Source organism: Polypterus senegalus, chromosome 2, assembly GCF_016835505.1.
Source record: "Polypterus senegalus isolate Bchr_013 chromosome 2, ASM1683550v1, whole genome shotgun sequence".
NCBI lineage: Eukaryota > Metazoa > Chordata > Cladistia > Polypteriformes > Polypteridae > Polypterus > Polypterus senegalus.
Window position 1 is genome coordinate 132,744,739 of NC_053155.1, and position 210,921 is coordinate 132,955,659.

A 210,921-nucleotide genomic window follows, 5' to 3' on the forward strand; every position below is an offset into this window, starting at 1 on the left:
ACCAGTTGTCACAGTGGCAACACTTCCTTTCATGCAGATGGCGCAGTGGCTAAGGTGCCATTTAGCAATGGCGAGGTAACAAGTTTGATTCCTGTGTCGTTCCTGCATTTAGCACTTTTGAGCAGTGAACTGCTGTTATAGTTATTATCACATAGTCTCACAACAAATATATGTTTTTATTAACATCCGGTGTAAATTTATGGTACTTGTAAAAGATGTTACTTTTCCATACATACTGACATTCATATCAATATATCATTTGAATTATTTTTTTTTTTCAGCCTTATTCTTGGATTCTTGAATAAAGCTGAATTTGATTTTTTTTATTCAGTTTTATTCTTTAATAAAACTAAATTTGAATGATTTTTTTATTCAGTTTTTTTTCCTTGGATTCTTGAATTAAAAAAAAATTGTTCAAATGACATGTTGTGAATGTCTATGTGCGAGGAAAAGTAACATCCACTACAGGCACTGCACTCTCTGCTCAACAAGACACCAAGAAAAATGACTGAGCTGCATTTGTGTATCTGCTTTTATCCCTTCAGTGCTAACTTTTACAAGTACAATAAATTAATTTATACCAGTTGTTACAGACTTAAATTAAATGTATGTTTTTATTATATAATAGTAACAATAATAGCAGCTAACCACTCAAAATAAAAAATGGCAGGAGGACCTAGGATCGAACCCGCATCCTCTTGGTTATGAGAAAGCATGCTGCTAGTATGGACATGGTAAATAAGACAAAACATTTGTTCTTCGGTAAGTAGAAAATTTTATACCTGGGAAAATAATGCAACTTCATCTTTCTACACAGATGCAGAAGAATACACAGTAAATTCTTGAGAAAAATAAATAAATGGAGCATACCAAACCAACTAAAGCCACAGTCAAGAGCACCTGAGCATGGATTGCTGTATCTGTTTGATAAAAGGCTATTACATTATCAGACTTTTATCCGTACTCTCCTTGCTGCTAACATTTGATTTAATGAGCATGAGCTTTCATTCAGTTCCAAAAACTTTCTGAAAGAGAGATTCCCATACTGGAAGATATTATCTTAGTTGTCATTGTTGTTGATTTTGTGGTTCTCCTAGTAATAACATACCTGAAACCATTTTCATGGTTTTTAATACTTAAGCCAGAGGGTAAAGTGACTTAGAAACTCTAGTAATGGAGCCCCCATGTATGGACTTGGCCAAGAAAATGTTAGTGTGAAAAACATGACAAATTTAGATCCATAATTGTGACAGAAAGTAATTTGCTCATAAACTATCACATTCTCAACCTTTATCCATCAACATTTTTATCAACCACAGAAACAGAACCAATCATTAAATATGTAATCGGGCCTAGTATACTACAATGTACTATACAAAGTTTTGGGATTGCTGTTCTTTTGAGTCATCACACATTAAAGACATGGAAAATTATATTTACTAAAATGTAATAATGTTTGAGTTTCTTCAAGATTTTTGTTTCTACGTACTTTTCCAATTTTATCTTTTTGGATTGTGAATTGATGACTTTTTGAAAGCTATTTCTCATATTTATAAAACTACAAGTTTGAACAGTTTTTCCTTTTTGTTAAGATCTTTTAAAAGCCATTGCTGGTTCATATTACACCATTGAGACGAGCTTGAGGGGGTTGTTCTGGATTCTGTAAACTCAATAAGCACTGCTGTCTAACATGATCACATATTACCTATAACGTTCTACGTAGGTTGAGTCTATATTATATGGTTCTGAATTTGTTTGAAAACAAAATACGCAGAACAGAAGCAATTGCAAGCTGAAAGAGTAATGAGTAACATTTTTAAGAGGCCATGTGAATAAGAACTATCAATAACATGCCATCTAATAAATCTTAAGAAATGTGAAGAATTCATTGCTTTAGGCATTTTCCTTAGTACACAGTGCATTGGAATAGTATACCATCCCTGGCTGATTTATGCCTTGTTCCCATGGTCTCTCTAGCTTCGTTCATTAAAGTGCTAGAAAAAATGGGTTAAGAACACAGATGGATGAATAAATAAAATTTTAATTCACCTTTTCAATGCACTTTCTCCCTGCACAAATGTGAAAATTAGACTGTTGTGTTCACAGTAATTGCCCATACAAAGATTCATTTCCAAAGATCTGTCTGGTTATCAGGCAATGAACACATGGATGCAATATTGTTTTTTTAATCCTTTATATGAAATAATCTGACTGTGCATTCTCATCAACTACTGAAACACACATATGATAAAGCAAAACTCTCTGTGAAATGCTTATGAAACTGATAAGTTAGTATTTGCAGGGAAAAAGCTTTGCAGCAAATCAAAAAAGAAGGTATGTCTGTAATGGAATTAATCTTTCTGCCGCACATTATAGTACACTTTTTTTATGGCATTTTAGGCTGGACAAAGTAGTGTAAACATGTTAGTACTTTATAGAGGGAATTTGTTTTTGTTTTTTTTATATATAATAATGTTGAAAATAAAAAAATGCTCCTTTGATCATTTGTAGAATAAGTATTTTTGAATTTACTAATTTTTGACCTTAAATATATATTATATGTATTATAATTTTTACACTGACACTTAATAAGTGTAGACTTAACCTCTACAGCAACAACAGTGCTATAATGCATTTCTGTTCTCTGCTGTAGAAGTGTTACACCTCTAGAATCTGCTAAAAAAAAACAAAGAAAGTGATTAAGTACATAGCAATTTAGCTACAGAAAAATGAATGAGTTGACACTAGCTGTTGGAAAGCAATATGAAAATATCATGTCTTCTATAGAGACTGAACATCTAACAAAGCACCCAAGACCAAAAATCAAATGCATCGGCTTCAGTCTATAAACTGTGTGGATTTTTTGTGGTTACAGAAAATATTAGTAGTTTATAAGATTCACAATGTAGTAATGTACATTTTAAAGTTGGCTGCTTTGGACAAATTTCAAAGAAAATTGAAAGAAGTGTGATTTCTTGGAAGATAAGGACATTCCAGCTGCTTAGACTTTGTTGGGTGAAACTCCATAAAAAAAGAACTGGGAAAGAGCTAAATACATGTACAGAAATGTCAACACAGTCAGCCGGATGATGGAAGATGTATTCAGTGCATTCATAGGTGTGATTTCTGCAAGGAAATTGCCCTTTTTTCATATTTTTCTTCCATTGTTAGCATACCCGTCTACCACCCCAGTAATGGGTTTTGTCCTACCCAGTTTTTCATGCAAGTATTGCTGTTCATAAGATTTTATAGTCTATTTTGGTAACAGTTTAAGTTATTTGCTTTCTACATTGATTAACTCCTGTTTGAAATGCATCTTACATCTACAGTAATCCCTCACTATATTGCGCTTCGACTTTCGCGGCTTCACTCTATCGCGGATTTTATAAGTAAGCATATCTAAATATATAACGCAGATTTTTCGCTGTTTCACGTGTTCTGCAGACAATGGGTCTTTTTACTTCCTGTACATGCTTCCTCAGTTGGTTTGCCCAGTTGATTTCATACAAGGGGCGCTATTGGCGGATGGCTGAGAAGCTACCCAATCAGAGCACACAGTTAAGTTCCTGTGTGCTGAATGGCTCAGCGACGGAGCGCTGAATTCGATTCCGCTGCATTAACCAGGAAGTCTCGTCTCGATCATTCAGCATCAGCGTGTTTTGCTGTGTAAAGAGTTAACTTTTGTGTTTATCTTTGTGCATAGTCAAGCCCTTCAGTACGGCTCCAAAACAATCTGCTCCTGCTAGTGCTTCAGGGGCCGTGCCCAAGCGCCAACGGAAGATGTTAACGATTGCCGAAAAGGTAAACGTTTTGGATATGTTGAAGGAAGGGAAAAGCTACACCGCTGTAGGACGCCATTACGGCATCAATGAGGCTACGATTCTTTTTATTTAAAAAGTAGGAAAGGAATATAAGATCTACGGCCGCAGTGTCCTTTTTACCAGGCTGCAAAAGGAGTTGTAAGTGGACGTTATAAGGCGGTAGTCTGGATGGAATCTGCTTTAGGGATTTGGATTGAAGAAGAGCAACGGCGGTGTTACACAGTCGCCTGAAGAGGCTCCTTTAGAAGAGCTGTAACGCTCTCCTTTGTTGTGCAGTAAAACTAAACTCATCGTTATCGGACAAGTTGTCGTGTCATAACGAGTAACCATAATTAATTTTCTACTTGCAGTACTTAGTACATGTACGTACATTTAGTGTCACTGTACACACATTTACTGTATGTTTTTCTTGCATTGTACGTATTCATTGGTGGTGGCCTATCTATCGTAATGGCTCTAACATATATGATATCGGAGATGCTTGATATCGGAGACGCTCGATATCCTTAAAATAATATTTAGGTTTTACTGTATATAAACAGTGTGTTTACATACATAATTTCAATTAATCTTACCTAATATCTAACAGAATACAAAGGGTCTATGCTGTATAACTGTGCGGGGAATATTTATAAACAGTGTGGGAGAGTTTATAAGGGCTTAAATATATAAAAATAACCATACAAACATGGTTTCTACTTCGCGGATTTTCACTTATCGCGGGGGTGTCTAGAACGCAACCCCCGTGATCGAGGAGGGATTACTGTATTCTATGTTTACCAGTAGACGTAGAATATTGGTTTGATTGTGAAATGCATCACTATCTTCTTATGGGCGAGTGTAAAGCATGGGTGTTTTAGGTATATCTTTAAGTAGGCAGGTCTGCACACTTTTTACATTTGTTTATTAGGTTTGAGCAAAGAGATCTCCGAATCAATAGTTTGTATACTTTTAGTAGTAAGAGCCAATTTTTCCCAAAGAATCCAAAACCCTTTTAGGAATTCCACTGTCACTTTTTTCTGTTTTCCTTTTCTCACGTTTGGCTAAAATGTTTTATAAAAATAAATGGTGTTTCCTTTCCTAAGTGCAAATAGTATTTGTAAATTCCACATTAATCAGTATGTTTACATACATGGGGGGAAAAAAACATAGTAGTAGTGTCTTTGTCCTTTTGAGTACCATTATAGCTGTTTACTTTTTAATTTTAGGGGGATGTTGGACTTGCCATGGGTAAACTGTATGGAAATGACTTCAGCCAAACAACTATCTCTCGTTTTGAAGCCTTGAACCTCAGCTTTAAAAATATGTGCAAGCTTAAACCACTGCTGGAAAAGTGGCTAAATGATGCAGGTTTGTATTTCTTTTTATAGCACTTTATAAACAAAGTATAATACATGGTGGTGGCTAATAAGAATTCAATACTAATCTCAGACAATAAGCCACCTCCTATATATCTTAGCAGCTGACAGCACACCCTATGAAAAAATATCAGCCTGAACATCCCTTTTCCCTTGTTGCATGCTGTATGCATTTCTTATACCTTTGCATCATAAATACCTAAACTAAACAGAGACAATTTATTATTTAATTTACCTTTTTACCTTCTGAGGTAGCATTAAATTATTGTCAGACTTCTATTCATTAATGCAACTGGAAATATGTAATTAAGTTATGAATCAATGCATCGTTAGGATGAAGAACATTTAACAATTGGCACTGCTTGTAAAAATAATTAAAAAGCACTCATTTTCTGTTTTAATTAAATATGCCACTTTGATCCCTACTGCCAGATCATGCTAACACAAAGTTGTAATTCTCTATTAATCTATATTTGTATGTGGTATTGTTTGTCTAAACCCCTTCCCCAATTGCATTTTGAATATTGTTACATTTTTTGCCAGTAGTTCCACTGAAGGCAACTTTGTCTTACAGCAGTTAATGCTGAACTCTTTTCCTAAATCGGTTAAGTTTTCATATTCAAGCTACATGCTTGCATGCTTCTTAGAAGTTTAGTGTACTTGTGCTAACAGTGAGGCTCAATGTCAATGAACAGTAGAACATTGCTAGTTAATATTAATTAAAAGTGCTTTATTGGTTTTAAACATTTTTGTTATTTTTTTAAAGTTAGCTATTTGGTATGGAAGTAAAGTCTGATTATTTTTCAAGAGAGAGTTCAGAGAGAACTGCTGAGGCTTTTCTGCCTATTTACTACAGTAGAGCATGTTGTATTTTTTACTGGGAGCAGTCATGAATGGTGTCTGAGAGACATGGCTCTTTATGGGCTGCAACAGGTTTACAAGTTCAGAAATACTGGTAGAATATTGAACGTTACAGTGTGGTGTCATTGTAGCAGCCTTGGACCCCCAGAGTGAATTCAGGAATTTGTCCAGAAACAACCGTGATATAAGTTTTCACAGGTAAGTTGCAGCCATATTTTACTTCCAGGCGAAAGGGAAGTTGGGCTACACACAGAGAGAGAGAGAGGAGTATGTTTGGGTGATGGTTCGTCTTGGCTAAGTAGAGCGCAAACTTATCTGTTTGACAAGGAATGAAGGAGGAGGAAATTTTGAGTGTACAGGACTAATAAGATGAGTTTTTTTTTTTTATTTAAGTAATACTGTTTCACATTCCATGGTAGTTATTGTTGTATCTTCTGAAAAGAAGGGAGATGTGTGTATTAGTCATATTCTGTGCCACCTTCATCACCATTTGTAACATTGAGCTTTGTATGTGTCATACCAGGATATTATACAGCCAGTGAAAAAGGAGTTGCATTGTTCACCTTGAGAAGTATGACACACACATGCTTTCCTTAGACTTTTATGGCAATAAAGGCACTGGAGAGCCACCTTTGACTGTTGTGAACATGGGGTGCCCTTACTTCAGGTCATTGGTGATGGTTGTTCCTAGAAATTTAAAGCTGCTGGCCCTCTGCACAGCATCCCTTCAATAAAAATGAAAGTGTGGTCTGCTTCCTGAATTCTGTAACCAGTTACAGTGATACCTTGAGATATGAGTTTAATTTGTTCCGTGACCGAGCTCGTAAGTCAACATGCTTGTATCTCAAATCAATTTTCCCCATTGAAATTAATTGAAATGAGATTAATTCGTGCCAGGCCCCAAAAAACCACCCCAAGTTTTTGATAAATGTTTTCAGCATAAGAAAAATGCATTTATAATGAACAAATATTGTATACAAACAAAATAAAACCTAATACAGTACTTAAAAGAGAATCTACAGAAATAATTTCTTTCACTTCACTTTTGCTAAATTTAATTTTATTCTTCACTAGTTTTTTTTTTTTTTTTTTTTTATGCCACGCTTTCACTTTCATTCGCAGGGTGTTTCAATAGAAACCTTTCCAAGGAGCTTTGTTTAGTCCTCCCCTTTAGAATGTTTCTGAAATGAGTTAGGCAAGTGTCATTAAATAGCACCACTGCGCGATCAGTTACAACTTTTTCAGGTGTTTCTTTTCAATAAAGTCAAGTATTAGGCAAGTGTCATTAAATAGTGAAGCTACGTGATCAGTTGCAACTTTTTCAGGGTGTTTCTTTTCAATAAAGCCAAGTGTTAGGCAAGTGTCATTAAATAGTGTGGCTGCGTGATCAGTTGCAACTTTTTCAGGGTGTTTCTTTTATTTAAAGTTCAAAACTTTTTCCCACATTGTAAACACTTCCTTTATCTCACTTTAAGAGATAACCTTCTCCGTGATACCGATCTCCTGTAGAACCTCCGTATGTTGCTGCGTCTGTTATTCCGTCAAATCCTCTGTCGTCAGTTCCTCGGAATGTGTGGTGACAAGCTCTTTGATGGCTCGTATTTCGAATTTTGGCTCGTAACTGAAGGCAAAAAATCGACTTAGTGATGGCTCGTATCTCAAAAAACTTGTACGTTGGAGCACTCGTATCTCAAGATACCACTGTACTTTGTTTTTCTGATATAAAGGAGAAGTTTGGTGTTTTTGAAGCCAAATGTATTTCTTTTTATTCATTGTATATATTAATTTGCCAAAATTGTGTTCTAAAGTGAAGCATTTTTTATAGATTAAAATAATACCTAGGCTCTTCTTGTTTTTTAAAACAGATGTGAAGTACATGATAGGGTCTGGGTTTAAGTGTGAAAGCAAAAGCTGTAAAGCACACTGAATTTATCCACTTTTTCAAAAAACAGATCTCTTCTGTAAGAAGAGGTAATGGGGCTAGGGTCCAAATGTGAAAACAAAAGTTTCACTACACCTCACAGAGTGGTCCAGTATAGTACAGGAGCAAATGTTGAGCAAGGTTAGAAATAAGCAACAATTGTTTCTTGATTGAAAATTGAAAGCAAATATTGTTTTTGGGTATGGAGTCTGCACTGTTCTTCGTTTATAAAAGAATATCTTCATTGTGTTTTTAATCGATAAGAGGTTGTCTGTATTGGAAAACCACCTTGACTAATCTGAAGTAAGTTAGGGCTGAATTTTTGATTGAAGCTACCTTTTGCTGGTTCCATACATGGTAAAACTTGTCACCCAAAGAGAGGATCTAGGATGTGACAGGGGGTTAAACCTAGCACAGCGAGGCACCTCTAAGGTGCTGTGTGCTCCATCTACGTAGTGCAGTGTCTGAATGATACATGTCATTGATAATTTAGTCATGCCTAAAATACTGGCATATATTTTGGACAGAGAAAGAACAGATCAGAGGTAATTTAAATAATGCCAAAAAGTAATTTTGTTAATAGGAGCCAAAGTTACTTTTTGAATGTCAGAACATGGGTGATGATGTAGAATAAAATGAAAGAATGTAGCATTTTTCACATTTAGGAAGAATTCCGAAAAACCAATCAAATTGAAGCAGAGGCTTTCTCGAGTCTGTCCATTTCCATTTTCTGTGAATATAAAAGTCACCCAATTATATTACTTTTTCTTAATTGATAGGTTATTTGGATTAAAGCAAAACTTGGCTAAGATTGTGGAATTAGTGTTAAATGTCTATGAATTCAAATAACTATGCCTTTAACATCTAATTTCAAAACTTCAAGAATATAAAACCAAATTTTTTTAATTTTAAAAATTACTTCACGTGAAAACCTATTACTTGGTTTATTGAAATATGTAAAATTATCAGATGAAATTCCATTTCAAACAGTAGTTCTCAACTAAGGGTCCACTGCCCAATAAGGAGCCCCATTAAACTTCTAGCAGGGCTATAAAATATCTTAAAAATAAATTTAATTTAAGAATTTTTGCTCTTACATCAAGGCTGTGAATTATTTTATTTTTTAAATTTTTTTTTTTTATATAATTAAAAAGGACCACTTCATCAGTGTTCAGTTGTTATATACAGCATGCAGTGACTGTCAGTTTTCTGACCTTCTTTAAAGTTTAGAGATTGTATCCATATATAGGGTAGCAGGATAACATTTACATCTGTCAACTTTAAAATAAGTCTCTAGTTTCAGTATCTTGTCTGAATAGTGATTGGATGGGCTCCCCACATGCACACAGCAATGAAGGATTTAGTGGCTGCTTGCGTTTATCTGCACAGCTCTACTCATTCCAGCTACTAAAGTATAGGGTTTATGGGAACAAGTTGCTTATAGTGATCCAACAAGAAAAATGGATAAGAATGTGACATACCGCAATGTCATAAAGACCTCTAGTGTTAGTGTCATGAACTTAAAGAAGATGGTTGGTCAACTTCATACATGCTCCTGCACAACTGTACTCAGTTTGTTAAAAGCTGTGCAGGTCTTAGGGTTGACCACCCTTCTAACAACTGCCACCCCTCTTATAATTCGTTTGTGGTTTCTGCTGACTTGAGTGTTGTATGTGGAAAGAAAACGCAATTGCATTTACACTTGGGTTAAATGTGGCTATCACTAATGGAACCAGTACAGTGCCGAATCCAGAGAATAACCAAGTAGCTTATGTAATTATATTATGAAAAAAGTCTCCCACAACTAGTTCTGCGTTTTAAAAATTACTTTTGATTTTTTATTTTCAGAACAGCATAATCATTTTATGCTTGATTTAAAAAGCAATATGTAAGCCAAGTGAGCAGGGAACAGCTTTTGTTATCAAAATATAGTATCTGCAGTGACAAATTCTGTATTTTGGTTATTACTGGTTATCTTTTATCCCTAGAAATGCCTACTTATTGTTATCATTTAGAAAATCGGACACTGGTAAAAAGGACTTATTTAATAAAATCATACAGGTTGTTTTTCAAATGGCCTGTTAATTTTGTATTAAGCTTTAAATAACACAGGCAATATAACAGCACTATTAGCAAATATGCTTTTCTGAATAAATGTAAACCTTTATCATGATTGCAGCAAAAGTACAAAAAGGTAAATATCTGGCTTGTGGGGGGTTCTGACATATCCTTATGGTAGTTTGTTTGTTCTTTGGCCAAGGGTATATAACATATTATGTAAACACTAATGCAATGGCCTTTTTTTTTTATTAAAGCAGAAATATAGTCTGTATATTTTCTATATTTTTTTATTTGTAATAGATTTTCAAAAATTTAAATTTAGAAATAAACATTGCTCACTGTGTAGGTGCTAATTCAAAACAGAACTGAATATTTGATTATATAGTCTGCTATTTATTATCACTGAACTGGGTACCAGATTGTGTTCTAAACAGTAGTGATGCAAAAATTAATCAGAACAGGTCAGACTCGGACAGTTTTTGCTCAAAATAAAAACTTTCAACTCTGGGGGTTTTCTCAGTAATTATACTGTTCTGCAGTATAAAGTTATTAGTTCGGAGCATTTTATTTTCGGCATCAACAGATGTGCAGCAAAGTGCTAAATTCCTATTTTATTTTTGTACTATTGATTTACTGTATTGACTTTAGGGATAACTTAATGTTTTATGCTTTCATATGAGTGTAGTGCTCTGACTGTGTGGCTGATTTTGACTGCTTATGATCACAGGAATGGATGCAGAATTTCAGTTTGTCATAGACTTGTCAGTCTTAACATGGTTCTTCAATTTGTGCAGTATTTCCACTAACTGTACTAAATGTAGCAGAGGAACCCAACACAGATGAACTCCATGGGAGCATGGTGGAATGCAGACTTAATATTGATAATTTTTTCAGAATCCATCCCACATTTGCACAAGACAATTTAAAGTATTAAAACCGGAAGCCTTTAATAATGTAAATACTGTGTTGTCTCAAAGTAATGGTAGTATTTCTTCAAATTCACGCGAGAAACTGCACAGCTGAGGTGTCAAGCTTTGAAATACTGTTCATTCAGCAGTGAAATATTTGATTTACAAAGTATTTACAGTTTAATTGTAAGGCTTAATATCAAATGTCAGTAAAAGCAAACTTAAGACACTTAAGAGAATCAAGTCTTCTGCTTATCCTGACTGTGCTTCCAGAATACTACAAAACATGGAAGTTGAGTACTGTTTTGGTTATTGCTGCTAAACCTAACTTTATGCTGTGTTTTAGGTTTATGTCTTAATCAAGTTCATGAAAACAAAATTCTGTTTCTATACTGGGCAGACGCATCTCAGTTTAAAACATAATAATCTTCGGTCAATTTCTTTGTTAAACAGATCAGATACTGTATAGTTTTAATTGAATATATTTAAAAGGTTTATAAAAAAAAAAGTCTCCACTTAAAATTTTAAGAGCTGTAGCTAAAGGCAACTGTTAGCCTCAAGCGCATGCTGTAACTCTTGTGTATTATTTTATTAGATAATTAGTTTTAATTAATAAGCTAAGTTCTTATCTGATTACACAGTTATTGGTGTACGTATTGGGCTTAATGTACTGCAGCTGCAAAAGGCTCATTGCCTGGTTTAATATAAAATAATGAAAATATTGTTTATGCTTTTTTAGTCTATTTTTGTTTGAGTGTATTAATGTAAAATGTTTTCTAGTATTATTCCAATATTATTAAACATAAGTTTATACAGTTTATGTTATATTGAAACCTGGTATTTACAAAATAAAGCATCAAACACAGAAAATGAGTTTATTTAATTTCAGTAAGTAATGCGTGTATTCATGCAAGCAAATGTGTCTGGTTTTATCTCAGAGAACCTGACATCTGACCAGACCTTGTCCAGTCCAAGTGCCCTGAACTCCCCTGGTTTGGGAATAGAGGGTCTGAATCGCAGGAGGAAGAAACGCACCAGCATTGAGACCAACATACGAGTGGCCTTAGAAAAGAGTTTTTTGGAGGTCAGTGATATTTCAGATTACATACAAACTAGTGCAAAATTACCTGACAATTTTTTTTTATTGGTTTAATTTGTGCTGCATGTATTTACTGTCTGTCTTCATAGGGCTTTTTTATCTACTCACTTTCAAGAAAAGTTTTTACAAATTGATTAAGTATTTGCAATAATTTAAGCAAAACTAATAATAATTAAAACAAAACGTCACTTTATGACCAGGTTTTTTAAAGTTCATATTTTCTTGGCTTCCTAATCCTAAAAGTCTGTACTATAATTCTGTGGGCTTTCAGAGAAGTAATGCTAAAGGGATTCAAATACAATTAAACTACAGTATAAATTAATACTAGTGTTTTATTATAATAATAAGGTTTATTTATACTGTGTAGCACTTATCAAAAAACAAAATTATGAAGTGCCTGACATAAAGTTACCAATAAAATTACCTAGAAAAAGTTGGTAAAAACATAGTAATAGTTAAAACATTACAAATATGTAGTCTAAAGCGCAGGAAGAAATATAAACACAACACAAGGTAAAATACAAATTAGGTTTTAGGTTAAAAAGAAAAAATAAGCCTTAGGAAACTAACTTTTAAAAGGATTTTAACAAGGATACAGATTCAGCAACCCTGGTTTCCTGTAGCAAGCACTCCAGAGCTGAGGTGCGCTGACCATAAATGCACAGTCCCCTTTAGTCTTCGAACTAGCACTTAGAACAGCAAGGGGACCTCAGGCTACTTACACATATATAAGTAGTACTAGGGTGTTGAACCGTGTTGTACCGTGTTAGGCATTATGAATGTAGTGAAAGTCAAGCAAAATGATACCTTTTATTGGCTAACTAAAAAGATTACAATATGCAAGCTTTCAAAGCAACTCAGGCTCCTTCTTCAGGCAATTACAATGGTATTACATCTTGCCTGAAGAAGGGGGCCTTAGTTGCCTCGAAAGTTTGCATATTGTAATCTTTTTAGTTAGCTAATAAAAGGTGTCATTTTGCTTGACTTTTCACTACGCACATATATAAGAAACTAGTAGTTCACAGGTATGATCTGGACCAGACCAGTTACTTGTTTAAAGTAAGTCAATAAAATATTGAAATCAGTCTTAAAAGAGACTTGCAGTTAGTGAAGGGATGATAAAATAGGAATGATGTGTTTACTGTTGTTGGTTTTAGATAAAATTCTGACAACAGCATTTTGTACCAATTCGAGTCTGTTTAAACCTTTCTGATTAAAGCAAGTTAAGAGATTACATTATTCCAGGAGTTGCACCAAAGCATGCATAATGATTTTTGTATGTATAAAATTTTGATCAATGACATATCTCCAAGATGATGATAAACACGGCTGCAAAAAATTTTTCACATGACTGTCAACATTTAGGCTAGCATCAAAAAAAACTGAGTTTATCACTCGACCAACCCCGACCCATCAAACATAAGATTACATGAAACAGTTTATTTTGTCATACAAATAGTAACTACTGTACTTTAATCTTTCTTGTCTTTTGGATTTGGATAATATAATAATTTTGTGTAATTTCTTTTGCTTTCATTGCATATATATTGTTTCAGATGTCTTCTGTGGTCTACGCATATTTATTTTCTGAAATTATATCATATGTCTCTTGGCCTAATTCTAAGCATGTAGCCATATCCAACTCCACATATACAAGAGTGAAAAGCATAAGTCTACTTTTGTTTTCATTACGGTCAGCGCTGCATATTATTCATTTTATTCTGTCACCTGTTCAGTTGCCATACAGAATAATGGTTTTACATTAGCAAAATAAAAACTTTTGATCATTCTCTTGGAGAACTAGTTGGTATCTTATATACTTGTTAAAGGTGGTAAACATTCTTTAAACCTAGTGTCCAGTATGGTTTTTAAAATAAAATTTTTATAGTGAGCTAAATTAAAGGTGTGAATTTTATATGCTACTATCAGTACAAGGGGAAAAAAGCAACCTTCAACTTAAAATGTTTGTAATAGATATAAATAAACACACTAAACAGAAAGCCATATGATATTTGAGTGCCCAAATCTACCAATTGTCAGTGGTAGACGGTGCAGTTTCATGACCAATGGCCTTTTGTCTGCTATCAGTAAACTCCTAAACGTCTACACCAAAAGAATACATAAAATACTTGGTACTTCCCATGTATTGGAAGGTACCCAATCACCATTTTATCCTCTTACAAATTTTATGGAAGTGACCTTCTTTTGCCTCTGGTTGATAGGCACCACTTTAATTGCAGCAGTAGGAAAAAACTCTGCATGCTTATTTATCCACGTGCAGTTAGCTTACACAGGTACTTGATTGTATAGGCAATTTTTAAATACACTCTGCTTGAACTCCCATCCGGTCATCTTCACAGTCATCCCAAATAACACCATGCTGCAGTCTGCAGAACACAGTGGTTGGATATTTGTGGCTGCACAGGCCAATTCTCAGTCATTGTGACAGCTAATAGCTGTGTTCACAGACTGTTCTTACAGCCTACAATGAGTTAAAACTTTTGTGTTCACATATCTTGTCCCATGTCATCTCTCATTATCCTTAGCATCTTGGATCCAAAAAAAGATTAAAAAAAAAAAAGTTGTCCAAGAAAGATCAAGAGGCCATTCTTTTGAATGTTAAACTTGATGTAATAAACTTAGGCAAAAAGATTTTTAAGAGTATTTAATGAAGGGTATGGTTTGTTTTGAAAAACAGTGCTATTTGTAAACGAATTCTGTCCATTTTCACGTATTCCATTGTTGTATGAATGAAACTGGGTTTTACTTTGGGTTCAAGAAATGCTTAAAAATGTTTAAGTTTAAATTCATGGTAATTAATCTTCGTTATAAAAACTCACCAAAGGGGTGTTATGAAGATATTGGTATTCTTAGAATTTATGGTGCCGTTTTGATTTAGTAGAGGCACATTAAAGCTTGATTGTTTTTCATCTTTTTCTTCTTGGCAACTTATCGCACAGTTTCTCATTCTGACTTCATGCATGCTCTGTTCCATACACCATCATTATCAAGGAATATTTTGTACAAAATTAAATAAATTACAAATAAACATATTGTGAAATATGGGAATAAACAAGTAAAAGCACAATAAAATAGACCATGAATAATTAAATGTTTAATGAAATAACGTTTATTTTTGACCAAGATATCCCTCCATATGACATGTCCATCAGTAAAATGTTAAAAACTATGAAATTTTTAATACAAAGAACAGTATTTTGTTTATTGACAATGACACCCAAGTATTCTGTACATTTAAAAGACAAACCATTAAAAAAATAAATAAATAAAAAATAATGTACTACTTCCCTTTTTGCTCTTAAACATTTACTCTGATAGTTTCCCTGTTCTGTTGGAAAATTTAAATTATTATTTTACATTTATTATTATGTTTTTAACACATCTTTTGTTTACATTGTTTTTGTTCTGGAAAGAAACATTTCCACAAGTTAAAGTTAGGATGTGAAACTTCTCTTCACTTCTCCTACTTGGTATATGAGGAATTAAAACTATGCATGAAAAAATTTTAATTTTTCCTCAAAAAAGTATTTATTTATTTTTTTTACCTGTCATCCCTACTACTGTAAAATGAAAAGTAAGTTCATTTTTACTCAGTAATACTTTCTTGGACTTACAGCACTGTAACTTGTGTGTCGGGTTCAGTAGCAATATTATACTGAAAGTGCATTTTTGGCTTCTTGAAATTTTTAAGCAGAACCAAAAGCCTACCTCTGAAGAGATCACAATGATAGCTGGCCAGCTGAACATGGAAAAAGAAGTTATCCGTGTCTGGTTCTGCAATCGGCGGCAGAAAGAGAAGAGAATAAACCCACCTAGTAGTGGCAGCACAAGCAACACTCCAATCAAAGCAGCGTACCCGAGCCCTACTCCACTGGTAAGGTTCTGTTGAGCTTTACATTTCTAAAATTCACTATTGAATTCATTGTATTTTATTTACAAATAAAATTGAATAGCTTTTTGCTCCTTCTTCTTCCTCCTCCTATGTAATCGGGTTGTATTGAGTTAATTTGTAGTAATCATGTTAATGCTTGAAGCAAATTAAAAGTCATTTAGTCATTGAGTTTTTCACCTAAACATAATTTATATAATTATGTTTTGTTTGTTTTTTTTTAAATAGGCACTTTCAGTAAGTATGATTGTAGTCCCGGTTGGTTGTGTAGCATTATAAGTGTTTATGTTAGATGAATTTTCTCGTATCTCTATTGGTTTCTGGTGATTGTTACTGGTAGACATTGAGAACTTATTTGAGTAACCCAGTCATGAACTGCACATTTGCCATGTCAACCCACAAAAGGGAACTAAATTATTTTTTGTACTTTCAGACCTTTTATATGGAATATATATTGTAGGAATTTATGTAATGTCTTCATTACAATTCCAAATAGATTAGTCATTGAAGACTGTTTAAACAAGGTGGCATAGTTTTTATCTTGACATGTTATATTTATTAGGGCTGCAACTAATGATTATTTTGGTAGTTGACCAATCGTTCAATTTTTTTTTCCCCGATTATTTCATGTCTGACTATTTTGATGCCTGTGACCTGTTGTTGCACATCCTGTTCTGGGCTCCAGTGCATGCCTTACCTCATCTCCTCACGTAATGACACCTGTGAATGTCACCCTGATGTCTCTGCATTACCACGATTAAAAATAAAAAGTAATCAAATTAAAATAACAACCAGTGAAACATGAATTTGAAAATAATCAATGTTTTATATTAGTGTGACCATTACAATAAAGAAATACATTAAAAAATACAAACTAAACTGCAGTCTTTAAACAAAAAAAGTGCATTTAACTTAACCAAAAATGGCCACTGGTGTGTCTTAAAGTTTAAATAAAGCTTCAATACAAATAAAATAAAACAATAATGTACAGTTTATAAAAGATTAGCAAAATGCCCACACTTTGCAGAGGCGAAGTACTGCCTTAAAATTTTTATTAAGAAGAAAAGTAAACCTTTTTAATCTGTGGGAAAATATATATATATATTTATATATATATATATATATTTATATATATATATATATAATTATTTGTTAAGGATCTCTTTGTATACCACGTTGTCAGTTCGGCCCTCTGGCTGTAATATGACCAAGCTGTGCACTGAGCTTACTCTTGCGCATGCAACGTACAGTTGGCCATGTGAAAAGCAATCTTGCCTCAAATCTCACAGCTTGGATTGCTGCTGTCATAATCGGTTTGAGTTTCATGGTTTGTTTCAATTACGACAGTATTTGCAGGACTTGTTGTGTTGAAGTGACATTCGGCATCTGTCAAGCGTTGTAAGCATACAACCGGTTTCATCGATAACTTTGCAACTTTGAGTTGAAACATTCATAAACATCAAAGTGTCCACTATTGAAATCGTTACCTGTGAATCTAAGATGTTTAAGAGGCATTGGCTGTTGTCGAAAGGTGTAAAATATTTGGCCGATTTCGGTACACTTGAAAGCATCAACCGAACAATTCAGCGGCAGCCATCAACTCACATGCAGAACCATAGGTGAAGGGCTTAAGCATTTCACTCTTATAGTGCCCTTGTGTAGTATAATTATCTCCTGTACCGTCATCAGTCCACACCTTGAACCTGTCCCAGTCATTCAATACATAAGACACAGTGTTCCTCCAGATATCAAGAGTGAGCCTGATATGGCTATGCAATATGTAACACAGAGAACTGAAAAGGCCGGTGCCATCTCCGGACATGGAAACCACTCGGTAAGTGACAGTTCTTTGATCGATGGTGATCACCTCAGTAGACATGTTAATGGGGGTACAGCTGGAACGATAAAGGAAATGGGTACCTGAACAATGTAAAGTAAGTCTAAAATACCTACACAATAACTATAATCGTAATAAACGAACAATAAAACAGCGGAGAAACCATGGATTAAATAAAAAGGCTGCAGTTATCAGCAGGGAGACATGAATCCCGTGGCGAAGCAAGGAAGGGAATGAAGAGACCGGAGCGACGGACGGCTTTATATAGGCATGCAGCCAACAACGTGGGAGGCGTTGGGATGGGGGACCCAACGCTGCCTCACACAGCGACCGAGCTGCAGGCTATGGACGTGTATATATATATATATATATATATATATATATATATATATATATATATATATATATATATATATATATATATATATATATATATATATATATATATATATATATACGTAAGTAGGATTCAGTTAGCGTTGGGAACCCGCGTATCAAATTTCTTGAAGATGGGCCCATAAGTAACAAAGACCGTTGGAAAGTGCAATATGGCGGCTGACATTGGCGTCATACCACTGAAATAAGTACGTGCATCGGTTTCGGTTAGCGCAGGGAAGCCGCCTACCAAATTTCGTGAAGAGGAGGCCATAAATAAGAAAGTTCAACATGGCGGACGTTGTTGACCGTTATGACCATTACGTGTAGAATCTCGAAATAAAACCTGTTTAACTTTTGTAAGTAAGCTGTAAGGAATGAGCCTGCCAAATTTCAGCCTTCTACCTACACGGGAATTTGGAGAATTAGTGATGAGTCAGTCAGTCAATGAGGGCTTTGCCTTTTATTAGTATAGATTCAGTTCATATATTCCTGACTAGCAAAATACCCGCGCTTCTCAGCGGAGAAGTAGTGTGTTAAAGAAGCAATGAAAAAGAAAAGGAAACATTTTGAAAATAACGTAACATGATTGTCAATGTAATTGTTTTGTCACTGTTGTGAGTGATGAGTATTGCTGTCACATATATATATACACACACACACATATATACATACATATATATCTACATATATACATATACATACACACATACACACACATATATACACACACAGCTATTTCGTATCAGTGCAATACGCTGCTTGTTAAAACGGATAACTCCCGCTCTTACGTGCAAGTCTGCGTGGAAATTATGAACTATCGTATTTGTTCAATTTGTATTTAAATTTTAAATAGAAGGAATTTTTATTTAGTCGACAGAAATATCTTTGGTAGGAATGGTAAAAACAGACAGGAATATTATTTGTGAATAAATCAACTCAAACCTTAAATAACTTCAAAGAACATACATTCAAATTTCTTTACTCTTATGTAATTTTATATAAAAAATAAACTTAGATTTTAAATATCCCAAAAGATTTTGCTCTCCATAAAAATATATCCTGTCAAAATAATACAAATTCAAATATGAACATGCTGCATAACAAAACCTGGAAATATAAATAAAATGTGTTCCTTTTAGCAATAACAAATCAAATCATTCAGTTGTCTTTGCTCATATGTCATTTTAGAGCTGGACGCCTGGCATCTTTTTTTGGCAACAGGTTCGTTTCTGTTTGGTGTGATGTTCTGTGTTGTGGAGATTCTCAGGATGGATTGCAGGTGCTCATCAGTGAGGCGACTCCTGTGTGCTGTTTTGTTAGTCTTTATCACTGAGAAGAGCTTCTCACACAGATATGTGCTACCAAACATGCACAAGGTTCGAGCCGCATGTAGACGGACTTTTTTTGTTCTTCAAAGTCACCAAAGCGCCGTGCAAAGTCAGTGCGCTCAGTTTATCAGCAAAGTGCGTATTTTGGGAACACCGTAGTGACGACTTGGTTCAACATTACTTGGCAACAGGGAAAGTGGGGCAAGTTGCACTAGTGCATTTGTGTCTCCCATAAAAGCAGCTTTACTTGAAATCACTTTGTGATTGTGCACGGGTAAAAACGTCCGCTGAAGTGTCAGATTCTTATTTAATTCTTCTGCTTTCTGTATCTTCTGCATTGCATTCAGGTCTTTCAGGTTACCCAGATGTTTTGTGTCATAGTGCCGTCTTAGATTAAATTCTGTAATTACAGACACATTAGCTCCACAAATGAGACACACGGGTTCAGTAAACATATACTCAGCCTCCCATCGGTTTTTAAAGGCTCTATTTTCAGAATCAACTTTTCTCTTCAGCATCGTGTGAGCTAGCTTCGCAATAACTTACAGCATCATAAGCTAGACTTGATTAACGCGGTAAGTGTTCGGCAAGGCAGCTGAAGCGCTGCATTATAACGCGGTAAGTGTTCGGCAAGGCAGCTGAAGCGCTGCATTATGGGATCTGTAGTTTATTGTGTTACCAACGCTTCATATACCCGGGCCATTAATAACAATAATACAGTATATAAAATGATCTCGCGGGCGGATATAATTACGCCGGGCGGATGTGGCCCGCGGCCCTTGAGTTTGACACATATGGACTAAATAGAACTTCAAAATATATATTTTTTTAAATGTGATCGCGCAATTCAGATAGAGTTGGCAAGACTACAGCCTGCATGCCTCAATGAGTCATCCTCCCTCGCTCTTACTTTTTACCGTTCATCTAATGAATACACTGAGTATGGCTTTACCAAAACAATCATTGATGGCGAATAAAGTATCCATTATTCGAGTATGTAGATCGGGATATATATATACATATATATATACCCGTGTATCGCAGCGGAGAAGTAGTGTGTTAAAAAGCTAGAAAAAGAAAAGGGAACATTTTAAAAATAACGTAACAGGACTGTCAATATACAGTATTTGTTTTGTGAGTGTTACTGAGTGTTGCTGTCATCAAGGATTTGATTATCATTATTTCTTTCAATCAGGTTCGTATTTGTAGGATGTGTTGTGTTCAAGTTACATTCCGTGTTTGTCAATCGTTGTAAAGATGACAGGTTTCATTCATCGATTCGTTTCTTACTGCATCAATAAACAGCTCGTGTTCTTCTTTATCTGAGCCGTGACACACTGCATGCACGGGTTTTTTTTTTACACTGTCTTCCTTTAGCGGGACATTAACTTTTTTCACCGTGTGCTTTGTTTCCGCAGTAGCTGGATTTATGAATATGCTTGTATGTATAAGACTCTTCATATTTTTTGCTGCCTTTTCAATTGTGTAATTCAGTTTTTGTTCAGCGCTCTTTGGAACTGTTGCTTTTTATCTGTGCACTGCGTCAGTTCCGTGAGCGCTCGGTGTACATGCATCGAAGTTTCCCAGCTGTGCTGGTGCCATCTCGTGCTATGTCCATGGCTGTATTTAATGTTACCTTAGTCCTGGCACTTAAAACTTTCTCGCAGTTTAAGCTGAGTTTGTACCAAACACCACCCTGACCATCTCATCTTCCTCTGCATAAGCACAGTCCTTAACCCGTGAATATTTAGTGGGAGTTTGCTATTGGATTGCCGCTGACGGACGGCCTTATATGGGCAGGCACTAAATTACAACGCCAGCGCAGCCTGTCTATGAACTTAATTTAAAGTGTAGGTTTACATCGTGCTTTGTTTCAGTAGCAGAACTCATAAATATGGTTGTATATGTCACTTTCGCTCGCTTCTTATTGTTTCGCTTCCTTCTAAATTATATAATGCATGTTTTCTTCAGCGCTTTTTGGAGGTCTTCCTGGTTTTCTATGTACTGCGTGATTACGTGAAGGCGTGATGATGTCACACGAAACTCCGCCACCACGGCTTTCAAGCTCATCTCCATTACAGTAAATGGTGAAAAACAGCTTCCAGTTATGACCATTGCGCGTAGAATTTCGATATAAAACCTGCCCAACTTTTGTAAGGAAGCTGTAAGGAATGAACCTGCCAAATTTCAGCCTTCCACCCACACGGGAAGTTGGAGAATTAGTGATGAGTCAGTGAGTGAGTGAGTGAGGGCTTTGCCTTTTATTAGTATAGATTGCAGTGCAGGAACGTGAGCATTTCGACATGCTCTGGTGTGAGGCTCTCTTCTTTAAGACAGTGTTCCCAGCTGCTGAGAAGAGACACTCAGAGGGGAGTACAGGTAGCAGGAATACACAAGAATGATTTTACAGACAAAGATGTTTTAATCATCACACTCTGAAAGAACAGTGCTGTAGTTTATCACATCATGTACTATATTATGCCAAAATAAAAAATAACTGACTAAAATATGTAACAAGCTAATCTATAATAATAAAAGGCAAAGCCCTGACTCACTGACTCATCACTAATTCTCCAACTTCCCATGTAGTTAGAAAGCTGAAATTTGGCAGGCTTATTCCTTACAGCATACTTACAAAAGTTAAGCAGGTTTCATTTCGAAATTCTACACATAACTGTCGACAACGTCCGCCATGTTGAACTTTCTTATTTATGGCCTCATCTTCACGAAATTTGGTAGGCGGCTTCCCTGCGCTAACCAAAACCGATGTACTTACTTATTTCGATGGTATGACGCCACTGTCGGCCGCCATATTGAACTTTCCATCGTCACCAATTCTCCAACTTCCCATGTAGGTAGAAGGCTGAAATTTGGCAGGCCCATTCCTTACAGCTTACTTACAACAATTAAGCAGGTTTCATTTCGAAATTCTACGCGTAACGGTCAACAACGTCCGCCATGTTGAACTTTCTTATTTATGGCCCCATCTTCTCGAAATTTGGTAGGTGGCTTCCCTGCACTAACCGAAACCAATGTACGTACTTATTTCAGTGGTATGGTGCCACTGTCGGCCGCCATATTGAACTTTTCAATAGTCTTTGTTACTTATCTTCAAGAAATTTGGTACACGGGTTCCCAACGTTAACTGAATCCTACTTACGTACATATATATGTCCATAGCCTGCAGCTCGGTCACCGTGTGAGGTGGCGTTGGGTCCCCCAACCCAACGCCTCCCACATTGTTGGCTGCCTGCCTATATAAGGCCGTCCGTCGCTCCAGTCTCTACATTCCCTTCCTTGCTTCGACCACGGGATTCACGTCTCCCTACTGATAACTCCGGCTTTTTTGTTTAATCCACGGCTTCTCCGCTGTTTTATTGTTTGTTTATTACAATTATAGTTATTGTATAGGGATTTTACACTTACTTTACATTGCTCAGGTATCCATTTCCTTTATCATTCCAACCCCCTTACCATGTCTATCGAGATGATCACTATCGATCAAAGAACTATCACTTACCGAGTGGTTTCCATGCCCGGAGATACCACCTACCTTTTCCATTCTCTTTGTCACATATTGCACGGCCATATCAGGTTCACTCTTGATATCCGGAGGAACATTGTGTCTTATGTATTGAATGACTGGGACAGGTTCAAGGTGTGGACTGATGACGGTACAGGAGATAATTATACTACACAAGAGCACTATAAGAGTGAAATGCTTAAGCCCTTCACCTATGGTTCTGCATGTGAGTTGATGGCTGCCACTGAATTGTTCGATTGTAACTTTCAAGTGTACCGAAATGGCCAAGTATTTTACACCTTTCGACAACCGCCAATGCCTCTTAAACATCTTAGATTCACAGGTGACGATTTCAATAGTGGACACTTTGATGTTTATGAATGTTTAAACTCTCAAAAGCTGGATGTGATTTTATCACTGAAACCGGTTGTGTGCTTACAACACTTGACAGATGCCGAATGTCACTTCAATACAACAAATACTGCCATAATTGAAACAAACCATGAAACTCAAACTGATTATGACAGCAGCAATCCAAGTTGAGAGATTTGAGACAAGATTACTCTTCACATGGCCAACTGTAAGTTGCATCCTCAAGAGTAAGCCCAGCGCACAGCTTGGTCATGTTACAACCGGAGGGCCGAACTGACTACATGGTATACAAAGAGATCCTTAACAAATAATTATTGGCATATTTTCCCTCAGTTTAAAAAGGTTACATTTTCTTATTAATAAAAATTTTAATGCAGTACTTCGCCGCTGCGAAGCGCGGGTATTTTGCTAGTACAGTGATCTCTCCTTAATTGCGGGGGTTGCGTTCCAGAACCCCCTGCGATAGATGAAAATCCGCGAAGTAGAAGCCATATGTTTGTATAGTTATTTTTATATATTTTAAGCCCTTATAAACTCTCCCACACTGTTAACATTACTAGAGCCCTCTAGACATGAAATAACACCCTTTAGTCAAAAGTTTAAACTGTGCTCCATGACAAGACAGAGATGACAGTTCTTTCTCACAATTATAAGAATGCAAATAGATCATCTTCTCTTCAGGAGCAGAGAATTTCAGAGAGAGAGAGAGAGCTCGCAAAGAAAAGCAAACAATCAAAAAATCAATACGTGTGCTTTTAAGTTTGCAGCGGCATTTTTTAGAGGAGCGTCAGTATCTTCTAAGCAAACAGCCTCTCTGCTCACATCTCCTCCGTCAGGCGCAGAGAACGTCAGAGAGAGCGAGATTAAAGCAAACCATCAAAAAATCAATGTGTGCTTTTGGAAGCACCACGATAAAGCGGCATTTCTTTGAGGTGCGTCCGTATCCACTAGGCAAACAGCACCTCTGCTCACAGCCTGTCCGTCAGGCGCAGAGAATGTCAGAGAGGGTGAGAGAGAAGCAGAGACAAACAAACAATCGAGCACCGCGCGGGAAGCATATCTTATAGCATTGAGGAGTTTTAGTTAATATGTAATACATGCTCTGATTGGGTAGCTTCTAAGCCATCCGCCAATAGCGTCCCTTGTATGAAATCAACAGGGCAAACAAACTGAGGGAGCATGTACCATAAATTAAAAGACCCATTGTCCGCAGAAATCTGCGAACCAGCGAAAAATCCGTGATATATATTTAGATGTGCTTACATTTAAAATCCGCGATAGAGTGAAGCCGCGAAAGTCGAAGCGAAATATAGCGAGGGATTACTGTAACTGATATACTCCAAAACACAAGTTACCTAATTTTAGGTAGAGATGGTTTACTATTCATATGAACTCGAATATTATACGAAAAAAAAAGAAAAAAAAACTAGGAAGGCTCAGCTACTCCTATTCACTCTTTTACTATAGCTTCAAACACGTTAGTGCATATAACTGAAGTTATATGCACCTAACCCTTAAACTGCTGCAACCAGCTAGAGTTGGTTTCCAGTGCAATTTGGAAGCACGCTGAAGCCAAATATATGCGGCGACATACATTCATTGAACTCCGCAACCGGCTAAAGTTTCTCAGTGCAATTTGGCAGCACACCAGATCTGATCATTCACTGTCGTATATTCGTTGAGCAGCCAGTTAATGAGCACTGCCGGCCCCTGCAGTCTCACTGCCTCTGGGATACAGCCGTTGCACCAGACAAGCCTGCAATCATCAGTGTTTACTTCTGTGTGTTTGCGTGAAACCAGCTCAAGCGCAGTTGGTTTGGTGATTTACCTAATTTCATCAGTGGCTTCAGTGGCACTTTGAGCATATAATAATAGATTGTTGCAGTAGTTTGTTTTTTTTTTATATATAGTTTTTACAGTTCATTTGCAGTGTGCAAAATGATCAGTGTTGCAGTAATTGTGATGCTCTTTGCATGAAAAAAAAATACGTGTTCCGTTAAAATTTCAAATTTTCTTTGTGTATTGTGACATTTACTTAAAAAGCGCAGCTAAAAAGTATTTGGCGTCCAGAGGTGCATAAACCACCAAGTATGTGTCGGTTTATGGGTTAACTATCATTGTCGAAACCTTAATATACACAGAAAAGAAAGCTCCGCTTTGCATAATATGCATTCAACTTTTTTTTTCTTTTTCGGTCAAGTGCTCCCACACTTTAGAAACTTTCTTTCTCAATTTTTTCCCCATCTACTTCCCCCTCCTCTATGCGACTCGCCATTGCAACCACGTTTATTTTTCTCTACATTCTTCTCCTCAGACGTTCTTCTTCGTTGGTAGGACTGTGTGCAGTCTTGACAAACAATAACCAACTATACTGCCCCCCGATGTTCATGTAGTGCATTGCAGTTACAAAAACCAATGTGGTTCTTTGTGACTGGAGCCTCATTTGAAAGTTCTGTTTGACGCGTCGACAATAAAAAATCCTTGTTGCCGATTTTTTGTAGTCGACGTCGTCGATTACGTTGACTAATCGTTGCAGCCCTAATACTTATATATTTATTTATATATTATTGCAAATTATATTTGTGCTGCTGTTGAATGTTGTAGTTATACAGAAGCTTAGAATAACATCTACAGTGCTTAACTATTGTCAGCCATGCTGATTGCTAAACAATTTCAAGCATGTACCGTATTAGTCTGGCTTTGAAGGGTTTGAAACAGCTCTGATTAATGAATATAATGGAAAACATGAATGAAAAGGATAACAAGTACTGAAATGGAAAATATTGCAGAAACAACAATCATCAGTAATAAAGCAATATAACAGAACAAAGGATATTTCTCATTATTGCTTTGAAAGATTAAACTTAAGATTTTAAGTTTTGTTTAAATTATTTACTTTTTGTAAAGTAAAGAAAATGGGAATGTCTACTTTGGTAAAATAATTGTGCTTCGGTAGTTCAGTAAAGAAAGATCAACATTTTAAGACATTAAATTGTGTGTGTCATTTGGAAACATAATTTATTAATTCCTTTGATTCCCCTTTTAGAATTACGCTTAATTGCTTTTCATGTTAAGCCTTTTTTTTTCAACTTTGCCACATGCAGATATTACATAGTAACAATTGTTTTTGTTTTAATACGTTGTATGCCATATCACAATATATAGAAATATTATTCCAATGTAAGGTGTTGTGTTTGTCTGTGTGTGTGTGTGTGTGTGTGTGTGTCTGTGAAATTAACTGAAATGTTAAATATTTCCATTAATTTTTATTTATTAGTAAATTTTTTTATTTGTATTTAAAAATGCTAGGTGCCAACCACTGCTAGCCTTGTGACCAGTAATACGACTACACTGACTGTAAATCCAGTTCTACCTGTAACCAGCACTGCAGTTACAAATCTTGGCTTCACAGGTATGCTACACTATTGCAGTAATATGTAGAATCTTAACAAAAGCTAATAATACACCTTAGTATGCAATGTTGTAAAAGTGTATTTATTACTAAAGTGTATTTGTTGCATCTTGTGTAAAAAGTTGTTTTAAAGAAATGAACAATCAGGGTGTTCCTTAACAAGCACTGATAGTAAAAAAGCACATGGATTCTTTGGAAGAATGAAACCTGTTAGCCTATTCTCTACAGTTGAGGCAACTTAATACAACTTTCTCAAACCTGCTTAATATAATTCTGAGTTATGAGCGACCAGTTTGAGGGGCTAAGAAGGAACCAGCTTTCAACAGAGTGTCAATCAATCATGCGCACACACCCCACAGATTCTTGCTTTTTTGGTTCCAAATGCCCTGTCAGTCTGTCTATAATTAATAAATATATATTAGGTCTGGGCAATTATCATGTTAACAAATTAATTAAAGCTAACAATTATTTTATCATGTGTTAAAGCAGGTTTTGTTATTATTATTTTGAAAGCCTCGGTCTTGCTAGCGATCAATAGAGATCAGTGATCTTCCTGTTACAGCACTTTTCAATACGATTTTGCTAGAAGGAAAGTTAGCTTTTTTGATTTAACCTCAATTCCCTGCACATGCATGAGTAGTGAAGAGCGAACGGCTTCTAAAATGGCATGTCTAGAGATACCAAAGTGAATGCTCAAAGCAAAATAATGCATTGGTGACTTTTTTCGTCTTATCACTGAATCGGACTCTGATTTGTTGGATTCCGATTTTGATGCAAGTGATCTGGAGATGTTGTTTGAAAATGAAAGTGAGGTACCGGCATAAGCTGATCAGTCCCCAGATGATTGTAGTGCTGAACACATTCGTGTAGCTGATGCACCCATGGAAACATTTGCCAGGGACGTCACTTACGATGACAGGAGATACAAACCGTATTGCGTCTCACTGCAGTTGCCACCCCAGCCCACCGTCCATTCCTGCTGGCCATGGAGCCACCGCAATCTGCAAACAGGTGCCGACAGCAGGCACAACAGGCAGCAAAATACTTTTTATGTGTGAAACCGTTGCTTTGTGCGCTTTTCAGAAAAGTGAGTTTTTTGGAAAAAAATTAGCCCTCAAAGAGTTGCTACTGAACATAGACTGTTTATGCTGCTCCCTGATAAAAGAAAATGTTTCTGCTGGTATCTTTTCAGATAAAAAAAGAAAAATTTAGAAATGTAAACTTGCTGTTGCTCGGCAGGTGCCTGTTATAATATTGTGATCTTGGCTTTGGACTCTGAGGGTAACTTGTTTTTATATAACAAACTAGATAAAACATTAATGCCCTGGCAGTGGCAAATAGCTTTGGTTTTACATTTGATCTGATTACATTAATGTTTAAGTTGAGATTTACAAGAAATATTTTAACTGATACTTTGTAAATGGAATACTGCTGATAAACAGCACCTTACTTGTTTAAAGTGTTTGCAAGCCAGTTCATTGCTGAATTTTGCACATAACAATGTGATTGTTGTGACAGTCATGCAATTAGTTGCAATTAAAAATTTTAATCACTGCCCAGCACTAATGTAGATATATATGGGTGTATATTTTTTCTCTCTTTTTCAATAAGATGTTATACTTGTTTTTTTGAAGCCATAATTTTAGCATGGTAAGGTGACACTTTCTTCTTTTACTCTTCCCAAGGTCATGCAAAAAGACAATTTCCCATAAGTGGAATAAAGTGTTTAAAAAAAATCTGAATTTTAAATCATTGTACCTTGTAAAATTTTATATAATACTAGCTGTGTAAGCCTGTTGTGTAAAAAGCCCAGGGTCCTAGAAACTATTGAAATCATTAGGAAAAAAATTGAAATGTAGAGGTGTTGGGTAATTGAACGGAACAACTGTGGGCATCTCTCTCCTAGGAGGATTCGTTTTGCCAACGTGCTTGCATCGCTTGTGCAAAAGTAAAAGGAATACAGTTTTGCCGATGTTAGCTGCTAAGCGAATTTGTCTTCTGAAGTTTCGTTTTGATGACATGCATGCCTTTGCTTGTTATTAGCGGCTAAGCGAGTTTCTGTTTCCTTGGAGGTGGCACCCTTACCCTGACTCCACCTCTCACTTCCAGGCCGGACAGAAACACACACTTCCACACGTGGACGTTTATATATAAGAAGTTTTTTTGTCATTCTTTTATTATTTTAAGTTGATAAATAGTACTTTATTCGTGTTTAAATAATTTGTTACATAAATCCTTCAATAAAAAACTGTCTCCTTCACATCAAAGCATTCTAAAATGTCTGTTAAACATTTGTTCAGTAGTAAATTATCTCCTAATTAATTAAATTGTTTTGAGTCATCTGACTTTTGTTTCCTTACAAAAATTTTGCTTAAACACACTAATACCATTCATTAAATTAAGCATGTCCTCATGGTTTCAGTTTTCTAAAATTTTCATGCATCATAGGCTAAGAAGGATGTACATTGCGTGAATTTTAACGATGTACTTCTATTATCACCAGTAAAGTCTTATAACCATAAGCCTGAGTTTGGAAATTAATGTATACCAACTGTCAAACAACTACTAACATTCTGTAAAACCTACTTTAGATAAAGCAGCTCCTCTAAAATTAAAGTTAAAAGGAATTTACCAAGATTGTTTTAAGCTCCTGTCCACTATACATTACTGGTGAAACGCCTTCCAGTTTTTCTTCAGATTTAATAAGTGGAAAACAAATGAATGAACTAAAATGGTGAAAAGGAAAGCAGTAAACTGCCAGAGTTAAATTTAAAGTTCTGGACAATTGCAGACTGAACAAAGTTTCCTCTTCACAATAGAAACTGAGACTTGGTTTTTTTTTTCAACTCCTGTTAAGCTGCGTTTTAAGCTGCTGTGCTATGAGGTGCCTATCACGCAAGCTGGTCACCCTCAGAAACTTGTCTTCTGACTAGGTTGTGAGTTTGGGTCTGCCAGATCTCTTCTAATCTGAGTTTCTTCCAGTTTCCAATAGCCATTATCACTGGAATATTGTCCAAGTAGTACTTAAGAGTCTAGTAACACAGTCTGTTCCCAACCCCAGGGCCATGATTTCACCTCAGAAAGTAATTACGATTTGCTGTTATTTGTATTATTTAATGTTAATGCCCAGATGGGAATTTGTCTATGTTCTGTAAACAACTAGACAATAATCATTGAAAAAGTCACACTCACAATCACATTTATTCTTTCAGTATACAAAGCTTTTTTATTTGTCACAAGGATTGCAAGTTGTCGCTGAATTGATAACCAAGGTTTTTATAGTTAACGAAAACTAAAATCAAAACTGAAACTATTATTAAAAAAACATTTTTGTAAACTGAAATAAAATAATTTACAAAACTGAAATGAAAAACTAAAAAAAACTAAACTATAAAAGTAGCTGGAAAGTAAACTAACTGAAATAAAATAATATTTTACTAAAAATAATTTTAGTTTTCATTTTTGAATGAATATTCTTGCTGTTAGTTGTTACTGTAACTCTTATAATTTTTAACTCTAAAACTGAAAGTCATCCATCACAAGCCGCCCGCACATATTCATCCAGTAAACGACAGCTGGTGACGGAGGGTGGCTGTTCACACAGCATTCGCAGTGACAGAGTGAGCTGAATACGTGCATAAAGTGGGTGGAATAGAAAGCGATTTACGTGCCGCCTTTCTTTGAAAAATCTTGTAAATCAAGATGTAATTAAAATGCCTGAAATTGGAATATGCTGGTCAACAAAAACTTTACCATATGGACAAAAAAATCATACGTAACGTTTCAGTTTATTTCTCATGTGCCTGCTTTTTGTTGACAGCAATTCACCTGCCACTTCGCACACGAAATTTAGAGAAAGTATGGTAATCATGAAGAAAATTCGATCTCGATATTTTGATGAATCTTGACGTTATAGACTTCCCAGAGTCCGAAAATACCATTTTCTGGAATTATGTATGTGTGTGTGTAAACACGATAACTCAAAAATGCAACTAGATAGATGGACGAAATTTGGCATGTGGCTGTTACAAGTTGTAGATCTGTATTAATTTTTGGGCCAAATCCATCAACCGGAAGTGGTACTTTACCTGAACACATACTCGATTTTTTTTTTTTTTTTTTAATTCATACAGCTGCAGAGTGCGATTTATTCAACTTTACTTTTATAATAATTGTTGAATGTATTATTAATTTGATTTGATTTGTTGTTGATGGTTCTTTAATGTACATAATATAATCATTATCATGGAGTTTAATCCTCAAATATCCATCTCCATTTCCGAGTTCAAGAAAGACCAGGAGATAAAACTCCCTCTTTCTGAAAATAAAACGGCACTGATCGAGAGACTGAGAAGGTCATCATACAAGATCAGCATATTGTTGCTGACCAATCACTTTTGCTTTAAAAATGTCGTTTAACAGCGAAGCAATACAAACCTTGTAAAACTCCTGAGTTGACAATGTCTCTACTGAACTACATGTAGGTAGGCAAAGAGAGTCTGCCAACCCAAGTGATGAAAAGCTAAACATACTAATATGTTTTTGTATTTATGCTGTATTTATTAATTTCTCTTTTTTAGTTAATATTCACAGCTCATGAATACCTGATATTGTGAGATTTATCCAGTAGCAGAATTATGTTTTAAAGTATCTGTCCCCATTTTTTCAATGTTTTTCTCTCTCTATCTCAAAATAGTTAAAATCATCAGATTCTTTTTGTTCTTAACATCAGCCATATCATACATATTGCATACCAGGGATTTTTCCTGCCTTGCATCCAAACCTGCTGGGCAGGCTCCAGGTTTCCTGTGATCTTGCTCTGGATAAACAGGTTTAGAGAATGTACAGTATATATTGTTCTTAATCTCAGATGCTGTCTCCGTTGTTTTGTGCCTGTCCATAGTCTTGCTCTGCTAATTAAGGGTTTACTTTTCTTATGGTGGGCTATTCAAGTCTCATTGCCCCTAACCTTGACAATACATGCTTGTTTTTCTTTGTTTCCCTCAATACAGCTAGGTGGGGGTCTGCACACTGATTCAAGCCTAAGAGCCCTGTTCTTCCTTTGCCCCCGTGATTTTCATGGTCACACCAGTCAGAACATAGTAGATTCTGTTTTCTAATTTTTTTATATCTTTTCAGGCCTGCAGGTGGCAAAATTCTGGCTATAAATTGTTGTGCCTGAGATGGAATCAGAGATCAATATGGCTGGTAGAAAATAAAGCACAATATGGGAGATTTTTGAATGCAATATTGAAAGCATTCATTATAAGCACATTGTTTTGTGCAGGATATGTTGTGTGCTGTAGTCATGTAGAGTAAAAACCCTCACACCTTAAAATTCACCTAAATTTTATTACAAATTGGCCCATTTTGAGCAATAAAAGGAAAAGAAAAAAAGTGCCAACCGTCAGTGCAGATTCTTTCAGCACAAATGACATAGAAAATATTTTAAAAATTATAAAAATGTGTAAAGTTGTTCATATTCAGTACCTGATTTTGATTATGCTTGTATTTTTTCAGACAAAAACAAAACCAAATAGTAAACTGTGTCATGTAGTGTAGTATGCTTCCACCAACATTAAACTCATATTATATCCAAACCCGTTAAGTGTACAGTTCTGTCTCATTGTGACACAAAAACTAAACTCCATAGTAGCTCTTTAACAGTAACATAATTACTAAAACTGAAACTAATATATATATATATATATATATATATATATATGTCTTTGTAAAATAAAAACTAAATTAAAACTAAAATGCATGATGAAGGAAAACTAAAACTAAACTGAATTTCCAAGTAAGGTCAGAAAAAATATAGAAATAAAAACTAATATAAAAAGGCAAAACTTTAATAACCTTGTTGATAACACACACGTGCTTTAGTGAGAGAGGATACTGTGCTTGCTTATAGCATGTAATCAAGTGACAAGAACTGAACACCGGTTATAGGTGCCCATTCATCTATCAATCTGTCTTCCTAACCTGCTTATCTTGGGCAGGGTCATGGGTCAGCTGGAACCTGCCCCAGTATGTATCAGAAGCAAGTCAGTAACAATACCTGAATGGTGCACCAGTCCTTCCCAAAGTGAACACACACAAATAGGCCTCCATAGCAGTGCCAATCTGCCTAAGATGTGTTTGGACTGTGCGAGTAAACCCGAGCATCTTGGGAGAATATACAAACTCCAAACCACACTCTCCTTCAATGTGAGACAGCACTGCTACTATTACACCTCCTTGCTGTTCAATATTATTTGTAGTATTAATGGCTGTCTTCAAGATCTTCCATCCGGTAATCTATTCATTGGTACTGATTAGATACTGAGACGTGCTAACATTATTCTTAAAAACTAAAGAGCGGACACATTTTAAGCACAAGCAACTGTAGGAGTACACAGAACAGTAGTATTAACTAACAGTGGATATTCAGTAAGTGATTGTTTTCTAGATTGAACACTTCTTAGCATTCATTAAAGTAAAGCAATTAAGAGGGTTGACAGCATAAGGGTTTATTAATACAAAGGAAAACAAAAGGTGAGACTGGGGAGATTTTTAGTTAGGAGAGCAGACAACGAAGACCTCCCAGGGAGAATATTGCAGATGCTTCCGGGGACAGAAGGTGTAAAATAACTAGTAGTTGTTTAATTTTTTTGGCTTAATTTTTTTAGCTGTACCGTTAAGTTGAATCATTTAATTTTAATTAAAAGGCCAGTGCAATGCAAGTCCTGTTGGATGTTGGACTTTTTAGAGAATGGCTTGGAGGAGCCAGTCTTCTTTGAGGGCTAGATCTGCAGGAGATGCCAGCTGGCTTGCGTTGTTGTAGAGGATTGACAAACCTGACCCAGGTGTCATTTAGAGGGAAGGTGTGCCTCCATAAAGTGGCATGTGAGGAGATTCCAAACCAGCCAGGTAGAGAGAGGTTGGTCACAGTCACAAGGAGCAAAGTCCAGAGGCATCAACCCCAAAATTGGAAGTGTCAAACCATTTTCAGGTCCCTATGGAGCTAAACAGTGTCTCTGAAGATTCTGAGGTGGTTGGCAGGCATGTGAAGCCCTAACGGGCCATCTCAAAAACAGTTCTCAGAAACAGAGAGGTAGTGATAGTTGGGGTTTCAGTCATTTAGGGCAGTTAAGCACAGGTTTGCTCCAGAGATCAACAGTCTCGCTTAGTGTGTTCCCTTCTGGGTACACAGGTGGGAGACCTCCATGGAATAGTTGGTAGGCTCTTGGCCAGAATGGTGGTGGATCCAGTTATCCTTATTCCTGATGAAACAAATAACATACATAAGGGTAGTCTGTCAGTTCTGAGATCAAAATTTAAACAGGTGCCAGGCTGAGGTGCAGAACTGACAAAGTAATCTTCTCCAAAGTTTTGCCTGTGCCATGCACCGGTCTAGGTAAGACTGAGAAGGCTTAATGCATGGCTCAAATCTTATTGTAGGATAGAATGGTATAGGTTTATGGGGCATTGGGACTCCTTTTGCAACAGATGGGACCTGTTCTGCCACGATGGGTTAAGTCTGAATTGGAGGGGTACTAATGCGTTGGGGAGGCGTATGAGTAGGTCAGTCAAGGATTGTTTAAACTAGGGTATGGAGGAGGGCAGGCAGTTTAGGACAGTCCAGGTTTAGAACTGTTCATGAAGGAATAAACAATAGTGTAAATATTAAAAATGCATAGTAATGTAAATTCTAACCCATTTAAATATGAGAGTTCTTAAGGAGGCTAGTGAAATACATATACAAACCCTTGACATATATTTTTAGGAAGTCACTACACAATGGGAAAATTCCAAGGGACTGGAAAATGTCATATTGTATCTTATTATATGAAAAGGTTGATTGGACAAGAATTATTAAGGATAAGATTGTGCAGCAGATGATAAGAACAGTAGTTTTACTGAACAGTCAGCATGAGTTTAGAAGAGGGAGGTCGAGTTTTACCAACATGCTAGAATTTTATGAGCAAGCACCAAAAGGATAATCAAAGTGGAGTACATATTCTGTATCTTACTTTCAGAGAGCATTTGAGAAGGTGCCACATGAGAGATTGGGCATCAAAGTAACTAGTGGGAGTTCAGGGTGTTTCTAGATGGGTGTAAAATTAGCTCAGACCAAGGAATGAGAGGAAGCAGAAATCAGAACTGGTTAAAGTTAAGAGTGGTGTTCCACAGGGGTCAGTGCTATTTTAATATATATATATATATATATATATATATATATATATATATATATATATATATATATATATATATATATATATATATATATATATATATATATATATATAAATGATTTGCTTAGGAATATAATTAACAAGCTGGTTAAGTTTGCAGATGAGACCAATATATATAGATTGGCAGATAATGTTGAATCATTGCAGAGGGATTTGGACAGCATATAGCGCAATTAGGTAGATTTGTGGCAGATGAAATTTGATATCAGTAAACGTAATGTATTACTTGTAGGAAGTAAAAATGTTAGGTTTGAATACACAATGGGAGGTCTGAAAACTGAAAGTACACCTTATGAGAAGGATTTAGGAATTGTGGTGGACTCCACACCATCAATTTCAAGACAGTGTTCAGAAACCATTAAGAAGGCTGACAATGTTCCGTTATATATCATGATGGGTAGAGCACAAGTCCAAGGAGGTTACCCTCAAGCTTTATAATACACTGTGCTACATACAGTTTTGGTCTTCGGGCTACAAAAAGGACAAAGCAGCGCTAGAAAGTCCACAGAAGAGCAACTCGGGTGATTCCAGGGCTACAGGGAATGAATTATTAGGAAAAATTAAAAGAACTAAGAGGAGACAGGATTGAAGTGTTTAGTAGTGATTGAGACTGTTATTTTAAAATGAGTTCATCAAGAACATAGGGACACTGCTGGAAAGTTAAGGGTAAATTTCACATAAACATTGTGAAGCTTTTCTTTACCATAGACATATGGAATAAGCTACCAACTAGTGTAGTAGACAGTATGACTTTAGGTACTTTTAAAACTAAACTTGATGTTTTTTTAGAACAAATATATGGATAGGACTGGCAATCCTTGTTGGGCTGAATGGCCTGTTCTCCTCTAGACTGTTCTAATAGCGTGACAACCAGTCAGTGCAACGACTATCCCGAGTCTCAGCCCACAGGAAAAATGACCACATGGGCACCCAAAGAAATGCTAGTTTGATCAGTTGAGGAATGAAATGCGCAAAGTCAACACCACTCATAAAAATGTCCTGGATTAGTACAAGTGGAAAGAAACACGCCAAAAAAAATACAAACACTAGAAGTAAGATCAATCTACTCATGTTTTTCTCAGCTTATAAGCACAATATTATAAGCAACAGTGCATTATAATAATGCCAGATTAATGATGATTATCTATCCATCCATTTTCCTAACCTACTTCATCCAGGGCTGGGTTGTGGGACACCTGGACAGGGTGCTAGCCCATTGTAGTAGTGCAAATGCACACACTTTTGAGCCACTTTAGCATCGCCATTTCACTTAACATTAAGCAGGTTTGAAATCAAGTAAACTTAGTGCAGATGTTTTAACATAGGCAGAGTGGTGACATAGAGCTGTCATTACAGCCTTATAGCATCAGGTTCTTCAATATTGTGCTCAGTTCTTTTATTACCATATCCTCTGCAAGAGCATCTCATTGTGCATTAAAAAACATTGAGAATTAGTTTGTGGCATTTCAGTCTTCTCTGCCACTCACTTTGCATTTTTCATTTTTGAAAAGGTTGCTTGGGTCTTTTAATAACGTTTAGCTTTTGTTAAAAATACAGTGCAGTGTATTCTACATAGTTGATATTTATTGTTACATGTACAAAAACAATAACACTCATGTGCTTTCTCCATTACACTCCTACTTGGGGTGAATCTTGCTCTTTTTGCTATGTAAAATAACAAAAAATGTAATGGGTTTGGTGTTGGGTGGTCATAACCTCAATCATGACGGTGGCAGGAAGCAGACAAATTTGTAAGAAAAGAATCCTTGCTTTGAAAAAATATTTTCAAGAATCTATTATGAAATTAATTATTTATAATTTACCTTTCTTAGCAACAGATAAGGCACATTTAATAACTTTATTGAAATCTTGGTGATTTCAAAATAAACGTATTTTGGAGGTTTTACATCTTTTCTTTGTAAAGGAACTTTGGTACACTTCACCTCCCTTTATAAAGGATAAGAGCAGGCTTGTTACATTTTAAATTTATGAAATATACTTCACTTTATAACTCGGTTTCTTATAGCAATCAAATAAATACTATGATTGTGAACAAATACAGTAATTATCACTTGGGGAAAAAAAACATATCCTTTAAGAGTGGTAAATAAATTAAATGTAAATAGAATTAGATGTTTTAGTGAATTGCAATTTTATTGTTGCTATAAACTGATGTTACAATTATGAAATTTTTCATAAATTTTGAAACGGTAAGCTGCTCGAATTGATTTTGTAATGATCCATTTTGCATGTTATAGTCTTGAAAAAAATAAATGAAAACTGTTTACTGAAATAAACTGAAAATTAAAAGGTTGATCTAATAATGAAGTCCCAGCTATCAACAGTCTATGTAAAATACCAAGTTCTGTGGCATCACCTGCAATATTGATAGGTACATTGTTAGAACAAATTATAAACAAATTCCTTTTTTTTTATTATAGTTTTTCAATGCGAGTAATCCTTAAATGTTTTTGTAATTTATTTTACATTTATATTTATTTGCTTAGCAGAAACATTAGTCCACAGCAACTTATCCTTTTGTTATGTATTGCCATCTTTTAGGGACTACAGGAATTGGGTCTATTACTAACAACACAGCATCTGTGATCTCCTCTACACCTGTAACTTCTTCAGCAGTGACGTCTCCATCCCTCAGTCCTTCTCCCACTTCACTACAACCTGTAACAGAATCGCCTAGCACACAGGAAACAAGTACAACAACACAATCATCTGCATCTCTGTGCTCTCCAATTGGTACCAGTCAAGTTATGGTGACAGCATCTGGGTTGTCTGCAGCTTTGCAAGGTGCAGCAACACAGCTGCCTCCTAATGCAGGCCTAGCTGCCATGGCAGCAGCTGCAGGGCTTAATCCTGGTCTGATGGCATCTTCTCAGTTTGCGCCAGGGTAAGTTTACTTGTAATGCAGTTTAGCATTCACACTCCTTATATGTAGATGTTGTTGGTTAATTTGGTTTTCGTCAGGCTAATACTTTCTTTATAGTTAATGCACAGATGTTACCTGGTTAAGTTTTATACATTTTTATTTTAGACAACCTGTTCAATATTTAGAGCATTTGCCTGACATATGTTCATATTGTCACAAGTGTACCATGTTCCAGTAATAAGGGGCACTGAGTTCATCTGTGTTTTAATTTTTTTTTATTAGCCTCATTTTTTTAAGTATTGCTTGACTTCCATTGGTTATGGAGAAGCAGGTCTCCATGTGCTTTGGTCAAACAGGGAATCTCAATGACTTGCCTGGCCCTAATCATCATAGTGAACTTTGAATAGGTCTCAGGAGAAAAGTTCACCACAATATAACATTGGTATTGGTGAAGAAAGTGTGTTTATTGCAATTGTTTTTAGGATTATTGGTAAGATAAGATTTACACTGTCCGTTGTTGTTTTTGCCCATAGAGCAGCTCTAGTTTCATATATTGTAGCAAGTCAGAACTTGCACAGGGACTTCTGCAGCATATTTTTGGCTATACTGTACCTCCTTCGGTGCCCCAGCTATTTTTACTTTTGGTTACTGGTGTAAATACTAGAATATAATTTTTCTCATTTATTAAAAAATGTTTGTTTTGGAATGTCCATCTGGGCCCAAAAAATTTCCTATATATTCTCACAGTGAAATGGAGGGGATGACTTTAAGAAAACTGATGAACCTATGTACTGTGTGCTAATGGATAAAGGGCCAGGAAATCAAAGAAAAAACATGGGTGGAAGTAGTGCTTGCTTAAGATTGTCTGGCCTTTAACCTTAAAGTTCCAGACAGGGATACTTGGGTAATAGCTGTTAAAGTAACAGAGCGAAGCCTACCTTTGATATAATTAACCATTCCATAACACAAAAGAACTATTGTGCTCTATGACAACTAAACTTAACATTGTGTTTTTGTTGACTTTAAAGTGTTATATATACAGTGGTGTGAAAAACTATTTGCCCCCTTCCTGATTTCTTATTCTTTTGCATGTTTGTCACACAAAATGTTTCTGATCATCAAACACATTTAACCATTAGTCAAATATAACACAAGTAAACACAAAATGCAGTTTTTAAATGATGGTTTTTATTATTTAGGGAGAAAAAATCCAAACCTACATGGCCCTGTGTGAAAAAGTAATTGCCCCTTGTTAAAAATAACCTAACTGTGGTGTATCACACCTGAGTTCAATTTCCCGTAGCCACCCCCAGGCCTGATTACTGCCACACCTGTTTCAATCAAGAAATCACTTAAATAGGAGCTGCCTGACACAGAGAAGTAGACCAAAAGCACCTCAAAAGCTAGACATCATGCCAAGATCCAAAGAAATTCAGGAACAAATGAGAACAGAAGTAATTGAGATCTATCAGTCTGGTAAAGGTTATAAAGCCATTTCTAAAGCTTTGGGACTCCAGCGAACCACAGTGAGAGCCATTATCTACAAATGGCAAAAACATGGAACAGTGGTGAACCTTCCCAGGAGTGGCCGGCCGACCAAAATTACCCCAAGAGCTTAGACGACTCATCCGAGAGGTCACAAAGACCCCAGGACAACGTCTAAAGAACTGCAGGCCTCACTTGCCTCAATTAAGGTCAGTGTTCACGACTCCACCATAAGAAAGAGACTGGGCAAAAACAGCCTGCACGGCAGATTTCCAAGACGCAAACCACTGTTAAGCAAAAGAACATTAGGGCTCGTCTCAATTTTGCTAAGAAACATCTCAATGATTGCCAAGACTTTTGGGAAAATACCTTGTGGACTTATGAGACAAAAGTTGAACTTTCTGGAAGGCAAATGTCCCGTTACATCTGGCGTAAAAGGAACACAGCATTTCAGAAAAAGAACATCATACCAACAGTAAAATATGGTGGTAGTAGTGTGATGGTCTGGGGTTGTTTTGCTGCTTTAGGACCTGGAAGGCTTGCTGTGATAGATGGAACCATGAATTCTACTGTCTACCAAAAAATCCTGAAGGAGAATGTCCGGCCATCTGTTCGTCAACTCAAGCTGAAGCGATCTTGGGTGCTGCAACAGGACAATGACCCAAAACACACCAGCAAATCCACCTCTGAATGGCTGAAGAAAAACAAAATGAAGACTTTGGAGTGGCCTAGTCAAAGTCCTGACCTGAATCCAATTGAGATGCTATGGCATGACCTTAAAAAGGCAGTTCATGCTAGAAAACCCTCAAATAAAGCTAAATTACAACAATTCTGCAAAGATGAGTGGGCCAAAATTCCTCCAGAGCTGTAAAGACTCATTGCAAGTTATCATAAGCGCTTGATTGCAGTTATTGCTGCTAAGGGTGGCCCAACCAGTTATTAGGTTCAGGGGGCAATTACTTTTCACAGAGGGCCATGTAGGTTTGGATTTTTTTTTCTCCCTAAATAATAAAAACCATCATTTACAAACTGCATTTTGTGTTTACTTGTGTTATATTTGACTAATGGTTAAATGTGTTTGATGATCAGAAACATTTTGTGTGACAAACATGCAAAAGAATAAGAAATCAGGAAGGGGGCAAATAGTTTTTCACACCACTGTAACTATGTAGATGGGCAATTTTTTTTAGCATGTGTAGGCAGAAATTCTCAGTTATACCTTAGGTTGTACTAATAGAGAATCATATTTTACCTGAGCCTTATAATCTCCTGAGAATTCTGCATTTTGTTCAATTAAATGTCGTTTCTGCATAGTAGCGCTGTAAAATAATTCATTTATTTTGATTTTTAATTTTTCTCTTCTGCTTTCAGTGGTGCCTTACTTAGCCTCAATCCTGGCACACTTGGCAGTGCTCTAAGTCCTGCATTGATGAGTAACAGTACTCTAGCAACTATTCAAGGTTGGTAAATAATTTTCTTAAACTAGCAAGATGATGCATATTTTTTGTCCATAATATTCCTTTTCAGTTAGTTTTGATGTTAATTGTAATTAAATAACTCATAAATTATTCCTGTCAGTTTGTGTGATTTTTATTCAAACTAAGTTAGTGTTTCTATGTAATAAATTTTCCTTTAATCTTTCTTTGCAACCTTACCAGCTTTTTCACAGCAATTCCCTTCTGCCAAAGAGAAAGAGAGACAGAATACTGTAGTTTAATCATTTTCTTTGCTATTTTGTATTTATTTCTTGTATATACTGTATTTATGTATCTGTTTGTCTATTTTTTGTTTAGCTCTTGCATCTGGTGGGACTCTTCCAATAACTTCTCTAGATGCCAATGGAAATTTCTTGTTTGCCAATGCAAATGCAGGTGGTACTCCTAACCTTGTGACTGCTCCATTGTTCCTCAGTCCACAGAACCTTTCTTTGCTCACCAGCAATCCAGTTAGCTTGGTGTCTGCGGCAGCGGCCTCTGCAGGTGTCTCTGCACAGGCATTAAATCTCCAGGTCATGTCGACTGCCACTGAATCAAACCAGAACCCTGTCACTTCAGCAGGAGGATCCAGTGCTGCACCAACCATAACTACAGTATCCAAAACCTAATGATTGTTGTGTAGTAACGGAAGTTGGACTGTGTTTTTTTTTTTTTTGTTTTTTTTCCTTGGAAGATTTTAAAGCTTGCTCCTTTTTTGCTGCCACCAAAAAGAAATGCATTGAAAAGAGGAACTCTTCTTTTATCCAAATGTGCCAGTATCTTTCTCTCATATTCAACATCAGCATATCTCATAAGCTGGCGTAACAAAAGAGCTCTAAGTCTTCATTTGTCAATTTTAATTTTGACAGAATTTTTTTGTTCTCCACGTAATTGGCTGCTTATGGCACAAAAGATGAATAACTTGGACTATTTTCCCTGGACTGTTTTTAATTAATATAGACTATTCTAACCAAAAATAGAGAAACTGTACCTGAGCAGTTATCCTACTGAAATAACTTTCATTAGCATACAACTAAAGGTTTTCATTTATCTGTTCTATTAGGTTATTTGTTTTTAACTGTAATTTCGGTCTGTTATACAGGCCATTGTTTAACTGTGTTAACATCACAGTAAAATAGTACTTGGTTTTCATTTAATTGCTGCAGTTTCAGGCAGATGTATACTTTGTGTGAGTGTGTACGTGTGTGTGTGTGTGAGAGTATGTGTTCAGAAGGTGATCTCTTATTCCTCCAAAGTTGCATGATCCCTTAATGAACTTTGGTGTTTGGAAGAATTTAAACCATATTCTTCCCTGTATTGGAAAATTAGACCCTGCTGACACTTCTGTGGGTGTGTTGATTGTAAGGGAGCGCTTGCAACACACGTAGCTTTGATCATCTCTCTTTTTGTTTTTCCTTTATGCTCCATTTTGGGAACACTGATGATAAAGCAGCATTTTTGTATAAATTGAATATTAGCAGTTACACTGACTAAAGAAAAGTGACTTGCAGGATTTACGTAGAGTGCTGTTCCATATACATGCAATCCTTTGTAAGGATGCAAAGGCAGAAAGTACAGGAGAGATATTGTTTGCCATAGGAGTGGTGGATCCCAAGGTTTTTGTTCTGTCATGTGGCAACTACGTTTAGAATATACTCCTTTTTTTCTTGTGAGCTGCTGGTCTGGAGTCATTTACTTATTTAGCTGCCTATATAGAAGAGAGATTAAATGCACATTTTTTAATAAATTTGAGCTAGGAAAGAAAAACACCAGTTGAAGAGTTATTTGCACACTGTTTAAAATGGTGTTTAGGTATTTCTTCAGAAATTCAGCTATTTACGTAATGCATATCAGTTTTTCTGCCGCGTACTTTTTTTGGTGTTTTGCTCTTATGTTTTAAAGACAAAGGATTGGCAGCTTTAGAAATAATGGCTGATTTGAGGGGAGAGTCTAAAACTGCAAAGTAATCACTGTTAAGATATGTGTGGTTTATTATGTATTTGTATTTTTTTAATAAGATAGCAATATAATTTCATTGCATTTCAGGAGAGGCTGTCTCAGTGTTAAATTATCAGAGTTGTTTCAGTATAATTTTCCTTCTTCATGTGCACAGTACCTGTACCAAAAATAACAAACTGGATAATTGATCTACAGTTCATTTGGGAAAAATAGATTTCTCTCAATTTCTTCCCTGACATATTTTAGTTTCAAATATTTTGGAAGGTAAAAAGAAACTTCAATTTAGTTGAGTGAAACTGTGAGAAATGTTTATAGAAAACAGTCTGGACATTTTAGACCAACAGAGAGAGAGAGAGAGATGCAATATTTTTATATGTAAACTTATAAAAATTGTATCCAAAGAACATTTACAAGTTTAGTCTGTTTTAACTTAATTTAGAAAGCTTTAATTGTCTCCTTTCCCCAGCCTCTTCAAATCTAGGCTGCTTAATAAAAAATAATAGACAGGAGCTGCAGGTTATGTAAGTAAAACAATATTTGCACATCTCTGTTATTAGAAAAATATTGATAAAAACTTGTTTATTTCTATTACAAACCATAAAACAAAAGGTGTAGTGCTTTTTTATTTATTCAGAATTTACCAATCTGTAATTTTTAATATCTAAGATTTATATTAACAACAAAAGCATAATAGATTTTGATTAACTTAATTTGTGCACATGAAAGTCTTAAATGTCACTATTTTCTACCTTACAAAAATGACAGATTACTTTTTTTTTTTTTTTTTACTTTTAAAACTTGCAGCATTGATTGATTGTTTTCATTATTTTGCATTGTTAATGAATGAACTGTAGAGCAGATATTACCATGGCTGCTTTCCTACCTGCAGTCAGCCATCTTGCAAAGCTTGAACCAAAGTCGTTTTCTAGCAAGCTGCTGTACCAATGAGAGAGTTTATATTAAGTGCAGTTCATGTGCATTTAGAATATATTTGCTACTGACCATTCTTTTTTTTTTTTTTTTTTTTTTTGTCCTTCCTTCTAACATTTTTCTATGGGCCTGTCTTTTCTGTTGTCAAAGAATTACCTCATTGGCAAAAGGGTATACAATTGATTATGAAGTGAAAATTTTAGATAATCATTTAAAATTTGAAAATCTTTTACATACAATTAGCATGTGTTGTATATATTTAAAAAAAAAGTATTAGATTCCAAAAGGAGTTATGCATTACATGGGATATTTCATCTGTAATTAAATGTGTGAAAGAACAGTATTTCTGAATGTTAAACAAAATAATACTGTTTTCCTAGATAATTTTGAGTTATTCATTTTATTCTGTTTCTTAGTATTGTGATCCAGTTTTTCTTCACATGTTTGCAATCGTGCCTGGGCATTATTTTGTGAATTATATAATTTTAATTGATTCTGACATGCAGATATCTGCATTTCACTTAATCAGAAATATCAAATATTCTTATTTTGATTAAATAAGGTAGCTGTTTTTAATATTTAAATGCATAACCCAAAGATAAAACGGGACAGCAAGCAGAGGAAATGTATTTGTAAAAAAATTGCTCATGTGGTTTGCTGAAACATTTTAAGAGAAATATTAGTTAAATGATTGAAAATCTGTAATTTGCTAGTACAATTCAGTATCTTTAATTTAGATTATAGCTAACTTAATATTCAACTTTATACACACATGTATATATGGGTTATTAACCCTTTCTACTGCCTTGTTTTCTTTTACAAATGTTATGTTTTGGTATCAAACACAGAAAGAAGTATGTGCATGTTATTTGTTACCCTTACGCTGATGAAAGGCCCACATCTCACCAGTGCATTCCTTGCTTGCATGTTCCTTGCTTTTTTGTTTTTAAGCGTTCCTTTCAAAATAAAATACCTCAGCATAGTTTAGCAATTAAGGCTTACATTAATTAACACACATACTGTGTACCTATATCATTAAGATCATCATCATAGTTTCTAGAATGTAGATGAACTTTTAATTAATTTTGCTGTACATTCTTAACACCTGTTTATAAAATGTTAAATACTACTACATGAGGAGGGGAAGGGGTGAGGGGAAGTCTTGTTTGTTTTTTGCTGTGTTTTGTTGTTTTTTTTTTTTTTGTTTTTTTGTTTTTTTTTTTTTTTTTTTTTGGGTAATCCTACTTGCCAAAGCAAAAAGGCCTTTTTTCTTGAGCTCACTTGGTTTATTCGTGGCCTGATACAGAGCATGCATCACATTGCCATTTACTTTAAAAAAAAAAAAAAAAAAGGAAAAAAATGTATTTGTGAGGTTTTTATGCTTGTTTTTTCTTCTTATCCTGGCTGTTGGTTAATGGTTAGCAAGGGTGAGAAGGGAAATTAATTAAGGAGTGGTCACAAGATGAAGTTACCGAGTGATTTGTTTTGGAGTTTTTATTTTTTTTTATTTTTGCAACATAATTTCAGTTTATGAATTGAATGTAGTGGCTTGTCATGCTTGTAGTAAAAAAACAAATTTTTAAACTTCCTTTAATGATAGCAATGCGAAATAATTCTGTCTAGACCAAAAAAATAAGAACTTGCTCCTTGCACCTGAATGGTGGATCTGAAAATGTATTGCTACTGTATAATGGCTGTTGGTGGTGCTCTTTCCAAGCACCATGTTGGTAGTCCTGAAATAATAGTGTGTGATGGGTGACTATCATAGGTGTTTTTCTCTTAGTTTGCAAAATATGAGGGTTTGTTATCAAGACTTTATAAGCACCTGATCTCAAACTTTAGAACTGTAGTTGTATCTTAGATATTTTTTTTCCCAAAATTGGCAAGGTCACTGGTTTATACAGGCATGATGCACTGAATGTGTCTGTTTGTATATGTTCAGGGCTTTTTTTTATTTAAATTAGTAGCACCATTATTCCCTGAATTAAAATAAATTGATAATTCATTTTACATAGTAGTACAAACCTATTTTACAAATGTATATTTGTCAGTTCTTAATATATTAATAAAAATTAGCTTATCAGTTTTAAACCAGTGAGCTTGTTAATTAAAGTTTATGAATTTTAGTTAGGGGGAGATAAAGAGGGAATGTTCACTGGCTTTTCATTTACATATGGAACGCTTTACTTATAAACTCCAGATGATATGTGAAGGTGGTATTAGTAATTGTGACATGATACTTTTTTTAATATAAGAGCTAGTTTGTCTTGTAGATAAAATAGGAATGATGAGATGACATTAATTATGTAAGAAGAGCACTTGGAACAAAGACTTTAATATGTTCCTATAATAACACAGAGAAAGAAAAAGAAATTGAATCCTATTTTTAAAAGCTAAAGGTGGTATTGATATTTACTTTTTATTAAAAATAAGTATTTGGGACTTGGAACTTTTTTTTTTTCCCTGCATGTTCACCATATTTTTAAATTGCCTTCCTGGAGAGGAAAAGTAAACATTAGCTTTAAAAGTCTGATTATATTTTCTGTCAATTGTGGTTTACGATATCACAAGCCTTTTTGGTGTTTCCTAAATTTATTTAATTTATATCTCCTAAGTATAATAGAAATGTTGAACAATTTCTCTTCTTTCTTTGTGTAAGGATGGGTGCGGTGGGTTTGTGGGTATCCACTGCAGGTACAGGAGCTGTTGTATACCTCATTTCTAACTCGTGACAGAGTAAACTTGCTTTAATCTTCTTAAAACCCCCTCAGAGTGGCTTACTTAAGTCTGATTAGTATATACTTCTAAATCTGGTCTATACCTGTTCCGTATGGCAGTACAGTTCATCAAACATACGAAACACATGAATGTCTTATTTAAAAGGGGAAAATTGCAATTTGAGTTTAATACCTTTTTTTTTTTAATATTTAACCTAGAAGACACCTTATTTATCCCCACATCCAGTATGTTTATGCATGTGTGTATGTTTATCTGTTTATATATATATATATATATATGTATGTATGTATGTATGTATAATGTGTGTGTGTGTGTATGTATATATATATATATATATATGTGTATATATATATATATATATGTATATATGTGTATATATGTGTGTATATATATATGTGTGTGTGTGTATGTATATATATATATATATATATATATATATATATATATATATATATATATATAAATAGTGCGTGTGTCCGTGTATGTATGTATATGTAATTTTTTAACAGAATGAAAGTTGTAATAAGTGACTGTTGTTTGTGTTACAGATTATTCCAAAACTAAAATGCTATACTAATATGTTTTGTATAGCATGACAAGCCTAAATTATATTTATTAAATGTATCTTTGACCAAATGTACACTATTGACACTTTCTATTATGTTACTTTTGCTAATATTTGTATTAATATTATTATTATTATTATTGTTAATTTAGTTTATAGGTCATCTTTATTGCACCTACCAGAAAATAAAAATCCTTAGAATTTTTTACCAAATTTATTCCATTTTTATTTTGACAATCCTTTATATAGCTCCAAATTGATTCTTTGAATGTAGATGTTTGCAAGACTGTACTGCCATGTGGCTTACTAGCAGATATTACCCAGATTTGTACTGCAGTGAAAACCAAAGACTTCTTAATGATTGTATGAACTAAACTGTCTTCAGTCCACTATCAGCCTGTTTGAAAAAGTAAGATTAATTTTGGATTTTTTTTAACTGCAAATAAAGGCACTGCATAAGTGCTGTTCATATCAGCAGACTTGAGATTTTTCCCTCCTCACCTGGCCTTCAGTAACAGGAAGGCTATGCGACTTTTATGGCAGACAGCCTTTTGTTACCTAAATGACTATGTGGATATTTTTACAATTTTTATAACATTTCTTGTCTTTCAGGTTTAGTTTTTCCATTTTTTTTCTTACCTGTGATACCATTTAGACTACTGTAAACTGTGAGACAATTGTGGAAAGTTATTTAATTTCAAAAGATCAAGTAGAGGGCTGTCTGCATAAAAAGTGAACCCTCAGGTGCTTAGTGATTGGTTGATGGGCTGAAGAAGTGTGATTTAATTGGCTACTCTGATGGGTGCTTATATTAACCCTTTTTGGGCTGGGTGATGTGAATTAATACACACTGAGGTGTTCTTCTAAGCGCACTGCAAAAGCTTAGGAGATGCTGTTTTTTAACTGCTAGCTTTTCTGGAGTTTTTCCTTTTTCTTCTACACTGTTCCACTGTGCAACTATGCATTGTAGTCCTCAACCTTGCGCTAGATATCTGTAAACATTCTTGTGCAGAAATGAAGGAGTTTTAACAGATTTTTTTAATGTAGTGGGGGTTGTAGGATCTTACAAGCTCTATCCCAAAGCAAAAATCCAAATATTAAATGTTCGCCTGATGCAGATACCAAAGATTTGTTTCTTCTTGCAAAACCTTAGGCTTGTGTATTAAATGCAGTTACCCAGCACTTGCATTAGTCTAACCTCAGTAATTCCAAAGCTTAGATGTATATTTTGGTATATTTCTGGGATAATTAAAAGGTTTTGTGTCGTTTTAAAATTCTTGTTCGTTTTGATGTATTGCTCTCTTCAGTCATAGCATGGAGAAAAAATACTGAACCGTCTTACTCTTAGTAGTTTAAAAATAATAGTATTTTTGTAATGTTTTGGGTGTGTTTAAATGTATGTGATAACAGTTTTCACTGCCCGGATATTCATAATTAAATAAAGTGTACATATTGATTCAGTTGTAGATTTCACAGGATGTGCATTCTGTATAATTGCATTTTCACTGACAAATACCAGCTAAAGAACTGTATCCCCTTTTGTGTGTTTTTTTTTCTTTTCCCCCCAATTCCATAGCATTTTTGCAAAATACTACTGCTGTTTAAAGACATAATTTAATGGCAAAATATCACACTAAGCAAATATCTGTATATAAAATGACATCTGTGCTTTTTTATATATTTTTAAGAAGCACTTCTTTCAGGACCAGTTAACCAACATTTTAGCATTCCTGTTATGTTTAACTCGTGTACAGAAAAGGGGGATCCATTTCTTTGTGGCTGCCAGTTAATAGCTACCACAGGTAGCTTAGCTCTGAAAGACTGTGTAGAAATTACGTATGTGAATCGGGATAAATGGTAGATTTGTTTAGATGCATTTGTCTGCTGTAATTTTTTTTTTTTTGTTTTTTGTTTTTTTTTTATATATATATATATATAAAGATAATCTTTTACTGTAACTGTACAGTACATTTTTGTTGTAAACATCATTAAACCATTTTCCAAGTGTTTTAACATTGTGCTTCATTCTGTTCTGTTATCTGAACCCTGTCTTTGTGCATTTTGAAGAAAATTAAGGTGTTGGATTATCTTACTGTATTATATAAAAATTTATTATCTGGATATGCTTGCTGAGGTAAGTGGAGAAACAGAATGCAGTTAACTGCTTCCAGGGTTCAGAGAAATAAGAAATGGTTCCACTAAGATGCATTGTGTACTAGTGGCTTTAGTGTTTGAGAAACAAAATGTTTGCCATTTCATGTTCATCTAAATCTTATCAAAGTGCCAGTGAGTGTAGAAATGTGCATGCTGGTTCCCACACACTTGTTAGGTGTGTGTGTGTGTTTTTTTTTTTATTAATGTATTTAATCTTGTTTTTGTTTGGTGCACATTGCCTTTCCAGATTTGTTAAATATAGAGCTGCTATCATTGGTTACCTAAAATCAGCGCGGTTGAACTATGAATAACAATAAATAAAAGCTAGGAGATGAAGCTGAAGCGTGCAGGTGAGGACATGGCAATTTTCCTAGCTTGCATAGTGTTTTATGTTAAGTGATGTGTGGTGCAGTCTGACAAAACAACTCACATGGCCTGAAGTATTTAATAATCAAGTGTGAAGTTGTTTTACCTTTTTTGGATTGCTGGTGCAGGATTCAAATTTTTTACACCATAAGGGAAACCAATGTTTTTCTTTTTTTGGATTATTTTCTTAATCAAAAATTTGTTTACATTCCTTTATAGCTCTAGTAAAACCTCAATTCTTCTTACCCAATCTTTGCTGTTCTTGCAATTTTCATAAAAACAAGGCAGGTTAAACAGTAACACTTTGCATTATGCTAGATAGCAGCAGAGACATTGATTTAAGTGTTTCATTGGCATCTCTAAATAACCGGAGTATGAATGAGCACAAGTATGAGTGTGACCCAGCAGTCTGCCATCCAGAGTTCATTTCTGCCTTGCACTCAGTGCTGTCAAAATAAACTGGACTATTTCAATTCAGCTCTGAACATGTTGTTGATTTGGAGAAAAAGTCGTTCTCGCCTCAATTTTGGATGAGCAATCAGAATAAGATTTTATTGCACTAAGCACAAAGCTGTCTCAGTTCAATGAAGTGAGCCCCTTAGTCTAGGAAAGCCTTGTATTTATTACAATTACTATCACTAAATAACCTTGCTTTGCACATTTTTCATTACTGTAAGACTCCTAAGACAATACTCCCTCATCCTGTTGATTTGCTTTTGCCACCAATATTTTCTTTTGCTCATTTGGCATAATTACTGTCTATCCATCTCTCGCCACTATTATCCTGACTCAAAGGACACACTTGCCACCTGGCCCAGGAAGTGACCATCACCTAATTACCTCTCCATATTCACTTAATTAGTTTTCACATTCCTAGCCTTGGGCTGATAAATATTATTGGTTTTCTGGTTATTTAGAAGAAGCAAGAGTTACATGAACCTTTAATAATTAACTCTTACATGACCTAAAGCTGGCTATTACAACATGTTTTACTTTAAATTGATTGTGATTACAATTTTTGCAGAAATTTAAATTCTCTATAAAGTGTGCTGGAGCCATCTATTAATTGTTATGTGCACACATCCAAGCTCTTAATAGTGTTCCTACTGAAGGTTAAGGTGTCATCATGATCTCTAAAAAAGAGATGGTGAAAATCTCACTCACATATTCAGCTCTTTACCTCAATCAGAAAAATATTTTTTTAAACTTTTCAATTTCCTAGCTTTCGTCAAACATCAGGGGGATAGGTGAATGTCTATGAGTGCTCTCCATAATGTGCACAGTGTAGTAATTTTTATTTAAATATTTCACCACTGTTTATCAGTTTACCACTATGAAATAATTGTTTAGTAGATCTGATAATAGTTTTAAGAATTTATATATGCGACTGCCCAAAGTGTCATGTGAAATCAAAATCTCTGTAGAGTTGACTGTTCAGTAGTAGATGACTTTGTAGCTTTTCATTATCAATGTGTTGAGGAGGCATTGATTGTTTTTGTCAACTTGATATACTTTTTGATAGCTTACCTGTTGTGATGTTTAAAAATTCATTATTTATGTAAGATTTCCTTATTCAGTTTAGTATTATTATTTTTGACCAAATCAAGCTGTTAGAATCACTTCTTTTATTATTTTTTTATTATGGTTCATTTGGGCTCTGCCATTTTGAGGGTCACATTGATGAAGCTGATGTATCAATTCCAGTTTGCTGATCTGAAAGAATACAGCAAAAAATGTGGAGAGACTGATGGCGATGATCAACTGTAAACGGTAACAAACCTCGCCATTAGTGTTTGGTAGAAGGAATGTTAGCTATGTTGTTTTGACCGAGATTCCTTTCGCTTGCGTAAGAAGCGAGGAGCAAACGACTGCAGGTATGGCATCGACATCTGGCAAGAGATTGAAGCGCATGTGTAAAGCTGATTGGTCCCCAGCTGATTGTGGCACTGAACAGGTTTGTGTATACCTATGGCAAAGATCGCCTGGGAGGACCACCACTTACAACGAGGGGTACGAACCAGACTACGATGCACTGCAACTGCCACTGGTGCCCCAGCCCACCCCCCACACCACTTGAAGACAGCCTGGCAGCTAGCCTGCTGCCCATGAGTGACATGAGCCACAAGAGAGAGCGAATTGGTGGCCACCACATGAAGCAACGGATGTTTTATGTTGATGTATGTATAAAACTTTTCAAAAAAACTGCATTGCTTGGAAAATAATATTCACCCCTCAAAGAGTTAAAATAGTTTGGTTTAATCCACAATCTTGGACAATGCGCTAACCTTTGACCTTTATTCAGTTGCTCCTATGGTGTATTCGCATGCAGCTTACTGTATGAGGCCATGTCTCCTACTTCCTAGCAATCATAGTCCAGAATAGCTGCACCACTATACAATAAGCAGGAAGGTCAAAACTAAATGAATACATTTAACAAACATATTAATAAATTATTATTAAATAATCATAATTTATACCCAGACTAATTTTTCAAGCTTCAAAATGGTAGCAAATGTTGGCAATGCCAAGTCATATCAACTGTATGCCAGGCTATGACTACACACCGTTCTTTCTTGTGACCAGTTGTCTTACCATTGCATTGTGCGGTCAATACCAGGTCAGCTTTACACAGGATAAGAAACTCCCCTGACAGGGGGCACAACTGCGACGCGCCGTTATCTCACAAATGCAATATGTCACTGTTTCTTTTCACTTAACAAGCCTGTCTGTGCCCCGATTTGTTCAAAAAGAAACGGGAAGAAAACAAAATGAAAATAAATAGGAAGAGACACTTGGGCAGCATCTCGCCAGAGTTCTTTCAACTTTCCAGTTTTTCGAGTCCACGCCTACAATAGCGAGACTTTCCTTGATGTCACGTTGAAGTTTTTTGTAGTTTTCACATTGTCCACTTTGTTGTCTCCTTGTGATCTCGCTGGTTATTCCTCGTTGCTGTTATCGCCATGTATTTAGGGATGCTTAGACTGTAATGATATTAAATGTGCTTGAAAAAGGCATGGCATCTACAATGTCCGAGACACTGGCTTGTTAAACCACTCATACTCACCAAGCTATAGCAATTGAGCTTAGATCTCGGCCTTTTGTCACCAAACTCAAAAATGTGTCTGCAGCTGGAAAATTGAGGCTGATGTTATGTCTTGTGAGCACAGCATACAGTAAATGTGATATTTATGGTGTTTAACATGCAGTCAAAGATAAGAAACACAGACTGAGGGGCTAAGGAAAATGTGCTTAAAATATATATCCAGTGATAGAAAATGAACAGCTTTTAAGTAAATACATTTTAATCACATTAATGAATGCAAGAACTGCCGTTGTTCTACTTTGTTGTCTCTAGCAGAAATGTGCACTTTAACACTGCAATATGTTTTGAAAGTCTGTTAGCAAAAACCTGTAGTTTTGAATAAACTAGCATCAGATTGTGTGTTCTTTATCAAGATCACACCATTACTCCTACATGTTTAAAAACCTACATAATGAAACATCCAGGGTGAGTGTAAAGGTTCAGGACTCACTATGAATTGTAGCAAGTCAAGAAAGAAAAGGCTTTGCTTTGCAGACATTTCTGCTCAGGTTTTAGCTATAAAAAGTTTATTTTTTTCTTTTCAAACACAGGCCTGTTTAAACATCATTCTGTAGACGATTAGCCATAATGCAAATGTCACGATGTGTGAGAATCAAACACTGGCTTTAATCAAAAGAACGTCATGCCAGCCATCCGTTGCAGCTTGAGACCCTTGATGCCCTGTGTTGCCGCCGCTGCCAAGTATATGAGGACATATACGAATACAGAATACAATATCGAAGTCAATCTATGACAACAAAGCCTTACTACTCTATAAACTTCAGGAAGGTGCCTATTGCTTCACGTTTTACTGCGGAGGAGCAGCCCTGTCTCTACGCTTTTTTTTTTTTTTCTTCTTCTAGCACTTTCTCAATAAACCACAAATCTTAAGCAGAGGAATTGGTTTTCTGTGGCAAGCAGTAACCAATATGAATTTTCAATATTCAAATTTTTGTTTTGAGGACTATTTTAATAAGGCATTATTGTCAAAGGAATTTAAATGAACGGCAGCATTACTAATCTTACAAGCAGGAGAATATAAGAGATGGAGTTGTTCCCACTATGATGGGCAGACATCCTACACTCCCACATACAAATAGATTTCGAGAGACTAGAACTTCTGCTCAGATTCCAAACCAGTGCTAACACAAGAACAACTGTGAACTAAGGCCTCCCCAAAGGCCAAACGTGCAGCCAGCCAAAATCTCATTCATGGCTTTGAACACCAGCTGTACAAGAGGGGCGTTGAATAAATGAGCAAGACATCAAAATACATTTTTTCATGTTTTTATTTCAAATTTAAATTTGCAAGCATATAATCACAACAAATGCATTATAACTAAAATTAAAATAAAACATTTCTAAGGCATAGATCTAATGACTAATATGTGCCTGTTTTAAAGTACACAGCCTGTCCAGGTTTGGTTTGATATTCGAGAGAGACACTCGGAGCTCCTTTTCTATTTGAAGTTTGTTTCTATGACAAGCGGCGCTGCTGCTGCTTTTATAGTCGCGTGTTTTCAATCGAGAAAGTTCGAGGCGTATCGGTATCTGACGCGAACATTCGGGTAACAGAAGATCAGGTGATACTGCGGCGCGACTGCACCACATTGGCAGTGCAGCCAATATTAACAAATTGAGTTTAATAATTTACTGCGTATTGGGTTATTTTCATGATACAACTAACAGCGGGATAATATTTGTCGGACGAAAACACATTCGTCTTGCACAGATTGACTTCATCAGTGTCCTCATTTTACGAGATTTTTAAAAATTAAAACATATTTAATCGTTTCTTTACATAAAAAATAATTAAATAAGAATAAATAATTTATTCTTTGTTTTTGGGATTAGAATTACTACCAAAAACCACACAAGGCATTTTAACAGTTATTAAAGCACTTTAAAAATACATTGCAAAGATTTAATCGAAGTTAGGCGAACACATGCAAATGTTATGAAAGTAAAAATGATAGAATACCGTGACACGGCACGAGTACCATACCTTTGTTAGTTGTATCAGGGTTATTCTCATCTATTTTACATTATGCAGGGGGCGCAGAATTATTCCAGGTAGAAAGGGGGTGAAATACTAAAGTTTGAGAACCGCTGTCTTAAAGGTAACAACCCAGAGACGACCGTTTCATCTCAAGATGGAGGAAAGTCCTAGACAAGTCTCTAAATGGAACAGTTATATGGCTCTGTGAGTCCCAAGGGTTTGTGCTAGCAGGAGAACAGAACGAGGAGCTCCAACTTATGCTGGAAACGATAGTGAAAAGAGCCACTAAGGTGGGCTAGGCTCCATTTTCATATGCAGCATACTTCAAAGGGGCTGAAAATAAACCAATGGCTAATGTAGCACTAGTCAGCAGCATTTGTGCAATTTGGAAACTGCAGTCTTAAGTCTTTATATGTGCCTCCAAGCTGCCCACCTGTACACATGAATCAGTTCTATCTTACGATTATCCTATTTCACTTTTTTGACACTTTATTTAGTGCGATCGAGAGAAATGTTTATTGTAGAATACACTGACAGACAGATCTTTATTTGTCCCCTTTTTACAGAAGGTCTTTAAATAAATAAATACAGAAATAGATGTGTGTGTGTGTAAATATATACCTCGGTTAACGAATGTATCTGAACACGTACAAACTGGGTTACGACCAAAAAGTTTGCCAAACTTTTGCATCTATTTATATATATGTATATGTGTATATGTGTATATACTGCTCAAAAGAATTAAAGGAACACTTTTTAATCAGAGTATAGCATAAAGTCAGTGAAACTTATGGGATATTAATCTGGTCAGTTAAGTAGCAGAGGGGGTTGTTAATCAGTTTCAGCTGCTGTGGTGTTAATGAAATTAACAACAGATGCACTAGAGGGGCAACAATGAGATGACCCCCAAAACAGGAATGGTTTAACAGGTGGAGGCCACTGACATTTTTCCCTCCTCATCTTTTCTGACTGTTTCTTCACTAGTTTTGCATTTGGCTACAGTCAGTGTCACTACTGGTAGCATGAGGTGATACCTGGACCCTACAGGGTAGTCAACTTCTCCAGGATGGCACATCAATACGTGTCATTGCCAGAAGGTTTGCTGTGTCTCCCTGCACAGTCTCAAGGGCATGGAGGAGATTCTAGGAGACAAGCAGTTACTCTAGGAGAGCTGGAGAGGGCCATAGAAGGTCCATAACCCATCAGCAGGATCAGGGCAAGGAGGAACAGGATGAGCACTGCCAGAGCCCTACAAAATGACCTCCAGCAGGCCACTGGTGTGAATGTCTCTGACCAAACAATCAGAAACAGACTTCATGAGGGTTGCCTGAGGGCCCAAATGTCTACTGCGCCTGTGCTCACTGCACAGCACCGGGGAGCTCAATTGGCTTTTGCCATAGAATACTAGAATTGGCAGGTCCACCACTGGCGTCCTGTGCTTTTCACAGATGAGAGCAGGTTCACCCTGAGTATATGTGAAAGACGTGAAAGGGTCAGGAGAAGCCGTGGAGAATATTATGCTGCCTGTAACATCGTTAGCATGACTGGTTTGGTGGTGGGTCAGTGATGATCTTGGAGGCATATCCATGGAGCGACTCACAGACCTCTACAGGGTAGACAACGGCATCTTGACTGCCATTAGGTATCAGGATGAAATCCTTGGACCCATTGTCAGACCTTACGCTGGTGCAGTAGGTCCTGGTTTCCTCCTAATGCACGACAATGCCCGGCCTCATGTGGCAAGAGTATGCAGGCAGTACCTGGAGGATGAAGGAATTGAAAAATTGAATGGCCTTCACGATCCCCTGACTTAAACCCAATAGAACATCTGTGGGACATTATGTTTCGGTCCATTAGGCGCCGCCAGGTTGCTCCTCAGACTGTACAACAGCTCAGGGATGCCCTCATACAGATCTGGGAGGAAATGCCACCAGACACCATCCGTCGTCTCATTAGGAGCATGCCCCGACGTTGTCAAGCAAGCATTCAAGCTCGTGGGGGCCACACAAGATACTGAAAAGCATTTTGAGTAGCAGAAATTAAGTTTTTGAAAAATGGACTAGCCTGCCACATCTTCATTTCACTCTGATTTTAGGGTGTCTACACAATTGAGCCCTCTGTAGGCAGAAAACTTTTATTTCCATTAAAAGACTTGGCATCCTTTTGTTCCTAAGACATTGCCCTGTCGTTATTTGTATAGATATCCAACTTCATATTGAGATCTGATGTATCTAATGTGTTTCTTTAAAGTGTTCCTTTAATTTTTGTGAGCAGTGTGTATGTATATATATATATATATATATATATATATATATATATATGAAATCTGGTCTGTGTCTGGCAAATAATATTGTCCAGAATCCTTCCATGGAGTTGTCCGTAGTGCACGCGACAATCTTTCGCTCGGAGCGTTTATGGTGCGTTCAATGGTGTCGTAGACTTCATATCGGCTTCTATCCAATCAATGGGTCTGAATACAGTGACGTTGCCGTACACCTGCTAAAGGGCCCTACTGACACCAACTCAAAATCTGATTGGTTGAAGTCCGTCCTTTCTCCTTGCTTTGCGGTTCTCTACTGTTTTATTGTTCGTTTATTATGATTGTTATAGTTATTGTGTAGCTATTTTAGACTTAGTTTACTGTTCAGATTTCCATTTCCTTTATTTAATCCGCGGGCTCTCCACTATTTTTTTTGTTCCTTTATTACGATTATAGTTATTTATTGATTCCCTTCTTTGGCTAAATGCCTGCCTATATAAGGCGCTCCCCTGTTTTTTTGTGAGGCAGTCTTTACAAAGCTTCTCCACTGTTTTATAAACAAACGCCATATAAGGCCGTCATTTTTCCTTGCTTTGCCAACTAAGCAGCCGTTTTATTTAATCCACGGGTTCTCTGCTGTTTTATTGTTGGGAGCTCTTCCTTCTTTTCTACGTACTGCGGTCAAAGTCAGTTCACGTGATTACGTGGGAGGCGTGATGATGTCACATGCAGCTCCGCCCCCCACGGCCATTGGGCTAACGTCCATTACAGTATATGGAGAAAAAAAGTTCCAGTTAGGACCATTACACATAGAATTTCGAAATGAAACCTGCCCAACTTTTGTAAGTAAGCTGTAAGGAATAAGCCTGCCAAATTTCAGCCTTCTACTTACACGGGAAGTTGGAGAATTCGTGATGAGTGAGTGAGTCAGTGAGAGCTTTGCCTTTTTATTAGTATAGATTTATTTCCCCACACCAGAATAATTAAAGAGAAAGACGACTTCTGACTTCCCAGTCCCTGTGAGGCTATGCAGACGTGTTGCTGTTGGTATAAAGGAGCCCCAGTAGCGTTTCTTGACACACTTCTCCCAAATAAGTCGTTAGTTAAAAGTCCTCAGTCTTAGTGTGTCAAAGAGAGGATGTGCAGCTTTGTTCATAATGGCACTCAGTTTTGTTTTAACTCTCTCAAACAAACAACACATCTTTATTTTATATTACACGATCCTGTAGCAAACACTATTCCACGTCACTTTGGACGTATACATCTGCTGTGTGAATGCTTTCATGTATTTTTACGGTTGTTGTACTGGCAAACCGGTTGAGATGCCAAAGGTCAGAGGTGAGCACTACTGACGGCCTTCTAGTTTCAAGTCCAGTTTCTTGGCCAGCATTTCTACAAAAAAAGAGACGAGTGCAGGCTAGCTACTGTTGAGGTTGAAGTACCGAGTAAAGAGTGGATCAGACCAGAGAGGGTCAGTTTCGATTACTGTTTTGTATTCCGTAGTTCTCCCTTTGGTTATTGGGCCATTGAATTGCACCATTTTTTCCCTGCTTTAATATATACTGTGCTTCTATTATTATGAACAAGAAATGGCACAATATTGCAAACTAATAATGCAGACGATAGACGCAGATCCAGTGTCCTGGGTTTGAATTGCAATGCCTGCTTGTTGTCTGTGTGGGTCTTGTAAATCGTTGGGTTCACCTCCTGCATCTCCAAAGACGTGCAGACTGGTTAATTTCTGATTCCCAACAAGCTGCACGTGAGTAGACCCTGCAGTAGTCTGGTGCCAGGGCTAATACTCTGCCTAAAAATGCCTTTTTTTCATGTTATTTACCCCATGTATTTTTGTTGTGGTTGCTGAGGAATGAGTTTTTATCTCATGTTTTTATGGAGAGGTTACATATTGAAGATTCAAACTCGGCAGAACCCTGTGGTGACCATTTATGAACAATGGCAAATGATGTTAATAATGAATAAATTCTTGCATGATTTATGTTGCCTAATCTACATGTCCTTTATCCTTTTGCATGGTCAAACTGTGCAACATGTGTGCCTTTTTTGCTAAAACATCATTAACAGTTACTACACAGACTGAAAACAACGGAAGACAGGATTCATGACTGATGAATGAAGAGAAGAGGTGAGTCTTCAATTCAGATACCCAGTATTATGGGAGTTAGAATTTTCCTGTTTAGATAGATACTTTATTAATCCCAAGAGGAAATTCATATAACCCAGCAGCAGTATACTGATAAAAACAATATTAAATTAAAGAGTGATAATAGTGAAGGTATAACAGACAGACAATAACTTTGTAAAATGTTAACGTTTACTCCCCCGGGTGGAACTGAAGAGTCGCATAGTGTGGGGGAGGAACGATCTCCTCAGTCTGTCAGTGGAGCAGGATGGTGACAGCAGTCTGTCGCTGAAGCTGCTCCTCTGTCTGGAGATGATACTGTTCAGTGGATGCAGTGGATTCTCCATGATTGACAGGAGCCTGCTCAGTGCCCGTCACTCTGCCACGGATGTCAAACTGTCCAGCTCCATGCCTACAATAGAGGCTTTACTTTCCATATAAAATGTCAGATTACACTAAAAACGTGTTTTAGGCTGGAGTAACTCAAAACATGAAAAAGATGAATGGTTAAAATGACACCATGGTAACAAAGTGAGGCATAATCCATTTTTTTCAGTAAGAACATAATCATAAAAGTTAAGGAAGCAGCAGACATTTTATTCCACATCTAATAATATTTTATTGCAAATAAAGATGAACACACTGCTGTCATGTAGAGAAGCATTCTTGATAACTTTGTACACACTAATTTATGATTTCTAATATCTCCATGTCTCTTAGAGAGTGTATTCAATCACATTGTTGTTGAAAATAAAGCAAAACCCTTATTTTATACATCTTTTGTTTCAGACTAGGCACCATTTACAGCACAAGAAAAAGCTTCTCAAAGCCTGGAAGTCCAGATAACGCCATTAAAATCAAAAAATCATTAATTACACTTAATTGAAAAGTCTTGCATTGAAATGATCCTAGTTAGACTAAATAAATGAGTTCTTTATACACAAGCACCAAAATTATTGTAACTGTTTCTGCTTGAATATCATCTAATTATGTAATTAAATGTTGCCTTTTTTTATTATTATTTTAATTTCCATTGTTAGACTGTGTAATGATTTACATGTGTAGATGGCTGCTTTTCATGAGCAAAAGTAATGAGTCTGGCGTAAAGAATGAATGAATAAATAAATGAGTGTTAAGAGGAGTTTCTCGGCCATCAAATAGAAACATGTCATGTTCAATACTTAAGGGACAAAAAAACACGTTTAGAATATTTAAGGTGTGCATCGTTTTTCCAATTATTAGGAGTTAACTGCCAACCAGTCTGTTTGCGTAATGCAACCAAGTGTGAAGTGTGCCTGCTCATCTGAGTGCCCCTTAGCTTAGCCGGGCAGGCTGCTGCTTTGTGACTCTGTGGTTCAGAGTGCATGGCGAGCTGCTTCATGTGAAGACGAGAAACGGAGAGGGATGGGGGTCTTCACTCATATAGAAATGTATAAAAAAATAACTGTGTGTATACAGTATAATTGTCAATATTGTACCTCTGTATAGATATCATATGCATGTACTGCACATGCCTATTCATATTCATGTAATATACCATAAATATAAAGCAAGGCTAAGGCCCCATAATGTACATAGCAATACATTTGTGAATATATGTAAAATATGCACACTAATGGATCTATTTATTATACTATGCATATTAAAACCACTTTTTAAAATATATTTTTATTTTCAATTATACAAATCCTAATTTTCTAATCTAGCTGTTTTAAGTTTGTGGTTTAATTAATTTATTCAGGAAAAAAACAAATATTCCAGACTCCCTGACAACATTTTTTTTCATTTTCAGAAGCCGCTATAAAGAAAGGCATGTCTTTTAAAAGACAATCAGAAAAGAAGAAGTTGCAAGAGGGACTGTACCTCTTAAGGTAGAAATAACTGAAAACATTTATTTTAGGTAAAAGTAGACAAATTTTCATTTAACCAATTCTTCTAAGATGTGTGTTAAAGAAACTTTTCTAAGTAACCCCAGAATACCATTCAGCCAAGCATTGTGTTTATCACATCAGCCCTCCATCAGCTGCTGTCCTCGGTGAGCCTCTCTTAGCGTGGTGGCAATGGCTGCATCTGCAAGGCGTCGTATGTATCCTTGGCCTTGGTTGCTGCACTCAGTCCCTGTAGGGAGGTGAAAAAAAAGGATTTACAATACTTTATTTGAATTAGTTCGAATTCGAGTTAGATTCAGTTGCGCCCAAATTCTCCAGAGACATTGTTGCTTTCTCATATATGAAGTATAAGGAAAGTATTGCAATTGTCCAAAGATTCGACGGTGACGGTAACCTGAGTACGCTTTCACTTAAGTCAACCAAATTTTGCCTTCAAGAATTAGGTAATAAATGTAGATTTCTACCAACTTTTGGACTATTTCCGCTATCCAGAAGTGGTACTTTAGCTTTTATTCATGCAGCTGCAGAGTCCAATTTATTCAACTGTACTGTTATAATAATTGTTCAATGTATTATCAATTTGATTTGATTTGTTATTGATTGTTCTTTAATGTACATAATATAAAAATATAATTATAGTTTTGCAGTTTACTCCTTAAATAGCCATCCCCAAATCTGAGTAAATGACAAAGTCTAGGGGAGACGACTTCCAGTTTTAATTTTTTTATTATATATTCAGGTGAATATATAGTAGTGCGTATTAATGGGTGAAGCTTCTGCTCCAGGGTGGTCAGCGCTGGTCCTCGAAGGCCCCCCAATGGTGGCAGATTTTCATTCCAGCACATTCCTAGTTTTTGATTTTATTGATTTTAATAACAAATAACATTCCATACAAATAAGTCAAGTTTTACAAGACTTGGTTCAAAACAAATCAACCCCAGGAGGACCCAGGAAGCAAACCCAGGTCTCCTTACTGTGAGGCAGCAGTGCACCACCGTGCTGCCAGTAAAAATAAGTAAAGAGATAAATTAATAAATGTTTTTAACCAAACCTGATGTTATTTTCCTGTTCACACTTCTGTTTCATCAATCCAACAATTCCTATTAGCATTTATTAAATGTTTTCTTATTTTGCTTATTTAACATTTTACTTTCAGATTTTTGCTGTAATGTGTTAGTTATTTAAATTATTTGCTGCTAATGAATAAAATTGAAATTGTGGTAAGGTAACTTCTACTCTTCCGGTATCATTTGCACCCATGTCTACAAAGGTGTGCTTGTTAGTATTTGAACATAATCAATAATCTCTGCTACAAATGACACTTTTTGATAATGTGGACTTTTTAAGATTGCATTTTATATTCCTAACAACTCTATCATATTAGTTTTTTTTTTTTTTTTACTTATAATATTGATGTACTTTAACACTTTGTATCTTTTCCATTGTTACAACTCAAGTTGTTCTTTTTCTCCATTGTTAGTATTTAAATATTGACCATTACCAATCAGAGCTAGGCTCATTTAACAATGAATGCTACAAATATTACTACTTGTTAAGATTTTTGTTTATTTTAAATTAATTACTTATGTCTTGAAGCTCTTGTTGAGTTCTAAAATCTGAATATTGTGTTTTTTTATGGTCACAAAACTCAATTTTGCCATAAAGTTTTATTAATGGTTTTACAGATTGTGTCATTTTCCAGCACTATCATTTTTTTCTCTGTTGGTGCCATTCTGAGGATTAATTATTCTGACTTTGTAGGTTCGTAGTGTGGTTATCACCATGGTGGGATTAGGACGTTGGGGGCCCTGGGTATAATTAGACTGTGGGGGCCCTAATGCGTGTAGTATTAGCTACAGTTCAGCCAGATTTGACCTGTTTCCACTGGGCACCGCGTGGAGGTATGTAGCTAAGCCCAGTGTGTGCAAAATGTGCAGTGCACTGGTGCATATTTTTTATAAATTTTAGAGCATTTTATTTATTTTTTTGTCACAAAAAGTGTGTTTTTTATACCGTTTTCCATTTTTTTCTACCAAATTAAAACTTGGGCTAATGAACATTCCAGAATAAAGCTCAAAAAATGGAATCAACTTTTCGCACTTTAACACTTGAGAAATCTTTAATTAATGCCGAGTAATCAAGCGATTGGACAACGTTTCGCTCAAAGAACATTAATGCTAAAGCATTCAATCGTTCTTCTAACATGGTTGTCCTGAGGTAATTCTTGATTATCTTTAGCTTAGAAAAGCTGCGTTCCCCAGTAGCGACAGTAACTGGTATGTTGCTCGTTGCTTACTGCTGGTCGGTTTTGAAAAGACTCCGTAGGAGAATGCACCTTTTTGGCCACGACAAATTTCAGCAAAGCTCCTTTTCGTGTCTCAATAAAGGCTACATCGTCTGCCTTTTTCTTTTGTTTAGCAACACCGGATGGATAACTGCGTTTCATATAAATATGGTATGTGCGAAATTGCTAACATGAATAAGACGCAATTACGAGCGGAGTACGATAAGGCCAATGGCAAGGCGAAAAAGGGAAGAAGCGTTATATGCAACAGAAAAACACGAGAAGAAGTGTGCGCCCACGCTTACGATGCAACCGTGGTCTGGAACAGAATGGACTGGTCTCCTCTGACGAGAGAACTCTATTTATTAACTTTTCTGGGGGCGTGTCTTAACAGGGCTCCGCCTGCGCAGGGCAATGGCCATAGCGAATGCCCCAAGCCACAGTTCCCTGTTACAGCGTCCCTGCCCCGGGAAAGGGCAGTAAGCTTAGCATTAAACTTCGTAGTACAGATACGCAGCTTGTGTCGATCTTAAAAAAAAAAAATGATGGGGACCCTTTTGTCTCGGGGCTCCGGGCGACTGCCCTGCTCACCCATGCCTAAGAACGGCCCTGATGGGATAAAAGGTCAGCACTGGGCACTTGCTGGTCAACTGATTTTGCATATGAATCAGATTTCTGTGTGGGTTGTTTTTATTAATTATCAATGGTATTACAGACCCCTTTTCTGGCTTTGACTTTGATTTTTTTTTTTGGTTTAGCGGCTTGGCTTATATAAAACTTAGGCCTGATTCTCATTATTCAGCCTCTTTCTGTCCTTTTGGTGTTTCTTCCCCAGATCATCTCCATTAACACTACTTTGCCCATCTTTCTTTTCACATATGTAACCCTACTTTCCACTTGTTTTTCATTGGATCTATTCATGGACTTATTCTTTTTTCACTGTTCATGTGCCCTTAGGATCCATTTTTAAAAAAACACTATTTCTTTCCAATGCTACACAGATGAAACACAGGTATATATTCCATTGAAACATATCCATACAAATTCTCTTGAATCTTTATTGGAATGTCAGGAAACATAAATGTCATTAAATTTTCTTAGTTTAAATGACAAAAAGCAGATGTGTGTTTTGGACCTTCTGATCTTACTTGTGCTCCTGCAATAAGTCTTGGCCATTTGACAACCTACTGTAAACCCTTCAAAAAAAATCTTGGTGTGATTTTTGATAATGCCCTCAAATCTGAAAAACAAGTTAACTCCATTGTTAAATCCTGTTTCTTTCAGCTCAGGGTATTGGCAGAGGTCAAGCCTTTTCTTTCTGTACATCATCTTGAAACACTAATTCATATGTTTGCATAGCATACATAGCCATAAAGAGACAATGTATATGGCTATATATATGTATATGTATATTTTTGCATACTAGCTGTCCCCCGCGTCTCCGCCCGTGTAGTACTTATACTGGACAAACTTTAAAAATCAATAAACAAGCATACTAAGCTAGCTAAGCGGAGGCAAGGTCCACTCCAAAACGTGGCCATAGGCACAGCGATTTGAATGGAGGTTGGCGTGTGAGTGAGGAGGGCCCTGCCCAGCTCCCCACTCCTGACGTCACGCTTCTCCCTCTCCTCAGCCCACAGCCTCTGTCTTGGATTAATGAAAATAAATCACTCCTGCAAGCAAACTTTGATACTTAACAAGATCAGAGAAGTCGCAAAATCAACCGGAATGGTTAAGCAAATTATAGAAAAAAAAAAACCCAATCTAAATCCGTTAAGTAGTTCTCTCGTGAAAAACAGACAGATGTTAGATTTTATATATAGAGAGATGTATATACAATATGTATATATTTATGGAAGCTGTACAGCACTTTGGTCAAGTGCTGTTGTATTAAATGTGCTCTAAAAATAAAATTGACTTGAATGCTATTTTCCAATTGTTTCATCATTAGGAAGCGACAGTTTAAATAATAAAGGTGTTTCAGAATAAAAGAGCAAAATCAGGGAGTGGTTGCTAGATTTCTCTCTCTTCTGGTTTCACACAAGTAGGCTGGTTGCCCCCTTTAGAGAGGGTATTGCAGCAAAGATTTTTACAGCCAGATGTCATGACCAATTGAATTTGCAGAACATCTCAATAATGACTGATGATAAAAGTAGTAATTCTTCGATATCTCACCTGGTACACTTGATCTGTTCCACCTTTTCCTCTGCGTCTCTGCTAATTAAAAAAGAAAAAACAAGTTCTTAGAATGAATCACTTTAATTTAAAAAAAAAAAAAAAACTACTATGAAAAGAAGCACCACTGTGGGGCTGATGTTTGTTCTGTAGCTGTGTACTTCCAAAGACAGTGGACTTGATCCAGGCCTGGTCTGAATGGAGCTGTGGGGTTTTTTCTCTGTGTACCTCAAGAGTTCCTTCTGCATCTGAAAGTGTTCGTTTATAACTGGTGCCTCTGGATTGGTCTGCTATGAGTGTGTGTGTGTGTGTGTGTGTGTGTGTGTGTGTGTGTGTGTGTGTGTGAGAGAGAGAGAGAGAGAGAGAGAGAATGTAGTTGGGTGGATGCTTAATGAAAGAAAGCGCTGTGAGTAACCTGAAGAATGTAACATCATAAATGACATCCATTCTTGAGTGCCTTTTTAGCATATCTATCTGCTGTTTTTGTAGTTCAAATAATGTCATCACTTGGTCATGCAGTGAATTTCTATGATTATGTGAGGAAAACCTGAAGTTTGTCCTGACAATAGAGGTGCAAAAAATAACATTGGAAAGTGCATCCTTACATACTGGAGAGAGCAAAATAAAATTTTATGGCATTCAAAGATGTTGATAATTATTAAGGTTTAGACCCGAAAAAAAAATAAAATTTAAACCCTCTGAAAAAACTTTATTATACAAAGAATAAGCTAGAACAAACTGGGGGCAGCTTTGCTGTTATATATTCAAAATTTTCATAAGTGTTTATAATTGTACTGTGCATATCAAGATTTTTACTTAAAGACTTTTTTAGCTTTCTAATATCCTAAATGATCATCAGTATTAAATAAGGTTTAAGTTTTGTTTATTATTCATTTTTGTTCATTATACGTAATAGATGTTCATCTGTGTAGGTAAAGAGTTTTATGTGTTTTTATTTCTCAATGTGATTTTTGTTCCTTTCGTTCCTGACATCTACTTCTGGAACTGATTAGACAAAGATAATGGGGAAATGTTGCCCCCTCTTGGCAAAAAAAGGTAAAGATTGCAGCCCTCAGTATCCCCTTGTTTAAATAGGATCATTATAATGATTGTTACGTGCACAGATGATTTTTTTTGCATCCAATAAAAAAAAATAAAACTTATTTTATATTACCTTGCTAAAAGCACTTCACAAATATTCAAAAGGGTACAACAGAAACAGAAGCACAGAAAAAGCTCAATAGACAAATATGTTCTGAGATTTTTCAGGTAATATAGTTATTCTCACTTACTGCAAGTAAGAATGTCCGTGGATTCTGTACATGTGACAGCAATGAGCCTATAAACTATAAATAACACTGAATTGATGCCAGTATCAAAGTATTCAATACCTAATAATATACTGTATATAAACAAATGAAGCAAGAAGTTCTAAGTTATAACAAAAAAAAGAAGAATGTATAAGGTACTGGAAGTAAAAAAAAAAAAAAAACCTAGCATTTGGACATACCAAGTACCATCATAAGCACAAAATGGTGACCTGACTGAAATGGTCAGAATGTCTGAGTAAGTTCCTGAGCAGTGCTGATTTTTAGCTGTCTTTTAAAAGAACTCATGGAGCCAAAGTCCAGGTGCCACAATAGATGGAGGCTCAGTCACCTTCAGAGCACAGGTTCGGTTGAGGCGCTTCAGTATCCGTGGACCACAGTGAGTGAACAGGACTGTAGAGCTGCAGGAAGTAACTGATACAGTCCAGTGCAAGGCCGTTGAAAGCTTTATAGATTAGCAATGGGATTTTTCACATTGAACACAAAGACACAAAGCCACAAACGACAAAGCAGATCAGGCGATATGAGCTCACAGCCGAGGGCCTCAGTGAGGAGTCTTATATCTGAGTTTTGAACCAAATGAATTCGAAGAGAGGTATTTATAGTAAGTCAATGTGGAATATGAGGAAAGCAAAGAGAAGCTTCTCAGTTTCAGAAGAGCAGAGGAATGAGAGTAACACTAGGAAGGTTGTAGAAGCAAGAAACTTTCTTAATGTGATTTATGTAAGTTAGATAAAGGGAGGGATCAGAAATGACAAAAGATTTTTTTTTTGCAGAAGATAAAGGTATGATAGTATCATCATGCAGACAAAGCTGGGCTTTATCTCAGATTAGCAGGATTTTTGTTAAAGTTTCATTTAACCAGTTGCTGTCCAGCCGGTATTTAATTTCTTCAGTAATTTAGACAGTAAAATAATGCAAATTATTACCTCCTGATTTTGTTTCTGTAGTCCAATCTCACTGTAGGCATCAACAGGACGGTCCTTTTTCAACGACTTAAAACAAAAAAGAAAAAGTTACATTTTTTCACATCTAAAGCATTTTAAATGCACTAATTTTCTTTGTAGGACTTTATCCATAACCTGACTGACATAATTCTATCATAATTATATGCCCGTTGATGGTTCATCTCCATGAATGTGAATTTAATCTCCTCCATGAATGGCATTGATAAACCCTGTTCATATCAGCAACTACATGGCACTAGGGCTCAAAGGCAGGTGGGCTTTAGAGCTGCTCCTTTGGACATGGGGAGTCACCCAGTAAAAATATTACACTTGTGCACAACTGGCCTGTAGGTTTGTGAGTTTTAAAGTACCTTGGGGTGGGGATAATCAGGCATGTGGACACCATGATGGGTAACAACCTGGCCATCCTGTGCCTGTCTCTCCATTGTTCTTTTACAACAAGGGTCCTCAATCACAGTCCTGGAGGGCCGCAATGGCTACAGTTTTTTGCTCCAACCCAATTGCTTAATAAGAAGCATTATTGCTCAAGTAACACTTCTGCTTCACTTTAGTAGTCTCACTCGTTAAGATTTTGAACCCTTATTGCTTATTTTAGTCTTAAACAGCTGTATTCTCATTTTTTTAACTGCTCCTAATTAGCAATAACATGAGAGTGACAAAAGAGACCAGCAGTTCTCCATTTACACCCATGTGTATCATCGTGCACTATTTGGTTTAATTAAATACTTGGAAGGAAAGTGAAGAGAGAAAAGTGAAGGACTGAGAACTACTCATCCATTTTAGCCTTCAAATTATTTGGATGATATAATTAGAAAAGGGAAGAAAATCTAGGCTGAGAATTACCTGACATAGCAGAGTTAAAGCACTAACAAGTCATGAAATTAAATTATTGGCAAGAATTGCGTTCTAATTAAGCAACCGGGTTAGAACAAAAACCTGCAGCCACTGCGGCCCTCCAAGACTGTGATTGAGGACCCCCGTTTTACAAAGTCCAAGTTCAGCTAACACGCTCACTTTTTACAGATGACCTTCAGCTTGACAATGCTATTTACCTTTGTGAGCTACATTTTTTTTTCCAGCGTAACACAATAAATGTTGACTGAGGTCCAACACTATGGTTAGCCAAATAACTATAGCTGGGTGGATATGATGTCATCTAAACCCAATGGCAATTTTGTTTTATTATAATTCACTTGTAAGGTTAACAATGTTTTTAAATTAAAAAATCTTTTAATGGACAATTAATTTTTTATACAGTATTACAGTGATTCTCAAACCTCTGTGGTGGGCCACCCTAAGGGGGCGCGAAGTAACAAAAAGGGGGGCATGAAGATGTGAAAAAAAAAAAGAAAACAAGAATCAAAAATATGAAAACGCATCTGTTGAAACCAAAACAAATTAACTTAAACTACATTCTAATACTACAACAATAAATACAGAGTTAGATAAATGTCGATAAAAGTTAAGTAGGTATAATAAAATATGCATTTACATTTCAAAAAAATGTTAGGGGGGGTGCGATTAAAACTGTTATGAAAACTCGGGTCGCAAATACTTAAAGGCTGAGAAACGCTGCAGTATTACTTAAAATAAACAGTAAAAAACAAAACCAACAGAATAGAAGAATGGTTGGCTATCCTGTGTAGACTGCACCATGGAGCCCAAAACAACAGCATTGTGTAAAACGGTGTGCTTACAGCCTCAGATTAGATCAGATTTAGATTGAATTTGTCACATACTGTATACGCACACAACAGTATACGCTTAGCCAGCATCAGTCTTTGGTGAGTGCAAACTCAAGTTTCTGGTCCTCACATCTAAAACTTTAGTGTTTGGTGTACTAATGTCTTCAGTGTAAAAATATTAGTTATTGACTCCAGCTATTTTACATTTGCATCTTTGATTTATTACTTTCTTGGGTTTGCTGTGGTATTGACTGCTGTTCTGTCTGTATAAGAGTACATTTGTTACTTTTTTTTTTTATCTTGCACTTCTCTATCTATGTACAGTATCTACTGAATCTGATTAGCCACATTTTGGACTTCCAAAGCCTACCAATGGCAGCACTGGGTGTAAAGCAGGAGTCAACATCATCTTGAATGGCAGTCCTTCACAGAGTATGATTGCTCCCACCAATTCAATTAAAACACCAATGAACCCGATGTGCACGTTTTTGGAATGTGGGGGAATCCATGTAGATATGGAGAGAAGGTGCACCCTTCATGCAGATGAACCTGGGACTCTGGAGCTTCCAGGCCCCAATACATTCTCCATCGAATTAGTTGAACTTTTATACCACTTTAGCACAGTCAGAAGGTGTTTTTAGATTGAATTTAAGTATATAATTCAAGGTAACTAATTTCTCTTCAATATAAATCACAGTTTGTAAACGTCTACACCTAAATTATTAGAATGGCCTTAACAATAGAGCAAAACTAACAGTTGGCGGATTTAACATCAGTACAGTACATTAAAAAAAAATACTAAAAAGTAAAAATAATAATAATGATTATTGCCCTTCCTTTATACTGCATGCAAAGTTCCATGAAAGGCTCTGCATAAAGAATGTACTCAATGTCGTGTATTTCCATATTGATCCCTGACCCAAAGTGTTCTGCAAGCCCAGTCCCATTGTATAATTGCTTACACGTTATTTTAAATGGCTTCATTACTTGCAACAGATCACTAACACGCAGGAATAGACCTGACAACTCTTAGCTTTATGGCCTCCCTGGATGGAATTAATGTTGATTGATTTCATGGGTAAAACAATAGTCATATTTGAAACTGTTCTAAATAAGGTTGCTTTACTTTGAGATTAAATTAATTAGGGATGCACTTACCGTGTACAGCGTGTCACCACTTTTGCCTCTCTAAAATGAAAAAAAAAAAAACAGAATAAAATTGAATCGGTACACATCTGTGAACAAGGTCATGCCTGCTCAAGACTGTATTTGAGAAAATTAAAATGAATGATTAGCTGAGCCAGACTTTGCAAGTAATGAAGAGGCCAATGTGGCCAAGCTGAAAAAGCTTGAAATGCATGATGAAGGATGATCACCACAGTGCCTTCATATACATGGCAGTCACAGGTTCACAAAAGGCACAGTGTAGTGGGCAGCAGATATAATCAATCATTGGTACATCACTGTGATTTTTATGCTTTGAACATGGGACAGATACTATATACTATATATATACAGTATATATTATAATTATATAAATAAATACAGTGTGTATATGTGTACAGTACATACACAGGTATATAAATTGAGTGCAGTATTGATGTACACAATTTTAGTACATTTCTGCACATTGCACAACACTTGTGTTTCCACACACATGCATATAAAAGTGTTTAGCCATATTTAGAATATGAGATGCTATGTGTACTATAGAACAAAGACTTTTGAAATGTAAACATTGAGTGAGGAACCAGAAAACAAGATTAAGGCTGAAGAAGTCTTTGGACCTTCTTCTTTCAATAAAGCCAGCTGGATAGGTAAAACCTAAGCTTCTGCCAAAAAACTTGCAGATGTTCCTGTTGTACCAGAGACGCCTGCCTGGTGATATTGATGTACTGTGTTCACTTCTATTTGTTTCAAGAAGGTAAATTAGCAATAAAGCTAAGTGCAACTTTTTTTATATATTTTTCGGTGTTATTTTTTTTTTTTTTGTCTGCCACCACCTGTTTTCTGGTAAGTTTGTTTTTTTGAGTTTACCGTTAGCCATTGAAATTACAAAAACTAAAATTTGAGTGTGTTTGCACTTGGCAATATATACACACCTTGTGGATTTTATAGTAATTATTACCAATTTATAATCCTTTACATAACTATACTGTGTATATAATAAGAATATAGATTGTAGCTGCTGGGGTAATCTGAGTCAGAGGGGCAGTACATTTTAATGGTTGTAAAAATAAATAGAAGTAAATCAAACTGCATTAATATACAGTTGATGGTGAAAGGTCTCTCTTTAATTGCTAATACAATCACTGATAAACTCGTAATTGTTGAATTAAATTCTCCCTTAAATAGATCAATTTGAACAGACCACCTCAATAATTTTATTAAGGACTGTAACTTAGGAGAGTTCTTTACCTGAATTTGAAACAATATTCTTTCTTCTGTGCTTCACGCCTACTTTGACTACTTTTTATTAATAACTTGCTTCACTTTAATAATATCTACAATAATGATGTTACTGATATAATGTGAAGAGACTTCTCCTAGAGCTTTACATTTTTAACCCCACTATTCCAATCTGCAACTGCTATTATTAAATTTATATCCACATACATTTGTTAAAACTTCTCGAGAGATTTAACATTTTACCATTTGAGATGCATACTTTAAGGGAAAAAAATATCTCTTATGCTGCACATAAAAACTAATTACAGAACTGAGTAGTGATACCTCAGTAATTTGAATATGCAAAGTTGCCCACTACTAAGCTTTATCTAAAGAGAGACTGGCATTGCAAGCAGAATTCAACTTACTGACCACAGGAGAAAGTAAGCATTCATCCATCCATTATCCAACCTGCTATATCCTAACTACAGGGTCACAGGGGTCTGCTGGAACCAATCCCAACCAACACAGGGTGTAAGGCAGGAAACAAACCCTGGGCAGGTCGCCAGCCCACCGCAGAGAAAGTAAGCAGTTAATATTTAAGTTGTGGCACCCTTCTTATGAGCACAGGAAAAGACATAAGATTGTGGTCAGCAACTATATAGGAAGGAAGTGTGCATTGCAATCACAGAAGCTGACAATATAGAAAGAATTCAAGTCACTGAGCATAAAATACAAAGTAACACAATTAAAGAAACGATGGTATACACCTCTGAATTTAAAGAACCTGAGACCTTTTTGATAAATTTGAAATGTCACAGTTTGATAAACCCTGTAGAAAGGAGCTATAGAAACCAAAGAGGCTCCCTGAGACTCAAAAAGTGTAATGGGGTGTTTGGGATGACAATTCTAATGGGGGACCTAGAAGAAATACTTTATCAAACGAGACAGCCATTCTGAAATGCCTTGCAGATGGTGTGTATTTGTGTGTGTGTGTGTGTGTGTGTGTGTGTATGCGTGCGTGTGCAAGTGACACCGAAAGAGATGGAGAGAGTAGTCAGCAAACAGGGCCGAGCTTATGACATCCGTTCCTCTGCTTGAATCCACTGGCCTGAGTACTTGGATGCTAATAAGTCTTGAGATTCTAAACTTGGGTTGGCTCATGGAGTTTCGGAAAGTGAGTGCAGAATATTTTGAATCTGACTCAAGTGAGCGCTGTGAGGTAGAGTCAGTTGCATGAATGTGTAGGCAAGAAAACTGATTATTGGAGCTTTATGTGCCACACAAGACTGAAATGGCCGCAGCAGAGGGGGCTTTATGTGAGGGGATACCTCTGTGTTTCACAATTTATTAGGCCACCGGTACCAATGATGATCTGAATGTTCGACAAAAAAAAAACAATCAAACAAAATAAAGGTCTATCATTATACTGTTATGCAGTTACAACCACAGAGTATTAAAATACATCTTAACATCAAATACTCAACTACCAGAAGCAGAAATGCAAATGCATATTCATATATTTACCGTATTAATTCAGTAGGCAAAGTGCTAAATAGTTTTGTGTATTCATAACAGTGAGATGTACAAGTCATGCACCCTTTAAATTGTGTTACAAAAAATCAACCAATGGGTCTCAGAAAAAGAAAGTGTCACCACAAAAAATGATTTTTCTTGATAAGAAATTAAGCATATTGTGGAAAATTGAAAAATTAGATTATTGCAACTAAGTTGACTTTCCTATAAACATTTTAACAATATATTATACTGTATTACTGAGATATGTTATTTACTTATTTCATTTCTGCTGGTTAAATTGGTGGTGGTGTGTGCCCCTACTCGACCCACATGCAGAGGTGGAAAGAATGCAGGCCTAGCAGAATTTTGTAAAAAAGAAAAAAGAAATTAAATCCATTAACACCTTTCTTTGAGGAAGCTAAAGAAGAAAGTGTTAAACATTATGTCTAGCATCAATTAGGATAATCTATTAGAATGTGAATCTTACAGACCAATCTAATTACTTTCAGCAATATTGAAATTATGGCAAAGATATTGGCAAAATAATGTGAAGTCTTTCTATAAGTAATAGTAAATGAGGTTTGTTAAATGAAGGCAAATACTATCAAACCTACAGTAAAATTTATTGAATTTCCAGAGGTATTCAATGGCCATTGATGGCTGAAAGGGGATATTTGTTTACAGTACTATGCAAATTTATGTGTGCAATTTCTCCACTAAACTGTTTATGTTGTAGCTCTGAAGCAGCAGTATATGTAAACACTATAAAATGACATGGCCGCCCTCTATCACCAATGCTTTTTTGCAATTGCTCTTGAATCCCTCATGATCTGTATTTATAAACAAGCAGATCCTTGGTGGACTGTAAGGGATGGACTTGGAACAAGAAGTATCTTTTCCTGCAGGTGACATAGTACCTTAATATTAGAGATCCATATTTGTTATTACCCAGTGTGGCAGACAAGGACCCCGGCCGGGACGCCACTTTGCTATATGTTCAGGGGGAGCAGCCAAGGACTATGCAATACCTCCTCCTGGACGCTAGATGGCCGCCCCCTTGGGTTGGAGCAGTGCCTTAGTTTACTGCAGGGCTCCATGGGAATTGGAGTTGGGTACAGCCCTGTTGGGTCCTGCAGGGGGTGCTGCAGCCGGGACCCCTGAGCCCATATGGGCTGTATATTCACCACACTCAGAAGTGCAGTCCGGGTGGACTATAAAAAGGGCCAGCAGCCACCAGTCAATGGCCAGAGTCAGGAGGAGGAGGAGGAGTGGTGGTGTCAGAGAAGAGTGTGTTTTGAGTACTTTATTTGTGTACTGGGGACTGTGTTGTGCCCCTGGGAGTCACGGGGAAGACATGCCCCACAGGTGAAGAAGATAAAAAGTTCTTTTGTTTTACACGTGCCTCCAGGTGTGAGTCTGTGTCGGGTCAGGTGCCTATATAGCACCTTTTACACCAGGTACATTAAGGAAAACAAGAAGAATTTCATAGAGTTTCTGGGTTTAAGATAAAATTGATCAAGTCAGATCCAGTCAGAAAAGTCCATTTCAGTTCTAATTTGGTCAGTTTCCTCTGATTATTTCAGGACCATTTAAATATCTACAAATTACAATTCCAAAAAGAACTTTAAAGACCTGTTTAAAAGTATTGTGTTAAATTAGAATATTAATAAATGGTATCTTTTAACCTTAAATTACTCAATCGAAAGAACACTGCTAACATTAACACCTTTTTTATTTGTTTGTTGTATCTTTTTCAGAGTCGTCTTGTAATACAATAAATCCTTTGAATATTAAAGAAGAACTGAGAGGATCTTTAAGCAGAAAATAAGGTTAATTCTTAAACTACTTATGTGTGTACTGGTATACTGTGTGCTGTAAAGGTATCTGTGACCTGTTTGTGATCAAGTGAGATACATTTAGAACACAATTCTGTACACCTATGGGCTACGTTTGTACCAGCAAACTTCCTACAGAGTGTGGTTTAAGGGCGTGGGACTCGCGTTGTGTTTCATCTGTTGACATTTTCCACTCTGACATGGTTTCTGTGTGAAGATGATATCCCTACCACTATCACCACTAAACACCCAAACCAAAGGCTCAGGTGTGCAAGTAGGTGAAATGGTTATATAAAAAAAAAAAAATACCTGATTCAGCAATACATAATGGTAGGACTTCAGGATTTGTACCTCAAAAGCTATCTTACTGCACTCTGAATCCCCAATCAAACATTTCATAGAGGGTTTGGCCTCCACACTCTTGGATACCAACTTCTTGGTTCATTGAATTCTAGTGTATAATCTTTTTATTCATCCATTATATAACCCATCTATCAATGGCGCAGTCACAGGGAACACAGAGCACAAGGCCAAGTCCAGTGCAGGACATAGTACTTGACTTTAATGAAAAACAAGCGCCCATGAACTCGGTTGACTATTCCAATCATGTTTGTCTATAGCGATGAGTGCTTAACAATGACCATGAAATTAACTGAGCAGTTGACATGTTTAGGTAGCACACTCACCTGTTTCTTCCCACCACCTGCCTCCAGATCACGATTACGTGGACGGCCAGGTTCATCATACACTTCCACTCTGTTTCTATCCAAATCCTGTTTGGATAAAAAAAATAGTTTGGCATTTATAAAACTAACCACTTTTGACATTTTCTAAAACCTCTTTAGGAATATAATTTAAAGTCAAGCAACCTTCAGTAAAATATATACTGGATAGTGTTAGTTGGATAATTTTCGAATATACTCCTATCATAAATCTTACATTGTGACTATGTGCAACAATAATAATTGGTCATGAATTTTATAGCATTTTTGCATTGACTTTCTTTAAAAAGTTATGGTTTCTTCATACCAGCAATGAATATTCCTTGTCAAACACTACTTGGTATCTCATATTAATTTTCCAGAAATATTTTTTGGATACATGGTACCACGATGTCAAACATGTCAGGGTCCTGGCTTCAAATTTTGTCCTGGTCAGTATTAGTGATGAATGAAACAGCCAGGTTTCAATCTGCATATCGCAAAACTGATACTAAAATCGGTTTTGCTGGAGATTTCTCAGTTGTGAAACGTGACTCACTATAAACAGATTTATTGGGGGTTTTAAAGTTTTTTTTTTGGCTCTGAAGCACACTTCGGTGTTTACCTGTGTGTTTTGTTTTTTGTTTTGTTTTTTTTGTTTTTTTGCAGCAATTGTCTGTGAACCAGTAAAATCAAATCTATTAATGCTCCTTGTTCACAATACTGCAGATGTGAAATATATATATTTTTTTATTATTAAATGTGACATGCTATGTATTTTGTGTACCAAGACCCACCAAACGCACCATCGTGCATATTACTGTGTTTCTCCCAAGGAAAACTACACCGAAAGCTGTTTACCTGCAACTACCCTTCTTGTTTCTTTATTTCTGCAGATGAGAGCTTGCATGCTCCAAATTCCTAAAGATTGGAAACTAGTGAATGTCACAATATATAATAAAAGGTCATGTGGATGATTAAGTATCTATAAGCCAGTAAGCTTAACATGCATCACAGGCAAATGAGTGAAGAAATTATTATGGAGAAGATATTACAAGAACAGATGTTTTAGTGAACAGTCAACAATATTTTAATAAAAATTATGAACAAAATTGGTGACAAACAGCATTCCTGGTGGAGTCCCACAGTCACTGAGAACAAGTCTTGTTTAACTGCTGGCAATGTTGAACCAAACTTTTACTCCAGCTTTACAGGGACCAAAAAGCCCGCAACATCTGGCCCAGTACTCCATACACCTAAAGTACCGCCAACTAGACACCCTGAGGAATGCACTAGTATGCCTTTTCCAAGTTCACATAACACATGTAGACTGGTAGGAAATACTCCCATGAGCACTCTACAGTTCTTGTGAGGGAATAAAGCTGGTTCAGTGTTTGGAGATCAGGGTGAAATCCACATTGCTCCTTCTGAATCCAAGTCTGAACCAACAACCAGATTCTCCTTTCCAGAACTTATATTGTTGGCATCCATGTACAGTCGATGTACAGGTAGGTGGTATAACCTGCTTGGCATTGCTGCCTGTCGCACCTCCTCCGGTGCCCATGGGTCAGCTGCAGGGTCTTCAGCTAGGAACCACCATTCACCAACGTTTCGCTCCTTTAATCGCTAGAACGCCTCCTGGTGGTGGAACAGTGACAGGGACGTCTCCCTGTCACCCCCTGCAGCTGTTATTGGGGTTATTTGTTCTTTCCCCAGCTCCTGTCCTTTCTCCTCAACCAGAGCCAAAAGCTGCCTTTCTCTGCCTCTTCTGCCAGATCTTTAATGGCCTTTCTTAGGTTCCTTCCAGTCACCCCTGCGTCCCTCAGGAGGCGTGTGGTTGACAGCCCCACATACCCTCGGCATCCCACCTCCACTGGGTAGATAGTGGTCTTCCAGCCAGCCTCCCTGCACTCCTCATCCAGCTCGGAGTACTTGGCCTTCTTGCGCTCGAAGGCGGCCTCTATCTCCCCTTCAGATGAAACGGTCAGCTCAATGAGGTGCACCGATCTTACTTTGGTGGACCACACCACAAAATCAGGGCGGAGAGATGTAGTTGTTATCTCCGTGGGGAACCTCAGCTGTTTGTTGAGGTCAACCCTCATGTTCCACTCTTGGTCGGGGAAAAAAAGGCCTCAACATCTCTCTTGGCCTGGTGTAACTTTGTCCCCCCCCTTTCCATGACGAAGCTGGTACAGTCCTCTGATAGTGGTGGTCCTGTGCTGCCCTGTCGACGCCCCTCCAGCACCTCAGCCAGTTTCCTCAGGACTTGGTCGTGGCGCCATCTGTAGCGCCCCTGGGAAAGTGCGATCTTGCAGCCTGACAAGATGTGCTGGAGACTTGCATTGGGCGCGTTGCAGAGTGCGCAGCTTTCCTCATTCCCAAACCACTGGTTGAGGTTGGTAGTGGGTACACTTATATTGTTGGCATCCATGTACAAATGTAGTGGTCATCATAAGGTCTATGCTTATCTTGGTCATGGCTCAGTGGGAGTTCGCCTTAGTTGAAGTCTGTGCACCACAGTTAGCTGTTGAAAGTGGTCAACAGCTGAGTTCATATTGATAGTCCTACTGCTGTACCTCTTCAAAGTATGGTCCCAGGCATTAAAGTGGTGGATGGTGGAAGCAACATCTCTGTGTAATGTGCTGATATACACAATGTTTAGGTCAAACAATTCTCTGATTTGCTGAACTGTTTCTTTCTGATAGATGATAGAACCACCATACTCTTCATAGTAGGTTTCCACAGTCAATTGCCATTGTTGTAAAATCACATCATATGATTAGTTGTGCTGAATATCCTGTCACATAAAAGCCAATATTCTGCCCCCACTTAACTGAGTTATTTCAATTAAGCATTCCTCATTCATATAACCATTCTTTGTGTGTTACACAAGGTGTTTGAGTGTTTTAATGTCATCTTGACCTGCCTTTTTATGGTGCACAGTTCTTCAGTGGTAGTCGTTGCTGTTGTTGTAAGCATCTGTAACTGTCTGACAGTGTGTATAGTGTGGAATAAAAATTACATATCTTCCACAATAGCAGTGGGAAGCTTCACATGGAAGTGTGCCACTTGTAGCTTGTGTGTCCCATTCAAATGGTGGGGGGAGATCTTCAGTTCTTCTTTGCAATGAGAATTTCTTATATGTAACATGAAGGTTGTTTGTTCATTGGACTGAGTCAGGGTCACAGACATTCATTTGCATGGAGGGCTATGCTGGTCTGTCACACATTTTTTTGTTGGCATCATCTTTAGCATGCAGCCACACATTTCAATAAAATAGTGAAGTACAACACCTGTTGCATAACAACCTTTTTTAAATCTGTATATTCACAAGAGGTTGGGGGAACCCAACCAGAACTCAAGCATAATTGCAAAAGATGGCGAGAAACCTGTCCAACATGCAGTAACTTGTGTATGGTATACTTGATAATACAACAGCTACAGTATGTCTAGTAAATCAGAAAATAATTGTATTAGAAAATCATGTCTCTTTCATTAATAAAGCACAAGGGAACCCCCTTTAATACTAAGATGAGACAGAATTGTGGTAAAGTGAAGAGAATTGAAATGTGAAATAGAGAACCACGTCTGCCTCTGAATGGCAATACCCTTTCTAATATATTAGTTCATACTGGTGGAGCAACACAAATAGATGGATTTTCTTGCATTTTACAGAATCCGTACTTGGATTTACAAAGACCCAATAAGAAAGGAGCAAAGCGACATGACAGCTAGGTTTATCTTTCTTTTTCATCAAGGTGCGGCAACACCCTATCAGTGCATGCTCTCTATATGCCTTCCTTAAACACAGCCTTGTTGTTCTAAAATGAAAGGTCACAATGGAACCCTTTCTTTGACATCACTGAAAGTGTAATTTCCTGGTTGATCAGATAAAATTACTCATTTTAATATTACTTCTGTAATGATTGGATTTAATATGTCAAAGTGGCAAATAAAATGACTAAATATGATAATAAATCTCTCTATATATTTATGTATAATTTTATTCATGACTTTATAAGCACTTCTAACAGGGAAATACCACAGTTTTTAAGCAGCCAACCGCAAGCGGAGTTTCAGTCTGAGTGGCTGAGCTTCTGAAAACACTTCAGTCAGAACACAAACCCTGCGAAGTGCACCTGGGATCCTACCGTCCAAATACTGAATATTCAAATTAGCAGAAGTGGATGTGGTTTGCAGATGATGATCAACCTTAATCGGTTTTTTAAAGTCAGAGTAAGACACCAGTGTTGTAGACTTATACCTCCATCATAAAACATATATATATATATATATATATATATATATATATATATATATATATATGTGTGTGTGTGTGTGTGTGTGTATGTATGTATGTATGTATGTATATATGTGTATGTATGTATGTTCAGCTTCTAATCAGAATAATAGAGAGAAGGAATAAATCAATTCTTCTTAAGGTTTTTAGAGTGTGTCAAGGGAATTTACATGATAATTACTGTAGATCAGTGGGGAAGACAGACAAACTATGTATCACTCCACTTACATTACACTATCGAAACACAGAAGACCCACAGTCCTAAAATAAAAGACAAATAAAAAAACAAGTATCTACATCTCTTTATTTTACTTAAGTTTTTGGATAGTTTCTACAAAAGGCTAGATTTGATCATCTCAATGATTGTCACCATGCATTTCTCTCCCGGTGGCTTTCTTGCATTCTGAATCCTGTACTTTGCCTTGCATGCCTATGAGCCACTGCATTAGTGTACAGCTCAGGTGCGCTGTATTCAGGATTACTTGTCATTTGTCAGTATGGTTCATCATCTTGTTTTCTTAGTTTTTCTTGCTCAACGTCACTTAATCACCTTCTGTGATATGCTTGATGCTCCACAGATATCACTGCTGTTCATGTTCTTGCATCCATGCCGCTTGTGCGCTCACTTTGCCATAATATACACCTCGCCACAGATAACTTTTTTTTTTGTTCTTTATTTCGCCTTATACAATTTCTTGTATTAGGAATTTGTTAGTTTTCGCATACCCCTTGGGGTCAGAGTGCAGGGTCAGCCATTGTACAGCACCCCTGGAGCAATTACAGGTTAAGGGTCTTGCTCAAGGGCCCAGCAGAGTAGGATCTCTTTTTGGCAGTGACGGGGATTTCTGGATACCAGCGCAGATCCTTAGCCTCAGAGCCACCACTCCGCCCCAAAGTTGCTACTATTTAAACTTTTTTCAGTTTCCAGAACGTATTAGTTCATAAGCTTTCAATTAGCCCCAGTTGTTTGTGAGGAATCACATGACAGATGGAAAGACTCTAGCATTCTATTATATGTGAATGTGCTATTTGGTAAATTACTGCTTCACTGTATTGTAAAAGATTTCTTGAGGTTGTTCAGAGTTTAAACACAATTAGATAATAAATTAATGAATGCTCTTCCAGCCTATTGCACAGTTTAACCTGAGCAGTGAGAGGCAGTTGTCAGTCGACCAACACTACACTTGCTGCATATGTGGCATTCACATAGAAGACATGCACTTAATACAATACCCCTTACATTAGGACATAATAAGTGACTAACTGACCAGCTACAGAATAGCAGAGAATGGAATGCTGTGGATATACAGTAGTGTTGATATTTGTTGCATTGATTAAATAGAATATTATATACTTCAGTAGAACTGTATTTGCTATGTAAATGTAAAAAAGTAAAAAACAAATAAAAGGTATATGCCCATTTTCTTATACATGCATTTGTAATTTTCTTAATCAGTTCTTAAACTTCACAAGTATTACTGTTAAAGTACAGATATATTAAATTAAGTTCATCTGGCAACAAAAATATCCACTGGTTTCATAAAATAAATGCTTTAAATACCTCCACTGCAACTAAAGCCTTTTACCTACATCATGCAGAAATTACCTTTACACTTCCAAGGCCAGATATCATTAGAATAAGCACAAATAGAGAATGTGCTGCATTCTTTAAAAGACTGGCATTGGACCTTCTCACCATGGGCAAAAACAAATGTGAAACTTACTGCATACAAGCCATCTTTAGCAGGATCCTCCTTCGTCTTACTTATCTGCAAAAAAGACAAAAAAAAAAGAAAACAAATTTAGATGGATGATATGGTTGTCTGTTTTTTTTCCTCGGGTTCCTAAACACTATACTTGAGGGTTTCATGACTGAATACAATTTTCTGAATAGGAGTGACAAGTATTGTTTCTGTGGTCAGTGCCACTTCCTCCCAGCAGCAGGGACCTGACTTCAGTGGAAGACTTTGCAATTTTTTTTTCTGCACACTAATTTCTCCCCACATTCCAAAATCATATGCATTAGCTTTATTTAGTGACTCTAAGATGGTCCTGAACGAATGAATGTGGCTTTGGAAAAGCTTGCATTCCACCTGAGGTTGATGTGTCTTGCAAAACAGGCTCCGACTCCTAACATATTTAATACATTTGGTTCAGGAAATAGACTAATGAAAAAATGATTTATTTTATTAATAAGGGAGTAGCTTCATTTTCATGCTTACATGGCATTGTCTAGGAAAACTAAACAAGTAAAAGTAAGATGGGCAACTGTTTATACACTAAATGTTTTAACAGCACTGATTCTCTTAGCTGAGTAAATCAGTACTCTTCCAAATAATTTTCTTTTTCTACCATAGTATCCTCAGCTTTTGTGATCAACTGAGACCATATCAAGGTGTCATTCTTTAACTTCACCTAGATTTAAATTCTAGTAAAGACATTTTAATAGGCATATGTAATGGAGAGTAAAAAGTACTCAGGAACGAATAGAAATTGCTTTGTTAATGTTCTTTTGCTGTTGTTTCACTTTTTTGCTGTGTATTATCTATATCCAGCAATTATGGAAATTGCCTGGAGAAAGGTCTTTGAAGGACAAGTTTGAATTGGTTGCTTAAAAGAAGGAAGTGGCCTTCTGGCAGTATTCCTTTAAGTGTATAATCTTAGATTGGAATGGCCAATTTCCAAACTAATAGCAAAGGGATCAGGAAAAATGTCCTCTACTCACCATCTACCAGGTCAGATAGTTAAGGCTTGATCTACTCAGAGAATACCACATCAGAACCAGTACAAACTACATGAGGGGCTGTAGTGGTGGGCTGGGTTGGTAAAAAGGACATGTAGGGAAAATGGTAGGTTTAACCTCAGCTGTATCATGCTTAAACAAGTTTGGTCAAAAAAAATTTGACCTGAACGAGAGAAGTTGGCCCTACATTATGATGGCCCTTTGGTTCAAGAGGTACATCAAGGAAGCACAAGCCCGGAATAAATTGAGACTAATAAAGAAATTTTGAGTCTCTGTCATTCCATCCATCCGGAGGCCGTATCAGAACAGAAGCCTGTCAGCTTACTAAAATGAAGAGCCACCTGGTTATGTGGGCTTACTGGATGCCTACACATCTCCATCCAGGTTGTAATGATATTATTTGTCACACTCATTTTACTTTTCTTCTGTTTTGGGTACATTTTGGAACGGTAATTTCATTTATAATGCATGACTAAAATTGTAAACCTTCTCTCCTGCTTTTATTTGGTTTGTAACAGACAGTTAAGTTTTATATACTGCCTGGCCAAAAAAAAAGGTCACACACTCTAATATTTCGTTGGACCGCCTTTAGCTTTGATTACGGCACGCATTTGCTGTGGCATTGTTTCGATAAGCTTCTGCAATGTCACAAGATTTAGTTCCATCCAGTGTTGCATTTTCACCAAGATCTTGAATTGATGATGGTAGAGTCTGACCGCTGCGCAGAGCCTTCTCCAGCACATCCCAAAGATTCTCAATGGGGTTAAGGTCTGGACTCTGTGGTGGCCAATCCATGTGTGAAAATGATGTCTCATGCTCCCTGAACCACTCTTTCACAATTTGAGCCCGATGAATCCTGGCATTGTCATCTTGGAATATGCCCGTGCCATCAGGGAAGAAAAAATCCATTGATGGAATAACCTGGTCATTCAGTATATTCAGGTAGTCAGCTGACCTCATTCTTGGAGCACATACTGTTGCTGAACCTAGACCTGACCAACTGCAACAACCCCAGATCATAGCATTGCCCCCACAGGCTTGTACAGTAGGCACTAGGCATGATGTGTGCATCACTTCAGTGGCCTCTCTTCTTACCCTGATGCGCCCAACACTCTGGAACAGGGTAAATCTGGACTCAGACCACATGACCTTCTTCCATTGCTCCAGAGTCCAGTCTTTATGCTCCCTAGCAAATTGAAGCCTTTTTTCCCGGTTTGACTCACTGATTAGTGGTTTTCTTACGGCTACACAGCTGTTCACTCCCAATCCCTTGAGTTCCCTTTGCATTGTGCGTGTGGAAATGCTCTTACTTTCACTATTAAACATAGAGCTGAGTTCTACTGTTGTTTTTCTTCGATTTGATTTCACCAAACGTTTAAGTGATCGCTGATCACGATCATTAAGGATTTTTTTCCGGCCACATTTCATCCTCGTAGACGATGGGTCCCCACTATCCTTCCAGTTTTTAATAATGCGTTGGACAGTTCTTAACCCAATTTTAGTAGTTTCTGTGATCTCCTTAGATGTTTTCTCTGCTTGATGCATGCCAATGATTTGACCCTTCTCAAACAGACTAACATCTTTTCCAGTACCACGAGATGTGTCTTTCGACATGGTTGTTTAAGAAATGAGAAGCAACATATTGCACCAGTTGGGGTTAAATAACGTGTTGCCAGCTGAAAGATAATCGCCCATGCAGTAATTATCCAATAGGAGGCTCGTACCTATTTGCTTAGTTAAATCCAGGTGGCGACTTTTTTTTTGGCCAGGCAGTGTATAAGTATGAGGACTATAGTGGGGATTTGGGACGCTGTTCTGATGTATTTAAGAAAGAGTTTGAAAGTGAAAATAGGGTTAACCCTGGGACCCTTCCACAATAAAACATCATGCTGCACTTCAGTCAGTACAACAGCAATAGTTGAATTGGACGATACATTCTATCACTTTTTAACAAAAAAGTCTAAATATCAGTTTTACTAAAACTAATCATGGGCAACGCTTGTTTCTCCAGCTTTAATATAGGAACATTACAACATATTTTAAGTAAACCGAGAAGTAAATTCATGTATTTATTCATGGCAGGCTTGACTAATGCATGTGCTTTATGGGCTACTCAAGTATTATTTTTTGTAGCTTTGAACTAGTTTAAAATGGTAATGCAAAGACCATCACACAAACTTTGAAATAGGACTGCATAACATATTTTCTTAAGTCTTACTTCCAGTTATGTTTAGGGTGGGTTTTTAAAATTCTTCTTCTATTGCACACATCTTTACACGGCTTGGGCCATCTTTAATTAACAGAACGTACACATGCATACATACTGGCTTACAATTTTAAGATGCTAATCCTCTAAAGGTTTCAAAGATGATAAAAAAGTGAGATGTTGAGCCTTTAGCTGAAGGACCCCAAACCTGTTCTTGTGTAAGAAGTGCCAGTTTGGTCTCAGCATTTAAATCTAAGCAGAAAATTTGTTGTTTTAGTATAGTTTACCCTGATTAGAGCTGCTACTAGAGTATTAGAGTTGATACTGAAGCAAAAAAAACCACAGAAGCTTAGCAATCATTCTTCTTCTGTCATTAACCCCATTCTAATTTGTTTTGCTTTTCTATTACTTTCCTGCCCCATGTGAAGAAATGTACTTCTTACTAAATTTGCCATACTTATGATATAGCAGAGTGCACATGTCACCAGAAGTGTGACTTTGTCTGTTATAGCTGGTGGTAGACTCCTCAGGGTTGTTTTTTTTTTCTTCTTTCAGCAATAATCAGTTTCTAATAATGAAAGTGGCTGAAAGAAAAACCTACATTCAAAATGGCCTTCCAGGATTTGAGTTTGACGTAAATGACTACATAGAAAGGGCTAATCCTGACAGTATTGGGGTGGCACCCATTTATTATGTGATACCAGTCTACATGGGATGGGCAGGAAACCTATTGAGACACAGGAAGAACATGTGCACTTGCGATAGTTATATATGAAGTGCTGTTACCAGCCTGGCAGACCACAGCATAGAAAATCACACAGGCCATCACAGAGGTGTAGAACGCATAAAGAATGTTACTACCCACATTAAAAGAGCACAGAGTCTGCTCTGTCCATTTTTATACCATTGTTCTGTGTTACCAGAGCAGTCCATCTTATTACTGATGTGGACCCCCAAGTACTTTAGCAATGCACCTCCTCTCCAGGTCACACAGGATACCACAAACTTGGTCAACATAGGCCTTAAATGGACTAATGGCCAGCCTGCAAATGGATGCCCGGGCCTTCTAGCAGTGACAGCCAAAGCAACATCAGTGGTTCCCCTCCATAGTAAAGTATTTTTTTTTGTACTTTAAAAATATAATTTATTGATTTAAAAAATCTATTTGCAAATGAAACACTGCAGAATATTTTTATGCTAAAGTGTGTTTTTCCTTTCAATTTGCTTCTATTTCAGAAGTCTCCTTAGCAGCTGCTTCCATATTTTTGTTTTTGTTTATCAACCTTATCTGAATATCTCAATGGTTTAGGGTGCATCAACCCAACATTCAACATGAAAGAAATTGCACGATGAGGCAGGAAGCAGCATTCTCCAAAATAAAATGCTATTTTGCAAAGTTTCTGTAACTAAAAAACTGCTAGTAAGACTCCCCATTTATAAAGTGGCAGGACTGACCACACAAGGCTCCTTACCTTCATTTTGATTAACAGTGCAGTAATGATAATTCCATAGAGCAAAAGCACCCCATCCAGAATGTAGCAAAGTTTGGGATCTGTTATTCCTGTCACTTCAGCAGAAGTACCTATTAAAACAAAATTTTAGAATTTTGTCAAATTGGGGTACATGCAAAGTTGTAGCATTGCTTCTAAATTCATGTATGGTAGCATCTCTTTTTTATCACTGATTCCTATGCATATGGCTTATTGCTATATTACTATAGATGCATACTTCTTAGTTGTCAATTCTTCAATTCCCTTACCTGTCTATCTAGTTAAGGGTCACTAGGAAATCTAAAATATATTTTTAAGAATTTCTTGTGATTACACTAGAGACCACTAAATACCATTTTATCAAATCTGAACTCTGCTGATGCAAACCTTTTTCTTTTTGATCTGAAGAATTGTTATTTATGCATAACATTTTTCTTGTGCTCTATTTTTACTCTTTCCTTTTCAAAGTAGACCAGAAAAAGCGTTTTATGCACACTACCTTACAGAAAAAGGGAACTCAAATAAATCAGTGTGGCCTAGTGTCAATGATCATACCCTACAATGGAATGGTACCCTGGACCCAGTGCTGCCAGCATAAGCTCCAACTAGCCACAAGCCTCATCTGAATAAGCCAGTTGGTTACATGGCCTATCATATTAGGTACATGAACAAACTGAGATGAACTGTAATCTGTGGTTTGCTGCAGGTGAAATAACACACACACACAGACATACTCATACTGCTTAATTATGCGCTAAAGTCTATCCTTTCAGCCGTGTGTGCAAGGTAGAAACCAATCATGGTCAGGAGACAACTTCATTGAGTGGTACACATACAGTATGCACACAGCTACACTAGGACTACAGTATAATCGAACCTGCGTATCTCAAAGGATATGAGAGGAAAATCAACACAGACATAAAAAGTGTGCAGACTCCCCAGAAACAATGAGGCTTAAAAAGCATTTATGGTCATTCACCTGTCCATACAATGATACTCTGAACCCATATTTTTCAGTACAGTGTTGGGTGCAAGGCAAGAACCAACAGTAGATGGGATGCCACTTCATTGCAGACACACTGAAACACATACACACACTGTTAAACGGGTCCCTTAAAACTGAGTCACGTGTGTATTTGATATGTAGGGTGAAGACAGAATACCTAGAGAGAACTCGTGTGAACACCAAGAGAACAAGAAATCTACACAAAGACAATGGTTTAGTCGGGAATTAACTTTATTCATGTTGTAATATCAACATTTACCCCAGAGGCAATATTAAATCTTTATCCTGCTTCTTCCTCTCATACGTTCCTCCATTGTACTATGGTTTTGTTCACCTGTCTTTCAAGATCTTAGTAGGAAATGGTCAATTTGAAGTTAAGTTATCTTTGATACCAAGACCCATTCTTGGTCCTAGTGCATTTTGAATCGTTTTCTCCACTACTGTTTGAGTAATATTTTCTTGTTTTGTTCCTTGCTGTTTCAGAATTTTGTGAGTTTTGAAAGAGTATCATGGAATAAGCAGGAATAGGAAATGGACTGATGCAAAGGAGTGATTGTAGGCAGTAATGAAGATGAGCACCATTCAGTGCCCTGTCATGGTTTGTGTATTTACTAAGCTTTGCACTCATATAAATAATTTTCTATGAAATATTAGTCTTTCAAATGTAATTTATTTATTTCTACTTCTAATTCTTCTTCCTATGTTTCGTTGCTTGCATTTCCTTTTTATTATTTACTGTTTTCAGGAGAAATGCTGAGAAAGTTCTTAGTTTCCAGAGATTTCAAGTGGGTAAAGACCCTAGTTAAACACTAATTGATGTATTGTAACCAAACATTAGTATCCCAAAGGGACAAAAAAAAATGGTAGCACTGTCCTGCACATTCACAATGCTGGCTCCTCCTCACACTCCTTAGATGGGGTCAGTGGCTTCATCTGCCACACTTTCAGCAACTCTGTCAGGTAAACCATTACCAGGATCCAACCTGAGGTTCATCGGAGGCCACACATCCAGGCCAATGGACTTCAGCAGCAGAAACACCTCTAAAGTGCACATCGACCCCGATCTATGATCTGCCCTGAATATTTTTATGCTGGTTCCTCTACGTTGCCCCATCCCGTTCAGATGAATGCCTGAGAAAGTTGTTTCTTGGGTCCAATCTGCTTGCATTTCAGTATTGTCATAAAGCACAACCACCAAAGTGCAGGATTGGAAGACATCTCAAATTCAACATCAAATAACAGCAAAAGCAGAACTGCAAATGATAATTCATAAATTTCCATTTTATTTCCATGGGTAAAAGTGCTAAACTGTATTGTAGATAAGTAGTTGACATGATTTAAAACAATAATAATGACTATTCCAAAACAGCAAGATGTACAGATTCACACATAATTGTGTCACTAAAAGTCAACCATTGGACCTCTTAAAAAGAGCTCTAGTATTTAAGCCCCAAGGAGGACCTAAAGGTTCAGGTTCCTGTAAATGTGCACACAGGAGCAAAGGGGTGTTGGAAACCATCATTATGATGATTCAGTTGAGTTTGCTATAAATATTTTAATAATAAGTTAAATTATTGAGGCAAGCTTAATTTCTGCACAGCAGCACTGTCTGCCAGGAGATGGAGGACAGTGTCCCAATTGCCCTGAATCAGAGACTACTGATACTGCTACTGATATTAAAAGAGAAAGCAAATATGTTTTGTTTTTTTTTTTAAATTTGTACCATAGCTGTGTACTGAATCAATGCAAAGCTTTCAGTGAATTGTTGCATTTTATAATGCTTACAAAATAAAATACAAGTCAATGGCACATATTAAACACATATAAGTAAGCTGTTACAAGAGTGAAAAATGATAGAAATTGTATTATTTTTTTATAATTCTGAATATGATAATCTTGTAAATTGTATCGTAGTGTAATGCTAATCACTTGTTCAATTTTTTCTTCTGCTGTTAAAATCACTTGTGATGTCCGACTTGTTGTTGTTGTTAACCTACAGAACTAATAAGAGTGACTGCAGTTTCTTATCCAGTGTAAGTTTTTAATATAAACTCCTACTTTATAGGAGTGTCTTCACTTACAAAGCTGAACTTTCTACCCCATATATGAAAACTGAAGAATTGTGTCACAGTGATCTGGGTTTGATAAGGTGTTAAGATAGTACAGCTTGCTCTTTTAAAAAGCCTTTCGAGGTGGCCTTATTTGGAGCTCTTTTGTTGAAAGAAAAAAGTGGTCATGATATTCTTTTCAAAAGATCTGCTTTGTTCGTCACTTTATTTTAGAAAGAGACCACCTCTTTCATGCTGTGTGTATCTAGACTAGGTCACTTGAATTGAATATCTGTAAATAATGAGGACGAACTGTTAAGAGTCGTTTTAGCAGCCAATTATATTAATTAACGTGTCTGTTTAATACGGACAATAACAGCAGCCGTGGCTTTAATGAGGATTTCATTGGCTAAGTGTCACTTCACCTCAATCTGAAAACAACTGCAGTCGAAAGAGCAAATCCTAATAAAATATGCAACTACGGCAATCGGTCTTCTTTAAAATATGATCTTTTTTATGGAAAAAATGAAATGGTAATTAGTTTTGCTCTTACAATATGGTTGCCTCACAAGTCACATACGATAAATTATTTTATCATCTCCTTAGTATAAGACGGCCATATAATAATTTGTACTTCTGAGCATGGTAAAAAAAAAATAAGCAACCTTACAATAGAAATTAATCACAAAGCCTTTTTTGCCTCATTGTTTTTAACCCATTTATGTCCAAATCAGTGATTAGGCTATTTAAAATAAATGCTGAATTTAAAAACAAAAATAAAATTCGAGTAACACAAAGCCATACTTCTGAACACAAAGTCTTTTCCTGTGCAGGTGTTGGCACAGAAACCGAAATGAATGACTTATTTTGAGACCACAGAATGAGGTCAGATTCTCCCTTGGAAGATAGATGAATGCTAAATAAAAATGAAATAAAGCAATGTGTCCCCTGTTAAGGCCTTGGGATGAACTTGCACCCTCACCTGGGCTGTTTCTTACCTTGCAGCTAGTGCTGTAGAAATGGACGTGAGTCCCAGAAAACAACAAACTCCAACAAAATTGGGATTAAGTGGGTTTGAGGTGGTAATGTTTTGTTGTATTTCCCACTAACCAAGTTGTGAGAGCTGACTGTGTGCCATTTGGGCTCTACAAGTATATAACTGGTCCAGTCCCTGACAAATTGTGGACTGTTGGTCTAGTACTTTAAGTGAAGCAATGTCATCTAACTGAAATAAATTCAAAAGTGTGTAACTGCTGTCTACAATACCCTCATTGTCATTTGTAATACACTCAGTCAAGAGTGTCACTCTTGATGCACCCATTCCAAGGTGTTAGTCATGTGCGATAAGAAAATACATTGCATTTCCAAAAGATGGTATATACAAGCAACACCATAACCTAATAAAGGAAAGTTTAAAATGAAAAAGAAAAAAAAAAAAAACAGTTAGTAATACAAAGACCGATAGAGAAAGTACTAATAGCACTGGAGTCCATTGACTGCAACGCTGATGCTATGACTGTAGGGGTCTCAAACTCAAGTATTGGGAGGTCGGTGAGACCTATTTATAGCTGTTAATTAAATCTGTTTCTTATTTACACAATTTATTCCTGTTCTCATTTTGCTACGTTGTCAACCGTAGAGGACATGAATGTTTAATGGACTCAAATGAGATTAGTAATCTCTCCATCATTCATTTCTACTTCCTATATTTTTCATTTTAAGTTGTCCTTTATTAAGTTATGTTGTCGGTTTGTCAGTTGCCTCAGTTATACAGCATTTGATTTCTGATTCTGAAAAGTGGGGCTATGATTTGTGATTGGCCATTTGTTGGAATGGAAAATGCAATGTATTTTATTACTACAAGCATTACAAAATACATTCCAATAGTGCAGCACCAGTGCTGAATAGACCCAAACAGAGCGTAACTGCCAAACAAACAGAAATTAGCTTCATTTCTACAGATAGTTTAATTTGCTTTTTTAAAACTTTGATGGATTTTAAAAGATGTGGTCAAAATAGACCAAACTTGTTTAGTGCAGAACTCTCTCCCCACCATGCTGATTCTTATGATAAATGCATTCATTCATTTTATTAAATGGCTTTAAACCACAATATTATTTTACTGTTACATGTAAGGTAGGGAGAGCAAAGAGCTTAGCCCATGACAGCAGATTATTTCTCGTCAAGTGTGTTTGCTTTCCCCACTTAAAGTACCTTAAAACAACAGATCACCACATCTCCAAAGCTCAGTCAGTTGTAAAAAATATTAAAAAAAAATATTTAGAAGCACAAAACATAAGAATATCTAAGATTTGCCTGGATTTTTTCAGTGACAGGGAGAATATAAAATAACACATAATTGAAGCCATGAGAGGCAAAAAAACAAGAACCAGAGAGCATCCCTAAAATCCTCAAGAAGCTGCCTTATCTCTTGATTCTGCTTAGTCAGAGTAGAAATTTCCCTCGAATAACTGGGAGTGCCGGAGTTTAAATACTCACTACTCAATACTCAAATACTTCCTGTAGAGTTGCAGTGGTTGCTGAGATCCCTGCAGTTGAACTAGTCAGTAAAGAAATAATTTTAGAAAAATAAGAGACCCAAAAAGGTGAATAGAAATATAGATTATAACATGATTATAATCCCAAACAAAATATCAGGAGCTCCATAAAAGTAAAAAGGACATCAGACTTGCAGAATCTGCTAAAGGAGTGCTCTATTGTAGGCATGGAGCTGGACAGTTTGACATCCATGGCAGAGCGACGGGCACTAAGCAAACTCCTGTCAATCATGGAGAATCCACTGCATCCACTGAACAGAATTATCTCCAGAAAGAGGAGCAGCTTCAGTGACAGACTGCTGTCACCATCCTGCTCCACTGAAAGACTGAGGAGATCATTCATCCTCCACATCTATCTATCTATCTATCTATCTATCTATCTATCTATCTATCTATCTATCTATCTATCTATCTATCTATCTATCTATCTATCTATCTATCTATCTATCTATCTATCTATCTATCAGTTTTATATACTACCTTTCATGTCTATCTATCTATCTATCTGATATTACATGATGATTATGTTGTAATATTCACCAGTCATATATGTGTAACTTTGAGTGTTTTACTTTCTTCAGATATGGATCTTGCTCATGATGTCAGTTTCACGATTGGTTTTGAAATTACAAAACTGATTTTTATTGCAGGCAGCATTGTGGTGCAGTGGGTGCCTTGCAGTTAGGAGACCTGGGTTCACTTTCCGGGTCCTCCCTGCGTGGAGTTTGCATGTTCTCCCCGTGTATGCATGAGTTTCCTCCCACAGTCCAAAGACATGCAGATTGGGTGCATTGGCGATCCTAAATTGTCCCTTGTGTGTGGGTGTGAGAACCCTATGGTGGGCTGTCGCCCCGCCCGGGGTATGTTTCCTGCCTCGTGCCCTGTGTTGGCTGGGATTGGCTCCAGCAGACCTCCGTGACCCTGTGGTTAGGTTATAGCGGGTGGGATAATGGATGGATGGATTTTTATTGCTGTCATCATTTTTTCTTTATGTGGCATTATTTTAAATTCTGTCACGTGGTAAAAATCGCATTATTAGATGTGACAATGTACATATGGCAGCCATCTCACACTACTTCATCGATTGGAGATGAGAAAAACCTTTGTATCTCTTAGTGACAGCTATCTGTACTGTACTTTCAAGTAACCCTAGAGAGGTAGAATTCTATGTTTTGCTATTGACCCAGTTTTATTTTTGACCTTCCGTTTTATTTTGTCCTTACAGATACTGGTTTTTCAGTTTGGTTTGTTCTCCAAGTCTTTGTCTGCAGGTGTAATTGTGATCACAATAATTCTCTGGCACTCCAATTTGTCCTTAACACACGTGACCACACACTGTGCAGTCATAATGAGGTCACCATGTTAGAAACCTGGAGTAGAGCAGCGTAAATTGAACATGATATATAAGCAAAAAATAATAAAAAGAAAAGTTTAAACTGCTGCAGAATGCATTTTCTTTGCAAAATCTGTGATGTAAGAGCAGAAAATATTTTTAAACTTTTAAACTAATGAGCAAACACCACAAACATGTGGTAGTATGTAAAGATGTAATGCACCTGCTGTTATGATACAATGAAGCAAGACTTTTCCAAAAATATTGAGAAAAATTAAATTCAGAACTAATAATAGTGTGCTGTACAAATTGCTGGCTTGTCTTCTGCACTACTCATGGAAGCAGATCTCTGAAACGTAGGAAGTGTTCCAAGAAAACTCTTCTTTTTTTCTTGTTTTTTTTTTTTTGACCGTTTCTCTGTAAGAAGTTGCAAAGACACATGAGCTAATAATGAAGTTTGATAAACGGCCTAAGCGATGTGTCAGAGTGCTTGACTGTCTCCAGCACTAACAACTCCGGTAAGGCCAAAGGCATCAATTGGTCCTACTGTATTTGGAACTGAAAATTGGTTTTGCCTTGCATTGGCTGGGAAATTAAACAAAGGTAATGCTAATAGACATAATGTTATTGTCTGTAGCACTGCAAAATAACTCGGGGAAACCTCACTGCCAGTGCAGCGCTGGTTGTTTAGAGTGCAGCTTGCCAGTGTCTGAAGCTATAAAGTTGGAGTTTAATGTCTGCAAGATCCAGTGGCACACCATTCATTGGGCTTTAGCAAGGACAGTCTGGTGACTGATTTTTTTCGATCAATTGTAGAAGGAGGAAGGCAGCCAAATGATGATTGCTTTATTTCCCAATCTGTGTTATTGCAGAGAATGTTCTCAAAGGGTTTAGATGTATTTGTGTTCTATTGTTAAATGCAAAGCAAGGCAATTGTGTTTTTACCCAGTTACCTGCTCTTAATGGAAACTATGCAATACAAAGCAAATTATTGTTTGGTAATTTAGGTAATATGTACTGTCTACTCATCCAGTGTAATAAAGTTATTTGATTGTGTTTAATGGCGTACAACAACAACAATAAACATAAACTTTTCATTGAATAACGCACATTTCCTCATTTCTACAGGCTGATTCAGTTTGGTGGATGGGTTGAGAGAAGGGTCCAATGTCTTGTTAGGCCAAGGGGCCTGTGGGCTTGGGATCTGTCCCCAGCCAAATATGGTCTAGTTACTACTTGAGAAACGATACATGATATGGAATTCACTTGTAAATAATATACTTCGGGCGGCACGGTGGCGCAGTGGTAGCGCTGCTGCCTCGCAGTTAGGAGACCCGGGTTCGCTTCCGGTCCTCCCTGCGTGGAGTTTGCATGTTCTCCCCGTGTCTGCGTGGGTTTCCTCCCACAATCCAAAGACATGCAGGTTAGGTGGATTGGCGATTCTAAATTGGCCCTAGTGTGTGTGTGTGTGTGTGTGTGTGTGTCCTGTGGTGGGTTGGCACCCTGCCCAGGATTGGTTCCTGCCTTGTGCCCTGTGTTGGCTGGGATTGGCTCCAGCAGACCCCCGTGACCCTGTATTCGGATTCAGCGGGTTAGAAAATGGATGGATGGATGGATAATATACTTCTCTCAGATTATTTTCAAAATGATTACCAGTCCAGTGGTACAGAGTGTCAAAGAATCTTTGAGAAGCATACTGTCCTATTCTATCCCTCTGGTGGAGGACTTTTTGCTATAATAAAGGATCTGTGATAGGTTTAGTTAAAACAGACATGTGACTTTGATAAAATTAAAAGCAGATACATGAAGTTCCTAACAGATAAGAAATCATAAAATGATAAGACAGTGCCTTGCTGATACCCTGGATCTTCTTGCTCAGTTCACTCTTGTGGAATATGTGCAGGGTGGTGCAGGAAAATGGGAAATTTAAGAACTAGGTGTTGGCAACCCTTGGATGCAACTTCGTTTAGAGCCCCTTGCCATTAGTTATAATGGAGCAGCGGAGGTGCGCATCGAGCATTCACTGTGAAAGCCTTTTGTAAGAATGGTGATAGTATAACTGCTATGCAAAGGGAATTTTGGCGTCATTACCATTTACGACGTCATGATCGTGTCCTGTCTGCTCATGCGATTACAACATGGGTCAGTAATTTTGAAGAAATGGGTTCAGCTTTAAAAAAGAAGACCTAGGTGGAGCCACTTCGCATACTGCCTGACAATCGATGGCAGCTATTTGATGATTGTTTGGGAGGCATTTCACGCAACAGTGACATTCCATGGCCTCCGAGATCCCCAGATCTCACTGTTTGTGATTTTTTTTTCTCTGAGGATATCTTAAAAGCCAAGTGTACCGTACACGTCCTGCAGCCATTGCTGAGCTAAAAAGGAGGACTGAAGAGGAAATCGCTGCCGTTCCTCTTGACATGTTACGTCAAGCAATGCAGAATTTCCACAACAGGCTGTCAGAATGTGTACAGAGAAATAGACACCTTTGTGATGTTTTCTTCAAAACATAAAATGAATATTGATTTCCATCATTAATTACATATCGTGTACAATACATTTCATCATTAAATGTATTTTGTAATGCGTTTATTCGTGCATTGAATATCAGTTGAAAATTTCCTGTTTCCCTGGCCCACCCTGTATAACTGGAAAGGTCTGCCTTTATGATCAAATAAAACTGGAAAACCTAACAGTGTTTTTTTGTGATTTTTGCAGAGGCTACTCCTTTAGAGATTATCTTTGTATGCTTGTGGTCACCTTTGATTCACAAACTACATTTCTCTTTCAGTATAATACCGTGTAGACTATATTGCCCAAGTACCATGGTATATTCTCCATTGAAATGGCTGCGAGTGTATACGAATCCCACGTGTCTCATGTAGATACCGATTAGTGATTGAAAGGAAATCAAAACAAACTTCATTAGTTCAGTAAAAAACTCAAACTTCAGAAACATGAAGCTCATTTAAGTGGGCCTGCTTAAGTAAGTAAGTAAGTAAGAAAGTAAAGTTTCTCATCATCCGGAGGATACAATGAATAAAAATGAATAGAAAGAAAGCAAGAAAGAAAAAATGAGTGACAAGAGTAAAAGTTTGTTTATTCATCCATTCATTTTCTAACCCATTATTCTGGCAGCATTGGGCACAAGACAAGACACAATTAAATCTTGAATGGGATACCAAGAACAGGCCATTCAGGCCAATAAGCTTACCAATCCTATTCATATCAATTCTCAAAGATATCATCAAGTTGAGATCCGAGATTCCTAAAATCCTGCCCTACACCACATTACTTGTTAATTTATTCCAAGTGTCTACAATTTTTTGTCTGGAAAAAAAAATCCATAATCTGCACAAAATTTGCCCTTAGAAAGTTTCCAACTGTGCCCCTGTATTCTTGACTTTATTTTAAAATAACATCTAGGATTCACTGTACTAATTCCCTTTATAATGTTAAACACTTCAGTCATATCACAAATTAATCTGCATTTGCTTATACTGAAAAGGTTCAGTTCCTTCAGTCTTTCTTCATAGCTCATACCTCTCAGTCCTGGAATCTGCCTCGTTGCTCTTCTTTGGACTTACTGCTAGATCTTTTTTTAATATGAAGACCAACCTGTAAACTGTATTTGAGGCCTCATCATTGTGTTATATAACTTGAGCATAACCTCCCTTGATTTACCCCACTCATTGTGATATATAACCTAACATTTAATTAGCCTTTTTGATTGCTTTTACACATTGTCTTGATGAAGATTGTGACAAATATATCGGAACTTCTAAGTTCTTTCTTATAAGGTGCAATTTCAATTTTGAAATTATTATTTTGACTTCCTATGTGTACTTACACTTGTATTAAATTTCATCTGCCACAAATCTGATCAAGCTTGTTTGCAGTCCAATTCCCTCTGTTACAATTTAGCTGATTCTACCTGTCTCTTCATTTAGTTTGATATCATCTGCAAAGATATTCAGCTTTTTGTCTCATGTGCATTACAGAGTGCTGTAGCCCCAGCAGTGATCCCTGAGGGATAACACATTTAACATTGCGTAATTCTGAAATAGTCCTTCTCATGGTAACACATTGCATTCTGTGTTTCAGCCAAATTTTGTACCCACCTACACACCATGCTTGGGTTTCCCACTTTTTTCAGTTGGATCAGTAACCTTTCATATGGTACCTTATCAAAAGCCTTCAGAAAATCTAGATAAATAATACCATATGCATTTTATGCTTTTGTTGTTTATAGAATCTCGGTATATTAGTAAAACATGACCTTCCCCATCTGAACCCACGATGACTACTTGCTAATACATCTCTTCTTCACATGCTGCTTGATCTCTTCTTTAATAACTGCTTACAAATAATTTACCTGTGATGCAAGTTAATAATACTAGCCTATAGTTACTTGGACCATCTCAATCACATTTCTTATAAAATGGGATATCTGTTTCTTGTAAAGTTGGAAAGTTGGTATAATATTAGCAGAGTTTTTTTTTTTTAAATATGTGTCAAGGTTGTATGTATGTACTCAATAATGTTATCTGGTCCTGGTGATTTGTGAGATTTCACCTTATTTAATCAAAGCAGTACAGGTATCCCTTGATTAATGCAATTGATTAATTCATTGATATTGCTGCATTATGCAAAACCACGCTAATTAAATATAAAAACTAATGAGAAAAAATATATATCATTTAAGATGGGGAAAATCTACATGGAAAAAGTACTCGTATTTGTATGTATAAAATAAAAGTCAAAATGCAAACAAAATCTTTATTAATTAAAACTATCCATCCATTGTCTAACCCGCTGAATCCGAATAGGGTCACGGGGGTCTGCTGGAGCCAATCCCAGCCAACACAGGGCACAAGGCAGGAACCAATCCTGGGCAGGGTGCCAACCCACCGCAGGACACACACAAACACACCCACACACCAAGCACACACTAGGGCCAATTTAGAATCGCCAATCCACCTAACCTGCATGTCTTTGGATTGTGGGAGGAAACCGGAGCGCCGGAGGAAACCCACGCAGACACGGGGAGAACATGCAAACTCCACGCAGGGAGGACCCGAGAAACGAACCCGGGTCTCCTAACTGCGAGGCAGCAGCACTACCACTGCGCCACCGTGCCGCCCTAATTAAAACTAACATCATGTTTTTGAAAAGAATTTATGGCGGGTTGTTTGGACTGTTCGTTCTTTCTTCTGGCTCTCGTAGTCCGTAACAAGCAAATTGACTTTCTAAGTTGCAGCAGACGAGCGCACTTCTGCCAACATCAGCATATATTTCATTAATTTGATATTTAAAGCTTTCAAACATAGAGAACATTGCATCAAATTGTTTCAATGTTAAGAGATCTTCCATTTCAATCATGATTGGAGTTCTATTACGCAATGATTGCATGCTTGCAGTCTTTAATGTCAATTTTCCTTGGTCTTGGTAGGTATCTGCCTTTGCTAGAACTGTCCTGATAGTCAATTCATTGAAGCCGAATTCCCTGCCAATGTTTGGTTTTGTTTCGCCACGACCGTATCTTTTAATTATCTCAAGCTTCACATATAAAGTAATAAGCTTTCTTCTCTTCTTTTCACTTTCCAATGAGGACACACGCTTTTACTTTTTCATGTTTTGAAAGGGTAAGTGCTTAAAAGAAAGGATAAAAAAGTGAACAACTGCCAAAAATATGCGACGAAAACGTCCACTGTCTATCGTGACTGCTGGCAACTGAATTGGTGATTCATGGCTCCGTGAGAGTTCGAATGCCCATTATGGCCGCTGAGCTGGGCGTAGTGGGGGATGGTGACACGTTCAGTTGCAACTTCTCGTTTCCCCTTTCGCGTAATTTTAAAAAACCGTGCTAATCAAATTTATAGCCGTGGTATTAAAGGGGCTTTTGCATTAAAAATAAGAGCATTATTCAAAACTTGCATTTAATAAAACCACGTTAAACAAGCGATACTTGCACTTCACCCTCTACAATTCCCAAATCACTAAGTACTTCCATAGTAGTCCATGTTAATTTTGGGCAGTTATCGAATTCTTTTTTTTTATTTTTTTTTTTATTAATTTTATTACAATCCATACATAGCAATCAAGTTTTTACAAAAAAAAAAGAATTATGTTAAGAACAGATCGATCCCCACCCCTGAATTATCGAATTCTTAACATACATACAGTAAGCCTCAATAAAATGCAAGTTTTAACGGTTTGCTGTTTTAATGTTTGCTGTACACCTTTACCATTCCTAATACTCATCCATCCATTTTCCAACCCGCTGAATCCGAACACAGGACACAAAGCAGGAACCAATCCTGGGCAGGGTGCCAACCCACCACAGATTCCTAATACTCTATATACACTATTCATGTACTTTACATAGAAGAGAGTGGACAGGCCGTGAAAGACACATCAGCAACAATATAGACCTATAATTAAAAAATGTCATATTATTCCCTTAAAGATGAAGAAACCCTCACACTCCAGGAGTTTCCGATTACTTTCAAAAAACAATTTCAAGCAATGTTTAACTGCAACTTTGAGTCCTTTTCATTCCAGTTTTTCCTTTGCTGTATGGTTCTTGCCAATTTCACAGAGTCTAATTATATTCTAACTAGACTGTGAAAAGCACTATATAAATGTAATGAATTATTATTATTATTATTATTGATATCTACATCATAGAATGGGCTTTTACTCACCCATTACCAAGTACATAAGTCCAGCAGGCAATTTAATGACAAGAGCTCAGCTACTACTAGAAATACTAATGCAGTATCTCTACCAACCATAATGCTATGCCTCATATCATTTCTCCATTTTTAATTAATGGAATTTTTAATGGAACAATGAAATGGTACTCTAACAACATTAGTGGCTAATGACCTTTACAAGGACCATCTGATACTATGCAGCTGAACTGGAACCTCTTTCCTCTGCTATACTTCAACACTGCTGCTCCATTTCATGGTGCTCCTTTAATAAGACTCCACTCCTCACTCTAGCCCAACCTACACTTTCCTCTTTCGCATTCAGTGCCCGCACCGATTCAGAGTTTCCTACTGCTACCATAGGTTCAGAAGCAACACCTCTCTTATTCCCAAATCCAGGTAACCAGTTCCAAACTCCAGGAACTAGTTAATGCCAGGATCCTTCCTGAAACGTCCCAAGGGCTGATGGGATAACAGCAGAAGAAAATCTTGGTTAAGTCCACAGAATCCAACGAGCTGATTCAGTTTTATAATAGGCCTGAGCTGCGGTGTGTGGCATACATATGCTTAATAAATGTGCTGTATATTCATTAAATCAAGGCATTGGTGAGAAGAGATGTGTTGTGTATTGATTAGCACATGCAAGTAAGAATTTCACTGTACTCTGTACACATAATAATAATCGCACTATAAATGTTTAAGTTCTTCTCCCCTCTTCATTTTCGCTCTACTTTGGCTTACTTCATGGCTGGCTCCTCCAGATGGCTCAGCCTTCTTTTAACAGCATAAAGTAGAAGTGGTTTGTCACACTCCAAGAAGCATGAATGAAAATATCTAATGGGCAAAACCAGTTGTGTAAGATAGTAGGTCCTCTTGAGCTATCCCCAAAACCAAAATGTCATCTAAAAACCAGAAAGTACAAATGTTTTTGCTAATTTACCTTAAAATAAACACAATGAAGGCAATATACAGATGGAATTCCAGAAGGTAAACAAAGTCCTGCTGCTACCTTCATCTCCTAAGCAGATTTGGAAACCTTGAGCAGTAGACTAACTAGCACACTCCTCAAAGTAATACAGGTTAAGAATGTGTTCCTCATCTCACATATCTACTGTATGTCTTTCTTCTACAGCTATTGCTTTTTGCCACTTGAACCCTTATCCTTTTCACCTCCAAGTTTCTTTTAAACCCCAACCTATAGTTACTTGAGGAGCAACTCGGGATTAGAAATGTTGTCTTTCAGTTAGTCTGACCTCTTCACTACACAGCAGAAGTCCATTCAGAATAGATAAGACATTCTTGCTGCCAGCTAACATACAGAGGAACAGCCACCTCATTACCTAAGATTTCCCCTGTCCTGTTCATACCACCACACTGCTAGAACACAAGTGTCAACCTCAAATCTTGTTAAGGTCATGAGGTCCACAGGTTTTAGTTACTGCCACCTTTTCAATTAGTAACCACCAAAGTAGTAACTGCTGCTAACTGAACTGACTTTGTTTGCCTTTATTTTAATTGACTTGCTTTTTTAAGATTCTAAGCTAACACAGATCTCTTTTCCACTATGTTCCCATCATACAATATCTGTTTTAAATTTTTGAAAAGATTAAATGAAGCTCTGAGACCACAAAAATGTTAATGGGGCTTTCAGAAAATAGAAAATCAACACTTTGGGAAGTGTTGGGTGTGGAAGAATGAGAACACTGAGACGTTGTACAGAAGCCTTACAGATATACCTTCCTAAGTTTGAATCCTGTGCTCAGTCACTGTATGTGAGGAGGTCTTCTCTGGGTACCCTGGTGTTTTTCCTTCAAGTACTTTTTTATTCTAAAGACCACACATTAGGTTGAGTGGCAATTCTAGATTGGCTCAGTCTATGAGTGGAACCTGCAAAGAATCTGATGCCTGTTCAGGGTTTTCCTAATGTTCCAGTGCTTCTGGACCAAGAGCCTTCCCAATTTTGCCTAGCAGATTTGAGAATTATATGTTGCTTCTTAATAACTGGCAAATTTGACAACATCAATAATTTAATGTGATCACCAATAATACTCAAAAATATTATTATGCAATTATTATTATTATTTATTTGAAAATACAATAAAAGAGATGTTTTCTTTCAATCCCAATGAAAGTTATAAAAAAAATCATCAATACATTTTATAACACGTATCCATCTTGGGGTAATGGGAAGCCAATGCCTATCCAAGCAGTACTGGACACAAGCTTAGACCCGACCCTGCTGGTGACCCGCAGTTCACACTCACACGCGCTCACACTCTGCCAATTTAGAAGCCTTTAATTTGAAAGATAAAGACACAAAATGTCCCCCTGGTATGTAATCTGAAGTCCACAGATTAGTTCAAAGTTATAGAAGACTGTAAGGATCCTTTTGTAATGTATGAGGTCTAATTATAGTATATTTACATTTCAGTGGGTTTGGTTGGTTACAGCTTGGACAATAGGTTTTGCTTCCTGTTAGCTCATGTTTTCTCAGTAAGGCAGATGCAATTAAATGGCAGTATTGTCTATTTTTATTTAGCTAGCGTAGATTGCATATGCGTGTGAAGAGTTTCCTGTATAGCAACAATAATCACAAATGTGATGTATACAGCCTGCAGAAAAAGCCCTAACATAGGTGAAAGACTTCAGTCATTAAAGGTGCTCTGCTTTTTGGGCACCTTTAATGCCATTTTTCCCACATTATCAAAGATGGAAAAACTGTAAAGCAAAATTACTATAAACAAATAATAAAACAAGAACTATATAATCTGTATAAGAGTGCAATATTTCCAGTCACTTGTAGCCTTCCCATGTGGAGGTTAATGCTTTAGTGTAGATCACTAGTTCATAGTTCCCTACCATGTCTTTCTTTGTAGCTAATGAATTAGATAATTTACCGTACCACCAGTGCGTGTGCAGCACAGTGGTGAGATAGATAGTGCTGAAGCCTCATGGATCCAGCATCCTATGCACAGATTGCATATTCTCCCGAGGTCTGTATGAACTTTTCACTTTGCTTTCCTAACACACCCCAAAGTATTGTGTGTGACAATTGGCAAATCTGGCACAGCATCTGTGTGAGTGTTAGTGTATTCTGTGATGAGCTGGCATCCGGTCTGTGGCTGATTCCTGTCCAGAGTGAAGGATTAAGCACCCATTCTCCTCAACTCTTAACTGGATGCTCAAAGTGGATTTGAAATGGATGAATGGGAGTGTGTTTTGCTGTTAAAAAATGCTCATCAAAGTGCACAAACCTAATTAATTGGTCATTATGCTAAAGTCTTAACTCACTGGGCAATTATTAATTACGCCATTGGGTCATTGCACTAGAACACCTTGTGCCTTTCTTGTACCTTATTGATGATTTGTGACAGAAATAATGCAGTTCAATGCTGCTTTTGTAATTATTATATTGGAGAAATTATTTGGCACCAGTAACGGTGCATACACTGGACTTGAGCATTCATAGTTTTCGTAATCTTTCTCTGTACGTTTAGCATTCGTTTGCTCAGAGGACGATGTGCTTGTTGCTTGCTGAGCAGCTCTTCTTTTCTCCACCCTAGCAACCCGCTTCTTCGCTTCTTTCGTAGGCATCTTTTCACGTTAAAACTGGTGAAGTCAGTGTTTGTGTTGCAATTATTTATTATGTTTTCTTTAATTTTTCACTTAAGTTGGCACTTAAGTCTTCAAACTGCCTCAAGAATGATTTAAGATATGAAGAAGTAGGGGAAGCAACGGTGAAGGTGGTAGGGATGGGAATGGCGCCAATACGCATGCGCCACACGGCCACCCTGCTGGCCACTGCAGAGACCTGATTCTACAATAAAATAAAATAAAAATAAAAAAAGGAATAAACTTGGAGGTCAATCATCACCCCGAAAGCAGACAGTAGAGGTTACATAGTATATGTGTACCAAATTTCAGGTCAAACGGTTTGCAAACTACAGGTGATTTAAAATCCTGGACAGACAAACAAACAGCCACGGTGGAGTATTATATATAAAGAAACTCCATTGCTCCATCCTATTAACCAGTCCAGGGTTAGAGAGAGCCAGTGCTTATCCCAGAAGCACTAAACAAAAGATAGAAACCAACCCTAGATGGGATGTCAGTCTTTGGCATATTGAAAATTTGTCAGAAAGAGACTGCGACAGACATGATAACATGGATTAAACCCTTTAGATGTGCTAGCCACAGTTTCAGAACTTGACCACTTAAAAATGCCCATAGTGACTAGATGAGGACTTAAAACTAGGTGAATGCTACTGTGAGGCAGCAGAGCTAATCACTGTGCCCACCTTGTAATGTCCTATTAATGCACCAGCAACTTTAGCTGGTATAAAAAAGTCTGAGTTCACCGACAGGCCATCAGCTTTATTTTAAATGCTCATAAATCACATTTCCAATCTGCGTATTTCAACACTTCTTCCACATATCTGAAGAACCTTCATTGTGAGGCTGCTGTTTTTCGCCACTACTCCACCACTGGAGTATTTTACTAGACTCAAATCTGATGGTTCTAATTTTTACATAATTTACCCATTATGTGTTATTTTTTAATATATGATTTTGGATAAAGTAAAAAGACACATGTGCCTAACAAGCCGACTGGAACGTTCTGATTTTCTGCATTTTCTCTATGTATCTGTGCATCCATTCTCCTTTCAGAACCCACCTATTTCCACATAAGCCTGGTAGAGGTTAAGCTATTAAGCAGTCATGAATGGGCATCAGTCCAGCATACAACACAGTCGCAGGCCACCTAACCTGCTGCTTTTTGTGATGTCCATTCAAATCTGCATACCTTGAATAATCAAACATAAATATTGGGGGATTATGGTGACTAAGTATGGTTACAGTGACTAAGTGTTCTAACACACAGGCTGGAGATGTGAGACCACCATGCCACTCATTATTTTTCTGCTATAATTTAATTTATTAATATATTTTTGTTTGATCTTAATGTTTTCATCTACAATAAGTTAAATGTAATGAAACAAAGCTGTCTGACGAGTGTTAACTTGAAATAACAGATTAATCTGCTATTCACAAGATGGATTTTGCCAAGATAGACTAGATGTCAGGAATTGGGGGTCCAGCTGAACAGGGGTAAGGAGAACATTGGGTCAGCTGACTGGTGTCTTCCTGATAAATAATGTATTTTTAATTATTATTTTTATTTTATTGTAATTAGGCGCATTGGCGATTCTAAATTGTCCCTAGTGTGTGTGTGTGTGTGTGCGCGTGCTCTGTGGTGGGCTGGCGCCCTGCCTTGCGCCCTGTGTTGGCTGGGATTGACTCCAGCAGACCCCCGTGACCCTGTGTTAGGATATAGCAGGTTGGATAATGGATGGGTGGATGGATTTTACACTGTTTATCATGGTAATAGATAACGTCTTTATGTGTTCCTATGGGGAAATTTGGCTTTTTACAGAAGCTCTTTCAGTAAATAAATAAATACACAGATAAATAAATATACACATACACACAATGGTCTGAACTTACACCTGAATGACTAAAGAGGGAGAAAATTTTAAAAGACAGAAAACTTCTGACTTAGCGGCCACAGTCACAGTGAGACATTATGCAGGCGTATTGGTGTTGGTGTAAAGGAGCCTCAGTAGCGCTACTTGACACACTTCTGCTGAAAGATTTATTGACTGAAAGTTCTTAGTGTTAGTCATGGAGAAGATGTGCAGCATTGTTCATAATGGCACTCAAGTTTTATTTTTAATTCTCTCATTTGCTACTACCTGCAGAGGGCTGAGTGTGTGTCCCATAACTGAGAATTTCCACAATTGACATGATCTGGTGTTATATTTATAATCTAAGCTGTACAGAATGAAGAGAAAAGGAGACAGGACTGTTCCTTGTGGTGATCCAGTGTTGCTCACGTCCATATCAGAAACACACTCCTTGAGTCTCACAGACTGTGGTTAGCTTGCTAGATAGTCCATTATCCAGGACACCACAGGCTCATCTAGGATCATTGAACGTAGCAGAGACTAGTATAGCGACCCTTTTTAAAGTGCTGTCATTGATGCTTTGCAAAGTTTATTAGGGCCGCACAAAGTGTTTGTTACAAGTCTTCTTACACAACAGTAACTGACTAATAGACAAATTATGTTGTTAAGTCATTTCTTCTATACTAACATTCCTTACATTTCCAATGTCACAACTGTAGTCCTAGGGTGTTGTACCGTGTTAGCCATTATGAATGTAGTGAGAAGTCAAGCAAAATGACCCCTTTTAGTAGCTAACTAAAAAGATTACAATATGCAAGCTTCTGAGGCAACTCAGGCCCCTTCTTCAGGCAAGATGTAATCATGACCGCATTTCTCCTAACATACATTATCTATCCATTTTTGGAACCTGTTTTTTAGTAGACAGTTGTAGTCACAAAGGTTGCCAGTTCAAATCCCCGTCACTGCCAAAAGAGATCCTACTCTGCTGGGCCCTTGAGCAAGGCCCTTAACCTTCAATAGGTCCAGGGGCGCTGTACAATGGCTGACCCTGCGCTCTGACCTCAAGGGGTATGCGAAAACTAACAAATTCCTACTACAAGAAATTCATGTATTTTCTAGTTCAGTTCTGAAACTTTTAGACTTATAGCATTTAAACTTTTATCTTTACTGGCTGCACACTATGTTTGAGTTTGTCCCTACTGCCAACCCACCCCTTCAAAGCTCCTATCCATATGCACCTCATATGCAGCATGGAGTCAAGCAAAAAGTGTGCTGCAGAAGCAATAGAAAGATTGATTTGAAAGCCATTATATAAAACATATAGACAGATAGATAGATAGATATGAAAGGCACTATATAAAACAGAAAGATATAAAAGACATTACATAACGCTTAGACATACATGAAAGGCACTAGATTTCATTTATGTTCGGTAGAATGTCCAGAGGGGACTGGGCGGTCCCATGGCCTGGAACCCCTGCAGATGTTATTTTATTTTTCTCCAGCCTTCTGGTGGTTTTTTTTTTTTTTTCTGTCCACCCTGGCCATCGGACCTTACTCCTTTTCTATGGTAACTAATGTTGTCTTATTTTAATGTCTTATTTTGTCTTTTATTTTTCTTTTCTTCATTGTGTAAAGCGCTTTGAGCTACTTTTTGTATGAAAATGTGCTATAAAAATAAATGTTGTTGGATATCAATCAATCAATCAATCAACATACACTTTTTTATGTTTTTTTATGTTTACTATATTACAGCAATAGTTACTGATTTGATTTGTCTTTTGACTTTTGAATTAATATTCTCTTGAGTAATATAACAATAATGGAGACAAATATTTTAATAAAACTCGATTTCTGAAAGCTAAAGTCTGTCATTAAATTAGGCTTAACAAATGACCATAGCAGCATTCACGATATGCTGACCTACATATAGTACTAACATTTTCTCCAGGAAAAAAAGAAACAAAATCCTGTTAGAATCACGTAAAATGATGAGTATAACAGATAAGTGCAGCTTGTAAAGTGCCTGCTGTTAAATGATCTTACGAACCAGCGCAGTATTTAAAATCTGATGTAATGTTTAATACACAATGATGGTTTTTGTTGTAAGCAAACATGGAGAAACTAGCAAAGAAATTGTCGCTGTGGACAGTCGACCTCTTACCTCTCGCGAGTAAAACTGCTGCCCGCAGCCCCTGTGAGGACAGACCCCTTCTATCCTAAGTTATGTGATGTGATGTGATAGATGGCAGTACGACCCTTAATGTGCATGCATTTCAACTTTGGGCACCTCTTCGAGAACTGCTCGTTGACTGCTTTACAATATTATCTGACTTTTTTTAACTCTACATTTCAAGCACCGGTTTATCGGATGAAAATAACGCGTCGGTTCCAATGGTGGTTCATCCTTCAGAATTTCCCATGGCACTGCTCTGACAGCGATCCTTGCAAATAAGGTATGCAATGGACGTTTTACGTTTAAAGTAGCTTTGAGTTCGCTGCCTGGTCGACTTGCTGCAAGCGTTGATTTGTCCAGGCTCAGCTCGGATGGTGTCGAGGGAGAGGCCCACGAATATAAATGGTAATTCCACAGTCGTTTGTTTGTCCGAGGAAGACTTTTCATATCGAGTTTATTTTTTTATTTTATTTTTTCAAATCCAAAGTGCCATGCTTTAGATTTGAAACAGAAAGGCGCTCCATGAACCCGAGGACGAAACTTTTCTGCCACGTTTTCCCTATCACTGTGACTCGGGCAGGACGATTACGGAGCAGAAGCCGAAATCGGCGTCACGTCAGTAAAAGCTAACAGTGCGCTGAAGAACGTAGATGTGTCGTCCTGCCACACTTTTAAAAATAAAGGTGCCAGGGTGGTTCTTTAGAGTGAAGACATAGGGGGCACATTTTAGACTCCCAAAAGACCCATCCATATGAAGGTCCTGAAAGAACAATTTATTTATGTGGATCTAGTGAAAAATCAAGCAAAATGACACATTTTATTGCCTAAATAAAAAGATTACAATATGCAAGCTTTCGAGGCAACTCGGGTCCCTTCTTCAGGCAAGATGTAATCACTGTAACCGGCTCCATACAGTGAATACTCAGGAACAGATGGGGCCCGATCTGTGATTTTAAAAGAACACTTGCTTGCACACATTCAGTGACAAAGGCTAACTCCAGGTTTTCTTAATCTGTTAATGTCTTGCCATTTAGCCTGTTTCAGTTTTTTTTTTCTTTTTTCTACATACACTATTATGGATAAAGAACCGAATTCATATGCAAAGAACCTTTCCCGGAAAGAATTGGTGCTTTGTTAAACGCTGGTTCTACGAGGTGCCATAAAGTACCATTACAGAAGCGGCGTTTTAACAGTGCATTAGTATAAAAATACGCGTTTACTTTCGTTGGTGGGATGTTAAATTCGTTTGGGTAAATTACATACGTTATCAGCGCAATACACTGTTTACATGGTTCTTTCTTTCATTTAAAAAAAGTGCACGTTTTAAAAACTGGAATCAATTTTTGATTAATCTGAGAATCGCCGCCCTCATGAATCGCATTTTGCAACTGAATCGATTATTTATCCCTCCTCTATGTGTCTCAAGGGGGAAATTTAGCCTTTACAAAAATTCAAGAAAAAATATTAATATACATACACCCAAGTTACAAAAAAGTGGTTTAAATAAGAGAGGAGTGCAAACTCAAACCTCATGGCACAGGCCGTTTGCAATATAAAGCAGTGGTTCCCAAACTCTGTGGCTGCAGGCTTTTGTTTCCCTTCTGTTTTTAATTAAGTTAGCTATTATTTCTCAGTTTCTGTGTTTTTAGGTTAATGTAGAAATTACAAAAGTAATTTTGGTATTGTTTATTAAAATGTACTAAGCAGTTAAATGGGGACGATGAAGTTTTTTTTAATAACTTTTTGACAATATATCCATCCTGAGTTTCATTCTGCTTTTTTTTTTTCTCCGTTATTTATCAATTATTGGGTCTGGTGCTAAAGTATTGTTTGCCCAGATGTCAGCTTTGCATGTTTTTAAATTTCAATATTGGGACAAAACGAAGGGAACAAACTACACTGGGAGAGGACAAAATAAAGGAAAACAACATTTAAAGCTACAGCAAACATATTTCTAAATATCTTATGAATGTAAAATCATACTGCTCGGCTTTTCTGAATGCAGAGTTAAGAGAAAAGAAAAAGGCCATGTGATAATAATTGATCTCATTTAATGAGTATCACTGATCGTGGATCTGGTTGGAATAGAAACCTTAGAGCCACAATGGGGTCCCCAGGACCAAGTTTGGGAACCACTGGTGTAAAACATTTTTTGAAGACGCATACGCCTGATGACGGCTCAACAATTAAAATGTATTTCTAACTAATAAATTAACTATACGGTCATAGCTGGTCATTGCTTAAGCTCTGAGCTCCACGACCCCGAACTGGATAAAGCATTTTGATAATGGATAAGTGGTCGGATTGTTTCTTTCATAAAGTCGATTTACTACCGAATACTGCTCTTGCCATTTAAAGCTCTCCACAATCGCGCTCCTCTCTACTTTACTGATCTCCTACGGACTTGCACTCCCTCTCGCTCACTCAGCTTTACTTTCTGTTCGATGTAGGTCGAGCATTCTCTTATAGTGGCCCTCAACACTTAAATTCTCTTCCCTCTCATATCCGTCACAATATCAAACTGACCTCAAAACATATCTTTTCAAACTGCCATACCAATGATGAGTTTACTTACCACTGTTACAGCCAGTTATATTTGATGTTTACTACTACCTCTGTACCCTTATTGATATTTGATATTATTGTCCCATTTGTTTTTATATCTTTATTACTTTATTTTTATTTAATTGTAAAGTGACCTTGAGTGTTAAGAAAGGCGCCTCTAAAGAAATAAACGGAGCGTCAGTGAAAGGCTTGACGGTTCAGTCACAATCCCAGACTCGGTGTATGACCCTCAGCAACTCACTAAGGCTGCCAGAGCTCCAGCTGAAATAAAAAGCACAAAAACTTGTATTTGGAAAGTGCACTGGAAGGGTATCAGAAGAGCACAATCTAATTAAAGAAAATAGAATTTGCGTCTGCGTGTACTGTATGTCTCGTTTGGCATCGATAATACACAGATTGTCGAATTCAGTACAGGCTGTATATCGTTGTGATGGCACAACGGGGAGTGAAACGAGCGTTTTGAAATACTAGTCTGTTTATTACGCCTGTTCTTCGTTTCTGGACTGTCTGCGCATATCATAAATGTTATCAAAAGGTGTTGTTTCCCGTCATCATTTTACGGAACTGAATCATTCCAGAAGTGCGCCAAATGACGCGATTTGTAGCGAGAGCTCCACACCGGAATGTCCACAGCCGTACGCCCCCTCATCTTGACTGTCCATCACAACAAAGAAGGTGCGGGGCGGCCAGCTCTCTGATCTCACGGACGGGCTACAGGATGTCACCTGCTAGAAGGTCCGATATGCCACAAAAAACATCGCTTAGTTGATCAGGTAGCAATAAACTGGCTGCCTCCTAACGAACTAATAAATAGTGTTTTAACCTCAATAAATGTATTGGATGAATTAAGTTATCGCAGACAATCGCTTTATTTCTTTATGTTCCGCATTCACCTATTTTGTTTTAAATAAACATACCCTTAAAATAGTTTAAAAGGCATCTAAGTACGCACGAACACTCTTAAAAATAAAGGTGCCAAAGCGGATCATTATTTATTTGGATTCGTTGCAGGCTCCATTTAAGTAAAAAAAAAAATACACGAATAGATGATAACATATTTGTAAAATGACAATGGCTATGCTTTTTAAAAGAACTCTCGCTGAATAGGTCCAGTAACACAGACTAAGTCCAGGTTTTCTTGATCTGTTAGTGTCCTGCTAGGTAGCTTACCCTTTCAGTTTTTTCATACATATCAGCAAGCTTTTCAAAGCACAAATAGCCAACTTCATAGGCATGGAACCCTTCCCAGAATTAAATGTTCCTTTGTCCTTAAATAGTTCAATGAAGAGCCACACTACCCAGTACAGTCAGCCATTATCCAATCCGCTATAGCCTAACACAGGGTAACAGGGGTCTGCTGGAGCCAATCCCAGCTAACACAGGGCACAAGGCAGGAACAAATCCCGGGGAGGGCGCCAGCCGACCGCACTACCCAGTACAAGAACCATAAAATGACATTAAAGAACCAGCACTTTTAAGAGAGAAGGTTAGCAGCTGACATGTTACCACTGTGATTCGGTTTTCATCTACTTTTACTTCTTTTTACTTTTCAGTATCTCATACACTAACTGAGCTTTGGGTTTCCAGTTAAAAACGTACTTTGAGGTTCAAAGAATCACTATTGAAAGTTCAAGGAATAAAGTACTTCAATTATGAAGCCTGACTGAAATGTTAAATATTCTCAGTAAAAGTGAAGTTTTACTGTGTGTTGCAAAAAATGTGACTATTTTAACTTGATTTTTTTTGGTTTATCAAACACGACTTTATTAGTAAGCGGAAACAACTGACAGGTCAACCTCATTCTGTCACTTTGAGAAAACAAAGAAACATCCTCTGAGGCTGTCGGGGGGTAATACACAAAAGTCACTGAGAATAGGGCGCTCCAGTTCTTTTAAAATGTAATCAGAAGAGTATTAACTATTGTACAGTGCAGTTCTGAAACTATACCCTGGTAACACGGTTAGTGTACAGTGAAATAAAACTATTTTGCTTAGTGCTTGCAGACCAGGGTCTTGTTTGATTTTACTCGCAGGTTAACTGTTTCTCCATTGTTAAACCAGCATAAGTAATTCCAGGGTCACAGGGGATTACCGCCAGTGTTGGCAGTTAAATTGTCATAGTGTTTAGACTTCAGATCTTAAATAACAAGATTGCAAGTTCAATTCACATCTCTACCTTACTGTGTGTCCCTGAGCTAATTACTTCACCTGCCTATCATCCAACTGTCTTCTTCTTCTTCTTTTGGCTCATCTTCTTCCATACCTTTCTGTCCTCTGCATCTTGTTCTGTTACACCCATCACCTGCATGTCCTCTCTCACCACATCCATAAACCTTCACTTAGGTCTTCCTCTTTTCCTCTTCCCTGGCAGCTCTATCCTTCACATCCTTCTCCCAATATACTCAGCATCTCTCCTCTGCACTTGTCCAAACCAACACAATCTCGCCTCTCTGACTTGGTCTCCCAACTGTCCAAGTTGAGCTGACCCTCTAATGTACTCATTTCTAATCCTATCCATCCTCGTCACATCCAATGCAAACCTTAAGATCTTTAACTCTGCTACCTCCAGCTCTGTCTCCTGCTTTCTGGTCAGTGCCATCATCTCCAACCCATATAACATAGCTGGCCTCACTACAGTCCTGTAGACCTTCCCTTTCACTCTTGCAGATATCCGTCCATCACAAATCACTCCTGACACTCTTCTGCACCAATTCCACCCTGCCTGCACTCCCTTTTATACTGTACATTATACAAAGTCATTGGTGTCATTTTTGGAAACCGTCCCCCAACCCCAAAACAAACAACTCTCGGCTTCTTGCCAGCAGTTCTCTAGGCTTCTACAGCATAGTGTCTTGCTGCTTACAAATCCTGCACATGGAAGGCACAATTTTTGTTATGTGGTTGGAAAAATCATTCCCTATTTGGCCTGTGTTTAAATCTGTTTCACCGGATCAAAATCTCCCTGTTAATGCCCGATTCATTTAACTTTAAGAAACATATTTGGTAGACTGGATGGTTCTTTAACCAAATGGATTAGTTTTGATGTCATTGTGTGGGAGGCCTTAGGTGGATGGCCTCACATTGGACTGCAATTTCATGTAACTTGTGTGGATTTTATCACTAGTTCTCCCTTTAGTTCACAGTGTAATCCTTATTAGTATCAATGAGACTAAATCAGCATAATAAAGCAGGTCTTTTAATGGGGAAATGTTACAATCTCACTAAGTTTACACAAATATCAGATGAGTTAAACAAGAGTGGGTATTCAGAGAGTGCAGACACAAGACAGACAAGGGACAAACAAAGTGTTTGCTTTTAGAAAGAGTTTCATTCATACTTGAGGGTCAAATCCTAGCACCCTGCTTGCAATATGCTCCACTAGGAGATGCTTTGGTACTGTATATCATTCCTTGAAACCTACTGTAGTTGTGAGAAAAACATACATTTATTAGAACTGTTGTTCAACTGTATCTTTTAGATAAAGTACACTTAGTCATTTATCACAGATAAAAGAAAATGGTGAGAAAAACATTATCAATGTGAGAAAGCCTGTGCTTTAAGTTAAAATGGCAACCGATGACTAGAACAGCACTTAAAGACATCTGTGCTTCTGCCAGTCTGCAGTAAACTAAATGAAAAAAGCTCTCCGCCAGCAAACCACTCTTGTGCTTTGTGGGGTCTGATCATCCATTTGTGCTCCTCTTGTGGTTGCAGATAAATGCACAGCAGACCAGCTGGAGTGTTTCGCACAAGCTGTTAACTTTTCAAAGTTTTTCAGCTGTGAAATAACTGATTTGTTTTTATAAGACAGAAAAGTAGAAAGGGAAGCAGTAAGGGTCTTTGTATCAAAGGGTTTTCAGAGGTTTTCCAAGAGGACTGTTGCTTCTTCTCCTGTAAGTATGACTCCAACTTTGGCTCTCAGAAATGTGTCCTCCTTTGGCCAGGGGTGTGGATGAGAACTGAAGGTGCAGCAAAATGACTAATTCAAGCCCTCACCACAGGCTCAAATTGTGACCCCATTTGCAAGTCACTTAACCTACCAGTGGATCAGTTGTACTAAAGCTGTCCTATGTACAGTCTGAGATGATTAATACATCATATATGCATAGCTTCTAAAATCTGCTACCAAGGACAGGGCGCCAGTCCATCACAGGGGCCACATAAGGCACATGTCCACATTCACTCACACTGGGATAATTTAGATTCTCCAATTCACTTACCATGCATGTCTTCAATGTGAAAGGAAATCTAGCATACTCTAAGGAAAACCCACAGAGATATGGGCATAATGGGCAAACTCTATCAAGACAATAAGCATGCACAGGATTAAAAACTCCACATGTCGGATATATGAGGCAGCACTATGCCGTCATGGTGTCTTCTAATAAATCCACATAGTACAGGTAAATTTTAGGGACGGTGGGGCTCCTGATTGACTTTTTGCATAGAATCAGTCAACACCTTTAAGTGATGTTAGCGATACTCTCAGTGGCTTTATAACTCCAGATTTCTCACTTGAACTACTGTGTGGAGTTTGCACATTCTCTAAATGAACACTGAGGCTTTTCTTAGTGTACTCTAGTTTCCTTCTTACATCTCAGTGATATGAAAGTTAGTTGACTAGGACCCCAATTGGTTCTCTCTGAGTGAATATGTATGGGTGCATACATGAGTGTGCCCTGTGGTAGACTGGCACACCATCCACATTTTGCTCCTGGCTTGTGCTCAAAACCACCAGGCTCTGGCCACCACTGTCCTGAACTAAATTAGGTAGAAGGGTGAAGAAATACATTTTCTACAGATCTGACAGTTTAGCAAAACTGTGACCAATATCTTCATCAAATGTAGTTGCCAAAATAATGTTGCATTCAGATGTATAAGATCTGAGTGATCACACTTTAGTGTGACATTATAAACTTGCTATTAACAGTCTGTAGACACTTTATGGACTGTACTATCAACAAAAGCAATATATGACCACAAACAATAGTACTGAAATATGTTACTGTCATTTTTTATTGTTTTAAATGTTAAAAATGCTTATGTTTTATAACATAAATATCCATCCATCCATTATCCAACCCACTATATCCTAACCACAGGGTCATGGGGGTCTGCTGGAGCCAATCCCAGCCAACACAGGGTGTATGGCAGGAAACAAACCCCAGGCAGGGCGCCAGCCCACCGCAGCACATAGTTAATGTGTACCAAATTTCAGGTCAATAGGTCAAATGGTTAGCGAGCTACAGGTGATTTAAAATCCTGGACAGACAAACAAACAGCCACGGTGGAGTATTATATATAAATAAACTCCATTCCTCCATCCTATTAACCAGTCCAGGGTTACAGAGAGCCAGTGCTTATCCCAGAAGCACTAAACAAAAGATAGGAACCAACCCTAGATGGGATGTCAGTCTTTGGCATATTGAAAATATGTCAGAATGAGACTGCGACAGACATGATAACATGGATTAAACCTTTTAGATGTGCTAGCCACAGTTTCAGAACTTGACCACTTACAAATGCCCATAGTGACTAGATGAGGACTTAAAACTAGGTGAATGCTACTGTGAGGCAGCAGAGCTAATCACTGTGCCCACCTTGTAATGTCCTATTAATGCACCAGCAACTTTAGCTGGTATAAAAAAGTCTGAGTTCACCAACAGGCCATCAGCCTCATTTTAAATGCTCATAAATCACATTTCCAATCTGCGTATTTCAACACTTCATAATAAAATAAAATAAAAAGAGGAATAACCTTGGAGGTCAATCATCACCCCGAAAGTGGATAGTAGATGTCACGTAGTATATCCATCCATCCATCCATTATCCAACCCGCTATATCCTAACTACAGGGTCACGAGGGTCTGCTGGAGCCAATCCCAGCCAATGCAGGGCACAAGGCAGGAAACAAACCTCGGGCAGGGTGCCAGCCCACCGCAAATAACATATCTTTGTAATTAATAATTAAACATTGATCATCCCACTACTTATATAAAACAAAAGGATTTATTTTGAAAAACAAGTTAAGCTGTCTGTGAATATAATATGACAAAAGTTGAGTATTATTGTAATGACAATTTGGGGTCCAAAAGATACTGTTTTTGGTGCACATTAAGTACACTGAAACATCTTTGCTCATATTGGCCATGCATTGCCAAGGCCAGTTTTGGGTTCAACCTTCTATAAATGAGAAAAGGGTAAGCAGGCATACAAATGGAGGAAACGAATGGGTGACGTTTCTCGGCTGAGTGTGGGAGTATACAAACATGAATGTAACCTGCAATGGACTGCCTCCCCATTCTGGGTTGTTTTTGACTTGCACATAGGGCTGCTGCTGCCCATATAGTACTCTATGATATAGTTTATTTTTATTCAGTATTTAGGTGGTGTATAATTACAATAATTGTTTTAATTTGCAAAATATGTCAATTACCTAGTAATCTTTATGAACACACAAACTGTTACTTAAACATGCACTTGTTTCACCCATTCAACATTTCATTTTTAGAATCAACTTTTCTAAAACAGGGGCAAGTAGTGCAACACTGTGGGCAGCACTTCTGCTTTATAAATCTAGCATCCAGGGTTGAGTTCCTTGCCTGGCGGTTGTCCATGTATCTGTGTGAGTTTTCCGCCAAGTTTTCACCCATAACCCCAGAGATAAATGGGTTAGGTTATCTGGATGCTTTCAATTGGGCCCATTGTGAGTGGGTTCTGCAATGGTGTGGCATTCTCTTCAGAGCTGTTTCCAACAGAGGGCCCCAGGTTTCTGGGATAGACTATGGCTCCCCGAACCCCAAAACTGAATTAAGTGGGTTTGAGAGTGAATTGACGGTCACCCAAATCGGGTGCAAGCAAGGAACTGCTGCTGCCTCATCGCTCTAGAGTCCTGATAATGTGTTTTAGTTACTCCACAAAGGATGAGTATGACCTGCAATGGCTTCTTTGTTCATACAAAGCTGTTGCTGGAATAGACCCTGTTCTCTGTAACCCTGAATGAGAAAAAGTACATTTAAAAAACAGAGGAAAGGTTCAATTCTCTTATGGGTTTTGCATTTTAGTGTTTCAGTAGTGTTACAAAATCCCATCATTACCTACTTTCTTTCTAATTATCTAGACTGATAATCTCTTTCTGCAATTTATGCCCCACCTTAGTTTAGAAAAGGGAAAGACACAGCAGCTATTTTTAAAACCATTTTCTGCTAAGTTGTTCATTTAAAAGCTCTAAATAAAATGATGTGTCAGGCTCTTGAGCCTCTAGAACACATAAGCAGCTTAGAAAATATGTATATTTTCTCCCTAGAGAGAATAAGCAGTCACAAATCCTTGAGGATCCCTGGGCCAGTTGAACACACCAGCAAAGAAATGAAGTAACTTCATTAACCAGATTTGCATACTCAGTATAGCTTAGCGTACAGCTGCTGTTTAAGCCATACTGAAGCAAGCCCCTCGGAGCTGCGATCAGACGTGCTGATATGACAGGTGAAACCAAGGGTTCCTTTCTGCTCCCTATTGGCTGAATCTACCGCACATGCACACACGCTTTAGTTCAATGTGGTTTTTTTTTACGTTGTTTCGATCATTCTCTTTAGCGGTCTGTGTCTGTGTAAATTCAAGATACATTCTACTTCAGTGGTTTCCTGTGCAGTTTAGTTTTCTCTGAGTGTTTATCAACTAGCATCTAACCGTCTGAAGTGAAGAGAAAAAAAGAGGTCTTGTGTGCTCCGTATGAGCTGTGCTTGTCAGCTACACAAATTCATCTGGAGGTTTTTGCATCAAAAGCTCAATGAGCCCCACTCTTTCAAGTAGAAAGCTCAATGTTGCAAGTTGTTTGTACTCCTCTACAACTCATACATTTTTCTGGTGACACCCCCACCCATCCACCAAATGACGGCGAAACTCTTTTATAAATCTATCTTCTATAACGTTTTCAACACCTCATCTATGAGGAACCACCGTCTATCCCACCCAAAATCTTGAACTCAGCAACGGATTCCCTTGAAGAACTGCTGATTTATATGTAACACATTCTTTAATGTATTCTTCTTCCTTCAAGTCTTCAGTTGTAAAGTGTGAGCCATTGCCTTGCCTGTAATTCACTGATGAATTCCAAGCCGACTGTACACGTGATTTATAATAAACTAAGCTGCATTTTCTTGGACCTGGAAACGTGAGTTTGAACATGAAACTTTAGACGGACTGTCATGTTCTTGAATATAAAACTGATAGAAATCACTCCTAATCATTGATTGAAGTATTACGTATTCGTGGTAATATAGCAGAAATTACTATTCAACTTCTCCAGCTTTCGTGGTTTCCCTGAATTTTTAATTTGTATGGGATTTGAAGAAAACATAATTGAAATAAATTGTCGTAATGTAGTTTAGAAACTTACATAAAAAAATCCAAGGACTAGTGACTGTGCTACATCTGTAAGGGAACGCAGCATGCAGCTACCTTTAACATATTATTTGTTCAGCACGGAGATGAAATTTGCCATATTCATTCTGCTTTTGTCCAGTCCTTTAAATCTTGTATTTATCTTAGGGTCAATATTGTCACACGTACAGAGTACAGTGCAGTTCTTACTTGTATGTGCTAATCAACACATCTTAATAAAGGTTTCTCTTGACCCACAGTTTTCTGCAGTCTTGCTCATCAGATGCATGCCTTTTCAAAATGACCAGGGTACTGTGGACAAAAAGACCATTGAAGATTGATTTGTATTTGTCTATCCATTCTTGATTCTTATGGAGTTTTAATTCATGACTATATTCTAAGTTTGGTTTATAAAAAAGTGGGACTCTGATACAGCCGCACATCTCCAGGAGATTACGTTTAAACCCAGGCTCACTCACAGTTACGATATCTCTTGATATTTATGTTTTGTTTTGTTTGTTTTTTTTAACTGATTCTCTTGTTTTCACCAAGAACAAAAAGATGTTTGTGTTTAGTTAAATAAACACCCTAAAACTGACCGAGTGTGTGTGAGTCCATGAGTGTGTCCAGCAATGATTTGGTGTCAGATTATTGTCGTGATAGATAGATAGATACTTTATTAATCCCAAGGGGAAATTCACAAACATGTTAGACATGGCATATTGGAGTTCTGCCTGTGGATGCATGGCTGGAGAGATAATGCAAGAGAGATTTGTATAAAATGTTGTTAGCAAAGTATTCCTATGGTTTCCAATGTTTTACAGTTATAATGTTTGACTAATTTGCACAAGAACAGGCCATTCATCCCAAAGAGTTTGACAAATTTATTCATCTAACCTGTGCAAAATAACATAAATTCAAATTATGAAGGTTCTCTTTCTCTCTCTGAAACACTCTTTGGAAGTTTATGGTTCCATGTGTAAAGAAAACACTTTCTACAGTTGTATGAAATTTGTCTTTAACAAATGAACTGTGTCCCAATGTTCGTGTTGAAGAAACAGAGAGAATACACCATGTTAATTATTCCGTACTTATGAACACCACAATGGTCACTTCTTAACCTCTATTTGCTTAAACTGAAAAGTTTCAACTCCATCAGACTTTCTTCATAGCTGATAGCTGGAATCAACCAAGTTGCTCTTCCCTGTTTAATCACCACAATATCGGAGCCTTTAACCTCACGTAGTAGATACTTTAAGAGACCATGGCACCAATAGCCTCCTGTTCAGTCAGCAATTCATTGGGTCATTATGGTCATTTACACAGAATACAGTGAGATTCTTACTTGTATGTCTGTAGTACTAAGGTGTTGTACCATGTTAGCCATTTTGAATGTAGTGAGAAGTCAAGCAAAATGACACCTTTTTGTGGCTGACTAGTCCTAGTTCTGGTGTCTATGTAACTATAGGGAACTCCTGTTTCTGTATTACATCTTGCCTGAAGAAGGGGCCAGAGTTGCGTCGAAAGCTTGCATATTGTAATCTTTTCAGTTAACCAATAAAAGGTGTCATTTTGCTTGACGTCTCATTACTTGCATGTACTAATTAACATGCATCATGTAACAACTCTCCTATGTGAGTATTTTCTTAATATTTTTGCCTGCTGACGAACGTTATTGCAGGTTTGCTTATAGTTTTATTGCTGTGTCTTTTATGATATCCACTTTTATCAACAATCTTGGTGCAATAAATTAGAAGTTCAGATTGAGATTGGGTTTGGGAGCTGATTTTCAAGATGTCTTAAAACCAGATATTCAACAAGCAGAAAACATAGGAAATACAAAACACAGATTTGTAGAGGCTGACACTTTGTGTGTAAACATTCGTTTTACCTCCACAATGAAATTAGAGGATTAAAGAAAAATTGAGACCGAGATGGAAGTATCTAAATGCCAAATAACATAGAACACAGAAGAGGAACGCTTTTGTTTTGAATTCGCTCCTTTATTGGCATGTAGAAGTCTCCGGTTTTCCACAGGTACAACAAAGAGGCTATTTTCATCCATCCATTTTCTGAACCTTCTCGTTTCATCCTTATTAAGCATATCCCTACAGCAACAAGTGCAAAGCATTAACAAAACCCAGACGTGGCACCAGTTTATCCCAAGGGACTCCCACTCACTCTCTCATCATGTGACATAGAGATGTACTGTATGTCTTTGGAGATAAAACTAAAGTCTCCAGAGAAAATCCATGAAGACACAGTAAGGGCTTCGACAGAGAGATTGTGAGCCACTCAAGACTGACCATCCCAATTGAAATGACCGATAAGAAACAACACTAACGGAAAGGAGAAGACTGTTATTTTCAAATGAGATAATTTCCTCCATGTTCAAAGGCCATTTAAAAATTTAAATGATCATACATGTTTCACCTCCCAAATGTCATTTTCATGTTTTCAAGCTCTTTTGTTCAAATACACGTTCTCTTTAGTTGCAGCAGAAATGCAGTTCAAAGGAATTTTGCAGGTGGATGTTTGTGGTTTCCTACAGTATAGGCAGACTGAACCAGATCTTGCTGTCTCCCATCTTACTTTTTAGCCTTATTTCTCCATGATTGAGCAAGAGGAGATTTGTTAGTATTCTTATCAAGTGCATAAGTACAGAAGGGACTTCACTGGGATTCAGTTCATGAGAAAGTTCAGAAGAAAATGCCTTGATTTAGAATTAGTCATGCCATAATGCGCGGCAGACACATCACACCTTTGATGTTTTATTTTATGTAGTATGTATCATAAATATGAAAGCCTGTCTCTGCTACTTGGCTGCTATATTTTTCATGCTTGTGTTATAGTAAAATGTGTCATTGACTATTTATCATTTGTTTCCAAAGTATTGTCAATTTAAGATTTGTAGGTTCTTGCCAACGTCTTACTTGGTGAGTTCTCTTCAGTACTTTGTTAGATAAAATACTTCTTAAAAAGAGCACAAACCTTCCTTTAACCAACTACCATAGACCCCTCAGCATGATGGAACATTATTAGTTCATGTAATGTAGCTTTTGCACACTTTCACTGGGTCCATATGGATTCTCTTTGGATTTCTCCGACATGCCATAGACAAGCTTGTGAGGTTTACTGGCAATTGCAGACTGACCCGGTGTGACTGACTTTGAGTCTGTCCAGTGGCTGGCACATTCTCCATTCAGGGTTGGTTCATGCCTTGTAGCCAGTGCCTCTGGCGTACGCTCCAGCTCCGTGCCCCCAGTAAATGAATAAATGACTGAATACATTAATAAATGCCTTGAGGTTTGTCTGCTTAAAAGAGAAACCTGGAAGCTTTACTTATCCTTGGTACCCAGCAGTCTTCGATTAAACCTAAAAGCTCACCTTCTAATTTTGTCGGAGTAATAATTACCTTTATTATAATTTGGAGATCAAGGGTAACACGTCTTTCAGGACTGCCATCACAAATACATTATGCATAAGTCTTGTGGCTTGGGCTCTTTCCAGCGCACTCTATATCCCAGCATCCTTTTAATCACTTGTGTACACCATATGGTTATATATGAGTGACAGGCTTACTGAGACTTAAGTTTACCTTCTCTTGAGCTTACTATGAAGTTCCATATGCCCACTGTATAATTATATTTATTGAAAAATATATTAATATTATCTTTGTCTATGTATATGATTCACATCATTTTGAAAGTTTTTCTTCACACAGAGAACCATAGACTCGTGGAATGTGCTTAATAATAATTTAGGTAACTTCAAAATTCAACTTTGTTATTTTAGAGAAATTAAGTCAATAGTATTGATACATTTTGTTGGATCGAATGGCTTGATCTCTAATGTTATTTTACATTTTTATATATATATTATATTTAGATAGTATACATTTTGTTTTCTTTAATAAAATTAATTTGCCTCACAATTTTGTATACTCCTGCTGACTATAGATCAAACAAATGTCATCAATTTATTAAGTACCTTTTTATTTAAATCGTTCATATAAACTCAAAAGTTACAGCCACAGCACTGATCTGTGCACCTTAATTTGTTTTTAAATCAGTCCTGTACAAATCTACTCACGGTGCTCTCTTATGATTGACAAGCTCTTAGATAGTGGAGGTAAATAATTACATAAGCCTCTTGAAATAAATAAATGTGAGTGCTGGGTGTTCATAAAACTATAGGAAATTAGTGAAAGGCAGACTTCATGTTTAAACCTACAATGTGTCAACTCTTTGCCAGCTCCCTGGCACTGAAAATGTTTGTCGATCTTGCAATTAATTTGCCTCAAAGGCTTGTTAAGCTTGCCACTTTTGGCCTGATATATAATTCTTACATGTAATTGAAAATATATCTGTATGTTCAATTTTGGTTCCTCAGAAAAGTGTAGGACATTAATGAAAGACTCTCCTCTCAAAATAATCCAATTCATGGCCATGAGTATATCATATCCTATTATACTGTACTTCAAAATGCAACATGAAAATAACAAAATCCATTTGCCAATGAGTAATGTAAAAATCAAAAGTGTGAGTCATGCCCTTTACTGTTCTAAGTAATATTTGTTTATTTTTAATTTACTGTAAACCATCAGATACTACTTACCATTTTTATTTTTCAAGTACAGTTTAAAGTACTAGGGGGAAAAAAATGAATCTGACGATAATTTACTGCCATTGAACGGATACTTAGACAACTATGAAGAACATCCTGACACATATCAAGTGTACCTGCTACTCATTTTGTATTGGACCTTTCTGAAGAGAACACATGTTCACAGCTGCTTTACAATACAGAGTTACCATATAATGTATTGGTATATATATTTTAGGTTTTATAGTTCCACACCTTAGCCATTAGACCACCATACCTTAAAGACTTTACATGGTGCACAAAATCAAAATGAATGATACAAATTAATCTGATGTAATTAAAAAACAGATTATCATGAGAAGGTTAAGATACTGTTCTTTTTAGATCAATGAACATATGACAGCTCCTATAATTAGCAAATTCAATGACCACATAACTTAAGTCAAGTTTTTGTTGTTTTTTTTTTAATAAAGAAAAAAAAAATTCTGTAAATCTTTAAAATTACAAAATTAAGTAATAGTCTGGGGCAATTGTTCATAGATTCTACCTACAAGATGTTTCTTAAATATGAACTCCAGGAGCTATTTAGATACATATTGTAGCACTGGAGCCACATTAGCAGCATAGGTTTTAAAAACGGTGACATTATAATTGTGGTGAATCACAATTTATACTAAAATATTTAGCGAATATTAGCATCTTAAAAAGGTTGCAAAGGTTAAATATGTTAAATGTAAAAATACATTGCTGTACAATGTCTGCAGAGACAAGACAAATGCAAATGTAATGGGCTAGAATTCAGTGTTTTAAAGAAAAGGCAAAATTCCTGGAAAATTCTGCTACAGGTTACTGTTGATGGCCATCTATAGGACATAAATATTTACCTGTCTTGCAAAAGAGTCACCTGCTTTGAATAATCAGACTGCTTTGATTAGTAGCTCATCCACACACAATGTGGTGACACAGAACTGCCTGCTTCCTTTGAAAATGAATGACTTCTGGGGACATTGGTTTCTAATCAGGTACTTCTTGATTGCTGTTAACAATACTATTGTTGAACCAAAGTAAGCATGTTATACTATTGTTCTGCATCATTGTTTAACTGATCGTCATGTTGATCTATGCAGAGATTGAAGCATTTATATATTTCTGGGTAAATGAGAATAAAGGAGAACAGAGAAGTATGGTCTGAGACTCGGGACTGCTGCCTGCTTCTTTTATGCTTTTTCACCGTATCGCTGTGGCTACACCCTGCAGCAACAGTGGCTTTTATACCTGGCCAGGGTGCCCCAATGCCTAAGGCCAGTAACATAGACTTTAATGAAAAAGACAGCAGAGCCATATGAAGTGGTGAACTTTTATATTTGTACAAAAATGTAATAAAGCAATGCTAACATGCTCTCTTGCTATTTCTTTTTGACTTCATGATCAAAATCAAGTTTTCCATCACTTGTTAACCACCATGTCAACTTTTTTCATCATCTCATCAAACCAATTTTCTCTAAGCTAAATATAGTAATGCTTTAACATAGTAGTCTACTACAAGATCTCAGGAAAGATTCTGCTAGGTTTTTATGGTTACAGTAGTATTTTTTTTTTTAATTTGTAGAAATCATAAGCGGAAATGCTTGAAATAACACACAGACGATATTAAAAATGTTCATTTTTTTATTTGGCTGAGCTCATTTTATTTATTTGAATATTAAAATATCATCTGGAAAGATCTGAGGTTTTTAATTTTACAGTTCAGACCTAAAATGATAAAGCTTCATTTATTAGCCGGACAGGAATCTGCCGACATAAGCAGTTGCCTGGCTCCTGGCAAACTTAATAATGTTTTATTGTATTTTATAGCTACATTTTAGTTTTTAATATTATATCCTTCTAATTATTTAATTTTACTAAAGTAACCTGTTCAAATTAAACAATCACTTTAATTAAGCTGCTTTTAATGTTCATTGTTAGCTCAAAGGTTATTAAATAAAATGCTGTTATATGCAAAGTTTCACATTTGACAAATTAACATTAACATTTTTCTTTGCTATTTGTATCATATTATATGTCCTTTTTTTTCTACCAGATGCGGTTTCCCATATGATCTGTTTGTCCAAATTTCAACAAACATTGAGGCTTTTATTATTTAAATCAGTAAAATGAACAACGGGTATCAGTTAAGTCTCAATGACAAAGCATTTATCACAAAATGGTGATGCTGCTTAACTTCATACAGATTCCATAATGTCCATAATTTTGCTTATGCTTACTTCAAAATATACAAAAGTTTTTTTTCTGTTATTCCTGGTTTATATCGGTATACAGGCACATCTCCTTTTGAACAAAAAATATGACCTTTATCCTTAAAGCATTGCATATAACTGAAATATTTCTTTCCACTTCTTGTAATAGTGATGATAAAGTCTGTCCTACTTAAAAAATACTTACAAATATTTTAAAGTTACTGTTGTAACATCCAATTAATTTCCTGGACAAATGGTTGAATGTGTTAAAGTTTTTTGTTTTTGTTTTTTAATATGTATTGACATTTGCTTGCAGCACAATATGTTAGTTTGATGAACTGGGACACAGTACAGTATTGTGCCTTCTGCCTAATACCGTTAAGTGATTACTGAAACTGAAATAGCCGAGACAAAGAAATATAGAGATGTATGGATATCTAAACAAGATAATGCTAGGATTAAAAGAATATACTGTATCTACTATCTACACAGGCTTAATATATATATATATATATATATATATATATATATATATATATATATATATATATATATATATATATGGTGTATACATATTATATTATACATTTTTATCATCACAGCAATTTACAGTATAGATGTAGTATGGGGCCTCAATTAGAATCGTTTTACAGTTAAGTCAATAATGATTACTCATTTAGAAAGGGTGCACACATTATACTACTCTCAATAAGCTTTTTCAGATGTTTCTGGTGTACATGTAGAGACAGATACTCCTGCCGTATTTTATTTTAAACAGTTCCTTTGTTAGTCTTTTTTCAGAAGACGCGTTGTCAAAGTTCTTGTCCACTGAAAAACAAAACAGTGGTGCTGGCAATAAAAACAATACAACAAATTGATGACATATTAACATCAGTGTAAAAAATAAAAGTAAATGTCAATAATAAATAGATGAAATCTGCACAAAAACCCAGTAATAATGACTCTTGAAGTTAAAAAGTCACAACATTGTAATGTGAAAGGCCTTGAAGGTGTTCCATGATGGAGTTCATTATGCAAGGCACTATATAAAAAGTAATTGATTGATGTTATTATAGTGAAAATCTCCCAGATAGTTGATTGTAAATGTTGGGGATTAGTATATATTTACAGTATATGTTGTGTAATACTTTATGCACATTTAATGTTCTCGTCACATTATTTTAAAAGCAGTAACAATGCATTATTGTAATTCCCTAGAGTTTAAATTGTGCCAAACCTCCAAGATGCAGGGATATTCTCACAATCCCTGTCACGCAGAATGGCAGCACAAGGATCTACAAAAGGGGAGTCCAAAAGGATGCGACTTCCACTGGATTGTACATTGGTGAGAAGGAGACTTTTTTTTTTCTTTAATGTTTTGAAGAATGTGCAAAGGTGTGAAAATTAAAGAGGTCTTAATTAATACTCATGATTAATGTAACAATTGCATTAGAGCGAAGAATTATTTTTTCCTTTTTAAAATTTGCTATAACAATGAAAAATAGTTTCAAAAATTCCCCCTCTCCCCCACAGAGGGACCTTCTTGGGTCCAGATTGTTTTAATTGTTGCTCTTTATAAATTCTACTAGATAATAAATGTTGGATTTAATATGCTGTCTCAGCACAGAAAATAAGCTATGGTCACAAAAAGTAATGCAGGAAATGTGAAAAAAAAAACAAGCACAATTGCACTGAACAACTGTGATAGTGTGCCTTGTGCATGTGCTTTTGAAATGACCGCAAAGACTTTTAATCTAAAACCAAGAACTGTAGAGTAACGGGAATTTAGAAATTCACGTAGAAGGCATGTCATATCAAATCACTGTGCAGTGGACCAAAGTACACAATCAAAGAAAACAAAGAAAATTAACTCGGAGAGTCGAAAGAACATAGAGATTCCTGGGGGTCATACTTGTGTGGTTTCTTTGGCCTACATTCTAATTATTGAACAGAAGATTTGTTCATATAAAAATGTCACTACAGCCGTAATCACCACAAGCGTCCTATACTACTTCACTTTCACTTGACGATGATTCGGAGCTCCTCTGGAGAGCCTGACAGCATGTCATAGTGGATTCCCTTCTGGAATTTGAAAAGGATAATGGTATGTCCTAGTAATAATTGCAAACGTGACATGGCCTTGAAGTCTTTTTTTTCTAGTTTTAGCTTGACCTAGGCCTCGAAAGCAAGATCAGCCTTTCCCTTCCATATCCTTTATTAGTTAAATAGGAGGGCTTACAGACTACAGAAACATTTTGGAAAATACATTGGCTGTTAATTTTGCTGTTTCCTGGTCGTTTATGTGGGAAGGAGGACTGTTCATATGAAAATTACCATACCTGGATGGAACCACAAAATATTGCAGAGTACTTTTGCACAAATTCACTTACTTGTATTGAGCAAACAGTATGTGCCTGGACTGAGAGAGAAAACTACATGCCAATGACATGATCATACATTTGTCACATGGATTTCAAATCAGTCTGACACTGGGGAATAAATACTAATCATCACTGCTGCTGTGAATTTGACAAGTTGATTGTCCATAATACAAACTTGTCTCATTTCAGCAGCACAGCGTGTTTAGTTAACTGGTTACAAATAATTAAGTTAATTAGCAAATAGCGTGTTGAGCTAACTAGTTAAAACTAATTAGTTAATTAGCAAATAGTTTGTTGAGCTAACTAGTTGCAACTAATTAAGTTAATTAGCAAATATAACTCCTAAGATGAGAAGAGCCAAAGTCAATTAAATATTATGGCATCCCTAAGGCTGCCAAATTAACAAGGCTATGGAACAAATCTTAGGCCAGCCTTCCAGAATACAAGTAAGTTGTCTAGGGTGTGGAAGATCATAAAGTTAAAGTGTAGGATTCACAGAATGAGCAAGAACAGAAGGAGTTATTTTTAATTCCTAAAAGTGTCATATTCTCTTCATTTATCCATTAACACTTTATTACCTAATATAAGGCTGTTGGATTGAGGGAGAATGAGTTGGGCAAATACAAAAAAACACAGCAAAATGATGCACCCCTTCAATTCTCCAGGTAAAAAGACCAAGACAGAAAAATAGAGCCGGCAGCATGCCAAGAGACAGATGTCTGTGTCCAACAACAAATTTAGCTTTAGGTACAACAAGATATGCAAGATGCAAGATAAGGTATAATTTGGATTAAGAGGTTTTATTTATTAGATGTCCCACATTACTGTTATGACAGACCACAGCACAACACAAAGCACATCAAACAATAGTCGCAGCACTCAGCCACTTCTGCCATAATGCATTTTCAGTGGCCTAACCTCTCACACCTGCACAAACACAGAGACAGTTTTTTAAGCAGCTGCTACACAGAACGGCTTCTGTCAATTATTACATATAAACAACAATATAAATTACAAAAACCAGAAGACTGAATTCTTCCTTATGTTATCGTGAAAGACTCTAGCTCCTTACTTCATACTCAATAAATCAACACATCCTGTTTTACATTAAGTATTCTGGAATATCTTTATTAGAAAATAAAAATCTTTTGGTTTTGAATATTTTTCTTAAAGATTTATTTTTAACAAATTAACTTCTTAATTCAAACTAATACTATTTAGGAAAAAAAACTTTAGTATCTTTAAGATTTTCTTAACTTACGCTTGTATTATTTTTTTTTCTATATTATAATGTCAGAAAAATGTGTCCTTATTTACAACCAGCCTTCAAAAAATCTCCATTTCAGTGTGTTCTTATATAGACATGGAGAGTTCTAAAGATTTGCCAAACTAAAGGAGAAACAAATAAATTTAACAAAGCATAAAGGGAATTCTTCTGGTGCTCGAGGAAAGTGGCCTTTTATAAAATTATTTCTATAAAAACAAAATAATCAAATATTGTCAGAGTAAGATATTGATATTAGATGTAGTGTGCAGAATTATTATAAAAGAAACAAAAAGAGGAAAAAGCCAGGAAATAATAAATTGAACATGACTGGAGTCGGTGCCATGTGAAAGGACAGAACCAGAAGATCAGAAATACACATAGCAGACAAAGCACTGGAGCAAACTGAAATTCAAAATTAAAAATAGATCACAAAACTGAAATGAACCTGGCTAGGTGTACTTGAAAACAGAAACTAACTACCACTAGAGATTTAAATTTTATCCAAGTAAAGGATACTTTTTTTTTAATTTGCACTGCTGGTATATTTATACTGGAGCATCCAGTGACACCATTGAAATGACACAATGTGGTCACAAGACCCGTCAATTGTGGCACTTAATAATATGAAAGAATCCATTATACAGTGACACTTGTCATTTTTATCTGTTTTAATTAACAATCAAATTATAAATATAATTATCATCTTATTAGATAATCAGGGTCACATGGTGGGGGAAAAGAAGTGTGTGTGTGGTTGGTAATATACCAGCCAGCACAGAGAGCAAGGCAAGAAGAAATGCAGGACAGTCCATCAAAGGGTGAACACACACACACACAATTGTAGCATCACTAATACACCTGACATGCATGTAGGACAAACCCCATGCAGACGCAGGGACAAAATGCAAACTCCACACCTGAACCTGAGATGTGAAACCTGCTCTCCGACTGCAAGGCAGCAGCTCTACCACTGCACCACCATGTGGCTCTAATCTAAAATGGGTTTGTGTCACTTTTTATAAGCTCCTACACGTGGTTCACACTGATGTTACCACTTATGACATGCTAAATAAAGTCATAATGAAGAGTTCTTGATTTTCAGGTTTATTCTTTTTGCCTGTCTTTGCTCATACTATCACCACAAAGCTCACAAATTTCATTTCAATGTAATGTCTAACTCCACATAAGTGAGAACTAGTCAGTCAGTTATTATCCAACTCGCTATATCCTAACACAGGGTCACGGGGGTCTGCTGGAGCCAATCCCAGCCAACACAGGGTGTAATGCAGGAACAAATCCTGGGCAGGGCAGCTACCCTCCACAGTAAGTGAAAACTAGAGGCACTGAAAGTGACTTAAAATTAAATAGATGGCGTTTTCTTACAGTAGGTGATTTTAACGGCACATAGATTAACACTGTCCCTTTTAGTCAGTGCAATATTATTTATTCTGGACTCCCACTCAGTACTGTCAAAAATACAAACACAAGATACTATAATTTCATTTCACAGATAATATTAATGTTCTAGAAATGCGTATTGATATCTTTGCATCAGTTGGTCAGTGCTTGTTTTGCCGTTGACCTTTGGCCAGATCTCACATCACATAAAGATTATCTATTGCAATCCTGGCTGATGGTAATCAACTTGCTGTCATCTGAGGTTTGTTTGTGCTAACCATACGTCTCTGTTTAATCAGGTTCTTGTTGCTTAAATAGTGGTCCGTTATTAAGTTAATTTTCTTGTTTCTTTGCTCAGTTTCTTATAATTGTTTTGCAGCTGTCAACAATGACATTAACTTTGGCTTTTAGCTCATATTTGTACAGACTACACAGGACAGCATTCATGTTGAACAATGATGGAATCAGAAATAATGAGTAGCTAAAGTCAAAACTGATGTGACAAAATTTAGTAAAAACAGCCTTGGATGTGAGACAAGTATTGTAAGTGTGGGTGTATACGAGTGTCAGAAACCAAAGCAAAGAATACAGTGTGACGGACAGCCGGGTCCCATGCCCGGCCGGGACGCCTCTGATGCATACGTCCCGGGGGAGCCATCATGGACTTTGCAATACCTCCCGGGCGCTTGGGGCAGTCTCCTGGCACTGGATTCCTCCTCAATCTCCCCCGTGGCTCCATGGGACATGGAGTCCACCACAGCAGCCCGGTTGGGAGATGGGGTGGCCGCTAGGGGGTGCTGCAGAGATCCAGCCACCACACTGGACGGTTTATCAGCCCCACCCGGAGGTGCAATTAAGACCAGCTGGTCAGGCACCTGGATCACTTCCGGGTGGGGCATAAAAGGGCCTGCCTCCCAGCAATCGAGGCCAGAATCGGGAGGAAGAGGACGAGGTTGCCTGGGAGGAGTGGTGGAGCAGGAAAGTGTGGGTTTGTGTTTGGCTTCTTTGTGTTTGTGCTTTGGACTGTGTTTGGGCTGTGTGGCACGGGGAAGACGTGTCACACAGCTGAAGAAAAATAAATATTTGTGAGTGTGAACACGTGCCTCTGCCTATTCTATGCCGGGTCGGGCGCTATAAAGCGCCTTGTTTACAACAGCTAAACCAAAACATTAGAAGTGAATGTTATTTGAGGGACAGAAAAGAGTTTAAAACCAAAAGTCTTTATTTTATTTGCTCAAATAATACTGCTGGATGTTATGGTTAGTATCCATAATCTTGGACAAGCAGAAACTGTACAATGCTGACCTTTATACCATCACAGTAATGATGTCACACATCGCTAGCAAACACAAGTCCCAAAATGTTCATGACCATAGCAAAAACAAGATAGCACCACAGGAAAACATGATTTAATTTTATGACCATTAAAAAAAAACCAATGTGATGAGCAGCTAAATGTATTTCAGAGTCCAAAGAGAAATCGTAAAGAAATTAAAAATAAACAACAAATCATTAAATATAATGTTAATACCCTGCAACCCTGAACTTGAGAAAATTGGCACTGAGGATCAATAGTTGCAATGAGCATTTAGTGTATTTGACAAATGCCAGGAATTTTTTTTTTGAGGAAACAATATGCATTTTTAAAAGAACAAAACAAAAATGAGAAAATAAAATAAGACTTGAGTGGTCTGCTACAGAGCAATATCTTCTCATACTGTAACTGCTGATTTACATATATTGCCAAGATTGAGACCAGGTCTAAGCTAGTGGAATCACAAGAGAGGATTTCTGAAGAAGCCAGAAGATTCACATATCTTTCTGTTTCCTTTGTAGTCATGAAGATGCAGATGCAGCAAAAGGAGGTGTGTGATCCCCAGTTTTCACTGTACATGCTTTGGCTACTCCCACCTCAGGACTCTTTTTGAAAACCCTTTACTGGATCACAAGGTCATCATACTGTAAATGATCACAAATACTTGCAGAGCTTGTGACAAACTATAGGTGCTCTAGTGCCTCCATCTTATGAAACAAGGTTTTCCCTGGGACCCCAACTCTTTCTCTGCTCTTTTGTGTATTTTATTAACAACACAATAGGTTTACAATGCCATCACAGTTGTAAATGACTCATTTCCACTCTGTAGAAGCCAGGAGTCCATTTACCACCCAAGACCACATCTAAACGTATTTCCAGTATGTCTAGGTTTAAGTCCACATTAAAATTAATATCTAAAATGCAACAAAAGATAATTTAGTAATAGAAGAAGTTTTGACACCTGGACAATGAAAGTGGACAGTTGCATCTATCTGGTTTTTTCTCTTTTCCTTTATACTTAATGATGAAGATAAGAGTTATAGTTGAGTGAAGTACAGTGGTACTTCAAAGTATTTTGGACCAAGGACCACTTTGCTAATGTCGAATCTAGCAGCAGACCATGAGTCTGACAGCCACCTTTTTGCCACATTTGTCAAATTTATTTTTACGAAAGGTATTCATATAATTCAAATCCAGCATTGCTATTTGTGCTTTTTGATTGCTCCTGTTTCAAGCCACTGATCCCTAATTAACCCTTTATCCCTGATGATCGATTAACAGCAGGCAGCCAGCCTGTCACCACAGATGCACGTGTCACTGACGGCATGGAGTTAAAGGGTTGCCTTGATCAGATGTGGGCCTCTCCTGGCTGACATCAAAGGTAAGTTAGAAGTGAGACCTGCATGGTGATGGAGATCACCTGGACTGGAGAGTGGCTGAGGTTGAAGAAGTCTTACATGTAAGACAAAGAGAGAGAGAGAGAGAGAGAAGCCACAACAACTAAACAGGACCAGAGTAGGAAACCATGGAATCAAAACAGAAGGTATCACCACCTGCAAGAAAGTTAGACTGCGTGCTCTGTGATGGTAGTTTTAGAGCCATTTCTCACTAATTGTATTTATTTATTTATTAGCTCCGATGTTGGCTTGCAGTCTTGATTGCTACAAATAAATGCTTAAGTAAGTACTGTGATTAGAATTAGACAAAGATGTCATAAAGACTTGGGGCAGCCACCTGTTTTTTTTTTTTTTCCGGCTGTTAAAGTTGAGTTTTTAGGAGCATGATGTGCATAGCATAGAGTCCAAAACAGAGCTGATTATCATAGACCAAAATGGAGGCTTTAAAGGCCCATACGAGAAGTGAAGTCAGCAAAAAGGCCCGTCACCAGAACTGATGTCTTCTGAGGTGCTGGAACTTTGCAGGATTTCCCAGGAAAGGTCTCTAAGGAACTGAGAAATGCAGTCAGCGCACTCCACTGCCCCCTGGTCGGATGTTTTATTACAATTACTCATGCCCTTTAGTTGCCTCCTACTCACATGTGTGTGACAGTATGTAACAGACTAATATATCCGAATGATTCAAAAGTCACATTGCCCAATTGACTGTCAGCTTTTGGACAACTTAACCCATAGTTGGGAACGACTAGTAGTCCACAGACCACATTTTGGGAGTCACAGATGTAGTAGATTAATTTGTGTGTGTTATCAGTTTTATTTTATGTGGTAATTCAGGTAAGCCCTAAGTCTGAGACTTTGTGGAACACTTCTGGGTTGTCATTATGTTGATTAGTTGTGCTTATTCTATTAGCAGTGCTCTGCTCTTTGTTTTAGAACTCTTACACCACATTACCTTAAAACTATTAAAGCTTTAACAAATAATAATTGATGGTTCCATATATTTCCTTTGCAAGCAGCTGATGTAAAGTATATGCTGTAGGACTTTTTAAATTACCGTACTTTTAAATAAGTAGGTGTGTGTGTGGATATGTATGTATGTATGTGTATATATATATATATATATATATATATATATATATATATGTATGTATTTACATACATAAATATATATGCACACACATGGGCCTTTCTCTCACTGTCCGTGGGCCGCCTTTCCTATCCTCACAGGACCTTCGTCCTACTCCCGCTTCCAACTCTCGCTCCCCAACTGTAGGAAGGCGGCTCCTTCTATATTCACCCGGATGTGCTCCAGGTGCTTGATGACGTTCTTCTGGCGGAATTGACGCATAAGCACTCCGGGTGTCGCTGAAAGGATCTTCCCTCACTTTCCCAGGCTTTAGGAGACTTGGGGCATCCCCTGGCGGAAGCCATGGGCTCTATGGGTTTGTGCCTCCTCGCTCCATCCCCATGATGCTCTGCTTATCCATGGCAGTTGCCCCCTCGCGGCCCATGGGATGTACTGACTGCCTCCCCATCCTTTCAGGCATCCTGGCTGGGTCTGGCCCCCAGCCTCCTGTGACAATATATATATAGTGACGTGTGAGTCCCTGTCTTACACCCTAAAACACTTGGCTAAGTCTAAGTATTTTAGCAAAACCAGCTTTATTCAGCTTGAAACAGGAACAGCACGGTTATTTATTGTAGTGGGAGCTACCACTCTCCTATACACAGACACAGCAAATGGGTATAGTCGGGAGCAGGTCAGTGGCCAAGTAATCCTGTTCCATGCATTTATAATGCTCCTTCCCTCACCCAACGACGGCAAACGCTTATACCGTGATTGCAATCGACTCGGATCTGCTTTAGCTGAGAGCCGCTTCCATGTTGGGACCCACAGCAACTGATAAACTGTCTTCCATAGACATCCATACAGTCAGGTCGGGACTCAGACTATGAATGCAATGAATGTAATTACTCCGATATACAGGCTGTCAAATAAATGAACTACACATCGTGGCGCAGTGTAAAGGGACTTTGTCTCTGACGCTGATGTCCAAGGTTCAATCTCTGCAAGGGGAGCAGTGGAGTGTGTACGCCTGATGACCCCAAATAAGGACGAAACACGTGTTGCATACTCTTTGCTTTATTTGACAGTAAAACTATGCAACATTCCATGATCTGCTTCTCGGAACTGAAAGAGGGCCCCGTGGTGGATGTTTGCCAAATTGCTGACCAACCACAAGCGTTACCTGGTAGGTAACCACCCATACAATCAGGTCGGGACTCAGGCTACAAATGCAATGAATATATATATAAATATAATATATATATATATATATATATATATATATATATATATATATATATATATATATTTGTTATTTATTTCAAACAACACAGACTAGACAACTGCTTAATGTTAAAATGGATGATGTTTACAAGTTTCTAGTATTGTCACCATTGATATCTCAACTCTAGTTTATTTTGACTTATTACAATGTCATACAAAGTTTTCTAATTTCAAGAGGATGATCCTTGCATTTATCACTTAACCTGGGAAGAGCAAGTCTGGTATGCATAAAAGAATTACTACCTGGAATCAAATATCAAACTAAACCTGAGGCTAAAATGGATCAAAATAGTACTATTATCCACTATGTCATAGGACCACCCAGGAGCAACAGTAAACTACAGAATTTGAATTAGATCATCGGGTCTCTTCCAAGAGTCCTTCACAATTGTACGTGAATAATGTAATAATGATTCGAAAACTGAAGGGGTAGATAACAATGTTACACAATATCAGCTGAGTTTTTTTATAGGCAGCCTCTCCCTCATACTTTCACCCCCAAAGATGAGAAAACATTGCATATTCCAGACTGTCAATGTCTGAACATGTGATTTAAAATCAGCTACACTGGATACGTTATCTGTACCGTCTTGCTGCCCTAGAATTATAAATATTTCTGCATAATATAAAAATGTTGTTTTGAATAAAATGTAATTGTTCTTAAAAAGTAACATTATAAAGTTCTGCAGATATTTGTGTGAAGGGTAAATTCCTAAAGTTCATCATGGGTAGCCAAACACTTGTAGTTTATTATGTTATGCCTATCTATTTCTTTTATATTTATCTGCTGATAAATATATACAGTCATATGAAAAAGTTTGGGAACCCCTCTTAATTCTTTATCATTGGCTGAGCTTTCAAAGTAGCAACTTTATTTTAATATATGACATGTCTTATGAAAACAGTAGTATTTCAGCAGTGACATTAAGTTTATTGGATTAACAGAAAATATGCAATATGCATCACAACAAAAATAGATAGGTGCATAAATTTGGGCACCCCAACAGAGATATTACATCAATACTTAGTTGAGCCTCCCTTTGCAAATATAACAGTCTCTAGACGCCTCCTATAGCCTTTGATGAGTGTCTGGATTCTGGATGGAGGTATTTTTGACCAGTCTTCCATACAAAATCTCTCCAGTTCAGTTAAATTTGCTTCAAATCATTCCATAGATTTTCGATGATGTTCAAGTCAGGGGACTGTGACGGCCACTCCAGAACATTGTACTTCTCCCTCTGCATGAATGCCTTTGTAGATTTCGAACTGTGTTTTGGGTCATTGTCTTGTTGAATATCCAACCCCTGCGCAACTTCAACTTTGTGACTGATACATTATCCTGAAGAATTTGTTTTTATTGGGCTGAATTCATCTGACCCTCGACTTTAACAAGGGCCCCAGTCCCTGAACTAGCCACACAGCCCCACAGCATGATGGAACCTCCACCAAATTTGACAGTAGATAACAGGTGTTTTTCTTGGAATGTGGTGTTCTTCTTCCGCCATGCAAAGCGCTTTTTGTCATGACCTTCTTCTTCTTCTTTTGGCTGCTCCCGTTAGGGGTTGCCACAGCAGATCATCTTCTTCCATACCTTTCTGTCCTCTGCATCTTGTTCTGTTATACCCATCACCTGTATGTCCTCTCTGACCACATCCATAAACCTTCGCTTAGGCCTTCCTCTTTTCCTCTTCCCTGGCAGCTCTATCCTAAATCAATTTTTGTCTCATCAGTCCAAAGCATACAGATGTTCTTTGTGCAAATTGCGCTGAATTGTAGAACGATGTTCAGATACACCATTTGCAGCAAGATGTTCTTGCAGGTCTTTGGAGGTGATCTGTGGGTTGTCTGTAACTATTCTCATAATCCTGCACATATGCCGCTGCTGTATTTTTCTTGGCCTGCCAGACCTGGGTTTAACAGCAACTGTGCCTGTGGCCTTCCATTTTCTGATTTACATTCCTTACATTTGAAACTGACAGTTTAAACCTCTGAGATAGCTTTTTCTCGCCTTTCCCTAAACCATGATACTGAACAATCTTTGTTTTCAGATCTTTTGAGAGTTGCTTTGAGGATCCCATGCTGTCACTCTTCAGAGGAGAGTCAAAGAGAAGCACAATTTGCAATTGACCACCTTAAATACCTTTTCTCATGATTGGACACACCTGTCTATGAAGTTCAAGGTTTAATGAGCTAATCCAACCAATTTGGTGTTGCAAGTAATCAGCATTGAGCAGGTACATGCTGTCAGGGATGCCAGGGGCGACGACCTGGCCGGGACGCCATGAAGGACCGGAAGAGGGCGTGCGCCCACCTTGGACCATGTGGGGCCGCCACCCTGGTGGTTTTGGGGGCCACGGGTTGAGGGCTTGGAAGCCCAACCCTGTAGGGGCCCATGGTCTCCACCAGGGGGCGCCCTAATGCCTTGGAAACCCTGGACCTCAGCACTTCCGCCACACCAGGAAGTGCTGGGGGGAAGAGAAGCAGGGACAGTGGAGTGTTTCCGGGAGTACAGCTGGTACTTCCGCCACACGGGGGCATGTCGGCGGGTGATTGCCGGGGAGCACCTGGAGCATATCCGGGTAAAGATAAATGGGGCCGCCTCCCTTCATTCAAGGCTGGAGTCGGGTGAGGAGAGGACAAGGCAGGAGAAGCGAGAGAGGAAGCGGCCCGAAGAAAGGCAGATTGTGTGAGAGGCCTGGACTTTAGGGACTTGTGGGGTTTTGTGGTGCACTTTAATAACTTTGTCCATAGTGTAAATAAACGTGTGGTGGTGCATAACAACATGTCTGCCTGACTGTGCCTGGGTTCTGTTCACGATGCATTCAAATCAGCAAAATTACAAGGGGACCCAAATTTTTGCACAACCTGTTTTTCACATTTGATTTAATACCATACAACTAAATACTGCTTCACTAAAAAATTTTGTTCAGAAAACACACCAGTACTCAGATGTTCCTAGGAAATGAAAGACATACCACTGTTATCTTTTTTGTTGAAAGTAAATTATTATGCAGGCTGAGAGAGGGGTTCCCAAACTTTTTCATATGACTAATTTATCTACCAGAGTATGAAAGAAGGTAGCAAGCATGTTGAAATAAGTCACGGCATGTTGTGATATGTCTCTAGGTTATTCATGCACAGATGTGGCTCAATGTGAGACTAACATTCCAAGAGACAGGATGTCAGAGTCCTTGTGTGAATCAAGGAAGAACATGCTAGATTTGGAGCAATGTTCAGTGATAAGATTTCTCACAAAAGAAGAGAAAAAGACAAAGGAGATCCATAAACGCATGTAAAGTAAAATTTTGGAGGAAGCAGTTTAAGTGGGTGAGAGTCCATTGAAAGTGACCCTCACACAGGACAACCTGTGGAAGCAACTTCTGTAGGAATGTGGAAAAAAGTCGAGGATTTGATTTTGTCAGATAGAGGAATTAAGGTTTCCCAAATAGCTAAAGAAATGGGCGTCGCGGGAGGTACTGTTTGGAAAAAAATTAATGAAAAGTTGGGCAAGTCAAAGGTGAGTGCAAGGTGGGTTCCAAGAATGCTAACACCATGTCAGAAGGCCACGAGGCTCCAGTGCTGTCAAGAGAAATTGGAGATGCTCTGTAAAGACCAGCTGAATTTGTTTTATTGTTTGGTGGCTGGAGGTGAGACTTGGTTCTTTCATAGAGATCCTGAGTCCAAAATGGAGTCAATGCAGTGGAAGCACAAGTCATCCCCCACCCTAAAAAAGTTCAAGACTGAAACATTTGCAGACAAAGGCAATTGAAGGACTTTTGCTTCTGGAGTTCATGCTACACAAGACAACCATAACCAGGGAGAGTTACGCCAACACAATGATCGCTTTGTGGGACTCAATCAAGGAGAAAAGACAAAGAAAACTCACAGCAGGCGTGCGGCTTCTTTATCACAATGCGCCGGTTCACGCCAATCACAGGCTACCCTGAACCATCCACCCTACAGTCCTGACCTGGTTCCCTCAGATTATTTCCTGTTCAGAGTCTGAAGAAATCTCTCCGTAGACAGCGGTTTTCAAGTGATGAAGACGTCAAGGCAACTGCGACATTGTGGTTTGAAGGTCAAACAGAAGATTTTTTTTCAAAGGGGTTAACATCATTGCAGGAAAAGTTGGTTAAGTGTATGGTGCTATCAGGAGACTATATTGAAAAAGAAAACAAAATATTTTTTGAAAAATCTTTTCTTTCCTACTCAGGTAGATATATTATTGAACACCCTTCGTACAAGTGATCTTGTTCTGACTTTTTTTCCCTTGAGGTAGAATAACATCCTCAGCTAGTTAAGGTGTTTCTTGCAATAAATTATAAAAACTTTCCTTTCCATCCATCTTCTAAAGAAGATTTCTCAATGCAGTGCAGTGGAGAGTCTACACTCAGTCTATTCCATTGTCCTTGGGCTCAGGGCAGAAACCAACCCTGAAGTGAATGTGGAAAATACTCTTTTAAGGCCTACCCATTTAAGTATGTCAGTGAGCCTAAATGCACGTCTTTGGGCTGTGGAAGGGAATCCACTTGAGCATGACAAGAACATGCAAACATCAAACAGAAAGTCCCCCAGCCAAGTACAGCAGAATCTCAGGACCACAACTACAACTACACAACTACACTTCCTGAGGCGGCTGAAGCAAGCAAGTCTTCCCCCTTCCATCCTCGCCATGTTCTATAGAGGCACCATTAAGAGTGTTCTGACCAGCTGCATCACTGTCTGGTATGGCAACTGCAACATATCTGACTACAAGCGCCTGCAAAGGATAGTGTAGGCAGCAGAGTACATTATTGGGGTGCCTCTTCCTTCACTACAGGACATATTTTACAAATGCAGTGTCTGCAAGGCCTGCAGCATTGTGCAGGACCCCTTACACCCCTCACATGGACTATTCACACTTCTGCCATCCAAGAGAAAATACTGCAGCATCAGAGCCAGATCTGCCAGGCTGCAGGATAGTTTTTACCCCCAGGCTGTCAGACTCCTTAACACCATGCTGCCCCCTGGGATCTTCCACACTGCCTCAACCACCTCTAAAAACAGAACTTTTATACATGCAAGCCACTTTCCAGCAAAGGTGAGTATGCATGTAGAAAAGAACGGAAAAATCTCATACTGACCTTTAAGTATTTTGCACACTGCACTTTGACATTATTTGATATCCTTCTGCTGTGAAACATTCTGACCTGTCATTGTTTACACACGTCTTTAAACAACTATTACCATACACCGAGTCACGCTGCCATTTCTGTACTGCCTCACACTATGCTGTATTATGTATAACTATTATTTATTTACTATATTACATATTTATGTGTCTAGATTGCATAATACCATACATTGCATCAATGTTCATATTACTTACTACACATCAATATTTCTGCTACTTCTTTGTCTTGTCTTTGCACACTGTCTTGTCTTGTTTGTGTTTTAATTTAAAATTTGAAATTAAAATTTATTTTTTATTTACACTTTATATTGTTACACTGTGGACCCTAAGCTTTGCAATTTTGTCTATCTGTATACTTGTATATGGTTGAGATGACAATAAAGTTCGCTTTGACTTGAAGAATACAGGATGAACACACCAACTACATGCTGGAGTTGTATTCTCTGGACAGGAATAGATTCTTCTGAGCCTGGTGTCAGTGTGTTTGTCATTATAAAGATTTTTTTCACTGACAATGCTTAAAGTGAAGCTTTTTAAAAATGTAAATCAATTGCACATTGTGCTGTCTACCTATGGAAAGCATCCTTTCTTCCCCAGCAGGCAAGCAAGCACCTGCTGAATATCCTGCATATTGATGGTTTGCTTTCAAAGATGAGCGGATTGCTCAATGTAGATAACACGATGTACCAAGCACCTTCAGATAATAAAGACGTTTCAACATCACCATGTAAAAATAACTAGGGTTTTGGTGTGTTTAAAAATTTCCACTGGTAACTATGTTAGTTTTTTTTGAGAGAGGCCCACTATCAAGAGTTGCCCACAACAATAATAATGGAGAATAAATTAGTTTTCCTTTTTTGCTTTCTGTTTGAGGCCTGTGAGAGGCAATTGCATCACTTGCCTGTTATCTTTACTGATAAAAATAACAATAGCGAAGGGAGCAATGTCAGCGGAATAAATCACAGTGAAGAATATGACAACACAGTAAAGCAGAGGAAAAAAAGAAAACGACGTTTGATTAAGTTTTGTTTTACATTCTTTGTGATTGCCTTAAAAGAGAACTCAATCATAATAATAATATACAGTACATTTTATTTAAAATACACTTTTCTTAACCGAAAATGCTACAATGATGAACAAAAGCAAAAATAAAAAGTATCAACTAAGCAATCTGACATGAGAAAACTTTTTAACAATAAAAAATACAACATAAGATGATGCAAATAAAAATTCAAGTAGAATTAAAGCATGTCTACCAGTTATTAAAATCCTTAAAAGCTATATGAAATACACGTCTTCAGTGATTTATTAAAACAGTCAAGTACCGGGGCCTTTCTGATGGCTGTTGGCAGGGCATTCTATAGTCGGAGATCAAAACAAGAAAAATGTCTGAATTAGAGTAAGCTGTCCTAATTCAGGGTGTCAATAAGTCAAGCAAAATGACACCTTTTATTGGCTAACTAAAAAGATTACAATATGCAAGCTTTCCAAACAACTCATGATTACATCTTGCCTGAAGAAGGGGCCTGAGTTGCCTCAGAAGCTTGCATATTGTAATCTTTTTAGTTAGCCAATAAAAGGTGTCATTTTGCTTGACTTCTCACTACATCAATAATGGCTAACACGGTCCAACACCCTAGTACTACAGGGTGTTCATAAGAAATGTAATAATTTGCTTAATGAGGTAGAAGTACATAATAAACAAGAATAAATGCATTGAATACTTGAAGTGATAAAAGGTGTGCTTTTAAATTATTAAAATCTAAATATTGTTGATTGTAATAGAAATTTGTCATTTTTCACTCTCTGACAGATGTCCATAAAGGGCTATATCTCTAGTAAGGGATCAAAAATAACATAGTACTGTAGTGCCGGATTTAGACTTGATAAGGCCCTAAGCTATTTGAGACATGGGGCCCTTTATAAGTATATATGACAATTGCTCACTCGGACAATTTGTTTCGGGGGCCCCCAAGAAGGCGGGGGCCCTAAGCTATAGCTTGTGTAGCTTATACGTAAATCCTGCACTGTAGTACTGTATTCGTAATCAGTCGCTGACCTTGAAATAGTCTAAAACAATAACACACATGTTTATGTTTGAAATTTGTGATTTTAAACCATCTGGGACTGGCTCTAAGAAAGTTAACCCATTAGTAAAAAAAAAAATCAAATATCAACATTATTAGCAAGTATGTAATCAGCAGCCTCGAAATAGCACAAAACAACACTGCACATGCCTATATTACTGATCTCCATTTTTTCAAAGCATTATGAAAGGAGTAATTTTGACCCCTTGTATACCATTATAGGGTGAACCCCTAGGGTCAGTTGATGTGGCACACCCAAGTTCAAGTCCTTTTGATCCTTTTTGCTGAAGGCACCTATTGTTTTACTCATTTATTGTAAGGACTAGGGGGCTCCGCCCCCTGTTCGCCAACCCCAGGTTTGGCTAACCGGATATACAATTTAAAGAGATTGTTATTTTCATGGGAATTGTTACAAATTCATTATTTTAACTTTTACTTTAAAACTTCACTAAACACAATATTTAGAATTAACTTTTCTTCAAGATCGAATTGAATTTTGATTCCATTTTTGGACTTACATCGTGACAATGCAATGTATAACTGCCTGTGAGTGAGTATCATTTCTTTCTCTCTAATAAATAAACCGACTTTTTAGAATGTTTATCCCTGTGATTTGTTAATTGTCATAGCAAAAGCTCACGGGAAACTGTAAACATTTAAATACGAATGGCATATCAAGATCTCCTTTTGTGTTAAATGTTATTTGTGGAATATGTACGACATTACCTTCCTTGTCACCTGTTAAAATGAAGTTCTACTTTGCCTTTTATTTCTGACCCCGATTGGACCTGTGAGGTTTTCAATTCCACTTATTATTAGACTAGATTATTATTGTTCTTTTTTGCATTCTTTTCTCTCCAACGCTTTTGGATCTCTTTTCAACACACTGCTCTTTCTTCTTCACTTAGTCGTTGACATGTCATCTAGAATGTATAAAATTATTGTCCTGATAAAATTTATAAGAGCTGAGAGTGCAGGAAGTGTGTCTGACAAAAGCATTCACACGACTGAGAGGTTAGATGACCGTGGTCTTGTTTGAAAATGGTTGTAAGTAGGGCGTGACTTTAAAGAATCTCTTGCTAAAGTCTCTGTCTCACATTCCGAAAAGTCTCTTCAAAAAGTCACGTCTCGTCCCGATATTTTTTTATTATAATAGAAAGATGTCATTTCCTACACAAAGCATGGTTCAAAAATCATGGCCTAAAAATCTGTTTTTGTTTGTAGATATACACTCACCTAAAGGATTATTAGGAACACCTGTTCAATTTCTCATTAATGCAATTATCTAATCAACCAATCACATGGCAGTTGCTTCAATGCATTTAGGGGTGTGGTCCTGGCCAAGACAATCTCCTGAACTCCAAACTGAATGTCAGAATGGGAAAGAAAGGTGATTTAAGCAATTTTGACGTGGCATGGTTGTTGGTGCCAGACGGGCCAGTCTGAGTATTTCACAATCTGCTCAGTTACTGGGATTTTCACGCACAGCCATTTCTAGGGTTTACAAAGAATGTTGTGAAAAGGGAAAAACACCCAGTATGCGGCAGTCCTGTGGGCGAAAATGCCTTGTTGATGCTAGAGGTCAGAGGAGAATGGGCCGAATGATTCAAGCTGATAGAAGAGCAACTTTGACTGAAATAACCACTCGTTACAACCGAGGTATGCAGCAAAGCATTTGTGAAGCCACAACACGCACAACCTTGAGGCGGATGGGCTACAACAGCAGAAGACCCCACCGGTACCACTCATCTCCACTACAAATAGGAAAAAGAGGCTACAATTTGCACAAGCTCACCAAAATTGGACAGTTGAAGACTGGAAAAATGTTGCCTGGTCTGATGAGTCTCGATTTGTGTTGAGACATTCAAATGGTAGAGTCAGAATTTGGCGTAAACAGAATGAGAACATGGATCCATCATGCCTTGTTACCAATGTACAGGCTGGTGGTGGTGGTGTAATGGTGCGGGGGATGTTTTCTTGGCACACTTTAGGCCCCTTAGTGCCAATTGGGCATCGTTTAAATGCCACGGGCTACCTGAGCATTGTTTCTGACCATGTCCATCCCTTCATGACCACCATGTACCCATCCTCTGATGGATACTTCCAGCAGGATAATGCACCATGTCACAAAGCTCAAATCATTTCAAATTGGTTTCTTGAACATGACAATGAGTTCACTGTACTAAAATGGCCCCCACAGTCACCAGGGGCCTCATGTATAAACGGTGCGAACATTTCCACGTTCAAATCGCGATGTATAAAACCTACACTTGGCGTAAAGCCACGCACTTTTCCACGGTACCTCATGCCTTGTCGTACGCAAGTTCTCCGCTCGGTTTTGCAAACTGGCGGCACCCAGCGTCAAAGCAATGGTACTGTTCTTGTGTGATTACTCATTATTTTCATGACGCGGCTTTATAAATACACAGAAACTAACCGCATATTGTTTATTAGTGTAATGCATCTGATTGTAATTAACTCGTAACAATATAATGGTCCAGGGAACAGCCATAGTATTCCAAATACCATAACTGCTTTAGCGTTGTTACTCTCACTTCTTCTTCTTCTTCTTCTTCTTCTTCTTTCAGCTCCTCCCGTTAGGAGTTGCCACAGCGGATCATCTTTTTCCATATTACTCTCACTGCACCACTCGGAGTATTTATATCACTGTATCTGAGTGTGAATCACAGCAGCAGCTGATCGGAAAGAGAATTATCGGTATACAGCTTTAAAGACACGCTGTCTCAGCCACTGCAAAACGTTTTAAAGCCTTTCCTGTACGGACCTCGCGGTTCAGAAACAGTTTAATCCCAAGAACTTTAAATGCACTCAATCAATTGCTCCTTGTAGAACTGTTTGTACTTATAAGTACAATCACCCCACTGTAAACTTGCACTACAGTTATATATCTCACAACCTGGCCACTTTATAAAGCGCGTATTTACATATGATGACGATATCATTTTTAAGGTGAAATGCAGCAAAATATGTTTGTTAAATTATACACATAAAACTTTAACTTCATTTAAATAATCTATATTCTTCACTGGGAGTGTCGTGAAGGATAGAATAATTAAACATGTACTACTAAGATATTTCAATGTTCTTTAAACGCTTTGAAGAATCGGCGCTAAGCTTACAGATGGCTTAACGCCTATTACAGAGCTGATTGTGTGGCGATCGGTTACTTGGGGAAAGAAAAGCAAGGACTCTTGGGCTACGCCAATATATATTGAATATAAAACAGAAAGAGAAAATAACAACACAGCTAAAAACGCAGCGACAAATTTCGAAAAAGATAATGCTTGTCATGAGCACGAGGCTCATGAAACACATGTTTAATAACGTGCTTTAGCTCCTATCATCATGAAAATGACATCACGTATACATCTCAGTATTTTAGTTATTCAGAGAGCTGTAATATCACAAATGTAATGGACTCTGTGTCCAGTTGGAGGAAGAGAGCCAGTTTAAGAAGCAAGTAGTGATTCACACACAGATCACATACGAGTAGAAGATCAAATACAAAACAAAGCATTTAACGTGCTACTTTAATTACGATGTAATTTTGAGAAACTGGTTAATTAAACGATTTTAAGATGAAGTTTATAATGTTCTACTAAATGACAAAATAAACTACGTGATTAAAGTGGAAAATTCGAGATTAAAGTTGACATTTCGTGCTTTTTCCCCACCGTGTGCCTTTTTTCTCTGTACCCTAATAAACTTTCATATGACACTCAGACAGTGGGCTTACAACTCTTCTTTTCACGGCAACTTTGATATGTGACTTCTTTTTATTTCCGCACTGTGCGATTTTGTGAATGTGAGCTTTCAAGTTTCTCCAACACGCTATGTCACTCGATCAACTTCATTTTGTTAATTATACCACGGTTTATTTGAACAAATAGTATGTTTTTCCTTTGCCTCCACTTGGTATTCCCTGAAATTCTTATATTTTCCCCGTGCTTTTCCCATTGTCTTTTCACAGAAGGCTGCGCTTAAGGATGATTTATATTGATTTGCATATTCAAATAGGCGTAATTCTGGGAGGATTTGGGGCGTTACATAATGCGCGTGCACGAGCGTTAGTTTTCACGCTAATCGGGATTTATGTAACGGAAGAACGTAGAAGTTGGAGTACGCACAGATTCCTGCATCTGGATTTTTCTGTGCGTAAACACATTTCGGCTTTTGTGCTTACGCCATGTTATAGTGCGAGTTCTACGCACGGCGTTATACATGAGGCCCCAGATCTCAACCCAATAGAGCATCTTTAGGATGTGGTGAAACGGGAGCTTCGTGCCCTGGATGTGCATCCCACAAATCTCTATCAACTGCAAGATGCTATCCTATCAATATGGGCCAACAATTCTAAAGAATGCTTTCAGCATCTTGTTGAATCAATGCCACGTAGAATTAAGGCAGTTCTGAAGGCGAAAGGGGCTCAAACACCGTATTAGTATGGTGGTCCTAATAATCCTTTAGGTGAGTGTAAATAATAGGAGAGAACCCCCAAAAAGCTTGACATGTTATATAACTAGAAATTAAAATGAGTTGAACATATGTGACAGTTTTCTTGTATTAGTGAACCAGGAGGCATTGGACAATACAACTGAAGTGATTTCAAAGCCTGCATAAGTAATTCTTATGAACATAAAAGCTCTCTTTGGATCTAAGTTTCCAACAGTGCTGCTGCAGGGTGAAAGAGCCAGCAGATGGAGAAAGCAAAAATGAATGCAGGGTTTTGACAAGGTCACTGATGCAGTGAGAGACTGTGCCATGGAATACTTTGTATGTACAGTAGAAAGAGTCTGTAAGTGCAATGCATTCACAAACAGGGAGCCAGTGCAAATGAGAGAGTACAAAGGTGATGTGATGTTTAAATGATGTATGAGTAAGAATCTGAGGAGCACAGTTTTGCATATACTGGAGCTTCTCAAGGCTATAACCAGCTCTGGGTGGGTTGGGAGTCCATCAAAAGGGAATAATCACTCATACAGGCGCTTTCCTGTAGCAGTTAATTTAACATGCACATCTTCAGAAAAATAAAATGAAGCAAATTCATGAAATATCACAAAAGTCCAAGTCAACTTGGAACATAACTAGCCTTTTATGGGCCTCAATGGAGAGTAACATATTTGATCCTGAAGTCTGATCAAAGCAAAGTAAACTACTTAGTATCTAATCCATTTACATTTTGTGAATTAAACTATAGTGAATAAGGCACAGATCAATTAAGGATATGATCATCACTATATTCATTACATTTATGTTTCATTTCAATCACAATAATTCTTTCCTTCCCAATTTGGATAGCTATGTGGCCAGAGACTCCAATTTGAAGTAAGCCCTCACAGGCCCAGCCATCTATTTTCTAACTCATTTCTCCAGTTCAGAGTCATAGAGAGTTCATATCTTTCCCATCATCAACATCAGGTACAAAGCAGGAACCAACTCTGGAATGGGAAAATACAGGAGGCCTTTTTGAGTGGTCAAATAACCTTACAAGCATGTTTAAAATGTACAGTATAAAAGAAAAAACTTCACTAATGTGGAGATGGATGACAACATGCCACGTGATTTGAACTCAGTATCTTGGAGATGAGAAGCAGCAGCACTAAGCACTGCATCACTGTACCACCCACTTAACACTTAACAACTTAAATATCCATCTATCCATTCATTCATTTTCTAACTTTCTTTTTTCTGATCAGGGTAGCAAGGGAGCAGGAGCTTATCCTAGCAAGCACAGGAACAATCCCTGGACTAGACACCAGTCCACCACAGGGTGAACACACACACTTGGACCTGTTTAGCAATGCCACTCCACCAAACCTGCATGTCTTAGGATTGACACTAGGAAACCCACTAGGGAAAACTCCATGCAAAAGTGAACACTGGACACCTTATTGCAAGGCAGCAGTGCTATACTGTGCCACTGTTTCAACTGCATCTTAAGTCATTTAATGAAAAAATTATTTCAAATTAAACACTGAAATATGCATCCCATCCTCCCCTGATTGTAGTAAGGTACATTATATTAGCCTGAAATCATACAAGCCATAGGCTGAAAAGTCAAGCTGGCCTATTGAAAAAACTATTTTGTGCAAGTTGTAGCATTTGATTAATTAATATTAGAAAAGTACTGTATTTTGGTACTGATGGGGGCAAATACAGTGGTGTGAAAAACTATGTGCCCCCTTCCTGATTTCTTATTCTTTTGCATGTTTGTCACACAAAATGTTTCTGATCATCAAACACATTTAACCATTAGTCAAATATAACACAAGTAAACACAAAATGCAGTTTTTAAATGATGGTTTTTATTATTTAGGGAGAAAAAAATCCAAACCTACATGGCCCTGTGTGAAAAAGTAATTGCCCCCTTGTTAAAAATAACCTAACTGTGGTGTATCACACCTGAGTTCAATTTCTGTAGCCACCCCCAGGCCTGATTACTGCCACACCTGTTTCAATCAAGAAATCACTTAAATAGGAGCTGCCTGACACAGAGAAATAGACCAAAAGCACCTCAAAAGCTAGACATCATGCCAAGATCCAAAGAAATTCAGGAACAAATGAGAACAGAAGTAATTGAGATCTATCAGTCTGGTAAAGGTTATAAAGCCATTTCTAAAGCTTTGGGACTCCAGAGAACCACAGTGAGAGCCATTATCCACAAATGGCAAAAACATGGAACAGTGGTGAACCTTCCCAGGAGTGGCCGGCCGACCAAAATTACCTCAAGAGTGCAGAGACGACTCATCCGAGAGGTCACAAAAGACCCCAAGACAACGCCTAAAGAACTGCAGGCCTCACTTGCCTCAATTAAGGTCAGTGTTCACGACTCCACCATAAGAAAGAGACTGGGCAAAAATGGCCTGCATGGCAGATTTCTAAGATGCAAACCACTGTTAAGCAAAAAGAACATTAGGGCTCGTCTCAATTTTGCTAAGAAACATCTCAATGATTGCCAAGACTTTTGGGAAAATACCTTTTGGACTGATGAGACAAAATTGAACTTTTGGAAGGCAAATGTCCGTTACATCTGGCGTAAAAGGAACACAGCATTTCAGAAAAAGAACATCATACCAACAGTAAAATATGGTGGTGGTAGTGTGATGGTCTGGGGTTGTTTTGCTGCTTCAGGACCTGGAAGGCTTGCTGTGATTGATGGAACCGTGAATTCTACTGTCTACCAAAAAATCCTGAAGGAGAATGTCCAGCCATCTGTTTGTCAACTCAAGCTGAAGCGATCTTTGGTGCTGCAACAGGACAATGACCCAAAACACACCAGCAAATCCACCTCTGAATGGCTGAAGAAAAACAAAATGAAGACTTTGGAGTGGCCTAGTCAAAGTCCTGACCTGAATCCAATTGAGATGCTATGGCATGACCTTAAAAAGGCGGTTCATGCTAGAAAACCCTCAAATAAAGCTGAATTACAACAATTCTGCAAAGATGAGTGGGCCAAAATTCCTCCAGAGCGCTGTAAAAGACTCATTGCAAGTTATCGCAAACGCTTGATTGCAGTTATTGTTGCTAAGGGTGGCCCAACCAGTTATTAGGTTCAGGGGGCAATTACTTTTTTACACGGCGCCATGTAGGTTTGGATTTTTTTTTCTCCCTAAATAATAAATACCATCATTTAAAAACTGCATTTTGTGTTTACTTGTGTTATATTTGACTAATGGTTAAATGTGTTTGATGATAAGAAACATTTTGTGTGACAAACATGCAAAAGAATAAGAAATCAGGAAGGGGGCAAATAGTTTTTCACACCACTGTAGATGGCAAATAATTATATACATAGAAAAATTGTTTGTCTATCATTGAGTATCACAATTCAGATACTTTGTAATGCCTGCATGTTCTAAGAGCTGTCACTTTCAAATTATACTGTATGACCATGCAGAACTCAGGAAAATGTCCATCTCCTATGGATGCCATCTCAGCACTGTATGGATCTGACCTCTTGACTTTCTTCTTAGTGCATTATGGAAATCCAGATAAAAGGTGGATGTGCATCACTTATTCAGATCAATGACAAACATTATAAATAAACTACTAGATGGGGATCAAGCAGATTCACAACATGTCAGGCTTATCCATATCTCCAAGCAGACTTCCTATTAGTGATAATGTCTTGGTTCTTGAAATGGCTCAGGCTCCAATTTCACTAAGTTCAGAGGATTTCTGCCATCATGTCGTATCATACATCAAACTAAACAGTACAGATCGTTTCTGTGAAATATTACTATTAACATTTATGTTGTGTTCGGGTCTGTGAGAACCATTTAACATGTCAACAAAAAAATAATCGAGATCTGTGTTAATTGAAAATAGTTTTTCGTTTACATTCTTGAAACGAAGTGTACAATATAATTATAATGTTTACACCACGTTAGAGTTTAACAAAATGTTAATAATAAAAGTGATTACATTTTTTAAAATGTACTATGCATGTGCGCAATATTGTTCTAAACCAATTTAGAATAAACATGTAAGCCAATCTAATATTTTTAAATATGTATGTGAAGAAAACCGCAATATACCATATGTTCTACACTGAATTGTGCTATATATTAAGGTGACCATCCGTCCCCGTTTTCCGGGGACAGTCCCCATTTTCGGACAACTGTCCCCACTCAGAAACATGTCCCCGTTTGGTCCCCGGTTTAAGATTTTGTCCCCCGTTTCAGCTGGTTCACTTTTTTGAATGTATCTCATCACCAGGATAATTCGAACTTGGCACGCATGCGCGGTGTTTTGACGGAGGTTATGCTTTACCGCATCCTGCAACTTTGGAGAGAAATCACGTGATAAGCTTTCGCTTTACATGTAGTCTACGCTCCTCTAGCCCACATATTTCTTAATATGGATTACATGGGCGAAATAAGAAAGGAGGAATCAAAGTGACACCAAGATTCTTTGCAGTAAAAGAAGGTCTGATGAGATCATCACCAAGAATGGTTGAAGAGAAGCTTGTTTCCTTAGGTTGCACTAGTATAACTAGCATAACTTGCATTAGTTATGTTGCAATTTAATTTTAAAGAGTTTTGCTCTGTTCATGTTTTAATTTTAATTTAATTTCACTAATTCAAGTTGTGAGCTGAGAAGGCTGTGATGAAGTGTCACTTTTAACACTAAAATAGATCTAAGCATCATCTGCATAAAAATGATAAGCCAGTCCAAAGCTATGAATAACATGCTCAAGAGGAAGCATACAGATACAGACGAGAAGATGATGTCATTTCATTAACAAAGGGAAGTCAGATGGGGGAACTCCTGTGAGAAATTAAGGCATGAGTGTTGCCTTGGACATGACATAAGCTGCATGACCACAATGCCATCTGCAATAACTTTTACTTTTACACAAACTGGGACAGTAGCTCCTCAAGACGAAGGTAACAATGCTTAGCACAATAACGAAAAATAAGCCAGAGCTCCCATCTCAACTGCTGGCCACACAGAATAGACCATCACGTTTGTCTAAACAAATGACACATCCTTGGTGTTTAATGTGATCTGCATAGGGACAGGAAATTCCATGGCCAGAAATGATAATGCACTATACTGCTACAAAAAGAGGAGTGGAGAATTTATACAAAACATTGCACTGAATGCTGGCCACAAGCAATTTTTTCAACATATTGAACATCTCAGAAAAAATACTTTTGTCATCTCGACAACCTTGAACCAAGACTGGGACAGGGAGAAGGAGACACGTCAAACCATTGGTGACATCTCACATGCTACTGGGACAACATGTGTCAAAGACCCCAGCATGTACAGCCATTGTGTAGATTCGACAGTCCAATCAATCCACAGGGGAACCAATGGCAGCACCTGTAGTATGTATGCATAATGAGTGTGTTTGTGTGTCTCACTGTGTTATTTTAGTCTGCTGAACTATACAGTTATTACAGTATTGAGTAGAAAATGAAAATACTGTATTCAGTTCTGATTGAAAAACAAATAGAATGCGATTTGAGGGTAAAGAGTAAGCAGATTATTTATATTGCTTGTTAAAATAAAGTGACCATCTGATTTAAAAAAAAAAAGTCCCTCAATAGACATACATAACAAAAATGTAATCATAAGTTGAGATTCAACACAATTATTTTTCATGTTTCTCAACGAGAAATTAAATTACGATGTTTGTAAACTACTGCATTTGTGAAGGACTGAAATATGGGGCAATCCGAAACTATTATTTAGTGTATAATTTGTGTAGTGGCTTAGAAAACTACAATATTACATTAAAATATACTGCTCAGAAAAATTAAAGGAACACTTTTTAATCCGAGTATAGCATCAAGTCAATGAAACTTCTGGGCTATTAATCTGGTCAGTTAAGTAGCAGAGGGGGTTGTTAATCAGTTTCAGCTGCTGTGGTGTTAATGAAATTAACAACAGATGCACTAGAGGGGCAACAATGAGATGACCCCCAAAACAGGAATGGTTTAACAGGTGGAGGCCACTGACATTTTTCCCTCCTCATCTTTTCTGACTGTTTCTTCACTAGTTTTGCATTCGGCTATGGTCAGTGTCACTACTGGTAGCATGAAGCGATACATGGACCCTACTGAGCTGGCACAGGTAGTCCAACTTCCCTAGGATGGCACATCAGTATGTGCCATGCCAGAAGGTTTGCTGTGATCCATGTGATCACTTCCTCACCTACCAGCGACTGGAACAGTCTGGATTTACACCTAAGAAGTCTACCATCGATTGCATCCTGGCACTGAGAGTTCTCATGGAGTGCAAACGCGAATATCGGCAGAGTTTCTTTGCAGCCTTTGTCGATTTTTGCAAAGGTTTCGACGCAGTTGATCGAGCTGCTCTGTGGGACATCCTGAGGGTTTGTGGGATCCCCTCAAGGTTGCTGGATATCATGGCCGGCCTGTACACTGGTACTATGAGTGCTGTGCAGAGTGGAGGCAGGACTTCTGCATTTTTTCCAGTTGATTCTGGGGTTCGTCAGGGGTGTGATCTTGCTCCTACTCTGTTCAATGCTTATATGGACTGGGTGTTGGGCAAGGTCGTGGGGTCCAGCGGCTGTGGGACATCTGTTGGTGAAGAAAGATTCACGGATCTTGACTTTGCTGACGATGCTGTGATCTTCGCAGAGTCAATGGATGCTTTGATTGTGGCGCTTGAGAGACTGAGTGAGGAGTCTGAGTGTCTAGGCTTGCGAGTGTCCTGGATAAAAACCAAGATCCAGGCCTTTAATGACCTCTTGGGCACAGCCATCAGCAGTGTGTCTGTTTGCGGAGAGAGTGTTAACCTTGCTGAGGGGTATACTTACCTTGGCAGTGACATTCATGTCTCTGGTGATTCTTCCTATGAAGTCAGTAGACGGATTGGGAGAGCAAGGTGGGGTCATGAGGTCGCTGGAAAGGGGTGTGTGGCGCTCCCGATATCTATGCAAAAGGACGAAGGTCCAAGTCTTTAGAGTCCTGGTGCTTCCTGTCTTGCTATATGCTTGCTAAAATCCTTGGATACCATTGGTTTGACTTTGTGTCAAATGAGCGGTTGCTCATTGAGTCCTGAATGAGGCACATTACCTGCATTATGAGGGAGCGTCAATTACGGCACTACGGCCATGTGGCGCATTTCCCCAAGGGTGATTCAGCTCATAAGATCCTGATTGTTGAGGACCGAGTGGCTGGACTAAGCCATGGAGTCACCCACGTAACACCTGGCTGCGGCAGATAGAGGGTCATTTCCGGAGGGTGGGACTGGACCATGCATCTGCCTGGGGGGTTGCAAATTAAATAAATTGTATTCTTATTAGTATTTTTATTTTTTTTCTTTTGATGGCCCATCATTTATAATAATAAGTGACAAAAACTAGAGTAGTTCTATATAATGCAATTAATATATAATATAATACAGTGTAGAGTATGTATTGCCGTTTTTTTCACATACATATTTAAAAATGTTAGATTAGCTTAAATGTTTATTTTAAATTGGTTTAGAACAATATTGCACACATTCATAGTACATTTTAAAAAATTTAATCACTTATATTATTAACGTTTTACTAAACTCTAACTTGGTGTAAACATATTTATATTGTATACTTCGTTTCATGAATGTAAACAAAAAACTATTTGCAATTAACACAGATCTTGATGATTTTAATTTTGTCGACATGTTAAATGGTTCCCATAGACCCAAACACAATGGAAATGTTAATATTATTATTTCACAGAAACGATCTGTATTGTTTAGTTTGATGTATGACACGACGTGATGGCAGAAACCCTCTGAACTTCACAATGATGCGTATTATTTGGTTTGATGTACTTTTTTCTCTTCTCATTTTTATCACTTAATTTCTGAACAGGTCCTTCACCTGACGTTACTTTCCGGGCTTTGCCGAGACCTGGTGAAACTATCCAAAAGTAATTTTACGAAGTCAGTCCTGAAACAATGGAGATGTCACTTCTGTAACTATGGGTCTACAACTGCGGTGATGTATGGTGCAGTGGCTCTGCAAGTGGATGCTACTCCAATAGTTTGTGGGGGAGTTTAAACTTACACACTCTGTCCCTATTGTCTTGGATCCGAGGACACTACTTCCACCTCTACTTCTCTCATCCTGGCTTTTGGCTTATGGTGAAGCAATACCTATGATCACAGTGTGATTATGTCTGTGTTTTCCTGTCCAGGCCATTGCCACTTTGTCAGTCATCTATCCACCCTGCTGGTCGGTGCAGCTGTCAATTAGTTCTGTTGAGTTCTTTGTTTGCATAAACACCCCTGTAAACTCTGTGCAGAGCATGTAAGTTACCATAATACGAGGGGGAGTCAAGCTAAAGTTATCTGGAAATGTAATGAACCTTAACAAAACTGGTAATGTCATTTCTCAATGTAGTCTCCACCCTTCTCAATACACTTGTGCCACCTGCCTGAAAATGCCTGGATTCCAGCAGAATAAAAGGTTTTGTCTTGTCCTCACAACCACTTGTGCACCCAAGTTATTGTCGAACACTACATGCCAAGGGGTACTACAGTCACTAGCACAAGTTACTGTGACTTGCTGGAGACCAATGTGAAGCCTGCTATTCGATCCAAACGGTGCAGACTACTATCTCAAGGAGTTCTTTTGCTGCAAAAACAATGCCTGCCCACACACTGCTAAGAACACCAAGGCTTGTCTGGAGAAACTGAAGTTTGAGGTATTGCCACATCCTCCTTATTCGCCAGATGTGGCACCGTGCGATTTCCACCTTTTTGGACCACTGAAAAAAATCTGGGTGGTCGTTGATTCAAGGCAGATGACGACGTGAAGAAAGCAGTGCACGAGTGGTTGCGAAGACAAGACAAAACCTTTTATTCAGCTGGAATCCAGGCAGGTGGCGCAAGTGCATTGAGAAGGGTGGAGACTACATTGAGAAATGACATTATCTGTTTTGTGAAGGCTCGTTCCATTTTCTAATAAATCCCATTTTCTAACTTTAGCTTGACTCCCCCTTGTATCAATAAATAAAGACAATTAAAATAAATGTGTTGCCTAATTTTTATTTTTTCTATTAGTCACCAAATTTCAATCAAATAAGTCCAAAGCATTTTTGAGATTTTAAGGTATTTTGTTTCTATTGTGTTTTTAACCCCTCAATTTAGACATACAGTATATTGAAAAACCCCTTTCTTACCACATACAGTATCTACTGGCCTAGATGTACAATCCTGTCAAATTTCAGGTTTTTAACTAATTGATAAACAGTGTATTTGTTTATGAGTGTGTGAGAGAGTGAGTCAGTCAGTCAACTTTGCATTATATTTACACTAGCTGTGTGTAGTCTTTGGGAAAAAAAATAACCCGAAGACTCCCTAGCAGAATATATTTAAATTGAAAATTTTCCCGTTTATATATATATACACTTCAAAAGTAAAATAACTATAAGCTGTAAATTAAGAAAAGATTCATTTAATACATTTTCATATTGAGTGTGATAAAGAGATTGGACTCATTTTATTGATTCAACCTTCCAGTAAATGAGTTGTGGCCTCAGTCTCGAAAAGCTCAATCTTAGATTCATCCTGTTGCACATAAGCATATACTCAATTAAAGTTTACTCAAGATTATATAAATCAGTTTAAGTTTACTATTCCAAGTTGGAAATTTGATTTGTTACCAGAATTTTTATGAAATCAACAAGACATCACTTTAAAAACACAACAGATTATGTACAAGTAAATAAAATACAGCATTGAATATAATGGTATAACATCAGATTGTGTATATTACATATAAAAATCAAAAGTCTTGACTAATGATTAACACACAAGTTAATTTTGTGGGTGTTTATTAAAGTAATGCTTATTAAGAAGATTAACAGCATTTGGGATGAAGGAGTATTTGAATCTGTTGCTTTTTCTCTTGTGACCTGATGGCAACAAGTGGCATTATGTGAATGTAGTGAATGAGCGCCCTCTGCATTCTGACGTATATGTACTGTGTATTTACCATTTTTCAGAAATAGAAAAGAGATGGCATACTTCAAATGACATTGTCAACACCTGTGGCCATGTTAGTGACATTGTGCTAACAATGGCAGAGGACTTTATGGCCCCTAATTATATAACATTAAATATATATATATACTAGGGGGCTTTGCTCGCCAACCCCCATGGCCTGTGCTATGCGCCAGCCACTTCACGTCTCTACCACTCACGTAAGTGGTTCACCAAACAACAAATCTTTTAATTCTTGTGGATTGCCCTCTTCATTGGGAAGAAACACTACTTTTCCCTGATGGCAACACAAATTAGATGACGTTGATGATGATTAGATGAAGTCTGCGACTTAAAGTTCGATCTCTTTTCGCTGTTCCGTTATTTCACCAAGTAATAATTTCCGTTTGTTTGCACTCATGTGATCTTTACCATAGTTTTTTTGAGACTATCAAATTTTAGTACTTTAATTATCTGTAACCTGTTCTGCATGTGCATTGCACCAACGTTTTGAATTCTTTACGTCGTTCTACTTTATCATCTACTCTTTGTCTTTTATTTCCGGGCCCTGGGTGTGGTTAAATCTCTTGGCACAAAGTCTCGTCTCGTGGGATGTGAAAATGTCTCTCTGAAAAAGTCACATCTCGTCCAAGGATTTTTTTATTATAATAGATAGATATATAGTTGTAGTAGCCAGAAGGCCTTCAGACTCTCACTGTTTAAAATGGTGTTTTATTTAATTTATTTAGGACAGCAGGAACACAACCAGTACTTGACTCAGATCACACACATGCACACACACTCACACAAATGCGATAACACCATTTTTAAATTAAATAAAAATAATAAACATACTGTATGTAATATGTAGCTATACACAGTTAGGTCCATAAATATTTGGACAGAGACAACTTTTTTCTAATTTTGGTTACATTACTACAATGAATTTTAAATGAAACAACTCAGATGTAGTTGAAGTGCAGACTTTCAGCTTTAATTCAGTGGGTTGAACAAAAAGATTGTATAAACATGTGAGGCAACTAAAGCATTTTTTTAACACAATCCCTTCATTTCAGGGGCTCAAAAGTAATTGGACAATTGACTCAAAGGCTATTTCATGGGCAGGTGTGGGCAAGTCCGTCGTTATGTCATTATCAATTAAGCAGATAAAAGGCTTGGAGTTGATCTGAGGTGTGGTACTTGCATGTGGAAGATTTTGCTGTGAACAGACAACATGCGGTCAAAGGAGCTCTCCATGCAGGTGAAAGAAGCCATGCTTAAGCTGCAAAAACAGAAAAAACCCATCCGAGAAATTGCTACAATATTACGAGAGGCAAAATCTACAGTTTGGTACATCCTGAGAAAGAAAGCAAGCACTGGTGAACTCAGCAACGCAAAAAGACCTGGACGTCCACGGTAGACAACAGTGGTGGATGATTGCAGAATCATTTCTATGGTGAAGAGAAATCCCTTCACAACAGCCAACCAAGTGACCAACACTCTCCAGGGGGCAGGCGTATCGATATCCAAGTCTACCATAAAGAGAAGACTGCATGAAAGTAAATACAGAGGGTGCACTGCAAGGTGTAAGCCAGACTTTGCTAAAGAACATCTAAAAAAGCCAGCACAGTTCTGGAAAAACATTCTTTGGACAGATGAAACCAAGATCAACCTCTACCAGAATGATGGCAAGAAAAAGTATGGAGAAGGTGTGGAACAGCTCATTATCCAAAGCATACTACATCATCTGTAAAACACAGTGGAGGCAGTGTGATGGCTTGGGCGTGCATGGCTGCCAGTGGCACTGGGACACTAGAGTTTATTGATGATGTTACACAGGACAGAAGTAGCCAAATGAATTCTAAGGTGTTCAGAGACATAAGGTCTGCTCAAATCCAGCTAAATGCAGTCAAATTGATTGGGCGGTGTTTCATGATACAGATGGACAATGACCCAAAACATACAGCCAAAGCAACCCGGGAGTTTATTAAAGCAAAGAAGTGGAAAATTCTTGAATGGCTAAGTCAGTCACCTGATCGTAACCCAATTGAGCATGCATTTCACTTGTTGAAGACTAAACTTCGGACAGAAAGGCCGACAAACAAACAGCAACTAAAAGACGCTGCAGTAAAGGCCTGGCAGAGCATTAAAAAGGAAGAAACCCAGCATCTGGTGATGTCCATGAGTTCAAGACTTCAGGCTGTCATTGCCAGCAGAGGGTTTACAACCAAGTATTAGAAATGAACATTTTATTTCCAGTTATTTAATTTGTCCAATTACTTTTGAGTCCCTGAAATGAAGGGATTGTGTTAAAAAAATTCTTTAGTTGTCTCACATTTTTATGCAATCTTTTTGTTCACCCCACTGAATTAAAGCTGAAAGTCTGCACTTCAACTGCATCTGAGTTGTTTAATTTAAAATTCGTTGTGGTAATGTACAGAACCAGAATTAGAAAAAAGTTGTCTCTGTCCAAATATTTATGGACCTAACTGTAAGTAAGCTCAGTATGTTGTTATACACGTAGGTGTGCTTTTCTCTTAAGGGATCCATTTTGGAGGGTACAGGGGGAAGTATTTGTGAGCTACCACACTGTCTAATCATTCTCTAATTTTGCCCCAGTCACAAAGATGATTCTATCAATCAGAAGACTCCTATTAGTGAAAGCCCCACCACCATACCCTCCTCTTCCTGTCTTCCTGTTAAATAAACAGCATATCCCAATGAAGATGGATCTGTTTGATCAGTAAGGAAGCAAAAAGCCACAGTGTCAAATCAGCCTACATTATTTTTGACAAACTTCAGTACTTTATCCACAAAATTAAATAGGGTAGGCCATAGTCCCCCAAAATCTTTTTCTGATAACATGATGTCTTTTATCCTACAGATATGACAGTGTATATATATACTGTATATATATAAGTACATATATGTATATATCATTTTGGTTTCAATTAAAAAAATATGGTTATCAGAGTTTCTTTGATGTGATCATTTTTAATAAACTGGCATGATATATTGTATTTATTCTGAAAACTCTGAATGTTTTTAATCCAATCTTCTGTAGCTTTGAGGCAGCAGTGCTAATTACTGTGCCACTTTTTAGAGCTTTTAAATTTAATTTAAAGCATATGCATGTTGTCTCAGTGTATGTTTTTTTTCCTTGCACATCACTTGTTTGCATGCTAGGTTAACTAGGTCAGTAACTGAGTATCAATTTAGGCGTAAGTTGTCTATGTCATCTAACTATCCATCCATCCATCCATATATCCTAACTACAGGGTCACGGGGATCTGCTGGAGCCAATCCCAGCCTACACAGGGCACAAGGCAGAAAAAAATACCCCGGGTAGGGTGCCAGCCCACACACACAGGACAACTTTAGAATTGCCAATGCACCTAACCTGCATGTCTTTGGACTGTGGGAGGAAACCGACGCAGACACAGGGAGAACATGCAAACTCCACGCAGGGAGGACCCGGGAAGCAAACCCGGGTCTCCTAACTGCGAGGCAGCAGCTCTACCAACTGCACCACCGTGCCGCCCTCATCTAACTAAAAGATTATATTATTAAGATAAACACAAGCACATAACAAAACTGACAAACAAGAGGAGACTATTCAGACCATCAAGTTTGTTTGTTTAGCTAATAGCTAAGCTGTCCCAATATCTTATCCAGGTACTTCTTAAAGGCTGTCAAGGTTTCTGGTTCAACTCCACTTCTCAGTAGTTTGTTTCAGAATCATTTAAACTTTTTGCATAAAGAAGTGCTTCCTGGTTTCAGTCTTAAATGCACTTCCCCTTAATTTTCACTGATGTCCTTAAAATGAAAGAATTCTGATTCAAATAAGAACTAAACCATCAGACACACACACACCCAGCAATACGCAGTGCCAGTTCAAAGTTGTCACCCTCATTTTTGGGGATGTGGGAGAAAAACCTACATATACTGGCAAGAATGTGTAGTTCTGTAATATTGTTTTCGACTTAATCATAAAATGACAAATTCAGTAAAGATGTAAATAAAATTAATTAGATGCAAATAAACTTTAGTTAGATTAAAGTAGCCAGTTATAGTGTCTCCACTTGTAGTAGGTCCTAGGGTATGGAAATGAAGAACATTAGCCCACTGTACTTTAATAAAGCATCTTGATATAGCCAGAACGAGATCCTGGGCAACACTTCCACTGTAAACATCAAAAGATAACATGCTGGACGTTTATTAGTTGCAAAGGAAATGGAAATTTTCAGCCTTGGAAATAAAGCCAAATATCACAATGGAGACAGAAATTCCAAATTTAGCCAAATATCATTGCCAGAAAAGAGGCACAGTTCTAGATCTCTAAAGACTTTAAATCAATACTTACACACCTCTCAAAGGTTTATTGTTTATTCAGAAACTTCCACACATTGCCATCTTAAACAGCATGACAACTGTGACATCATGCCATGTGGCAATAATGTCGCTCCACTGCTAACAATAAAATGGTCTTTGTTGCTGAAAATAATACAAAATGGCAGGAACAGAAACCCAATACACAAATAAAATGGCAGCACAGAAACTTCATAAAATATTTAAATTATTTTCACGATAGTATAATAAGGTTCAAGATGCAAAATATAAATGGGATATTACTGTGTAGGGTTCAAAACACTAAAATCATGCCAAAATTGAAAGTAATTAAAATGATGTTGTAAAACTAGACCTCAAAAGTTCCATGTTTGCATAAGTACAGAATTATAGTTTAGAAAGCGTCAGAACAACACAGTTGAAACTATGCAACTGACAAGACAACTGACAGGCCATACCCTGGAAGAAATAAACATCATAGGTTATGGGAATTTGTAGTGGAGAGCAACGGTGACTTGTCAGCAGTATGTTTATAACTGGTTTTGGCCTTTATTTCAGTGATCATTCCTTAATAATTAGGACATTATATTCTAAGAAATGCATTTGGAGTTTTTTTAGGTTGCTACTTGAAAGAACACAATCTATTAGATTTCTCAGACACATTTAGTATGCGTCACTCTCTCGAAACTTCATTAAACCATGGGATACTGTATGTCTAATGTTTTAATAATCTGAGTTGTCTTCTTACCTGTCCCATCGCACCCCACTCAATCGCCATTCTCTTTGTTACCCTCTTGTCAAAGGCTCAGGTCCATCTGACTAGCAGTACTAGGTTCATAATTCATAAAAACCCCTACAGATTTTATTTTTTTTCTCCAGCCTTTGGAGTTTTTTTTTGTTTTTTTGTTTTTTCTGTCCACCCTGGCCATCGGACCTTACTTATTCTATTTTAATTAATGTTGACCTATGTTTATTTGTTCTATTTTTCTATTCATTTTGTAAAGCACTTTGAGCTACATTTTTTTGTATGAATATGTGCTATATAAATAAATGTTGATTGATTGATTGATTGATTGATAAGCTATGAGACGCATCTGGACCCTTAGAGTTTCCTGCACTCTGTACTTTTTGTTTATTTTTAACTTGTACTGTATATGATACGTAAAGGATATTTTTTATTTTGTGTTAAGTTGCTTGTTTGGAGGCTATATGATGTGATGATTACTGTTGTCAGTATGATGGTTGATTCTATTACTGTTATTGTTTTATGAGCTTCACCAAAGTTTCACGAAGCAAATGTTGCTGTGGCAAAAAAAGTGAAGCAATATCAGTGGGTAACGAGCTTCTAACGTTCCACCACAGATTACGTGCTTGAGTCAATACGTTTGGGACCTGTGGCTTAGTCTAGCACAGTTGTGAAACAATAAACATGTGCCATAGTCACATTGTAGAAGAGGGTGGAAAAATTAAAATTATAATGTTTAATTCATTTTCAGTAGTTAGGGCATGTTTATATGACACAGGCCTGTAGGTGTTAACTGTTTGCTTGCAAACTGGAAATTCCAAAGTTTATTGCAATCTATTCTCTCAACATATCTTGATGGCAATTATTTTTTTGTTAGATTCAGCAGTATCTGTTAAAAGAAAGGACTGCAGTCTCTTTAAGGAATTCATTACATTGATTTTGCTATGCATTAGGCTTCAACAGCAGTTTTTTATTATTGTATATTTAGCTTATGAAATTTTGCTAAAATCTATAAAATGTCAGACTTATGGAAAGAAGGCAGAATATCCATATTTGCTTAAATTTGTGTATCTTGCTCTTGAACTTAGTCTTTCATAATTACCTTTATTAATAATATATCTGAATAGTGCTGTTGACTTTATTCTGTTTCACAATGACAAGAATGTGAATTTAAACTACAGTACAAAGTTTTGATCAGATTGAAATTTGAGGCTAATGATATATACATATAGGACTTGGCCAGGCACCACATAATAAAGTGACACAGAAAAGCAAAGTGTTCACAAGAGTAAGAATTTGCCCTTTTGGATATATTTAGATACCTGTTTTTGCTCTCATAGCTTACAATGTAAGCATAGAAACTATATGTATTTATATATTTACTATACTATTAAGTACTTATTCATGATTTAACTTAAAGACCATTTATTATAAATATGCTGCGGGTCACACAGGTTTACAGCACATGCAGACTGTTAAGAGTGTTAACAGTGAAGAAGTGTCCCGAATCTTCAAAAGACACACATAGAGTTGCTTAAAAATCATGTAATTATTTTATTGTAATGTAAATGAAGGACTACTGGAAAGTCACTTCTGCGTTGCTTTTTTGTTTTAACACAAGGAACGGCTGAGTGGATAGCAAGAAAAATATTGTTCTGTTTTCTGAGTAACTTGAAAGCATGTTTATAAATTTGAATGGAATATCTGCATAGCCTGGGTGGTAAAATTAGCCACAGTCTTTCAAGGTTCTTACACATTCTTGCCATTGTCATCTGGTGACAGCCTTGTTTTTGCCGCCTAAAGCTACTGCTCAGCATTTTTTGCTGTATATAGGTTATTCTTTGTAGAAAATAACATGTTTTTTAATTTAAAGGTTGTATTTTTAGCTAAGTCATAGATGGAAATATAACATTCTAAACACTTTTCAAAATAAATGTCATTAACTTATTTTTTTTTAAATAAGGCTTTCCATGGGACAGTTTCAGTGTTTTACGCATTCACAAATAAAATACACTGCAGTTAAAATAAAAGAGAAAAAACATGCAACATCCACAAACACATTTACATATTTAGACATTCATTTTTTGTGAGGTTGTGTTATTGTTTGGTTTTTCTGCTAGGGTTTTGGAGTCTTTCAGGATCTTAAAGCTCCTAATAATGTTAAAATAAGTAAATAGTAATTGAAAGTAGTGTAGGTCAAGTACATTAAGTCAGAATAAAAGAAAAAAGAGAAAAACAAACCTCCTGTTATATGAATTAAACAAAAAAAAAAACAGTTGTATACACCATGTACATATTTAAAACATACAATGGGTATTAAAAAGAGGAATTCATAACTATAAAGAGGCATAAAAGTGTGCAATGGCACTTCTTTAGAGCTCATTCTCATTATAGCCTCTTCCCAGTAGCACCCTCCAGCATCTCTAAATGAACCCCAACAGGGCTGCCTGTTACAATTACATATCCCATTCAACTCTATAGGTATTAAACTGGAAAAGCTGATAGTGGGATGCCAAAACCAGTGTATTGAGGCATCATATGGCTCTGGGTGGCAGAAACCTACTATACTTCCATTATTCTGACCTCATTCTGTAACATACTGGCCAGGATGGTTGATGGTACCTACCTAGTTGGGATGTCAGCCCATCGGTTTCCTCCATTACAATAGTGATATTTAAATATTGCTCAATTAACTGTATAATTACATGTTAATTTTACATCCCAAAGTTGTGTACGTGTGTTTAATTACATGCCTATTCTAAATTGGCCCAGTGTGAGAGTAGGTCTGTACATAAGTGGGCCCTGTGATGAACCATGCAGTCTTTCCTGATGTGGTTCATTTTTTACTTTTACTTTGAAATTTACATCCACATCTAAAAGATGTGAGTGTTAGATTATTTGGTGAATCTACATCGGCCCAATGTGATTGCGAGTAAGGGTCCCTGCCCTCTATTAAACGGGTTTGAGGATGTTATGTGTTATTTTCAATTATTCTTTGCATGGAAATATGTAATCTTTTTACATCTTCAAAGTCATATATCAGTTAAAAATCTTGAATTTAAACCTTTAAACCTTTTTTTTAAAACATAGCAGCTGAGTTTAGCTCACATTGTTGTTTCTTTTCTTATATTCTGTTTTCCGTTTCATATCAACTATAGTACATTTATTAAAGTAAAGAACTTTTAGAACTCTGCGGTGGGCTGGCGCCCTGCCCAGCATTTATTCCTGCCTTGCGCCCTGTGTTGGCTGGGATTGGCTCCAGCAGACCCCCGTGACCCTGTAGTTAGGATATAGCGGGTTGGACAATGACTGACTGATTGACAGTTTAAACTGTGTTTTGTAAGACTAGTTAATTTTGAGGAAATGATACAATTTTACACAGAAGACCAGTGAGCTTATGACTGGAAGGGACACCTGACCATGAAACTTAAAAGGCAAAAAAGAAACCGAATTGTCTTCCAGGCGCTGATCTTGACCAAGTAATAATAGGGCTTTGTGATACCAAGTAATAAATGTAGCAAGTGCTGCCCTGACATCTTTTTTTACATTGTTTCGATCGTTTTTTTTTTCCATTATAGGGTTGCAGCCGATGCTAATTCTGATGACATTCAAGCATTGAGTAACAGAAAACTCAAAGTGTTTGAAAGTTTTTTTTAATTCTTGTGCTATTTGTTTGATTCTTATCTGATCAAATGGAGGTACATTTATAGCCACACAAAATACAAAATAGAAAGCAGGAGTCAAATGTATGAGTATTCTTTATTTTAACCAACCTCTTTTTCTGATAAATAAACGATGCAACACTGTAGGCACCCTCAATTTCCAGAATATTCACTCATTTTAAATCTTCCTTCATCTGTATTAAAATTATTAATCAGGGTTCTAATTAAGGTAATTGTTAATCAATTAATTCAATTACACAGATGTGAAGTTGTGGGGCAGGGGTTTCAAACTGGTATCGCAGAGGATTTGTGATGTCTGCAGGTTTTCCTTCTGCCCACTTTCTTAAATATTAGCCAATTAATGATTTGAAATTAATTTGGTATCTTGTTTTAGATTTCAAAACCTAAATTACTTAACCTGCTGCTAGTTAACATAAAGTATTATGATGCCCTGGGTCAAAAAAGTTCTGAAAAAAAAAAGAAAGTAAACAATTTAAGAAATATCTAATGTGTCAGAATGAATGCTTTGCCAAGCTCAGTGGATGGAGTACCACGATGGTATCAACCATTTGCTTTAACCATTGTAAAAGTAGAAGAAAATTAATGATATATGTTACTTTAGTTAATGAAATGGTTTGGCAGCATAAGTCTGTTCCATTAGCAGCAGTAGTTGCCTACTAATTTAGAGAGGGGCTGAAATGACAATCTACAGCCATTGCAGCCCTCCAGGATCTGTGTTTCAGACCCTGGTGTAGAGGATCAGGCACTGGACTTAAAGCCACAAAGCTGTCAGTTTAAATCTTGCCCTGTGCCCCTACTATTCAAATAAATTATATCCCAACAAGCACATGAGTTTGAACACACATCAGGGCCAGTTTAGCATTGGCAGTTCACCTAACCTGCAAGTGTTTTGGACTGTGCAAAGAAACCAGAAAACCCTTGAGAAAAACATGGGGATCCACCCAGGGAACACTGGGATTTGAACTTGTCTTCTTATTGCAAGGCAGCAACACTATCACTGGGCTACCCTGCTACCAAACAAATATACAATCATTTTAAAAAGTCTAGATATCCAGCCATTAAACATGCTGATTGCAGCAACACTTCACATTGAGTATCCTTAATTACAGAGTTATTATTCTGTAATTACTTGCATGACTACAGCCAAATCAGACAGTGGTACTTTGTTCTGCCTACATGCCTCAGTCTTTTTTCTTTGATACATGATTGTGTGTTTTCTTTTACCATTGTTTGGGTAAGCAAACATTAACAGTCCCTCATTACTAAGGTCTCTGGTTATGGAGTAAGTAGACTATAATTAGGCACACTGAATTATTAAGTATTACCCAGAATTCTCACGATTTAACCTGATACATTTGAGAAATTAATTTCTTATGCTCCAAATGGTATGAAAGTTCTAAATGACATAGGTCAGAACTTTGTGAGGACTCGGGCTGGAGACATCTACTTCACATTTGGTCACACACAGCCGCTGCAGAAGGCACCTCTACTGTAGACTTCTCTTTGAATTAAACATGTTTGTGGTTTTACCTCTTTCATCTCTAAACAGATACCTTAAAAAGTCACTCTGGCAGTTGTTGAGCAGTTAATCTGATTGGTTGACTAAGGTATATGTGTGTGTGTGTAAGTTTGTGTGTGTGTGTGATTATGTGCGTCTCCTTTAAATGAAACTCTGGACAAAAGATAAAGGACAGCATGCATAACATTAACAATACATTTTTACTGGGAGGAACTTCCGGACATTTACAGTTTCCTTTCACAGTCACTGACTGACTGCAAAACACACATATATGATTTAATAAGGTAGGAACCCAACATTTACTTCACTTCTGTCTCACGGTTCTAAAAACCAGGGTTCAGATCCCCTGTCTGGCATTCTAAGTGTGTAATTTAGCCATTTCCCCAGTGCGTATGTGGGTTTTCTCTTCTAGGTATTCCAGCTTTCTCTCACAACTATCAGACACTGTTGCAGGTCCATGTATCATTGAGTGAGTGGCTCTTCATCCAGGATTAGTTGCTGCCATGTGCCTGATGGCCAGTGTAGGCTCCAGCCAGCCACAGTCCTGGGCTCAGAACATGAATGGATGGTATTTTTTTTATAATACCAAGAATTATGAAAATAATTAAATTAACACTACTATCAGAGTATTATTATTAGTGGACATGTTAACATGAGGATGCTGTCATAATAAAGCAAGCTGCAAAAATATAAGAACATAAGAAAGCTGAACAAAAGAGGAGACCATTCAGTCCATCTAGCTTGTCTGCTTATCTAATATTCATGTATAAAGAAGTGCTTTCTGGTGTCAGTGTTAAATACACCTTAATTTCCACGGGTGTCCTTGAGTATGTAATTCGCTGTTTAGAACATTAGAACACTCTAGACAAGAAAAGGTCATTCAGCCCAATAAAGCTCGCCAGTCCTATCCACTTATTTCCTCCAAGAAAACATTAAGTCCCTAAAGTCTTACTGTCTACCTTACTGTCTACCACACTACTTGGTAGCTTATTCCAAATGTCTATCGTTCTTTGTGTACAGAAAAACTTTGTAATGTTCGTGCAAAATTTATCCTTAACAAGTTTCCATCTGTGTCCCCGTGTTCTTGATAAACTCATTTTAAAATACAAATCTTGATCCACTGTACTAATTCCCTTCGTAATTTTAAACAGTTCAATCATGTCACCTCTTAATCTTCTTTTGCTTAAACTGAACTTTTAATCTTTCTTTATAATTCATCCCCTAGCCCTTGAATGACCCTAGTCACTCTTCTCTGGACCTTTTCTAGCGCTGCTATGTCCTTTTTGTAGCCTGGAGACCAAAACTGCACACAGTACTCCAGATGTGGCCTCACTAGTGCATTATAAATGGTTGAGCATAACCTCCTTGCACTTGTAAGTACTTTAGTTGAAAGATTTCAGCTGGATCTACTTTATCAATGTCCTTTGAGAATTTTGAAGATCTGTATTAGGTCCCCATGCAGTCTCCTCTGCTCAAGGCTGAACAGGTTTAGTTCTCCAATACTGCCAGATTAGGACATGTCCATAAGTATTGGGATGTACCTAACAGCTCTCCTCTGCACAGCTTCGAGTGCTGCTATGGCAGCCAAATGACTTTCCTAAAGATCTGTAAAAGAATTAGTATGAGATCCCTATGTCAAATGAAGTTGCAAAAGTAAGTCATTTTCCTGTTTTTAACTATGAAATTGCCCATCAGTGGCTTATGGTTTAATTTGTTTCTGTGTTGTCTGTTGTTAGAACTTTATGGGTTTACTGTGATATGCATACAGTGATAAACATATAGCAATACATAATTTTCTGCCCAAAGTTTACAAATGGCCAAAGATATCATCAATTAATTAGTTTAAAATGACTTCCAATTTTGATTAATTTGAAACACATTATGTAGAGCTTACATAAAGTATTCAAATAATATAATGCTTACTTCACTAAGCACCCCAATTCTCTAAATTGCCTTTTGGTTAATTTGCTCTTTTGCTGTTGTTTAAGCCGTCTAAATATCTGTTCATTTACTGTATCCGTTCAGTCCAGTATAGCACTGTGAATGGGATGTGAAGGTGGTAGAGAGAAAGAAATGCAGAATTGCGTGACAGCCCATCTCCAGAAAGACTCCTGGACACACTTGCACTTTCTGACACTGGACCATTTAAGTGAGCTTGTATGTCTTTGGAATGTGAAAGGAAACAAGAACACTAGGAAATAACGTCCACTGACATGGGGAGCAGGTACAAACTCCATGCAGAGACTGAGACAGGATTCGTACCCAGAACAATAAATCTGTATTAACTACTACACCACCATGCTAACCCATGAACCACCCCAACAATAAATAAACACCTTGAATTTTACCCAGTCTTTATTTTATGTCGCACTATTCATAGACTAGACCATCAAAAACGGCACTTTTCATGAACACAAAAACTGAACACAGAAGAAATTCCTGCAAATTTGTCTCTATTATCAAATATTTATCTTGTAGCTCATGCTAGTGAGTCAGGAAAAGTTAGCATGCAAGGGTAGGGTGGCAACAAATGGTAGACCATTTAGGTAAAAGACAAACCACACATTCAGCGTAATTGCAAAAGGAAATGCTTAACAGGAAACTTCACATTTCTCTGCCAGATGCTTCTGAAGAACAGGAGCTTTCCCTTGAGTAACAGAGGAGAAAAGCCCAAAATATTTAATGGAAAAATAAGTAAATTAAGAAAAGTCAAGGATCGGACAGCGGACACAACTGACCTGAAAAGCCTCTCCTATTTCTTTTTTTTCCCGTTATTCTCTCCCCTTAAAACATTGCATCACCACTATTGAAAGAGTTGTGCTGCGCCTTGAGCTAATCAATATGAAAGCACTATAAAAACTAATGCTGGGAATATTAGCAAGGCTGACCTCAGGGTTAGGTTTATTATTTCTTCTTGAAAGTTGGAGTCCTTACAGTTTTGCTGCAGTTATCCCAAAGACTTATTGGTAACACTTTGGAATATACACTTTGCTACAGGTATTTACTGTATTAGTCTCTAAGTCATATGTATATATCTTAAACAATGCCTTTGATGAGCTCTTGTTACATACTAGAACACGATTAGGAAATGCATGTGCAAAGTGTTGGTGCTTTGTAAGCTTTATAAAGATGAAACAAAGCATTTCTTAAGTTCTTGTTATGTAACAATAACTGTGGAGGTTCCTATTGTAACATTTATTGAATTTTTGGGTGGAAAAACATTGTGGGTTATATAATAAGAAACAACAATTTCAACACTCTCTGTTAATCACAGTACATTTGTTGCTTCATCCATCCATCCATCCATCCATCCAATTTTCTGAATGCACAACATGCTTATTTAAACTGATCACAGCAGCATTGGTAGCAAAGTAAGAACTTCTCCTGCTTGGGATACCAGTCCACCACACCGCACTCTGTTCATTCATATGGCACCAATTTCGAGTACCTAATCAACCTAACCCACACAAAACATAGCCAGAGACACATGGAGACCATGTGAGTGAGTACACTGGGATTTGAACCCAGGTCCCTGTCACTGATTTGAACCTAAAAGATTCTTGCTTAAATCGCCAACTCCCAAATAAATATTTAGATTCACAATGAATAGCTGCTGCTTCTCTGTTGCATTCAGAAAGAGCATCTATTAACTGCTGAGTTTCCATCCTTGAGTCACAATGCATCTTTTTAAGGACCACCTTCTTTTCATGTAGAACTGCCCCAGGCCCTTTTGTCTTACTGGCTTTTATATGACATTTAGTGCTTCATTTCCTTTGTCAGTAGCATGATTTGCAAAATGTGTTTTGCTAGTGCCAAGTATTAAAAGCACTACGCAAAATAAAACTTGATTTGACACTTCAATTAAGTTGTGGCTGGCACATGCAAGTGTTACATCAACAAGCTCAGTCTGACTGCTGGGGCTGTTTTTATATCCAGGCAACCATTTAGTGTAGCTGCCTTCTTGACAATAATGACCGAATAAACCTACGAGGGGTTAAAAGCAAGGAAGAGAAACTTTAGTCCACTGAAATATCATTAACTGAAGAAAACTGAGACTTTAACATAACTTTAAGCCATAACATTATGTGCCATATAGCAACATATGCTTGTTACAGTCATATTGTCATGTAAGAATGTACTTGTTTCGTTGGATAAATATCTTGATTTCACTGCAAAAGCAGAAGCCATAACCAAAATAGCCTGGAATTAATTTGATTTGCTGAGGTAGCTCAGGTTCTTTGGCATGGGCCAAATATTTTTACTGATTCTTCCTTGGTGCTTCAGGCAGAGCTGTTGGAGGTCCATTTTTATTATATTGTTTAATATCCATCCATTTTATTAACAACTTATCAAGCAGTCAGCAAGTGGACTCTTATTATTACTGATATTTTGAAGCAGTAGCGTTAAGAAAAACGATAGCAACAGACCCAACAAGTTAACCAGGAAGGCTGGGTCAAAATAGCCTGGGCACTCCGGAGGGAGCAACAGAAAGAAGAATTCTGGCTAAACTGCCAGCTTCAGTGAGCAATGTCTGACATCCTCTAAACCCTGGTCACCCTGTAAAGCTCCTTCAACAAAAGGCTGATTCTTCCTTGGTGCTATATTTTCTCTGATAAAGGACTCACAAAACCATATGTGCTCCTGAATGTACCCTGTGGCATATGAACAATGATATGAGGTGAACAAGTTATAACAGGCCAGTGCCAATACACAGAACAGGCTTAAATTCAAAATTATCATTATGAAGGGCAAGCACCAAGGACAAACACGCAAATAAAATGTGAGGCACAGTAACAACATCAAATGTGAGACATGAGGGACAGTTTGCTTGTATATCTGTTTTAATTGACAGTGTGTTACAGATGTGTAAGCAGGTGGTCTCCACAGCCCTGTGTATAGTAACAGGATTCAGATCGATAAACTTGCATATAATATTTACAAGTAACACTTTGGTCATTCATTTTTCAAATCTAAGGTTGGAAAGGGTGGAATTTATCTACTGTATACAGCATCAGGTAGAATATAGAAACCAGCCCCAGAAAGGGTGCAAGTTCACCAAAGTACACACTCACTCATACTGCAATAATCACCAATTTGCCTAACTTATAAGCCTTTGGCAGGTTTTCCCTTCTGACACTGTCTTAATCAGTGGCCAATTTCTGCTGTTAAATTACTTTTTTCACATTGTTTTGTCTTATTTTTTAAGATTCAGACCTCTGAATTGCTTTTTTTCCCCCTTAAATATCAGAAAAACAACATAACGTGAAATGATCCAACAGATGATCAGCTACATTCCATGCTTCAAACTCCAGCCAATTTCACGCCAACGAGTTTCTTAATTAGAAACCAATTCTTGTTGTTAATTAAACCCGTTATTCAATTCTATGGTGTGTTGGTGCTCTCATTCTACCACAGCGGACATTTCCAGAACGGTTGACTTTCTTTTTTCTAAGAGTGCCATTAAAAAACATTTTATAGACCTGAGCAAATCAACATTATTGAGTCTTCTACCTTTCTTTATTTTCAAATATTGTATGACAGACATAGGTTAGCTGGTCATGTGTTGGCTCGTTTCGTATCACTAAAAATGAACAACAAACAATTGGAGAGTCTGAGTCTTAAATAGCAAGTCAATTAAAAATGAACACAAAAGAAGTTAATTAGCAACAAAACTAGTCACTGAGTAATAAAATGTTTTGAACAAAAATCTGCAGCCACTTCGGCCCTCCAGGATCAGAGATGGACACCCCTGGTCTACAGGTTATGACACTGGACTTCAAAAAAGCTTGCCTTTTAACCAGGAGGAAAAAATAGATGCAATAAATTAAACCAAAAGCACTATGTATACTAAATGTTGCTTGTCTCTGTATATGCAGCAGGAAATCAGAAGGTTCCCAAGATCACTTCAGAAACCTGTTATTTATGCTCTAATTGTAAAGAAATTATATATATATATGATATATATATATCATCCTCTTTAATAAAAGCCCTGTGTGCGTCCAGGTGTCCGTGTGTGTGTCTTCTGGTGAAGTGCGCATGTGCGGGGCCGAGATGCACATCGCACTGTGCCCCGCCCATGCACACGGCACCTTGGTCGCACACACACTCGAAGCTGGGCACACAGTGAATGGCCTTGCCACGGCAGCACATGATAAACAAATAAAAGACATAATTGCTGGGAGAGTGCTGATTAGGTAGTCGCGGCCGCACACATAAAATACGTTGCTGGGGAGACGCCACACCTACAATAATCAGCTAAACGCAAGCACAGATTAAAATACTTGCTGGGGAGACGACACAGTCACGATTATTAACTGCACGCCACACATTACATCAGTTGCTGGGGACACTCTGTCGATTGCCCACTGTTGTGACAGAAAATTAAAGTCATATTACGGACATCAAAGCCAGTATTACTGTCAGAGAAAATTACAGGCATTTTACGAAAATACAAGCCAGTATTACTGCGAGAGAAATTTAAAGGCACACAATACACTGATGCATATTACAGCCACATACAAGCCAGTATTACTGTAAGAGAAAATATTACGGACGTATCTACTAACAACATGCCACCAAAAAAAAAAAAGGCACGTCAAGTAGAACAAAAGACACAGACAATCAAATCCTATATAAGTAACATCTCCTGGAAGAACAGCCAGCTCAACAAGTAAACACCAACAAAAGAAAGGCTGAAAGACAAAAAAAAAAATACTAACAAATTCGATTGAATTCGATCGATTGAAGAAAAAGAAAATGAGCATCAGAAAAACGCTAAAAGAAAGAGACTCAGAAGAGCAAACCTTAGAAAAAGTTGGCATTTACTTGCCAGAACCAGTATTCAGCCACGGTCAGTTATATGTTGCATTATCAAGAGTTAGAAGTTTTCCAGATGTTGTTGTCAAGGTTGTAGATGGTCCTGAACAAGGCTAACTCTTGCCAAACTCAGACAGAATATTTACAAGAAATGTTGTCTACAGTATAATGAAATTTTATAGAAAAATTTCATGAGGTAAAAAAATAGAAAATTTTACCTAAATATCTTCTTCAGATATTGTGTCTTACAGATAGTTACAAAGTTTTACACTAAGGCAATATTAATTATACTTACTGTGTTGTCATACGTTTCTATTTTATTTTTATTATTATTTTACTTTAGGCTTCTTGCAAAAATATTTTTGACAAAAAAAATTAAGAGAAGAAACAGAATGAGGTCAAGGTCCTTTGCCATTTAATGTAGACTGTTCCTACTAATGTTTATGCACTACTGTTCTAGCGCCCGTTATTGTAACGGGCTTAATGTCTAGTATATATATATATATATATATATATATATATATATATATATATATATATATATATATATATATATGACAAACTGAATCATATCATTGTACTTGCAAACATTCTTGGGGAGAGTGTTCATTTTTAGGCACTCTAATCAAAAGATTTTTGTTGTAGCTGTGAGTGTTAGCATAATGATTCAATGTTGCAGTGTCACTGCTGTATGAATACAGTAACACTGTATAACACAAGAACAATTATTATTAAGAACAACTATTGTTTTTAATTATATGGTTAATTGAATTACACAGTATATACTAAAAATGAAATGTTACAATGTTGTAACTGTTTACTATGTACAAACATTCTAACTGGGTATACCCATGCCTTGGAACCATCACTGAAATGGAGGGGCTCTGTACTGTTACAAGAGCCAGTCTCAGACATTTTCCAAGCTGAGGAAAGAAATGATGGATTGGCAGTGTGGTGTAGCAGTTAAGGCTTTCATCTTTAAACACTGAAGCTGAGGTTCAAATCCTGACAATGTGTGGCTATAAATAAGTCACTTCACCTGCCACTGGTTCAATTGAAAAAAAAACCAAAAGAAATGTACATTGCAAGCAATCGTATCTCAGATGTTACTGTACATTGCCTTAGATAAAGCTGTCAGCCAAATAAGTAAATGTAAATATTGCAAGATGGGCTGCCATGGATTTGGGCTTGGACAATAAGGTTTCAATTATGCTGTTCAGAGGACTACTTTTAAACTGCTTGGTGTAAGAAAACAACGGATCAGTCGCCATAAGCGCATGGTCAAAATGTGCATAGGTGAATGTGTATTGATGGTGTGCATACTGTTGAATGATTCAATTTGTTTCGCAATTAAAGTGAATGCAAAAACTATCTTGACCAAAGCAAAGGATGATTATTACTTTGTACAGTATTGCAGTTTTCTTTACCTCTACTATATATATACAGTATATATTAGCCAGAATGCTCATAAAAAAGCTCATTTTAAGAGTCTCCTTTCAGCAGTGAACTGACTTAACTTAACTGAGTTAACTTGGGCAGACATCTTTAGTATGAGAAACAGTGTGCACGGATAGAATAAATGATGCCAGCTTAGAAAAACAGAACTTTTATTTTACAGTTTAATGCCTTTTACCCAAGATTTTTAACCTCATTGCTAAATATTCGGTCCACTATGACATTTTCAGTCATTCATACTATTTGCGCAGAGGGTATTTCCAGCCAGCTGATAAACAGGACCTACCTGTGTGGAGGCCGCTCTCTGCCTGGGTGATAGTAACAAGTTGCCTGTTTACTGCGCTCCTATTCTCCTTTTGTGCTTCCCACACATCTTCCAGACAATCTGTATGTTTATATTTAGCATATAAAGTGCATATTTTATATTAATTTATTAATTTGTGCCACTCTGTGGCTGCCCTTGAGAAAATTGTAATAAACCATGTTTGGGGGGAAAATATAGTATATGTCAAGGCTTTAAAATTGGAATGCGATGGCAGGTTATCTTAAGAATCACGTCTATGAACTTTTATTTTCTAAAAAGGGACTTTATATTGTTCATGACATTGCAGTGTGGAAACAAAACTGATTGCTATTTAGACAAAAAGGTCATAGAAAATAGACATTAACAGCGTATAAGTGTCTAGTATATTGCATACTCTGGTCTTTTTTTTTGCCCGCAGTATTTTTGTAATTGTGAAATGCTGTTTTCTAACCCCCAGTTCAATAGTAGAATTAGTTATCTAAAATCGATAACCAAGGCTGATTAGTAAACAGTACATTCACTCAAAAGATACAAAAACAGCGATAAATTTCTTTTTAAATCATTACAGGTTATAAATTAGTTAAAAAAAACAGAAGATTTCTTTTAAAAATTAACTATTATTTTCTTTAGCCGCCAGGATAGGCCCCAACCCCTCAAAACCTAGAATTAGTTTGCGCAAGTTTGGGAATCATAGGTTTTATTACATTCACTAGCACTTGACTAAACAAAACCATCCCTCTACTGACGACCATCATTGTGGCCACTAATGCTTTCAAATATTAGTAAGACTTTTTTTGGTGTTACACCTTGTTTTTATTTTAAATCATGAAATGTTCATTTTTATGAGGTCATATATATAGCTTGTTGTAAATGTAAAAGATTTGTACATGGACTCTTATGCAAGTCAGATTATCGTTGAGAAAATTAGACTTAAAATACCTGTGTTTCTCTATTTCAAAAGTATGAAAATAGTGAGAAGTCAAGCAAAGATGTTGCCTGAAGAAGGGGCCTGAGTTCCCTTGAAAGCTTGCATATTGTAATCTTTTTAGTTAGCCAATAAAAAGTGTCATTTTGCTTGAGTTCTCACTACATTCATAATGGCTAACGCGGTACAACACCCTAGTACTATAAAAGTATGAAAGAAATTCAGTTGAAGGGATGCAAGTGCAGCACTGCCATTAGTACTGTTGTCAGCTGTCTTTACTTGCTTTTGATCTTACTCTGAGTTTCCAATGAGGGATATTCATCCAATGTAGGACACTGTCGTAAGCAGAAGCCTGCAGGATTTGCATACACTGATCACTGACTGATAAGCCATTGTTCATCATCTGATACAGGCTACAGGTGTTCCATTCACAAGCATTGTTTACAGGGAGTTTCCATCAGGGGTTCCATTAGATGAGAGGTTTCTTGTCACCATAAACATGAAACACTTTGCTAAGAAATAGACACCTTTCCTATATTAATATAGAAAAAAACAAAAAGTTGCAAAAGCATCTGCATTTACCACAAAAACTAATCAAATATTACAGTGCAATGGCTGAAGTAATTGAAGCATTTATTGTATTGAGAAATGATAACTAATGACTGTATTTGATCATATTGTTATTGTCTTAAAATTAATGTAGAGTATTTGGTTACTGCATTTCATGTGGCTTAATTTTATTGATTTCATCTACCAATAACTTCATAATACATTTTAACTGGTCTCAAAACACTGTATTTGATATATGGATTCCAAAGATGTATTGACGAATATTCAAATGGGCAGTGAAGAAATATTTGCAGCAAAATAAAATAATGTGAAAATTAAACAAGTGATCACCATGTATTTTACATTTTCCTATAGTGGATGCCAGATTTAACAAATATATCAACACTAATTGATAAACTAAGGTGTAGGGTGAATTAAATTGAGATGTGGTTATTATACATTCAAAATAAAAACATTTTAAACAAATGCTTTTGGACATTTTTGGCTTTTTAATTCCTTATTGATGTTGCCTCAGGGTGCAATAAAGCTTGATTCATTGTATATAAATTTACCTAATACTGCACCATAAGTCATCATCAGTATTTAATCCGTAAAGTACGGATCATTTCAGTTTTATTACTTAGCAAATACGCTGCAGTGTTGGCTGCTTCGATAAAGAAAAACACTTTCCAATCAAAATTGTCTTATCTGAAATATATATTTTTTAATTTGATCATATTTACTGTTGTTGTGGAAAATTCTGATTACACGTTCATTTATTCGGTAACTTTTTGCCAAGATAAATTCAAATATAAGGCATCTTTTTGATTTAACAAACATTTCAGAAATTTACCCTCTTTAGTCCCCACCAGCAAAAATGTTCTTTAAGTGATTGTCACAGGAGATTTTAGAATTCATTAAAAAAGTTCAATTTTATTATTTTTTCCTCTAGAATTGCATATACACAATGGGTCATTTATTCCTTACAATGAGATGAAGTCCAGGGTTAAACAGTTTTTTCATTTTCTGCATTTTCTTCAGAACAGGCCGATTGAAATTTGCTGTTATCATTCATTATTTAAAATATTAATCAAAGTGCACTACACATAACTGCAGAACAAAATGATTTTAATTAGTATTATGCTCATACTGTATATATTAGTTATATAGATATATATAAATACCATGTACTGTATGTGTTAATGTGCTCATATGTGATAGCATAGATTTATATATAGGCATATATATGTATGTGCATATATATTTATGCATACTATATATATTTTATATATATATGCATACTTATTGCAAATGCTGTATAAGTGTGTTTTTATGTAAATGTGCAGGATTATACATTTATATAATTGTGCATACAAACACATACATACATACGTATATGTATGTATGTATGTATGTGTTTGTATGCACAATTATATAAATGTATAATCCTGCAAATTTACATAAAAACACACTTACATATACATATATATACATACACATCCATCAAACTCATAGGTTGAAACCTCTATTTGGGCACAACTAGTAACTTACCCAATAATGTGTTAAAAATTATGTATAAATACACACAAACACACACGTTGTGGGATGGAATGCTATATGCAAAACAGTGTTACTTATGTACGTATATGTCTCTTGTCTGTTGGAATTTTAATTAATTCTTTATTAATGGTATATTGTTGCCAGCAAATGCTGGAGTCACATAAAATTCACCTAAATACATTTTAAATTATTAAACTGTTTAAGAATTAAAAGTAAAACTATGGATTTGTTATTGATGTTTGGTTGTTAATTTTCTCAAAAGGGTTATCTATGTTAATGTTGCCTGGCCAGGTATGTATTGCTACACAGACTTATACTATTGCCAAATAATGCAGCTGATTTACCCATTTTATCATGTATTTCAGTTACGCTTACATTGTAATTTAATGAAGTTTTTCTCAGAAAATCTTTGCCATGTTTAATACCTTTGTCTTAGAAAATGATGAAATCTATGCAGAAATATTTCTTTCCCAATAATAATAAATAACTTGTAGGCCAAAGCCACCGAACAGATTCAAATCTGTATTTAAAAACAGCATTCATTATAACAGAGGTGCAGAGAGGGGACAGTTACATTCACCAATGTGCCTTAAATTGTACCCAATGTCCCTCAAGTGTCAAATACTTTACTCACAAAGTCTATCGATTATCCCCATGAGTATCACAAAGCCTTTGGATGGCCTGTTTATTTTAGAAACAGGATGCAAGACTGCAATCAATGACTTTTTTTCGTGCAATATGTTGATACATTGTAGAGTACAAGCCGAATTCTGGCATTTTAAAATTCTTTTAAACAAAGAAACAAAACAAACAAAACCACGGGAAGGATTAACCATCACACAACAACCTTTGAAATTTTAGAAACCTACTTGAAAACTAAAATCCACGCCCTTGTATAACACATTGGAATATTTTATATATTGTACTTTGTAAATCTGAATTACGGTACATTTCCTAAGCTTTTGCACTGAATATCTGTGTTTAGATAAGCCCTCAAAAAGGTCAGAAAGAAAGAACGAAAACGGAAACAATTTAGATGACGTTTACAGCCATGCCTGCAAGAAGTGTAATGATGAAGACTTGAGAAAAACTAAATTTATAATTTAAAATAAACTTACTGGTTTTGGAAAAGAAAAAGCAAACTGAACAGAATATAAATTTAAGAAAACTCAACACGCAACCATAAAAAGTAACTATTTTGTGTTGTTTCAGCTGCATATTTTTTACCAAATTATGTTAAAGCATCAAAAAGGCTACTTTGAAGACAGACAATTAGTTTTGTTTTCTTACCTGTGATATGAAATAGGATCCCCACAGATGATAATGTATATGTCCGTTGTAAGTTCATTTTCTAATAAATAAAAAATAAAAGCCAAATGAGTTTCTTAGAGGAGTCACACCATCAAGCAAATGACACCTGCAGTTTCTTTGTTCTTCTGGTAGCATAAGCAGGAAGTGGGTTTATCTTCATTGCTGACTACTCTACTTGCATCACCCAAGTATTCACTTTTTGCTTGCTGCAGTTGGAACCTACTTTCAGAGCAAATGGGAAAATTAAAGACCCTGGCAAGAATGCTTTCCAGTAACTCTATTTTATGTTTCAACACCACTCAGCCATCAAAACTGAGAGTTAATTAAGGTACAATTCTCAAGAAAATAACAAAACCAACATCACCACCCAAAAGTAGATGACATAAAGGCTTTACACTCTGCTGTATTTATTAAGAACATTTCTGAAAATACATTTGTTCACTTTGGATTGCGGGTTTTTGGATAAAAGGTATCTTCCAACATTTTACACAACTTTTGGGTACTTCACTATTATGAATTACCTTTTATTTACTTATGTACTAAAGAAAAATTGTAAATATGAATTTCATTTTTATTGCTAGGCAATATAACAAATAAATGAAATCATATAAACTCAACAGAATGTTCTACTAATGTGCAGTAAACAATCCAAAACTTAATAAACAATTAATAAACAGCCCTAACACCATTCGATTTTTATTCTTTGCTTAACAATTAGTTATTAACACAAAAAAAACCCTCACGTTTTAACATAAAAAGCTCCATATTAGGTAAATAAAATATGGTGTTGTTTTTCATACTTTCTAATGATGTTTTACATTTTGTAAAATATATATAATAAAATTTGTTAATAAATAATGCACTGTTGAATGTATGTATTATATGTTAATATTTAGAAAAGTACCATACATTTATATTTTCCAATAGTGATTATCCATGTTAGGTTAATCGGTAATTCTCAGTTTACCCTGTATGAGTGACTGTGAGTTTGTCCCGTGGCCCCTGTGGACCCTGAATTGGACTAAATGGTTCAAAAACAAATTAAAATGTGACACCACTTTATGTTTGACATGTTATTTTTAATTTAATGTAATGGTGCATTTATTTATGTATTATTTCATTTATAACTGTCACTTTTGTGTTGAGTCTACTGTATTGTCATAGAATGCTTCTGCTCCGTTCCGATCATGAAAAATTATTTCTTCTTTTATTATAAATTATAACAAGTTGAAATTAATTTGATATCTAGTGCTATAGTCATTAAAATCACAATTCCTATACTTTAAAAATAACTACCATTTCACAATTTGCTATTAAAACGTTTTTCAAAGAGATAAAGTGTAGAAATGCAGTGATTAAAGGTTACATTTTCTATGTTGTTTTGCTGTTTGCAGAGTTACAATCCAGTAAACCCAATACTTCTGTTCACTTCAGAATGTAAGGACAAGTCGTTTTCACTAATCCATTGTTTCACTTCATTATTCATGCACGATCATTTGGTTTTTATAGACAAAAACAGTTTACTTTCACCCACATACAAATGGAGGTTAATATTATGTGTCTAAATCTCCTACTGCCTATTGTGTTTGATTGCTTTAAACTTGCAGTAGAGTGGCGTGCCATACAGGGTTAGTTCCAGGGCTACCTCCTGTCATACTTCCTCCAAATCTTTTTTTCCATGAGTGAATTCAAAAAGTAGCTGAATAAAAATGACAAACAAAATGTACTGTACATACTGTATAGACAAATGTCACACTTTCAAGATACTGACATTATCTTGCATGCTTATAGTTTCCTAAACCATTTTATTAGCGAACTTGCAGAAATTAAGTTTAGTGATAAAACAACAGTATTGTTTTGGCAATTTAGAATCATTTTATTGAATTAACATTATTATATTTCTGTTTCACAAATTTATAAAAAAAAAAAAAAAGAACATTTTTGCACTCACACTCTGAAGATCTCTGCATCACCATTGAAGCTTTTTAATAAGCAGCGACAAAGGGCGTACAAGTGATGACTCTTTCATTGATTTTTAACTACATTTATGATTTTAGTTGTTATAAGGAAATACTTGTTTATATGTACATCTCATTGAAAAAAAATTAGAAAATTAGCAGTCCTGTTTTTAGTTATTTAATATCAATGAATTACAAAAATGTTGACCATTAAATTTTTACATTTTCTCTAAGCATTAAGAACAAAAAAGGTGGTTTAAGATGCTTTCTTTCAACATTGCCACCCTTATATTAATTTAAGTGCTGCTGAACTTTGCAAAAGTGAATGTAGAAAGGATATGCGGCTAGTTTAAAAATATAAATAACTGTTACGTTATAATATCAAAACTGCTTATAAATAGCTCTGACGGTCTTACAGGGAACGTGAGGTTTTAAAAGTTGCACTGTAAATGTATCTCAGCACATCTTGAAATAAAAAAAAACACAACTGTTCTGCCAAAGATATAACAACTTAGAATTATTTGTTGAAAGCAATGCATATACGTGCATGTTAAAGGGACAGTGTGGTATTGAAAATAGAAGGATGCACAAATATACGGAGGATTGTGATACTGAGGAGAAAGGCATGAAAACAACATTTTTGACCCTATTCTACAAGGTCAGATTCATTTTAATAAGGTGTCTCAAAATATGGTCAGATAGATAGATAGATAGATAGATTGATCCTGTGTTAATCTGAAAGGAAATGAAAGTCTACTATTGTACTTGTGAAGTATTAACTTACTTTAAATGTGCCCTTAGAAGATCGGCTTAATATTTTCTTCTTCACAACCTGTATTGTGATGAAGATAACATGATTTTTTTAAATTCATAAAAAAAAAAACATTGAAAATCTTAAAACACAGAAAATTTTGAAATGCTTGACGAAGGAATGCCAGCTAACTTGTCTCACATTCGATATGCAAGCGCTATATCTGAATGCTAGTTCCCCACACACCCCAAAGAAAATTCTGAAGTTGTTTTATTTCTCTTTATAATTTCTCTTCATAAAAGTTTGGTATTATCTAAGAGAAATCAAATTTCAAGCTTGCATATATTACTCAAAAATAAAATGGAAAAATATTATATGAAGACAAATGCATGTTTCCTCAGTTTTATTAAAGATAACAAACAGCGATAGTAAAGTAAAAGAAAAAACAAAGCTACAGGTCAATTACATATATGTTAAAAAACAAACTGTTTTCTGAAATTTAATAATGAATGACCATCAAAACATGAAATCCTATTTAAAAAAAAGAATATTCCTTAAGCTTGAAAACACCAACCTGTTTTTTAACAAACATTTATCTGAAAATATTAAACAAACCTTTCATAGAAAGTGGTCCTCACAATGAATAAAGAATCAATAAACAAAGTCAATAAAAAAGACATTTAAAAGTGTCTGGTCTAATAATGTAAAAATGATTTCCTCTTCTGTTTTAAATGGCTAATCTGGATTTTCTGACAGCCTGCAACTTTACCTTAGTGTGCTCAAATAACACCACAAATTGTAATGAACAAATGTTGAGAAATGTATCCTCACTTCTTTCATGTTACATTCACTTCTTTCAGGTTGCATAACCTTTGCTGCAAAAAAACCTCATTAGCATTGTGTGTTTCATATTGGGGGGATTTTACTGCAGAAATAATGTAAAGAGGAAATATGAACAAATTAACCAATAGGTTTGACAAAACGTTACATATGTCGGCATTACTGTACACACAGTTTTTCTGTGTGGTAGAGTGGTGCATTGATAAGACCTATTGCTCTGCAGCTCCAAAGACCTTAGAATTGACTGGCCCCCATTCTGCACAGGGCCAGATTTACACAGGGTGAAGCCCTAGGCCTAAGCTTTCCAAAATATGTATGTTGTAACACCATGAGGTGTTGCAACGTAGCTTGAGTGGTGTCACAAATGTAATATTCTAATTTGTTTTACATTTTTAATTTCATTTTTGACTTTCAGTAAAGAACAAACATATTTGGAAAAAGGTCATCATATTAGCTAAAACTTAAGATTTGTATATTAGTATAAAAACAAGTATGCACCATATGTATTTTTTTATATTTCTTATTATTGATGTTTTTACTTTTTTGATTGTCATGCAACTACAAACCATAACATGCTTATGACTTGTGCACAGTTGCCTAAAATAAGGAAAACTGCAGTCTTTGAATGAATGTGACACTTGAAAACGCAGCCCTTCATAAAAATGAGCACACTGTGATGTGATCAATGCAAAAGAGAACAAAGTTTGCACATAAACAACTTAGACAAAAATTGCTCAAACATATTAAATGCAATCATAAAAAAACAGCTGGTAGACAAAATTAGGTGTGTAGGATCCAATTCATTTATTTTGGAGCAGCATGGGACTCCAGTTGAGTACTGTGGGCAGGAGCTGGCAGTCAATGAATATCATACGGGACTAAACTAAACTCAGTTTCATGCTTTTTCCCCCTTTACAGTGTAGAGACTCGGGAGCACCCAGACACAACTCAGAAGTACACTAGTTGAAGATAAAATAAACGTGTTATTTATTGGGTAACAGTACCTTATCACAATAGTGAATCAGTCCAGCACCATACCAATAGCCAATAGAGCACCTCCTTCTCACTTTGTGTGTGTCCTGTGAGCATCGTCCAGCTTCCTTCCAACTCCCTACATGAGGAGAGATGCCTCCTTTTATGTTGGACTCAGGAGCATTTCTGGTGTCATTCTTCACTCCCCCTTCCTTCCCTTCCTTACTACAATTCCCAGGCAACCCTGTCAGTGTCCAGAGTGGTCTCGTGCTGGGGAACAAACTATTCAAAATATCCTTTACCCCTTGTCCATCCATTATCTGGGCATATTGATTGGAACAGAAGCCGAGGACCACCCTAGGTGGGTTATGCCTCCATTCTTGTACTCTCTCCATTATGGCCTCCCAGCCGGGTAGGAAATTGTCATTGACCCCAGTCAGAATGCCAATCCATCCATTCCAGCACTTACAACAGTTACAGCAAAAATACAATATAAATGACTTTCATAATTATTTTTCATTACTTCTTTGCTTTAGATATTGCACTGTGTTTCAAGCCAGCTGAGTACTTCCAACATTTAAAAGGCTCTTTAAAACTGTGACTTTAAAGTCATTATACTGTAACAAAAAAAGTAAATCAGAAATATGGTGCTGTGCAAAAACATCACAAAGTAAAAGGTTTAGAAATATTTGATGAGGGAATGCCAGTTAATTTGTCTCACATTTGATCTAATATCAAAAATACTGTAAAAGTCACCAGTCACATGTGAATAACCCACTGTAGAAAAACTTTCATTAAAATTTTATGTGTAAATGTACACATGGCTTTTTTTTTCTTTACTCCTCTTCTAATGTACTAGGGTGTTGTACCGTGTTAGCCATTATCAATGTAGTGAGAAGTCAAGCAAAGTGAGACCTTTTATTGGCTAACTAAAAAGATTACAGAAGAGGCCTAAGTTGCCTCGAATGCTTGCACATTGTAATCTTTTTAGTTACCCAATAAAAGGTTTAATTTTGCTTGACTTCCCCTTCTACAGGTTAGCTAAGTATATAAATACACAAACCTATTATGCTGAGGTGTTGAGCAGAAATTTAGAAGATCTTGGTGGGTTGCCATGGAAAAGAATTTAAAAAGCACTGTCCTAAGCTATGGGAAGTTGTGTAGATGTCCTGTGTGCCAAGTGATAACAGAAAATACGGCTGTGTAAAAAGTGAATGTGGCAAGAATACCGCCAAGATGTGTGATAAATGGGTGTCAGGTATGGGTTGATCCACTAGAACTTCAAACATTTGTGAGTAGAACTGTAACAAACTAACAGATTCTGCAGTTTTTAGGAGATCTCCAGATTGTGAAGCCCCATTTTGTTTAATCCTAAATCTGGCCTTGAATGTGCACCTTCACCCTGTGTTCATGTGGCTTTTCATAGTAGTAGTCACACTGTCATTCATGCATACTACAGTGTAATTCTTACTTGCATGTTCAACAAACACACAATACATCAACACCCTCAAGAATGTAGTAAAATACAGACTTTCATTTTAATAAATAGAAAACACAAATCAGCTTACCTGATGGGACTCTTCATGTTTCTGTGCTCCATTTACAGGCTCGTTATCACTGTTGGCTTGAACACAACTTCTACTTTTCCCCCATGATAGCTCAATCTCTAGTCCCACCAGCATCTCACCATATAAAATATATTTCGACAATTCTGTATTTTGAGAACTCTGGTTTCCTTCCACATTCTAAAGAAATGCAGGTTAAGCTATTTGTCGGTGAGCATTCCCTGTAAAGGGCTGGTATCCCATCCGTGTTTGATTCTTAGTTTATGATTAGCGCTTATATGGCACTGTTTTAGAAGAAAGTGTGTTTAGAATGTGTACACATGGAAATTATGGTGATGTTCTCTGCTGGTTATGTAATATTTATTTATAATTTTAAAAATATCTTAAATCTACTAATGCTGACAACCTGACATTTGGTCCATGTGGTACCCTTTTGACATCAATCAGCATTTGCAGTGATACATAATTTGGCCAATTTTGGATAATGTCAGACTTACTTCAAAGTCACTTGATCTTACTTCCCTAAGTGAAGTTGAGTCCATTGCAGCCCAAAAATGAAAAATGAACCCTTTAAAATGCATTGATTTTTAAAAATATAGAGTTTTCAAAAGGAAATCTGCTAGATTAATATAATATTACCTAATGTAATAGTAAAATGTACTAAAATGTACACAGCCTATGACTAGAAAAATAATGAGGCTGATGCCCTTAGATAGGCAGTAACATGAAACTTGAACTTGCATCACTGTACATTTTTTTCCTAAACCAGGGCAGACAGAGTTCAATTGCAATTTCTGTTACAGGAGCATAGCCAGTGAGGTTCACATAGGTTAAAAAAAAACCCAAAACATAATAAGGTGATAAAATACCATTTACATTTTATGTAAATTATAACTGCTATGTAATGCATACCCGGCATGAAACAGCTGCTTTATCCATGATGGTACCTTTGGAGAAACCAGTAATGTTTCAAAATGGAGCAGAAGAAGTGAGAAAAAAAGAAACGGTTGTCCCACAAAAGAACAGCTGTTCCAAAAATCAAGAACACAAGGTAAGGCTTTCAACCGTACTTGTCAGATTCTGCAATACATTATTACTGTAGCTTAAATGTCATCTAATTAGCCAGCTCCAATGGGTTGCAAAGAGTAGAGGAAATCATTATCTAACATCTGCTAATCTTTGCTTACTTAACGTAGGCTTGGCACTGTTGTGACTTTGTCAGTTAATAAAATTTAATTGTGTGTTCCTTGCATATCAGAAAGAACATTAAAATACTAGAGGCAGGTGTATTAGATAGATAGATAGATACTTTATTAATCCCAAGGGGAAATTCAGATAATCCAGCAGCAGTATACTGATACAAAAAACAATATTAAATTAAATAGTAATAAAAATGCATGTAAAAGCAGACAATAACTTTGAGTAATGTTAGCATTTACTCCCCCGGGTGGAACTGAAGAGTCGCATAGTGTGGGGGAGGAACGATCTCCTCAGTCTGTCAGTGGAGCAAGACAGTGACAAAAGTCTGTCACTGAAGCTACTCCTCTGCCTGGAGAAGACATTGTTTAGTGGATGCAGTGGATTCTTCATGATTGACAGGAGTTTGCTTAGTGCCCGTCGCTCTGCCACAGATGTTAAACTGTCCAACTTTACTCCTACAATAGAGCCTGCCTTCTTAACAAGTTTGTCCAGGCGTGAGGCGTCTTTCATCTTTATGCTGCCTCCCCAGCACACCACCACGTAGAAGAGGGCACTTGCAACAACCGTCTGGTAGAACATCTGCATCATCTTATTGCAGATGTTGAAGGACGCCAACCTTCTAAGAAAGTATAGTTGGCTCTGACCTTTCTTACATAGGGCATCAGTATTGGCAGTCCAGTCCAATTTGTCATCCAGCTGCACTCCCAGATATTTAAAGGTCTGCACCCTCTGCACACAGTCACCTCTGAAGATCACAGGGTCCATGAGGGGCCTGGGCCTCCTAAAATCCACCACCATCTCCTTGATCTTGCTGGTGTTAAGGTGTAAGTGGTTTGAGTCACACCATTTAACAAAGTCTTTGATTAGCTTCCTGTACTCCTCCTCCTGCCCACTCCTGATGCAGCCCACAATAGCAGTGTCATCAGTGAACTTTTGCACGTGGCAGGACTCCGAGTCGTATTGGAAGTCTGATGTATAGAGATTGAACAGGACCGGAGAAAGTACAGTCCCCTGAGGCGCCCCTGTGTTGCTGACTACAATGTCAGACCTGCAGTTCCCAAGACGCACATATTGAGGTCCACGATCCATGCCACCAGGTGTGAGTCTACTCCCATCTCAGTCAGCTTGTCTCTAAGGAGCAGAGGCTGGATGGTGTTGAAGGCGCTAGAGAAGTCCAAAAACATAACTCTTACAGCACCACTGCCTCTGTCCAAGTGGGCGAGGGATCGGTGTAGCATATAGATGATGGCATCCTCCGCTCCCACCTTCTCCTGGTATGCGAACTGCAGATGGTCGAGGGCGTGGCGGACCTGTGACCTCAGGTGGTGAAGCAGCAGCCGCTCCATGGTCTTCATCAGATGTGACGTCAGAGCAACAGGCCAGAAGTCATTCAGCTCACTAGGACGTGATACCTTTGGGACTGGGGTGATACAAGATGTTTTCCAAAGCCTTGGGATTCTCCCCTGTTCCAGGCTCAGGTTGAAGATGTGCTGTAGAGGACTCCCCAGTTCCAACGCACAGGCCTTCAGCAGTCGTGGCGATACTCCATCTGGACCCGCTGCTTTGCTGGCACGAAGTCTTCTCAGCTTTCTGCTCACATGGGCTCACCCCACATAGGAGGCTGGCCATGCCCCTGTATAATATATTTCATTACTTTATACATTGCAGAAACACTGAAATTACCCTCAACTGGCAGGAGCATATAGAATGCAATTTGTGCCACAATAAGATCAATAAAAACGTAATTATGAAATACATAATCACATGAAAAAGAACAATGTTATATATAAATGAGTCGTTCATTTTTGAAATACTGCAAAAATGTTTATAAAAGATTGATTGATATGTGACAAAACCAGCTTAGAAGAGATCTTTTCAAATATAAAAATAAGCTATTTTGAAATGTACCATCTGCAAAAGTCCAACTATGAAATATTAACAGCCATAAAAATAAGGTAATGTTTAAATAAATATTAAATAAATTCAAAGAACCAATTACATTATTGAAACTGAATAAAAGGCTGATGTAGCATTTCATGATAAATACTATTAGTGTTTAGTATTATCTAATATTGTGTTCTATTTTACAGTATTTTACAAAATTTAATCATTTATGTATTTCATTTATAAACAAAAACATTGGCTTCATTTTGCTTTGAAATGAACACTAATTTGATCCTATTTTAAGAATCTGAATGAGAGACAATGTTCAATAGGCCTATATTAGTATCTGTTTATTTTAAGCTTTTCACAAGAAACCCATAGGCTGTGGAAATATATAATACATATCACATATTAAAAAAGAACAAGATAATTTTTTTTAAATCCAGTTTTTGGAGAACAAGACTGACCCCACATAGGAGGCTGGCTATGCCCGTGTATAATATATTTCAGTACTTTATGCATTGCAGCAACACTGAACACTTCAGCCCAGCACATAAGGGATGTAAAAATAGCATTTGAAATTGCTTCATTACGCTATACCAGACTCATCAGCCAATGTACATTCTAAGGCAGTCATTTATATTTCTGTGTACGGGCACTTGTGATTATTTCTTTTTAAAATATAAAAGTATTACTCAGAAGACAAACCGGAGTTGATTAAAGAACAGTATAAAAATAGAACCAGGCAATAAAAGCATTACTGTCTTGAACACCTCAGCGGATGCTGTAATCATAGTACAAAGAATCCATCCATTTTTGAAATCCTCTTACCCATAAAAGGACCAAGGGAAAGCTGATACCTATCCCAGCATGCATCGGGCGCAAGGCGGGAACACTACCGAGGGGAAGGTGGTAGGACACCTGCGTATCTTTGGGTCGTGGGAGGATCTCCACAAACAGGAAGGCTCCACGCAGAGAGCACCCGGCTGGAACGTGAGCAGCAAAGTGGCAGCTGTTGCTATCGTGCAGCCTATTATAAACTACATATTTATAAATGTTACTATTGAATGCTATACTCTGTAATAATTATGCAGTGCGGTACGGCAGGTGCCAGAGGCATGCATGCGCAACAAACCAGAGACTAAATTAAAACTCGCCGCGTTGAAGCTTCCTCAGTATGTGTTCAATATATATTTTTTAGGATTGTGTGTATATATGTGTGTGTATGTATGTGTGTATGTATATGTATGTGTATATGTATAGATATATATATATATGTTTGTGTGTGTGTGTAAATATATATATATTTATATTTATATATATATATATATATATATATATATATATATATATATATATGACAACAACACTCATCACTCACAACAGTGACAAAACAATAACATTGACAATCATGTTACGTTATTTTCAAAATGTTTCCTTTTCTTTTTCATTGCTTCTTTAACACACTACTTCTCCGCTGCAAAGCGCGGGTATTTTGCTAGTCTGTAGTAAACGGCACGGCGGAGACTTTCTAATATCTGTATTGTCACTTTTGAAAGTTGATGCTAACTGCTATGTACTTACTGTATCAATGATCAACCTTACCGACTTTGCACTTTATATTTTTTAGGATTGTAGGTCCCTTCGTCATCAACAGTAAACAAACACATTTAGTCTGACTGTGCTTGGTGCTTCTTTTGTGACTGTTCCTGTGCCTACCACATGTTAGCTGTATTATGTTGCCGTCAGTGTGTGGTTCTGCGTTACGAAATTAGATTTGGAGTCAGAGTTCGTTTGTTACAGTCTTATCTATACTAATAAAAGGCAAAGCCCTCACTCACTCACTCACTCACTGACTCACTCACTCATCACTAATTCTCCAACTTCCCGTGTGGGTGGAAGGCTGAAATTTGGCAGGTTCATTCCTTACAGCTTCCTTACAAAAGTTGGGCAGGTTTTATATCGAAATTCTACGCATAATGGTCATAACTGGAAGCAGTTTTTCTCCATTTACTGTAATGGAGATGAGCTTCAACGCCGTGGGGGCGGAGTTTCGTGTGACATCATCACGCCTCCCACGTAATCACGCAGTACATAGAAAACCAGGAAGACCTCAAAAAGCGCTCAAGAAAACATGCATTATATAATTGAGAAGGCAGCTAAACAATAAGAAGCGGCGAAAGTGACATATACAACCATATTCATGAGTTCTGCTACTTCGGAAACAAAGCACGATGTAAACCTACACTTTAAATTAAGTTCATAGACAGGCGCTGGCGTTTGTAATTTAGTGCCTGCCCATATAAGGCCGTCCGTCAGCGGCAATCCAATAGCAAACTCCCACTAAATATTCACGGGCGAAGGACTGTGCTTATGGAGAGGAAGATGAGATGGTCAGGGTGGTGTTTGACACAAACTCAGCGAAACTGCGAGAGAAAGTTTTAAGTGCCAGGACTAAGGTAACATTAAATACAGCCATGGACATAGCACGAGATGGCACCAGCACAGCTGGGAACCTTCGATGCATGTACACCGAGTGGCTCACGTGAACTGACGAGTGCACAGATAAAAGCAACAGTTCCAAAGAGCGCTGAACAAAACCGAATTACACAATTGAAAAGGCAGCAAAAATATGAAGCGCTCTACATACAAGCATATTCATAAATCCAACTACTGCGGAAACAAAGCACACGTTGGAAAAAGTCAATGTCCCGCTAAAGGAAGACAGTGTAAAAAAAACCCGTGCATGCAGTGTGTCAGGTCTCAGATAAAGAAGAAGACGAGCTGTTTATTGATGCAGTAAGAAACGAATCGATGAATGAAACCTGTCATCTTTACAACGATTGACAAACACGGAATGTAACTTGAACACAACACATCCTACAAATACGAACCTGATTGAAAGAAATAATGATAATCAAATCCTTGATGACAGCAACACTCAGTAACACTCACAAAACAAATACTGTATATTGACAGTCATGTTACGTTATTTTTTAAATGTTCCCTTTTCTTTTTCTAGCTTTTTTAACACACTACTTCTGCTGCGATACGCGGGTATATATATATGTATATATATATATATAACCCGATCTACATACTCGAATAATGGATACTTTATTCGCCATCAATGATTGTTTTGGTAAAGCCATACTCAGTGTATTCATTAGATGAACGGTAAAAAAGTAAGAGCGAGGGAGGATGACTTATTGAGGCATGCAGGCTGTAGTCTTGCGTCAACTCTATCTGAATTGCGCGATCACATTTGAAAAATATATCTTTTCAAGTTCTATTTAGTCCATATGTGTCAAACTCAAGGGCGGGCCACATCCGCCCGGCGTAATTATATCCGCCCGCGAGATCATTTTATATACTGTATTATTGTTATTAATGGCCCGGTATATGAAGCGCTGGTAACACAATAAACTACAGATCCCATAATGCAGCGCTTCAGCTGCCTTGCCAACACTTACGCGTTAATCAAGTCTAGCTTATGATGCTGCAAGTTATTGCGGCTAGCTCACACGATGCTGAAGAGAAAAGTTGATTCTGAAAATAGAGCCTTTAAAACCGATGGGAGGCTGAGTATATGTTTACTGAACCCGTGTGTCTCATTTGTGGAGCTAATGTGGCTGTAATTACAGAATTTAATCTAAGACGGCACTATGACACAAAACATCAGGGTAACCTGAAAGACCTGAATGCAATGCAGAAGATACAGAAAGCAGAAGAATTAAATAAGAATCTGACACTTCAGCGGACGTTTTACCGTGCACAATCACAAAGTGATTTCAAGTGAAGCTGCTTTTATGGGAGACACAACCACTTGCCCCACTTTCCCTGTTGCCAAGTAATGTTAAACCAAGTCGTCACTACGGTGTTCCCAAATCGCACTTTGCTGATAAACTGAGCGCACTGAGTTTGCACGGCGCTTTGGTGACTTTGAAGAACAAAAAGTCCGTCTACATGCGGCTCGAACCTTGTGCATGTTTGGTAGCACATATCTGTGTGAGAAGCTCTTCTCAGTGATAAAGACTAACAAAACAGCACACAGGAGTCGCCTCACTGATGAGCACCTGCAATCCATCCTGAGAATCTCCACAACACAGAACCTCACACCAAACAGAAACGAACCTGTTGCCAAAAAAAGATGCCAGGCGTCCAGCTCTAAAATGACATATGAGCAAAGACAACTGAATGATTTGATTTGTTATTGCTGAAAGGAACACATTTTATTTATATTTCCAGGTTTTGTTATGCAGCATGTTCATATTTGAATTTGTATAATTTTGACAGGATATATTTTTATGGAGAGCAAAATCTTTTGGGATATTTAAAATCTAAGTTTATTTTTTATATAAAATTACATAAGAGTAAAGAAATTTGAATGTTTGTTCTTTTAATGTTTACTTTATTTCTAACTTGTATAATTTAGACAGGATATATTTTTATGGAGAGCAAAATATTATAAGTTGTTTAAGGTTTGAGTTGATTTATTCAGGAATAATATTCCTGTCTGTTTTACCATTCCTACCAAAGATATTTCTGTCGACTAAATAAAAATTCCTTCTATTTAAAATTTAAATAGAACTTGAACAAATACGATAGTTCATAATATCCACGCAGACTTGCACGTAAGAGCGGAGTTATCCGTTTTAACAAACAGCGTATTGCACTGATATGAAATAGCTGTGTGTGTATATATGTAGATATGTATGTATATGTATATATATGTTTATATATGTGTGTGTGTATGTATATATATATGTATTTGTATGTATATATGTGTGTGTATGTATGTGTGTATGTATATGTATGTGTATATGTATTTGTGTGTATATATGTGTGTGTATGTATGTGTGTATGTATATGTATGTGTATATGTATAGATATATATATATATGTTTGTGTGTGTGTGTAATATATATATATATATATATATATATATATATATATATATATATATATATATATATATATATATATATATATATATATGACAACAACACTCATCACTCACAACAGTGACAAAACAATAACATTGACAATCATGTTACGTTATTTTCAAAATGTTTCCTTTTCTTTTCATTGCTTCTTTAACACACTACTTCTCCGCTGAAGCTGGTATTTTGCTAGTCTGTAGTAAACGGCACGGCGGAGACTTTCTAATATCTGTATTGTCACTTTTGAAAGTTGATGCTAACTGCTATGTACTTACTGTATCAATGATCAACCTTACCGACTTTGCACTTAACGCTGAAACTGCTGCCTAATGCCTGGTATACACGCTATTTTTTTAGAAATGGTGGTGAAACGACTACTGCCAACTGCACGATAGAGTCGCTAGTTGTTTATGTGCTCAAACTGTATCAACACTTTCGGTTCGATTTGCATGTCGCGACGTGGTTGCTCGGGCTATACGTGTATATATCCTCAGTGGACAGTTTTACCCATTCAAAAGTCATGACTGGTCACGAGATTCTGAAAAAGTCAACAAAGAAAAGATGCGTTAGAAAAAGGCATAATTGGAGATGCGGATGGTTGAATAGACAATGCAGTCTATTTTACAGAGAGGATTAGAGGGTCGTAGTCTATGTAATTTACCGTTGTGTGTGTTTATTTAGGATTCTCACATAGATGCTTTTGTCATTGACCACTTAGTTGTATGTATGTTGCTATATGAAAGTGAGCTTTTTGATATCAAATGAGGTGAAAATAACAATAATTACAACACACAATATACAATGTACAGCCACTAAACTACAACATACTGAAATATAATATCAGTCAACCAGTTAGGGCTGCAACGATTAGTCGACGTATGCGACGACGTCGACTACAACAGAACCTTCAATAGAGGCTCCAGTCCCAAAGAACCACATTGGTTTTTGTAACTGCAATGCACTACATGAACGTCTGGGGAGAGTATCGTTTGTTATTGTTTGAATAGACTGCACACAGTCCTTCCAACGAGGAAGAACGTCTGAGGAAAAGAATGTAGAGGAAAATAAACGTGGTTGCAATGGCAAGTCGGATAGAGGAGGGGGAAGGAGATGGAAAAAAATTGAGATAGAAACTTTCTAAAGTGAGGGAGCATTTCACTGAAAAAGAAACAAAAAGTTGAATGCAGATAATGCAAAGCGGAGCTTTGTTTTAACGGCAGCACCACCGCGATGCATGAGCATCTGAAATGCAAGCATCCTGGAGCTGTGATGCCGCTGTCTCTTGAGAATTTATACTGGCGCTGTTAGTTAGTTAGTTTTGGTCATATCAGGAGGGGAGGGAGAGCGTGAACGAGACTGAGAAAATAACAGTGAAAAAAGCTAACTTTTACAAGTAACACATTTACACCCGATCTGTTCATTTTCAAATAATATTGCATTAGTGCAATTATGTTTTCTGATTGGTACTATTCAGGTCATACAATGATTTCTTCAAAATGTCATATATTTGTCTCTTCTTTTTTTCCCCTGGTGCTGCGTGCTGACACCAGAAGGCGTGAGCTTATTCAGTGCTAGCAGGAGCGCAGGAGGCCGGTTGCTTGTGTAACAAGCTTGACCTGGCGGCGATCAAACCACATGTGCAAGGCATGTACAGGGTCCACTGAGAAAAGAAGAACATTCATGGCTCATTCTTTCCTCTGTACGTCCTGGAGTCCTATGCACACTGGGCAAGATCAGGTTGGGGAAAACGCGGTCACTGATTACAACCCCATGAAGGTACGCAAATGAATATGAATAATGTTGCATCCGTGCCACAATGTTTTCCGAAATGTACTATACGGTCATAAAATGAATAATTCCAAATATCATATATACCTATGTCTCTGTTTTTTTGTCAGTGTGGCTTTGACATCACGGGCCATAAGGTCCATACTAATTCAGCGTAAGCAGGAACACTCAATAAAATTAAACAAAAAAAAAATCAAGTGACAATGAGATACGAATAAGGCAGATTCGCCAGCATTTGTGTGTCAGCTTTTATCCTTCCAGAGAATTTCCAGTTCGATTGTCTCAAAACACATGTAGTTATTCCCAGTTTCAGATAAAAAGTAAACGCGTCAGATCCCCGCGGGGGCAGCAGTATGTATCGTGATCATGACTGAGAGAATAAAAGTGAAAAAAACGGTAACTTTTACAAGTACGGTACTATACATTTACAGTGACTAATACAGACGGAAATCAAATGTATGTGTTTGTTGTATAATAACAATAAGAGCAACTCGCTACTCAAATCGGTAAATATACGAGGCAGTCAGGATCAAACCAGGGGACTCTTGATTATAAGTCAGCAATTCCTACCGCTGCACCACGGAAGCTATTGTATCGTCCTTGAACCTTTTGTGAAAGTGTTTATTTGATCTCTGCACTTCAGGCTTTACACCTTATATAGTTTATGTCTACATTTTGTCATTTATTACTTAAAGACTACATGCACTTTAGTTTATATCGTTTAATGTATCAGTGGTGGGCTGGCGCCCTGACCGGGGTTTGTTTCCTGCCTTGCGCCCTGTGTTGGCTGGGATTAGCTCCAGCAGACCCCCATGACCCTGTAGTTAGGATATAGTGGGCTGGATAATGGATGGATGAATGTTAAATGTATTTCTTTTTTATTGTGATGATCACACTAATATAAAAACATCTGATTATTTTCAAATTAATATGTTTCACTGGTTATTTCAATTTGATTATTATTAATTTTAATCGTGTTAATGCAGAGACATCAGGGTGACATTCACAGGTTGACAGATGTGAGCACATGAGGTAATACATGCACTGGAGCCCAGGACAGGCATCAAAATAGTCAGGCATGAAATAATCGTGACTAATCGAAAAATAAATTGAACGATTAGTCGACTACCAAAATAATCATTAGTTGCAGCCCTACAACCAGTTTAACGGCGACATCAGTAAACCAGCTTGCAAGCCTTCTCACACCACAAGCCAGCCGAATGAAATTTCTGATATGACTGATCTTTCAAAAGCCCAGTTGTAAGAGGGAATCGCAACTCCTCTCATGCTGCACGTGAAACAGTGGTCGATGAAATTAAATTCAGGTCAACTCAAAATATTCGTCGGTGACTGCAAATTGGGCTTCAAATTGTGCCAGAATTGCACAGTGTATGCCCGGCATTACGTAACACTGAGTTACTGCCTGCGCAAACAATCTAAGCATAACATGTAATCATGGTTGGTAAGATACTTTTCAATAAAAAACTCATTTAACTCTTTGTGAATTCTGAAATATAAAAATAAATATTTTTGAATATTATTTTAAAAATAAAAACAGTATAAAAACAATATGTTTCTCCAAAAAAGGAATAAAAAAATTAATAACCGAGTCTAGCAGTCTGGTAGGGCACAAAAAGGTCTGCTCAACAATTCTGCACAAGTCATTTCACCCGGGGCCAGCAGAGTTGGGTGTATCTGTATAGGTTCCAATTCTATTAAAGCAGTTTAGCATAGAATACTGAAAGAACATATGACAGACATATATTAGTATTACAATAAACACTGAATATCCAAGATCAGCCATCACAATGTGCACTTTAAAAGAAGCAAGTAACAGCTTGTGGTATGGAACAAAATGAGGTTGACTTTCTCTTGAGTTATCATTTCTGATTTGTTTTCTACAGATTCACATGTGGGCCATCTGCTGTGTTTACTGTCTAACGTATCAATCCATCCTAACAAATAAAATCCTTAAGAAATACATGTATGAATAGTATGGCCATTTTCACATGTAGTCAGTAATAGCTTTAAACTCTGTTTACAATGTCTGTCAAATTTAAAAACAAAGTTCCCAACAGCTTTATAAAGGACCATACTACTTGATAAAATGCCACCTGTTTATTACAAGTATAGCCATATTGATGAAAAGGATGTTGCTATTATTTTGTGAATTGTCAATTTTTGACTTTAACCCCTTAAAATGTGTGTGATCATTGGTCATGCTATATTAATGTCATTATCTGGGCTTTGTAGATTTTGCAATGTACTGTATGAGTGACTTCTGAAGAATTTTTTTAAGCTGTGTAACTACGAAATAGTGCCATCTTCAGGCTGAGTAGTAGCTTTTACAGTATTATGCTATGAAAGCTGATGATGCATCATAGGGTCAGACTGGAGGAAATCCTACAGGAACACAAAAGCGTGGTCAAAGAAAATGTCCTCTATTTTATGTTTCTGGCATGTTAACACAACTGGTTTTTTTTCCATGGCAAAAAAAAAAAAAAAATCATCATCCTTAAGAATATCATGGAATAGAATGGTTTATGGCTTACAATATAACATAAAAGGTTTTTTATGGGGGTTAGCTTACAATACATCAATGGTTTGTCACTCATCAAAATTATTTTGATTCCTTCTTTTGCTTACAGCTCTATGAATCAATTTAGCATGGGATTGTGTGATTGTACACTTTTTTGGCTTAAAAGGAGCTTGCATTTGATAGAAGTATGTCACATATACATGGCAGCTATGCCACAAAATGTACTTCATATGAAAACTTTCACACAGATGCAAATAGCTTTATTGAGTTCGAAGTTATTGACTAAAACACAAGTAGTAGAATAAAACACATTTTCATGCACCTCTGCAAAAGAGTTAAAATTAAAAAGGAACTTTTTATTACACTTACAAACATACCTTCATATTGTGCTGAACTTTATTCCTCATATGTAAAATTTTCAATTGAACTGGAACACATGCAGCCAAACAGATACTTGAAGATCTAACATTTTATAATGCACCAAAAATTCTGCATTGCCATATTTGTAGACCATGGGGGCGCCAATTGTACTATTTTAATAATGATTATTTATTTTTAATAGATGTATCATTTTTAAAAGAGCTCTCCCAAATATATGACATGAGCTGTAGTTCACTGTAAATGTCAAAAATGAAATCTTATATTTGATCTGGTTTGGTTTGGGAGATAGGGTAAAGAAACAAGTCTTATGTCTGTACCATGCACAATTATTGAAAATATAGTAAGCAATAAATAAGATAGGATTCTATTTATTGTCATTGCATAACAAATACAACAATATTTGGGTATATTATCTGAAACAATGCTTAAAGCTATACTTTTAGAAAACACACATCTAATATCTCACACATTACACAATTGTTAGCAAATGCATAAAAGTTTTTTTAAAATATTGCACAAATTAAGAAAAAAGAAATAATGTTGAACATATTTCACTATTTTGTCAATAAGGTGTTTGATTTGGAAATTAGGAAAGTACCTATATAAAAACAATTAACAGCCAGCATTTGGTTTATAAGTGGAAGTTCTTGCCAAACCCATCTTTTATTTTTTTTTTAAATGGCTACTGCAGAAGTTGACAGAAATAAAACACACAATATCATTTATAGTCCCTACCAAAGATTAATTTTAAAACTATAAGCTGTAGACATCGGATGTTACCTACAAAACTGCACCTCAAGCTGGTTGACTGGCAGGAAACAAAGAGTTCAGATACAATAGAATGCTCCATGAGAAGTGACATTTTCAGTGAAGTCCCTCCGAGGTCTGTCCTTGGTCTGTTTTTTTTTCTGATTTATACTAATGACATTGATCAGGGTATTGTTAGTAAATTTGTGAAAATCATAGATGGCACTAAAACTGGAGGAATTGTAGACACTGAGGTGGCAGCAAATCCAATTCAAAAAGACTTGGACAATCTTCAGAACTGGGCAAACACTTGGAAAAACTGCAAAGTACTACAAGTGGGCAAAAGGAACATCAATTAAAAATACAAGATGGCACAATATTTTCATTGTCTGAGCAACATGCTAAATAAAAAAGGCAAAGAAAATGTTAGGTTATATTGTATAAACAGAGGGGCATATACTCAGACTATATAATGTATCAGTGAAACCACATCTGGAGTACTATGTACAGCTCTGGGCACCACACTACATGAAAGAGTACTTGAAGCTTGAATCTGTTTTAAACAGCAATATCTGCACTAACAGGATGATGCTGTCACTGACACAATATACGAGAAGGTCAGGTTTACCAAATAAATGTGCAGACCGGTCTATATAAACTCTTCCGATCCTTCCCCATAGATGACACAACACAGTCCTGTAATAAGTCTTCTGTGACCATTCCCCGCAGTATTCCAGATGTGTTCTAACAAGTTGACTATAGAATTTAACCAGACTCTTGCTTGAGTTTTTGACTCTAAATTGACCCTTTACAAGGAATACAAGTGTGACCTTTGACAGTTTGATGTTCTGTCCAGCTCTGGCTTCAGCTTTTTGGCTGATACTCCTAAGATAATTTCTACCCATTATGATCCATTATGATCACGTTAAAAATTGGATTTGGAAGATGAAAGAATGAATAACTGTTACTGAGACAGCAAACATGAATTTGCTGTACTTGTTGAACCTGAACTTAGTGAAGTAAACCTTAGCATGTATCAAAATGAATGTACTCAGAACAATAATGAATAAATGAACTCAATAGTTCTAGACAAGAATAAGCTAACAATAGTGTAGAAAAGTTGAACAATAAGCTTTATATTAAATTACATTTTCATAAAAGCATCAGAAATATTCTCTAGTTGACAGAATTTTGAAACTACAAATTCTTCCTCTGTCTTCCAAGTTAAGCTCTTACAACTATGCATACTTTACATAAAAATAGAACATTTCTGTAAAAAGAGTAACAGCCTAGAAAAATATTTCATTTCATCAGAATAAAATGCTAGAAATTTAAAGCACCAAGGTTAGTGTATAAAATGAATTACTTTATACATAAAGTGCATTGTTGTTATAATAAAGCTTACACTTTCCATTTTAGTACATTAATACTGACTAATTTTCTAAAACAAAATTTAAATTGTCTAATACTAGCATAAGATTTTACAGCAGAAATGTGTTTCTAAAAGAGCATTCTAAAAATCCTCATCATTACAAATTTGTATATGCTGTATATGACTACAGCTACTGTACAACAGGTTCAAAAAATGGACGATCGCCTCTGAAGTTAAAAATATATGTATGATTATCCAGATTTTGTCCAGATTTATCATACATGGAGAGGCAACTGCTCAAAATGCACTTGTCAGATTTTTTTAAAGCTGCTTCTTCATTTTATATGTCTACTTCTGCTATTTATAAATCACTTGACATGCTACAGTTCCTCTTTAGAAAAATACTGGACATATAGCACATAATTGCCTCTGGTTAAAAAGAAAGGACCTCAGAGGGGACAAGGGTGAGTAGATATTTCAGTTTCATCACATTTTACTTCTCTTTTCCCTCCCTGACATTTCATACTTTAGTGACCTATAGTTAAATAATTACGTCACCATGTTAGTTGGAACTTATTACTGCAAAACACTCTTAACATCCATATTTATAGTTTATCACATAATGTTTGCTTTGTAAGAAAGGCCGTCTTCTATCTCCATTCTTCAAATTATTCTGTGAATTGTCAAGTGTAAAAACTAATGTGGTATTCACTCTGTTAGAAACTAGGTTTAGTGCAGATACGATAACTTCAAAGAAATAAACCAAACTGAACGATTTCTTTGTTTCATACTCAAGCCTGACAACTGACAGTTGAACAGTTTGAAGCTACTGTACATGTGATTACTTTACATACATGTTTAAGAAAGTACAAATATTTTGGAAAAGTACATTTATGTGGATTATGTTAAACTACCAAATAGCATAGATTAAAGTTTAGAAATATGATTGGCATTCCATTTTTTGCCACATTTTTTAAGGCTTGGCTTTGTAGTATTCTATAGGTGTCACAGTTTTTACTCCTCCAAAGTAATCCAGCACATAAACATTGGTGATGTTAAGCTTAGCAAAGAACCAGTTATGATCACGGGGCCACTGGATCATCTCCGGGTGACGGCTGAATAGTGCCTCCTTGGCAAAGTCAGCTTCAGTGTCGTTCACCTGTAACATCAAATAAGTTCAAAAAGGTCTAGTTTATATTTATTAAATTATAATCAGAGTGTATATAAGAAGTGTGTATGTATACAGTGCATCCGGAAAGTATTCACAGCGCATCACTTTTTCCACATTTTGTTATGTTACAGCCTTATTCCAGAATGGAATGGAATTCATTTTTTTCCTCAGAATTCTACACACAACACCCTATAATGACAACATGAAAAAAGTTTGAGGTTTTTGCAAATTTATTAAAAATAAAAAAACTGAGAAATCACATGTACAGGAACATAAGTATTCACAGCCTTTGCTCAGTACTTTGTTGATGCACCTTTGGCAGCAATTACAGCCTCAAGTCTTTTTGAATATGATGCCACAAGCTTAGCACACCTATCCTTGGCCAGTTTCACCCATTCCTCTTTCCAGCACCTCTCAAGCTCCATCAGGTTGGATGGGAAGCGTTGGTGCACAGCCATTTTAAGATCTCTCCAGAGATGTTCAATTGGATTTAAGTCTGGGCTCTGGCTGAGCCACTCAAGGACATTCACAGAGTGTCCTGTAGCCACTCCTTTGATATCTCGCCCCAGTCTGAGGTCAAGAGCGCTCTGGAGGAGGTTTTCATCCAGGATGTCTCTGTACATTGCTGCAGTCATCTTTCCCTTTATCCTGACTAGTCTCCCAGTTCCTGCCGCTGAAAAACATCCTTACAGCATGATGCTGCCACCACCATGCTTCACTGTAGGGATGGTATTGGCCTGGTGATGAGCGGTGCCTGGTTTCCTCCAAACGTGACACCTGGCATTCACACCAAAGAGTTCAATCTTTGTCTCATCAGACCAGAGAATTTTGTTTCTGGCAAACTCCAGGCGGGCTGCCATGTGCCTTTTACTAAGGAGTGACTTCCGTCTGGCCACTCTACCATAGAGGCCTGATTGGTGGATTGTTGCAGAGATGGTTGTCCTTCTGGAATGTTCTTCTCTCTCCACAGAGGACCTCTGGAGCTCTGACAGAGTGACCATCAGGTACTTGGTCACCTCCCTGACTAAGGCCCTTCTCCCCCGATTGCTCAGTTTAGATGGCCGGCCAGCTCTAGGAAGAGTCCTAGTGGTTTTGAACTTCTTCCACTTATAGATGATGGAGGCCACTGTGCTCATTGGGACCTTCAAAGCAGCAGAAAATTTTTCTGTGACCTTTCCCAGACAATTCCTTTGACTTCATGCTTGGTTTGTGAACTGACATGAACTGTCAACTGTGGGACCTTATATAGACAGGTGTGTGCCTTTCCAAATCATGTCCAATCAACTGAATTTTCCACAGGTGGACTCCAATTAAGCTGCAGAAACATCTCAAGGATGATCAGGGGAAACAGGATGCACCTGAGCTCAATTTTGAGCTTCATGGCAAAGGCTGTAAATACTTATGTACATGTGATTTCTCAGTTTTTTTATTTTTAATAAATTTGCAAAAATCTCAAGTAAACTTTTTTCACGTTGTCATTATGGGGTGTTGTGTGTAGAATTCTGAGGAAAAAAATGAATTTAATCAATTTTAGAATAAGGCTGTAACATAACAAAATGTGGAAAAAGTGATGCACTGTGAATACTTTCCGAATGCACTATACATAAACTGCTCAAAAAAATTAAAGGAACACTTTGAAAACACATCAGATCTCAATGGGAAAAAGAAATCCTCCTGGATATGTATACTGATATAGACTGGGTAATGTGTTAAGAACGAAAGGATGCCACATCGTTTGATGAAAATGAAAATGATCAACCTACAGAGCCCTGAATTCAAAGACGCCCCAAAAATCAGAGTGAAAAATTATGTGGCAGGCTAGTCCATTTTGCCAAACTTTAATTGCAGCAACTCAAAATTGTACGCAGCACTTTGTATGGCCCCTGTGTTCTTGTATACATGCCTGACAACATCGGTGCATGCTTCTAATGAGATGACAGATGGTGTTGTGGGGGATCTCCTCCCAGATCTGTACCAGGGCATCACTGAGCTCCTGGACAGTCTGAGGTGCAACCTGGTGGCATTGGATGGACCAAAACATAATGTCCCAGAGGTGTTCTATTGGATTTAGGTCAGGAAAGTGTGGTGGCCAGTCAATGGTATCAATTCCTTCATCCTCCAGGAACTGCCTGCATACTCTCACCACATGAGGCCAGGAATTGTCGTGCACCAGGAGCCACTGTACCAGCATAGGGTCTGACAATGGGTCCAAGGATTTCATCCTGATACCTAATGGCAGCCAAGGTGCCTTTGTCAAGCCTGTAGCGGTCTGTGTGACCTCCATGGATATGCCTCCCAGACAATCATTAACCCACCACCAAACTGCTCATGCTGAATGATGTTACAGGCAGCATAATGTTCTCCATGGCTTCTCCAGACCCTTTCACTTCTGTCACGTGCTCGGGTGAACCTGCTCTCATCTGTAAAAAGCACAGGGCACCAGTGGTGCATCTGCCAATTCTGGTATTCTATGGCGAATGCCAATCGAGCTGCATGCTGCTGGGCAGTGAGCTCAGGGCCCATTAGAGGACATGGGGCCCTTGGGTCACCCTCATGAAGTCTTTCTGGTTGTTTGGTCAGAGACATTCACACCAGTGGCCTGCTGGAGGTCATTTTGTAGGGCTCTGGCAGTGCTCATCCTGTTCCTCCTTGCCCAAAGGAGCAGATACTGGTTCTGCTGATGGGTTATGGACCTTCTATGGCCCTCTCCAGCTCTCCTAGAGTAACTGATTGTCTCCTAGAATCTCCTCCATGCCCTTGAGACTGTGCAGGGAGACACAGCAAACCTTCTGGCAATGATACGTATTGATGTGCCATCCTGGACTACCTGTGCAACCTCTGTAGGGTCCAGGTATCGCCTCATGCTACCAGTAGTGACACTGACTGTAGCCAAATGCAAAACTAGTGAAGAAACAGTCAGAAAAGATGAGGAGGGAAAAATGTCAGTGGCCTCCACCTGTTAAACCATTCCTGTTTTGGGGGTCATCTCATTGTTGCCCCACTAGTGCATCTGTTGTTAATTACATTAACACCACAGCAGCTGAAACTGAATAACAACCCCCTCTGCTACTTAACTGACCAGATTAATATCCCATAAGTTTCATTGACTTTATGCTATACTCTGATTAAAAAGTGTTCCTTTAAATCTTTTGAGCAGTATATATATATATATATATATATATATATATATATATATATATATATATATATATATATATATATATATATATATATATATATACACATATATATATATATACACATATATATATATATATATATACACACATATATACTGTGTGCACAATTATTAGGCAAGTTGTATTTCTGAGGATTCATTTTAATATGGAACAAATAAAGTGCTATCAGTCAATGCAAAATGTTAATAAACCTGAAACATGAATGCTTTACAAAGGAAATGCGAGTGTGAACATTCTCAGGGGAATACATATGTGTGCACAATTTTATTTATTAGGCAAGTATTAGTGTGCAGAATTATTAAGCAACTAAAGGAGAAACGAAACTTTTTCCATCTCAATTGTTTATTTTCATGTGTTAAAGTGAGAATAATAAGCAACTGAAAATGTTCAAAGAAACATTTCTGAACATTTCCAAAAAAACAATACAGTGACCCTTCTTTTCAATAACAATCATAAGCCTTCCATTCATAGAGTCTGTCAGTTTCTTGATCAACGTTTTGTGCAGCAGCAATCACAGCCTCCCAAACACTGTTCACAGAGGTGTACTGTTTTCCTTTCACCTTAAATCTCCCATTTAAGGAGGGCCCACAAGTTCTCAAGAGTTTAGGTCAGGTGAGGAAGGGAGCCATGTCATTATTCTTTGAACTTTAAGGCCTTTACTGGCTAGCCACACAGTGGAGTACTTTGATGCCTGTGATAGAGCATTGTCCTGTATAAAAATCACTGTCTTCTTGAAAGATCCAGACTTTTTCCCTGTACCACTGCTTGAAGAAAGTGTTTTCTAAAAAAATGGCAGTAGGTTTGGGAGTTGATTTTGAGTCCATCTTCAACCCAAAAAGGACCAACTAGCTCATCTTTTATAATACCAGCCCATACCAATACCTCACCTCCACCTTGCTGGCATCTGAGTCGAAGTGGAGCTCTGTGCCCATTACTGAATTAGCCATGGGCCCATCCATCTGGTCTGTCAAGAGTCACTCTCATCTCATCAGTCCATAAAACCTTTGAAAAATTTGTCTTCAGATATTTCATGGCCCAGTCTTGATGTTTCAACTTATACAGTATGTCTCGTTCAGGGATGGTCTGGTTTCAGCCCTCCTTACCTTGGCCATGTCTCTGAGCACTGGACACCTTGTACTTCTGGCACTCTAAGTTGCAGTTCTGGAATATGACAGCACTGGAGGATAATGGGTTCCTGGTAGCTTCACATTTGATCCTTCTTAAATCTTTGGCAGTTAATTTGTGTCTTTTTTTCTGGACACATTTCTTGTGACTCTGTTGATTATTTGTAACAAAACGTTTGATGGTTCTGTGATCACGCCACAATATCTTAGCAATTTCAAGAGCACTGCATCCCTCTGAAAGGATTTTTACAATTTTTGACTGTTCAGAGTCAGTTAAATCTCGTTTTGGCCCATTTTGCCTGAGGAAAACAAGCTGCCTAATAATCATGCACACCTTGATATAGGGTGTTGATCTCCTTAGGCCACACCCTCCCTAACTACACAAATACACATCACCTGATATGCTTAAATCCAATAAGCATTCAAGTTAATAAAGCTTGGAGTTGGAATATATGCATAAAAATAATAATATGGTCAAAATAATCACTTGCCTAATAATTTTGCACACAATGTATATATATATATATATATATATATATATATATATATATATATATATATATATATATATATATATAATATATTGAAGTTAATATTACTATAAACAAGACTGCATTCTGTACCTTCACAATTGTTCCTGAAAAGATGAAATGAGCGCATAGCGGGCTCTGAGGATCAAACTTCTCTACCATGCAATAATTGGTCTGTGCCAAAGACATTACAAGAGAGGCTAAGGGGTTTACCTGTAAAGAAGCATAAATGGCAATTAACCGTGCTCCACACACATTACCTGTAAAAGATACATCTAGGTTTTTTTTTTTCTATTAAATCAGAACAGATATTTTCTTAAAAATACATTGTCTTGATTTGTATAGAGTAATTTATTTATTTGTAAATTCACTAATTCATTCAACTTCCAAATCTGCTTATTCCAATAAAGAATTACAGGGTTAAAATGTATAGTGAAACAAAAGTTTGGATAAATATTAATTTATGTTGCTATACTAGAGGGCAATTAAAGTACCTTGCTCACCACTGCACAGTTAAGTGAACTCTAGGAATTGTCCTTGAAAATACAATGCAGAATGTTGGTCTTTACTAAATGCTAATGCCCTTAATATGCAATTTGAGTAAATCGATAAAATAAACTCAAGTGCTTTATTGTTCTTCAATGACAAAATATTTAGGTAATAAGAGTGCTTTACCCTAATACAAACTGTTTCTTGTTTCAGTATATAATTTATCAAAGGAAATGTTGAAACTAACAAGAATTTGTGACTACAAAATAAGGTCAATGTACAGGGTGACTGAAAAAACACTCTGGGACTTTAAAAAAATTAACATTATATAAAAATTCTGAATAAGATGTCATTATTGAATGCAATGCCTTTATAAAATAAAGTGAATTGCTTACTTGTATGTGCTAATTCATCATGCTGCCACTCTCCGCCACCACAATTCATGAGTACAACAACTTGAAAAATCTCAGAACACAATTATAGGTCTTGATAAGAGATTTTATAGTTAGTTTTATAAGCATAAGTGCAGAGTGGTGACTCTGAGGCTAGGGATCTGCACTGGCAATCAGAAGGTTGCCGGTTTGAAATACGTAAATGCCAAATGTGACTCTACTTCGTTGGGCCCTTGAGCAAGGCCCTTCACCTGCAATTGCTCCGTCCTGAGTATGACGTTAATCTGCATCCAGCCCTGCATGTAGGCCCTCCAACCTTTAGGGAAAAACCTGGCGGTTGGTGGCAGAATTGGCACTCCAGCCACCATAAAAAACCTCAAATTGATTCCATCTGAACTAGTGTGGTGCTGAGATGTCACTCGTTGCATGGCTGCACTGTATCAGCGCGTGCTCCTAACCTCTCTCTCTTTTTATAAGCATAAATATCTTCTCTCAATCTCTCACCTCCTCAGTTCATTTCTCTGAAGATCTAAAATCATTCATTTCCCCACATCAAGCTCAATTAATTAATTATCAACTAATTATTATAGAGGGTGTGCTTGTTTTTCCCCAGCCAAAAGAAACATTTTGTGATGTTACTACCTTGCACCAGATGTGTTCCCTTGATGCTCTCTCTTGCACTTCTCAGACAGACAGACTGCTTTACAGACTGCTTTGGGGCTATACAGACTTTCTACCCCAGCCTCTGCTACCCTCTAGATATCTGAAGCTGTAATGACTTGCAAATTTTACAATAGTTTTAGTTTTTCATCAGTTCTTTAAACTAGGAGTTCACAAACTCAGTCCTGAGAGACCACATGGCTTCAGGTTTTTGTTCTAACCAAAACAAATTTCAAAAAACAAACCAAAAAAAAATATCCAAAACAAGAATTCAAAGACTCATAGCCAGCTACAAAAATTGTTTGCAAGTTGGGATTTTTGGTAACAGGAGTGATAATAAGTATTGATTTAGTAGGGAAACCAAACATTTGCAAATACATTTACTTCTTTTTTGTTTTCATTTTTTCAGTTTAATAAATCATAATTATTCATTGACATTTTTCATAAAAATTCCATTGTTCTGGCATGTTTGTTGTCAAAGCTGTATTTAAAAATTTTATGTCAAATGTGAACAAAATATGTCATGTGGTCAGGGGTGTGCATAGTTTTATATGGGACTGCATATCAATGACATTCAACAGCATTGTATGAATGAAAGTATTTTGCACATTTTTACTACAATATATATTGTAACTGGTACAATAAAAAATAAAACAATAAATAATTAAATGATGAATAAATTGATGTGTTATCTATCCATCTATTTTATCAACACTTGTAAAAGTTATTTTTCTTAAGGTCAGCATAATATCTTTGAAGAGAATTTTTGCTTCATATATAGAAAGTAGCCACTAAATAGCATTAACAACAATGTTCTTAGCAATGTACTTAAATGTGTCAAATCTCTGGAGTAGACAGGTGCTCATAATATTTACAAAAGTTATTAACCTTTGAATAATAAAAGATTTTCACCTTGCAAGGGTATTTTTACTTTGTTTATATAATCTCTTTATTTTGATCAACTATGTTAAATTGATTTAGTTTCATACTTAACTGCAAAGTGTACTTGATAACTTTAACTTTGAATATTGGCAGCATGATAGTGTAGTAGTTTGCTCTGCCACCTGTAGTATGCATGTGAAAATGGCACATTTTCCCTATGTCTGTGTACGTTTTCTCGAGGTGCTCCAGTTTCCATCTCACAATCCAAAGATGGGTTTGCTGGTTTAACAGAAGACTCCAAACTGGCTGCTGTGAGTGTGTGCACATGTGTGTGTCCTAAGCTGGACTATCATCCTGGTCAGAGTTGTTTCCCAGCTTGTATCTAATGATCCTATGATAGACATCAGTTTCCTATTGCTATGAGCCTAAAAAATCTTGAACCTTTAAAAGAAAATGTTGTTTTATTTATAAACTGACCAAAAAGTGTGCAGAAATAACAATGTTCTAACTCCACATTGACAGTAGCAGGTCTCTGGAGCCATGGAAGACAAGTGTAACTGTATTGTCCTCTTTCTGTGGAAACCGATGACACTTTTAGAATCCTGATTTGAGCATGCATGCAAAGCAAATGAATTATAGTATGCTTTAAGTGAATAATGGCTGTTTTCTAATGTTTCTGTGAATGTCAGCATGCAGTATCTGGCCACTATGTTTTATAAAGCACACGATGAGAGCTGGCTGAGAGGCTTGACTTACTATGGAACAAGTGAAACAAATCCTAGGACTTGAGGCAATATAGGTGATCCATGTGC

General features: G+C 37.1%; 3 protein-coding genes across 7 annotated transcripts in view; 1 reads left to right on the forward strand and 2 right to left on the reverse strand.

Moving 5' to 3' along the window:
* Positions 1-44,029, forward strand: part of LOC120523369 (POU domain, class 2, transcription factor 1-like) — a 217,569-nt gene extending 173,540 nt beyond the window's left edge. For 3 of the 4 annotated variants that reach the window (XM_039744631.1, XM_039744634.1, XM_039744633.1), the window contains 7 exons: positions 5,030-5,171; positions 11,869-12,014; positions 15,742-15,924; positions 26,687-26,789; positions 37,589-37,931; positions 40,767-40,855; positions 41,189-44,029. In XM_039744631.1, coding sequence (XP_039600565.1) covers positions 5,030-5,171; positions 11,869-12,014; positions 15,742-15,924; positions 26,687-26,789; positions 37,589-37,931; positions 40,767-40,855; positions 41,189-41,499 — 1,317 coding nt within the window. In that variant the 3' untranslated portion in view covers positions 41,500-44,029. The remainder of the gene's footprint in view (positions 1-5,029; positions 5,172-11,868; positions 12,015-15,741; positions 15,925-26,686; positions 26,790-37,588; positions 37,932-40,766; positions 40,856-41,188) is intronic. The other variant, XM_039744632.1, reaches the window with a different exon arrangement.
* A 15,629-nt stretch (positions 44,030-59,658) lies between these two features.
* On the reverse strand, positions 59,659-184,285 carry cd247 (CD247 molecule). Of its 2 annotated transcripts, none has more exons than XM_039744636.1 (10): positions 184,262-184,285; positions 183,464-183,511; positions 180,701-180,761; positions 86,557-86,666; positions 81,860-81,904; positions 75,821-75,907; positions 70,552-70,581; positions 67,670-67,735; positions 65,413-65,451; positions 59,659-61,182 (listed from the first exon to the last, which is right to left on the reverse strand). In XM_039744636.1, the coding sequence occupies exons 1-10, from the start codon at positions 184,268-184,270 to the stop codon at positions 61,111-61,113; spliced, it is 567 nt and encodes a 188-aa protein (XP_039600570.1). In that variant the 5' UTR covers positions 184,271-184,285; the 3' UTR covers positions 59,659-61,110. The 2 variants fall into 2 exon arrangements, with proteins under 2 accessions (XP_039600570.1, XP_039600569.1); XM_039744635.1 differs by having other exon boundaries at positions 65,413-65,454.
* An 18,349-nt stretch (positions 184,286-202,634) lies between these two features.
* The window catches only part of setdb2 (SET domain bifurcated histone lysine methyltransferase 2), a 54,382-nt gene continuing 46,095 nt past the window's right edge, over positions 202,635-210,921 (reverse strand). The window contains exon 13 of the mRNA XM_039746270.1: positions 202,635-202,820. Coding sequence (XP_039602204.1) covers positions 202,635-202,820 — 186 coding nt within the window. The remainder of the gene's footprint in view (positions 202,821-210,921) is intronic.

Bases quoted from the DNA above. Each gene is read 5' to 3' on its own strand.
- cd247 (XM_039744635.1), bottom strand. The intron at 86,667-180,700 runs GTAAGAAAACAA...TTGTTTTAATAG, and splicing joins GATCCTATTTCATATCACAG to GTACTTCTGCTGAAGTGACA. The intron at 75,908-81,859 runs GTAAGTTTCACA...TTATCCAAACAG, and splicing joins CTAAAGATGGCTTGTATGCA to GATTTGGATAGAAACAGAGT.